The sequence below is a fragment of the Camelus dromedarius genome, chromosome 16, assembly GCF_036321535.1.
Source record: "Camelus dromedarius isolate mCamDro1 chromosome 16, mCamDro1.pat, whole genome shotgun sequence".
In the NCBI taxonomy this organism is placed as follows: domain Eukaryota; kingdom Metazoa; phylum Chordata; class Mammalia; order Artiodactyla; family Camelidae; genus Camelus; species Camelus dromedarius.
The window spans coordinates 32,641,224-32,883,134 of NC_087451.1; the positions used below are offsets into that span (position 1 = coordinate 32,641,224).

The window sequence follows — 241,911 nt, forward strand, 5'->3', positions numbered from 1 at the left end:
AGATACAAGGATGAATAACAAGTGAACCTGTATTGTATTTACCATCTACCAGTCTGTTTTGCAGGTATTATTTAATTTACTCTAATCCAGTAATCCTCTGGAGAAAACTACTCTTCCTCTTGTTTTATAGATGGTGGGAGTGAGCTCGGTCCTGGGACACTGAATTAATCACCGATATCATGCAGATTTGCAGATAGAGCAGAGATTTAGTTCAGTGTGGCCTCAAGCTGATATGCCTCCCACATTCTGCAGCTGCCTCTCCACATAGTATCATCAATCAAGAATTGTGGTTCAGGAAGAGACTGTGGAGATTCATTCAGTGCTTTTAGCTCCATCGCTGGAAAAACTCTCTGGCATACAGGACTTTTTCAGCTCTAAGTTCCAACCTTTGCTGCCATTCGGTCAGGGTCAGGGGGAGGAGAAGCTAAGGGGGTCTGCCTTTTCAGAGGCACAGAAGTGCTGGTGGTCTTGCCACATCTCCTCCAACCCTCCCATCCCTGGCACAAACAGGGGATTGCTGCAAAGCTCAGAGCAGTGGTCCAGCACCTCTCTTGCCTGGAATCTGGGGAAGGGTGACAGCCCCCGTGGGCTGGGATCCACAAGCCAGGCGTCCTTCAACTGGTCATCAGTACTGGGGTGCTCTCTTGTCTCATGCGCAGGCCAACTGCACAGACCACAGGACAAACTGAGCATCCAGGAAGGCTTCTCTACTGAGCTCAAAATTCTTTGTAACTCACTGTCTCCTCCTTGTGGACATTTGTCCCTAGTGGGCTCACAGAAGTGGGCAGCTGTGCTGTTGGATAACTGTTAAACTCAGCAGCCCCAGGGAGACTCACGTGTTTTTTTCCTCCCCCAATATTCAGGGAAGCCCAGACAAGATGACGAAGTCCGCAATGTTACTTGTACTTGTCTCAGCCCCTCTTTCTGTTCCACCTCTTCTTTCTTGCGTAGCTTGGCTCCCTTTTCACATAAGAAACATACTTTTAGGATGAGAAGGTATCTGTCATTTACGTCTTACTATGATTTTAAGTGCATATGTCACCTTTAGGGAAGGGATTTGTTCTTTAGGCTTCATCCTCGGCTGTAAGGATTAGCAAACGGTTTTATCCACAGTCAGCAGCAGGGGTGTGTGTGTCTGTGTGCACGTGCACGCATCTGTGTGGGCGGCATCATTTTCTTTGAGGGTCCTTCTTTTCTGAAGTCACACGCCACTTGGCCATGATCCTGTGCCCGCAGGCCCTCTTGCGCAGCCTGCCACCTGCTTGCAGAGCTCGGACGATTTTGTTTCAGGTGCTTTCCAGAAGAGGCAGAAGGTACCCTGGGCTCCCACGTGCTCTCCTTTGTGATTTCTCCTCAAGGCACACGACTGAACATCAAAACTGGGAGCAGGAGAATTCAATCCCTCTTTCCAAAAGCTGATAACACGAGGATATCAAACCACTTATTCACCTCTTAACCTATTTTTTTTTTTCAATTGGACCTTGAGGTGCACAGAATTGAGATAATCAAAATAATGGAATTTTGGCACACCTGTCATTCATCCCTGAATGCTTTCCTTCCTTCCTTCATTCCTTCCTCCCCCCCCCCCCCACGGCTCCATCCTTCCTCCTTTCTTTTTTTCATTATAATGCAAGAAGAATCTGTAAACCCAAACCAAAAGCTAGGACCTTGACAATGACCTTCGTTTAACCATGTTCCCGCCACTCACTCCACCCATTTTTTGTCTCCTCCGCCTGAGGTTATGATTCCCCTGGTTCCTGTGTCCACCACTTCCTCCTTTCCTTTTCTAGACAGTTTTATTGCATCTCTATGCATTTCTCAAAGTCCATTTTTTTACTTTAGATTTTTTTTGCCTTAAGATTATATTGCTAAGATTCTCCCATATGTTTGCATGTTGCTGTGGTTTCTTGTTTTGACTGCTGTGTATGTTTGGTTGGGTGACTAGACCATATATTTTTCCTTCTGTTCTCCTACTGAAGGACACTGGGGCTGTTTCCGGCTTTTATCTGTTGCGTGCCGCGCTGCTGCGAACTGTCTCATACACGCCTCTTGTACGTGTGCAACTGTTTCTCTTTACTTCTCCATCTGAGAAGCGTTTATTTAAACCCACTGCGTGTGCTGCCCCTGTCTTGGTGGAGAGTGGGGATTCCTCATGTCAAGCCTTGCTGGGGGGGGGGATGGGGCTGTAGAGGTGTGGCATATTGAAACAAACCTGGGATTTGGGTTCAGACAGACTTGATTCAAGGTCCACCTGGGCCACTGACTAGGTATGTGACCTGGACCATTTGTTGACCTCTCCGAGTCTCAGTTTTCTCGTTTTTAAAATGAGCAATAACGCTGCCTCACAGGGTCTTGAGGATAAAGGGGATAAGAAGTGCCTGGTAACAGCAGATGTTCTCTATATACTTATTTTTTCATTCTTGATTTATGTTGATCCCCGGGTGCTATCACTATCACAATATCATATACACTCCACATATACAATAGTATTATATTACTATACCTAGTCACAGAACAACACAAATAAAACGTGCAGTTCCCAATTTAGAGTATTTTATGACATATTGGGGGATTAAGACTAACATACCAGATTTATACAATGGAATACTACTCAGCCATAAAAACTGACAACATAACGCCATTTGCAGCAACATGGATGCTCCTGGAGAATGTCATTCTAAGTGACGTGAGCCAGAAAGAGAAAGAAAAATACCATATGAGATCGCTTATATGTGGAATCTAAAAAACAAAAACAAAACCAAAAAAACAAAGCATAAATACAAAACAGAAATAGACTCATAGACATAGAGTACAGACTTGTGGTTGCCAAGGGGGCGGAGTGTGGGAAGGGATAGACGCGATTTCAAAATTGTAGAATAGATAAACAAGATTATACTGTATAGCACAGGGAAATATACACAGGATCTTATGGTAGCTCACAGAGAAAAAATGTGACAATGAATATATATACGTTCATGTATAACTGAAAAATTGTGCTGAACACTGGAATTTGACACAACATTGTAAAATGATTATAAATCAATAAAAAATGTTAAAAAAAAAAAAAAAAAAAGGACTAACATACCAGAAACAGTGAGCCATCAAAGCACAGCGGGAGATGCAGAGCCGCATGATGGTAAGTGCGCCCCCTTGAGTCAGCCCGTGGGAGTTCACGCCGCACTTACCAGCTCATGACCTTAGGCACCTCACTTGACTTTTGGAGACTGTTTCTCTGTGTGAGTTAGTAATGATACTGAGCTCTGAGGCCTTTGTGAGATTAAATGAGATGATCCATCCTGTGCAGAGGCCTGGCTCACAGTAGGTGCTCAATCAGTGGGAGCTGATGTTATAATCTGGGCTGGGGTGTGAGCTCCTTGCAGACAAGTGTCCACTGGGCGGGGACACTAGAGGAGATTCAAATAGTGGATTTGGAGGGAGGGAGTTCACTAGTAGTTCCTAATACAGACTTCAGATGGGTCCCCATCTGGAGACCCATCTGGGGAACCGGGGAGGTTGGGTGCCCTTATCAAAAGTACAGATTTCCCCAGACCTTCTGAATCAGGGTCTCTTCAGGGTGAGGCTTGGGAATTTGCATTGTTTTAAAGTTCTGTAACGATTCTAACATGAAGACACGTTTAGGAACTACTGGACTAGTGGCTTCTAATGTCCCTTTCAACAACACGTGTGCCCTGGGAAATCATTCAGAAAAGGCTTTACTTCCTCAAGAAAGCTGTATGTGTGTTTTTGCCCCAGCGCTTCTCTTGCAGTCTTGCCCAGGGGCAGGAAAGGAGACGGGTGATGGAGGGATAGGAACTGGAAAGGAAGAGGGACAGCGGTAACACCAAGAGGGGAGCGCAAGGATGGGGCTGGGCAGAGAGGAATTATAGGAGAAGAAAGGAAGAGAGGAAAGGGGAAAGAGGGGTAAAGGGTAGGCTTCAAGTTAATGGCTCAACGTAGAAAATTTTTAATTCAGAGAGAATATTCCTTTACACCTGATATTTTAGAAGTGGGAACAGATGGGAGGTCTTATTTCATCTACCTGCTCTGAAAGCCAGGCATAGACAGGGACAAAAATACTGCACTCAACGGGGAGCTTGTGACAAGGTTCAGGAACTTGTGACAGTCAGATGAGTGTGAGCAACCCGACACCTCCCAGCTGTATTTGAAGTGAGGCCACCAGGCAACGGCTGTGGATGAACTAGAGGGGAGACCTGTTTCCAAGACAAGCTCTGAGGACAGGACTTTGGTCCGATGTTCTTCCCACCTCCAGGAGGTCAGTGCAGGCGGCAGAGCTATTTTTTCCTGTCTTATCAGCTACGACATTAGAGTCTGCCAGATGATCATTGGCTGGGAGACACACCAAGTAAAATCAGCAGGGAGTAATCTCCCAGAGTCTGGCACTATGTTACTAATCAAGTCATTACACTACCTCATTGCCAGCCCCGCAGTTTTCCATGAGTCATGGAGAAGGAGAGGTCCAGATTTCAGGGAGGGGTCAGGGGGCAGCTAACTGGACATTGCAGCTGCCTGGCACTGCTGCTGGTCCAAACTAACGACTGTGCCTGAAAACGTAATTCAAATAGGACTTTGTTTCCTCTGGAGAGCGGGGAGAGAGCATTGAGCGGGAAGGAGGTAGATGGTGGCAGACAGAGAAGGAGAAACCATTTTTTCCTTGGGGAAGGCTTTAAGAAAGGGGCTGTCTGAGAAGGGCTGGCCTCTGTCACTCTACCATCCCCTTCCGGATAATTTACACCTTTATATTGCATCTATCAGTGGGGAAGCAGTAGAAAGAATGGGTGAGAATGTGAGCTTTGAGTCAGTCTGTGTGATTTACGGTAATAAATGTTAGCTATTTTTATTAGAAATAGTTTCTTATATTGCACAGCATAAGCATTTGATGTGATGGCTGATTTCACAACGGGAAGTTGCATGCAAAGGATTTAGGGTCAAGGGTTGCTGGCTTCGTAAGTCCAAGTGGTTAAGGTGAAGGGGACTGTCCCCTCACCTCTGTCACTTCATCCCCACTGCTTTCTGCCCTTTCTATCTAAGTTCCTCGAGAACAACACTTACGGTCTGCATTTCCTCATCTTCAGCCGTCTCCCACTCCTACACCTCCACTCAATGGCACTTGGATAGATCACCAATGACTTTTATGTTGCTACATCTCAAGGCTATTCTTTGCATATTTTATTGGACTCGATAGTGTTGGCTTCTCTTTCCTCCTTCAAACTCCAGTCTCCGTGGCTCCTGTGACCCTGGGCTCTCCTGGCTCCCCACCTATCTGCTTTCTCACTCACTTCCTTTCCTTCCTTTTGTCACTCATTCCCTCTTTCCTCCTCCCTTTCCTTCCTCCTTCCCCTCCTTCTTTCCACTCTTTAAATTGTATTTCCCCTCCTTTATTCTTTTCTTTCTGTATACTCACTGGATGAGCTCAGCTACTGTCATGATTCAACTTCCACTGCTCTAAGGATCAGCTCCTGCTCTTGGCCCCAGACACCGCCCCCACCCCAAGCCACATGGCTATAATGGGGGAGGTCACCTAAATGACCCTGTCCTCCTGGCCACGATGGAATGGTCCAGGATGGGCACCTTACGAAAGCCAGGCCAACCTCAGCGTTTCCCAAGATTTCTTTTTTCTTTTAACTGAGACTCAAGAAGGGAGTAAGGCTTTACCTGGGAGTAAAATCCATAAGATGGTAATGTTGGGAGAGGTCAGTGGCCATATTTCCCTCCTCCTGGAGAAAGCTGTCTCTAGGGAGACAAGCAGAACCCATAGAGGAGAAGGAAGCGAGTCCAGGGGATGTCTGATTTCCCAGTTCCAGTTGCCCCCAAGAGTGAGCATTACCTTTGCCTTTCCCACTGCCTTCCTGAATTACTGTGTACCCTAGTGTTTTCCCAGTATATGCCCCCTTCTGCCTAAGCATGTTCCAGGTAGGTTTCTGAGACCTGCAACCGAAACAGATCCTGACTGAGGCAACAGAGGCCCCAACTAGGGGTTAGGAGGCTATGATTTGTCTGAATCTGATACTCACTGGCTGTGAGACCTTGCGCGAGCCCTAGTCCCCGAGCCTCAGTTTCCTCATTGACACAATGGGAGCAACAAAATCTACCTGCCTGGCACACATAGTCTTAAGGGGGGTCAACCAATAATATATTCAAGCACCATCCAAATCATAAAAGACATAAGAAATGTAAAGTTTGGGGGAAGGGAAATAGCTTAGTGGTAGAGCACATGCTTAGCCATGCACAAGATTGTGGGTTCAATCCCCAGTACCGTTAAAGAAAAAAAAAAAAAAAAAAAAAAAAGAAATGCAAAGTTTAAAAAGCACATGGCTTATTTGAAACCCTTTAGAAGCCATTTGTATCTTTCACATGAATCTTCATTGTGGGGATCAAGCTCCCCAGCAGCACAGTTTGCAGCTGGCTGTGAACCCAGGGCAGGAAGGTGTGCGTTGACAGCAGCACCCCCGGACAGAGCGCTCACAGCCCATGGGGCCGGCTACGGCAGAACCTGCAGTGACGGTTTAGAAGCCGGGGAAGGGGTGGGAGACCCAGAACCCCAAACCTCATTTATGGAAGCACTTCCTGACCCTGCTTTGGGATTTTATTTGGGTCTCCAGGGGGCAGCTGCCAATCCAAGGGGCCGTGAGCAAGACCCATGGGAAGCAGTGGAAAGAAGGAACACCTGAGTTTGGGGTAGGTTAAGGAGCCAAGGATAATCAGTTGCTCTTAGCAAGCACGCCCAATGTTTCGCTCTGGACTTGGAGTCAAGGGACCTGAATTCCAGTCTTTGCCTCTAACATACTGGGCAAGACATATCACTTTGCTTCTGAGTCTCAGTTTCCCCATTTCTCAAACTGGAAATGGGGTGAAAGGTAGATTCACTTTTATCCCTTTCATTTGTAGCACCTCTAGAGTTCATGGGTATCATCGCTTTCACTCCATCAAAGAAGACACATTATTACTGAGCCCTGCATGGTAAAAGCAAGAGTACGTGCACTGGGGTCTCTTGCCACCCTACGAGCCTCCAGCAATAAGGCTCTGCGGTTCTCTAACACTGCATAATAGAGTGTTCTTGGGACACCTCCTGTGCACAGGGAGCTGGCCTCACAAGGGCTTCTACGTGGGACAGAGTCACTTGTCTGCATGTCCCACCCTCCCCACCAGATTGCTAACTAACTCCTTCTGAGCAATACCCATGCCGGCTTCTTCACTGCCTCCCTCAAAGCACCAGACACTGTGCCTTACCCTCTGAACAAATAATGATTAAATAAAGACGCAATGACCAGGCACAGGCGATAAGCACTCTCATATGTGTTAGGAATCCACCGCGGCTTGAGCTGTAGAAAAAGCTTCTCGGGCGATTTTATCACGAAAATGCTGGCTTTTGTTTTCCCTCTTACTTCCAGAGATGCTTTCAGCCTCGTGAAAGGCAGTTATCGGTCAACATTTACTCACTGGGCACTGCCCCACGTCAGACACAATAGGATGCACTTTATCAAACCCTTCATTTAGGTTATGTTTCAGGTGGAAGCCAGACAAGAAAGATTCCCCCCATCTATCAATTCCTGCTTCTGCTTCCTTTCGGAAAAACAACTCTCAATTCAAAAGTAAGGGTATTTGGGGTCATTTTCTTGGAAACTTGGAGATGGAAGGATACTAAGAAATTAGCTGGTCCAAGGAGAATGGTCATGATAAAAAAAGGGGGGACAATTTATATAACAGGATCTCAGTTTCAGAAAAACAGTACATCTGGAATAAAAAGGGAAGTATTGTTACCAAAACATTAGCAGTAAGGCAATGGGATTGTGGTGATTTTTATTTTCTCAGTATTCTGGATCTTGTGAAATTTCTATAGTGAACATATATTACATTTAAATCAGGGAACAAAGAAATTTTCTTAAGGTGGGTGGGAGCTTTATTATTTACTTCTAGGTTGTATATACTCTTTGTATGAAATATTTAATATTCTATTTTTTACAGTTGCAGAACCTCTGTTTAAATTAAATTTCATCTGGAAGCTGCCTTAATTGAAGCAGGGGGTTCCGAGGAGGCTGGCTCCCCCAGCCCTTTCCTCTAATACCTAGAGATGACCCCTGAGGGGGGCCAAGACCTCAGGTGGGAGCAGCAAGGTCTGGTACCTTCTTTCAGTCCCGTTTCCTCCTTCTGCAGGTGGGAACGCTCAGGCCCAGGGACGATGGTAGAACCAGGAATAGAATCTGCCCTTCTAGCTTCTTGCTGGCTTTCCCCCATATACTGCCTCTCTTCATTCACGTTTCCTACTTTTTTATCCCTCCCCCTGCCTTAAACCTGTCAATGCTTGAAGCCTAAGGGATAAAACTAGTGATATTTTTCTCTTAGATTTTTCATATTCATTCATTTTAAAAGATTTGTTCTTAAAGACCAACTACCTCTCTTTTCATTGTGGCAGATGGCAGGAAAGGAGGTAAGAAGGAGGTGATGGAGGGGTGTGGGGAGAGAGTGTGGGGCTGCCTGTGGGTTCAACTTGCTTGCTTGGTTTTCTGGCAGCCACGTGGCTGCTTCTTGGGTCAAGTGTGGTTAAGGGATGTTTCCTGGATGCTGCTGGGTTAGATGGGAGCTGGCTGTTCCAGGAGATGCTAAAACTGAAAACAGGAGATTTCACGGAAACTCCATGTCCCTAAAGGGCCTAGAACCCTGCAGGTTCAGCTGAGGACTCTAGGCCTGGCTGAACAGTAAGAGGGAAATCGTTTCAGATTCTCAGCGGGCAGAGTCTTGCAGAGCCAGGGTTATTCTGGGATCTGACTTTGCTACGGAGTATCTATGTGAACTCTGGAACAGCTCAGACCAGGAACGGTGAACACTTGGCAGGTGTGCCCTCCTTCTGCCTTCCATTCACTGATCACTAACCAGTGACAGCCTGCTAGCCTAGGAGCCCGGGCTCAGCCTTCCACCTTGTCAGTGCACTGTTCCAGCGGACTCCCAGTGGACTGGAGGGGACATAAGATGATTTCCCATCCTGAAAAATGCAGTCATCAAGCAGACGTTAGGTTTCAGCCTCTCACGATCCTCAGCTTCAGGCTAGACTCTGGGAGCCCCTCTCTTCCTCCTCCTTCCCCTGCTCCTCCTTGGCTCCCCACTTTCTCTCCTTCTGCATCCCCGGCCCCGTCTACCTCCTCCATTCCCCTCTTCCTTTTCCTTTTTCTTGGCGCCCCCTAGCCCTCCTCCTCTAACGTCCGCCAGGGGGCGCGCGCTCCCGCTGCCCTTCGCCCGGTAGGACTTGGAGGGCCGATGACTCAGACCTTGAATGTACCAACCACAGCGCACAGCTCTGTGGGCTGGTTCGCCGAATATTGCTTCCCCTGCCTTCAGCAATCCTGGAGTTTCGGTTCTCAAAAATGCAACTGAATCAAGAAAAATGATAGCCATTACTCTCAGTCTCTTGACTTCCAGGATTCTGGCCTAAGCGGGACACAAACTGGCTCAGAAATGCGGCTTTGGCTCCCTGCACCCACAGCCTTGGATTTGTAGGATATTAAGGCGTCTGTCCCAGGGCTCTGTTAGCCGGGTCCCCCAGCAGACAGCACTTTGGAGCTGATGGGCCAGGCTTTGCCGGGCCGCTCTGTGGTCTAGGGCCCCGACAGTGAATGGTGATCTCCAACATCCTGGTGACTTGTGGACTCTGCGTCTGGATGCCAGGTTCCTTGTGACTAGCCCTCTGGAGGCTGACGCTTGGTCAGTGGAGGGAGATGGTGAGAGAACTCGGAGATTCCGGGGTGGGGGCGGGGGTGCACGCGGAGGGGTGGGTGGGTGGGGAACTGTCTGGCATTTGTCTTGCGTTTTCAGTGAGATTGGAGATCTAAACTTGGAGAGGTTTAGAAAAGAGTTTCAGATGCTCTTGGCTTTCCAGGAGGATCCAGGAATGTGAGAAGGTGACATATCTAGGGTAAAAAGCCAGAGCACATTCACATGGGCCTGGGTGGGAAGAGAGAGAGGCCAGGAAAGATTGAGAGACTGGGAGATGGAAGGTTCCAGCAACTGAGGCTTCTGCAGGTCAAAGTGTCAGAGGGAGGGAGACTGGGAGAGACCCAGGAGGATGGCCACGCCCTGCTTCAGGGGACTGGCCCACCCGCATCTGCCTCTTACAGGCCCTGAGTTCCAGGGCAAGTCATAAAGCTCTTTGTGCCTCAGTTTCCACATCTGAAAAATGGGGATAGTACTACTTCATTTGACTGGCATGGGGGATTAAATGAGGTAATACATTTAAAAGTATTTAAAGTACTCTCTGGCACAAAGTAAACACAGCAATTGTTGGCAACTTTATGTCTCCAGCCATGACTGGTAGACCCTGGACCTGAGCCCAGGTGGCAGATGTCGTGCTACCCTGATGGGCTGTCCTTTGATATTGTGCCTGGGTGGTGTTGGGCACAGAGAGGACCCGGGATGACTGCTTCTTGCAGAGCCTTGAGAGAACAGAGAAGGCTTGACCTAGCAAATTGTGAAATTGTGTGAATGTTTGTGTGTGTGTGCTTTTTTCTTTGTTTGGGTTATTTGTTCATTCATTGACGCAACAGAATTGTACAGCACATCTCTTATGGGCACTGGGTGCTGGAGATGCAATGGTGAGCAAAGAAACCCCCTTCCTGCCTCTTTGAGGCTCACGGCCCAGTAAGTTAGGGAGTCAGAGGTGAATCAAACACACACAAGTTAATGTCCAATTGCAATTGTGTTGGATAAAGGATGTGCTCTGGGAACTTACAGCTGGGGCTTTGGTGTATCTGGGGTCTGGCAACTTCTCACCCCCTCCATTGCCCTGGCCTGGTCCAGGCCACCATCCTCTCACACCTGGAACCTTATAATTGCCTCTTCATGGTCTTCTCTCTTTCACCCTTATCTCCACCAGCCATTTTTCCTCACAGCAGTCAGTGTAATCCTTATAAAGTCAGATCATGTCATTCTCCAGTGGCTCCCTACATCATTCAGAGTAAAATCCAAACTCTCCTTGAAAGCCTACAGGTCCTTAAATGATAACTCTTCATTTCCTCTCTGATCTCAGCTGCTTCTACTCCCGCCCCCACTCCCTCTCTTCCAGCCTTTTTGCTCCTGCCTCAGGACCTTTGCACTTGCTGTGCCCTCTGCCTTGGATCCTTTATCCCCAGCTATTAGCATGACTCTCACTTCTTTCAGGTCTCTGCTAAATTATCACTTTATCATAGAGACTTTCCTTGATATCTAATAGTGCTGGGTCCCCTTGACACACTGCTCTCTTTTTCTTCTGGGCACTTATGACCTCCTGACATGTTTTATGTTTGTTTATTGTCTACCTTCCTCCTCCCACCAAGGGAGTGTAAACTTCTTTAGGATGAGAATTTAATCTGTTTTTTCGTTGATCCCAGCACCTAGTATAACACCTGTGGGGGTCCAATAAATATTTGTTAAATGAATAAATGACAATCTATCTGAGATCTGAAGGAAGAGTATGAGTTAACCAGGCAAAGGGAAGAAAGGAGCATCCTAGGCCCAGGAAACAGCACATGAAAAGTTCCAATAGCCAAGGGGGTGTGTACTGTATGAGGAACTGAAACCTCGTGGTTGTCACCTGGGGAAGGAGGGGGAGGTTGGTGTGGAACAAGGCCTGGGAAGTCGGCAGGGGCCAAACTGAGGTCTGTTGGAGGAGTTTGGCCTTTATCCTAAAAGTCTTGGGAGGCTGTTGAATGTTTTATAAAGAGTAATGACAAGACTGGATTTGTTTTTCAAAAGGCGTATTCTGGCTGCAGGGTAGTGAATAACCAAGAGTGGAGGTGGGCAGGCCAGCCAGGAGGCGATTGTGAGATGACAGTAGCCTGAGCTAAGTTGGCCGCGGTGGAGACAGAGCGGTGGATAAACCTGAGGGCCTTATGAGGCAGCACTGGATGGACTCCAGGATGTAGGGATGAAGGGAAAGATGGGTCAGGGGTGACAACTAGGAAATGGTGGAAGAGGGTGAGACTCCTTTTCAGAGGGGCATAATCATGAGTTTAGCTTTGGACATGTTGAGCTGGATGTATCTTTGAGACAGTCCAAGAGGAGAGATCAAGGACAGGACTGATACAGAGGTCTCAGGCTGGAAGGAAGTTTGGACTGTAAGTTGCGAGGTATCCAGGGATCTGCTCATAACTGAGGCCCTGGGAGCCTCAACTGAAGTCTCAGCTGAAGTCTGTAATCCGTTTTGAGTTAATTTTTGTGGGTCATGTAAGATAGAGATCCGATGTCACTTACCTGCATGTGGTTTTCCAGTGTTCCCAGTATCATTTGTTGAAGAGACCATCCTTTCCCCATTGAGTGCTCTTGGCTCTCTTGTCAAATATTAGTTGACTGCATAGCCGGGATTTATTTGGGGGCTTTCTATTTTGTTCCTTTGGTCTTTGTGTCTGTTTTTATGTCAGTACCATGCTGTTTTAATCTCTCTACCTTTGTATATAATACTACCAAAGTGAGGAAGTGTGGAGCCTCTGGCTTTGGTCTTCTTGTGATTGCTTTGGCTATTCAAGGTCTTTTGTACAAATTTTAGGATTTGTTTTTTTGATTTCTGCAAAAAATGCTATGGAATTTTAATAGGGATTGCAGTGAATCTATCAATGGCTTTGTGTAGTATGGATATTTTAACAATAGTAATTCTTCTGATCCATGAACATGGGATATCATTCTATTTGTTTTATCTTCAATTTCTTTCATCAAAGTGTTGTAGTTTTCATTGTACAGATTTTTCACTTCTTTGGTAAAATTTATTCCTACATTTTTTTTTTGATGCTATTGTGACTGAGATTGTTTTCTTTATTTCTTTTTCAGATAGTTCATTATTAACATAGAGAAACAAATTGTTTCTCTATGTTAATTTTATATCCTGCAACTTTACAGAATTTGTTGATTAGTTCCAACAGTTTTTATTTGGGTCTTTGGGATTTTCTATGTGCAAGATCATATCTCCTGCAAATAATGACAGTTTTACTTCTTCCTTTCCTATTGGAATCCCTTTTATTTATTTACCTTGCCTGATTGTTCTAGCTAGATTTTCTAGTACTACATTGAATAAAAATGCTGAGAGTGGACACCCCTTTTCTTGTTCCTGATTATAGAGGAAAAGCTTTCAGAATTTCATCACTGAATATAATGTTAGCTGTGGGTTTGTTGTATGTTGTCTTTATTATGTTGAGATATGTTTCTTCTACACCCTATTTGTTGAGGGTTTTTAAAAGAAGAATTATGAAAGGATGTTGTATTTTGTCAAGTGCTTTTTGTGCATCTATTGAGATAATCATATGATTTTGATCTTTCATTCTGTTAGTGTGGTGTATCACATTTATTGATTTGTGTATGGTGAAGTAGCCTTGCATCCGAGGGATAAATCCCACTTGATCATGGCATATGATCCTTTTAATGTGCTGTTGACTTTGGTTTGCTAATATTTTATTGAGAATCTGTGCATCTTTAAAGTTAAAGTGTCTTGTAGGCAGCATATAATTGGGTCTTTTTTTTTTTTTTTAAATCCATCTGGTCACTCTGTGCCTTTTGATTGGAGAATTCAATCCATTTACATTTAGAGTAATTACTGATATATAAGGACTTACTAATGCCATCTTATTAATTGCTTTCTGGCTCTTTTGAACTTCCATTAAATTTTTTTTAAGTTTTTTTTTTTTTTTTTTTTTTTTTTGGTGGATGGAGAGATAATTAGGCTTATTTATTTATTTACTTACTTTTAGAGGAGGTGCTGGGGATTGAACCCAGGACATTGTGTGTGCTAAGCATGCGCTCTACCATCCTCCATTGTTCTTTCCCCCTCTTTCTGTCTGTCTTGGTGAATTGGTGGTTTTCCATGGAGGTATGCTCTACATCCCCTCTCTTTATCTTTTGGGAATTTACTCTAGTTTTTTTGCTGTATGGTTACCGTCAGGCTTTTGTAAAACATCTTTTAGATAAAACATTCCATTTTAAGCTGATAACGACTTAACTTTGATCTCATACAAAAGCCCTGCCCTTTTACTTCCCCCCTTTTATATTTCTGATGTCACACTTTACCTGTGTTTGTGTTGTGTATTTGTTAACAAATTATAGTAGCGATAGTTATTTTAAATCCTCTTTTCCCTTAATGTTTATATTATAGGTAAGTGGTTAACACATCATATTACAGATTTAGAGTCTTCTGTGTATTTACACTTATTAGTATGTTGTATATTTTCATGTTACTAATTAGCGTCTTCTCATTTCAGCTTAAAGAATTCCTCTTGGTATTGCTTTTAAGGCAGGTCTATGGACAGCCTCAGCATTTCTTCCCTGGGAATGTCTTTACTTCTCCTTTATTTCTGAAGGATAATTGCCAGATAGAATATTCTTGGCTGGCAGTATTTTTCTTCCAACACTTTGAATATATCGTTTCACTCTCTCCTGACCTGTAGAGTTTCTGCTGAGAAATCCGCTGATAGGCGAAAGGAGGTTCCTTTGGGGGGTTACAATCTTTTTCACTCTTGCTGATTTTAGGATTCACTCTTTTCTTTGATTTTCATGGTTTCATTATAAAGTGACTTGGAGCAAATTATTTTGCATTGAGATGATGGGGTGATCTATTAGCTTCATGAAGTTGAATGTCCAAATCGCTCCCCAGGTTTGGGAAGTTCTCAGCTATTATTTTTTTAAATAAACTTTCTGCTCCCTTCTTCCTCTTTTCTCCTTTTACAATTCCAATTGTTCTGATGTTTGTATATCTGATGGTGCCCATAGATCACATAGGTTTTCTTTGCTCTTTTTCATTCTTTTTTCCTTTGCTCTCCTCTGACTGAGCTACATCAAAGTTCCCAGCCTTTAGTTCCCTGATTCTCTCTTTGTTTGGTCTATTCCAATAATGATGTTCTCTATTGCATTTTTCATTTCATTCATTGAGCTCTTTAGCTCCAAAATTTCTGGTTGGATCTTTTTTTCTTTATGATTTCTATCTCCTTATTAAATTTTTAATTTTGTTTTTGTATTGTTTTCCTGATTCAGTTAGTTTCCTGCCTGTTTTCTTGTTCGAGTCCTCAAAGAAGCTACTTGGAATTCTTTATCAGGTAGATCACACAATTCTATGAATTGTTGCTATGTTTTGTTGATGACATGTGTCCTTGATTCTTCACGTTCCTTGGAGTTCGGCATTGTTGTTTTTGCATCTGAAGTAGCATCATCTCCCCCTAACTTTACTAGCAGCCTTCAGGTGGGAGGAATTTTTGTTGGTTCTGCTAATATCTGGGACCTTCTCCAACCTTGTATGGAACCTTGCTTTTGGCTCCCTCTTGTGGCAAAATCCTTAAGCGTGTTTGTCTTCTCTCGACCTCATAACTCAACCGGGCTGGCTGTTGGAAAACTGCTTTGTTTTCCAGAAGGTGGCGCTATAGCTCAGGTTTGTGGTTTTCTTTGCCCACAGAGCCGGGCCAGTTTCCTGAGTGTGCCCCCTCCCTGTCTACCAGAGCTTGCTCACTCTCAGACACTTGGCAGTGCACACATGGAGGTGCTGCGGAGTGGAGGAGGGGTGGGTTTGACACTCAGTGAGTTGGCCAGGTGGGGGCACCCTCAGGTGAGGTTTTCCCAATGACTGTTGGGCAGGCTTCCTGCTGGAGTCCTGAACGCAGTCAGCAGGAACCACATCCCTTTAATGCCCTCTAATATTCTTATCTGCCTCTTTCCTGAACTCCTCCCTTCCCCAAGTCATAGCAGTCTCATCTCAGTGCTTTGGGCTCTGCTGGACAGTTCCCCTAGCAATGTCCTGCACAGCTGTCACCCACTGCTCTCCCTTTCCCCCTCTGGAGAGGCCCCTGCAGGCTGGTGCAGCCTCGCACTGTTTCACCTTGGGGGAGAGGTGGTGCTGATAAGTTCCTCTTACCTTTCCCACTGCATGCAAACATATAAAAATATGTATTCATGTATATTTTTTGCTCCAATGGACTGCTGAGATCTTCCTTGGAAAGCCTGGACTTTAACAAGGCTCTCTTGTATCTGGGTGTCTGCCCCAGTCAGCAGGTATCCCCAAATGAGGCTGAGGAGGGCTGGGGCCAGTCCACTGGGTCCTGTTGGTTCTGCTGCCCCTACCTAGATCTGTCTGCCTATTACTCAAAGCACGGGCGGGTGAGACTCCCCCCGGCTCCCTTGGTGTGTGGTGCTGGATTTCTGTAACTCCCACAGAAGCACATTTGTTTGTGGGTGGGTGCTGATTTTTTAGTTCTTAGAAGAGGGGATGAAAAAGAGGGGTGTCTGATGGCACCATGATGCTCTTCGTCACTTCTTTTCAGCACTGAATAACATCCCCTTGTAGGATGTAGCCCAGTTTGTTCATCCATTCATCTATTGAAGGATATCTTGGTTGCCTCCAAATTTTGGTGATTATGCATGAAGCTGTCACAAGCATTTGTGGTCAAGGCTCTCTTATAACACTCCCAGGAGATCCTGCCACCAGCACCCGAGGCCTGCGGCACATTGATTTTCTCTCCATGGTCACAGTGCTGGTGGGGTTTCCAGGCTATGAGAACAGAAGGTTGCCACACTGATGTATTCCAGGACAAACACTTACTGTTGGCCAAACACTTACTGTTTTTCTTTTCAGTTTCTTCCTTTAAAAAAAAAAGTGGCAGCAGAATAAACAATGAGTGGGTTTCCAAATGGAAACCACAATGATGAGATAGACATGAAAGCAGAAGTAAGAGAATGTAGTTCTTGCTCTCTGCAGGGTAGGCCCAGATAGAGTCTAGAATGGCTGGGCTGTGTAGAGGGGAGACATGAACTCCGTGGGCAGAACCATGACCCTGTTTGTGACCACCTCCCGCTTCTCACTCCCAGGTACCTGGGGCAGAAGTGTTGGTGGAGACGTGAGTGAAAATGGTACCGGGGGAACAATTGAAATGGCAAAGACTTCCTGTTTATTTCTGCAGCCATTCATATGTGCTTAGGAGAGGAACTGATAAAATCATCTGCACGATTACAGAGATTGTCAATTCCAGGCATCCTCACTTGAATATAGTGTTAAACAGTTTTATTTTGAAATAATTTGAGATAATATAGCATTTTGTAGCTTGCAAAGCACTCCATATTAATCATAATACAGAGTGTAAACTCATTTAACTTTCAGTGTAACTCTGTGGTGGTAAAGCAAGGCTGATACTTTCTGATTCCATTCAATAGGTGAGAAAGCTGACACTCAGAGGTTATTTGACCTGCCCAAGGTCATACAGCAGGTGAATGGCAGAACTGAGACTAGTATCCAGGGGTTTTGACTCCCAGTCCAATGCTCTTCCCAACTGCTTGAGGTCAGGGGCAACTGAGGGATGTGAAGGGACCAGTGGAGGTGAGTGGGGTGGTGGGAACAGTATCTGGGGAGGTATGTGCAAAGAAGGATGCTCAGGTAGTGATGGCAGGTTGTGGACAAAGATGGGCAAGAGTCTTCTGTTTCCGGGCTGGGCTTGGTGGGTGGTCTCAGTTCAGCAGGTATCACCATGCTTCAGGGCAGAACTTGGTTTTGACGATTGAGAACTCAATTTTGCTCTTCATTTCAGCAAATGTTTGCTCACCCAAGTCCTAGTCCTGGGCTAGAGAAAATGGGGTAAGATTTACTTTCACAACTAGAGAAGTTTATTGTTGTCAGTGATGGAGTGTTTCAGCACATCTACATCCCCCAAGAGACTGATTTATAAGCCAGATTTCTAGTTTATTGATTTGCACTGGGAAATATTCCTGGCATGATAATTGGTTATCTTCAATTCCCAGATGGAGAGGTCTGTTCTGGAGACCAAATTATCAGTCTGAACATTGCTTGATGAAAACAGAATTAGTCACCAGGAATGGGTGCTGTCAAAGGTTGCCTTTGTCAAGCTGATCCGGATTGCTGGCTTTAATTGTGTGTTAACGATAGGCTGTCACTTTGTGCTGGAGAAACACTAACATGTTGTTGACTCCCAACTTTTTTTTTTTTATTCTTTCCTGGTTGTTAGGCATACCCGCAGCCTTGTGGATTCTGGAACCTGGTGGCCAGCATTTGAATCCCGACTCTGCCACTCATTCCAACTCACTTAACCTCCATTGTTTCTTCTGTAGCAGGGGCCGAGACTGTGCCCAGGGAAGTTCCCTGGAGTGCTCTTGGCCACAGCATACAGATCGTTGAGTATGAGGATCACCCAGTAGTCAGAAATGTGTGTTAATAGAGAAAGAACTGATAAGGTACAGAATCTGGAAAGTGTGGAAAAGTCCTCATCGGTCAGGAGGAATGACCATCAGCTTCCCGGATGCATCTCAGAACTTTGATGTGCAGCTGAAAAAGCAGCTGAATGAGATGCTTGATCAGCTCAAAGTTTGTGTAAGAGAAATATCCAAGAGAGGGTGTTTCAGTGGGTGCAAGGCATGAGAGTGAGGTTAGAGGAAATAAAATAAAATAAAATAAAATAAAATAAAAGCCAAAGAGAGCACATGTGTGGTGCTAAAGCTCACCAGCCGGGGTTTCTGATTGATTTGGTTCTGTGCACCGAGGTCAAGTATAAGAAAACAAAGTGAAATGGGGACCACGGCACAGGGCAGATGTGAAGACTGAATGAGGAAACGTGTGTGAGACCCCAGGACAGCCCTCGTGCTCAGTCACCGTTACAGCTCTTGCTTCTTTATTTTTCTAATGTGATGCTTTAGCTTAGCTACGTCCCAGTGATCTATCGGGAGGCAATCGAACATCACAAATAAATGGTGAACAAATCATGGCATGGGACGATGTGGGCTTCATCTCTTGGGTTTTGACTCCTTTTGTCATTAGTTGTGTGAAGTCGGGGTCCATAGAACAGGGCATCATAGCAATGAGATAAGAGACTCTTCAATTTAGAGACGAGGGCATGGAGGCCTGAGTTTTTTATTTTAGCCATTCTAGTGGCTGTGAAATGGTGTCTCAGTGTGGGTTTGGTTTTTTAGGGGGGGGTACATTTAAATTTTTTAAAATTTATGTTAATATCTTATCTGTTAATACCTCATTTATGTTACTTCCTTATCTGTGAAATAATGTATAAAATTATTTAAGTTAGGGATGACACTAAATATCTACTAGCCAGGAAGAAAGGGTGGGTCTGTATGTATGTATGACCAAATCTTTTTATGAAAATTATGATCTTTTGATGAGAGGTAATCTCCTAAGTACCTGTGTGTCCATTTCCTGTTCTTTTTTAAAAATAAAATTGTGGTAAGGTATACATAACACGAAATTGATCATTTAAACATTTCAAAGTATACAGTTCAGTGGCATTAAGTATATCCCCCCTTTTTAAGTGCACCCATGAACACTGTTCTAAATTGCATTGTGGTTTTAAATTGCATTTCTTTGAAAACCAGTGCTGCTGAGTGCCTTTTCATATGTGCATTAGCTTTTCATATATCTTCTTTAGTGCAGTGTCTGTTCAAATCTTAAGCCTATTTAAAAAACTGAGTTGCAATCAACTATACTTCAATTAAAATAAATAAAAGACAGGGGCTTAAAAAACTGAGTTGCTTCCCTTTTTTATTGGTGATTTATGAGAGTTCTTTATGTATGCCAGATGTCCACTGTCTATAGTCCACGACAAGAGACATGCACTGCATATATTTCTTCCCAGTGTCTGGTCTGCCTCTTCATTTTCTACATGATGTCTCTTGATGAATGGAAAATTTTAACTTTGATGAAATCCAATCCGAAACTTACGGTGGTGCTCTTTGTGTCCCAAGAAAATAGTTGCCTATGTCAAGTTTGCAAAAGTATCTCTTAAGGGTCTGGCTTTGTGTTTAGGTCTGTGATCATTTAAAAATTAATGAATGAATGAATTAGAATTCATCTGTGTGTATGGTGTGAACAGAGGTCAAGGTTCATTTTTTCCCCCACATGGATATTCAGTTGCTCCAGTATTACTTTTCCTTTTCCATTGAATTGTCTTGATTGAAAATCAATTGGCCATATACATATAGGTGAGTCTGTTTCTGGACTCTATACAGTTCCATGAATCTGTTAGTCTAACTTTGTCTGCAGATTTAGGGGGACAATGGACTCTTTAACTTGCCGCCCCCCACCCACCAACCACAGAAAGCCCCGAGCTACTTTTGTGGCTGCATCTCATCATTTGTTTACACCCCTCAATTATCTGGGACACTCAACCCTCCCCACCTCTTACCCGCATGAGCTCACTCTGAAACTTCCGTCGAATCTAAGAATCGAAACTGCAGGCTGGATTTAGAAGGATTCGCGCAACGTGGGGCGGTTCCTAAGAGCTGCCGCTTCTGTGGATCTTTGTGATACTTAAGTGAGAAGCTTGTTTTTTTGTCATTCTTTTGCTAACCAGTGGACTGGGCATGTGAAAATGAGTGGGGTGTGTGGAAGTTCCTTGTATTTGACTGTGAGCATTTGCACGTGTTCTTCTGTGGGGTTTACCAGCTAGGAAACTGGAATCTGCAGGTAGACCCTGTGCACGTGCCTGGAGATACCGAGAACCACCGTTATCCTTGAGTCCGTCTCTGATGTTTTCTGGGATTTTCAAAAAAAGAAGCAAGCGTCCTGAGGCCTTGTTGACAGCACCCTGAGTTCAGAGTAGTTACTCAGAGAAAGGCTGGGGACGGAAACATCTATTCTTTTATCTTTATGGATCTTATTCGACCAATAGAGGTGGAGCATAAACTGGTTAAAATCATGAGGCTTGGGAACAGAGGAATATGAGTTTGAACTCTGACTCTGCTACTTGCTGGCTTTGTGATCTTAGATAAATCACTTAACCTTGCTAAATCTCAGTTTCCTCATCTGCAAAATGGGGATAATGATTCTTCCTTATTCATGGGTGAATGAAATGAGATAATTTATGTAGTGGAATTTTTCAATAAATATGGGTTATTGTTATAATTATTAATAAATATTTGCTAAGTACATTTATCTTAAAGCATTCAGCAACCACAGATGCCTCATCCCTTTGCCCTGGGATAGACTTTGCTGATCAAAGCACGAAGTCAGGCAGAAGTTGACTCAAATGCCTCCTCTTTCACTATAGGTTATTGTGAACTTGGGCAAGTCATACAACTTCCCTGAGCCTCAGTTTCTCCATCTGTATGATGGGGATATAGCATCCCCACGGAGAGTTGCTGTGAGGTCTCTAATACAGCAGGGTCTCAACAAATGGTGGTTCTCTTTCTGTTCATGGGGCATCTTCCCTCTGGTTTTAATTTGTTGTTGCTGTCGTATGGATGTGTGTGTTGTTGCCAGAATTTGGCATTTCCAGGTCATAGTGCTGGCTGAGAAGATACATGGGCATTTGTTTTTCAGGTGACTCCTCAGTGAGAGGCCCTGGCTAGGAGAGTGGCCCGAAGGGAGGGTCCCTGGCAGTGCAGTGCCAATGGGGACAGGGCTGGGAGCATATGTGAAATGCTGGTGCCGGAGAGCCACCTGGGACTCCTGTTCCTACCTCATTAAGACCGAAGTAGCTGAAGAAGAGAGACCGGGTCTCCATTAAAGATGGTCACAGTCTTAAAAAATAAATAAATAAATAAAATCTATGTACACCTAAAAAAAAAAAAAAAGATGGTTACAGTCATTACACTTTCATTGTCGCCATGGAGAATCTGCCAGAGGATGATGCTGACACTTACAAATGCACCATAAAATAAACCTGAAGGACCCGGGGGATGGAGTGGAAATCATAGTGGCCCCAGGTAAGAGGCTTCCCCAGGTGCGTGGAAGTGTGTGTGTGGATTTAGGTATTCGCATATGTGTCTATGCTTGTGTCTTTTTCTAAGAATATGTTGTATCTATATGTATTGTGTGTATATGTGTTCGTGTGTGTCTGTTGTATATGTGTGTTGTATCCACCTGTTTTCTCTCTGTATATATATTGTGTGTCTGTTTTGTGTATATCTCTTGTGTATGTGTGTATTGTGTCTATGTGAGTTTAGTGTCTATGTATGTGTTATGTGTGTATTGCATCTGTGTGTTTTGTATGTATCTGTTGTATACATGTATGTTGCATCTGTATGTGTTCTGAGTCAATGTATTGTTTGTGTGTGTCTGCACCATCTCGGATGGCTCTTGACTTCCTTTGCTGGTTAGTGACCCTGCACCCCTGGCGGCTGCAGTGAGATGCTCTAAGCCAGCTAACTCCTCTTCTGTGTAGGACCGGATGGAGAATAGAAGGTGATGGGAGGCAGTCAGGAGAGAAGATGCTTATTTGATTTGGTTTATCTACTTAGAAATAACGAGAGCGCCAGTTCTGACCTCACCTGACCCAGACGTCTCATCGTGGAGTGAATAGTTGAAATCTGGCCTTCACACTTGGTCAGAAGAGCTGAAATTGGTGTCTCTGACAGCTCTGATTCTTTCCCTGGGAAAGCTTGTGTGCATAAACCTTTGCTTCGGGTTATCTTGGTGGCCAGCTCAGGTTTGTGAGGGGCTCCCAGACTCATTCAGAAACCAGAGTGTGGGAACGTGCCACCCACATCTCAGCATTGCTGAGTTTCTCCTCTGCTGGGTTCCTCTGGGGACAGGTCAAGTTTTAGGGGTGGGGGGCTGAGGCATGTGCCCACATTTCGATTTGTCCAGTGATGGGTTGATGGAGGCAGAGGTGTACGTACTTCCATAGGCATCACCTTGTTGCCTCTTTCACATAGAATTCAAAACTCAAGCTCTTGGTAATTCTTTGACAAATGAGTGGGATATAATAATACACATTAAAATTGGTCTGCTTTTGACCAACTTTATTCTTTTGACCACTGAATGAGTTATGCAAAGAATTACAGCACCAAAAGAAAACATTCTTTTGGAATCTTTAAAAAAGAACCAAACCACATATGAACTTATTTACAAAACAGAAATAGACTCATGGACATAGAAAACAAACTTATGGTTACCAGAGGAGAAAGTGAGGAGGGAGGGATAAATTAGGAGTTTGGGATTTGCAGATACAAACTACTATATATAAAATAGATAAACAACAAGGTCCTACTATGTAGCATAGGGAACTGTATTCAATATCTTGGAATAATCTATAATGAAAAAGAATGTGAAAAAGAATGTATATATATTCTATATATATGTGTGTGTGTGTGTATGTAACTGAATCACTATGCTGTACACCAGAAACTAACACAACATTGTAAATCAACTCTATTTCAATTAAAATAGAAAAGAAAAGAAAAGGAAAGAAAAGAAAAAATTCTTGGCCAAAATGAAGAAGTAAGAAGAGACTGTCACTGGGGAATTTTCTGCAAATGACCCAAAAATAGATTTCAGAAGGAAAAGCAGCTTTGAAGCCAATTTGCAGGAAAGATCAAAAGCTTGAAAGCGATGATTTCTGAGACGCCATTCTATCCTGGAGCCTGTCTGTGCTGACCGGATATTAGGTAACTGATGCAGAAGTGCTTTGAATAGTCGAGTGTGCTATTCTAATGGAAGTCATTTTCCGATGAGTGATCTGCCAAGTGCTTCTCTTGGGACCTGGTGTAGCACCAGCTTCTCTGTGGCCTTCAAATGGCAAAGGGAAGAAATAGAAAAGTGTCTTTGAAATAGATATTTCCCTGGTTTGAAGGCCTAATTTTAGAATCTTTCTCTTCTGGTAGACCTCTTCTGTCTCTAAGTGGGCCAATCATTAAAATAGGTGAACACCAGTGCCAAAGGTGCCAGCTCCAAGCGAGCCCAGATCTGTGGCCCCTGAGGTCTCAGAGAGGCCAGGCTGTGTCTTCTCTCCCTTCTTTGAATCATACTTTGTCACTCGGCCCTGAAGCAGAGTTGCTTGTCCCTCCATACATTACAGGGGACTGGTGAGGACAGCTCTGTCACTGCTGCCAGTAGCTACCCCCTCCTCAGGCTAGTCCTGAGCTCAGGTACAGGGAGAAGGTGCTTTGAGACCCCTGGCTGCCTCTCTACTGCCCCCTATCCCCGCCTCTTCTGCGCTTGGGCTCCCTTCTCCAAAGTAGACCCCTGGAGTCCTCCTAAAGTCTTACTGCTTCTGGTTCACCAGCATGCCTGGGCATTGTCTGAATCCCAGCTCTGGACAGTGGGAGCTGGAACACCTGATGTGTTTGTATGAAGTGGGAGTCTGGTGACTAATGTCAGGATGACCAGTTTCTGCAGAGCAACTAGTGTCTCAAACTGAGTTCTGTGGGCATGCTTGGGGGTCATTATCCATCTCACATAATGAGAACGTAATTATCAGCCAAACACCATGCCCTGCCTCTGGTTGCCAGGGAGATGGAATTCCTTCATTCATTCATCTATTCATGCAGCACATGTTTCCCGAGCACCTGTTATATACCAGTCACTATATTAAGTGCTGGGAATATTAAGATGAATCAGACATGGTGTTTGTCTTGGAGGGGTTTGTGGTTTTAGCAGAGTAGAGGACATGACCTCATTCTCCAGCTTCTGGTTGGGTTCAGCTAATGGGCAGCAGGAGGTGGAAGGGCAGGAAGAAAAGAAAGATGTCTCCTTGCTGGGTTGGGAATGTCTGTGTCCTGCCAAGGACCCCAGCCCCTGCTGGATGTTCCTCTCCCTCAGCCCCGCCCAGGTGGTCCTCTCCCTCAGCCCTGCTGGCTCAGGGGACTGTCTCTCACCTTGAATACCCCATTATTCTCTCACCAGCCCTGCCTGTGTGGATGTGAAGGTTACGGAGGGACCTCTTGGACCTCCAGACCCTTAATGGTGGTATTACTCACCTTCATCTTTCCAGATCTTTTCTGTGGAGTCCTCTCTCCCGTTCCAGGCTATGTTTAGCACTGCTAACCTTGTATCCCCTAATAGCTTGAAATAAAAGGAAGAGAAAGAAGTTAAAAATGAAGAAAGGAAGAAAGGAAGAAAGAAAGAAAGAAAGCAAGCAAGCCATGAGGAAGTTATTCACATGGATGAAGGCAAGTGAGTCAGCTGGCCAGGGTGGTCCTGGAGGAAGATACCAGTCAGTGGATGAGGGGCACTGGTGCTCACCGCCAAAGTAGCAGCTTGCTTTGTGCCTTACCTCCCTCTGGGCATGTTCTTCCAGTGCACTGTCTTCTCCCCGTACCAGCACCCCTTTCTCAGCCTGGTCTGTGTTGGGATTGAGTATTTAAAAAAAAAAGCAATCCGTAAATGGAATGACGTGGGCAGATAGTTTCAGGTATAACCACGAGGATCTTCTCATTTCACATCCCTGACAGATACTTCACTTTCAAAATGTGAAGTCCACTACACACATGAAGGCGTTATCTGCTTGTTCTAGGGTCTGCTAAACTCAGGGCCATCTCTCCTTTCTGGACCAGAACATGCTTGATGGTGATTCCAAGAGACAGAGAATGGTGAGAGGGTCTCCTGTGAAATGTTAAATGCTCAAACACCATCTGGGTCATGACTTTCAAATTTTTTTTTTTTTTACCGTGACTCACAGTGAGAAATTCAGTTTACATTGCAGCACTGCCCACACGGAGAGGAAACAGAAATAAAAATTTCAGTATTTACCAGGACTCCCTGAGATATGCTCTGATCTATCTGAACATATCCTGTTTATAAGAAGAAGTCTGCTCAAGACTCACTACATTAATTTCAAGACCCACCAATAGGTCTCGACCCTCGGTTTGGACAACACTGGGCTCCTCGTTTTTGCCCTTTGCTAGAAGGTGTGAATCATTGGTGATGTTAAGCGTCCAGTGCCCCTGAGCTGATCTTGCTCACTGGGTGGTTGAAGGGAAGGGCAGGAATGACACAGGGCTTTCTGGCTGTGCAGCTTCTGGGGAAATACCTCATGCTGATTCCAGCAGGGAAAAGAGTGTTTTGACTTTCCTACGTTAAAAAAAAAATCACTTCTTTCTGGGGCCGAGACTCAAATGAAATTCAAATACAACTTCCATGTATGGTGAGGTCCACTTATAACTTTGGTCTTATTTTGCAAGTGGCAAGTTTCTCCCTTATCCAATTATGGAGAAAATCATATCTAAAAGGAGCCAGCAACCAGGACTTCTTCAGCAAAGGGCTTTAAGTCAGGGCTGGTGCAGGTTTTTGCTTCTCCTTCATGCAGACTCTTACACGGAACTTGAGATGACTTTGGCTTTTCCTGCCTGACAGCAGTGCCCTCAATCTGAATCTCACTTTTGGAAGAAGGAAACAAGTCTGCTGGCTTGGGATTTTTCCAAGCGTCACCTGTCACTCAGCCTCTGCATTTGACCAGAGTGCCACATGTGCTGTTGGATTGCTCACTCCCTCTTGGATGCTATGGATTTTGTTTTCCTGTGATTGTTTCCTGAAAGCAAGGCAGCGGAGGGGTCTTAGTGCCAGACCACGGAGGCTGAGCGAAACCAGACTGAAAGCTTCACAATTACAGTCAAGAGATTTCCATTATGTCTCCATGTTCAGTACTCTTTCCTTCTACTGTCTAATCTGCTCTTAACCCCGTCTAGTGTTATTTTTCACCCCAGATCGAGTTTTCATTTCTAAAAGTTCAATATGGACCTTGTAAAATACCTTTCATGTCTCCACTTAACATGTTTAATCTTTCCTCTAGCTTTTTGAACATATGAAGTATACTTAAACAATAATTTTAATGTTCTTTTTTAAAATTTTAACCATTCTTTTTTTTCTTTTTTTAAACATTTTTTATTGAGTAATAGTCATTTTACAATGTTGTGTCAGATTTCAGTGTAGAGCACAATTTTTCAGTTATACATGAACATACATATATTCATTGTCACATTTTATTTTTGCTGTGAGCTACCACAAGATCTTGTATATATTTCGCTGTGCTATACAGTATTATCTTGTTTATTAATTTAAATGTTCTTATTTACTTGTCTGCTTCTAATATTGGTGTCAGTCCTGGGTTGGTTTCAGTTGATTGATTTCCCCCCATCATTATTGGTTGTAATTTCTTGCTTCTTTGCTTTCCTGGTAATTTTTGATTGGAAGCTAGACTTTGCGAATTCTACCTGGCTAGGTGCTAGGTATTTTTGTAGCCCTATAAATATTCTTGAATTTTGTTCTGGGATGTAGTTAAGTTACCCGAAAATATTTTGATCCTTTTGAATCTTGCTATTAAGATTTGTTAGTCTAGGGCTAATTGTTTCCCACTACTGAGGCAAGGACTGTTTGAGTACTCCTCCCAATGTCCCATGAGTTATGAGATTTTCTAGTTGGGCTTGTGGGAATAGCCAATACTCCCAGGCCTGTATGAACCCCAGTTACTGTCCTCTCTAATCCTCTCAGGAGGTTGTTTCTTTGGCCTTGGTCAGTTTTCTCACAGGCACGCACTGATCAGCATTCTCTGCTGGCTACTTGCTGGAGACCCTCAGCCTAACTTGGTCTCCCTGGAATCTATGCTCTGTCCTACCAACTCAGGAAGTCTACCAGCCTTTGCTGGGGTTCCCCTTCTCTGTGACCCAGCCTGGAAACTCCCAGTATAAGATGGGGCAATCACAGGGCTCCTCTTGTTTATTTTCCATCCTCAGGGATCACTGTCCTGCTTTGCCTGATGCCCAGTGTCTTCAAACTGTTGTTTCATATATTCTGATTTTATTTTAGTTTTTTAGTTGCTCTTGTTGTTTTTAGTTAAAATAAATCAATCCTTGTTACTGCACCTTGGGCAGAAATGGAAATCCCACAAATCTGATTTTTGAAAATTTCTTGACAGCGGCGTTTCAGGGTAATTGATTGCCTTTGTAATCCTCTGCATTTTGTTATAGACATTTGAGAGCATTATTCTACGAGGAAGTCCATTGGCTCTACCAAATGACTGAGTGATTTGATGGCATAAAGAGTTAAAAGCTGTGCTAAATATATATTTAGTTTTTGTGCCTAGTTCCTGACACAGAGTTTCTAAAACCCGTGCAATTTCCTGAGTGGTGAGGGTATTAGGAGCACCTTTTGTTAGTTTCAATTAGCCCCTTTCACCTGAGTAACCGCATATAAAGCATGAAGATTAGGATCTGACAGCTTATATCAGTCAAGGCCCAACCAGGACAACAGAAACCACCAGAAGTGTTTATAATGGAAGTGATGGAAATTCTGAGAAGCCAAATAGAGAACTGTGGGCACAGAGATTAGCAACAGCAGAAGATCCGGCCACCCTTAGGCTGGAGGGACAGAGGCAGGAGGCAGAGACCCAGAACCCAACCCAGAGTTGCAGAGTCACTTGCTGGAAGGTAGAAGCACAGCCAGCTTCTCCCGGGGGGCTGGTGTCATGGAGGGGACGGGAATATAGAGGAGTCACACCCACTGAGTGGGCCGTGAGGAAGCCCCCTGCCCTCCCCTGCCCCTTCCCTCTGTTGTCCTGCCAGGACTTCCCATTGGCCGAAAGCAATCAGAGCAGATTGACTTTAGAGCTTAGGAAACACAACCTGCAAAGCTCAGGTCCCTGAAACACAAGCTGAGCAGGAAAAGGAAGGAAAGGGTTTGAAAACAAGTAGGTCAAAGTTCTGTGCATAGGGGTTCCCACTCCCACTGCCTTTTTTTTTTTTTTTTTTTTGGTCAATTTGACCTGCACAGTTGCCTGGGTGGGTGCAACAGAGGACTGATAGCTTTAGAGCCCCTAACCATTCCTCTAAATGTAAGTAAAAGTAGAAACACTAAAGACATGAAATAAACACTACAATTCTAAAATGAAACACCAACCTGTAGATTAAGTGTAAAGGAAGCCAACAAATTTTGCTTTTCCCATGAGGACCTTGTAACGCCTTTTATGGAAAAATCAAGTGTCCAGTTTTGCCTCTGGACCCTGAAGCTTTGCAGGAGCCCTTGGCGCTTGCTAAGTCTCATGGTTCATTTTGAGAATTATGTTTTGAAAAATCTAGAAGTGATGTGATAGCAAGGCTGGAATGGGAGGAGGAACAAAAAAGGAGAAGCAAGAACTTGGCTTTGGATCTCTAGACAACCAAGAGGGCCTAGTGCGTTATTCCTTCTGTAGATGTGGTAGAGGAATGAGCCAGCAGGGCCAGAAGATGTACCTTTCTGGGGCCTTCCTGCTCCTCTGCCTCCCAGGTGAGTGGGACTTTGGACTTGGGTGTGTCTACTCTGCCAAATGTAGGAGAAGGAGACTCTGTGGAGAGAGCCGCATAGGAGATCCGGAAGGCTGGGAGAGTCTTCCTGGAAGATCGCGTGTATTGAGCTACCTTATTTTCCCATGTATCCTCCGTTCAGAATGGAGGAGGGGAAAATTATCCTCATGATAATTGCGCACCAAATCTGCCTTTACCTGACTTAAGGCGTGAACTGCTGTCCAAAGAGAGGTTCTACATGTACAATGGTGTGTTGTCCTTGTCAGGGTGGAAAAGGGGGTTGATTTAAGTCTAGTTAGCACAGATACTTCAGCCTTTGCTCACTTGCCTCTTAGTCCCTTTCCACCAGGTCTCTGCTGCCACCTAATTCCTCGGCTGGATAGGAAGCATCTGCCATCCGTCACAAGTCCCTCCACCCCTGATAGCCTACGTTACCCACTGCGGGGTCCTTTCTTAGAATCAAACTATTCCATCTTCAGTCCTATAATTGGGGAGAAACTCTTCCTTCCTTCCTTCCCCTATATTCGAATTCCAAATCCCGCCCATCCTAACGCTGTGTTAACTCAGGCACTAATGAAGCCTGGTCATGTTGGGTATAGTCTTAGGTGAGTCCTTCCAAGGACAGATAGGATTTGAGGATGAAACCCATTAACACATGTAAGACCATAGGACAGTGCCCAGTCCTTCTTGAGCCCTAAGTTGCTGTTAGCTGTTATAATGAGGATGGTGCTGGATCCGCACTCAGTTTTCTCTCGATCCGCACTTAATGAAGGGGTGTCAAGTCGGACTCATATATGAGTGACACCCACCCCAGGGAGGTGATTCACGAGCTATCGCCTCCAGAGATCCAGGAAGGTCAGATGGTTTGGGGAGAGAGGCTAACGTGGGGAAAGGGTTTGAGAGAAGAATGAGTATGTGTGTATTATGTAGGTGGGGGGTGGTTAATTTTCCACAGGAGGATCTTTCTGGTCTCCTAGAGAAGCAGCAGAAAGACCATCTTGTTCACAGAACCGAGGGGTACGCAGCTGCATGCATGTTTGTAAGACTAGGCGTGTAGAGGGTTGACCACAGGAGGGTGTGGTAGGGGACACCCAAGGATGGGGGGTGGCGTATCTGTTCACTCATTCAGGGTCACTGTGAGGAGCGGTGATGGGGGCTGGAGCCCGAGACATATTGGCTAAGGGTGTGTGGATTTATGTTTTTCAGGATGTTTCACTCTGAGCATCTCCAGGATCTTAAAGGGTACAGTAGGAGAGACACTGGTGATGAAGTGCCAGTACGGTGCAGGAGAGGAGGGTCACAGGAAGTTCTGGTGCCGAGGGCCCGACTGGAGAGACTGCATCCGAGTTATTGAAACGGCACATCTGGTGGGGCAGGAAGTAAGACGCGGCCGAGTGACCCTCCGAGACAGCCCCACGGAGCACATTTTCCTTGTGATCATAGAGGACCTGGAGGAAGGAGATGCAGACACTTACTGGTGTGGGGTGGACAGAAGTGTCCCCTGGGCCTCGGTGGCAGTGACTGTTTTTCCAGGTAATGCCTCCCCTCCCCTCTTTGCCTGGCATGGGCTGAGGTCAGGGGTCTGGGTCTGTCTTGCGGAGAGGTGGAGGGAGGGTCCAGCCTGGCCCCAGGATGGGCTGCCCAGGCAGACCAGGAGCACACCTGTGCGTGTGCACACACGTGTGTAAGAGCATGCATCCTTTCCTGTGCATAAATGTGGCAGGTGGGATGTGTCGGGTTAAAGCTTGGGCCCTGGAGTCAGAAAACTGAGTTCAAGTCTCAGCTCTGCCACTTGCTGGCTGTGTGAGTTGGGCAAGTGACTTAATGGGCTTGTGCCTCAGTTTCCCCATTTGTAAAATGGGATTGACAATGATACTGACTTGGGAGTGGGTGTGAGTATTAAATGGGTTGAAACGTGTAAAGCACTGATCCCAGTGGCTGGTAGTTTGTTAGAATTTACTAGATGGTCGTCATTGGTACTGTCATCCAGACCAAATCAAAGCTGTGGCACACAGATCTCTAGATCCCAGAGGGGACAGGTGCTTTGCACGTAGGCTCTGGCGTGTCCTTTCGGTTTTCCTCCTCAGTCACTGAAGACATTTATTGCCTGTCTATCATGGACCAGGTGCGGTGAAGCAGGGGTTGGAGGGGGAAGTAGACAGACTCAGTCTCTGCCCTGGTGAGGCCCACAGCTGAGTGTGCCTGGAGGGGGGATGGCAGGTGTGGACTCTGAGTGGGGCCTGAGAAGAGAAAGAGGACAGCAGAGCTCGGGAACATTGGTGGGGCAGGGAATGCCTGCTGCAGACCTGAGGCCACTCACATCTGCATGGATGGCGACAGGTGCAATGCAAGATAATGGGAAGGGGATGAGGTAGGGATTAAGTGGTATTTGATGGGAGAGGTGATTACTCTAGGTTCAAGGCACACAGGAGGGCCCCTCTGATGAGGTGGCATTTAAGCTGCGTCACCTCCCCCATGCCCAAAGGCTTCCTTTGCGTCCCCAGCCCCGCCCCTCGCTCAGTCTTAGCCCAGCATGAACACATCTGTATGTGATTACTGTTACCTCGCTTGCTCGGGCCCCCACTCAGCAGGGGGCATGTGCAAATCCATGCTGGTGTTTTTCCTGTGATTTTACTTTGCACCATGTGCCTGATCTGTTTGTAGGGGTGAGGGAAAGAAGGAGGGCCTGCAACCTGCTCTCTGGTCCTCACTGGGCTTCTAGAGTCCTTACAGTGCAGGAATGTGCCAGAACCTCACCCAAAGGCCTCTTGGGGGGCTTCCTGGAGGGCTGGCCAAGGCCCCTGCGTGATCCTTCCTTTGGACCGCCCCCTACCAGAGACATCTCTTCATGCCTGGTGTGTCCTGGTGTGAGACGGGGCTGGGGACCTGGAAAGGGAGTAACACTGGGTTCCTCTTGGCTGGCCTTGGCACCTCCCCGGCCCCCAAGGATACTTCTCCTTTCTCTGTGCTGCCCCTCCCGTCCCAGGGTCCCTTGAGGAAGGTGAGATGTACAGTTTCCTAATGACAACAGACTTTAAGCCACTGGGAGGTTGGGACAGAGAGTGATCTGTGACCTTGTCTGCAGGCTCAGTGACAGTAGCAATGAGGACCACTGAGACGTCGGCCAGCACAGGTGCCCTGGCTCTGACCAGCCACGTGTCCAGCCCTGGCCTTCCTCCCTGGTAAGAAAGGCCAAGCCCTTGCTGGGGATTCCTACTGTCCCGGCTTTGACAGTCCCCTGATGGGGATGCTGAGGCTGGGGCACCCCTGGCCCTGGTGTGACACTTTAGTACCCACTGCAGGTCCCAGCTAGAGCCCAGGGCCCCTGGTACTGGCCTCTGCCTCAGTTCTCTGCTCTGTCTCCTTCCCCACCTCTAAGTGTGAGGTCCAATGTTTGGGTTTCCATGATAGCTCCACTTTTTACCAGCAGGGCGATGACACTGGCCAAGTTACTTAACTTCTCTATGCCTCAGTTTCCTCATCTGTAAAAAGAGGGTGATCTTAGTTACTATGGATATTTTATGGCAAAATTTAGCGGCATAATGTAACCACTTACGATGTTCGTGGATTTGGGGGCAGGAATTTGGACCGGGTACAGTAGGGAAATCTGTCTCAGCTCCGGGAGATCTGGAGCCTCAGCTGGAAGACTCAGGTGCTGAGGGCTGGGGTCACTTAGAAAAGCTCTTTCACTTACGTGCTGGTGTTCACTCACCAAGATTCAACAGAGACTGTTGGCTGGACTTGCGCATGTGGCCTCTGCATGTGGTCTTGGCTTCCTTACAATATGGCGGCTGGATTCATGAGCAAGTGTCCCAGAGAGAGAGCCAGGAGGAGACTGTGTCCTTCTTATGACCCGCCACAAGCATAATGACAGCACCGCTCACAGATCCATTGTGAGGAACACCTGAGATGAACTGGGTGAAGCATGAAGCCAGTGTCCCCACAGTGAGCGCCCAGCGTTGTCAGCCACTGGCTGTTCTCTCTTCTGCTCTCCCTCCTGTCTCTCTGCCCCTCACAGGCCTGCCTCTGGGGAACAACTTATGAGAACCAGCATAGGGGCTGCTGATAGCCCATGACTGGTGTCCTGAGCTTGGGATGCAAATGTAGGATATGGAGGGGTCTTCTAGGTGACCGTGTAACAGCCTCTTTCTCCTTGACCCCATTTCCTCAACCAGGCCCTTCCTGCTCTCTGCCAGCTTCCTGTTCCTGGTCCTGCTGAAGGCTGTCCTCTTCCTGAGCTTCAGCTATGCTGCGATTTGGTTGGCCTGGCTTCAGCGTCCCCTCGAGGGACATGTCCATGCACCATGATCAGCCCAGCCCAGAGCACCTGCGGCTTCCATCCCAATGGCTCCCTGTCTGGTGACACAGATCCTGGATTCTCTGCTTCAAACTCAGCCCCGACCCCTCCCTGGGATCCAGACTCAGCCCCAACTCCTCCCTGGGATGTGAAATCGAAAATAAGTTGGCCTCACTAGAGACTTTTGTGCCCAGAAGCTGAGTCACCTTTGCCAAATCCTTTCATGGGGTGGCCTGACAGAGTGGACATGGTGTAAGGACACATGCTCTGGACTTAGACAGATCTGTATTCAGACCCCAGTGGTGCTGACTTACCGTGTGGCCCAGGAGAGGCTGTTTGATGGCTCATCGTCTGTTTCTTTGATTTGTATATAACTGAGATGATACATAGAGGGCTTTGACCACACAGGAGGAGCTCCCACATGGAGCTGCCATTACAATTGCTGGCTTGGGTCCACAGCAGCAGAAAGGAGGTGGGCAGGTGAGGGACCTGGGAAGAGTGAGCCAGGCCTCCTGGGCCTCCTGCTTGACTCCAGGCACAATGGGGGAAGGTGGTTTTATCCCCAGAGGGCCATGCCCACGTCTATCTGAATGCACAGTGCTCAACACACATTCAGTAATGGGTGAAGGGGATAAAGAATGGAGGTCTTGCCTTAAAGAGCAGATGAGAGCTCCACTCTTAGGTGCAGTAATGCTGGGAGGAAGGTTTCTTTGTGACAAGTTACAAACAGAGATGGGCTCAGCTGCTTGCTTGAGGGGCAGTGGCCAGGCACGAAGGTGGCCTGACCCAGATCCAACTGAACCCTCCCCTCTCACTCTCCTTCTGTCCTCCATACTCAGTGGCCTCTGCCCCTGGGAAGGAGTTCCTTTCTCCTCCCTTAAGGTTCAGCCCTTATACCCTGGGCACAGAAGTCACATCTCAACTATTTCTCTTCTTGATCCCCTCAAGCCCTAGATTTGCATGACCTCTAGAAGAAACACACATGCCTTCTGTATCTTCATCCAAGTTGGTAAAAGTTTTGAATGGGTGAGACTCAAGGTAGAGCCTTTGGGCATCCAACTACAGACTACTTACTAGGTAACATGGTCTCTTTCCTCCAGGACAAGGAATGTGGCAGGCACCCCTGATCCTGCCCCTCTAGACAGGTGTGACAACAAGCTATTAATTGGTTAGTGCATCACTTTTGGTTGAAGAAAGATATCCTTTTGATGAGTTAATTGGCGAGACAATAGATCTCTCAACTCTTAGCACCCTGAGTAAGAGGCTTCCTTTCCCTGGGCGTGCTGGAGGGCTTACAAAGACATCCCAGTACGAGTTGAGGTGAAGTGAGTGTGACTCACTAGGCTCAACTTAGTGATTTGCTTTTAATGAATAGAATAAGGCAAAGTAACAGGGTGCTGCTCCTGCCATTAGAGTACAAAACGACTCTGGCTTCTGTTTTTTTGGCTTTCACTTGTTTGCTGTCATGGAAACCAGATGTCATGTTGTGAGCTGCCCTATGGAGAGGCCAGTATGGCAAGGAACTGAGAGACACTTTTGACCAACAGCCAGGACAGCCCTGAGTTCACTGGTCTGTGAGCAACTGAACCTGCCAACAACCACGTGAACAAGCTGAGAAACAGACCCACCCTCGGCCCAGCCTTCAGATGAGATTGCAGCCCCAGCCAATACTGACTGCAGCCTTGTGAGAAACCTCTAGGCAGAGGTGCCCACTGAACTGCACTGGGATTCCTGTGAGATAATATGTGTTCATTGTTTTAAAGTAAGTTTGGAGGTAGTTATTATGCAGCAGAAGATAATCATCATCTCAAGAATGGGATTTTCACCTCCCTCTGCCTCCTCAGGAACTAGCACAGTGATGACACACAAGAGCACAGAAATGGTGAAGTCAAGCTGAAGTCACTGGTGAATGCAGGATTACCCTACCTGGGCAGGAGGCAGAGGTGGGTAGGGGATGTCCACGTGCCCACGTTTGACATAGCTGGTCTCTTTCGTTCAGTTCTCGCTTGTTTCTGGGAATCCCTGGAGCCATGACAATGACTCTCAGCCGGACTCTGAGACCTAAAACCCTGGAAAGTTCACATAGGCACTGATTAGTGATGTTATTCTTTGTGCCTGAGGCAGTGGGTCAGGCTGGACCAGGTCGTTGGTATTTTTCATGACAGCATGAAGATTCATGATGTGCACTTTGTGCCTGGTTTGTATCTACCTGATCAACCCTCTTTAAGACTCTTGAGTCTCAACTCCAACGGGCTTCCCTGGGTGAAGACATCCCACACATGTCTCTGTAATCCGCAGCTGCAGAGAAATGCACATTTGTGCGAACCTTGCAGGGGAGGGTGACTTGGAAGCCTGCACCCCGCCCCTCTAGCCCTTGCCTGTGGATATCTCTCCTATTATCCCTGCACCGTGTCCTTTGCTGTCGTAAACCTTAGCCATGATGAAAAACTGTTGTTAAGTTATGTGAATCTTTCCAGTGAATCATCAAACTAGTGGGGGGATCATGGGACCCCTGGATCAGAGTGGAATGGTGTTTATAATGTAAAAAGAGGAACTTGTTGCTATAATAAAAAGGCAGTGTGCTCTGTCCCCCACTCCAGCTCCATTATTTGGCAGAATAACAGTCCCTTAAAGATGTGCACATTTAATCCCCAGAACCTGTGAATATTTTACCTTCCACAGCAAAAAGGATTTGGCAGATGTGATTATGTTGAGATGAGGAGATTATCCTGGATCAGCTGCTGGGCCTAATGTTACGGTAAAAATCCTGATAAAACAGAGACAGGAAGATTAGAATCAGAGAAAGGGATGTGATGATGGAAGCCCAGGTGGAGTGATGAGGGGCATGAGCCAATGCAAGAAGCCTCTAGATCCTGGAAAAAGCCAGGGAAACTGCTTTTGGACTTCTGACATCCAGAACTGTAAGAATGGTGTACGTCCCTGCTTCTCTCCATGGGACACTGAAGAGAGTGTTCAGGTCAAAGATGCTTTGAACTGTGCAGGATGTAAACCTTGCTCACAGCTGGACCAGAAACCATCCCCCAAGAGGACCTGCAGTGTGACCACAGCAGGTGGGCACAGCAGCCTGCAGGGTAGGGCCTGAGCTGTGCAAAGCCACCCCGCTGAGAACCAAGGACAGCGTGGGATCCAGTGGAAATGGGCCGGGTGGCTGGGCCGGGTGGCCGGGCCGGATCCCTCGCAGGTGAAGTGGGTGTGGGACAAGGTGTCATCAAGCTCCCCCCTGGGGCTGTGATTTGGGGTCATTTTTCTTTTTAGCAGGTTCTCCCCCTTTCCTGATACCTTCAAAGTTTAAAGGGAAGAAACAGCAGAGGAGGGAAACAGATAACAGAAAATATGGACAGGAATTGAGAGTGTGGAGGGCCGAAACTCCTAGGTGAGATGTCAGAAGACAAGGATCTGGATGTTCTGCCTTTTACTAGGTCTGTTTGTAGCTCTGCCCTTTCTGTGCCTCCAGGTGAGTGGGGCTGGGACTTGTCATTTATAGAATCTTCCCTGTGTAGGGACAGGGGATGGAGAAGAGGGGATGTGATCAAGGATGTTTGGGAGAGCAGGTAATACACAGGTCTCATGAGAACACTTACCCACCTACTCAGGTGAGTGGGAGGATGTCGAGACCATGGCTGCTCACTGGGAACTGCAGAGGTGGGGGGTGTTTTGTCAGCCCACAGGGGTGTGTGTGTGTGTGTGTGTGTGTGTGATACCAGCTACTAGCATTATGCCGCAGTCTGTGCCCGGGACTTGGCATCAATTATCTCATTTATTCTTCACCACAGTCCTTATGAGGTGGATACCATCATCCTCACGAAGAAACTAGGACCTCAGCTGTGCCAGGCAGGAAGAGATGTACCTTCTGAAGGGGCGGGAGGCCAGTGAGTTAAGGGATCAACAGCCAAGCTTCTCATGAGGAGCAGATTGTGGACAAGCCAGAAGCTTGGCAGTTATGGGTGCAGAGCCTCAGAGGAGTAGACCCCTGATTCCTGAGGCATCTGGTGAAGCCGGATCACCTGGTCACGGGGTCGGGGAGGGTGATTGGGGCACCAAAGGACAAGAAACTAAACTGAGATTGGTGAGCTTAATGAGATGATACCTAGTTTCAGGATGTCTCCATGCTTCTGTTTTCATATCTGTAAAGTGGGGATAATGGTACCCACCTTATGGCTTTGTTGTGAACTTTAGAAATAATTTGGGCAAAGCTCTCAGCACTGGGCTTGAGGAAGAACAGGGTTGTTTTTACCAAGAACCCCATCTAACCTCTTCCGATGGCTGCAGCTCTACCATTTACTGTTTCCCTGAGATGCCCTAGGTCTTCCCCAGAAGCTCCAGATTCCATCCCCACATGGCCAGCTTATGACTTTGTTGTCAACCCAGAATATCTGATTTTCCACTTACAGAGTCCTGCTTAAGAAGAAAGACCCACACGCTTCAGTGGTTGAATAGAACCCACTGACCCGGCCACCATTCTCTTCCCCAGAATCTTGAAAGGAAGTGAGAAATAGCTGTGATGATACGAGCTTTGAGACCCAGACACTTACTTTTATTAATTAAAACCAATTATGTGTTCTCTTCCGAGAATTAACTTTAGCATTTTTAATAAATATAATAACTGTGTTATAATAAAATCATACAATAATGATTTAGACATAAATTCTGAAGTTTAACTGATTTTGTTTCCCACTGTTTTTTCCTTTATATTGCTTCTTCCTCAAACTAAAATTATTTGGGTTGATTTCTCGGTTGGGTGAAGTGTATTGAATTATTTTTTCTTTTCTTTTTTTTTTTTTTTTAAAGACAGTATAAATGGATAGTGTACATTTGGAGTCCCTGCATTTTAAAAATGTGGTTTTGTTTTCCTCTATCAAGTGAGGCATTCGTGGGCATTTTCCCTCTCAAAATCCATGGACATTGCATACGTAAGTATATTTAATTGCATATATATTTAATCACACACATATTCATTTAAATATAAGCTACACCATACTCAGAGAAGACTGTATAAAACATCTATGTGTAGTTTGCAGAATAATTTTAAAAGAAGGTTTACGTAATGACCAATGAGGTTAAGAAATTGAACAGAAATCCACTTCTTAGTCACACCCTCTCCATCCCCCACTAGAAATAACCATTACTCTGTTATTTGTGATATTCATTCCCTTGATTTAAAAAGTCAACATTATTACAGTACACTTTACATATAGTAAAATGCACCTGCTTTATATGTATAGTCCAGTGAATTTTATTGAATCTATACATTCTTGTGACTAACACCATGATCAAGATACAGGACATTTCTTATTATCCCAGAATGTTCCCTTGTGCCCCGTTATAGACAGCCCACATGCCCACCCCAGGCAACCATTGGTCTGATTTCTATCACCTATGTCTTAGCTTCATCTGTTTTAGAACTTCACGTAAATCATTTTTCTTAATTAAAAATATCTTGCCACCTTTATATACATCCAGTATTAAAGTTTGGTCTTGCCTACTTTGGGACTTTATATAAGTGGGATCATACGTACGTACTGTTTTACGACTTGTTTCTTTTATGTAACACTGCGCTTGAGATCCATCACGTTGCAGCTGTAGTTTGTCCATTTTCATTGTTGACTAAGATTCTACTGCAAGGATATACCACAATGTGTTTATCCATTCTACTGTGGATGGACATTTTGCTGTTGCCCAGTGTGCTCTGCAATTATGAGCAGGGCAACATTCTGTGCTCATGATCAAGAGAGTCTGTAGGACAGCACACTTGTCATTTGCCTGTTTGCTCTTAGATCCAAGAGCTTCCATCTCTCTCTCTCTCTCTCTCCATCTATCTATCATCTCCTGGCATACCTTATTTTCTTATGTTCATTGTGGAGTTCTATATTCCATCATAATCTTCAAAGCCCTTCTCCCACCTTAGGAAGTGGCACCAGTTTTATGGGCCGAGTTGTGTCCTCTAAAAACTCATACGTTGAAATCCTAACTCCCAGTACCTCAGAATGTGACTGTGTTTGGAGATAGGATCTTTAAAGAGGTAACTAAGTTAGAGTGGGGTCATTAGTGTGAGTCCTGACCCAATGTGACCAGTGTCCTTATAAGAAGAGGAAGTTTGGACACAGACACACACAGAAGGAAGACCATGTGAGGACCCAGGGAGAAGACAGCCATCTACAAAACAGGCCTCAGAAGAAGCCAACCCCACTGACACCTTGATCTTGGACTTCCAGCCTCCAGAATTATGAGAAAACAAACTTCTGTTGTTTAAGACACCCAGCCTGTGACACTTTGTTATGGCAGCTCAAGCGAAAACTGACACCCAGTGGGAAGGGTGTGGCTCAAGTGGTAGAGTGCACACTTGGCATGCCTGAGGTGCTGGGTTCAAGCCTTAGTACCTCCTCTAAGAATAAATAAATAAGTAAACCTAATTACCTCCTCCCACCCAAAGGGAAAACAACTGACACCTAGCTTTGCCCGGAGAAGACCTGGGAGTCACTCTGGATTCCTCCTTTTGCCGACCATCCTACATTTAGTCCATCACAAATCCTGATGGATCTGCCTCCACAGAACACTCAGAGCTGTGCACTTTGGTCCATCACTATGTCAAGCCACCACCACCTCTCTCCTGGATGACAGCAGAGCCTCTGACTCATCTTCGTGCTTCTGCTTTTTCCATGTCCAATCTGTTATCCACATAGTGGAGTGATTATTTTCATACATAAACCAGAATCCACATTACCCAAAACCCTTCAGTGGTTTCCCATTGCTGTCACTTAAAATACAAACTCCTTAACATACTTCACAAGGCCCCCTCTTAGCCTTTCTTACCCTCCCTCCCCGCTTATCAGGCTACAGACTTAACTGGTTTCCTTCCTGTTCTTTAAACACATCAATTGTTCTCTCATTTCAGGGCCTTTGCACGTGCTGTTCCCTCTGCCTGAGATGCTTCTTCCTTAGCTGAGGGTTTCCCAACCTTGGTACTGCTGATATTATGGGAGACTCTAACTCCTCGTGGCTGTAGGGGGTCAAGATGGCTTGATGATTCCCTAAGCCCATCAGTGAAGCTCCCCTTCACTCCATTCTGGGCTGTGGGGACTCTTCATGGATCCCAGCTTTTGAGAGTGAGCTCTGCTCCAGCTCCAATCTGGTATAGACCTGCAGCATCAGCGCCTGTCCCTGAGTGGCTGTTTAAATGCCAGCCTCTCTCCTCCTAAAGCCCACATCCATTTCTTTTTCTTTCTTTCTTTCTTTTTTTTTTTTTTTATTGAGTTATATTCAGTTTACAATGTTGTGTCAATTTCCAGAGTAGAGCACATTTTTTCAGTTATACATGGAACATACATATATTCATTGTCGCATTCTTTTTCGCTGTGAGCTACCACAAGATCTTGTATGTATTTCCCTGTACTATACAGCATAATCTTGTTTATCTATTCTACACATGCCTGTCAGTATCTACAAATTTCGAACTCCCAGTCAGTCCCTTCCCACCCCTTTCCCCCCTGCAACCACATCCATTTCTAATAGTTCCCATTAGTTGTATGGTATCAGATCTTGCTCACAGTCCTGGCTTTCAGTTCTCTTAATGTTTCTGGCACCCGGGGATTTCCTTTGCTTGATTTCGACTTCAGTTATGTATTACAACTTTGGCGGCTGCGTTTTATACAGAATTTCTGTTTGGGTCTAGAAGGAAGTCTCTGTATTGACTCATCTACCATATTGCCAGCAATCTGTACTTTCTTATTGAATTGTAATGAAATGTGCCCACATTAGTCATATTTTATATTTTTCAACCATCAGCACCAGATTTTACTTACTCCCATTTCCTTTATTTTTTAAACGACTCCCAGATCATATTGGGGAAAAAAAGGAAGCAGAAGAAAACAACATAAAAGCAGAACTGAGAAGGGACTGGAGATTTGTTTGATCCTCTCTGCAAGATCAAACAAATCCTTCAGCTGTTGTCCATGCTGAAAAAGTGATATGGGGGAACACAGTAATGCACCTACTGTCAGCTCAGCTCACTTTGGGTCCCCCAGGGGAGTGGGTAGTAACTACATGGGCATAGGACCTGTGTGGCTTGATTGTTCTATCCAAGGCTCAACCTATATGTCATATTTCATTAGACATAGTTGAAGAGGGAAGATAGCAAGTTACAGCAAAAGATTGGAATGGCAAATGATCCAGTAGAGAGTTCTAAAAGATAGTGAATGCTATTCTAAATGAAGTAAGCCAGAAAGAGAAAGAAAATACCATATGATATCGCTCACATGTGGAATTTAAAAAAAAAATAGAAGAGGACAAACGACCTTAAATATAAAACAGAAACAGACTCATAGACATAGAATACAAGCTTGTGGTTGCCAGCGGGGAGGGGCGTAGGACCCCCAGACTGGGAGTACGAAATTTGTAGATTCTGACAGGTACATATAGAATAGACAAACAAATTTATACTGCATAGCACAGGGGAGTTTACACAAGATCTTGTGGTAGCTCACAGTGAAAAAGAATGTGACAAGGAATATATGCATGTTCGTGTTTGATTGAAAAATTGAGCTCTACCCTGGAAATTGACACAACATTGCAAACTGACTATAACTCAGTAAAATAAAATTAAAAAACCACAATGCATATCCAATAAAAATAGAACTTAACATCTCAAAAAAAAAAAAAAAAGATAGTGAATGTAGAGGTTATGGAGAGCAACCTCTGGTGAAGAGAAGGAAAAGTAGAAGCAACTGATGGGATTGTCAGTGGAATTATATTTTCAGATACCTGTGTCTTAGAGAAAAATATGCTTCTGATGTGTCAGTTACATTGGAGGGAAGGTGCAGAGGGCTGAGAAACCAGGTGAGAAGCTGTTACAGTGGTCCAAGACCATCCTAAAAATATTTAACATTTACTGAACAATTTACTGTTCCAGGCACTGTGCCAAGTGCTTTGCTTTCATTCACTCATTTATTTCCCATAGGATAGGAATGAGTACTCTCACTCTACAGATGCAGAAACTGAGGGTGTGAGTGATTTAACAACATGCCCAAGGGTACATGGTTAGTAAATGATGGCAATGGGGCTTGTGTCTGAATTAGGTTAATAGTGTACATATAACTAGGAGAAGCTTCTCCACAGGAAGCTAGAAAGTTGAGTCTGGAGCCCAGAAGGGATATTAGGCTAAAGGAAGAGGAATGAGGTCATCTACATGGAAGTCATGGTTGAGAGAGATTTGGGGAGTCCTAGCCCCAGATCTTTAAGTGGCGGTGTTTTATGATCCAAAAGTAGGCAGCCAGAGAGGCGAGGTGGTTGATTAGACTAAGAAAGCAGCCCAAGACAGGAAGAGAGAGAGAGGCAAGGGACAAAGGGTCTCCTTTGTTGGAGTTTTTTGTATTTTGGGATTGACTTTCATGAAAACTCAGGGTGTGACCCAAACCTTATATTGTCACTAAATGAACCAAAAAACCAGCAGATTTCCCTTGCTGATTAGTCTTTTCTCTGAAGTGTCTTTTGCCATCCTTCCCCTTTTTTCTAAGGCTTCAAATTAGGAAGTAGCTAAGAGATTAAAAAGGAAGTGGATGAGAGAGAAATGCAAAGGAAAGTTGAACAAGTAGAAGGTGGCTGACGCAGGCTGTGTTGTAAACACCTGGATTCCAGCCGGGACCTGGATTTCAGCCGGGACCTGGATTTTCTGGGGATACCAGCCAGGGAGATAGGACCATGTGGTTGTCCCCAGCTCTGCTCCTTCTCTGCCTTCCAGGTGAGTGGAGCTGGGGGGGTGCTTTGGGAACCTGATGTTGCAGAGGGCAGACAGTGGGTGGAAGGTCTGTCCTGAGTTCACTTTGCCTCTGGGCAAAGTGTCAGCAGAAATGGGAAAGATACATCCATTTATCTATCTGTATATCCTTCTACATTCACCCACAGATCCTACATACCCTTTCTGAGCACCAACTGTGTGCCAGGACTGTTTTGCATGCTGTTATTAAGAGCAACTTCTGCTCTCAGAGATTCATGGTTGAATGAGGGAGTCAGGTTACTATGCGACAGCATGGAACTTGGAGAGAAGAGATTCATTCACGTCTGAAGAGAATGCACAACAGGGGCCCCTAACTCTACTCTTAGAAGAATGTGGGTCTTCACTGAGGCATCACCGGAGGTTAGGCTTGAAGGATGAATGAGTTGGCTGAGTGAAAAATGGGAGTAGCTTATGCAAACGTGTGGAGAGAGTAGAGACCATGGAAAGCTCAAGAATTAGCAAAAGTTCTATTTTGTCAGAGCTTAGCTTAAAAGGGTAGGAAAGGTTTATTAGAAGGAATTAATAAAGGGTCTGGGATGCCAATCTAAGCTTCCACCTTAAATGCTCCCTGGAATAAGCTAATAAAATTGTCTCTCAAAGGTTGGACTTTCAGAAGAGAAAATCTTTATAAAGGCATTCAGAGTGCATGAGAGCACATTTTTCTGTGGGAAGTAAATTTATAATAAAAAATCAGAGGGTTTAATAACATCTGTAGAATAATTTTTTTGTTGGGTTCCCTCATGAAACAGAACTTGCCCAACATTACAGACTTTTCCAGAAAATTGGATGGAAAAGGCAGAGATTTAAGAGAAGACCAGCTGAGTGACACTGACCAAAACTTAGATTTCTTATCAGGAAAGTGAGAGTGGATTAGATGATCGTCAAGGTCTCCTAAGGCTCAACGAGATCTTACACTCAGAAAGACATGTCAAAGTGATGCATCTCGTTACACACGAGAGGTGTCCAAAATGTCTTAAATGATGATGACAATGACCACGGATGTTTTGCGAATGATTAATAAAGTGGGCACCCAAGCAGTGGTGGCTGGAGGCAGCTTGCACTGGCTCACGAGAGGTGAGTGTGTTTTCCCAACACCACGTTCAGTTACAGCATGTTATTAGCTTGTAATCAGTCATGGCGAGAATGTTTACACCTTGGAAACTGGCAAATCAGGGCTTCTTCCCCACCCTTCCCCAGAGAGCTGGTTTACTAGCGTGTCATTGCTATTTTTTTTTGGCAGGGGGGAAGTAATTAGGTTTATTTATTTGTCTTTCAATGGAGGTACTGGTGATTGAACCCAGGACCTCGTGCATGCTAAGCACGCACTCTACCACTAAGCTATATCCTCCTCCTAGCATGTCGTTGCTTTTTAAAATCTTCTTCCTTAAATCTGATAAAATGACTTAAATGCTTCAGTCTGGGTGCAGTTAAACTGAAGATGGAAACCTCTTTCCACCCCTTTATGTGGAACTGGCTGATGTCTCCAGCCCTACAAGTTTATTTTTCCATCTAGGGTACATTTGCAGCTGACATTCCTCATGGGTTCAGATTAAAACACTGAAGTCATTTGTAAAGATTAAAATTTCAGTTCATCTTTTTCATCCCAGCTCCTGATCCAGCTCCCTCCTATCTTTCCCAGCATTCTCCTCCACCCCTGCACCCATCTGGGGTCATAAACACTGTTTGGGAAAATGTGATTACTTTAAATTTATGGAGGACACCCAAGAGGGTTGTACTGCTAATCTGAGAATGGGGAATGAGGGAGGGATATAAAGAAAGATGTTGAGGGCAATTCCAGAACAAGGAGAGAAAGGATGAAACTGGAGGAAGAGAATTCCCATATTAAGTAAGCAAGGATAGAACTCTTGTTTATTATGTGCTTTACAACCTACAAACACTTTCAAACCTATGACACAATTTAACCCTCTGAGCAACTTTAGGACCCAGGCAGGACAATTAGCATTATCCCCATTTTACAGATAAGATGGTAAAGGGCTTAGCCTATGACATATCAACTAAGTAAAAGGATTGAAAATGAAATTCAGATCTGCCTCCTCCCAGGGCTCTTCCCTCTGGCCGTGGAGGTATCTAGAACCTCCATGCTGGTAGTATTCACAAAACTGCTCAAGGTGCTTTCTGCAGATCGCTCTGCTACCCCATCTACTGCTTCCATTGTGAACTGATCGCTCTCCTACACTAGCTCCCATGGACTGCAAGCCACCAGCAAAGCACTTTTATTAAAAAATACATGTATGCATCTATATAATCCTATATAAAGCCTGCGAATCTTGCATTCAGACAGCATTCTAGCAGAACAGAGGAGAGTACTCTTCTGGAATGAACAGAATCTTCTTTTTTCTTGACTTTAGGTGCCCAAAATCAGATTGGTCACGGCTCAATACCTTGCCATCATTGGTCCATGCAAAGCCCTCTTTTATATAATATAATAATGTGTAGTTTAACAAGCATCTGTGAACTCATTGGCCAACTCAAGAACTAGAAAGCTACCAACAATAGCTTTCTTCTCAGTCCAATCCTGTTTCCTCTTTCAAACACCAGTAACTTGATATCATTTGTCAACACCCTGCATGAATATTTGCTTCTGACATATTTATGTGTTGGATAGAAAATTGGGCTAAGGTATTAAAAGCCACCTTCTAAATCTGAAGGTCTGTGATGAAACCCAGAGATTTGCTTCTCCTCCCTTGAGAACACATGGAGAGCAGAATAAACAAGAAGTTACACTTTTAAAGAATAAATTTGAGTTACCAAAAAACCCAAAAAACAACCCCCCCCCCCCAAAAAAAAACTGGGATGCAGAGGCCTCACTCCAAATCTCATGCCTGGCAGGGGCTGCAGGGCTAAGGACAGGGCAGGACAGCCGGCAATCCCTGGTCCCACCTCCAGCTTTGTTCCTACTCTCCCTCTCCCCAAGGGGCAGGGCCCCTGTGCAGTTACGCAGCATTTCTGGGCTTACAGGGCCCAGGTCTGTACTGGTTCTGCTGACCACAGTTTCCAGACCCTCTGGTTTAGATCTTAAGCTCAGGTGTCCCTCCAGATCCCATCCCCCAGCCTAGAACAGTCCACACCTCCATGGTAACTTTCCCCTTGGGCTTTAAGCAGGTAGCTGCTGCTGAGGACCTTTGGGATGGAGTCCTGGGACGTGGCTTGTGTTTTCCAGGCTGCTTGTCCCTGACGGGCCCCAGCTCTGTGATGGGAACCATGGGAGGCTCTCTGAGAGTGTGGTGTCAGTACGAGAAGGCGTACAAGGGGTATAACAAATACTGGTGCAGAGGAAAGTATGACACCTCATGTGACATCATTGTGGAGACCAAAGGAGAAGAGAAAGAAGAAAGGAATGGCCGCGTGTCCATCAGAGACTACGCTGATGACTTCACCTTCACAGTGACCATGGAGAACCTCAATGCTAATGACGCTGGATCCTACTGGTGTAAAATTCAGAGAGTCTGGATCCTGGACGCGTTGTCATATGACCCCTCAGTCCAGGTTAATGTGTCTGTTTTCCCAGGTAAGAGCTCCCCTTGGTCCAGCAGCAGAGCTTATGGGATATCACTGGACCTGGGGACAAAGATGGGTGCTCTACTGAAGAGTGTCTCTGGGTCTTGTCCTCTGTCTCAGTAGCGTTGGGAAGAGTCTATAATATGGGCAGGGAGAAAGGGGGCTGATCCTTCAGCCTTGGCATGTGTTGCAGGCATAGCTCGAGGTGCCCTAATTCTCATAGAGTCTGGGCCTCACCGCGTTACCTGGGAGGCCCCTCCATGCTGAGCCAAGGCTGTTTCCACTCTGCCTTTCAGCAGCTGTACTCTGCATACATACATCTTCAGCTTGCTCACAGAACATTGCCTCTACCACTCTGTCCTGGAGTTGATCTCACTCCTGTGTCAGGAGGCAGGCTCTCGGAGTGGAAGCCACTCTTTCTCCTATTCCCCATATGCCATATGGCCATGAAGTCGTGGCCCCATTCTCCCAACCTCCCATCACAACTTCCAACCTAACACTTTCCCACCTGCTTCCTTTAAAATTTGTGTCATGTGGCCACACCCACCCTCTTCCTCTCCCTAACATGGCCATCCATTGGCTTCCAGATTATTCCTCAACCTTCAGTGGGAACCTAGCAATTTCTCCACCCCAGTCCCTGGCATCATCTTGGGAGGTTTTCATGAATAACTTGTTAAACATCCTTGTCTCAGATTCTATGACTCTCAACTTCAGTGTCCTGCATTTCCACTCTTTCAGAATCCAACTCCATGGCAACAGTGCACATCTTGTTGTCACCCTGAACTGGTCCATGTCCACCAACCTCAAACATTTTACTTTCTCACAATGTTCCATGCATCAGCCCTCCTGTGCCTTCACCCTACTAACCCCATTCTCAAGCTCACACACACTTCTGGTCCTTTGACCCCCTTCTCCGTTTTCTCCCAATGAGGTCTTGCTTCCCCCTTCCCCGCCCTGACCTCACTTCCCTCCTAAGCCAGCTCCAGCCTTCACGGTAGACTCTATATACTTCTCTTACCAGTACCGTCAACTCTCACGCACCATTTTCCTATCTGCCTTTTGAAACTCTTACCCCTGGATCCATCCTAAAATTACCCTCAGTGTGTGTCCGAGACTGAGGTTTCTTTGGATGCGGGGCTTTCAGTGATAAAACTGCAAAAGTCCCAGGCAAACTAGGGCAAGTTGGTCACCCTACCTAAAATCCATCAGCAGAACCGGGACAGACCTGGTCCCTGTGAGCCCCGTCCCACAGTCTCTGTGAGGCTTCTGGGCCACAGGATGAGCTGCCTTCTTCAGACTCATTCCTGCCCTTCCTTCCTCTGGGGCTCTTCACCAGGCTGGGGAAGCCCCTGAGAGACCCCTGCTCTCACCCCAGGCAGAGTCAGACCTGAGATGGAGAAAGGTGGCACTTACGGCCAGGTCTGGAAAAGTCTCATGTGCTCAGGAGGTGGTCTAGCCACAGGGCAACTCCCAAGTCCTTTCTGTGAGTGGATGATTCCTTGCGACATGAGATCCAAGCAGTTGTTAGTACATGGCTGGGGAGAGAGCAGTGCCTGATGTGTGATTTTATCTACAGCACCAAGTACAACCACAGGGCGGACCACATGTCCAGCTGCACCTGCTCCCTTCCCGACCGTGAATGCTGGGCAGAGCCTCAGCACCAAGGAGGTGTCAACACGCTGCACAAGGTCATGGCTCAAGGCCTGGAGACCACGGAGGAGGGGGTCAGCAGCCTTAGGGGACCCTGGGGTGGGGGTTGGCAGCACACCAGGACCTTTTAATCTCACTTTCTGCTGGGTTTTCCTCCAAATCCGGTCCTAATTTTTATATTCTCCAAAGCTGCATTGGGATTCTGAGTGGAAAATGTCACCTCTTCTGTGAACGTCCTCCCCTGTGGTGCAGCTGCAGGGACACAGACAGAGGCTGGTTTCAGGTGGACGAGCAGCCCCTCCTCCCACTCCCACCCCTCCCCTTCTCCTGCCTCAACCAGTTCTGGACTTGGGATCCTGGTTCCCTGGTCCCTAAGCTGGGCCCACTTCCAGAGGTCTTTGCTGTAACAAAGACCCTGCTACCAGGAGGTGCTTTGTGGGGTCTGTGGGGAGATGGGTTGGCTCTAAGTTGAAGTTTGGGTCTGTTCTCCTCCTCCCAAAGGCGCTCAGAAAAGGCTGTGATGCTGCTGCCATACCCTGAAGGGAAGGGAACTGAGGGACAAGGGCTTTACGCAGGGGTGAGGGTTGGTTAATACGTCAGCTGATAAAGGAAAGCTCTGTGTGTGTGGGTGGGGGGGGAAGGGACAGAGAGGGTAAGCTTGAGAGCAGACTTCTGGAAAGCAGCCACCACATGGGCCTCTCTTCTCTCTTTGCTCCATCACCTCTCCCTAAGGAGAGTCCTGAGGGCGTTTCCTGACCAAAAGAGGAGCGCTGACAGGGTCCCTGGAGAGGGTCTGCCTGGCGTGGGTCTTTTCTGGGTTTGATTCTGAGTTATCCAGGCTTTAGAGTCAGGGCACAGGGAGAGGTGGAGAGAGAGGTGGTGAGAGGAGGCAGCTCATTTCTTGTCACTGTGTCCCCTGCAGGTCCCTCTTCAGCAGCGTCCACTTCCTGCTCCTGATCTTCCTGAAGCTGCCCCTGTTCCTGAGCATGGTTGGCGCTGTCCTCTGGGTGAACAGACCTCACAGGGGCCCTGGAGGGAGAGACAGTCAGCCTGAGCTGGGGAATCCTGTGCAGCGCACCGTCCCCAGGAATGCCCTGTCCAGGAATACAGCCCTTCAGACTGGACAAGGGAGACCTTTGGACTCTGGACTCTAGGACGGCTAGGCAGCAGAGCGTGGTCTGGAGGGACTCAGGTCTTCTGGGGGAAGTGGTCAAGGGAGAGTCCTGGATCTTAGAAGACACTTGCTCTGAGCCCTTAGGCGGAGGAGGGCTGGGTCTCCTCTGCCCCTGTTTGCAGTCCTCTTTTCTCCTCCACAGACCCCCTGGTTCCTTGCCCTCTTGCCCACCTCCCAAAGGCAAGAATTCTCTGGAAGTTGCATGCTCAGAAGCCTGGCCTTTTTCTCCTCTCCTTGGCACAAAGGCTTCTCAGCTCAGTGTCCCCAGGGAAATAAACACCTCCTTCTTGCAGACAGGAGGTTCTCTGAGGACACAGCACTCACAGCTTCAGTCCTGGGCTCATAGGACCCCCACCCCCTCCTCAGGGACCGTCACAGGGGAGTTTGGCCCTGACAGAGTGTGATCACGAAGCTTCCCTCTGTCTTGCACCCTTGGGCTTCTTCCTCCCTTCCAACTCCTCTTGGGTCTCACTGGGCTTCAATCTCCCTCCTCTTTTTGTCCCTATGACCAATGCATCTCTGCCTGGCTCAGCCATGGCTGAGCATCTTCAATTTAAAGTTCTGGGGCCAGCTGGAGCAGTACTAGGAAAAGGAGGCAGTGGGTGCCCCTGTGTCACTTTTGGAAATCCTTGACTTGGAGGGTCTCCTGTGCATGGAGTTGACAGAGAGTCCGGCTTGATCCATGTTAGGAGAAGTCTGACCGTCTGTTGACAATTAACCCTTTTCACAGAAGAGGCAGATGTGTTTCCAGGCGCAGGTGCAGGTGCAGGTGTGGGACACAGAGGTGAGGAAATAACTTTTACCACATTGGGATGGTATGAGCCACAGCCACTACAGGCAAACCTAGCCCAGGAAAGGGCTCAGTTGGTTTTTGAATGCTTGTCTGTTGCTCTATCCCTGAGTTTGCAAGGAGAAGTTGCACAGTCTGTCACAAGCAAGCGTCACCATTTCCGCTCAACTTTCTGCATCCAGACCAATCCTTTCCTCTGGGAGCTCCTCTGAGCATTGAGTTCTCATGCAGGGCTGCCTCTCTCCGAGCCTGAGTGCTGATTGGCTCCCACAAGGGTGGGGACATTCATGGCATCTCAAGGAGATCTGGGGCTGGCCCCAAACTCAGCTGAAGGAAAAATTCAATCTGAAGAGGCTCATAATAATAATAATAATAATAATAATAATAATAATAATAATAATAATAATAATAATAATAATAATAAGATACACAGGGTGATGTAGGCAACATAATAATGAGCAAGAGAGGAGATTATGATGCACTTTATAAAAAAGATAAGCTCACAAGTCAATGTAGCATAAGAAGGCTGGTAAGAGCCACAGCACAGTCACCAGCAAGATGCCTCACGATGTCAGAGGGGAAAACATTATGTCATATTGGATGGATCAGTGGAAGGAGGTGACACTGGAGAATGATGTTAAAGGAGGTGTAGAATGTCAGCCGACTGGGGTGGGAGTGGGGTGGAGAGGAAGAAGAGAGAGAGAGGACGTACTTAGAGCAGCAGCAGCATAAGTGAAAACTGAGAGGCAGAAAATCACCATAATAGTCACCCGTAGAGGACTTGTCAGCAAACAGAGTGTGATTGTCACAGTTTCTCGTGGTGGAAGTGTGTCGGTGGGGGGGGGTGTGTGAAACTGTGGCAATGCCGTGGTAGCTGACTTAGGGGAACTAAGGTGGGGCTGTGCCATCAGGGGTTTGGGGGAAGCAAAGCATCTAGGTTGGCTGGGACCCCACTGCAGGTCTGTGTGAGGATCTGAGGAGGCGGTTGCCAGCAAAGCAGCATGAAGTGTGGAGCAGGGCTGGGAGGTAAAGGCTCCAGAGGCCGGGGAGGAGGGAGCAATGGAGGCTCGTTGGCTCTGCACTTTGGGAAGAACACAGCGCTCAAGGCTCACACCCAGCCTCGCTGAGAAACAGCCCCACCTTAACACCCCTTCCAGGCAGCCCCACCACCGTGCACATCAGACCCTTCCTGCCCTGGGCCATGGTCCCTCCCTGAGTCAGACCCTCTGCCCCTCTTTCAGGACAGCTTCCTCTGTGGTCCTGAGTCACTGTGAAGCAGAGGCCGCTGCGGGGAGGTGATAAGGAAGGAGAAATGCTTTTTGCCTTCACTTCCTTTTGTCCCAGATGCTTCCTCTCCTGCCTCTTTGCATACTTCCCTTGGCTCTGGACTGTTGGCCACTGTACTGCACCGAAATCCCTTATTCTAATGACCTCCTAAGTGACGTTCCCACACATCTCCCCTCTTAGGTGCTTCCCTCCCTCTGTCCCCAGCTCCCTCTCCCTCTCTTCTCTCTTCTTTGCTGAATCCCTCTCCTTGCCCTTGGGTCCCTGCACCCCCACCCCTCTCCCTAGCATCACCTCCACGCACAGGACTGTCACATGTGCATCTCTAGCCAACCTCGTCTCTGGCTCAGTTCTTGACTTTCAAAGTCAATGCTGTTTTGTGGAACTACCTACCCTGTTAGCCGCTCAGATGGGCTCAAAATGATAGCCCTTGTCATCACCAGTCCTCAAACTGAAATGTCACACTTGGTTCGTGGGTTAGGGCTTCCCTTCCCACCTGCCTCCGCCAGACTAGCCTTCCCAAGATGTAGCCAACCGAGTCTTCTTCCTGCCACTTCTCACCCTCAGAGGGCCTTGCAGGGATCGGGGGCTTGGAGGTGAAGTGACAAAGGGCTGTGCCTACAGGAGCAAGAGAGGGTGTGGTGGGCCAGTTCCGGGGAGGGAAGGGTGAGGGAAGAAGAGGCTGAACAGCTTCTGTTTGTGTTTACATCTGAGGGCTGAGCCTTCTTCTGGGATTGGGTGTTCCAGTGAGCCCTGGCGCTATTGCCTGCAGCCAAGAACTTATGAAGGGGCCGGGGACAGGACTGCAGGAAACATCGACCCCCTTCCTCCCTCCCTCCCTTCCATTCTTAACAATTTTATTGAAGTGTAATTGGGATAAAATTGACTGCATACATTGAAAGTGCACAGTTGGAAGATTTTTTCTTGCTGTTTTTATTATTTTTCAAATTTTACGTATTGTAAGATTCATTTTGTTGTGATGTACAGTTCTGTGAATTTTTCACACATGCATTATTTCATGAAACCACCATCACACACATGCAACATAACTCCATCACTTTCCCCCAAACGTCTTTAACTGTGAATTCCATTTCTTAAATGGCAGGCAGTCAAGCTGGTGAAATTAGGAATTTTTAGGTGCTGATCTGGCTTCTGAGAACTGGGGTTCCAACTTAGTTCAGCTTTCCCAGCCTTGGAGGTGCATTCGGATCTGGCCCGTGCGCGCCCCCCAGCGGCCAGTCTGTGGCCCTGTTGGTGATCTTCCCCAAAATTCTCAGTCTTGGGTATTTTCAAGGTCCCACTGGGGCACAGAGTTTAGGAGACGGGTGGATGGCAGCGAGCTGGGAGTTCTAGTAGGGTCCCTTTCTTGAGCTGCTCTCTCTTCTTGATCTCCCCGACCCCCCTTCCAGCTTTCAGAGCCCTCCACCCCACTTCCTGGTCTTTTGGCTGGAAAGCTGCGGTTTTCTCACCTCTGTTATCTGTGTACTTCCTGTGGCCAAGTCCAGGGTCAAGCAGAGGGTGAATAAAGGCAGAGAACATGCCACGACATCCCCCACCCCCCTTCTTCAGACCATGGTTCCTCTGCTCAGAGAGGGCTCTCCTCTTTCAGGGCTCTAGGTGTTGGAAATTCCAGCTGCTGCAGTGGAGTTGCAGCTTCTGCCCTGAGGCTTGCTGGGGCTGGGTGGGAGGGAAAGAAAACAAACAACAAACTCCACCCTTTTATTGTCCCCTCCGGCTCCCTTTTTCCGATCATCCTGGACTCTTACAGTCCCTGATGAGTGTGCAGTTTCAGCATCTGGGCTGCAGGGTTCACACTCAGGCAGGCAGATCTAGAGGAAACAGAACCAGAAAAATCACAGCTGGATTGGCCCTACTTCTGGTTGCGTTCCCCAATCCTTCAGGTGCCACCTATTCAGCAGAATTCTTAGATAGCTGCTCCACGCATGCATCCAGCCTGGGTTCTTATTTCCATCACTTAGATTACTCTTTCCGGATAAGACGAAATCTTACCCGGAACTGGAAGCTGCACCGTCAATGTGCGAGAGCGAAAAGCTGGAAACAGGCTCAACGGCCATCACTGCAGGAACAGTTAATTTTGGTGAAGCACCGCAATTCAGCATCAGGCAGCTGTTTAAAGAATTCAGTAAACATGTATGCAGTGACTTGGAAAGATTTCTGTAGTAAAATATTAAAACTGATTATTGGAATATAAAATACACACAGAAATGAACACATTGAAAGTGCACAGTTCAATAAATGTGCACAAATGAAACACATCCATGCCACGAGCCCCTACCCTAGTTCAAGAAGCAGACACTACCAGCCCCCAGAAGCCCTCTCGTGTTCTCCTCCAGCCACTGCCTACAAAGTCACGGTGTCACAACGTCCTTCCCCACTAGGTTTCTAAACAGCCTAAATTCATTTTGTTGGTTCTGCAACTTTATATGAATGAACCATACAATCCACACTCTTCTGTCTTGTTTCCTTTGGTCACCAATGTGTTTATGAGCTTCGTCTACACTTTCAATGCAGTTTTTATCTGCAGTTTGTTTTTTCTGACTATGATGCTATATTCCACTGTGTGAATAGACCAAATGTGTCCATTCTATTGCTGATGGGCGTTCGACTAGTGTCAAGTTTTTGGCTGTCATGAGTAATGTTGCTCTCACGTGCTGGCCCACGCCTTCGGTGAACATCTGTATACCTTCCTTCTTAGCATTTAAGGGGCCCCTCATTTCTTTTATCGGGAAGGACAGTTGTGCTGTAGATCAGGCCTGGACCTAATTTTAAGAGAAGTGAAACTTCAGGCAGGGTTAATTTCTTAGCTTCACCAAGTGTTTTAGGGCAAGTGTTTCCTGGTAGGGAAAACTGAGGCCCTGAGACTTGGGCTGACACATCTACCAATGCACTTGAGTATCTGAATCCCCCCACCCTAGTTTCCCTTTGGGTCCCCAGAAGTGGCCTATCCACTTGTTAGAAGATAGGGGCTCCCCACGTTGAAGACTGTGCAGAAGTCTGAAAGGATGCTGACTACACAGCTCACGCTCATGCCCTAAGGACCTGGCCATCATTTCCCCTCCCGACCACCTCACCCCTGACTGACGTTAGGTGCCAGCGTGGCCCACCTGGGGATATGCAGGGCTACCAAGGGAAGAAGAAAATGAAATCGTACTGGCAGGAACCAGGAGGGTGTGTCTGGGAGAGAATCTCCAGGTGCTAGGCTGGGTGGTGGAATATAATGCTGACTTAGGAAGAGTCTGTCAACGTGAGGCTTTCATGCACACAACACAGGGACACTCTGCACACCTGCAAAGCCTGGGAGACTGGGACTAGTGCACGGCTGGGATGGTTCTTAGAAGCTTGGAAGCAATGAAGCCCCACGTTAAACGAAGTCCAGAAGCCAGAATGGCGGTGACAGAGTGTGGAAGGGAGGGTCATAGGCTCAAAGAATTTAGCATGCTAAGACAGAACTGCTATATCTGACCTGAAAACCCACCAAATGAGTATTATCCTTGGGAGGCCCTGGAGGACACTCCATTTACAAGGAAAGTAAGAAATATGCTGGTGAGGGGAACATGAGTATTACCAGAGGTTCCACGGTGGCCGGTCTCTCTGTGCTGGATTCACAGGTGGTGCCATTACACAACTGAGGATCAGTGGGGCTGACAGGGTTCCAGAAGAGCAGAAGGCAGGTGGTAGAACTTACCTGTCTAGGTCAAGGTGAACACACTTGGTGGACCAGGTATCAAATTCTGAATGGCACTCAGCTTCAAGGATTGGTGGCAATGACTAAAATAACAAGAGGCAAGATCCAGATCGAAAGGCAGGTGAGGTCTCTCAATGGTCATTTTCTTGGTCTGGAAACATACCAGAAATGGAGCTCCCTGACAATGGGCACAATTCTCATATTGATTTCTTGGCCTGTGGGGTAAAAGTGATCACATTGGGGAAGGTCAAGTGGAAGCCCTGAAATGGACCCCCTGCAGTGACCAACAGAGTGAATGGAAATCAACATCCCATCCTGGAGAAATGTCAGAGGTCAGTGCCACCCTCCAAGTTTAAGAACACTGAGCAGGGGGACCATCATATGCATCTTTAATTCACTAATGACACGGGTTGGTGGAAACCCACCCAAGGGGGAGCCAAGACACAGCTCTGTGTCTGTTGTGGTTGCTGCACTGGAGTCATGGACGCAGCCTGGTGTGTTGGTGCAACTGTAGATCTGGCAAATGCATCCTTTCCAACACCCACCAGGAAGGAGGAACAGAGGCAGTCTGTGTTCACTCAGCATGAACAACAGTATACTTTCATAGTCTTGTCCCAGAATGGTGTCCATTTTGTTCTTTTTCTCTGTCACAATATCATCTGAAGGAGCCTGGATCACCTGGACTTAGCCCACTGTGTAGGTGATAGCAATCGGTCTTGCTGACAAGAAGAGACAAGTAGCTAGATGTGCTCCAGAGACTGGGGGTGAACCCCCCTCAGATTCAGGTACCTGCTGTGTCAGTGGTTTCAGGGATTTGGTGGTCTGGGACACACTGGGCCCACCCCCAAGGAAGAGGGCAGGTGAAATATACTATATTTTGTGAGTTCTACCTCTAGCTTACCTGCCTGGTAGAACTCAAGGGAGGCTTTGAATTCAGAGTCAGCAGGTGTAATGGAGAGTGTGGCAGAGGTGGGCCTGAAAACTGGGGGAGCTATTGGCGCTCTGGTCAAGGAGCAGTTCCACAAGCACAGGCTTCCTTGCATATTCTCCCAAAACCTGTAGGCAGGCATTAACCCCTAGGCGAAAAATCAGAGAGTCCTTTAACTGAACAAAATAGGAAACCAGTTAGAGAGGATGGTGGAGTTAGAGAGGATGGCAGTTAGAGAGGATGCTGGAGACCAGCTTCAATCCTTTTATTCTGGAATTTAGAAGACTTCTCTCTGCCGCCATACTTTAAAGTGCAGCTTATAAGTCAGGAAGGGATGGGAGGCTCAAGACTCTGGGAGGATGAAACAGAACTACTATACATAGTATTTTGCTCTCATATACTCAAAAGATCGGCCCTTTTTTGGGTCATTTTCATGTGTGATCTGATAACAAAGAATTATCAGACATCTAAGAAAGGCCAAACCAAACCAAAGCCAACAAAAACATGACCACAGAGGAAGAGATATAATTCAGGCAACAGAAGAGAGTTTTAAAAACATCAACAATCAGAGAACAAAGAGCAGCTTTTTGAAATAAAAATATAATTTCTAAAATAAGTATTTCATGCAAGGGTTAAAAGTCAAAAGACAACACAACCCTAAACTAAAACCTCTGAAAAGGCGGGACAGAACTCACCAATATGGAAAGTGTGAAATAGAAAAGAAGAGACAGAAAGAATCAATCCAGAGGGGCCAGGGAGAAGGAGCAGGGTACACAGAGGGAGGGGAGCATCTGAAGGAAGAGGGGAGAGGTCACTCAGGAGGACATTAGAATAAGCAGTTTCATGCAGTGAGGTGGCCAAAAGCCCACAGTCGGAGGAGAAACATGCAGAGGTAGGGGAGGAAGCTTCTGGGACAAAAAGAGATGAAGGGAAAAGGCACTTTTCCTTCTTTATGATCTCTCCTTTGTGGCCTCTGATTCACAGTGACTCAGGACCTCAGAGGAAGCCGTCTAGAAAGCAAGGCAGCGGGTCAGGGGCAGGAAGGAACCATGGCCCAGGGAAGGAAGGGTGGTGTGAGACGCACGATGGTGGGGCTGCCTGGACGGACGGTTAGGATGGGGCTGTTTCTCCAGGGAGGCTGAGTGTGAGCCCTGAGCGCTGCGTTCTTCCCAAAGTACAGACCCACCTTGTGTCCATCACTGCCTTGACCCCTGCTCTGGAGGTCCTCTCCCCTCACTCCCACTGCCAGCTCTGCCCTCTCCTCTCAGCATAGATCCTTCAGCTCCTCGTGTGCAAACTCGCCCAGGCACGGATCATCTGTCTTTCCCATAATGCGCAAAGGTCTTGACACATCTCCTGTCACCTAGTGCAAGTCCAACCTCGCCAAGAATGACACCCTTTTCTCCTAATATGTAAAATGCAGAAGTAGGTGTAGACAACGGGAAGCGAATCAGAGATAAATGCGAAGCAGACTCAAGTGGCTTCACTTGAGCCTTGAAGGAGGCTCAGGGTGTTCACCTCCGGCTTCGGCACCAAGTCCTTGAAGGGTACTGAGCGCGTGTGATCACCAGAGATGGGAGGCAGGACCACGTGGCTGCTCCCGGCTCTGCTCCTTCTCCTCTACCCAGGTGAGCGGGGCTGGGCTTCAGGAACTGGAGTGACTCAGGCTGGGCAGGAGACAGAGAGGGTCTGTCCTGGGGGAACAGGGCAGGGAACAGGGCAGGGAAAATTCACTCCTCCAGACACTTATTCATTATACAAAAATCAGGGTTTTGCTACCTCACAGGTTCTACGTTAGGTGCTGGGAAACAACCAAGAAGCGAAACTAAACCAAAACACCCCCCCGTCTAGGACAGTGCTTCTCAACCCTGGCTGTTCTACACAAACAGATCCAAGAATGAAAGAATGAACTAAGGAAGGGATCCACCCCTGATGATCACAGATGCTCAGGCTCCAGCTCAGATCCGCTTGGTCAAGGTGGGGCTCAGGCATCTGGATCGTTTAAAAGCCTCCACCACTGGTCTTGCCTTCCTCTAAAGAGCTCAGAGGACCGGGAGGTAGACAGGCAGTGAAGCCAGTGGGGGACAGGCTCTATGGAGTGTCGCGCAGCCCCACATGTCGGCCTGCCTGAGTTTCTGATCCGGACGAGCCAAAGACCTGCCCATGGTCCAGAGTAGTAAGTGCAACAGTGGAGACATGTGCAGGAGGCTGTGGCCCTGCCCTCAGGGTGGGAGGTGACAGGTGCATGGTTTGTGTTTTCCAGGTTCAGCTGCCATCACGAGTCCAAAAGCAGCGAGAGGCCTAGAGCGGGGCTCGCTGACTGTGCAGTGTCAATACGGCCCTGGGTATAAGAACTACGTGAAGTGGTGGTGTCGAGGAGCTGACTGGGGCCGCTGCAAGTTCTTTGTTAAAACCACTGGATCAGAGCAGGAGGTGAAGAAGGACCGTGTGTCCATCAAGGACAATCAGAAAAATCGCTCGTTCACTGTGACCATGGAGAAGCTCAGGCTGAACGATGCAGACACTTACTGGTGTGGGATTGAGAGAATTGGAACTGACCTGGGGGTCCAAATTGAAGTGACCGTTGACCCAGGTAAGAGTATGTGTATGTGTGGATGTGTCTCCTCAGGGCCTGCCCTGTCCTGGTCCCTGGGGTCCATCTTAGGTGACTTAACTGTCATGCAGAGGGAACTGTCACAGGGGGTGGGTGAGTCCTGAGGTCTCATAGGACCCCCACTGGCCACTTGGGATGGGGAGGGACAGGGCTTCCCTTAGATGCTCTCATGGCTCCCAGGGCCTCCTCCGGGATGGGATCAAGCCCTTCTTGGCACATTATTTTTCCCTTGGCACAGTCAGTGCCTGAGTCTCTTGCCCAAGGAGATAAATATGATGGTCCCAGTTTCAGCCCATGGGCAAAAGGGACCCTCTTCCATGGACCCAGAGACCCCAATTTCTGCCAATGCTTTCCTGGGAGCTTTGGTGCCCAGGGGTTCCTGCCCCTTCTGAAGTTTGGGACTGGGACTTCATAGCTCCTGTTCCCACCCCCTGTTCCACATCCAGTCCCAGAGAAAGAGACCCAGCACAGCGGGGGTGCTGTGGTTAATTCCTGGGGTCTGAAAAGGCCTCCACAGTCAAAGGGCTGCATTCCGGTGGCTGAAATCCCATCCTGAGCCATTTACACATACGGGATTAAGGATGTTCTCTTCCTAAGTCCTTCTAGAATGCAAACACTTCTGGGCACGTTGGCTCAGGGGTCTCAGTGCCTTGGTGCGAATGAGTCTATCTGTTGGGCTCTCCTTCCGCTGACCCTTGGGCAGGCGGCACCAGCTCACGGGGCACCTGTGGCAAGGGGGGCGGGCACACAGCCAACAGAGCCCCCACCACACCCGGAGCCCTTGAGGCACGTTATACTTGCAAAGCACAGCACGATCATTGTCTCCTTGAATCCTGACAATATTCCTGAGAAATACGCATCCCCATCTTAGAAGCCTAATAACTTGCCCCAAGTAAAGGCTCTTCCTGAACCCTATGCTTTTGTTCAGGGCTGGTCGTGACCTTTGAAGTCACAGATCTTGGGTGTGTTACCCCCCAGGGAAGCCCCCATCCTGCTCCTCTCCTTGCTGGATGCATAAGATGGGGGGGGGGGGAGGGGCATTGGCCGAGGCCTGGTCATAAGCAGCTGGAGTATCTAAATTTCAGCTGAACTCCAGCTGCCCGTGTCCTGGGGCAACCCTGGGCCCCTCTAACCTTCCAGGTTCTGCTTGGTGTCCTCCCTGGACCTGTGCCAGCCCCACCTGCCTCTGAGGCTCTGAGGCTCCTAGAGGCCAGGGAAATGTGAAGGTCCAGGCTATAGGCCCCTTGCTGTGGCCCTGCTCCAGAATCCTCAGGCCAGGGCAGCCCGTGCTCCCCCCATCCCCCAGGTTCAGAGCCACGGGCAGGGCTGGGGGCGGGTGAGCAGGCCGAGCAGTGCGTAATCTGGTCTGTACGCCAAGCACCAGGTGCAGTGCCGACCACCACCTCCACTACCACCACGTTCACAGCGCCAGTCACCACGGGAGACACCAGAGGCCACCCCTCCAACGGCGGCAGGTAAGCCAGCTCAGATTGTGCTGTTCCCGGTGGCCCACTCCTCCGACGGCGGGACCCTCTGTGGTCCCGGGTCCCAGCCAGAGCTTGTCTCCGGACCCTCAGGCTCCCTTGAGAGGAGAAAGATGCCAGGGCCTCTTCTGCCTTGCTCTCAGGCTGCACAGGAGACCCCTGATCCTTCGTCCTGGTCCTCAGTGCTATTTGTAGATTTGTTGGTTCATAAATTCATCCATCCATCCATCCATCCCATTTTAACTGAGTTAACCTCTCTGTGGCTGGCACTGCGTTCAGCTCGAGACATAGACCTGGAGCGTCCTCCCGAGGAACTCAGAGATGGAGACTCAGAGTGTGGGAGCCGGACGGGCAGGCGGCCCGTGAGGGCGGCACGGCAGATCCTGGGAGGGCAGGGAGGGCCTGTGTAAGTGCTGTTTTCCCTAAGTTCTCTAACGGCAAGAGCAGCGATGCTCATATTTCCCTGCGTCCTTAGAGCACCTGGCGGCTCACAGAGGGGCTTTCTTGTCTTTACTCTGTTAATTCTTTGCCCCCGTCTAGACCACCACGGAATGGGTAGATATGCACTTCCCCATTTCACAGGGGAAGAAACAGAGCCTCGCTCAGGCTCCTTAGTGCCCTGTCCAGCCATTGCAGCCAAACGGGCTTTCTAGAAGATGAGTGGCCCGTTTCACTTCCTCCCTTCTCTCCCCTTGGTCCTCTCAACTTTGTTTCTTTTTCTTTGTTTTAAAGGAGGTACTGGGGATTGAACCCAGGACCTCACGCTAAGCACGCACGGTACCACTGAGCTCTGCCCTCCCCTCCTCAACTTTGTTTCTATTGCTGGGCCTTCCCGCAGAATCCCAGAGGGAGATCCCCAATCTTCCAACCCCCAGGAACCCTTTCCTTCCCCTTTCCCATTTGCTTTCTGTTTTGAAAGTTTCTTCCTACCAAAATGCTTTTAATAAGTAATAGTTAAGAAATGCCCTCACTGTATGAATCAAAGGCATACGTATGTACCAGTGAGGGTCTTTGATCAGCATGAGATGAATAATCCATTCATTTATCCAACCAATGAGCACTGAGCACCGCTCCTCCTATCCTGGTTTTAGGAAATACGAAGAGATGTGAAGATGAACAAAATATCCAGCCGTCTGCCCTCCGGGTACTTATATTACATAATTAACGTACCAAACAGAGTTAAGTACCTGATTGACGAGTTTATTCTACAAATTTCTGTGACTAGTGAAGAATAAGAGACAATTCGTGTATTAGCTTGGCTGCCATAACAAAGAACCACAGGCCCGGCGGCTTAAAGAACAGACATGTATTTTTGCACAATTCTCGAGGCCAGAGTCTGCGATCAAGGAGTTGGCAGAATTGGTTCCTTTTAAGGTCTCTCTCCTTAGCGTGTCGACGGCTGTCTTCTCCCTGTGGCGTCCCTTTGTATGTGTCTATGTCCTAATCTCCTCTCCTTCTTATAAGGACACCTGTCCTTTCCCTCCCAGTAGAGCAGCAAGGGTAGCAACAGTGAGAAACATGGAAGGAGGGTTTAGGGGAGTGCAGGCCACTGTCAGCCTGGGGCCGCAGGCTGGCCCTCACATAGATTATTGGAATCCAGGACCTGGGCACCCGGAAAGATGGGAGGAAGGGGCCTGGGTGGCAGCTCATTTCCTATTACTCTGTTCCTCCCACAGGTCCCCGCTGGGCAGCGCCCACTTCCTGCTCCTGGTCTTCCTGAAGCTGCCCCTGCTCCTGGGCATGCTCGGTGCTGTCCTCTGGGTCAGCAGGCCTCAGAGGAGCTCTGGGAGGAGGCAGAGTCAGCCCCATGAGAACCAGTAGTCCCATGCTCTTCAACGTCTTGTCCAAAGAGAAAGACCCTCAAGTAGAAAAATAAGAAATTTTTATCAGGAAATGACTGTGGTCAGCAGTGACAGTGGTTCTAGAGGCAGCGTGGCCCTGCTTCAGGAGACAGTCCCCTAGTCCCTGGGAACCTGCAACTATGATGCTTGGGCCTCTGGGCCTCACTCTGGTGTCCCCCTTCTCTGTATAGCCTCCGGCCTTCCTTCTCTTGAGGCCTCCAACACAGGAAAAAAAAAAAATACAAGGAGAAATGCAAAAGAAAATGCCTTTCCCCTGGGCCCAGTTCCTGGAGGACATAGATAATCTCAGGCCTGTGAGCCGCCTGCAATGTAACGGACTAATTTTTGCATTCCATGGGGTTCAGGGCTTCAATAAATAATGGGTTTTGAAATTCTAGACCCCACGGAAACAGAAAAACTGTACTAAACGCTGATCACGTGCCAACCACAAGCGGAGACATGAATCTACAAGTGAACAGAAGACTCTGGCACCCCTGCCCTGATGTATTTTTGCCACTTCTGTGGAAGGAAACCCTGGTACCAGCTCCATCCCTCACCTCCCACGTGCATGGCTGAAGATGAGCATGGCCTCACGTCCCCTCCTGGTCACCAGAGCCCTTCCTGTTAATAGCTCCACATTTTCTTTCCTCTTTTGCATGTACTCAGTTTAACTGCTGCTCTCATTTGGGGTACCGAGGGAGATAACCCCATGCATTTGGGGGACGGTAGGGGTAATTCATCAGTCTGACACCTGAGTTAGAACAGACCAGCAGCTGTGAGCTACGGGTGCCTGGGGAGGGATGAACCTGGGAATACGGCTCCTCATCCTTTTAAAGAGCCCTAGACCAAGATTCCTCAGATGTGAATTAAGCTCTTTCTGACGATTCATTGTGGAGGAAGGGAGAGGGCACCAGGAGCTCATTAATGAAGAGAAAAGGACAGCTGTTCCCTTCCTCTTAAGCCCCTCTTCTGGGCTTTGACTTCTGGGCAGCTTCAAGACCAAAGATGGAGGCCCCTAGAGCAGAGGGACCACTGAGCAGGGGCAGGAGAAGCAGGGGCACCCCAGGCCAGGAAGGACAGCTTAGGACACAGCTGGAGGAGACCTGGTCTGCAGGGAGACCCTGCTCCCTGCTGGGGCCCTGACACCCGAGCCAAGCAGCCCCTCACTTAAACTCCCTCTGCACTATGCTTGGGCCCCAAGTCCCCCTTTTACCTTCTTATTTTTAACAACGTATTTAAACCGCTGCTTCCCTGCCCTGAAAGACGACGGCTTTTGCATCTTACCTAACTTTGCCCTCCCTCCTCTTTCCAGTACTGATTTGGTTAGTGTAGGATTTTTGTATTTATGAGATTTTTATTCTGTTCTGTAAATGTTTGATATGTAAATTAAAAAATAATCATTTAGTTCTTTTTCTAGTTTTCAATCTATTCATTGCTCACCATAGCTTCTGTTTTCTCATGATTTAACTTTTCCGTTTGTTGGCAAATTTTCATCACAATGTAGTTTTTCTCTTTTTAAATGGCTCATGGGTGCTGTATTTCATAGTTCTTGCAGCCATGAGATTGTTGCTTGCTCAAATAGTTGAAAAACAGCAACGCTGAGTATAAAATTCGTGGAACTCCCTGTCTTTTCCTCTGAACGTGTAGATTTTCCTTCACTGTCTCCTGGGATGCAGTGTGGTTGTGATGTCTTTCCATCACATGCACAACTTGCTCTCTCTAATTTGATATCCTTTCTGATATGAGCCCATTAGATTCTATCGTTATGCTTGAAGGTCTGTAATTTCAGAATATTTTTGGTGTCCATCATCAGTATCAGTTCTTTCCCTGGGACACTGTGGACTTTCAGTTGCAGATTGAAGATCTCTTTATTTTAGGTTCATTTTAAACTTATACATTATTTTTACTTTTTTCTTAGGGAACAGCCAGCATACAGTTGTGGAATCTCCTTTCTCTGCTTCCTGGACCCAAGTCTGCTTCTCCAAACAGTTTTATATTGTGTTGCTTGAAATACCACTTTGTGATATTTCTGCCAGTCACCACTTGCCTTTGGAGTAAAAGTTGGCATTTGCCAAAGACCAGTATGGGGAGGAGAGGTAGCTGGGAGGGGCCGGGAGCTGGAGCAGGTTTGTGGCCTGGCCTCCCCCTCACCCTGAGGGCAGGTATCCTGTTGGTTCTCAGCACACACAACATCACCCGCTTCATGGCTCTGTTTTGCAGTCCATTGCTCCTTCCTCTCGACCCTCTAGTTCATCCCCCTTCCTCCAGCAACTTCCTCTCCCTGCGGGTTCAGTTCAGGTCATGCTTGATCAACATGTCAAATCTACCAATCAGACTTGGGAAGATAAAAAATTGACCACATCCAGTGTTTGAGGTGGGGTTTGGCATTTGTTAACACATTTAGGCATGGGTAGAAATTTTTACATCCATCTAAATTGGAAAAGTGCACAGACCTCTAACCCAGCTATTTTATTTACAGGAAATTATCCTATCTTCACAAATGTATATCAAGTCACACATGCAAAAATATGCATTACAGAATTGTATGTAGTTGCAAAAAAACAAAACAAAACTTGAAAACAGCTTAAATGTCCATCAAGAAAGAAAGAACTAAATCATGATATATATAAATTATGAAATACTATGAAACCATTAAAAGCAAAAATTTATAGGTATTGATATGGAATGATTTTCAAAATACTTCAAGGGGAAATAGGGAAGTTTTAGGACAATATCAAAAATGTGCTATTTTTCTGTGATGAGGGGAAAGAATTTCAAATGTTTCTTTATGTCTCTCAATAGAATTTTACAGAATTTTTCAAAATCTGTCCCACATCTTTCTTGAGCTGATTTTTAAGCTTCTTAATATTTTTCATCACCATTGTATATTCTCTTCCCCACTGAATTGTCTAACTGGTCTACTGCTGACAAAAAAGCCAACTTACTCAACTCTGTGGTTGGTTGGTTTGATATATTTTGTTCGACTCTCTTTGCTGAGAAATACAAACCCCTTAAGGATGGCTCAGCTCTGTCTCCAATAACCTCCCTGCAGCACCCCTAGATGGGGCCTTTGTGGCCATGTTGTCTTAAGTGACCTGCGCAGCATCCTCCAACCACAGCCACAGGACAAGGAACTGAAACATTCAGACCTCTGTTGAAATTCTTGAACTTTATTTTAAAAGAATAAGAGCTGAAGGACGGTGACTGTTGTTGTTTAAAGATCATTCTGCCTAGAGTATTGAGGAATGGACTAGATTTGGGCAAAACTGGAAGTAGAGATAATACTAGTGTGCAGATGTACTAACACAGATGAAATAACAAGGGTAGCCTGGACTTGGGTAATTCCAGTGGGTACTGAGAGAAGGGAACACCTTTAAGAGATGTCTGGGAAGCACCCACTAGAGGAATTACTGAATGATTAACCTTGCGGCATGTGGGAGAAGAAGGCTGGCAGGATGATATCTGGGAATGGGGATGACATTTGCTGGACTTGGGAACCCAGGAGAAGGAGCCGGTTGGAAGGGGAGGGCGAAGAAGAATGTGGTTTGCATGGGACAATGTACCAATGAGACTTCCCATAGATGAGGTTGAGTAGGCAGTTGATACATTAATCTGAAACTTCGGGGAAATCTGTGAAGGAAAAACTGATGTAAGAATACTAATGGCAAATAAAATTATGGGTGCAATGAGACCACCCAACAGAAATGGATAGAATAAGGAGGGACAGGTAGGATGGAAATCTCACAAATGGATAAAATTTAAGATAGGAGCAGATGAAGAATGTTTCTTTCCAAGTAGACTAAGAACAACCAGAGAAATAGGAGAAACAGCTGGAGATTCAGTTGCAGAAAATTTGGGCAGAGGGGTGGGGATGCTGCAAAGAGGTCAAGTTATTTAAGGAGTCAGATAGGGTTTAACACAGATATGGTTGGAGGCGCAGTTTTAATACACCCACACAAAGGAAGTAGAGTCAAAAGATTTATTACTTACAGGTCTCAGAGCTGGATTGGGAAGGCAGGAGGAGGATGGTGGCAATGATCAGGAGGAAGGGCAGTCCTCCATCCCAGGTCACAAGACAGCAGGAGATACAGAGCAGGGTAGCAAGCACCTGTTACTGATAAGGTGTTGGGGCAGAAGTCATTGATTTTTTTGCAGCTTTAACTCTAAGTGGTTATTTTAAAAGGTGCCCTGGGAAAACCAAGGTGGGAACTTATGGTGGGAATCTTAAGCTCAGGTCTTTATCGAAATGTCCAGACTCTGGGTGTGAGTAGGGCTATCGTACTGTAAAATGCCTAGGCAACAAGTCAGAAAAAACAAAACTGGTTTTCTCATAAGCCATTTTTCTCATCAGACATGGTCATGGTCAACATGCGTTTGCTCTGGTTGATGTATACACTGTTCGTGTTCTCCCCCTGCTTTGAGCCAGTGGCCTGAACAAGGATGATGCAGTTATTCTGATCCGTGTCTCGGCACCACCACTTCACATAGTTCTCCCACCCTGGGCCGTAGTGACAGTGAGTGGTCACTTGGAAAAAGTAGAAGGAAGGAAATGATGAAGAAAAGAACAAAAATTAATGAAGTAGAACATAAACATAAAACAGAGATCAACAAAGCCAGCAATTGTTTTTTTTAAAAAAAAAAAACCTTCATGAGATATTTGTGATAGAAAGAGAAGGGGTCTAAATAATCAACATCAATCATGAAAAGGGGGACATCACCATATACCCTGCACTTATTAAAAAGATAATTTGAGGCTAAGATAAGAAAAGGACAGGATGATAAAATGATATCTAAACAAGTTTATGCCAATAAATTTGAAATTTTAGGTGGAATAACAAATTCTTGGGAAAAACAATATACTAAAATTAGCACAAAAAGAAATAAAAAAGCTGAATAATCTTACAACTATTTAATGAATCAAATCCATTATTAGAAATTTCCCCCAAAGAAAATGCCAGGCCTATACAGTTTCAATGGAGATATTCACTAAACATTTAAGGAAGAAATAATGTCTAGTTTATACCAGAAAATACTGGAACAAAGGAAAAGGGGATGCAATCCCCAGTCCACTCAATGCAATTAGCATAATCTTGATGCCAATCCTACAAGGCTAGTGAATGCAAGAAATATCGTGGGCAAATATCACTCACGAACATAAATGCAAAATTCTGGAACAAAAAATCACATGAATCCAGTGATATACAAGAAGGATAATCCATTGTCACCAATTTGGGTTCATGCCAGAATGCAAAATTGTTTGAACATTAGAAAATCAGTAAGTGTAACATGCTACAATAACAACATAAGAAGAAAAATCATGATTATCAGACAGAACTATTTGCTAGATTTCAACAGCCCTTTGACCCTGGAGGCCTTTGCAGACCTCAAGAATTAACCACAGAGACCATGACTATGCTGGGTCTCTTCCCCCGCTGAAACTGGATATGGAACAGAGGCTGGGAACAGCAGCTATGAAGTCCCAGCCCCAAACTTCAGAAAGGGCAGGAAAGCATTGGCAGGAATTGGGGTCTCTGGGTCCATGGAAGAGGGTCCCTTTGATCCATGGACTGAAACTGGGACCATCACCTTCATCTCCTTGGGCAAGACTCAGGCACTGACTGTGCCGAGGAAAAAATAATGTGCCACAAAGGGCTTGATCTCATCCTAGAGGAGGCCCTGGGAGCCATGAGAGCATCTAAGGGAAGCCCTGTCCCTCCCCATCCCAAGTGGCCAGTGGGGGTTCTATGAGACCTCAGGACTCACCCACTCCATGTGACAGTTCCCTCTGCATGACAGTCAAGTCACTAAAGAGGGACCCCAGGGACCAGGACAGAGCAGGCCCTGAGGAGACACATCCACACATACACATACTCTTACCTGGGTCAACAGTCACTTCAACTTGGACCCCCAGGTCAGTTCCAGCTCTCTCAATCCCACACCAGTAAGTGTCTGCATCATTCAGCCTGAGCTTCTCCATGGTCACAGTGAACGAGCGATTTTTCTGATTGTCCTTGATGGACACACGGTCCTTCTTCACCTCCTGCTCTGATCCAGTGGTTTTAACAACGAACTTGCAGCTGTCCCAGTCAGCTCCTCGACACCACCACTTCACATAGAGCTCCCACCCAGGGCCGTATTGACACTGCACAGTCAACGAGTCCCGCTCCAGGCCACTCACTGCTTTTGGACCCGTGATGGCAGCTGAACCTGGAAAACACAAATCCATGCACCTGTCACCTTCCACCTAAGGGCAGGGTCACAGCCTCCTGCACTGCAGAGAGTTCCAATAAACCTAAGGGCTTCATGAGTTGAGTAACAGTGAAGGAAGAAATATACCTTACACATAAAGATCTTTTGTCCTTCAAACTTCCACTGGGTCAAGCTACCATGAAAATCCTATAAAAGCACAACCACAGATCTCAAGGAAACAAAATGTTGACACTGATTAATAATAGCTTCTTATAGTTCACCCCTTCTCCCTGTGTATGCCCAGGAAGTCTTTATATTTCAATCAATTTTTGTTTGTTGGTTTTGTGATCGTCTGTGTTATGCTGGCCTGATGGGGAGGAAAGACCAGAGGACCCATTTCCATGGAAGATGATTTTGTACTGATGACCTCAGAGGTCCAGGTGAAGAGGCCCCATCACCCAGCTGTTCCTAAGAGAAGCTGTTCCTAATGGTTCTAATTGCTTCTAGTGGTTCTACAGTAAACCACCCTGGCAGGAACGCCTCTGAAGTCGACCAAAACAGGGATGCCAGTTGGCGCCCCCACACTGTGGAGTCCACATCACACAGGTCTCATCGTCTTCCCAACAAATCGCTTTGGTTCCTTTGACAAAAAGCAAATATGTGAGTTATTGATGGATTTCCCATTCTGTTCCACTGATCCACTTGTCTGTCTTTATGCCAATCCATCCTGTCTTGAACACTGTAACTCTGCAGTAAGGCAGATATCAGGGTAAAGCAGCATTTTCTCACATGTTCTTCTTCTTCTTTCTTTCACTTTCTGTCCGGGCTCAACTCAGACCCATCCTCATACGGGAGGTTTTTTCTGTCATTTTCTTTGTGCAAGTTTGTCACGGTTGATAGCAGAGAACTGCTACTTTCACACAATTGATCTGGCAGACTTCCAGTTTTTGGTGTTCTGAGATCAGAATGTAAATGGTGCAAAGGAATTTCTGTTTCTTTAGGATCTTAAAAAATTGTCTGTAAAACTATCTGGCAAATTCTTTATTGGAGCAGATTCTTTTTTCCTATCAATATTGACCTATTCAAGTTTTTAAAATTGTTCTCGGGTCACTTCTATTTTTTTTTTTTTTTTGGTTTTGTTTTTCCTAGAAAGTTACCTATTTTACAGAGTATGTAGTAGTCAAAGTTCTCTAATAATGAAGTACCCTTTTATCCTTGGAATTATTACTAACTGTATTAGACCTTTCTTTCTCTACTTACCTACAGGTTATTTTTGACATATATCTTCTCACAAATTGCTTTTTTAAAAGCTGGAATTCTCTAATAAAAAAAATCAAAACAACAGGTTAAAAAAAATAAAGTACCCTTTTATAATTAATTTTATCATACTATTATAATGACATATTTTCATTACACTCGCCATTTGATTTAATTGATTACATGTGCGAGGAGATACCTTCCTTCACTGTTTTTGCTCCCTTTCCTCTTCCTCCTTCCTTTTTCCTGTATTAAACCATTTTGAGATTTAGTTACTAAATGCTACTGTTTTTATTTTGAAATTATTAATATCTCATATGTATAATTTTATTCCTTGCAATTATCACTTGCTATCTTTTTCCAATTTGCTAAGTTAAATACTATGATAATTTTCTTCCTTTCTAAAATTAACTAAAGTGTGTTTAAGGCTAAGAATTTACTTTTTTTGCCCACTTTTAAAATTGATATATAATTTAAATATCATAAATTTTACTCTTTGAAAGTTTATCTTTCGGTAGTTTTTAGGATATTCACAAAGTTGTGCAACCATCAGCTCTATCCAATTCCAGGGCGTTTTCATCACCTCAAAAAGAAGCCCTACTGGGGGTAAGGGAGTAACTCAGTGGTAGGGTGCATGCTTAGCATGCATGAGGTCCTGAGTTCAATCCCCAGTATCTCCACTGAAAAAAAAAAGAAGCCGTGTGCCCATTCGCAGTCACTGCCCCACTTTACTCTTCCCTGAAGCTTTCGGCAACCTCTAATCTACCTTCTGTCTCTGTGGATTTGCCTTTCTGGACCTTTCTTATAAGTGGAATCATACAATTTAACAAAAAGGTTTGCACAAAGATTTGTTACATAATTATTTACCATACAAAAAATAAAAGAAACAAGGCTAACTTCCATCAACTAGGAGAATAATTATACAACGAAATAGAATGCAGACACTGATAATCGTCCTTGGAAATGAGAGCCGAGAAGAGAGCCCTCATCAGGAGCCGCATAGGCTAGCGCCTTGATCTTGGACTTCCCAACCTTGAGCGCTGTGAGATGAGAAATTTCTACTGTTTAAGCCACTCCAGTCTACGGTGTTCTGCTACGGCACTTCAAGCTAACTTATACACATGTATGTCTCTTTACCCGGATTAATTTCCAGATTAAGCTAATAATAACATGCAAGTTTCCCGAGTGATTTTCCACATGCAAATCTTCCCATCAGAGTTTTGTTTCCTATATAGATGTTGAGTAAGTCAATGGATGAATAAATGGGGTCATTTTATTTCCCATGACAACCTCCTTCCCTGAAGAGACTCTCCTTGCACCATGCCCCGAGCCCTGTGGTTCCCGTTCCTCAGGGGCTCCCCTGGGAGAATGAGAAGTTGCAGAGCCATATGGTCCTACTTCCCTAGAGTCTGTCTTCTCTGAGCATCAAGGACCAGCTGCCCCTCAGGGACTTGACATCAAGCCCAGAACTAGACACCTTCTCATCTCTGGTCTCTCCTCCACCGTGACACCCAGCCCCCACCCCGCCGCCGATGTGTATCCACTATTGTGCTTACTACTTTGGACCATGGGCTGGTCTTTGGCTTGTCCAGGGCAAAAACTCAGGCAGGTTGATGTGTGGGGCTGCGCGACACTCCAGAGAGCCTGTCCCCCACTGGCTTCACTGCCTGTCTTCCTCCCGGTCCTCTGAGCTCTTTAGAGGAAGGCAAGACCAGTGGTGGAGGCTTTTAAACGATCCAGATGCCTGAGCCCCACCTTGACCAAGCGGATCTGAGCTGGAGCCTGAGCATCTGTGATCATCAGGGGTGGATCCCTTCCTTAGTTCATTCTTTCATTCTTGGATCTGTTTGTGTAGAACAGCCAGGGTTGAGAAGCACTGTCCTAGACGGGGGGTGTTTTGGTTTAGTTTCGCTTCTTGGTTGTTTCCCAGCACCTAACGTAGAACCTGTGAGGTAGCAAAACCCTGATTTTTGTATAATGAATAAGTGTCTGGAGGAGTGAATTTTCCCTGCCCTGTTCCCTGCCCTGTTCCCGCAGGACAGACCCTCTCTGTCTCCTGCCCAGCCTGAGTCACTCCAGTTCCTGAAGCCCAGCCCCGCTCACCTGGGTGGAAGAGAAGGAGCAGAGCCGGGAGCAGCCACGTGGTCCTGCCTCCCATCTCTGGTGATCACACGCGCTCAATACCCTTCAAGGACTTGATGCCAAAGTCGGAGGTGAACACCCTGAGCCTCCTTCAAGGTTCAAGTGAAGCCACTTGAATCTGCTTTGCATTTATCTCTGATTCACTTCCCACTGTCTACACCTACTTCTGCATTTTACATATTAGGAGAAAAGGGTGTCATTCTTGGTGAGGTTGGACTTGCACTAGGTGACAGGAGATGTGTCAAGACCTATGCGCATTATGGGAAAGACAGATGATCCGTGCCTAGTCGGAGCAGCCAAGGATTCTGCTAAATGAACGGTCGCTGGAGGATTGGGGAAGGAAACCATAAGGAGTCAGACCAGTCCAGATGGGAATTTTCTGGTTCTGTTTCCTCTAGATCCCCCTGCCTGGGTGCAAACCCAGCAGCCCACATCCAATGACTTGAAAACTCAAGACGGGACCTTCAGAGCTCAGGATGAGCAAAACAAGAGGGCTGGGAAGGAAAAAAGTGATGGGGGGAGGTGGTAATTCCCAGAGTTTTCTTGGTGTTTGTTTTCTTTCCCTCTCTACTCCTGCTGGCTTTTTTTGTTTTTCTTCTAAATCTGGCAACCTTAGCTGTGACCCAAGATACACCTCCTCAAACCTGCATAGGTGACAATTCTCTGTAACTGCTCAAAGGCCTGCTTGTCATCCTTGTTTGGAGCAATGTGTTCAAGGGGAATGCCCAGGCCAGAAATCCACATGTCATCCTCCCAGCCTTCTCCCACGTGCCCCAAGGTTAATCATTCAGTAATTCCTCTAGTGGGTGCTTCCCAGACATCTCTTAAAGGTGTTCCCTTCTCTCAGTACCCACTGGAATTACCCAAGTCCAAGCTACCCTTGTTATTTCATCTGTGTTAGTACATCTGCACACTAGTGTTATCTCTGCTTCCAGTTTTGCCCAAATCTAGTCCGTTCCTCAATACTCTAGGCAGAATGATCTTTAAACAACAACAGTCACCGTCCTTCAGCTCTTATTCTTTTAAAATAAAGTTCAAGAAATTCAACAGAGCTCTGAATGTTTCAGCTCCTTGTCCTGTGGCTGTGGTTGGAGGATGCTGGGCAGGTCACTTAAGACAACATGGCCACAAAGGCCCCATCTAGGGGTGCTGCAGCGAGGTCCTTGGAGACAGAGCTGGGTTTGTTTTACTCAGCAAAGAGAATCAAACAAACCACTTCAAACAAACAAACCAAAGAGGTGAGTAAGTCGGCCTTTTCCAGGGAGACACACACAAATTGACGGCATTTTTATTTATTAGCAGTTGAAAGTCCACAGTGTCTCAGGGGAGGGAAAATAATGCTGATGATCCACACCAAGTTTATCTTCTAATGTTTTATTGAAGAGTTTTATTTGCATCGATATCTGGAAATGAGGTTGGACTATATTTTCTTTTCCTTGTGTGTTACCTTGGTCAGGTTTGAGTATCAGTATTATGCCAATTTCACCAAAAAATGTTGGCGTCCCCTCCTTTTAGATGCCCAGGAACGGCTTCCGCAGTGTTGGAAGCATCTGTTCTCAAACGCTTTGGAAGGATTCACCTGTGAAATCACTGGGCTTTGTCCATCATTTGGGGGTTGAAGTCAGGACCAGAAAGAGTAAGTTCTCAAATTTTTCCATAGTATTTTAAGAAAACATTTCTATTTCTTCTGCAGTAAGCTTAGTTCATTTATAAGTTCCTAGAGAATTACTCAGTTTACAAGAAGACTTTTGTAAAATGCTCTCCTGCAATTCCCTTAATTTTCTCTTTATCTGGGACTATTCTCCGTTTTAATTCCTCTGTTGTATTTCCCCCTCATTTTCCTCCACGCCCTGGAAAGTCAGTCCTCGGGTTTATTCACGCTTTTACTGCCTTTCTGTTTTCAAATGAACTAAATCCTGCTTTTGTCTTTCTTCTTTGTTTTCTTAGACAGAGAGAGAGAAATCTTTCCCTTCTTATAAGGCCACCCATCCTATCAGACCAGGGCCCCATCCTCATGACCTCATTTAACCCTATTTACCCTCCTGGGGACTCATCTCCAAATCCTGTCACGTAGCTAGGGGCTTAGGGCTTCAACATACGAACTGGGGTTGCGAGGAGACACAGATGTTTGGTCCATGACAGATGATTAACTAACATCTTAAAATTTAAATCAAACTCTGATCTTTGTCCCCAAACCAGCCTTTCCCACTTCAGTTCATTGCAATTCCATTCTTCTACTCAGGCTTTAACCCCTGACCCCTCTCTTCTGCTCATCTGCTGTACTGATCTGGTAGGATGCTCTGTTGCTCTCCCTTCAAAATGCCCATCTCCAGGCTCTGGTCCCTCCCTATGCACCCCCTGCTCTTGGCTGAGTGCAAGTCACCACGACTGTTGGACTTTTGGAGACTCCCTGGTCTCCCAGTCCTCACATTAGTCCCCTTCCTCATCTGAACAGTCTGTTCTCCATCCGACAGGAGGAACAATGCTTTGAAAATGTGCGTGGGACGCCACTCCTCCGCTCAAGACCTTTCACGGTCCTCGCTTCACTCTGAATTTCTCTTCAACCTCATGTCCGACTAACCTCCCTCCACGCGGTCTTTGGCAGCCTCCCTGGACTCCATGTGGCCCTTGATCAGTACCACCAAGAGCCTTGACAGCCGGCTTCACGGGGCTGCACCCTGTGTGGTTGCACCGGCTACTTAGAAGGGTCCCATGGTTGGTCTTAATGCTCTGTGGCCACCATCTTGAAATTCTTAATAATTCTAGAATAAGGCATTTTCACTTTGCACTGGGCCCTGCCAACAGCTGGCCTCATCCAGAGAGGGCCTAGTCATGTCTGACCACATGGGACTACTCACGGCAGCCACAGAAATGGGCTATTTACAGAGGGGAAGACTTGCTTGGAAATCTTGATAGAAATTAACCGAGCCTGGCGTGGCTGTCTGGGCTATGCTGTGATTTAGAGAAGGGGGGGTGAGCCTGCTGACTGTGGGTAAGGGATGGGAAGGGCATTATCTTCACTGGGAACGGAAACAGGAATCGCCAATTCAACTATGTTTGATGAGGATGAACTTCAGCAAATTTTCAGCATCATTACCAACAGATGACATGATGCACTGGGGCCCCAGCTTCCCTCATTTTCTCACCATCTGTGAGAAAAGCACCAAGAGGCTGACAAAGGAAGCAGAAAATTGCCAAGAAAAGCAGAAGAAGGAGCTGGGTGAGCAAACCCTGGATGAGAAAGTTCCAGCCTCAGGACGAGCTGTAGCTGAGGGCATCCCCCAGGGAGTCGGGGCCATGTAGCTGCTGTCAGCTCTGCTGCTTCTCTGGGTTCCAGGTGAGCGGGGCTGTGCTGGGTGTAGGGAAGTATGCGCTGGCAGAAAGGGTGGTGATGGGAGGAGGAGAACTAAAGGCATAAGGAAAAAGGGGATGAGGTGTCTGTGTAAAAACCCCAGCTCACAGTATTTCCTCATTGGGGTGGGATGAGGACGAAATGTAAAACGTTTCCCACAGAGTGAGCCGTTCTAAGCCCTAAGTAAATTTGGCCACTTGAGTCATTATTACCATCATTTTTAAAATCAGGAATAGCATCTTGATACACCAGAGAGATGAGGAGAAGTTACCCCTCCCCCTGCCTTTCTCCTTTGGTAACTGTAAGTTTGTTTTCTATGTCTGTGAGTCTCTTCATTTTGTAAATAAGTTCATTTGTAACATTTTTTTAGATTTCACATGTAAATGATATCATATGATATTTGTCTTTCTCTGTCTGACTTACTTACTATGATCATCTCTAGGTCCATCCATATTGCTGCAATGGCATTATTTCATTTTTCATTTTTCATTTTTTATGGCTGAGTAGTATTCCTCTGTGTGTGTGTGTGTGTGTGTGTGTGTGTGTGTGTGTGTGTGTGTGTGTGTATCTCACATCTTTATAATACAATGTATTATAGTACATTATACTTTATAATGCAATACAATATACTACTACTGAGTCCCCCTGTGAATATCCATTTATGCATCTCCAGGCACTGATGCATCTCCACGTGGAAGCCTATGTCTGGCCGGTGGAGGGTGTGGGGGTGGGAGTGGCCTGCCCCTGTCTGATTCCTGGGGCTCTGCACTGTGGACCCCTGGAATGTGACACTGCTGGGAACTTGTCATCAGTCCTGGTCTGAGAATTTCCATAAATGATGGTGGAAGGAGAAATTGAACATTTCTTTTTGAGGCTCTGGTGGGACAAGGAGCTTGATGTAGGGGTGGGCTAGGGTGGGCTGGGGGAGGTGGCCATGCTAGCTCAGGGTCAGGGTCTGGCGGAGCATCAGAGGAGAGGGGGGCTCTGAGTGTCCCTCCCAGGGTCTCTCACGATGTTTTCGATCCAGAGGAAGTGGTTCCCAGATCTTAAAGGGTGGGGCTTCCGCAACTGAAAGAGCCTGCTGAGTCCAAGTCCAGCTCTGAAGCCCCCCGTGTGCCTCGCTTCACCGGGCCCCGCCCCGCCCCCAGAAACGGAGAGAATAGCGCCCCCAGAGCCTGAGCCGAGAACAGCAACGATTGCACAGAGAGGGCTCAGGGCCGCTGCCCCTGCTCCCTAGAGGCCCAAGCCTGAGTCTGGAGGTCTTCAGGTTGAGGCCTTTTGCCCCCTCCAGCAAGGTTCCTCAACCTCAGCACTGCTGACATGGGGGCTGGACCGCTCTGTGTGGTGGGGGGCTGATCCGCGCGCTGTAGGATGTTTAACAGCATCCCTGGTCTCTACTCACTCCATGCCAGTAGCAACTCCCCACCTCAACTGAGACCATCAAAAATGTTTCCAAACTTTGCCAGATCTCCCCCGACACGCAATATCACTCTTGGTTGGAAGTTAAGCCTTTGTTAGTCACATCGTTTGCAAATGTTTTCTCCCAGTCCATAGGTTATCTTTTCGTTCTGTTTATGGTTTCCTTTGCTGTGAAAAATCTTAAAAGTTTAATTAAGTCCCATTTGTTTATTTTTGCTTTTATATCTATTGTCTTGGTAGACTGACCTAGGCAAACATTGCCAAGATTTATGTCAGAGAATGTTTTGCCTATGTTTTCTTCTAGACTTATGGTGTTCTGTCTTATGGTTAAGTCTTTTGGCCACTTGAGTTTATTTTTGTGTATGGTTCTAGCTTCACTGCTTTACATGCGGCTGTCCAGCTTTCCCAGCACTACTCGCCAAAGAGACTGTCTTTTCCCCATTGTATAGCCTTGCTTCCTTTGTTGAAGGTCCGTTGACCTTGGGTTTGTGGGTTCACCCTTGATTGGGAACCACTGCTTTAGGGACTGTTGATGGGAGAGGCAGACAGCACTCTGATGTAGAAAACAGGCCACTTTAACTTGCTGGGAAGTAAAGTGAAAAAATGCAAGACGTTCAAAATGAAGAAGCAAAAAGTATGGTTTTTATTTTGATTTTAGGGTGAAAAATAGCAAAAGCCTCACAATCTGTGGATGACAGGATTGCCTGGATGGCTGAATGGGTGGATGGAGGGAGAGGGAAAGGGAAAGGGAGGGATGGAAGGATGGATGGTTGGACAAATGGACAGACATAGAGATGGGCGATAAGTAGATAGATTGCATACCCAGTTCTTTTTCAGAAGTTTAGTATTTTGCCAAAACCATTTCTCAACAGCCCCTTGCCCTGGGTTAACCGCCTTTCTGTCAAGAGCAGATCAGACAGCAGCTGTTCCGTGGAGCACTGATGACGCCTTGGGTGTCTGGAGCCAGCGTGACTCTCCAGGCAGGAAGCAGAGAGTTTAGGGAGCTGGGTCCTAGTTATTTGGAACCAGGGCCTCCAGAGTGACTGGAGGAGGGAGGACAATGTCGTAATCTTGGAGGTGGCAGAGGGCCTGGAGATGAAGCCCCAGGCATGCCAAGGCTAGTGGGGAGCTGCTGAGGAGTTGGGGAGGGAAGGAACCTCTGGTGGGTCATCAGCGTGGAGCAGGGAGCCCCCCAAGACATAGGGTGATGGCAAGTGTTGCTACAGGATTCTATCCCAGGAGGGAAATCAAAGTGTGGCTGTCCTTGGATCATGGCCAAGAAAAGCCCCTTCCTAAGTGGCCTCTTTTTATCCCATGGCCTGTGTCCTGTGTGACCCAGACCTGTGAGCAGAGGCTCCATCTATACCAACAGGGGTTACGAGCCTGGGGCCCATGGATGAGCATTTGAGAAGAGGGCGTAACCAGAAGCTGGAGGCTTCATCCTAGCCCCCTGGACTGCGCTTCACCCAGTTTCTCCTGCTTCCCATTCTTATTTTCTATTTCCTAGTCCATCCATCCATCCATCCATCCATTCATCTATTTATTCAGAGTACACTCAGTGGCTTCATTCAGTTCTTGGTGTTTGATGGGGACAGGTGTCCCCTCACAGGACTGACAATTCTGGGGACCCAGAACCTATCTGGGGCCACCACAGTCTTCTCCCCCTCACATTCCAAGCTGGCTGAGCTCACACAGGCTGGGTGTGGCCTCTTAAGCCTCATAATCCACACCAGATGGCTCCTTAGCTCTCCCCCTGGGGTCTGCAGACAGCTCCTACCTCCCTGGCTCCTGACCCTTCCTTCCTCTGGCTTCAGGGTGACCTCCGGGCTTCCAGAGGACCTGACACCCAAGGCTCCTCTGGCTCAATTTCTTCAGGGTGAAGACAAGACTGATCGTGTTTCCCATGCTTTTTGACTCTGAGTGGCCCCCACAACGTGACAGGCACCGTGAGGGGATCCCGGAGCATGCAGTGTTGGTACAAGAAGGAATATAAGGCCTTTTACAAACACTGTTGCCGACAGCCATGCTTGCTACTTTGGCACCGGATTGTGCAGGCCAGAGGCCAAAGAAGAGGTGAGGTGCGGCCAAGTGTCCATCGTGGACCATCCTGGGGACCTCACCTTCACCGTGACCTTGGAGAACCTCACTGCAGCCGATGCAGGAAAATACAGGTGTGAGGTTACAATGATCCTGCAGGAAGGACTCCTTGGCTTCCTGCCCGAACCCTTTTTCCAAGGTTCAGGTGATTGTTTCCCCGGGTAAGACCCTCCTTTTCTCTGGTGCCAGCGATGAAGGAATCTGAGCTCATCTCTGAAGAGCATCCAAGGAAATTTCAATCCAGGAGAGAAGAACTGAGCTGGTGTTTGTGCATCAGAGATTCAAGACCAAGTGTGTCATGTAAATGTGAGTGTGTGGGAAGTGTGTGTGTGTCAGGTGTGGAAGAGTGAGTGTGGAAGAGTGTGAGGGTGTGAGTAGAGTGTGTGTGACTTCCAGGTCCCTACCACCGCCCTAGGTCCTGACACTCTGGACCTCAGGGATTGGGAGGCTGGCAGAGTTGGGGAGGGCCCTGTATCATCAGCTCCATCAGGACTGAGAGGCTCTTGCCACCTCCCTTTCCTCACAGGGCTTTATGTGTGGGGATGGAGGGTCCAACCAAGGGGTTCCCTTCTCACTCCCCCTTGACTTGAGCTCTCAGGATTTAGGCCTCTCCAGAGCCAGGGCCCCAAGTCTCACCCAGGGTCAGGAGAGGAACCCTGAGATGGTCCAGGCTCAGAGGTGACCCAGACTGCTAGCCTCACCCCTCTGATGGCCTGATCCCTGCTCCAGAAATCCAAGCTGCAGCCCCAGCCCTTCCCCCTGGGCCTTTCCTCAGCCCCTGACGTCTGTGCTAGCCCCAGGGAAAACCCATTTCTTGCATTTTCCGGAGGCCCTGGCCACTGGGCTGTGGGCCAGAGGGGCTTTGTGGGAAAGCCCAAGAGGGGGCCCTCAGCCCTCTGTCTGGCCTCAGTCTATGTCTCTGTCTGTCTGTCTGGCATCCTCTCTGACTTCTGCGCCTTCCCTCTCTGGACTCTTGGTCAGGCAGGAGGGAGCCTCAAAACCCCTGGACCCAACAAGGCAGAAGTGGTGGTGGGGGACCTCTAACGCAGCATTTTTCTTTTTGAATTCTGTTTCTTAATCTTTTTATAAGCCTTTCTTTCTTTCCTTCCTTCCTTCCTTCTTTCTTTCTCTCTTTCTCTCTCTCTTTCTTTCTATCTTTTCTTTATTTCTATCTTTTCTATCTTCTTTCTTTCTTTCTCTTTCTTTCTTTCTTTCTTTCTTTCTTTCTTTCTTTCTTTCTTTCTTTCTTTCTTTCTTTCTTTCTTTCTTTCTTTCTTTCTTTCTTTCTTTCTTTCTTTCTTTCTTTCTTTCTCTCTCCCTCTCTCTCTTTTCCTTTCTTCCTTCTTTTCTCTCTTTCAGCTTGTTCTTGTTGCATAGGCGCTGTATCACCCCTTATCAATCTAAGGATATTCTTTTTTATTCTTCTGCTTCCTGCATTGTCTCAGCTTCCTCTGAGTTTCGTTTTTTCCTTTGTGTTGGTTCCTCTTTTTCATGTTTCATGAGGTGTTCCTCAGAAGGTCTTGTCTATGTGCATTTCAGAATGTGGCCATACTTGCTTTATGGATTATTAAATTTATAAAACTGTGAAGAAGGAAAGAAGAATCTGAGACTGGCCCTGAGCTCGGAGCTGAGGGAGGGGCTTATGGGGGGTGCTGGGGGAGGCGCCTCACCTTCAGGTGACTGCCCAGACACTCGGCTGTTTTCCTCCGGGTCCCTAGGTGTCTCTGTACTATGTCCTTCTTCCTGGTTGGCCACTGAGCCAGTGCCTATTCTCCAGTCTCCTGCCTGAGGGAATGCAGGTTAAGCTGCCAATGTCTGAGGATCTGGGTGTGCCAAGGGGGTCCCACTTTCCAGAAGGCAGATTCCACCTACCTTCCCTGTTTGGGGCTGGTGGTGCTCTCTAGCCATCAGCCATGTGAGGCATCCCTGCTTTCAAACTCCCCTGAAGCAAGCTCCACAGTCTTCTGTGGGGGTAGACAAAGTCGGGGTGGGGGTGGTACGTGGACGCACTGGCTGGGGGCTGGGACCTAACTCCTGTGCTGGCCTTCACGCACTCCTGTTTTCAGCGAGATGAGGAACACTGAAATGCTTACTGGCAGAAGGCGATGATTCTCCGGTCCTGGTTTAAAAAGTGTCCACCCGGCTGCAGAGCAGAGGGAGAGTCTCCTGCACATTGGTCAAGCCTGGGTCTGACTATGGGGGGACGATGGTCCCAGAACATCTGTCCAGCCCCTTCCCTGAGTTCCCTCTGCTTCATGAAGTCAGATCCATGCAGGTGACAGGTAGCCGGTTGGAGAGAGGGCACTGGATCTCTGTTCTTCACCTTTCACTGTTCCCCCCCACCCCTCGGCAACAACCTCCAGCAGCAAGGACACCTGGACCTCTCAGCCAACACCAAGGGTAAGGTGCACGTGTCCCAGGGTCTTCTACCATCTGGATGGCTTCTTCCCTAGGGTAGGGCTTCCTGGACACAGATTTCCTTGGTTAGTCACCACTCAACAAATATTTAATTTACTTGCTGTGTGCTGGGAACATATCCAAAGGCTTGGGAATATGGCAGTGAAAAAAAAGGCAAGGTTTGCTCTCAAGGAAGTTTCTCTCAAATGGGTAGATGTAAACAGGGGCAAAATGGATAAGACAGATGATAGATAGATAGATAAATGGATAGATAGATATGGATAAATGGGTGGATGAATAATAGATACATACATAGGAATAGACAGATGACCGTTGGTAGAGATGGAGAGATGTGACAGGATGGATAGATAGATGACAGATAAAGGTGGTAGATGGATAGGTAGGTAGATAGTTGGACAGGTAGATAGAGGAAATGTCAGTTAATGGTAATTACTATGGAGGAAAATTAAGCAGGTGTCTAAGGACAGGGTGAGGGTGCATGGGAAGATGATGGAGCATGAAGAAGGCTATTTTGATGCTGAGTGAAAACAAAAAACAAAGAAACTTGTCTTAGTTTGGGTTTTCTCAAAACCAGGTCCTAAGACAAGGATTTAGGTGCAATTAGTTGCAGAGGGGTGATCCCAGGACATATGGTGAGAGAGAGGGAAATGGGGAAAGACAATGGAGTGGACATGAATGAGAGAGTTGTAGCAGCCGGCCTCAGTCCCACTGGCCACCCTCAGAGAGACAGTGTAGAACATTCCTTGGAACTGTCCCACTGCGGCGGGAGGAAGCTGAGGTTGTGATCCACACACATCCGTTCTCGTGGTGGGAGGAGACTGCGGGGTTGCTAATTTCACACAGAGTGATGACAGAAGGCTTCTCAAACAAAGTGTCATTTGAGCAGAGATCTGAAGGAAGTGGGAGAGCCCATCAAACAAGAATCTGGAGAAAGAGTGTCCAGGCAGAAGGTCACTAGTTGGGGCGTGAATTCTGTGGCATGTCTGGCCTACTTTGCTCAGTCAGCCATGTGCCCCCAACCCTGCCCTGAAAGCTAGAGATAGCCCTCGGGCAAAGGATGCAGGAGCTTGAGGTGGGAAACCACAGGCGGGTCCAAGACTGTCCGCAGCTGCCAGCAGCTCAAGTGGGCAAAGAGGATACAGGGCAGGGGACCAGGATACGTGCCAGGAGGGAAGTAATCTTGGAGAGGACCTGGAAGGGCATCTGCTGAACCCTTAGGCTGCAAGCCAGGAAGAGGGTTGGTGGGGAGATTAAACAAAGGCTCAGTGTGAGGAGAGGACACAGCATTTGTGAGGAGCTGGAATGAGGGCAGGTCCTGGGACCCAGGAGGTGAAAGGTGAGCTTGGAGAGGTCACTCCATGGAACTGAGATTGTCGAACCATTTAAGCAGAAGAGCTGCTCCCATGAAGGTACTTAAGCATGAGTGAAGACATTAATTTGACTGAGGAGTGGTTCTAAGAGGACATTTCGTCCTTGAAGTTGGTCCCAGCGAGAGCTGAGTTCCTGGGAGTGCTGATGGCTGATAGATCAGCACGTGGGTTCAGAAAGCTGTTTCCGGGGCCAGGGTCCCTACATCTCTCCTCCTCTCTGTTCCTCACCACCACATCCTCCTGCACCTGTCTGCTGGGTCCTGACACTCGAGTTCAGTAGTCTGTGGCCCTCAGCACGGGGTGCTCTGGCCTTGGTACCAACCAGGGGTGATGTCGATACTGACTTTGAGGCCACGGGACCTGGGCACAAAGAGAGATGGGGAGGGGGCGGAGCCTGGGCCAGTCACCATGTCCCCCACAGGTCCCTGCTCAGCAGTGTCCACTTCCTGCTCCTCGTCCTCCTGAAGGTGCCCCTGTTCCTGGGCATGCTCAGTGCTGTCCTCTGGGTCAACAGGCCTCAGTGAGCAACTGGTGGGGAAACAAGAGTCAGCCTGACCCAGACAATCTGCCTCTCCCCTCGCCCATCGACAACCTGTCCAGAGACACAGCCACTCAGACTAGAGAGGAAGGAACTTCTGACCTTGAACCTTATATCTCTTTTTACCTTATTGCTAGAGACTTATTTTAAAAACTAAAAATTGTAATGAAATATATCACATACACAAAAGTGTGTATATAATGTATGTGTCTGGTGCTTGGCTGGGGAGGATGGGGGAGAGCCTTCCACTAGAGCCCCCAGAACTCCTAACTCCCTAGGAGAGAACGCCAGGCACAGCACGTCTGGCCAGGGGACCCTGAGGTAAGGGGGCTGCTTTTCTGTGATCTTACTCACCTGAGTACTTTTTCTCCCAGGTGTGGATTCTCAACTTAGGATTTCTTTATTCCTTTATTCATTCTTCGAATACTCACAAAGAGCCTAGTAAGTGCCAGGTGTGTTTCTAGGTGTCAGGGGTAGAGCCATCGCCAAAACATGGGCTTTATATTCTAACAGGGGTTTTCAGAAAATAAAGAAATAATACTGGTTTATAATAAGCGTGATGGAGAAAAACAAACCAGAGTTCAGAGGACGGGGTGACAGAAGCCAGGGATGGCCTCTCGGATGGCAGCCTCAGGCAGGTGAGGGAGCGGAAGTGGAAGGTCTGGGCAAAGGCAGCGGCTGGGTCAAGAAGGAGCCAGGGCGGTGAGGACCCTCATAAGCCCTCTCCCCGACTGTGTTGTTTCCTCTAATCCAACGTCAAAAACACTGTCTCCATAAAATAGAGCCTCTTTCTCTCTGAGAAGTGGGTAGAGATGCAGTTTACCTTGTTGGGAGACTCTCCCGTGTCCGAGTCCCGTGTCAGTCAGCAGGCTTGCTGGTTGAGGTACCATGGAGAACTGACTGTACAGGAGAGGAGCCCCCCCCCCCCCCGCCTATCTGCCTTCTCAGTTCCACACCTGGGTCTCCTAAAATTACCTGCAGGCTCAGAATTGCTCCAGCTCCAGAACCAGGAAGCAAACACCCCAGCCTGAGAATCCCCCGCTGGACTGGGAGCACCCAAAGCTGCTCACTCAGCCAAGCCAGCCGGGCATCTCTGCATTCCCGAGGGTCTCATCTCTTGCGTACTCCAGTACCCTTAAGTCTCTGCACTCAGCGCTCTTAGGCCCCCTCCTTGGGTAGTGCATTCTTAGAGGACCCACCTTATTTTTCTGTCTGTGATTTCTGTTCTTGCAAAGCACCCTACTCCTACCTGAAACAGGAGTCCAAACCTGAGCTCGAATCTACCTCACTCAAGACCAAATCTCCTTTTCCAAGGGACTGGAGCCTTTCCTTGAGGTCCAGCCTCTGTCGGGAGGGATCTGGAGGGATGGTTGACACAGCCTGATACTCAAGTACAGGAGCATGTCTGTTTCCTGAGCCTGTGGGTAAGAACAGAAATTAACCAGAGCAGGCTTGTGGCAGTTCTTCAAGCCACCAACAGATGGCGCGAGTGACTGTTTGCAGAGATTCACTTCTTCAAGGACTACAAATAATTCTGCTCTAACAAGAGGGTTTCTCAGCTGCTGGGTCCCTCCTGGCTGCCTTGAATATCCTGATCCTGGCCACTAGGAGTATTTGAACTAGACCCATTGTATCCTGACAGCCTTTCCTCTCCAGGCTGTGTCCTACAGCTCCATCTACTCATCCGCCTGAACCGTCTGAGTAGGGATCAACTTGTCTCCTTGGGAACTAGTCAGACGTGGACTCAGACATTCAGGGGTCAGGGTTCAGGGCTCAAGGTACAAGCAGAAGTCTGGAGCCCAATGGGCAGTTCAGCCTGGAGTAGATCAAGGCCCTAAAGACCCAAGCCCTGGCGGAGGGGACAGAACCAGGCAGGAAAGACGAGGTCACGACGGAGTCCAGTCCGAGTCTTCAGCTCTACTGAGAAGCAACACTCACGCTGCCTCTCTGGATTTCTTACCCTCTGGGAGCGGTGGAGAGACCCAGGGCCCCCTGCTGAACACTTTCGGCTAGCGGGGAACTTGGAGTGGCGGCAGCTGTCCGTGTTTCTTCATATTGTCCGTGAACAAGGGAACCAGCTCTATGATCAGTGCCAGGAAAGGCCCAGGGCAGCATGTGAGGATGAGAAACCGAGGTGCAGGGACCAAGAGAGACGGGTAGAAATGGGGGAGACGCCAGGGGGCAGGGTCTGTCTTGCAGTGACAGAGGGGGAGACCTGCAGTCTGGCCCTGGCCTAGCACCCCACGAAGGGCCTCAAATTTAGTCTTTCACGTTATCTCTAAACCAAATGATCTACAGGACCACAGGGCTGCATTGACATAAGTGTTCATCCTACATGCATGTGCTTTATGCCTATCAAACCACCAGTAAATTAAAATTTTAATCCAATAATCATTTTATGGCCCAATTAATGATACTTTATGGCCAATTACGTTACACAAAGTTGATTTGTGAACTTTATACATTTAAAATATACGACTAAAAAGGGCCTACTATTTAGTACAGAGAACTCTATTCCATATCTTGTAATAACCTATAATGGAAAAGAGTCTGAAAAAGGAGACAGATATATATGTATACATGTATAACTGAATCCCTTTGCTGTAGACCAAAACATTGTAAATCAACTGTACTTCAATTAGAAATAATAATGATAATTTTAAAAAATTAAAAATTAAAATATACCACAAATTTGTAGCCCTAATTTGGTGTCTCTTTTTTTGAGATGCTGAGATGAGCGTCAAAAAATGTAAGTGGCTCAGGTTTCTCTGGACCTTAGAGAGGCCCTGAAAGCCACAGAGCATGAAAGCAGGTACCCCTGATTCTCCCTCAAAGAAGGACAATCATTTGGCTTTAATTTGATCTTAGTTTAATTATTTCTTCCCTTGGGAAAGAGAGACCCCATTCACTCTGGATGGTCCCCATGCTATTTAATGCTCAGCCTGACTTTTCAGGCTTTTTGCTCTGTTTCCCTAGAGCAGCCCCTTGAAACACGAACATTTCATCAGCTCTGAGGAATGTCTGCGTGAAAGTCACTCTGCAGGTGAGAGGGGGGTCGGCCTGGGGAGATCGGGGGTCTCTCTGTGTTGAGTCCTCACCAGGCTCTTTCTGAGTTAGGTCTTCATGTGCAGTCTTGAGATCTGAAGAAGGAAATTCCTGGGGTTCTCTAGAGAAATAGAGCAAGAGATGTATGTATTTGAAGATATTTAGTATAAGGAATTGACTCACACACTTATGGAGGCTGGGGAATGCCACCATGTACTGTCCACCAGCTGGAGACCCAGGAAAAATGGTAGTGTAATTCATTCCAAGTTCAAATGTCTAAGAACCAGAAGCAGGGAGCAACCAGGCAGGAAAGGCTGAGTTCCTCCTTCCTTTACCAATAAAATCCATCCTTTACCCAATAAAATCTGCCTGTCATGCTGATTTTTTTGGTCAGATTGGACGCGATGCCCACCTCCACTGGGGAGGGCAACCTGCTTTACCGAGTCTACGCATTCAAGTGCCAATCTCATCTGGAAACATCCTCGTGGACACACCCAGAAAAAAGGTGTAATCTGGGCACCCCATGTATGTGTCAACCTGACACCTAAAATTAACCATCACAACAGGCACTCACACCTAAAACCAAATGCGTTTCCTAAGTTACTGCTGCCATTGCCCTGTCCACCTGTTGAATCTTCCAACCTATCGGCAGAAACTGCTTTTAGTTCAAGAAGTGTTTTCTGAAAAGATGCACCAGGGAAGTGAGAGAGTCGGGAGAAACCGTGGTGAGCGGAAAAGACAGGAAACAGCAACTCCTGGGCCGCTTCTCAATATGGGTTACCATGGCCACCAGCTGCCCAACATTCCTCTCATTCTGTTTCCTGGGTCTGAATTTTGTGCTTCTCCCTTTTGCTAGCCCTTGCCTACTCTCTCTTTCATTTTTTTTTTTTTTATGGAGGTACTGGAGGTTGACCTCCTACATGCTGAGCATGCTCTCTACCACTGAGCTATACCCACCCCCTACACTCTCTCTTTCAGAGTGACGGTGCAGTGGAAAGACACTTGGGCAGTCATGCCAGAGAAATCTGGGTTCAGATCTTGACACTGTCACTTATGGTTTACAATACTCTTCCGGTCAGTTTGCTTACCCTCTGATCTGTTGGAAAGGTAGTTCGGAGGAAGGGACATTCATCTATGTCCTCTTTGCTATGTGAAAAAGACCAAAATAACCCGACAATACCTCCCCCCCCCAATCAAGCAAACGCTTAGAGGTATAAATTCATGCTTACATTGTCTGCATGTGTATGTGTTCATTTTTTATATTTGTGCTTTGGTTTTTGATTTTTTAATTCTTTTATTGCAGTATAACGTATAAGCAGTAAAAGGGCATGAGGGGGGTTCGGATGGTGAGGGATGTCCCCATGGTCCCCAACTTCCCACTCAGCATCTTCCATGAGTGAACTCTCATCCATTCTCAGTTCTCTGTCCTGAATCTCATGATGTAGTGCACTTTCAAGAGAAGAAACTGAAAAGTGAGGTATGCGGAGGGTTGGTGACAGCTGCTCCAGGTCTACGTCTGGGGATCAGCCCGCCAGGAGGAAAACCATGTCCTGGGGGCTTGGTACCCTGATTGGGAACCCAGAACCAAAATAGGACCTTTGGAGGCATCTGAGGTCATAGTACCATCTTGTGCGGCCAGAAGAGTTGGGGGTCCCACAGGGGCAGAGCTCCATGGGTGCCTGGAGCTGCAGGTTGGGGGACACAGCCCCTCTGTGGTCCCCACCAAGGCCCGAGAGGATGGATGAGTCTGACATCCAACCCTGGGACTGTCTATCCTGACCACAAGGAAATGACAAATCACAGAGGGTGGGGAGGCCCCACCCAGGAAGGACCCAGGTTGGCCCTGCTGTGCGAGGGTGCCTGTGTGAGAGAGAGAGGACCAACTGGGAGCTGTGGGGAGGAGGCAGCATCCCCGACCGAGGGACCCTGGACTTGTCCAGTCACTGGATTGAGCCCAGGGCACTGATCCCGGGATCCCCAAATCTCCTGCACCCTGATCACCTGAACTGACACGGGGCTGGACAAGGAAGCAGAGAGGCCCAGAAAAGCAGAAGTGAGGACCGGAGTGAGTCCTCTGAGGAGGGTCCACCCTGTCCCTGCCCAGGGTCTGGCGCTGCTGCAGGTGACATCTGTGCTGGAGGAATGACCCCGAGGGACGGGGCCCTGTGGCTGCCTTCAGCTGTGCTGCTTCTCCACGTCCCAGGTGAGGGGCTCAGCCCTTTTGGGGGGAGAGGAAGGGGCGGGGGTGGAGGTGGGTGAGCAGCAGCACAACAGGAGGGAGGGAGGGCAGGCAGAGAATCTTCCAGGAACAGCCAGCACCTGCCTCAGCAGGGACCACGAGGATTCAGTGCACAAGGCAGGTGAGTCTCATCCACTGGGCTGGATAGGGCAGCGCCAGTGAGAGGGGACGCCTGTGGTGGTCACACCTCAATTGTCACAGTCAGAAATGACATCTTGGGGCATCACACACATATACTCACAGAGATTTTCCCATCCTGATTCCATCCTGTCTCCAAGGACACCCTCTCCTTTGTGAGCAGGCTACTCCCCGCTCATCCTCCCCAGGGTCTGAGGAAAGGCTTGTCTCCTGCCTCAGCCTCCTCCAGACCCCGGGTCCTTGAGGGACCCACACCCCAGGGTGACCCTGACCCCAGCTCACCTGATGAGGAGCCGGACTCGGCTGTGTTTTCCAGGCTGTTGGTCCCTGAGTGGCCCCCGCAGAGTGACGGGCATCAAGGGAAGATCTCTGAGCATGCAGTGTCAGTATGAGAAGGAATTCATTAAAAATAACAAATACTGGTGCAAATTCCCATGTTTCCTACCGAGGAGGATGGTGGAGACCAGAGAGCCAGAGAGAGAAGTGAGGAGTGGCCGTGTGTCCATCAGGGGCCATCCTGGAAACCTCACCTTCACAGTGACCATGGAGAGCCTTGGAATGGAGGATGCAGGAATTTACCTGTGTGGGATTCACACAGCACTTTCATTGAACTCCGCCTCCCAGGTTGCCCGGGTTGTGGTGTCTGTGTTCCCAGGTGAGCCCCCGACATCAGCACTGGGGCTGCCTGATCTGTACCTGGGACCCTGACCCTCAGGAAAGATCTGGAGTAGGAGCGTGGGGTGGGGGAGTCAGGGATCAGGACCCAGCTTGTGAGTGGTCTGCCTGCTCACAGCGCATGCCCACCTCTGGTTCTTCTAGATTCTCTGTGTCCACCTCGGAAGCTTTCCTGGGTGGAGGGGGCAGAGTGAGCCCGAGTCTGGGGACAGGCTGCCTTCCTGTCCTCACAAGGGTGGAATCCACTTGTAAGGGGACCCTGTGTCTCTTGCTGGCCCTCTCTCAGCTGTCCCTGTAGGAACGGGCCCATCAGGGCCATGAGAGGACATCCCTGTGTCCCCCTTGTTGCCGCCCCAGGAGGGTTCCCAGGGCGGCAACCTCACAGCAGTGGTCCCTGGGGGTCTCCACAGAGAAGGATGGGGAGGAACCCCAGAGCCTGTGTGGGTGTCTGTGATGCTGTGGAGACCACGCTGCCCCTCCAGGCTGGCCCTGTCTCTCTGTCTTTTTCTGGCACCTCGTACCCACAGGAGCAAACCCAGAAAAACCCCAGAAAACCCCAGAAATTGCTCCCCTTAGGCAAAGGGAGAAGGGTGAGGAAACGGGCTCTAAGGAGATGTTCTGGCCCCAAATCGACCGCCATGTGCTGCAAATAATTCCTTAATAGAAGGCTGGTTTGGTTTCCTAAGCGCCTAAACAAGATCGCCTATGTGTTTGCGCTGTCCCTTGAGTTCTCTCACCCTGAGGTTGTCTCCGGTTCCTCTGAGGTCCCTCCCGTTGGTCCTAGTTTTGCTCTCACGAGAGAGGTCTCCCTTACACGCCCTTTGCCTGTTGCTATTTACGAGTGAGGAACCGAAGGTTCGCTGGACTGCGGCGTGTGTGAGGGAAAGGGCTGTCCTTTGACCTCGGGGCAGGCCACGTGCTGCAGGGTCCACAGAGGTCTGTGTCGCTCTAGATCTTTCTTTCTGGTCATTCCCCACCCCCCGGGGGGGCCCCAGGCCTGGCTGAGAGTTTAGGGGCTGAGAGCAAGACGGGTCTCACCGTTCAGCGCAGACTCTGCTGCACATCTGTTTCATTTGTGTCTCACTCCAGCCATCAGCCGCGCCCGAGGGCCCTGGCGGCTCCGTCGCTCTGCATCACTCCCTGTGCAGTGAACATCACCCTGTCTGTCCCCTGCCAGGGTGGGTGAAGAGGACAAAGGTGTGGCCGTGGCTGGGGGTGACCTGGAGCCAGGTACTCCTTCCATAGACTCTGAAATCTCCTGGTGAGCAAGGACCACGCTGTATCTGAAAGTGCTCACCTGGCCAGGATGCACCTGGAGAGCGACCGGGGAGGGGGACCCAGGGTGCCGGTCATGACCCTGGGTGCAGTCGTGGGGGATGCTGGACACAACACATCTGTCCAGACAACCTGAGTGACCTTGACTATGTGAGCAGAGCCACACCAGTGATGGAGAGTGGGGACCCAGGGAGAGGGCACCTGGCCTGACCTGTGCTTCTCCCTTAGCCCGTGTTACAGCCCCCAGCCCCGAGAGGTCCACAAGTACCCCAGCTTCTCTCACAACCCAGCCAGCACCCACCAGGAGCACCGCGTCTCAGCAGGAGATCCCTGATTCCGGTCAACATTCTCGGTAAAGGGCCCGCATCCCAGGACTTTGGTGCCAGGGCTGAACTTTTGGAGGCATTGGGCAGGTACCAGTTTCTCCCTGTGAGTGAAACAGAACAGTCCCTGCCCTCATGGTCATTGTGCTCTACAGGCAAGCAGACATCAAACAAGTCTCTGCATTATTGATTCCTGTACCCTAGATGGTATAACCAAACGTGGAAGGCTTAGGTAGAAATCCTTCTCCTGGCCCAGGTCCCACCAGGATCCCTGGGTCTCCCTCACACTTTTCTCATGGCCACATCCAGCCCTATGTCCACAGTACTAAGTCTTGGGGGAAATTCTTAGGTTGAAGGTCAGGGCCCTACAGGTCCTTCTGTGGGGCTGCCCTGCCCAGGATGGGTCCTTATGTGGACTGTGGTAGCCACAGGACCTGGGCCCAAGGGCCAAGCAGAGTGGAGAGCGTCAGGACCTCCTGTTGAGGGTGGGGCTCACTGTCTGTCACCCTGTTGCTTCCACAGGTCCCTGCTGGGCAGCATCCACTTCCTTCTCCTGGTCTTCCTGAAGGTGCCTCTGCTCCTGGGCATTCTCAGTCTGTCCTCTGGGTCAGCAGGCCTCAGAGGAGCTCTGCAGACAAGGAGAGTCAGCCCAATTATAAGAACCAGTAGCCCCTGTGTTTTCTGATGTCCTGTTCAGGGAGGCAGTCTGCCTGGTGGATGGGAATGATCTTCTGACCCATCAGTCCTGCATTGCTCTCCACCTTTCTCTCAGAATACTGTGTTTGTGACCTTCTTGGTAGCTTTTTTTCTAGTGCATGATTCTCATAAACCAAGAGGGTAGCTGACCAACAGGTGCTTCTGAACTACAACCAGAGATCAACATTGCGAACACGCCTTCCAGCTAATCCACGGAGCATCACTAATGTGCTGAACTCTCGGGGGCTCTCCCTGACATCTTCAGTCCCCCAAGGGATGCAGTAGACTTGGTTTTGGTTCCATTTTCCTGGTTTCCAGGCAGTTCTGTGGCTTCCCCCTGACCTGTGCTACCACGGTAACCCCTACTCACAAGTTTGGGATTCCCCCATGGGGAATCTTCCAATTGCTGAGTCCATGTATTTTATTATGCACCCTGAAGGTCAGGAAATAACACAGAGGATCACGGTCCATGCGGCCCACCTGAGTCACAAATCCATCGTTCCTTGACCTCCATAAACCTATGCTCTGTCTCATAGACCAACAGACCATGTTGGGCTCCTCTGATTGGTGTCAGTTCACAACAGAATTCTGCATTCCCTGAACAATCTCATTACTCCCTTCCTCATGCTGAGCCAACCAGATTCGTGTATTCAGGTACTTTGCAGATGGCTCTAGAAGAATAATACTATTAAAATGTTGCAACTTAACAGAGTCCTTTCTTCCTCCTCTTCACGGGTCACTGACCCCTCCCCACATCATCCAAGGCCTGTGGGTGTAGAACTGGTTCTAGTTTGCAAACTGTTTTAGTAGCTGAGTGGGTCTTCTTTTCAATAGCCTAGTTCTCTACTAGATGTCCAAGTAAAGGAAGACTTGAGTAGGCTGCCCACTGATTCAGTTCAAGGTGCACCATGGTGAATTTGCCAACACTGATGACCTCTGAAAGGCTGGTTATTATTGCGACTCTTCCATTCCAAGCAGCCTAGACCTGGGTAATTGCACCTACTTTTTCATCCAGCAAGTATGTTGAGAGATGACCAAAGAAGCAGGTGGTGAAATATACCACACCATAGGCCATTTTCTAATTGATGAGCATTCATTTTGCCTCCATTTTTTTTTTTTTTTTGCTGGATGAATCATTTGCAATAAGCATCTTTAAGTATATACATATATATGTTACATATATATTTGTATATCTCCTTTTCGAGGGTTGAGTTCCAACGATGAATAAACAGGAGAAAGAGCTTAGCTTTATGGAGCTCACATGCCGGTTGGTGGGCTGAGGTAATTAACAGATGAAGCCCCGTGTTCTGATTGTCTCCACACAGCTCATGGCAGTCCCCAGAGACCCAGCGCTCGCCTCAACACCCCCACTCCAGATCCACGTATGCGAGCATGTGGAAATGTACAAGTCCAAGTTGAAGAGTATCTTTGAGTAACATAAAATAAGATAGGGTATTACTGGTGGGGGGGAGGGTATAGCTCAGTGGTAGATCATGTGCTTAGCATGCACGAAGTCCTTGGTTCAATCCCCCGGTACCTCCATTAAAACAAATAAATAAGAAATTACCTCCCCACCCTACAAAAATAAGATGGGGTGTTATTGGTACAGTAGTAAGAGGTGACTCTTATCAAGCCCATGAATAGGGTGATATTTAAGCAAGGTTCAGAAGAAAATAATGGAGCACCTGGAGGCACCTGGAGGAAGAATCCTCAGGCAAAGGAAAGGGCAGGTGCAAATGTCCTGCCACGGGAGCATTTTAGACCTGGATCCAGGAAGACCAGAGAGCTGATGCCTCCATGGGTCAGGTGGCACCAGGGGCTCCAAGAATCATTACCTGTCCTGTTCCCCAGCTTGAGGAGGAAAAGGAGCAGCAGTGTTGGATAACTCAGTCTTCTGAAAGCAGGTGAGAGCTGAGGGAATGACTGAGTCATTCATTCATTCAACAGCCCAGTTGTTGAATTGCGACCAGCACGTCCAGGAAGGACACCGGGCAGGAAGCATGATGTCGCCCCTGCACTCATGGGCCACTGTCCACATGGAGACAGACATGGAACCCCAAATCACAGGTCTGATGAAAGCCAAGAGGGAAGTGTCAGATGGGCCAAGAGGAACCATCAAAAGGGAGCCAGCCTAACCTGGGAGGGTCGAGGAAGGTGTCCAGTTAAGCCCATTGGCTGAGTCAGGCAGAGGAGGAGGAGTTCCAGGGCCCAGGCAGGTCTGGAAGTGGGGAGGGCGGCAGCACGGGGGTGGATCTGTAGTCAGGATGTTGAGGCGAGCGCTGGGTGTCTGGGGACCACCATGAGCTGTGTGGAGACAGTCAGAACATGGGGCTTCACCTGTGATGAGTGGGAGCCACAGAAGGGGTGAAGCAGAGCCAGCTGCCTCCACTGCATTCCTCAGTGCTGCGCACTGGGCTGCAGGTGCTATTGCCCCGGACAGGAAGTGGGGAGGGTAGGAGATCTGAACTGGAGGAAGCAAGCAACCTGATTTGTGCATGACAAGCTTGAGACGCTGTAACAACAACCTACCGGAGGGAAGGAAAGCAGGCCCTCATTACCCCATACCACTTCCAAGGGAAATATGACATCAAGAACCAACACATCGTGCTAACAAGACACTGAGTGAGGACAGTCCTGCCTCCCATCTGCTAGGCAGGTCCGATCCCAGCTCTGCACCTTGAAGAGGCTCCTGGTTGTCACTGGGGATCCGAGAGGGGCACCAGCACTTGGTGCCTTTGGGGTCTCTTGTAAAACCTCCCTCTCTGTGCCAGTGAGTCGAGGGAGGCTCAGTCTCAGCCCCCGAGGCCCCCAACTTCCCATCCTTCCCACTCAGGTCTTCTACCTCTGAAGTCTTACCCATTCACAGTTTTCTTCCCTGATTCTCAAAAGGGAGTAGAGTTTGGCAAGAGGACAAGAATGAATTAGGGGTCTTAGAAGGTTGGTCACTGCTGCTATGTGTCTAAGTCTGGGAAGCAAGGTGCACAAGAGGAAAGAAGCCACAGCCTGAAGGATTGGTACCCGGGTTGGGAACCCAGAACCAAGACGAGACCTTTGAAGTTGTCCGGCATCACTGTGCCAACGTGTGTGGCCGGAAGAGGAGCTGAGGGTCTCACAGGGGCAGAGCTCTGTGGGTGCTTGGAGCTGCAGGTTGGGGGACACAGCCCCTCTGTGGTCCCCACCAAGGCCAGAGAGGATGGATGTGACTGTCTGTCCTGACCACAAGGAAATGACGCATCACAGAGGCGGGAAGGCCCCACCCAGGAGGAACCCATCTTGGCCCTGCTGTGCGGGGCTGCATGTGAGAGAGAGAGGAGCTGCTGGGAGCTGTGAGGAGGGGGCAGAATCCCCGACCGAGGGACCCTGGACCTGTCCAGCCACTGGATTGAGAGAAGCCCAGGGCACCAGGTCCCTGGACCAGCCGGGCTGCCTCTCTCCCCATGCCTCCTGCACCCTGATCAGCTCCAGTCACTGTGGAAGATTGTGAAGACATAAGACAGAGCTGGACAAGGAAGCAGAGAGGCCCAGAAAAGCAGAAGTGAGGACTGGAGTGAGTCCTCTGAGGAGGGTCCATTTTGTCCCTGCCCAGGGTCTGGCGCTGCTACAGGTGACATCTGTGCTGGAGGAATGACCCCGAGGGACGGGGCCCTGTGGCTGCCTTCAGCTCTGCTGCTTCTCCACGTCCCAGGTGAGGGGCTCAGCCCTTTTGGGGGGAGAGGAAGGGGCGGGGGTGGAGGTGGGTGAGCAGCAGCGCAACAGGAGGGAGGGAGGGCAGGCAGAGAAGCTTCCAGGTGTGGAAAGGGAGGACACCCCAGGTGTGGTCTGGCTGATGGGGGGTGACTGATGTGAGATGGGGAACTTTGGGGGGTGACCCCCAGGGCGTCTCTGACCCAGGTCCACCTGATGAGGAGCCAGACTCGGCTGTGTTTTCCAGGCTGCTGGTCCCTGAGTGGCCCCCACAGAGTGACGGGCGTCGTCGGGGGATCGCTGAGCGTGCAGTGTCGGTATAAGAAGGAATTCATAGATCATATCAAATTCTGGTGCAAATCCCCATGTTTGTTATCATGGAGGATGGTGGAGACCACAGAGTCAGAGAGAGAAGTAAGGAATGACCGCGTGTCCATCAGGGACCATCCTGCAAGCCTCACCTTCACAGTGACCTTGGAGAGCCTTAGAATGGACGATGCGGGAACATACTCTTGTGGGATCAATATACCATTTTCACTTGACCTCACCTATGAGGTTGAGGTGTCTGTGTTCCCAGGTGAGCTCCCCCACTGCCCCTCCGGCACCAGCACCAGGGCCGGTCACACCTTGACCCTCAGAGAAGAAGTGGAACAGAAAGGCTGGACAAGGACGTGAAGAGGGGGTTGGGCAGTGGCTCGGGACACGGAGTAGGTGTGTGCGCCTGCCCACGTGTATATCTCTGTCCCCGTGTGGGGCCTGCCCTGGGGCTCCCCCCGACATAGGCGAGGCTGGCAACTTCCTGGCTCACAGCGAAGAGTGTCCTGCGCTTGGGCCCCTACGCTGCCTGCTGTCCTGCAAGGGCCACGTCCACTCTGAAGGGGACCCAGTGTCTCTTTCTGGACCTGTGCTTGGTCCTGCCTGCAGGGAACCCGACCATGACGGCATCTGCTGGTCTCACTCTCACACGGCCCCGCCCCACACAGGCCAGCCCGGACCCTGGGGCCCCGAGGACGTGAGATGCGCCCTCACTCTGTGCCCTGAGTGGTGCCTGCTTGAGAGTCCACGCCCTGCGCTGATCTCCCCAGCCCCGTCCCCAGCTCCTAGTGTATGTCCTGCTCTTGTGCTGGCCCCAAGGTCACCAATGATCCTTCCAGAAACAGAAGGGCCTTCTGTGGTTTTGAGGCCTTCTGTTGTAACCCTAAGGAAAGCACAAAAGGAGCCCAGACCCCTGAGTTGGGCTTTCTCTGTTCCTCTGGGGGACTTCACCTTGCCCCGCCGGGCTGACCCTGCCCCTCTCTCTTTCTCTGCATCTCAAAGTGCCCACCTGGCCAGGGTGCACCTGGAGAGGGGCTGAGGAGGGGCCCAAGGTGCAGGTCAGGCCTGGGTGCAACCACAGGGGGATGCCAAACGCAGCACATCTTTCCAGATGACCTGAGTGACCTTGCCTGTGTGAGCAGTGCCACACCAGTGATGTAGAGCGGGGACCCAGGGGGAGGATACTGGGCCTGACTCATACTTCTCCCTTAGCCACCAAGAGGTCCACAAGCACCCCAGATTCTCCCACGACCCTGCTAGCACCCACCTGGAGCACCGTGTCTGGGCAGGAGACCCCCGATCCTGGTCAACACTCTCGGTAAGGGGCCCGCGTCCCAGGGTTTCGGTACCTGGGTGACTTCTCTGCGAGGTGAGCAGGCAGGGTAGAGGGACTTGGGTCATCTGTCTCTAGGTCCCTCATTTAATTCTACACTTAGTTGTGAAGATCCTACTAAGTGCCTGGCGCTCTTCAGTGGGTACAGTTGTGAACCGCCCGGACAGGAAGCTCCTCTGACGGAAGCTGTGATCTAAGGGGGAATTCACACCATGAACAAATCAACATGTAGTTAGTATATAAATATGGCAATTTGTGATAAATGCTACGGAGAGACAGTCACCACTGAGGTTTGGCGAGAGCCTGTGTGGGAAGGTGACTGGGTTTGCTGTTTAATACACGATAATCAGGAAAGCCTCGCTGCTCATCATTTGAGTGGAGATCTGCAGGATTTGGGGAGCCTGGCATTCATGTATGTGCAGGAAAAAAGGGTCTAGGCAGAGGGAAAAGTGAGTACAAATGTTCTACAAAAGGAACCTGCAGGACCCCTGCCCAGGGCAGGGCAGGAAGCAGATGGTCTGGGCATCGGTGGCCCCTGCACTCCGACCCCTGCCTTTCCCAAGCCCCTGTCAAAGTGTCATCCTGTTGAAGAATCCAGGCCCTTGAGGGGGGATGGAGCTGAGGGAGGTCATTCATTTATCCCATCAACTACTACGGACCTTTGGAGGTACCAAGGCAGTACCAGTTTCTCCCTGTGATTAAAACAAACAGTCCCTTCCTTACAGGGAACTGCTATTTGTAGGAGAGCAGACATCAGACAAACAAGTCTATTATTGATTCCTGTGCCCGAGATAGGGTATCTCCCGAATGTGGAGGTTTATGAAGAAATCCTCCTGTCCAGGTCCCGTCTGGATGGGTCTCCCTTGCGTCTATCCAGTGGCCATGCCCTGCCTATGTCCACAGTCTTAATTCTCAAGGGCAATTATTAAGCAGAGAGAAAGGGGCAGAAGCACACAGGGTGGGGCTGCCTGCCCAGGGGTGGTATTTATGTGCATTGTCATGGCCTCAGGACCTGGGCACTGGGGTAGGGGAAAGTCGAGGGCACCAGGGCCACCCTCTGAGGATGCCACTCACTGTCTGTCACCATGTCCCCCACAGGTCTCTGCTGGGCAGCGTCCACTTCCTGCTCCTGGTCTTCCTGAAGGTGCCCCTGCTCCTGGGCATGCTCGGTGCTGTCCTCTGGGTCAACAGGCCTCAGAGGAGCTCTGGGAACCAGCAACATCTCTTGCCCATCCATCCCGACCCAGGACCACAGCCTCCTCTGGTGGATGGTAATGACCTCTGACCAATAAATCCAGCACCCCTGTCGTGTGTCTCTCAGAATACTCCATAAACTTTTGGGAAACAATTTTTTTCCTGCAACGTCTCATGCAAACAAAAGAATATACCTAATAAATGTACTCTTCCAACCAGGCATACTCTTCAACACTTGAGTGCTCACCTTGCTGCTTAAGTCATAAACATCATGAATACTTCTGAAGCCCTAAGCTCCTCCTCTAACTCTGAATGAGGGGGCCATAGTTTAATGGGTGCAGGGTTTCAGTTGTACAAGATGAAAAGAGTTACAGAGATGGATGGCAGTGATGACTACACAACATTATGCAGGTATTTAATAGCACTAAACTGTACACTCAAAACAGTTGAGATGGTAAATTTTATGTTATATGCATCTAACCACAATTTTTTAAAAATTTAAAAATGTCTTTTAATAACATCATATTATTTTCTCCTTAAAGCTTGTTCGCATATTTGCTAACTTTAATTATAAATCTCTTATGTAGTTATTGTTATTAAAAATGGTATCTTTTTCATTAAATTTTGAAGCCACACTTTGCATGAGTGACATTTGGACACAGATCATGTATCTATCACACGGATCATGTATCTATCTAGCAATCCTGCTAAAAATTGGACCCATTTTTTCAGTTTTATGTGTAGACGATCAATTCATCTATAATTAGTTAGAATTTTGTTTCTTCCTTTCCAACTCTCATATCTTTTGTTTCTTTTTTTTTGTTTGTGCCATAACTTAATCAGTGTTGAATGAAGTAATGACTTTCAACACCTTTATTCTCCTCCTGCTTTTTAAGGGAAGTCTTTTTATGACTCACCGTTGGTTTCAGTGTTTGCAGAACATTTACTCATGAAACCCTTCTATTCCTAGCTTATCATGAATCGTAATGGATTTTTCTTTAATGCTTTGCATGCATTATATTTATTTATAACTATATGATTTTTCTCCTTTATTACATTACTGTGATGAATTATATACATGTATTATGGAGGAGGGGTAATTAGGTTTATTTATTTATTTTTAATGGAGGTCCTGGGGATTGAACCCAGGACCTCGTGCATGCTAAGCACACACTCTACCACTGAGCTATACTCTCTCCCCTTCCCAAGACTTTCTTGGTGCCCCCAGGGCCCTGGTGCATGACCAAGACCTCTTACTTCTCCAGCCCTTCTGAATGTGTCCTGCGTCACCAGCCTACAAGAGAGCTCCTCCCTCCACAGTTGGCTCTGGACACCTGGGACAAAATATCTTTACCTGCCTCCCAAAACTGTTCTTCAAGAACAGTTTTAGCTACTGGGTTGTATCTATAGCAATCGGAATTAAATTTTATCAGGTTAAGGTTAGAATTTGTCTTATTACTAGTGAGGAAACCCAGTCCACCAGCCTCCTCTCAGCCCCCTGTCCTGGGCTTAATTTATCCTCCTCTTCATCTAGTGTCTGAAGTCTTGCCCAGGTTATTAATAATAACCCTGGTTATTAGAGTGCTAACCCTTTCTGTCCTTAGAACTTCACGTACATTTTCTCATTTAATTCCCTTAACAATTCTTATTAGTCCAATTTACAGATACAAACACTGAGGCTTAGAAAGGCTAAGTTGTCCACTGTCACACAGCTTATAAGAGGTGCTTGTGGAGCTGCGGTCTGTGTCATCTCACAGCCTGCACTTCGTGCACTTGGCTGTAACAAGGGCCTTTGAACAAATGCATCGCCAGGTGTCCAAGCATGTTCACCTGACCCCTGAGTTGGGGGTGGTTCTTTGATGCTGGGACCCGTTATTGTCTTGGAGAACCATTTCCGGAATTGGCACCCAGACTGTTGTACCCCCTGGACCAAAGGCCTGACAGGCCAGATCCCCCCTCCTCTGACCCTTCTGTGGACACATCTCCGCCCCCCTCCCCATCACAGCCCCTTTGCTTCCTCTTTCTTACCTAGTGCAAAATCTCATGCCCTATGACCCAGCCCTGCTAAAAAACAACCCTCCTTTTGCTGAATAATTAAAAGCAGGAAATACTCACTGTATAAAAGGAAGTGAATAAGTAAGAAGCTCAAAGGCGAGTTTGGACAAGCCGAGGGTACAAACCTGTGCTCAGACAGAATTTTGAGCGTCCAGCCGGGGTCCAAGTGTGACTCGTGGGCACGGGTTGGAGGGGCGAGGAGCCTGGGAGGCAGCACCATGTGGCTGCCCCCCGCTCTGCTCCTTCTCAGCCTCCCAGGTGAGTGCGGCGGTCAGGGCAGGGCTAGGGTGGGGGTCGGGGGTGGGGGTGGGGTCCGGCCCGGTACTGAGAGAGGTGTCACATGGGGGAAATGGGAGGCAGCTTCGTTCATTTATTCAGCAAAAGCGTGCTGGGGGCCTCTTTATGCCAGGCATGCATCAGGCTCTGAGGACATGAAGGGAAAAGAGAACTAGGACTGACCATTCAAAGAGGAGCAGGGAAAAAATTAAAAAAAAGAGCCAAGCGGGAAAAGCATTCCCAAGAGAGGGAACCGCATGGCCAAGGGTCAGCAGCTTGAGAAAGGACAGTGGGTTTGTGCAGAGGGACCTCTCCATTTGCAGAGAGCCTTGGGGTGACTGGTTGGAAGTGAGGCTGGGAACTTGAAAGCCAGGATTATGAAGGACCCGGGACATCATGCCCTGGAACTGAGACTTTTGAAGAGGAAATTGCTCAGGGACCTAAGTGGGCGATGGGAGGGGCTTCTCTTCTGTGGAAAACCACTGCCCACACTTAGAGGACACGAGGGGACAGTGTGGGAGTTCACACCATGTGTGCAGTGTGTGTGGGTCACACAGCCTTCTCTCCAGGCCTGGGGACTGACCACCTGACACATACAGATGGTCCGTTGAGGGACCGTGGGAAAGAGCACAGCCAAGGAATCGGAGAGCCGAGCTCCAGTCCTGACCGGGGCGTGGGACGTGGCCAGTCCCTCCTTGTTCTAAGACCTGGACTTCTGGTGTGAGTGGGGGTCCCTGAGCCCTTCTAGTGCTAATGACACAGGACTCCTCTATTCACATGGATACAAGCAGATGAGGGCTGTGGGCCTTCCCCCTAAGTAACACTGCCGTTGCTGGTTTCGTTGATGATGCAGAAACCTTGTGACGCCACCCGTAGACCAGCTGCGAGGGCAGCGGCTTCTCTGGGATGGCCACGTTCATTAAGCGGGGCTCCGAGTGGCTCAGAATTCCCAAAGGACCGCGGTGCAGAAAGTCTGCACCTCCTCTAGGGCTCCAGCTTTGCATTTGAGTTCCAGGACCCCCATCTGTTCTCTCTTTATCCCAACATCCAGCTCACCTGGAGGCCAAGAAGAAGGGTATCACACCCTGCTACACGCACTCACACAACGCACTCACACAATGGAGGTGAATACAGACACCCACAGGGACTCACACCCCCGTTCACATCTACATTCTCACACACTCATAGTCACACTCATCCGTCCACACACACGTGCACACACACAGGCACAACACACACACTCACTCACAGAGACACAAAGTGATACACACACTTACACGGTCCCACACATACACACAGTCTTTCTCATTCACACAACTTCACACACACACAAACACACACATACACAGTTAAACACACGTGCGCACAGGCTTACACAAGTCTCCCTCACACACACACACCCCACACACACATCTGAAGGCTGAGACCCACCGAGGCTGATCTGTGTCTCGGGGAGGGTGGGTGCTGCAGAGATGGGATGGGGGTCCCTCCACCTTCAAAGCTGAAAAAATGTGGGCAGGGGGTGAAGTTAGTCAAGGATAAAAAAAAAAGTCACCCCACCAAGTTTTCACCTCCAGACACCAATAGCCACTGGGGTCACTTCCGTGAAAGGAGAGAAGGTGGACGGGGAGCAGCCAGAAAGTCCCAGCTTCCGGGAGGACAGTCTCTCGTCTGCTTGGCTACCCAATCCCCCAGCAACCCTGAGAGGGACGCAGTCACTGGCATACAGCAGGCGCTTAGTAAGTGTTTGCAAGTGGAAGAAGAGACCCCTGTTCTCTCAACGAGGGAAAGTGTTACAAGAATGACCAGGGGCCTGTCATTCAGACCTGTACCCCAGAAATCACTCTCCCGAGCTCGGGCTGGCAAGAATTTTCAGGGGCGCCAGAAGCCACCCTGGCCCCTTAAGTGCAAACTAAGACGGGCTCAGACCCGTCCCACAGCCCCACGGGCACCTCTGCTCTGAGCGCCCCCGTGGCTGCCTCATTTTAGGTGTCATTTTGTCATTGCGGTCAGCCCAGGGGTGGAGATCCACGTTGTCTCGATTTTGAGACAGGACTGTTCACGCAGGGATTTTCCACACGAGGCAAACCTTCCCTCGGGACTGACACGAAGGAGAAAGCTTATATCTCAGACTCCCAAAAACAAAAAATTGACATTCAGACCGGCTTGTGCTTTTAAAACCCATTAGCCCCGTTCCCTGGAGCTCTGCTCCCAGCTCGCCGCGGTCTTATCATTTCTCTCCCTCTCTTCCTTCGAACCGAACACACATAAACCCAGCGAAGAGTTCCATCCATCACAATGTGTGTTTATAAAAGCCTCCCACCTATTTTTTCAAAAACAAGCCCCATCGCATTGTGAGTGCTTTGCTGTCAGAATGAATGACTGAAGCTGGGATTAATGAAACTTCTTTTTCAAAGCAGCAGCATCTCTTCCCTGCTGTTCGTGATTGTTGGCAAATAGAATCTGTGTTGAACCTCTGCTTTCCACTATAGCTGTGTCATGTTTTTAAGGGGTAAAAAATGACCCTCTCTGCTGATTCTTGCATTCGATTTTTTTTTCTCTTTTGGGGGGGAGGGGAAGGTAAGTGGGTTTATTTATTTATTTTTTAAGTGGGGGTACTGGGGATCGACCCCAGGACCTCGTGGGTGCCGAGCATGCGCTCTACCACTCAGCTATGCCCACCCCTGTGTTAGATTTTAATTTACATCAATTGCTGTTTTTAGCAATCCGTCTCCTAATCACCTCCTTTTTAATTCAAAAAATTATTGCTTTATCCGTTAATGATATTGTAAAGCTTTAACAAAATAGAAATGTGTGATCTAGAAAGTGAAATCCACCGCCCCCTCCAAAGCCCAATCTCAACACTAACCACTGGTAAAAATTCAGAACACGTATTTTCTGATTTTTTACCCTGTGCACCTGCTTTAGAAAAACCACAGAAATGGTATCACAGATACTCTGTTCAGCAACTTGTTTTAACCTGATCATAATATATCTGGGACATCTTTCTTGTCGTATGGGTGATTTGTCTTTTCCTTTTAGCCGTGATTTATTATGGATGGGCCGTAATTTATTAGCCCCGCCTCCCATTGGTGGCATTTGGATTTGTTTCCAGCCTTTACCATTGCATCCTTATATTTCAGCATCCTTATGCTTTGTCTCCCACTGGCATGGAAATTATAGTTAACCCTAGCCTTGAAATGATTATGTCCCAGATCATAATGACCAGCTTCTGTTCAAAAACAATCATAAACTTTATTGATACTGACCAGGATCTAGACACTGTGCAAAACGCGGGGGTGGGATAGAGAGAAAACAAACAAACAAACACGGGATCTCTGCTCTTTGGAACAGAGACAGAGAGAAACACTGCTAAGAATGACAAAATACCAGCGCAGCATTCAGGTCCCTGCAGAGGGGCGTGGAGCCAAGAGAGGAAGCCGTTCCCGTTGGGAAGGGGACTAATGCTGCAAAGATTGAATGCTGAATGTTGAAGGGTGAGCGATAGACTGGCGGGGGGTGGAAAAGGGCAATGACACAGCTGCCTGGGGGGGCGCATGGGGCGAGGGGAGAGGAAAGTGGGGCGGGGTCGCGGGACGGAGTGGGAGGCAGGGCAGGAAGAGGCACTGGGCAGAGAACTTGGATCTTGATTGTAAAAGACTTAAATGCCAAACTAAGGCATTTTAAATCATTCTGAGGCACAGAGGAGTGGCTGTAGGGGAGGTCCTGATAAACGTCTAAGTGCTCACAGCAGGCGATGCTGAGGACGAGGTGGGGACAGTTTCGGTACAAAACTCTGGCAGCAGCGAAATGCAGAAGGGATTGGAGGAGGGGCGCAGTGGAGCTGGGGACCCCCCCCCCGATGCTGTTCTCACCATCTGAGCACCAGATGAGGTCCTACTGATGGGCTCTCACTGATGGTGCAGCCCTCATATGTCTGGGGTTCAACGCCCATCCAAGTCCCATGACAACCTGCAAGCCATTCTACAAATAAGGAAGAAAGACTCGAGGAGATTAAGCAACTTACCCAAGGTTTCCCAACTAGTCTGTGGCAGATATGTCTTCCTACGTCCAGAGCTCATTCCCTTTCTGGTTGAGATGAGCTGTCTGTGGACAGTGATGGCAGAGGGGGAATTTGGCTTACAAATATGGGTTTGGGATTCATCAGCATCTAGGCGGGGGAGTGGAAAATCACTCCGTGGGGTTACAATAAAGTCAGACCAGATGAAGGCTGGAGGGAGAGCTCGGGGCTCCCCAGAGGTGTCGCTGCCTCTCACTGGCTCAGATGTGACACATCTCTTCCCACCTCTGTGTCCAGTGACGTCGTGTTGGTAGCCTGAAATCAGCCATGGTGGGAAAATTTATACTGTGGAAACTGGAAAATGTGCCAGACTGGAGACTTTCCCCCCAGATGGCTGGTTGTTAAATATTTATCAACATGCTACTGTTTACATTAAGATTTAAAGACAGAGGAAGAGAAGAGAAATCAGTAGAGACCTCGGGGGCAGAGGCATTGGAGAAGAAGGAGGAGGCCAGCGAGAACAGTGTTGAGAAGACAAGGAAAAAGTGTCAGAAAATCAGATGCCGTGAGCAGGTGTAGGGAGAGGGGGAACCAAATGGGCCAGAACACCGTCCCCTAGGGAGCTGGTGGGGACTGGGACACTGGACAAAGGAGAAGGTAGACGTGAGGCATCGACTGGGGGCTGGCCGGGAAGGACATCAGTGTGTCCTGGCTCAGGCTGGCAGGAGCTGTAACTCAGGATCCTTTTTTCCAGGTTATTTCTCCATCCAAGGCCCAGAGTCCGTGCAAGGCGTAGAGCAGGGATCCGTGACCATTCAGTGTCGCTATGACCCAGGATGGGAGACCTACAGGAAGTGGTGGTGCCGAGGAGAAAGGTGGGAGTCATGCAGGATCCTCGTCCAAACCGAAGGATCAGAGCAAGAAGTGAAGAAGGACCATGTGTCGATCAGGGACGACCAGAAAGGCCGCGTGCTCATGGTGACCATGCTGGAGCTCAGACAGAAAGACACCGACACTTACTGGTGCGGGATTGCGAAGACTGGAACTGACCTTGGGGCAAAAATTAAAGTGACCATTGTCCCAGGTAAGAACTGCCTCATGTACACTGCTCAGGACTGGAAGAGTGAGGGCTTCTGCCTTGCTCCTCTCCAAGGGTAGAAGGTAGTGCCTGAGAGCAAGTGTGAAAGAGAACGAGGGACAGACAGACAGATGGGAAGGAAGTGGGAGGAGCCAAGACAGAGGAGCAGCCCAGCGCAGCTGCCCCATCCCATCCCTGAGGCCTCTCCGAGGCACGTGCAGTGATGTCCCAGGGCCTCACTCTAGGAGGTGGTCAACCTCTGGTAGTCACACCCCAGACCTGTCGTTACATGGAGGGGGGAAGGGGCATCTGGGGTAACCCAGGGGTTCCCAGTGCTGAGCCCCAGCAACCTGGACAACTCAGGGTTGTTCCAGCATTGCTGGTGCCTCTCCTCTCTGGGGACCAGGCTGCTCACATAAACCATCTTCATAGTTTCCCATAAAGATGTTTCCTCCATCACTGCCACTGTTCACTATTTCACCGGAATGGATCCTCTCAGTCACCAGCCCTCCGGAGTCCTCCCACTTCATTACCCACCCCAATAACTAGATGCCCCATTTCCAGAACTACCTGTTCTTTTTTTTTTTTAAGGGTTTTTTTTTTTTTTGAGGGGGGCGGTAATTAGGTTTATTTATTAATTTATTTTTAGAGGCAGTACCGGGGATTGAACCCAGGACCTTGTGCATGCTAAGCGTGTGCTCTACCACTTGAGCTATACCTTCCTCCTTCTAAATTTTTAACTTTTTTTAGTTTTTTTAATGGGAAGTACTGGGGGTTGAACCCAGGACCTGGTACATGGTAAGCGTGCTCTACTACTGAGCTGTCCCCACCCCCGGAACTGTCTTACCTGAGCCGTGTGCAGGCTCTGTTTGAGTAGAAAGGACCAGGGATTCCCCCCTCCCCCCAACCCTCAACTAAAAGTCCTACTTACAAGGTCAGTGGAGAGGGTGTAAAAAGATTCCCCCCCCCCCCCCGGAATAAACTGCAGTGCTTCCTTCTGCTTAACTTTTATTTCTTCTTGTCACACCTGAAAATGATGAGGGAAAACGTGTGCTGTGATTCAGATGACTTGACAGAAAGGGGAAAAGCTGGAGGGGCTGAATCCAAAGAGATGAAGTCTCCTGATCCAGGGAGGGGGGCTCCCGAGAGGGCGGGCAGGCGGGGGTGGCGTTGTGAGGGGGTCACGAAGCCCCCAGTCTGTGCCGATAACCTGTGGCCAACTTCCAACTTTGCCTGTGTATAGAGAGAGCTGTTCTGAACACATCAGAGAGCCTGCCCTCCGGGACAACGGCCAACAGCATTCTGGCCATGTCCTCCATCTCCTACATCAGGTGAGTGACTGTGGTCCTTTCTCCTGCCCCTCCCTGGGGCATCTCCTTTGGAGTAGCCAAGCCTGGGGACTCCTGTGCGGTCACCAGATGTCAGAGCCCAGCATAGTCAGAGTCAAGGCCCAAAGTCCGGCCACCGTGTCTGTCAAGCCCACATTGTTCCCCATTGTCCATCTTCCCGTGCTCGCCTGGCCAGAAAACCCCTCTGCAGACCTCTCCTCTGCCAGCATCCTCCGCCCGTTCGATTGTCAACAAAAAGCACTGATGACCTAGTGGTTCCCGGGAGACAAGACATAAATCTCCAGGATGTAAGTCAGCAGGGAGGGTGATTTGGCAACCCGGAGCTGGCGTTAGCGGGAGCCGTGAGTCACACAGGCAGGTAATCAGCCAGTCGTAGGTGACCTGTCGGTGCTTCTGCTGAGCTGAGAGGCGCTTCGGACAAAGGTGAATTAGAAAGAAAGGTGGGCCTCGAACAGAGCGAAACCAAAAGCCTGAGGTTATTCGGAGGAGCCCTGGTGGTTGTCGGGGAAGACCTGGGAGTGGGGCTGGCAGGTCCAGGGTCACAGGCTTTGCTAAGCCGGCCAAGGCACCCCGGTGTCAGGGCTCTGGGGTGATGGGGCCTGGAGGGGCCCAGGGCTCTGACCACTCTGCCCGCTCTCACAGGACCCACTACGTGCTCCTGGCGTTTGTGAAGGTGCCCATCTTGCTCGTCTTGGTTGGTATCATCCTCTGGCTGAAGGGATCTCAGAGGGACCCTGAGGAGCAATGGGGACAGCCCATCTATGCAAACCTGTCCTCTGGCCCACTGAACCTTACACTGATGGATGAGCAGAAACTTCCAGCCCCGGACCCCCTTTCCAGAGGAGACACGGGCCGTGGAAGAAACACCTCTGAGCGGTCAGGATGCAGTGACTGTGGCTGGGGACCCTGGAGGCTGGCCAGACACCTGCCCTGCCCTGTCTAGCTTGAGGACAGCGCTCAGGGCCCTTCCGATGCATCATTGCCAGCTGGAGTGCCAGCCCCTCGTTCCCACTTCTTTGGGTAGCAAGTACCCCCTCCATCCCACCCCACGCCTGGGGGTCGGGGCGCACCGTCGGGAGCCGCTGGGATAGAGCCCAAGTTCAGACGGTTGTGTCCCTACTGCTGGAAGAACTTGGATGCAGAACCGGAGACCGAGGCCCACAGAGAAGCAACAGGGATGCAGAAGAGAGAGGGGGAGCCCTGCCTGGAGCTGTTCCCTCCATGCCTGAGACCAGCTCAACCATGCTCTAGGTCTCAACTTCTGATACGTGGGGTTTTTAAACATTTTTTTCTTAAGCTTGTCAAATTGGGTTTTGATGGCTTGTGCCCATAAGAACCCTGACCAATGCACACACACACAGACACACACACCCTAAGGAGGGTGATTCTGTGGAGAGTCCTGGTTCTGGGTCGTGAGAGGTTGGATGGCCCCTCTGCCCAGGGAGGGTGATGCTCTGGGTACATGGGGCTGAGGAGGGGCCCAGTGCTGGCCTTCCTCCCCCTCTTCCTCTCTCCTCCCCCCCCATCCTTCCCCATCGTCCTCCTCCTCTATCCTGGCTCCCCTAGCTCCCTGCCCCCCTCCCACCTCTCAGGGACTGGGGCTTCCTGGGGGCTGTGACTCGGGAGTCCAGCCCTCACTTCTCCCCTCAGCACGACTGCTGGGATCCCCGGTGGGGCCGCTGGGTCTCAGAAACTACCTCCAGGTCAGGGGGGGTGGTTATAAGAGCTGTCTGGTTAAATGACGTTGTCTCTTTTCAATAATGTTGTTTAAATAAGATGAAAGAAAACTGTCTGAGGGAAATAATGTTGCCTCTCTTAAATGAAGTTGTTTAAATCATCTTAATAAGTACAGAAGTCTGAGGGGAAGAGGCCTCTTTGAAAGGCCTCACTCACAGCAGTGACACCCAGGGATTTGGTCACTTGGTGTCACATGGGTCGTGGTCCTCGGACCAAAGGGAACTTCACTTCACGTGAGGAGAAACAGTCCATCTGAGATGCAGCCCCTGACCCACACCCAGGCGAACACACACGTTTGGAATGTTTCCCTATGGTTTTTTCCCCAGCTCTATTGAGGTATCACGGACAAATAAAAATTATATGTACTTAAGGTGTAAATGTGATTTTTAAGGTGCACACAACATGATGATTTAATAGACATGTACGTTGTGAAACAAGTACCACAGGCAGGTTGACACATCCATCACTTTACAGTTAGCTTTTTTATTTATTTTAATTTTAATTTTAGTTAGTTTTTTTTTTTTTTTTTTTTGATGTGGTGAGAACACGTAAGGTTGACCCTCTTGGCAAATTCCTAGTGCACAACACAGCGCTATTAACTGTAATCACGGTGCTTTAGATCCCCAGAGTTATTTACCTGATGACTGAAAGCTTGAGCCCTTTAGTCAGTCTCTCCCATTCCTGCCCCCGATCCAGCCCCTGTAGCCCCCTTTCTTCTCCCTGGGTCCATGTGGAATGTTTCCCTTTGAACACCTGTGAGGACGTGTCCACGTGTCCTCCTTTGTCCTAAGAGCTGGGCCCTGGTTCTCCGCCTTAAGAGGCCACCAGAAAAGGCCTCATCTGGAGACAAAGGAGAAGGGAATCTTCCAGTCCCCGGCACAGATGGGAGCTGGAGCCCCCCCACCCCCACCCCATTTCCCAAGGATGCTGTAATCCCCTCTCTTTGTCCTTCAGCCAATGGGAAACTTTCTCGCACCTTGCACTTGGTTTAGGGCTCTGGGCAGTGACTGGCCTGAAATTTCCGCAGTGCCAGAAAGGACAGAATTTGAGCCAGACTCAGACTCTTTGAGTCGCCCTGTTGGGGACCAGGGTGCACAGTCCACCAGCTCCAGAGGCACCTGCTCTGTGAATACTTGGATCCAGCCTCCCAAAGACCCGACCAGACTCAGGGGCACAGCAGCTCTGCAGGGGGCAAAGCCAGAGAGGGGCGAGGGGGCCACTGGCGGTTGCCCACCCATTGCCAGTGGCTTCCCGCAGTTCCTTACTGTTGATATTTACGAAGTCCCTCATCTCGTCGGAGATACTGTGGTCGGGTTGTTAACTTCTCATAACGTCATCAAAGAAAATCCACTGGCATAGGTGCCCCCGTCTGTCCCCAGCACCACCCCTGACACACACACACACACACACACACACACACACACACACACACACACACACACGCGCACATGCTTCTGGGAATTCCCCTGGCTTCCGCTGAAAGCTGTCAAGCAAAACTTGCTTAATATGCCCACTGCTCAGGGTTGGGAGAAAGATAGAAATGAGATGAATTAGCGCTAGAGCGAAGACAGCGTTTTCCAGCTGACATGTCTCCCTTAGGAGCCTGGTGCAGAGGCCCGTAAACAGCTGGAGACTCAGATGGTTCTTCATGTGTGATTTTAGCGCATTTCATAACCAAGAGTCAGTAGAGGTAGAGAGATGGTGACAGTGGATGCCCATTGCTCTTTATTAATTTTATTTTTTAGTAGGGGTGAGGTGGGAAGCCCCATAAAAAGACCCGCAGGACCCCCAAGCAGGGCCACTACTCTCCTGCCAGCACCATCCGGTTCCCTGGCCCAGAGGCTCTATCTCACTTTTTGCTTCTGAAACGGCTTACTTACCCCTAAAATTCTATTGGTTCCCTGAGCTCACTTCTGATTGGTTACTTCCTTCACTCCTGATTGGTTACTTTCTCTCACTCCTGATTGGTCTATTTCTACAAAGCTTGTTCCTGGTTGGTCAACTTCTGTTATACTCTATTTGCATATGATGTTGCAAAGTGTAAAACTGGCAGCCTATAAAAGCCTGTGTATACCTGTAGACGGGATCCAGAGCTTGGAGTGTTAACTCCTCTGGGCCTGCTGGTGTGATAAACCTGAGTTCTCCATCTCTCTGAGTGCTGCTTGGTCTCTCGCCTGGATCCAGGTTGCTGTCACAACTGAGCTGTAACACATTTTTCCGCAACAGGAGGAGGTAATTGGGCTTATTTAGTTGTTTGTTCTTAGAGGAGGTGCTGGGGGTTGAGCCCAGAGGCTCATGCACGCTAAGCACGCGCTCTACCGCTTGAGATACACCCTCCACCCCGCAATTGCTCCATTTAAAGGAAAGTGCAGCTTCTTCCCCTTGAGTCTCTATTCCTGGGCCTTCTGAGCAGGTGCACGAGCACAGAGGAAGCTCACCCAGAGCCAAGAGAAAGCGGCAGGTCGAGGGCAGAAGCAGCCAGGCTCTGGGGGCCCTTCTTCTGGATGTGTCCTGAGTGGAGTTTTCTTAGTAAATGAGTCTAAAGGAGTAAGTTTCCAGCACTTTTCCTCAACAATCCTCTGAAGCTTCGCTCTCCATGGCTGTATTGTCTGCATGGCTTTGCTCCGTCTGCCTTGGGCTTCCCAGATCCTCATGGCCTGACCTGCAGACCCCTGCCCCCATGAGTCTGGGCGGCAATGCTCCTCCCAGGTTGGGGGTCCAGATGCAGCTCTGGTGGCTCTCCTGGGCTCCCCCTCAACTCAGGGAGGGGGCCTGGGTCCTGGGCTTTCTCTGAGCACCACTCTCCCATCCCCTTGCCGGAAGAGTGCCGTCTGCTGCCAGGCGCCATCTCCTCCAGCTCTGCACCTGCTCCTCACCTTCCCTCAAACCTTTTCTGAGCTTGGGAACCTCAGACCTGACCAGGACCCTACCCACCTATTGCCAGTCACGAATCACCCCTGACTGGGGACAGCTCAGCATGGCCAGGACAAGAGGTGTCCTGAGTGTGGGGGTCAGCCTTAGCCCCCAACAGGTAGGACCCCTGTCCAGTGGGAACTCCAAGGATGATGGCCTTTTGCGGGGAGAGAGGGTTACTGTTCCCTGGAAAGCATGGGATTGGAGTCAGGTTGGATCTTAATTACCTCACTATTTCATCCACTCATTCATCCATTCAACAAACGTAATTAAAGTACCTGCTAAATCCAGGCACCCTTTTTGGTGCACAAGGACTGTTGTATGAACGAGGAGAGCCCCCTGTTGTCTCCTTCTGTACCTTTGACTTGGAATCCAAGAGCACGTTCTCATTTTCAACTACCTTCCTTTCATCCTGAAGAAGAAGGTTGCAGCTGAGAAGGGAGGTCACAGGGTCACCTGTGAAGGTGATTCAGCCTCCATCAGAGATGACGTAGGAAGTATAGCTTGGGATTAAAACAATAATGAGCTACCACTACACGTCTATCAGAATGACTCAAACCTAAAACATTGACGACACCAAATGCTGGTGAGGGTGCGGAGCAACAGGAGCTCTTATGCACATGGTAGATGAGAAAACAAAGTGGTACCACCGCCCTTAAGATATTTTGGAAGTTTCTCACAAAAGTAAACAGATTCTGCAGAAGCCAGGACCACACCGAGTTAGAGCTCTTTCTGAGAGACCAGAGAGGAGATCTGGAGGCTCTGGGCAGTGAGACAGCATCCTCAAGGCATTAGCTTCCTGCAAAGGACACAAATTCACATAAAATCACCCGAAGGCAGACCAGAATGGATCTGGAGTCATTAAAAACACAGACTTGCAGACACAGTAAACATTCTTAAGGTTACCAGGGAAAGGGGGTGGGAAGGGACAGATTCAGGACTTTGAGATTTGTAAATGTTAACCGCTACATATGAAAATAGATTTTTTAAAAAAACCAGTTTCTTCTGTATAGCGCAGGGAACCATATTCAATATCTTTTAATAACCTTTAAAGGAAAAGAATATGAAAATAAATATATGTGTATATATGCATAACTGGGACATGGTGCTGTACACCAGAGATTGACACATTGTAACTGACTGTACTTCAGTTAAAAAATATAGGGTGACTATTAAACACACACACACACACACACACACACACACTCACTCAAAAAGGAGTTTGATTTGGCAGGTAAAACAAAAAGTACATGAAAAAAAAAATCTTATGTTCTAAGTTGGTCCCCAAGACAAAGCTGAACCCCCGGGAATTAGCTCCCTGGTTTATACCTCAGTTCTGAGGGATAAGCCACTTTCTCTTTAAGAAGGATGTAATGGTTCGGATGCCTCAGCAGACATAGCTGGGTGGAGACAAAGCTGAGGTGGAAGTGTCCAGGATGAGCCACCTGGGTCCACACTCAGAGCTGGGAACTGAGTTTCCTATGATGTGCCTCTGTGTTTAGCAATAAGAACGGAACAAGAAAGATGGCCTCTCTGGCAAATTCAGACCTCCCCACCATCAACCCTGAGCAGCAGCTGCCATGAGCCGCTGCACCTTCCCTCCCAGTGATTCCAGAAACACGAGTGTGGGGCGGGAGCAGGGCCGTGTCCCAGGTCTCGGTTGAGTCCTGGGGATGTGGCAGGCCAAGTGTGGGCCCTTGGCTTTGTGCAGGCAAGAATTCAAGAGCGAACCACAGTTGAGCAAAGATACGTTTATTAAGAGAGATGCATACTACATAGAGTGCAGGCTGTTTTAGAAGGCGAGAGAGAAAGGCCATGAGGTGTAGGGCTTGGGTGCTCAGGTTAAAGTAAAAGTAGACGCACACTCCATAGAGGGAATGAAGGCGGTCTCCGAAGAGGAGGGAGCGAGAGTGGCCGCGAGGCTTGCTCAGTGTGGCCGGTTGTTCTGGGCTTGGTAGCTTCCTATGCTAACAAGTGGGAGGACCATTCCAATTACCCTGGGGAAGGGGCTAGGATTCCCAGGAGCTGGGCCACCGCCCTCTGTCCGACCCTTTATGGTTAGCCTCAAAGCTGCCACGGCACCTGCGGGCGTGTCATTTACCATGCTAATGTATTACAACAGCATAGGAAGCTCAAGTTCTTCTGGGGGTCAAGTCTTCCGCCATCTCGGTGTTAATTGCTGTGTCATTCCTTGGATGGCTGTGCCCACACGCCTGTCCCTCCTGTCTCAGTCTGAGTCTATTGTTTCCCCAGACTACAGTTCATCTTCAGACTGGCCTCCCTGTAAGGGCATATGGCTGACAGCCGCCACAGCTTCCTCCAGGTTTCACCGTTAACTATTTGTTTTGGGTTTTAGGTTGGTATGTGTGGCCTTTGGGGCTGGCTGCTGCGAGTTCCTTCCTATTCTCTGCACCTCTGTCTTCATCCTGTGGCTGGTTCTCCCCCAGGGAATGTGTACAAACAGTGATCACACCCAGACTCAGGACTTCTGAGAAGGAAAATCAGACCACCTCTCTGAGAAACATCTCCGGAGTCCTAACTACCAGGTCCCCCCTGAGATTTCATTGGCTGGTTCAGACCCACCTTACCCCAATCACTGGAGGAGAGTTGGGACCACCACACCCAGACAAGATGGCGCTCCACTTTGGGGGAGTGGAAGTTGGGTAGACGGCGACCGAGGTGTGTGCCTCAGGAGCCTTCCTACAGAACCCTCTGTTCTCTGGCTTGTCTTGAGTCTTCCTGAACCCCTGTACCTCGGTTTATGCGAACATGATGAACTCCCTGCTCTCTCACCCACCCCTCACGGCCGGGACTTCTCTGTGGGCTGCAGCCTTGGGAACCTCACCCTTTCCTCCTCTCCTCACTTGCCCAGGTCAGTCTCCTCCAGGGCAACAGCAATTTCCTCTTTGCAAACAGGAGGCTCCATAAGGGTACAGGCTCCTCACAGCTCGAGTCTTGCATAAGCCATGATGCCTTTCCAGGTTCTAGGGATAAACCCAGGTGATGGTGGCCCTGGTTGAAAAAAAAGTATTAAGACTTTATTCAGCAGCCTAAATCTTTTAGATTTATCGGGGAATAACTGGCCTTCAAGTGCTGGAGGACTTTGAGCTCAGTTCGCCTCCCTGTTGCCAGGGAGGGTATGTCCGAACTTCAGGGCATCCTCAAGTGTCATCAGCCAAAGAACGATGTGGCACTGCCGGCACAAACCTGAGAGCAGGAAGAGGAAGAACGTCTACAAGGCACAGCCCAGGGTCCCCAGTCAGGAGGTCCTCTGTGCGTGGCCGTGGCCGTAGAATCTAGTTTGCCCTCTGACAGTGACATCACCTCCCATTAGTGATCATTTCCATAGAGGCCACCTGACCCTCAAGTTCATACAGGAGTTGGGGGGACTCTGGGTGTGTCTTCTGGTGCTTCGCCTGGTGATTAGCACTTCTCGTGGGCCCTTGACATGCTGGGATTTGCCACCCACACAAACCAGCAGTGGGGGAAAAAACACAGATTATACCACCAGGATAATAGAAAGCCGACACTCTCTCCCCATCTGGGTGCCGCAGATGGCAGCTATAAGGATTTTCCAGTCTTTCCTTTATTGAGTAACTCTCTTAAGCCCTTTAGACTCAAAAATAAACTTTTTAGACTTAAAAAAAAAACCACCTTGGATTTGCACATCATTTGACAAGACTGGGTTCATAAGGGACCCTAAGGAAGTCAGGGCTTGACTATATCAGGAGGAACGGACCCAATCCTGAATTCCAGGAGCAAAGGAATCCCGTAGTGGGAACATCCTTGTGGGGACGGTGGTCCTCGTGCTCTCATTTCCCTCCTGTCCACCCGGTGTCCCGTGTACAGTGAGGGCATAGATGTAAGCGCTTCTAGCAGGCTTCCCATTTTAAATTTCGAAAACACTTGAGCCCTCCCTCCGCATGGCAGGTAGCAGCAGACGTTTGTTATCGGTGGCGATGAGCAGAAGGAGGAAGAGGAACGCTGCGAAGCAGGAACCTTCTTATCTTGTTATTTCCCCACCGCCCGGGTGTGGACAGCACCTGGTGCCCCATAGGCCGTAAATAAACAGACGGTAAAGAAAGGAATGAGGAAATGATAGAGAATGGCGTGGCTGTCAGCACGAGAGTGGGGCCTGACTCTGTGAGGACAAGTTAGCTTAAATTAAAACTCAACTTAATTTAAATTGGAGGACAGGGAAAGAGGAAATTTAGAAAGACCCATGGAATGTCTTCCAGGCCCAAAGGACCAAGGTCATGACGTGACTTCACTTTATTTTGTTTTGTTTTTTGGGGGGCAGGGAGGTAATTAGTTTTATTTATTATTATTTTTTTATTTAACTGGAGGTACTGGGGATCAAACCCATGACCTCATGCATGCTAAGCATGCGCTCTTCCACTAAGCTATACCCTCCCCCTTGACTTCACTAAGCCAAATGAACCCTCTAAACTAGAGGTTCTCAACCAGGGACAAGACAACGAGGAACATCTGGCAATGTCTGAGGCAATTTTGTTTGTCACAATAGGTGAGCATTTGGGGTGGGGAGTACCATTGGCATCTCCTAGGTAGAGGCCAGGGATTCTGCCAAACATCCTACAACGTACAGGACAGCTCTTCACAACAAAGACTTATCTCATCCAAAATACCGGTAAACAAAACTAGACATTGAGGTACCACATGAGCAGGTAATTCAACCCTAGGTGTAGACCCAAGAGAATTGAAAAGAAACGTCTCCGTGAAACTTTGCACATGACAGTTCATAGCAGTATTATTCACAGTGATCAAAAGCTGTGAACAACCCAAATGTCCATTAATTGATGAATCAATAAAAATGTGGTCTATCCGTATAATGGGATATGACGGAGTCATAGAAAAGAGCCAAGTACTGAGGCACACTACAACATGGATGAACCTTGAAAACATTATGCCAAGTGAAAGAAATCAAACACGAAAGGCCATATGTTGTATGATTCCATTTATACGACGTGTCTAGAATAGGTCAATCGATAGGGACAGAAAGTAATCAGTGGCTGCCAGGGCCTGAGGGAAGGAAAGTAGGGGGAATGGGGAGTGATGCTGATGTGTACAGGGTTTCTTTTTGGAATAATGAAAATATTCTGCAATTAGACAGCGGCGGTGGTTGCACGACTTTGTGAACATGCTAAGAACCACTGAATTGTATGCTTTGGGAGGGGGAATTTTATAGTATGTGAATCATATCTTAAATCACTCAAAAAAAAACCCTGAATACTGCAAATGTTGAGAAACTCTATTCTAAACAAAGAACGTGACGCCAGTAGCAGAATATTTGGAGATGGAACTGAAGGAAAGAGGCAGTGAGGGGCATTTGAGGCCAGCCTGGCTGCAGAAGGAGGCGCCTCCGGTGCAGGGACACTAGAGGCAGCCCAAGCTTATGAGCTACTTTCTGCCTGTTCATGATTCAGGCAACCTCTCAGTGGCTGAGACCGGAAAACTGGAGAGAGGCACTGAAGCATGCCTGGACATGGGGGTCAAGGCATTCAGGTGCCTGGAAGGGAGCGTCTCCAAAATAAATCCCTTGAGTTGAGTCATCATGGAGCCTGGACATCTCTGCTCGTCTGGATGGAGTCTGGGCTCTAGTTTTGCAAAGATGAGGACCAGACTGGGTAAATTCACCAAAGTGATGCAACAGGAGGAGACCTCTGAATACTGTCTCTGCCTCATCTCCTAACTCCATCAGCCCCAAATGCACTTGGGGGGATTGGTCCAACCAGATGAAACCAGGGTCTCCTTGGCCCGCTTTCTGAGGCAAAATGACCCCCGAAGGGACCAGTGCATCCGCCCGTCTGCTGGGCTCCAAATCCTCACAGTCCTCCTTCCTCTCATCTCAGCATCACCCCCGTGTGTCCTCATTAAATTGCTCTGCTGACTCTAAAATTCACCAGCGAGGAGAAGAGCCCACAGAGGGAGGTCAGGAAGAATCGGCCTTGTGGTGGGCAGACGTGAGAAGAGGGAAAGGGAACTTACATCATGAGTCAGTGTTGATGCTTCATAACACGCGCATGCACCGCGTTCTAACAGCTCAGACCCCACTTCTACATCATCCATCCCACCCGTCCTTACCACCAGCTCCGGCTGGTTTCCAAATCTAGTCTCAAGCCTCCTTCACAGATGGAGGAATTCAGCACAAAGAGTTGATTCAGGTCTCCTTAGAGCCGGGTCCAGAATCCAGGCTCTGCACAAACCGCGCGGACTCAGGTGCACGCCCTCACTTCCCTGGGCCTCAGGTTTTACACTGTGAAAAGGATGCTGCGTGCTTGTCCCACCCCTGTCAGCCCCACCTTCCCATAACTCTGAGCAAGGACAGAATTCCCGCTTTCTGACACCCGGTCCAGGTCTCTTTAATCACTGACCAGGCTGCACTGTCTCTGCCAGTGAGGATTTGAAACTGGAGGACTTGCCTCAGATATTTATAGGAAGAGTAGTTCCTTCTTTTTTTTTTTTTAAATTTTTTTGGTTTTTTTGAGGTGTAATTAGGTCTATTTCTTTATTTTTAAATTAATATTTTAAATGGAGGTACTGGGGATTGTTCCCAGGACCTTGTGCATGCTAAGCATACGCTCTACCACTGAGCTACACCCTCCCCCGAGAGTGGTTCCTTCTGAAGTCAACCCCTTAAAGCTCTGTCCCCAGGCTTGTGTTCTCCGGGCTGCTCCAGAGCACTGAGCATCTCTGCTTGTGTGGGCGGAGCCATGCACTAGGTGGATGGGATTCATGGGCTGGGCTGTTTCACTCCAACCATTTGGGAGACTTCCGGGCAGCTGGGGTGTCAGGAGCAGCCTGGGACTCCAGCTGAAACGTGGCTCAGGCTGGAAGTGGCCAGAAGCCACGTGTCCCTCAGGGACTCGCAGGGACTGCACATTCACGGTGACCGTGATGGCTGCTGATGCCTACTGATGTGGCTTGGCACTGCGGTGGCCCCTGACCTGGTGTCCAGGTAAAAGTGAGAACTTCCTTGGTTCTGGGGTTAGAAGACTCTCACTCCCTCCTTCTCTAGCATTTTGGGAGAGTCCTAGACCTCAGCCTGGGTCCCTGTCCTCTCCCTCCACTCCCACGGCCGGCTGCATCAGCGTAGCTGACAGAGGCTTCATATTAAAAGCCCTACACCTTTCAGAAGGAAAGTCGCAAAGTCCCAGCCAAGTCCAGAGACTGTCCCTCCCTCACCCCCAGCTGATCTTGAGCCTCATTTAGGACTCTGTGCCCAATCCCTCCTGCCCTAGAGGCTCCCAGGTTTCCCCAGAGGAATTGATCTGGTAAGGTTGCAGATCCAGCTAAATGCCCCCTCGGGTGGAATGCAGGTGCCCTGACAGGTGGGCAGGAGAGATGTTGGGGTCTGGGAGTTCTCAGGGGCCCCGGGCAGCGCCAAGCAGAAGCAGCTGCCTCCCCGTGAGGCCGTCCCTTCCAGGTCCCTCTCCTGCGTGTGTTCTTTCAGCCCAGTGACATCCAAGGAGGGGATGCGTGGAGGAACTGCAAAGCTGAGCAGGAGTTTTCCTGTCCTTTCCCCTGTGTCAGGCCCTTTGCCTTCTTAGCTGCACTGACCTGGAAAATACAGAATACCTCCTGCATTGCCAGACCAGCCTGAGCAAGCATGGCGCGCTTGGGAAGCAGGACATGTAATTCCAGATATGGCCACAAGGCGGAGACACACGGTTGTCCAGTCCCTACATCTTGGGATTACAGATGGTTCAGGAAAAAAAAATATGCATAGATGTAAACAGAATAACAAAGCAAATGTGGCAAAAAAAAATTTTTTTAAGGTGAATCTGGTTAAGGGATATATTGGAGTTCTTTGTACTGTTTTCACAGTTTTTCTGCAAATTTGAAATTGTTTCAAAATAAAGTGTTTGTTTGTTTGTTTCCTAAGCACTAAGATTCCAGGAGTCCTGGACACAAGATTCAGATTTTCTAGCACCCATATGAGTGGCATTTGTCATTTCGGGTGACCTCTCTAGCCTGTGGCTTTCACGTAAAACGAAGAAGCCAATTGGTTTTCACTGCTGAAAAGTATTTCACTGTATGAATAAAATTTAGCTCACCCATTCCCCTAGAAAGAAGGAAAGAAAGAAAGAACACGGATTTTAGTAACATACTTTATTTACCCCACTATATTATCTTTTCAACATGTAATCATGTATTAAGTTTGTAATGAGATATTCTACATTCTCTCTTAAGTGTATCAAATCCTCTTAGACTCACAGCCCACCTCAGCTGAGTCTAGCGTATTTCAAAAGCTAGTACCCACCCGTGACCCATGTCTGCCTCAATCTGGGCAGCAGGACTGCTGGTTCTCTGGGCAGCTCCAAGTCCAGCCCCAGCCCCACCAACATCCTCCCCCTCCCCCGCCCTCCCCACCCCAGGCTACTCTTTTCTGGTCTGAAGCTGGCAAGCTTTCTTTTGATCCTCACTCTTCTCTCAAATCTCTGTTCAGGGTACATTTCTTCCTCTTCTAACAAAGGCTTGGTGGCTTGGGAACTACAAAGGCAGGTGGCTTTTATCCTCTGCTTTCTGCTGTGTCCTGGCTTCCCTGGAGCAGTGAGGGCAGCAAACCCAGTGGACGGAATGGATTGGAAGGAACTACAGAACTATATTGGCTAGCATTTCAAAACTATTTTCCCACTGCAAAGCATTTTTTTCTTTAACTTTCTGTTCTGTGTCTGTGTGTGTGTGTTGTGGAGGGCGGGAGGGAGCAGGGAGCAGGGAGCAGCTCCCTAGTAGGACAAAGATTTCCCCCCAACTCCTCCTGTTCCACCAGGAGGTGATCGTTCAGGGCCAACAGATGCTTCTTTTCAGGTCAAAGCTCTGACACTTCAGCATCACTTGCTCGAACAGAAGAAGGATTAGCAGAGGCCAGTTTAGGGAATCATGGCTTGATTTGGGGACTGGGGAGGAGAAGACCACGGGGCACAGACTGTCAACTCTCTGTGCGCAGGAAGGGTGTTTTATATTAGCTGCCCTTGTTATTATCGTGTTAGGTGATTAAAGGACCTTGCTGTATCATTTTATCTTCACCAAAACATATGAAGACTTAAAGGGTTATTTCCCCATTTTACAGATAAGAAAGCTGAAGGTCAGACATGTATATACATTATATATCACATATATCATATATATCATAGATAAATAGATGCTGGGTTTATAAATAAGTAGGCGGGTAGAGACAGCAATGTATGCTGTATAGATATACACTATACGGTTAAATATCTCAAGGAAGAAACAAGAAATAGTAAATTATCTTTAAATGACTAAGGACAGGACTAGTAAGGACAATGATTTTCGCCATCTATTCTCCTATAAATGTGTTGAGTTTTCAGTCATGCAATATGGTGCCTAATTTTTAATAGATACAGTTTAAAATATGAACCCAAGTAAAATGTGAGCTGAGGCATTTCCTGACAAACTCCCTAGGGCAAATCTTTGTTCAGGGAAGACTGACCAGGTTGCCACTCTTCCTCATGCGATTATGATATATGTCCGCCTGGAGCCCTGGAGGGAAGCTAGAAAAGCACATGTTTTAAAAATCTGGCTCGACAAAGATTGCCTTTCCCAATACCCTTTGGTATGCACAGCTTCCTGGAAGGAAGTTACATAAATGGGTGTAGATTACAAGACTTGTCCATCTATGTCTTAAACCGCCCTGCAGAGGTCACTCTCTGATTGGAAACAGGATGCCTCTAAGGGCTACTTTAGGTCAGGCTGGAGGGTGATTGAGCTGAATTCAGTTCACGTCAGCAGAGATTTTTGAGCGCTCACTCTGCACTGGATGCATGGCTAAGCTCTGGTCCACATTATAAGGTCCCTCAGCACCCTTCACATCCACCTTTCAAATCCTCATTTTCAGGACTTCACGTTGCACAGATTTAGGGAAAACCATTCAACACAGTGCTGTAGGGGAAGGGTGCCACCTAGCGTCGTGCTGCAGATGAATGTATACTGACTTAATTAGAACATTGTGGGGGAGTTCCAAACCAGTGTCTCCTCCCTCTGGGTGGCTGGTGACGGTTTAGCAAACATCCCTGACAAAATAGGAAAAGATTCTGGGCTAGAGCGCTCTCTCAGTGTGGAATGTCATTCCCTGGAAGTAGCAGAAATCGCAACCATTAGTGACTCAAAGACATTCAAGTTTATTTGTCTCATCCAGCAATGGACTTGGATAGGGAGCAACGGCAAGAAGATACGACAATTATATTTATAATTATGCACCTAACGACAGACCATCAAAATACGTGAAGCAAAAACTGACAGAATTGAAGGGGGTCGTAGACACGTCTACAGTAGTAGTTGGAGACTTCAATACCCCTCTCTTAACAACGGATAGAATGACCAGACAGGAGGTAAGCAAGGAAACAGAGGACTTAAACAGCATGATAAATCAACCAGATCTAACAGACGTGTACAGAACAACCAGCCCCGCCACAGCACACACATTCCTCTCAAGTGCACGTGGGACATTTTCCAGGATAGACCATATGTGAAGCCACAAACTAAGTCTTACTAGATTTAAAAAGATAGTTTCTTCTCTGACCACAACAGGATGAAGTTAGAAATAAATTTTAAAAGTATAACTGGATTCTCTTAATTTTTTTTTTAATTTGGTGGGGGGTGGGTAATTAGGTTGGTTGGTTTGTTTGTTTGTTTATAATGGCTATACTGGGGATTGAACCCAGGACCTCGTGCGTGCTAGGCATGCGCTCTACCACTGACCTCTACCTTCCCCCTCTCTTAATTGTTCTTAACAGCATTTTATTCATATTGAGGTGGGAGAAAAGCCACATTGGATGACTGGCTGAATTCATACTGTTTGGGCATTAATCATGATCCAAGAAACAGGCAATCCACAGAATGAGAGAAAATATTTGCAAATCACATATCTGATAAGGATTAATATCCAGAATTCATAGACAACAAAAACTCAACAGCCACACACACACACACAAAACCCTCTCAGTCTGAAAACTGGCAAAAGACTTGAATAGACAGTTCTTCAAAGAAGATACACAAAAGGCCAATAAACACACGAAACGGTGCTCGACCTCACTGATCACTGGGGAAATGCAAATCAAAATCACCACTAAGATGGTTACTTTTTTTAAAAAAAGAAAAAAACAAAGGTTGAAAAGGATGTGGAGAAATTGGAAACCCTTGTGCACTGTTGGTGGGAGTATAAAATGGTAGAGACACTGCAAATAACAGCCCAGCAGTTCCTCAGAAATTAAAAATAGATCATCATATGATTCAGCAACTCTGCTTCCAGGTATCCACCCAAAAGAATGGAAAGCAGGGTCTCAAAGAGATACTTGTACATCATGTTCATAACAGCGTTACTCACAACTAAAACCCAGAAGCGACCCAAGTGTCCGCTGATGGATGAATGGATAAGCAAAATGTAATACATACATAAATGGAATATTATTCAGCCTTCCAAAGAAAGGATTTTTCTTTAAATACAAGATTGCCAACACAGAGCAGGCATTGTATAAATAATATTTTCTTCTCTCAAGATATTTTAAACTTTATTAATTTATTAACCTCATATTAAAAATGAACCTATCTCAGAGTCCAGAGAAACACGGTTCTGGAGCTGTGGGCAAGCCTCTCCTCTCTCTGGGTCTTGGTCTCCTTGTCTGTAAGATGAGTCCTCAGGGCCTTTGCATCTCCTGGCTCTTTGCCAGTGGGGACCACTCTGCAGCAACCCCAGACAGTTCCATGGGGCTGTGATGTACAAAGCTGTTCGTGGGTATCACCCTGCATGAGTCCCATCGTTTCCTGGAGACCTCACGTGGGGCTGAGATCCTGCCCTCCTACCCCAGAGCTGGGAAGAGGCAGAGAAAAGGGGAAAGACGCATCAGGAGCCAGTGGGACAGAAGGTTTCCCACAGGTCCCTCCAGAATCACATTCTCACTCGTCCTCAATAAAACCAGGCTGGCTGATGGCACACGAGGGTTGGCCCTCGGGAGCCCAGCTGCCTTGTTGGTCACCATCAAGAGAAGCGGTGTTGGCAGATGTGGGTGAGGGCTGAGGGGCCAGCCCTAGGCTTCCTGTGACCCACAGAGGCCTCCAGATGGCAAGGCTGGAGGTGCAAGCTTATGTCTTCTTAACCAGGCTGTACACTGGCTCCTGCTTCTGGGGCCCCGGGGAGGATGTCCTGTCAGCCTTGGAATCCTGTCTTGGTGAGTCAAACACCACCGTGGTGTAGTGAAGACTTTCACTGGGGGGCCTCTGCAGAGACAGAGACAGGGGGGTCGGGGAGAGGTGGGGGGAGCACGAACCCCCAGCTTAGGCTGGAGGGTGGGGCACGCCAGAGGGGAACCCGGGGAGTCTCCGCTGGGAAGGAGGTGGCTCCACCGTTCCCCACCGCCCTGTCCTCTTTCTCCCACAAGGACTGAGCTCCAAGATCCTGTCCACCCACCCGCTCCACCCCACCTGATCAAGACACAGCACAAAGTCCCCGGCACCAGAGCTGGGGGAGTCTCCGGGATCCACTTTGAGATCATTAGTCACCAAGTTAGAAAAACACGGATGTGGCTGGTCCCAGGGCCACGTGTCTGTTGTGGAAACCTTCTCCCTCATCTTCTCTGACAACAGACCCCTCAGCCGAAACTCTTCCGCTAACGGGTCATGACCTTGGAGGGGTGGGCAGCCTCTTCCATTAGTTTACTTTACAATGACTGTGCCTAAGGGCTGACCTACAGGGGGTCATTGATAAAAATCGGGAAGCGGGGATCATACCAGAGACGATGGGACCAAAACAGTGAGAAGTCAGAGGTTTTAACGCTGGGTACGTGGTATATAGTAGGGGCCTAATAAATGCTGTACTTTATTGACTATGACTGCCACCGGCCATCCCAATAGCCCCTCATCTCCCACCCCCATCCCCAGCTACAAAGACACAGAGCTCAGCAGTATCTGCACTCGCCCGTTCTCCGTGTGTCCTTGACCTAGGGAAGCGCAAGACCGGGGAGCCCGGGGTCCCCCCTCCCCATTACAGGAGCTGAGCCCCCGCACTCACCACCGTGCTGTACACCATGTCCTCCGCCTCCGCCTGCCTGGGCTGCCTGGGCTCTGCCGGAGGGGGCCACGTCTGCAGCTCCACGTTTGCATAGCAGGGCTCACTCTGCTCAGCAGCCTGGGGTGGGTAGGAGGTGCGGGGCTTGGTGGGTGCCCGCAGAGCCCCTCCCTGGTCCAGCCCAGAGAGGCCTCTATCCCTGCTTCTCTGCAAACATCTCCTTTCTCTCAGTGCTCTGGGTGCCCCAGCCCCAGCCCCAGCCCCAGCCTTCCCACCCTCCCTCCCCCTTCCCTCACTCTGGTCCTCTCTGGGGAGTATTTGAATGGGCAGGTCAGCGGCTGGGCTGGGAGGACCCTCCCTCATTCCACCTTCCCTGGGAAGGGAAGGGACTGTCCAGAACCCATGACAAGACCCAGTGACAGATCTCCCAGGCATTGTTCTTCCCGCTGTGGGAGAGCACCTCGCCCCATCCACGTAAGATCCATGCAGATCTCCACTGCCCGAGGGACACTTCAACCCCCCTGCTCCGCCAGCATCCTCTACGCTTCCCCCCAGCCACCCGACACTCCTCCTGCAGGAGCCTTTCTTACCTGACTGGGGTTCTGGGGTGGTTCTGGATTCTTACCAGCTAAAGAGACAAGAGAAGAGTAAGGAGGTCGAATCCCAGAGCAAGACGGGGATGGGGCACCCTGTGATCCACCTGGAGGAAGGCCTTACCCTAGGACAAGTTCTGGGGACCTGTCACTTCAGGTCTGCAGCATGGTAGGAACTCAAGGGCTTGCTGAGTGGGTGAATTAGTGAATGAGGAAATAAATGAGTGAATAAATGAATGGGCAGGAAGGCTCCAGCCTGGGGAGAGGGGCCAAACAAATCTAGTCCTCAAAAGTCACTCATAAAAATGTTTCCGGCGGGTGGGGAATGGCTCAGTCGTAGAGTGTGCGCTCAGCAGGCACGAGGTCCTGGGTTCGATCCCCAGTAGCTCTATTAAAAAAAAAGTTCCCAGGTGGAAGAAGGCAAGAAAGGAAGGAAACTCATTTAAAAGGAGCTGTCTTCGTGATGAAAAAGCTTTGCGATCTCTTTCACAGCAAAGTAAATATACTTGCCACCACTGAACTGTAAGCTTAAAAATGGTTAAGATGATGAACTACTATATGCAAAATAGATAAACAACAAGGTCCCACTGTATAGCATGGGAAGCTGTATTCCATAGCTCATAAAAACCTATAATGAAAAAGAATATATAAATATATTTATATATATATGTATAACTGAATCACTTTGCTGCACACCAGAAATTAACAACATTGCAAATCAACCATACTACAATTTTTAAAAACGGTTAAGATGGTAAATTTTATAGTATTTTAATGTATTTTTGCTGTAATTTAAAAAATGCAGATCTGCAGGCCTCACCCTAGATGTACTGAATCATAAATGCTGGGGTGGGGTGTTTTAACTAGCCCTGAAGTTTTGTTAAAAGAAAAAAATGAAGGGACGTGTCCTTGCAGAGACCTAGAACTGCGTCAAACTATACGAAGTCACCAGGGTCATCTGCTCCGACTGCCTTGCCTGGGGGTCTGTCCCTCCCAGATGGGAGGTCCCGGTAGCTCTGATGGATCGCTGGTCAGGCCGCACAGCCTTTTGCTTCTGGCACCTGCAGTGTTGGTCTGCAGGTGTCCTGCCTCTGAGCGCAGCTCTGTGCCTCGCTCCCCGGCCCTTTCAACCTGGAGCCCCAGGAGCTGGTGGCAAGCAGGTGGTGCCCACGCAACCGGAATGCCCTTGTCGAGGGGCACAGCCAGGTGACTCCAGAACCCACTCCATTAAACACTGCAGAGAAAGACACTGTCCACTTGGGGAGCCCCAAAGTCAAAGGTGAGACACCCACAGCCAGGAGACAAGAGATCTTGTATGACAGAAGTGTTTGCTGATCCCCGTCAGTCAACACAACAGAACATGCCACCAGGCACTATAAGCTATGAACATGTTTTGTTCCAAATGCTGCCCTCGGGCTCCACGACCCCCTCCCTCTCCTCAGCTGGGACAGGTGTTTTGATGGGAAGAAAGAAGGGGGCTGGTGAGGAGGACATGGAGTCCATCACTGAGGAAGGAAGGGGGCATTGAGGAAGCTGGGTGACAGCCAGCCAGCTGGACAGGAAGCCCACTAAAGAGGGAACCCAGTCTACCCTGGTTAAGACCATGTCCCCCAGAGCCCAGCACCGGGCCTGGCACACAGCAGCAGTTCCGTCAGCTTTGCTGCGTGAGTGAACGAGTGAATGACAAGACTGGGCTGAGGGGAAGAACCAGGAGTGGGGGGACAGGGCAGGCGTCAGGCTGAGGGGCAGGGACAGAGGCACTGGGAAGACAGCCCCAGACGCGCTCAGGACACAGGAGCTGGGACTTGCAAAGTAGGGGGGATGACAGGCTGCTTGAACAGAAAGCCTTTCTCCTGTTAAACAAGGGTTAGTTCAACAAGGTGCAACCCACGCACACGAGTCAACCCGCAGTCAGGGATTTTTAGAACATCTATTAGCAGGGGAAATCATATCATCTGTGAAGTGCAAAAAACAAAAGAAATATCTAAGTGGAATCATGGTAAGCAGCAAACATTTTAAGAAATCAGATAAGCAAGAGACTTCGATGCAGCGCAAACACCAGTGGTGGGCTTTCTCGGGCGGTGGGAGTTTCCATCATTATTATGGCGAATTTATTTCCTTCTTTGTGCCTCTGCTTATTTTTCCAGTTTTTTGCAGCAGTCACACACCCCTCTTTGAGAAGGCGGGGCATGGGGAGCTAGCCAGGCGAAAGGGCGCCAGGGAGACGGCCGGGACCCACAGATCTGAAGCCGCCCAGGCTGGGGAAACCCCACGTGGGGGGCAGCGTGGCCTGAAGTTTAGGCGGAGGTTTCCTGAACGTGATACGGGAGAAGCCGATGGGGAAGAAGAAGTCGGTTTTTTTTCTTTCTGTCAACAAGCACAAATGCACTGAGTCTGATTTCTCTCCTAAAGGCCTGAGCTGCGCTGGAGGGGAGAGGCTGGGCCCCATGGGGTACCGGAGGTGAGAGGGTAAGGCAGGGCCCCCCCACCCTGGCCGGCCCCAGTAGGGACCAACTCCCAGTTAGCAACCTCCAGTCTCACTGCAGCCTTGAAAGGCTCAGCTTCCATAACTATGAACAAACATTCCCCCAAGAGCCCCATGCGCATGGAATCAAGAACTCTTAGAAAAGATCAGGTGGGAGGTGGGGGTGGGGGGGTCGGGGGTAGCTCAGTGGTGGAGTGCATGCTAAGCATGCACAAGGTCCTGGATGCATGAGGACCTGGGTTCAATCCCCAGTATCGCTGTTGAAAAAAATTAAAAATAGGGGGGAGGGTATAGCTCAGTGGTAGAGCGTGTGCTTAGCATACACAAGGTCCTAGGTTCAGTCCCCAGCACCTCCACTGACAAACAAATAAATAAATAAATGAACCTAATTACCCCCGCCTCTAAAATGAATAAACCTAATTACCTTCCCCCGCAAAAAAAATTTAAAAATAAAATAAAATAAATAGCATCTTTGGGGGGAAAAAAAAGGAACCCTTAGAACAGGAAGGAGACTTCCAGCTCACAGCCCACCCCAGGCCGACGGCTGCCCTCCTGTAGGTGGGCCTTGGGCCTCCAGCCAACAGCAAGCTCACAACTCCACTCCTCCCTCGGTTCCTCTTATTCAGTTAATTCACTCAAGTGCTGATTGAGCGTCTACTTACTGAGCACCAGACAAGCGGCTGGGTGCATCCTCCAGGTTCCTCTCTTTAACCTGAGCCCAGAGGAGAGCGGCTGGACTGCAGGCTGCCTGGAGCTCCCTGGAGCTATTACATGCCACATTCATTCAACAAATACTGATTGTGTGCCATCTGGAGTCAGGGTCCCTGACCTTAAGAAGTTGCACGGGCTGGTGGGGGGCCAGGCAAGGAAGACAATCTGCTGTGAAAAGGGCTATGATGGTGGCAGTCCATAGGACACCCAGGAGGGGCCCCCAAGCTACTCTTTGGGGGCCAGGAGAAGGTCCCCGAGGAAAGGAAGTCCAAGAGCATCGCTTAGGGCCGACCAGGAGTGAGCTGGGGAAAGAGGGCGGGGCAGGCAACCCAGCTGCCCAGAGCAAACTCAGAAGGGGAGACTGAGGTCGTGGCTCTTGCCAAGTGATGAAAAGCTGGGAACGGCTGCCTTCCAGAGGGAACGGATGGCCAGAGGGGTAGGCAGAGCCAGACTGCAGAGGGCCTTGACTGTCCTATGGGGGCCTGGACTTCGGAGGGTGTGGGAGGTCACAGAAGGGTTTAGACAGAAGAAGGACATTGCTTCCTGAGCACCCACCCTAGGCCCACCGTAGGAAAGGCTTCTTTCCAAGGAGCCCCCTCCCATAGCTGGGATCTGCCACTCTAGGGACACATTCTCTGGGGTCTGCCTCTAGGGTCACCCAGGATGTGTGGTCTCAGAGGATGCATCCAATGACCACTCTGGGGAACCAGGACACAGAGCCTCGAAGATAAGAGGGTGTGGGCAGGGCCTGCCCCTCCAGGGTGGGGAGTGGGGTGCAGGAGCTAACTCACCTTTGCTCTGTCTCTGAACCATTCTCCAGGCCAGCAGTGAGACGCCCCCCAGCAGGAGCAGCAGAACTGCTAACAAGGGCAGCAGCACTTGGAGCCTGGAGGGGAAAAGGGCGGGGTGGGTGGGGCGGCCAAGCATGCCTTCCCCTCTTTGCTTCCATAGATAGACTAGGTCACGTGGGAAAAAATGTAGACGGTATCAAGTCTCCCTCTTACACACCCCCACCAACCTAAATCCCGCCGCATACACACACAGTAGACCTCAGAACCTTCCCCACTACTATACATAAAAGAGATAGACAGCAAGGACCTACCGCCTAGCACAGGGAACTACATATAAAAAAAGAATCCGACTGGCCTTTGCCCCTGGCTCCTGGAAGGGAGGCTGTAAATCCTGGGAATTTTCCTAGTAACAGGAGTGTCTTTGCTATTCATAAGCCCCTTGGATTTGCCTGAGTTTTTGCTAAGAGATGGCGTGACTCAGGATGGGAGCTGGCCACCAGAAGGACCAACCATGTGATTAAAGATCTGAGCTAGCCTGACCTTCAGGGAAGTAAAGGGGGCTGGAGTTTGAAGTCATTCACGTGGGCGATGATGCAGTCAATCGGGCTTGTGTAATGAACCTCAGATAAAACTATAGACGCCAAGGCTGGGAGGAACCTCCTGGTTGGTGAACACATCAGTGTCCCAGGAGGGTGATGCCCCCCCCCCCCGATTCCACTGGGAAAGGGCACAGGAGCGCTGCACTCAGACCCTCCCAGACCTTGACCTGCATGTCTCTTCATTTGGCTGGTCCTGACCTTTGTCCTCTGTGATAACCTATAATTTTAAGTATAGCACGTCTCTGCATTCTGTGAGTTATTGTAACAATGGTCAAACCCAAGGGGGGGGGTCATGGGAACTCCCAAAGTTGTAGCCAGTTTGTCAGAAACGTGACGGCCTGGGAATCCCCAGAGGGCGCTGGCACCTGCAGCCAGGCTGTCTGACAGGACTGAGTCTTCTGAGTCTCATGGGACCGAGGGTTCTGTGCTAACTGTGGGGAGTCAGTGCGAGAATCGACTTGCAGGACACCAGGTGTTGTCGGAATAGGGAGTCTGTGAACCCCAGAGGTGGTTTATGATAGCATGCGTTTTTCTGGGGAGAGAATTTATAAATGTTGCCAGATTCTCCTGGGGTTTTGTGACCCCAAAAAAGGGTCAAGAATCACGAGTTTAGAAGAGAGAGCCTACGACTTTGGAATCACACAAACTTGGGCTGGGAGCCCAGCCTGCCTGTGGTAGCTACATGACCCTTACCCTCTCGGTTCACTTGCCTATAAAATGAGGGTAATAATGGTACAGGGTGTGAGGAACAAATGGGGACATCACGTGCGGCATTTAGCACGTGCCTAGTAGGACATCGTCAGCTGTCATTAATGCCACTCTCCTTCCGTCCCCCTTCCTCAGCCTGTGCCCAGCCTGAGCCTTCTCTTGGAGCCCCGGGCAGGTCCAGCGTGGCCCCCAACAACCCCAGCCAGGAGATCAGACCTGCTTCCAGCCTGGGTACAAAGAGAACCAGAGGCCCCCAGCCAACAGGGACCAGGCTCCCGGCCCCAGATGGACCATCTGGCCAGAGGAGGAGGCTCACCTCTGGGACACGGGGACTAAGGCACCTTACCTCTGGTCCAGGACGGGCTGGGATTCCTCCTGGCTGCTGGCACTGTAAGTGGCACTCACTGTGGCCGGGGCGGTGAATGACAGAGCTGACATCCTGGTTGTGGTTGTTGAGGTCTTGGTTGTGGTAGGTGGGGTTGACTTTGGTGCTGGTGTTGCTGCTGCTGCAGAAACACAAATCAGACCCAGGGGTCTCTCTCTGACTCTCCCATCACTCACCAACACCTTGTTTGGTTGATTTCACACAAGATGCTTACTTGCAAAGGGGCCCCAGGACCCTCCCGGGGGCCAAGTGAGCACTTCCAAAGGGGACAGAGGCACTGCCCCCAACAGTCCTGACTCCATCCTGTTGATGAAGTTTGGGTCCCCCCGAGAGCCCCAAAGTCACCTCCACCCCCAGTCTCCAGCCATAGCCACAAGCTGCCAGTCAGAGACATCTGTCTCAACTGCAGATCGGACGGTCACCTGTCAGCGCTGGCTCTGTACTGGGCACCTTCACTACCCAGCACCCCCGCACCTTCCCCTATGCAGGTTTGCTCGCAGAACGCCCTCCTCTCTGTCCTTTGCACACTGCTCTCCCAGCTTCCCCTTCCCTTGGCTAGCACCTGCCCATCGCTCCAGATTGAGGAGCGATGCCAGCTCCCTGACTCTCTCTCTTTCTCTCTCACACACAGAGTTTGCTCCAAGCCTCTGATCTGATTTCTGTCTTGGCTCTTCAGGTGACCCTGTTGCTGGTACAGGGGGCGTGGGTGTGCACGGCTCACCTGGGAACACAGACACCTCAACCTCATAGGTGAGGTCAAGTGAAAATGGTATATTGATCCCACAAGAGTATGTTCCCGCATCGTCCATTCTAAGGCTCTCCAAGGTCACTGTGAAGGTGAGGCTTGCAGGATGGTCCCTGATGGACACGCGGTCATTCCTTACTTCTCTCTCTGACTCTGTGGTCTCCACCATCTTCCACGATAACAAACATGGGGATTTGCACCAGTATTTGGTATGATCTATGAATTCCTTCTTATACTGACACTGCACGCTCAGCGATCCCCCGACGACGCCCGTCACTCTGTGGGGGCCACTCAGGGACCAGCAGCCTGGAAAACACAGCCAAGTCCGGCTCCTCATCGGGGGACCTGGGTCAGAGACGCCCTGGGGGTCACCCCCCAAAGTTCCCCATCTCACATCAGTCACCCCCCATCAGCCAGACCACACCTGGGGTGTCCTCCCCTTCCCTCCAGCACCCCCCAGATTGTGATCATAGCAGCTCCTTCCTCCAGACTCAACCTCCTTTCCTTGCCCTTCCCACCCCTCACTGTCCAGGAAACCCCCACCTGGAAACTTGTCAGGATAGTTAGAATTCGCCTCCAAGCAGCCGGCTCTCCCTCCCTGAGGGCCACCACAGCCCTGAGCATCTCAGAGACCTGAAGAAGCCTCACACACCAGTCTGTTCCCACCAAGAGAAGACACACCACGGCAGGGAAACGGCTGCTAAATAGGTCACAAAAACACTGCACACGCTCGGCAAATTTTGTGGATAAAATAAATCATTCACACACACACAAATTTACTGATGACAACCTTCATTGCATCCTGGGGCTTACTTCAGTCTGCCCAGCTCCTGCAGACTTAATTTTCAAGAAAACTCATGTTTTCTTTCCCAGTTTTTTGTCTGCCATTCTCCCAGGCGGTTCTCAGCTACAGAGCTGGGAGACTGAGTGGGGCATGTGGTTAATGCTGGCCACCAAGCAGAGGGCCTGTCCCCTGCCCCTATACGCAGAGTTTGTGTGTGTACAGGTCCTCGCCAGCCCCCCAGGTTGGTGGAGGGAGTGGTGTGGCTTGCTCTCTGTTCCTAGAGTTAGAACTCTATTCAATAAAATATATATATATATATATATATATATATATATACAAAAAAGGGAAAGAATTCTTTTAATTTTACTTGCTTTTTTGGGTTCTTAAATCACTTGAAGATACTCAAATGTAAGCTCCAGGAAGACAGGGGCCTCCTTCTTAAATCTGCAATGTCTACAAGTGTGCAGCACATAGTAGGCCATCAAGAAACATTTTGGCATGAGCACCTCTCCCACCCAGTGCAGCTCTCAGTCCACAGCAGCCCAAAGCTGATCACCGCGAGTTCCCACCACTCCCACTCCCGGGGCCCATCAGGCATCCTTTCCCGGCCTGGGTGTGCAGATGCCCTGCAGAGAAGACCTTATGCAGCCCTGTCACAGGTGTGACATTTCCTGAGATGCTTGGTGGCTCTATGACTTGTCAGCTGTGTGTCCTGGGGCAACCTCTCTGAGCTTCAGATGCCTCATTTGTAAAATGGCGATGATTGATAAGCCTCACATGACATTTGGGGGGCGTGGAAAGAGATAATGGGCATAAAATGCCTGGTAAATAATATTAGGTTGAACCGTATGAAATTGCTGCTATTCAGCTGTTTTTGACCAAGAAAATGGGAATTTCAGAAAATTCAATCTGATAAAAATAGATAACTCTCTGTCTAGCTGAATTGCTGAATTAAGACATGAAAAGGTAAAATAAGCACAGAGATAGACAAAATTCAAAGAATCAGAGCTGGTCCTCTGCAGAAATTCTCTACAGGTGAACGTGTAAATCTGGACGAAGGTGTGATTTTCTAGAAACACAAAAATCACTAAAATTGATATGTACCAAGCGCTTAATAGATAACTGTCTGTCGCAGCTTTCCTTCGTCCAAGATGCTGCTTCTGGTCCCCACATCCCGACTCTAGTCCCCACCTCTCCTTGACTGTGTGTTGTCATCTTTCTTTGCCTGGCTCTTGGCTCCCCTCCCTGGTCTTGGGTGCCCCCCCCACCCCCACCTACACACCCAACCATCCGTCCCCTGGGTCTGACTTCCCTTTGCTGCATCTCTCTGTCTCCCTCTGTTTCTATCTCTCTGTCTCTCTCCCTGCATCTCTCTCCCTGTGTCTCTGTCTCTCCTTATCTCTCTCGGTCTCTCCCTCTGGGTCTGTCTGTCCCCTTCTCTCTCTGTCTCTCCTAACAAGATGTTCCTCTATTGTCCTAATGTTTTACTTAAGGATCACAAAGTCTCATCCACTAAGTCCCAGATAAGCGAGAGAATCACCCAACACAGGGAGTCGGGAGAGGAACAAGCCCACACACACCCAACCCAGGAGAAAAGAAACGAAAGCCAGCACGGAAATCAGTGAATTAGGAAACAGAAAGCGGCACAACTAGAATATTCACTGAAAAGCTGATTTTTCTTTTGGGAGAAACAAACAATGTAATAGACATTCTCGTGCGTTTAACCAAATCAAGAAAAAAAAAAAAAGACACACATATGCAATTAAAAAGGAAACTAGCCAGGGTAATTTGCAAGTCTCTACAAATAAGTCTGGAAACTTGGACAAAACTGATGATTTCCTAGAAAAACATTAATGACCAATATTGACCCAAAATAGATTTTTTAAATAGATTTTTTACAAATGTAGGCCAATAGCAATGAATGTTAGCAAGGAGTCCTTTCTGGCTTTCCCTCCCTTGGATCAGCCCGTCTCCCATTCTTGGGGGTGTAGTTTTTCTTTTTTTAAGATAAATCTTTTAAACTCTTTCGCTACACACACACACACACAAAGTCCTTTCCTGGTGATGACTATGTGAAGCGATGTGGTAATTATTTCACAACGTACATGTGTGTCAAAACATCACATTGTATACCCTACATATACACAGTTTTTATTTGTTCATTCTCTCTCAGTAAAACTGGGAGGAAATAAAAAAAATAAAGAAGAAGTTCTTTTCCTTTTCTTTTTTAAGCAAAACCCAAACAGTTTCACAAAGTTAGTTCCTCAAAACCTTCAAGGACCAGATAATCCCAATTTTATTTAAACATTTGCAGAAAATAAAGAAATAGGAAAAAACTCCCTAATTCTTCTCATGAAGTCAGTGTAATATAGCAAGACTAAAATCTGGCCAAATCTCTTAATAGAATTCACCACTTTCAAAGTTCAAAGGAGAAAAAATAACAGCCATACTTCAGAGGTACCGCAGGCTCGGTTCCAGACCCCTGCAATCCAGGGAGTATCGGCGAGTCACACAAATTCTTTGGTTTCTCATATAAAAGTTATGTCTACACCATACTACAGTCTAGTAAGTGTGCAGTAGCATTATGTCGTTAAAAACAATGTACATCATTTGATGAAAAACTACTTTATCTCTGAAAAATGACAACCATCATCTGAGCCTTCAATGAGTTATACCTTTTTGCTGGTGGAGAGTTTGAAATACTGCAAGAATTATCAAAATGTGGCAGAGAGACGTAGTGAGCAAATGCTGTTGGAAAAATGGCAGCGACAGACTTGCTCGACGTGGGGTTGCCACAAACCTTTGATTAAACCTTCAATTTGTAAAACACGTGGAATCTATGAAGCTCAATAAAGCAAAGCGCAATAAAACGAGCTACGCCTGTAATCATCTCGACAGGTAATGAAAAAGCATCCGACACCGAATGCTGTTTTTAAAAATGTGAACCGGTGCCCTCTTCGTGCTTAATGGAAACACTGGACACCTGCCTAGCTGGGGACAAGACGGGAATGACCACTGCCATTTCTGTCCTGGGCATCATTCTGGCCAAACCAGCCCATGATCGATGAGAGAGGAAAGCAGAGAAACAGCAAACCCTCCATGTGGGCAGATCCCGTGAACACACAAGGACACCTGAGAGGTCGGTAGAAAAATGAGTGGTGAGAGGATGTCCAGTTTCCAAATTATTACACCAAAAATCATAGCTTTTCTGTAGACAACTAGTAGGCAAATAGAATGGAATGAAACATGCGACTTATAGGCAAAACAACCAAAAGAATTAAAGATGCTGCGAATACACGTAGCATGACTACAGATGCTGTAAATGCTCCTGGAGGTGCTGGAGAGAAATCTCCCCAGCATGTCTCCTCCCGGTCCTGTAGGTGCTCTCCCTCCCCGACCTCCCCTCCCCCCATGGGAGTCTGCATGCCCTTTCCTTGGAGATTGGCCCCTTGAGCCTCCCTGGCTGTTCGTTCACCTCCATGTCCCTGAGACCAGGGTCTGCCCTGCCTGGTCCCCACGCTTCTTCCTCCTGGAACCCGTGAGCCAGGAGGGCACCTCTTGTCAAAGCACATGTCCCAGGTGCGCTCAGCGGTCCCCCTGCCACCCACTCTGGTGCACCCTGCCTCTTGCCCTCCTTCTTCTTGTGATAATTCAGCTGAACCCCCCCTGCAAAGCTCCTCCTCTGTGCCCACCTCTTTGCCCCACTGTGGCTCATCCAAGGTCAGGTGGATGCAGAAGGGGAGATCAACCCTCACTCCTGCCCGTCTGAGGATGTGGCCGCTGCGTCTGTCCATCTTCTGTGGTGGACAGAGCACACCCCATTCTGAGTTACTTGATACGCCCCCACCTGCCTCCCCCCGCCCCCTCCCCGGGCAGTCCCTCACCTGGGACCCAGAGAAGCAGCATGGCTGGGGGCAGACACAGGATCCAGTCCCTCTGGGCCATCTCTCCAGCATGAAGGTCCCAGCTGCCCCCAAGGCTTCAGTCCCCCTCAAGAAGGGTCATGCCTCGGGACTCCCACTTCTGCTTTTCCTCCGGCTTTGGGCTTCTTTGTTCAGCTCTGTTTTGGTTCTGTTTCTGGAGCTGGGGTGAAGACAGAGGTCACAGAGTGGGCAGAGCCAGCGGCAGCGCCTGAGACCCCCACCCCCCCCCGGCCGAGTCTCGGGTTCTGCAGGTATAGCCAGTGAGGAGCCCCTCCCCAAGTCCCACCGCGCGCCTCCCCTCCCTCCCCTCCCCCAAAGCCACTTGGCCAAGTTCCCTTCTAGTAACTCCCTCTGTTTCCCTGTGTTGGGGTGGTCAGGGAGGAGGGAAAGGCCCTCACTAGGGGAGGAGCCAGGGCCCTGGGTGTCACCCACAGTGTGACCGCACTGGGGAGCAGCCTTTCCAGGACAACCCCCCCCCCGCTGTGATCAAGGCCCAGACCCCCGCGTCAGCACGACCCTAGAGTCCCTGAGTGGTTTCTGGCCTTGGAAACGCATCCTCCACTCGGTCCAAAGGTCCTCAGACTGTGATCCTCCTTCCTCAGACTGTGCCAGCTCAGGGCTGAGCACAGAGTGAGACTCAGCAAGGGACCCCCCTTCCCTGATCCACGTGGAATTCAGATTCTAAATATACATAGACACATGTACTCCTCCGGAAGAGCGCCCCCGGCTGGCCCAGAAGGGCCATGCAAGTCCAGGAAATTCACCCTGACCTGTGGTGCACACATCACCCAAGAGCCTGCAGACATCAGCTCCGAGGGCCGCCACCCGGAGCCCCCGGCACGCCCTTCTCTTCCTGCCCTAACTGTAAAGTTCCCAGAAAGGCTGATTTTTCAGTTTAGCCACTGAAACCCATTGCCACGGTCTTGAATGTCAAAGGTGAGGAGGGGGGTGCGCCAGACTGAGAAGCAGGAGAGGCTGTGACTCGTCCACGTACCACTGGCCTGACCGTGACCAAAACCCTCAGTTCCTGTAAAGTGTCGATAATAATAGCTAATCTGAGGGGATAAATAGCATCATAATTACAAAAATAGTTACCTGTGAGGTAATGCAGCCTCAGCCAGTTTTTCTCCCAGGGGACAACATCTTTACTCTAATGATAGTTGGTGGGAAAACAAGATTTAATAGGAAGACGTACGCTGTGCAAATAGTCCCTGGGACGACCTTGTCTTCAGGAAGATGGAGAAACACTTGAACTGCGGGCGGAAAAGGCAGGGGAATTGATCTCCCCCACCCATCCTGCTCGCCCCAGCCTCTCCACAAACCCTAAGCAAGAAACAGAATGATGCAAAATTACCACATGACACAGAAAATTAAGGAAGTGGCACTTTTTGCACTAACAACCCTATCAACCATGCTGTAGGGGAAAACGAAACCTGCCGGCTGCAGGCCTGAGCCTGCTCTTCTGGGGCTGGGGGTCCTGCAGCCGCAAAGCCTCTCACCAGTGTGGGATCCTCTTCCCAGTGGGGATGCACGTGCTCGGAGACCAGTGGGGAAAAGTAGGGGCTGTCTGGGCAGACTTGCTGCAGCAGCTCTGAGTCCTGAGAACTACATGTAGGGGCCCCAGAAAAGATCTGGGGATGGTTGAGCTGTGGGGCCTCTCCGCAGGATGTCGGTCTCCGAGGGAGCACATCGCAGAGCCGCCCTCTCCCCACAGAGGTCAGCGGCTCCCCATCAGCTCTGCCTCTTCCTCCTCCTGAGCACAAAGGAAAGCCAAGAGGGCCTCAGGGAGGGAGTGTCTCACCAGCTGTAGGACAAGTGTGCCCAAGAGGCCAGGAGGCTGGACTGAGACACAGCAGCGGGTGCCTGTGGCTGGCAGCGAGAGGAGGGGCTTGACAGCTGGGTGAGCTGGTGATGGGGGGGTGGGGGCATCCGACATCCACTGAGCACCTACCTCACTCCAGGTGCTTTCATGGTGGAATCCACGTGGCAAAGAGATTAGGTCTAAGTGAGAGGCAGTCAGGGGAAGGGCAGACAGATGGCTGGGAGCATCTGCTTTCCCTTCCACAGGAGCCTGGTGAGACGGGCATCCACAGCCTGATCCGGCCTGGCCTGCCTCTCTGCAGGACCCCACCAGGATACCCACACCTCACCTTCCTGCCCATCTCCAGGGAAGCTACCCCAGCATGGCCTGACTCTCCAGGAGCCAAGGTAGCTAGATCAGCCAGGTTCCCGTGCATCCCACAGCCCGGGGCCACAACCAATGTGACGGCTGTAACGGGCTCTCCAGCTTGGTGCTGGACATTCTGTGGTGGAGACGGTGGAAGAGGAAACTGCGGGCGAGCAGATGGGTGACAGCCCCAGCCAGAGGCCTGAGAGCCTTCACTGACCCTCGGAGGGCTCCTCGAGGGGACTTGGCTGCTGTTGCCAAAAGATCAGCCCCCGTCCCTGACGAGCCAAATAGCTCAGAGACAGGGTCTTGGAGCTTGGAGGAAAAGAGGCAGCTTTATTACTTTGCCAGGCAAAGGGGACTCACAGAAGGCTGGTGCCTTCAAACCTGTGAACCCACCTTGGGGATGGGGCGGGGTGATTATGTGGCCATAGCTCAAATGGTAAGGCATGGATAACAATCAACAGAAATATTTTCTCATCAGACTCAGAGCGGCATCATGCTGTCTCCAGGCGACCAAGTCTACAGAGGCTAGTGGTTGCCGCTCTTTCCGTCTTTTTATCTTATAAGCGCCCAAGGCGTGGTCTTCTTGGTGATTCAGGCTGTTTTGTAAGGTTACAGTTCTGTGATATTCTCCCTGGAGAATGACTCAGAAACCAAGCATGATTGTTACTTTTGATTACTGGACTGAAGCAGAAACAGTAAAATTAATGGCTTTAGTTTTAACAATGGGCCTGGAGCTGTGAGTAGCAACTGGTCAGTCAGGTTAGCTGACCGTTTTAAGGGCAAGAATAAGAATAAGCAATCTATTAGCCTAAGTACGGGATTTTGTTAATCCTCCTTCACTGCTTCATGCAGGCTCTGCCCCTCCTCACAGGCGCCTGGACCTGGAGAGACTCTCTCCAGCCTGGAGGGAGGAGCCGGGATTCAGATCAGGTCCAACGGGGGCCTGCAGAGCTCCCGGGGCACCCATGCTGGGAGGTGGGCGGCGTGGGGGCTCAGCAGGGGAGAGTCCCCCTGGGGCTGCTCCTGGCTCCACCCAGAGAGACGGTGGTGGGCTCCTCAGTGTCAGTCATGAGGACTCGGGGAGCGGGAGGGGCGTGGATGGCTGCTGGAGGCCATTCCTTCATCCTCAGCCTCCTCCATGCCCTCCGCTCACTCTTTCATGGCCCCACTCAAGCCATCTCCTCAGACGATGCCCCTCCTTCTCCTGGCTTCTCTGAGCCCCTCTCCTGCACCTCTTAAGCTCCGCGATGCCTATTTCTGTGTTTGATCATCTATACTGGGGTGTCACTGCAGGTCCTGCTTTTCCTGGAAAGACCATAAGACTTCACGAAAGCAAGGACCACGCGGGGCCCCCACCACCCCAGGCCCACTGCCCTTTCCAGAGAAGGGAAACCAGAACTGGAGATCGATCCAGAGAAGACCAGGGCACCGAGGTCTCTCTCGTCCTCTTACCAAACTCCACCCCCAGGGAGAGGAAGGGCTAGGGCTTAAAATGGTGCAGGCACGTGAAATCCATCCAGCCGAGCACACAGAACGTGAGCGTGTCATCTAAGTTATGTCTCAACAGAAACGTAGGTTCAAGCAGAGGCCAGAGGTCTGCACACCCGGAAGGGGAGGCAGCGGCAGCATCCACTGCCTCATCAACCAACACCCGCTCTCGACTCCCCAGCACAAAGCTGGCAGGTGCCTTCTCCGGGCACTGGCCTCCAGTGTCTCTTCTAAATCACAAGTAATAATCTGAGCTCCCTCCAGGGAGCAGGGCTGAGGGTGGGTGAGGGAAGCCGGCCTCCAGAGGACCCCGACCCCTCTGACTGAGGGACAGCACAGGGGGAGGGTCCAGCCTTCATGTCCTGGTCCTGAGCTGCACTCCAGTCACTTGTGCATCCTTGTTCAATCAGTTTCTCCTTCTGTGAAATGGGAATCCTACTCACCCTACTCCCTTCACGGGAAGCTTAAAAACCGGGGATGTGAATTTGCTGGCACATCACTGACGCTCTGATGTCCTCAGCTCCCACCAGGTACATGTGTTCATTTCTGCTCCTTGCAACACAGCAAGATGAGATAACTTAATTGCACGAACCCACATCTGTCCATTGTAAACCCCAAACTTCCGTCCAGCAGACGATGTCTCAAAGGGTGGTGACCACACACGGCAGGGAGACAGGGGCCTCAAGAAGGCAGTGGAAAGCATCCAAACTGCTGATGGGGAAGAGGAAGTTGAGCAACTGAGACCACAGGAACCCAAACTGCCAGGGAGTCCTCGCTCCCCCCGCCCCCCATCACCACCACCACCTTCTGTGTCCTGCTCCTTCCCAAAGGTGGCCCCAGGCCTCCTTCTCTGTAGAAGAACGCAGAGAAAGGCAAAACAGTCCCCTCTGACTCCTGCCCCTGGGCTGACAAAGGGTAGGGATAGGAGGAACCAGCAAGCGGTCCATTCAAAAACCTCTAATACTCGGCTTCGAGGGACACATTTGGCCTTGAGCTTGAACTTGTGCGTTTCTGACTGGCTGAGGATAGAAACTTCTTCCCCTTTCCCTCCCAACTCCCCTATAACCATCCCGACCCCACAGCTCATCTGACACACACCACAGCAACCTTCCCGCAGACACTTCCAGAAGCTGCTAGAATGTGTGATTCGAAGGGCTACCATGGGCAAGCCAAGGGTTCACAGCACTTTGTACAGGGGAGCACTAACTACAGACGCAGTTGTGTCTCCAGCCCTGTTCCAAGGCAGTGGGTTCAGTATTACATGTGCTGCCTGTTAGGAAAGATGGAGCCAGATGTGTTCCCTCCTTACTGTCTGGTTTCCTGTGCTGCCCCGAGACCCAGGGATGTCAAGCCCACTTCCGGTTTCTGGGCTATTACCAAAGGAAGTATGGTTACCAAATGAAGGAATTCCCAAGAAGATGAGTGAAAATTAGAGCATTTAACAAATCAAGGCTTCTGACATGCAACACACACAGGAGAAAGAAGGAAGGAAGGAGGGAAAGAAGGAAGGAAGGAAAGAAGGAAGGAAGGAAGGAGGGAGGAAGGAAGGAAGCAAAGAAGGAAAGAAGGAAGGAAGAAAGGAGGGAGGGAGGGAGGGAGGGAGGAAGGAAGGAAGGAAGGAAGGAAGGAAGGAAGGAAGAAAGAAAGAAAGAAAGAAAGAAAGAAAGAAAGAAAGAAAGAAAGAGAAAGAAAGAGAAAGAAAGATGGAGGGAGGAAGGAAGGATGGAAGAAAGAAAAGAAAAGAAAAGAAAGAAAGAAAGAAAGAAAGAAAGAAAGAAAGAAAGAAAGAAAGAAAGAAAGAAAGAAAAAGAAAGAAAGAAAGGGAGAAAGGAAGGAAGAAAGAAAGAGGAAGACTATTCTTTAAAAGACTGCAAAATTTACAAAAATATTAATTCATGGTGTGGGCTGGTAATGGGACTCAGGTGTAGAATTACAGGAAAGGTGCCTCCCCTCCCTCCCAGCAGAGGAAGTCTCATAAACTCTGGGACTTTAAGGAGAAATTTACTTTAAATAACGTCAATATTAAGTCTGAAGAGATGTTCTAAAATTAGGTTCTGGTAATGGTTGTACAACTCTGTAAATTGACTGGAACTGATTGAATTATACACTTAAAATTAGTAAACTTTATGGAAGGGAAGTTGTACCTAAATTTTTAAAAAGCAAAATTAGGTGGGGAGAGTATAGCTCAGCGCTAGAGTGCATGCTTAGCATGTACGAGGTCCTGGGTTCAATCCCCAGTACCTCCATTTAAAAAAATTTAAAGGATTTTTAAAAAGCAAATTTGAAGCCCATTGTGAATATGAACCCAAGATCCTCTCTCTTCCCCACCTCCACCCCACCCATCATCTTGAGCTCTACATGCCTTTCTCCTTGTGTTTTGTCCCCTCATCTGCCCCTCCCTGCCTCAGACCCTTCCTGGTCAAATGCTCCTGCGTCAGAGAGCTCATTGCCTCCTTCCTACAAAGTGAGAGGAAACAGGGAAGACTGCCAACAGATCAGTGGCAAAGTTGTCATTAAAAACTTCCAGCAGAGGGGATGGGTGTCTCTACTTCTCTCTCTCCGGGGACCTAGGAATTGAGTGCAGTGCTTTGGGTGCTGCTTGTCAGGAGAGCTGAAGGCAAGATCGACGCACTGCCCTGGCCTAGCCTCGATTTCTAGGATCTTCCTTGCTCCAACTCCAGATTCCTGGCTCCACCTTGGCTCCATCCCAGCCCATCCCTGCTTGTCTCTCCCATCTTCGAGTGGCCCCAAGGGGACACATGAAGAACCTAGAGACTCAGGGTGGTGGGGAGGGGAGTGACCAGGGGCTGGACAGTGGAGCTGGGGTGGACTAGATGGCCACCTGGACTTGGAGCAGGCGGGTTGGGGGCAGTGCTGGGAGGTCCAACAGTCCTGGCCTCAATTCCCAAGGTGTCTGCAGCTAGGAAATACTATTCAGCCAAAAAACAGCGCAGTGTGGCGTTGACTAGAGATGCTCCCCTTCCAACCCAAGCAAAGTCGCAACTGGTCAGCCACGAGTAGCCGCTATCTCCATCTGCTGGTGGTTACCAGAACTGCCGGCTTTCTGGGGCAGGTAATTTGTTCCCATCTCTGCAAGTCAGGAAGTGGAGAAGTTTCTGTCCATGTATTCAGGTGCGGCACTGATCCTTCCAGATCCCCCAGCCAGTAGACCGAGAATAAGGAAGAGGACGGAAAGAGGATGTGGGGGCTTCAGAGAGGTAGGACGGCCCTCTGTGGTGGAGGAGGGGATGGAAGGAGGAGGGGTGGAAGGGCAGGAGAAGGAAACAGGACAGTGCCCAGCCCTCAGGCCACGCCACCCACGAGGGATGGGGGACACTGGAGCTCAGGCTCTGGGGTCTCTCAGACTCCTGGTTTGCAGCCAGTGAGACCAGGACGGGCTCAGATGCGCCGTCAGGCGGCCAGCTCTGAGGCCAACCTGGGACTATCTCGCTGTCTCAGTAAAGTGAGCAGGCTGTTACTCCACTTCCTGCCTTCTTTGGACTGTTCTGGAAGAGAGGCAGAGCTGAGGCTGCATGTGGGGTGGCAGGCAGAGGCAGGGAAGCAGGTCTCATCCCCTGCCCCCTTGCCCTCCCCGCCTGGCAATGTTCTCCACCCTAAGGCTCTGGGTTCGAGGCTGCACCACCCCAAGGCTCCCTGCTGACAGGAACCCCTTTCTGAGTGTGTGTTTTGGCTACAGGGACCCAAGGATGACACTTGAAACACCACTGAGGTTCCCAGCTTTAGAGAATTGGAGCCTCAGCTCTTGTCATGGGCAGTTTCAGGGGTCAGAGTGCATGGGAGTATGTATGTGGGGGTGGGGCGGAAGGGGGAGGAGGGAAGAAAGCACAGCCCAGCAGGGGTCTAGCGGGGTGAAGCAGAGAAAGGCATAATTCTGACCCGCTTCCCAACCTCACTCACCGCACGTGTTTATACAGAAGCTTGCAGGGGTCTCAACACTAGCTGCATATTAGAATCCCTTGGGGAGTTTGCTAACAAAACACTCCTGCCTAAAGCACTTCCCCAACCTCCCTCCCCCTTTTCCTACCCAACTGCACCCCTAGATTCTGCCTCAGTCGATCTGGGTGGAGCCCCGGCATGGCATTCACACTGTGAGGAACAGGGAGGAAAGAGGATGCTGCAGGGGGGAGAAGAGAGGTTTCAGACAGACCCTGGACACGCCCAGGAGCAGGTGCAGGAAGCACAGAAGTTAGCCGGGGGCTCGATTCAGGGAGCTACTTTCTAACCCCTGGACCACCAAAGCTCTCCTGAGAAGGAGAGGGCTCAAACAGGAAGACTCGACATGAGAACAAAGCCCATGGCTGGTCCCAATCCTTCTACAGGTTCAGATCTGTAAAGGTGGCTCTGAATGGAGGAGCGGATGGCTGCATGGGTGGATGGATGCTCAGAGTGATTGAGAGCAGAGAATCTGGCTCTCACTGCCTGGCCAGCCCTACCACTCACAAGCTGTATGACGTTGGCTGAGTTAGTAACCTCTCTGAGCCTCCGTTTCTCCATCTGTAAAATGGAGACAATAACTGCAATACCCACTAGTGTCCATACTCCACGTGGGGTTGCGATCTCCAGTGCCTTTATTACATCACCACACCCTGCCACGTTTGAGGGGAGAGTACAAAGGGCCACTGTGTGTGCCTCTTCCTAATTATCTGAAACCAACAGAACAGGCTTCCTGGTCTCCCTCTTCTGCCTGTCAGGTCATGCTTCTTTTGGTTCTTCCCTGCACCTTCTCTCACGCCTTAGATGTCCCTTCCCCACGTGCCCCTCACTATCCAAGATAGCTGTGTCTTCCAAAGGTTCAGCCCATCCCTTCCCCCCAGATATTGTCCAGGGACCCCCTACCCCAACCCCAGCCCCACATGACCTCACACTTGGACAGGCTGCCCTGAACCAAAGAGCCGGGACGTGTTCCTCCAGGCTGACTGCTGCCCCCGACATCCAAGATCCTGACATACTCTCTGACTCCACCAGGGGGCACTCTATGCACAGACACCATTTGCTGGTTTATTTGACAAATATTTAATGGCTATCTGCATTGTGCCAAGCACTGGGCCCAAAGATGGGAATACGAAGATTAAAAATATGACAATTCTTCTTTCCAGGAGCTTGTGGTTTAGTGAGAAACATGGAAACAAAGACAGGAAAACAAAGGTGAAAGTCGTACGCAGATCAACGCAAACATCTGAGCTGCCTGGGTGAGGAGGGGCCGGCACTTCCCTTCTTTCGGACACAGGGCACAGCATGGACAGGGACCCTGGGTCCTGGACCCCAGCCCTGCACCTTCCTTCTCAGTCCCACTTGATCTCTGTCCCCCTTGAGCAATTCTGGGAGATGGCTGGACAGGGCCCTTGAAAACTCCAGAAGGATATTCATCTTGTCCCCAACTGAGTCCTCAGTCACGGGAGGTGTTGGGGGACCAGCCTGAGAACCTTTGACTCTTCCCTCTTCTGCTCTACCCACTCTGTCCCCACCGCAGTCCCCAAAGAGATGAGGAGATGATTGATTGAAAATTTCCCCTGCCCGCCAGTCACCCACCTCCTCCGAACCCCCCCAAGTAGCCTTTGTAGGACCGTGAGGTCGGGGCAGGGGTGGTATACCACCTATGTCTCCCCCCCAGAGTCCCAGGGTACTAGCTGTGAACATAGATTTGGGCCCGCCTGAGACCTCCTGCATCAGGATTCTCTTGGGCTGGGGACCAGGAATCTGCCGTTTTAACAAGATGCCCCAGGGGACGCCTGCAATCAGACAAGTCTGGGAGACGGTACTGTGTGCAGGACTTGTGGGCTGCCTGGGGCTCTACCAGTGCTCCGAGGTGGTGGATAAGATAGGATAGGGTGCAACAGGGCTGTGCCCTGCATGTGGTGGCCAACGCAATATATATTAGTTGAATGAAATGAATTGGTGGGAGTGGATTTAAAGAGCTCTCTTGTACCTGCACAGGGGAATGGAGATCAGCAACGCCCCAGCTTCTCCCCACCCCCCAGACAGTCTCAGGATCCCCCCTTGGGTTCCCAGAGGTCTGGGGCATTAGAGCAAGTGTCTCGTCTAGGAGGGCCCTGGAATCCAAGTGGAGAGTTCACTGCCACCACAGTCACATGCCTTTGCATCCCTGAGCATCAGAAATATTTGTTAAAGCATTGCAGAGCAACAGAAAGATGACTAATGACTGTGGAGATCCAATTCTTCCAAAGCTATGTTAAGATTAGACTAACAGGGACAGGTAAGGTGGCTCAGACCATCTTTTGCTCACTAGTGAGGTTGTGGCCGGCAGCATCCTCACCTGCAGACTGTGCAGCCTGGGATGGGCTTGCCTGGAGGCACTTGGAGGACTGGGTTCAGTTTTGTGTCCTGTGACTGTGGATTGGGAGGGAGGAGAGGGCTGGGAGATGGGAGAGCCCAGTGAGGAGAAGGAAGCCCAGGGAGAGGGTGGGACAGAAGGTGGAAAGGACAGAGGTTATGGCAATGGAGAAGATTTCAGGGTTTGAAACTTGGCAGAGGAGAGAGTTTGTTAGTCTAAGAAACTAACGACTCTTAGAAAGATAAAACCTGGAACTTCCAAGGTCAGCATCGAACCAAATGAGATCCCTCCAGGAGGTCCTGACTCTGTCCGCAGAGTCCCCCCCCTCCCTGCTGCCCCAGTGGAGCCTGGCTTGTACTCCAATGCCACCGTCCAAGGATGGCCAAAAATCCATCCTGTGGTCACCACTAAGACAGCGGAGGCAGGATGGCCATCTGAAAAGACATTGCCTCAGTGCGTTTCACCCCGGGAATGCCAGGGTGGAGGCGCTCCCTCCTGCCCAGCAAGGCTGAATTTCCTTTATAATCACAATGAGCCTGAAACTGGTCAGAAGGACTGGCTGTCGCTTGAGCTCTCCAGTACAAAGATGGCACTGCATTCAGCTGTTGCCTGCCGGCTCTGCTCCTTGGAAGATGGATTCTTCAACCTCCCTCCCAGGTGGTCTTGGACTCAGAGCTGGCAGGTGCTGCTCACACCTGGGGTGGCAGATGCTACAAGACCCAAGGTGGGGAGATGCCCATGGCTTTTATAGCTTTCCTAGGGGGTGACTGTGGGCTCACTTGCAAGTTTAATCAGAGCTCTCTTACCACACTTGGAATGCTAAAGGGGCAGCCCTTTGTTTATTCTCTTATTGACCCATGAAGCACAAGGCAGCATCCTTCTAAACAGAGGGGCTTTACATTTGGTGCTTGCTCAGTGCCAGCCCTCCCCTGACCCAGATCAGTAGCCCTTATCTGGGAAGGGGCACGGGGATCGCAACGTCCTTGGCTTATGGACAAGAGAGATAATTGTCTCCATTTATTTATTAATGCCATCTGCTTTCCTGGAGGAGAAAAGAAAAATCTCAATGTGGTGGTGCCAGGGAGTCTCAGTTCCCAAGCAGGAGTGTCCCATCCCAGAGAGAACCAAAGGAAGTCTGCCCAGGGGTACTTGAAACAGTAACAGCCGCGTTTGCGACTGTGCTTCTGAAGGCTACATACATGGTCTCTTCCTGGGACTTCTTTCCTCAAGCCACCTCAGGGTACTGCCCCCTCCCCTCAACTTTGTCCAAGACCAGATCACATGTTATGGTAGAATTATGCCCCCACAAATTCATACAGTGACGTCCTAGTACCTCCAAATGCGGCATGATTTGGAGAGAGGGTCCTTCCAGGAGTAATCAAATTAAAATGAGATCATGAGGGTGATCCCCAATCCCATGTGACTGCTGCTCCTATGAAAAGAGGAAATTTGGACACAGAGATATACACGGAGGGAAGACGAGGTGAAGAAACAGGGAGAAGATGGCTGTCTGCACACCAAGGAGAGGCCGGGAACAGATCATTCCCTCACAGCTTCTAAAGGAACCAACCCTGTCCACACCTTGATTTGGGGCTTCCAACCTCCAGGGCTGTAAGATGATCCATTTCTGTTAAGTCACCCAGTCTGTGGTACCTTGGCAGATGGCAAAGTAAAAAACAAATCTACCCGATTCCTTACCGGTCCCCGTGGAGAATGGACCTTCCGATGACTCAGGAACTCCCCTGCTGGATTATGACCATGGGAGAGACTCCCTCACCCCCATCCAGGCTGTCCCTGTGGCTCCACTTTCCAATCCGACAACCTTTCCCAGGTAAGGCCTCACCCCCCAGTGCAGGTACATGGACGCACGCACGCACTCTGTGGGTGACTGTCCTTGCAGCCCCAGAGAATGACAGCACCTTATCGATGTGGTAAAGTGGCTGTAGAAATCACACGGACAGTGCGTGGCTCCCCCCAGAGACACCTGACCCGTGGCTGAAGTGACAGGCAGAGATGGGGTTCACGGATTTGAGGTGGCAGGAGAATTGTGCGCCTGACAGAATTCGGTGTAGAAACTGATGTCGATGAGAATTATGGCAGGAAACAGCCTTCAATAAACATTGATGAAGAACCAAGGATGACGGAATGAACCAGTCAAATGTTATTCCCAGGTCTCTACTGTCCGCTCTGCAGGACATGGCATGTTTTGTAAGGATGAGCCACGCACGGAAAAACCGTAAACAGTGGCAGCACACCAGTCTGCACCATGAACATCTCATTCGGAGTTCTCAGAATTGCATTTATTTAGCAGGGGCTGGGGTAGGGGAAGCCGCGGGGGTCCCATGCCTCTATAAGCAACTAACGTTTCAAAGGAGGGAGACGCCTTTATAATAGTGACCAGAGACGCTGCTCCGTATCCTACAGTGCACAGCAAGCCCCCCCCCCCCCAAGAATGATCAAGGCCCAAAGGTCAGTATGCAAGTCTAAGAAACCGGTCCTAGAGGCAGAAAGAAGGCAGTGGTGGGCTCCCGGGGCTCCATTACCCACCCATCCAAACTTCATGAGTCCAGCGAGCTTCGCAGGGGGATTTCTTCTCCTGGAAACAGGGCCCAGCTTCCCTGGTCCCCCGCCCCCGTCACCCAGAGCCAGAGATACAGAGATGAACGCTGTAGTATTGGCCCGAGTCCCGGGCTCGCAGCCGCTAGGGGACAGGTAAAAGGTCCCGAGTGGGGAGGCTGAGTGGAAGGACCGGGTCTGGGCCTGGCGGGGCCCTGAAGGAGAGAAGGCAGGTCCCGCCGGCCCCAGCCTGGCGGGCGGGGTCTCGGCAGCCGGCAGCACCGGAGGAGACAGCGGGTCCGGGCCGGCGGCCGCGCGGCGCGGATCAAGTTGCAAGGACGGCGGGGCGGGGCTGGGGGTGGGGAGCAGGAGGCGGCCCCGGGTTGGCTGGGGGCTGGGGGCGGGTCCTCGCTGGAGAGTGACGTGGGAGCGCCCGAGGCTTGGTCCCCACCCCCACCTCCCAGGTGCGTGGGAGACAGTGGGGCGTCTGCGTGTGTAGCCGGAGGGCAGGGCCAGAGAGGCGGGGGCGGGGGCGGGGGCGGCGAGCCGGGGAGCGGCAGGATCCGGCCCCTCTCGCCCACCCGCTCCAGCGCCTCCGCTCCAGGCACAGCCTGGCGGTGGGCCTGCCTCCACCCAGTTCTGCTCCAGACCTTGAGTCCGGGCTCACCCTCAGACCTGCCCTGTGGTTTCTAGACCTCTCTCAACTGCTGGGGACCGCAACTCCAGGGCTCAGGCAGAGCTGGAGGCTTGGTCCCTACCAGGGGTCTGTCCCTGTCCTTAGCGGGCCCTCTGTAATCCCAGCAACCCGCTGTCCCACCTACGGGGCACCGGGTGCCTGGGAGACAGCAGAGGAACGGCAAGATGTGGCACCTAAATAGGGCGGAAAACGGTGAAATCTGGCCTGGAGACCAACATGCCTGGGCAGGAAACACGGGGCAGCTAGCTCCTGGATGCTTATCCTTGGCGGGTAACTTATATGGAGTGAAGAGCTCAACACTAGTTGTGTTAGTATGTCCATTTTACAGATGAGGAAACTGAGGGTCAAGAGAGCTGCCCAGGGTCACAAAGTTAATAACTGAGAGCCAGGATCTGAACCCGTGGCCGTCTGATTCCTGGGGCATATCCTCTCCTCTGTAGAGCTGCCTTCTGCTACTAAGGCAGTTGGCCTCAGGCCTGCAGCTCCTTCATTGAGGCTACTGGTGCTTCTGTCACCTGCATCCCACAGCAGGACCCACTGCTCCAGCCTCTGCACAACAGCATCCTTTCCTCAAGGAGACAGAGGTCAGAGCTGCGCACTGAGCCCAAAGAGGATGAGGTCAGAGCATTACAGGGCCGGTGCAGATGCTAAATAATTCGTGCAGCTGCTGGGAGCGGGGGCTGCAGCTTCCCGGAGGGCCCGGAGCAAGCGCAGACAGCAGACAGGAAACAGTCTGGCCGCTCTCACCTAAGCCTGACCACCGCACGTCCCCCTGGGGCTAGAAGTGCTAGGCTTGATGAGAATGGATTGGAGGGCGGATGGACCCTTACTACCTGTGTGATCATAGGCAAGTCCCTTAACCTGCTTCTGGCTCTTATAGGAGCTGTGAGGTCCCCTGAACGTGCCCAGGAGCCGTGCAGGTAAACTGGATGCTGGGCATGGCACTTGGCAGGTCCTCCTGACCAGAGGAGATATTGATCCTTCCCTGGCTCCAGCCTGCCTTCCCACGAGCTCAGAATTTCACCTAACAGTGTCCTCCACCCCCAACATGCCAGGCAGTTGCAGGATTATGACAAAGGTGGGTCCCCTCTCTTACCTCACCCCAACATCACCAGGCCATGTGTTTGCGGGCATAAGGAGAGGGCAGGGAGACAGTGATCTCAAGCTTGGCTGGTTTGGGACACCTGGTTTCCCCTTAGAATAAATCCCCAACCAAGAAATAAATCAGTTGGAATTGGGGGAGGTTATAGCTCAGTGGTGAAGTGTGTGCTTAGCATGCACAAGGTCCTGGGTTCAATCCCCATTCCCTCCTTTAAAAATGAATAAACTTAATTCCCTCCCTCCCCAAAAAAGAAAGAAAGAAATAATTTAGTTGGAATCAAACAGTCTTTGCGGGTCTAGAAGGCATGGAGTTGGAATTAAAAATATATATTAATAAATTCTTAATGAACACACAGGGATCCAGTGGTAGTAATTCCCCATCCAGAACAAAGTCATTTAATTCTGAGCAGTTATGAAAACCGAACTACTCTGCTTTGAGCTACATGGTTTGACAGAAATGGGTGTGCAGTTTACCAAGGTGTTTGCCTGACGTCACCTGTGACAGGTCCTGGCTTGTTCTGGTTCTCCATCCAGTAAGGCTTGCTTGTGATGCAGCTGGACCACTGTCTTCTCCGCTTGGCCAAGGACCAGAGGAAGCAGGGCCATGGGTATTCTTGAATCCCAACAGGCTTGCATCTTTCAGGAGCCTATTCCTCCCTGAGCCCCACCTGTAGGCCCCCAAACTGAGAACAAAACCCACATTCACTGCAAGCTGTTCCCTATGGCCACTTGGCGCTGCTAGAACTCCCTCGAGACCATCACCTCGAAAAGCAAGATTAGTGCCTTTATTCACTGTGAGGGATCGTGGGGCCACCAACCTAGATCAAGAGGAGTCTGGGGTGCACAGAGCTCCCCTCTTCCCTTCCATCAGTAAGTGATACTCCACTCCTGGAACTGAGCAGCCCAGTACGAGGATCTGAGTGGGGAAAGGGGTCACACTAGGGGTACAGTCCTACTGTCTGCGGGGCCTGTTCACCCAAATTAGCCCTGGAGAAATACTCCAGTGGCGAGGGCACAGGCTGCTGGGGGCAGGAGCAGGGCACTGGAGGGCTGTGGGCACTCATCCTTCCTCATCTCAGCGCGCAGAGGTGAGCTCCGGGGGCACACCTGAGGCGGGCCCCTTGGACAAGCCAGCTCTGGTACCCAAGGGCAAGATGAAGCCAAGATGACACTAGAGTTCTCATTTTCACAGTGTGCACGTCTCTGTCGTTGGTGCCAGCATCATCAGGTCCCCAGGATGCCCCTGCTTCCCTTGGTGGCTGTCAGGACCTGCTACAGCATGTCGTGGATGAGGACAGCAGCACCAGCACTGTCGAGGCACCCTGGACTTCAGCCCTGGGTGCCACTTATCTGAGGGACTTCCCACAAGTCCCGCAAGTCTCAGTCCTGGGAGAGGCTGAGACCCCAATCCATCTGGCCAGGGACTCTCAGCTGATCCCTGAGAATGCAGCCCCACCCCCACCTTGCGACTTGATGCGACCTAGGTCACCGAAGGTGAGGGGTGGTGGTCCAGAGAGACTTGGATCCAGGACCCCCAGGCCCTGAAGCGAGGTGTTATCTGTCCAGGCCTCAGGTGAGCTCTACCCAGCTCAGTGGCCTTCCATGGTCCAGGTGGTGGCAGGAGGTCCTCGTGAGAAGGGCAGGGGCCATCTTGCACCATGGTTTGGCTTCACCTTGGAGCAGAGCAGGACAAACTGAGGCTGGACACTGAAAAATGGCCAGGAAGGCCCATGGTGTGCAGACAGGGGCATCTGGGAATGGCCATGTGGAGAACCACAGCAGGGGGACACAGGGGCTATGATGGGGGGGGGTGTCCAGAGGCAGGCTGGGTGTCTGCAGACAGCTTCTGTGGTCTCAAGTCACTTGGGGACCAGGAGAAGCTGGGCTGGGCAGGAATGGGGTTGGGGGTGGCCCTAGAGCCCCAGACACATGACTCAGGGTTTCACATGGCCCCCGACTCCACTGCTCCAGGTTGGTGGCCTCTGGGCCCTCCCAGCTCCAATGACAAGGGCGGGAAAAGCACTGAGCACTGCCTAGCCTGGACATAGAGGAGTGAGGACATCAGGCTGATATGCGGTCCAGGGAAGAGGGCGTCTAGCATCTCGTTTTATTTTGTGGGGAATGAGACTAAAGTTAACCAGAAAGAACAAATGTTTGAATCACTAAAGAAAGAACAACTGAAAAAAGTGTCTGCATCCCGGAGGGGGCTGGTGCAATCTGACATTGAAGGAGAAGTTTGGGTGAAGTTTGATTTTTCCTTCCGGCAACCTTTCTCCCCGTTCCAACAGAAGCATTTTTTTCCCTACAGTGTCAGAAAATAGCTTCTGGTGGCTTGGGGAGAAATATTCCCAAGCCTGGGAGGGATGGGCTTGGCAATCCCCTTGCAAAGCCTTAAACCAGTGGCCAAGGGTCAGGGCACCGCTGCTTGTCCAATCCAGGCCGCTGGGACCTGCTAAAAGTCTTGAGGAAGCCTGGCCCGTCTTGGCGTGGCCACTTCTAGAAGCCGTGGCCTCTCTGAGTCAGTCAGCTTACCTGTAAGAGGGGGCGGGAGAGCTACACCAGTAACTTACCCTGAAGGCCCTGTCTAACCCTTAAATGGTCTGGTTCTGGAATCTGGGCTCTGGAAAGGAGAGAGTAAGGTAGGTCCTGCCCACATTTCCACCCGGCAGCCCTGAGGATTCAAATGAGCTGATGTGGAAAGGTTTTACCATAAAGGACTGAGCAAATGGGCATTTAAGTTCCTGCCCAGGAGTGAAACCAACCGGAACCTGGCCAACTCTTTCCACCTTTGTAAACAAATCTGGGTCCTCTCTGAATCACTCCCTCCCCTCCACACACAGTGTGATCTCAGAGCCGGAGCAGTCTTCCCCACCTCATCCCCTGAGGGGTCCTCACCACCTTTCCCACTAAGAGAGGCTGAAGTCAGCCCATCTGCCCCTACACGTACCCTCCACGGAACTGCCTGCTGGGGGGCCTGCCTTCCCTGCTCCGCGCCCCAGCCGCCCAGGAGGGCCCGTGGAAGGGGTCCCAGAGGAAAGCTGCCTGGTTTCAGACAAGCCCAGGTGCTGGACGAGACCGGGGCTGGGAGACGGGCCCAGAGGTCCATTCTGATCGCACAGGACATGGACCCAGGCTCAGCTGAAGAACCCTTCCCTGTGGAGAAGTGCCAGCTACTTAACTGCACAGATGGAAGGTCAGCAGAAGTTTTCATGGGAGCTGGATTCGGAGGGAGGAGGACAAAGACAGAACCACCCATGGGCCGCGGTGAGGGAGCGGATCATCGGAGGCCAGGAGCCCAGATCAGAAACGACACTCCCAGAGGAAGGGTTAATAAAGCAGAAACGTGTTTATTAGGCTCCTCTGCTCCTCACAGAGGAGCAGGACCCAGGACAGAAGCGCCTGCGAAGTCTCTCAAGGTTGCAGGACTCTCTCTGAAGACTGCAGAGAATGTAGGCGCTGACCAGCCACCACCCGCAGAAGGACACTTATTTGGCTGGAGCGTGACCGCCGGAGGTGGCCCTGGCATGAAGCCGGAGCTGGCTCCTGGACTCCACAAACACTGAGGAGTCGGTGGGGACACCCACCTGAACACTGGCAGATGGCAGAGGCTCACGACCTGCCCTGAGCCAGCGAGGAGGGAGGGAGGGGGAGACAGCGGGCTCCTGGGAAGATCCTTGCCCCGGCCCAGAGGCCTCCCCGGATCTGCCCGCCTCCTCCTGGTGCTGAGACTCAGTCCCACACGTAGGGGTTTCTAAAGACCTGAGAGTTCTTGCCTTCCTTCGGCAGTGTGGTCTCCTGGCGGCTCTGGGCCGCATAGATGTCTTCGGCCCGCAGGGTGGAGTTGGCGCTGCCCATCACCTGACTGTTGGCGGTGGCCCGTGGGAGGATGACGTCGTAACCTCCTTCGGACTGGAAGGAAGAACAGGCGGTCTCACAGCCAGGTTCCGCCGGGGCGGATGTGCAAACACTCTGCTTCCTGCAGGGCTGTGCCTGCCAGCTCCCCCTTCCCTCCTAGTGCGCCCCCCTGCCCCCCGCCCCCAGCCCCAGTGCCGGCCTGGGATGGATGACTCTGCATCGGGAAACGGAGGGGCTGACCCCTGACCTCCAGCTCCTTATCTCACCCTGCAGAGGGCCCTGCCTCTGAGCATGAGAATGAGGCCCCTAGTCACCTCTGATGGTCCTGGTGCTTCACGCAGGGGATGGCTCTTTTTAGAAGAGTCCCTTCTCCAGCCCCTTCCTGCTTCCAAACCTTGGGGCCCGATGGAGGGTGAACCACACTGCGCATCTATCCCCTGTCCGGCTCTACTCCCAGGCTCCCTTCCTCCAAGACTCTTGAGCTCACAGTGGCACTACCCACTCCAACAGCATTGTAGCTGCCACTGTGCCTGGCCGAAGGTGTCCCACACATTTCTTATCTAGGAGTCTGGGCTGGCCAGTCTGATTTAGAGACTTAAAACCTGACTGGTTTTGGTTTGAGTGTTTGAAGTACTGGAAAGTTAAAACCCAAATTCTCTGCCTGGAACATGGTCAGAGCCTCAGTGGTCCTGTTCCTTTAAGGGTGAGAGACGCCGGCTGTGGGGTGCCAAGAACCCTGAGGCATCCCAGGAGGGGAGATGAACCCAGGCAGAGAGCTGCCACCAAACCCAGGCAGCTCCAGCGCCCCATGCTAACTTCAATCAACTCAGACCCGGGTGGTCCTCCCTTGCAACCTCCAACTTCCCCTACCCTTGTAGCCCCTGGACCATCGAGATTGGGGGTTCTCAAAGCTAGCTGTGCATCAGAATCACCTGGGCTGTCTGTTAAACCATACCCACAACTAGCGGGCCCCACCCTTTGGCGTGCCAGTAAATGTTTGCCAACCCTGGTCTGCAGTGTCGGCAGATTTCTGTGGGTGGTTACTCCCATCGTGGCTTGGGTAACGCCAAGTTATCAAGGTGACGTCACTGAAGAGAGGCTCACCATCTCCATCACACCACTGGGCTCGCCAGTTCCCAGGTGATGGTAATGCTGGGCATCTAGGGCCCGTGTTCTTGGAGCCACTGTGTTAGATAAAGTGTCTGTGGGTCCAGATCCTTCCCGCAGGAGCAGGACTCAGTGCAGACAGGTGGTCAGCAGGAGCCGTGGGGCCCCCTGGGCGGCTGGGGCCTGGCAGACTCTGCTCACGTCCTTCAGGGACTCCTCTGCCCATCCCGGCTCCTGGCCATGGCTTGCTCTCCCTGGCCCAGCCCCAGGTCCAGACTCAGGGAGAGGGAAGGGGTTGGGGTTGAAAGTTTGGAATGCGCTGGCTTCACCCCACTCCCGGTGCTCACGGCGAGGCGGGGGATGAGAACGCCACCCTGCTGACCTCCCTTGCTTCCTGTTCCCAGCATCCTGCCAAGGCGGGTCACTGACCTCTCCCCACAGCGACTGCCAGCCAGCCGGGGAGGAGGAACATATATGGAGTGAGGAAGAATCTCACCCCCCTCCAACACCCTGCTTCCTGTTCCCGCCCCCTCCCTTGGCTAATGGAGCATCTGGTTTCCAGAACCCAGGGGAGGTGTGAGGTCAAGAGCTGCTGCCTGCTGGTGGGGGGAAGGGAGCTGGAGGCCCCCTTGGGACAGCTGTGGTTGAGACCTGCCATGCAGTCCTCTGTCTACCAAGGATGGCACCTGCCTGATCAAGGCCCCCCTTTCCCTCCCTAACCTGCTTAGGGTAATGCTGGCCGCTCCCACCAGCTCAGAGAGGCAGCTCAGAGCCACAGTATCTGGCCTCAGTGGGTGTGTGACGCACCGATGACATGGGGCAGGCAGGTCCCACCACAGTGGCTGAAGGCAGTGGGAACATCAACCCCAGGGAAAAGGGCATCAGAAGCTGGGGCTCTGGGTTCCCCAAGGCTGATGCATCAGATGCCTCCACTCACCCATATGGCCCCAACATGGTGTGGGGACCTGGGGACCCCACTCACCGGGGCTTTGTGCATCAGGGCCATCTCAGTGGGCTGGTACACACTGGTCAGCAGCTGCCCGTTGTACCCGCTGTACGGTGACACTGGTCTCTTACCTGCAAGGAAACACAGGAGCTGTGCCAGGGCTGGGCTCTCAGCTCCCTTTCCTGCTCTCAAGTGAGGCTCCCCAGAGGGCAGAGAGAGGGAAAGGGGGCTAGGCCAGCCCTGGGGGTGAGGCTCTAGGTGTGGTGGCCTTTCCGGAGCCCAGCATCCCTTTGTTTGGATGCACAGAGAACACGATGCTGCTTGCCCCCCTCCTCGGACTTGCCCACAGTGTGGGGACCCCCCCCTCACCTGACAGTTCAGAAAAAAATGCTCCTGTCAGCAACCTTCACATCCCCATCCGTCCTCCGGGGCCAGAGGCCAAGAGGGGCACATGGGCCTTCGGCCGCCTTCCAGGATGGCCAGCCTCCAGCTCTGGCCTCTGCCGCTGTGGGCCAGCTGCCAGGTGCTGGGGTAAATACGGCAGAGACCCTCCTAGCGCAAGACTCCCTGATTCCCCAAGACCTAGAGCCCCACCAAGGGGACTGAGGATGCACATCCTGTCCTGTGGCCCCTTGGCAAGTTTCCAGAACTATTTTCAACTCCAGGAACACTTCCTCGTGCCTTCAGGGGTGTTGATTTCTAGATCTGTCCTACCCTACCAGGTGCTCCCAGGGGTTCTGAGGAAAGCTGCTGACCAACCCCGGGGGCCCAAGAGCAGGCGGGGCCTCGAGGGCCGGGACAGCGGATGCCCGGCTCCTGCAGGCTCTCAGGGACCCCAGCTACAGAGGGCCTCCTAAGTGCTAGGCTCCCTCCATTGATTTTTCCATTAGAAAAAAATGAAAGGAAACAAACCCTCACAGCCCCAGAAGTGTTTGCCTTGAGGACAAAGGCTGAGGACTCTCTGGCCTGACTAAGAACAAAGGTGGAGGCAGCTGAGGCTCCTCCCAACGCTTGTCCTCATCAGCAAGTCTCTCCTGCCGGCCCCACGACTGCCCCGCCCCCGCCCCATCCGCGGTGCGCTCACTTGGCACCAGGCCATGCCCGTGGACCACTGACTCAGTGGGCAGGTCAAAGATCCAGTGCCTGGCAGGGCAAGGATCACTCCTTTCCCCAAAGCAGGGATCACGGAGACCTCACCTTGTAAAGGAAAGCAACTTCCCCTGCCTCTGCCTCTGATCCCTGGCACAGGACCCAGAGCTGATGGTCGACAATCAGGCAGTTCAAGTCTTAAGCGCTCCCCCAAACATCTCGATCAGCACAGTCTGGGGTCAGGGTCCAGGCTTTCCGGGTCATGGCAGATGAAGGGTGCAGAGCCAGCCGGCTAAGAAAGCATGCGATATGCATGTGCCCGGACACCTCAGGAAAGGCTCACCTGGCACTCAGGACATGCTCGGTGACAGCGGTCCTTACCATGAACAAGTGCCAGAGGAAAAGCACCTTCCTTAGGGAGCTGCGAGCGCATCTGGGCAAGTCTCCTGGAGAATGGCCACCCCCACCTTGCCTCCCAAGCTTCTCTCGAAGGGGGATTGGCACAGGCCAGGAGAACCCCGTCCCATTAACAAAGAGCCGGGCAAGAGCTTGGGGACAAGCTGGCTGGATAGGGGGTGCTGTTCAGATCACCATGTGGCACATGTACTTTTATGAAAAAGAAAAAAAGTTTTAACTGAAAAGACGTTTAAAGGAAACTAAGACTATGGATATGTACATAATAGAAAAACAAGCAGTGGAAGGAAAGTAATAATGATAGGAAATAATAGCTAATAGCTAATACTGCTAGAGTACTTTCCCGGTGCCAGGCAGATGCGTTAATTTAATCCTCAGAAGACTCCCGTGAAACAGGAAGGAACCATTATTATCCCCATTTTACAGACACAGAAACTGAGGCACCTAGCCATAAAACATCAGTCAAAAGTGATCGGTTCTGGGGATGGAACAGGAAGGAATGGGGTGGAATTGGGGAGACATTGGGGGGAAATTCTATCTATAATGTTTAAAATTTTACAATAAAACTATATTCATGAATTACATGAATATAGGGAAAAAAATCTTTTTAAAAAATGCAGTGGTGGGGAAGGGAAATAGCTCAGTGGTCGAGGGCATGCTTAGCAGGCATGAGTTCAATCCCCCAGAGGATTAAAAAAAAAAGTCCAAAAAATTGTATAAAAAAAATTTTTTTTAATGGAATAGGGACTTTAAGGAAGAAACCTGGATCATCTTTAGAACCTTCCACTGTGCTCAGGAGACTAGCCCCGGCCCTGCACTAAACCACGTGGGATCAAAGGGGACCTGGGGAGGGGAGGGGAGCGTGTCCGCTGACCCACCTGAGGCTGGCTCGTCCATGGAAAATGCCTTGTTTTCCACAAACATGCTCTGGCCCTTCTGCTCCTTCAGGATGGTCTCGTAGCCCACGCCCCGGGTAGGGTACAGGTCCCCCTGGTAGCTTTGCTCCGGGCTGGCCTTGGTCACCTGGGAGACCTCAGGGATGACATAGAAGAGGACAAAGGCCCAGGCATTGGCAGCCAGGGCGATGGCCAGCGTGGGGTCATCCCAGGTGGGGCTGTTACGCTGCTTGTTGCCGTAGGTGTACATGACAATCCACACCACCCAGATGGCGATGGAGGTGGCCGTGGTGAGCAGCACGAAGACCCCATGCTTCCGCCAGCGCCGGAAGCGGCCGCACAGGGCGGGCCAGGCCCCGCTGAAGGCGCACAGCAGCAGCAGCATGACGTAGATGAGCGCCATGACGAAGTCCATGTTGGCGATGGCGCAGGGGGAGGCGGCGGCCCAGACGGCGCTGCCATTGCCCGGAGGGCCACCCTCGCCGCCACCGCCCCGCACCAGCGTGATGATCAGCCACTCCGTGTTGATGATCACCTCCACGAGGCTCAGCAGCAGGGCCACGGTGAAGGTCACCCAGCCCCGGGGCCCGCGGTTCTTCCGGACCAGGAAGTTGAGGGCGAAGACGTGGGCCACCAGGCAGGAGAAGCAGATGGCAAACAGGACCCCAAAGAGGAAGCGCCGAGAGGCACAGGTGGAGAAGTCAGGCTTCACCACGCAGGCAAAGACGAGGCAGAAGAGGCCCAGGGTCCCCAGCAGGAAGAACACCTGGGTCCCCAGCAGGCTCCGCTTCTTGGTGTCCTGTACAAAGGGGAGGCTGGCCACAAGGATGATGGTGAGGACAAAAGTGGTGACGATGCCCGCCCCAGCCACGGCCTCCAAGATGATGCCCCAAGCCCCAGAGCGGTCACATAAGTTGTAATAGAGGGGGTTGAGGTCCGGGCTGCAGCCAGGTGGGGCAGAGTTCTGGGCCTGAGTCCCTGGGAACAGGAAGAGAGGCAGTCCGAGGCACGTCAGCAAGGCTTTGTGGACGGCCATCCTGGCTCCCAGGCCAGGCTCCACCTGGGTCCCTAGAGACAGAGGGAGAACAGGCAAAATCGCTCCTCGAAGCCAGAGTCTGACACACAAGCTGCTGCTCCCCGCATCCCGAACCCGGGTGAATTGATCATGAGACTGACCCTCTGGGCTTCAGAGTCCTTCTTAACACAGAACTCCTGGGAGTCATACCAACTGACCAGAGAGGCAAATGAAATGAAACCCATTTGTCATCCCTGTTCCTAGTCATGCAAAAAGAAACGACTGAATTTTCAGGTTCCCTCCCTTCCCCACACTCCACCAATCACAACCTGGGTCCAAATACTCCCTGAGCTCTTGCAGTGAGGATGAGGGGTGAGAAGGTTTGTGAGTAAGTCCAAGCATGCCACCCACTCAGCACTTCCTCTCTGCCCTGGGACTTTCAGAGTTCGACTGGCCAGACACTGTGCCCCTCAACTCTGTCCCTGTGATGCCCAAGTCCACCGAGAATCAGCCTCATATTCATTCATTCAACTGTAACAGGTATAAACTGCAACCAGAAAAAGGGAAGAGACGGTCGAGAAGTTGTATCAACTCTCCCCGCCCCGCCCCATGCCTGCCTACCACTTCCCTTTACTGCCCTTCCTTTTCCCACTTTTAGTGCCAACGCTTCTCTTCAGAATCCAAAATTCTCTGGAAGCTCAGTTGCTGGAGTCACAAGGATAAAGTCAACTAATTTCCCAGCTAGGGAGTTAATGACTTAATTCTATGAGGCATTAACATTTTAAAAGCAAGAACCAGGCAAGGACAAAGCAGAACCCGAAGGAATTAGTCTATAATGGAAGACTTCAAGGCTTCGTAGCTAGAAGATCTTTTATTCACACAAGGAAGGTCACTTTCTACCCCATCTACTCCTTTGATCCATCCCGGACTGCAGCCTTACCCAATGCTGTAGATTGGCACCAAGGAAAACCAAAACCCTGCTCTCAATACCAATTGGATTTTCCCTGTGTGAAGTGGAGGTAAAAAGCGAGGCAGGCTAAGAGAAATTAAAGACCAAATTGATGAGTTTTCCAATCAAAGACTACATTTACCTGGAAAACAGAAAATAACTTAAATGCTCTAAAAGCATGTTATAAATTCCAAAATTCTATGAAAGGCAGGTACTGCACATTTAAATCACCCCTTATGTTTAAGTAATTAGTTGTAACCCTGCCTCTTCCTCTCTCACCTCTTGGGTCCAGGAGCGCTCCAGAAAGTCAGCAACCAAGCTTTCCTGGGCTGATAGTGACCACTAATGGTTGGGAGGGAAATGGCATGATTCTCCCACCTTTCTTCCCTTTTGAAGGCGAAGGGTAGATTTGCACACCGTTAACCCCTTACTGTGTTTGCCATTCCTGCTTAGTTAATGTCTAACAAACAAACAAAAAATCCTACATCTCAGTTGATAAAAAAACTCTCTTCATAATCGACAAGTGGAAGGACACTGCTAAGAAGTCAGGGAAAATAAAACTCATAAATTAAGTGAAACTGACATAATAAAGATCAAGCAATTTCCAAAGTCCTTTAAGACATCCTACATGCCCCTAGGAAATATTTTGCCCCTGTCTTCTCAGCTACCACCTCATCTTTCAATTAAACTTGCTTTTCCCCAAGCAACACCCACCATTAACTCTTAATAAATAGACCTTCTTATGTGAATTTACTATTGCATTCCCTAAATAAATGGCACTGTAACACAGCTAAGTTTCTCTTGACTTCCAGTGCGAAAGCATGGTTCCCCTGCATCACAACTTAAATAAGCTTTTTGTAGGGGAATTTGCGTAATCGTAAATCAATAAAGCACAAACTGTATTTTATTTACAGGTACTGGAAAGAAAAGAGGGGAGTTGGAGAGGGCTAATGGGTAAGGAATATTGAACCATTTCAGGAGGTAATTTATGGAACACTCAACTCCATCTTGAGTGTTTCTGGCTCACAGCAAAGCAGCTAGAACTTGGGGTCCCAATTTAGAACAATTATTCCAAATCAGCAAATATTTACTGTGTAGACTAGGGGGACAAGGCCCAGGAGGTCTCGGAGCAGTGGAAGATACAGAGATGAACAAACACAGTCCCTGACTTAATGGTATTTAAAATCTGAGAGAAGAGATAAGGCGAGGCTACAAGGAACCTACCCAAGAAAGAATCAGGGAAGTGTCACACCAAAGAATTTACCTCTGGGGAGAAAAAGGTGCTATAGGAACAGAGGTAGAAGCCCTTTCCAGCTGACGGAGTCAGAAAAGACCACAGAGAAGACCTTCCAACAGCATTTTCTTCAGTATCTAATCAAGTTCACCAAGTATAAACTTAGTTTGTAAAGGGAGGTTGAAGCTGGCTGGCAACAGATTGGAAATGCTACAAGGCCTTAGGAGTTTGGGGCATGATTCTAAAGGCAATGGGGAGCCACTGAGGGCTGTTTTTTTGCACAATGAGGGCAGAACCAGGGTTGTATTTGAGTCCAGCAAAAAGCACAGGCAGTCGATCTGTGGAGGACACATTCATCCCTGTTTAAAGATTGAGGCCAAAGGTAAGGCATGATGGTCAGATCTGAGGGATCCTTTCCCAAATAAAGTCTAAGGCCTGGTTAGGGGGAAAGGATGCTAAGCCCCAGGCTACAAGTTCAAATCTCATAACCGCCATATCATTACAAATCCCTGTTCCTGGTCTATCTTCCTCTAAGATCCATTCCTGCCAGGATCCAGCACCTCAAAGACACTTGGGCCAGGGCCAGGGAAGCTTCACAGCCCTCACTCCAATTTCCTCCTAACTTTGCTGTGGGTCTGGACCACACCCTTCAAGTCTGTCAGCCCCACCAACATGGGAACTTCAATGTGGGTGAGTAGGGAGACAGGAAGAAACCAATTCAAGTGGGGAAACTGAGCCAGGTGGGCCTGGCTCTTGTCCACTGCCTAGGACAGTAACCCCTGGAGGCCAGCAGGAGACTTAAAGACACGGAAGCTCAGAGTTCAGCCCCAGGTCCTTCAACATCCAAGAGTGCAGATTCAGACAGTGAGTGGATGCCATCTTTGAAGATGGCAGTGAAGGGGGAAAAGACTTGGACCAAAAAAGACCATCTCTGCCTAGAGACTCTCCCTCCTGCAGGTCCCGAAAGCCTGCACTTCCAGGCTGTCTTCTGAGCTTTGACTGTTAGAATGGTGCGTGTGTGTACGTGTTTCCCCTACCAGGCTGTAAGGTCTAGGGTAGATGAACTTGTTCATCTTAGCATCCCCTGCAGCATCTAGTCTTGCAATGAACATAGTAGGCATTTGAAAATCATTCACTGAGCAGACACAGTGCCCATCTGTCCCCACCCCAGTTCTGCCGCCTTCATTTTGGAGTCACGTTTTCTGCTTTAAGGTTCTCAGTGGGACCAAAGAGGGCAGTGGGAGGGAGGTCCCCCCCCCCCAAGACTGCTGCAGCCCAGCCCAGCTGCAGATTATTTTCTAGACAAAGGGGCCCTTTTGCTTCACCTCCCTGAAATCAGTCATACAAACATTTTTAATCACCTCTGAAATCGGCCTTTCCCTAGGCTCAGCCACTCAAGCCCTCGGCTCAAGTCTGAGTCAGCCTGATTCAGTTCCAGAATCCCCTTCCAGAATCCAGAGAGACCTCAGCGAAGTGGTGGGCTCAGACTGAGCCAGGGCCTCTCACCTTTCCAGAGCAATCCCCTTCCTCACTCTTGGACCATCCACACAAAAGCCTGAGAACCATCCTTTAAAGAGCTTCACACTGCTGCCCAGGTCTGTCTCCCGGATTCAAGGGTACAGAGTAAGGGATAGACCCCACAGCCAGTGGTTATCTTCAAGAGAGATATGACCACTTAGAGGCCCGTCCCAGAGGCACCTAAGCTCACCCAGGGGTGCCACCCTTCCTTTGTCCCCCGTCTGCCACCAGCCCATGAAGACAGACGGATGGACCCACTGAGAGCCTTCCTACCTCCTCTGTTTTTCCCATCCAGCTTCTCTTTTCTCTCTGCCACAGGTTAGGTCCTGCCACCTTACTCCTCTGCTCAGGGGGCTCTGGTGTTTAAACCAACCAGTAAGAAGGGGGATCAGAGATGCCTGTGCCTGTAAGACGCTAGCTACCTCAGTGCCCAAGTTGGGGGGTTGGGGAGGGAGGTAGAGGGCTTCCTGGAACCCCAGTCTAGACCTTCACACCAAGGGTGGGGATTTGGCCTCAGATTCCCCCATCATTTTGAAACACGCCAATTCTCAAACCAAGGGTCCCTCCGCTCTAGAATGCCACTCTGGAAAGCGCCTCCCCTCCCGAGGGGCACTCCCTCCCCCAGCCACAAGTACGGGCACAGGAAGGAAGCCTCCAGGAGCACAAAACCCCTTTCCAACATATTCCGGTCCCTGTGCTTTAGGATCAACATCATGGAGTCTTTTTAAATGATTGCTGGATTTAAAAGTTTGGGTCCGGGGATGGAGGGGCACAACTCAACCTCCGCGGCTGCGAAGGGCGTAGGAAACCCCTTTGGAGGTGGCGGGTGGGAGAGGAGCAGGGAATGGGAAGCGACCTAGAAGCCACAATGCCAAAAGTGAAGGGTCTTTGATTAAATTCCGAACTCACACGGCGGGAAGATTCAGAGCCCTCTCCTCCCTACTCTTCCCGGATACGGGGGTCTACACCCACGCTCCCCTGGAAGGAGGAACCGAAGGGCAGAGGAGCCAGTCTTTCTCCCATTTCCTCTGGCCACAGAAACCTGCCCTCCCCATTCACGGTGGCGGGCTGCGGAGAGGACACCGGCCCTCAAGTCACTACTGGCCGCGGACCCGAGCAGAGAGGCAGCGAGGGTGGAGGAGGCAGTCCTTGGAGACCCCGATTGTGGAGTTCTCCCTCGCCGCCAACTCAGAGCCGCAGCGCCGGGCTTCCCACTCCCCCGGTTCCCAGCCCGCTCGGCTCTGGAAAGTTTCTGCGACGGACTGGAGTTGCAACGGCGTCCTCTGCCCGCGGTTCTCCACCCCTGGGCCTCTACCCTTGCCCACCCCTGCCAGCCCGACCCGACTCCACTCCTCCGGGCGGCCGAGGGGAGGGCGGAGCGGGAGGGCAGCAGCCCTTACCTGGGACGCGCCGCCGGCCCAGCTCCGGCGCGGCGTTTGGGGCCAACTTTGGCCCCAGGCGGGGCGCGAGCGAGGGTGGGAGGGACTCGGCACAGGGCGCGGGGCCAGGCCCAGCCCTGGCCTGGGCTGGCGGGGCCCGGACGGGGGATCGGGGCGCGGGGCCTGCCTCTCCCCGGGACCCGGGCTGAGCTGGCCGCGCCTCGTCTCTTGCTCTCTCTCTCTCTCTCTCTGGCCTCTCCCCGAGCTCGGCGCCTTTCTCTGAGCGAGGGTGAGCCGGCGCCTGCATCACCGTGACATCACCTCCATTCAGGCGCTTATCGGGCGCCCGCAGCGCTCCAGGTACGTGAGATCGGCTCACACCGAAACAAAGCCCAGGCGGCCCTTCCCCGCACCCCACCCCCGACTCACCTCCAGGCTCCAACGACTCGCCCTTTCCAGCAGAGGGAGATTGGAGTTTCTGGCCAGTCTGGCGTGTGGGTTGTTGCTGTTTACTGCCACGCCCCCGAACGCGGGCGCGCGCACACTCACGCGCACTCACTTTCTGGACTCTGCTTTCTCACCGGAAAGCGGTTTGGGGTGCAGCCCAGCACACCTCGCCGGCAGGTCTCCCCTCCGCATGTTCCAGCGCGCGCGCACTGAGACCCGCGCGGGGCCACCTTCGTGCGTCTCCGTGGCGGACACCTAGTCTTTGTCACCTTCGTCTTGGGTCTCCCGTGAGACACACGCGGGGCACTGTTTGCTGCTTTGGACTAGAGCGAGGGGAACACTCAGACACAAAGTCTTTGTCACGCCTTCTGCGCCCCCTCCCCTCCAGAGTTTGCACACGTGGACACACCACACATAGTGCCCACCTCTTGCACGAGCGATCCGTCCCGGGCCCCCGGGTCACCAAATGTGCGTGGGAACGCCAACGCGCGCGTCCCTAACACCGTGGGCCGAGTCCAGAACACCTGGGAACCGTGGGCAAAAAGTCGTCCTGGGTCCTATTACCCCACTCCTGGGTTTCCTGAGATCGCCCTGGACACGGTCCACCTTAGTGCGCGCTCCCCTCCCCACGTCCCTGTTCCCTGTTCCGACTTGTCCTAATTAGCCTTCACGGTTCCGTTCCCCGAGGTACAGTGTTTAACCCGGCCCCCGCGGTCTCTGTGCTCCGAGACACATCTGCCAGACCGCGAGTCCTGCCCCTCCCACCGCTCGGGGACTTTTCCACGAGTTCGGGTACCCCCCTCCCCATGCCCCTCCCTCACTCCCTATCCTAGAGTGGATCAGTAGGGTGACACCCTTTTCCCTCCTGCCCCAGGAATCAGCAGAAAGGGAACTGCAGAAATAGGGAAGCTAATCCTAGCTGGGATCGCCCCCGCTCAGTAAACAAGAGATTTTCCGGCCGCCCTCCCCCGGGGCTGCGGGCTCCGCGGGAGGTGGGCTGCGCAGTCCCGGGGCGCCCAGCCGGGCCTAGTTAGCAAGCGCCGGAGACCCGGAGGGGCCGCGGAGCACGGAGAAGGGAGAGGTTGTTGGGCCTGGCCGGGGCCCAGGGGACGCGCAGGGAGGGCAGGGCGCCGGGTCTCCGGGGTGCCGGTTCTCGTGACGCCGAGTTGCCTGGGGGATCGCCAGCAGCGCGCAGTCGGGGCCAGCCGGTGGCGGGGCGGGCGGCTGGGCGTGTTTGTTCTGCCCAGAGCACCGGGGGTGGGGGGGCGGCAGGAATCGGAGGGCGGGGGAGGGGAGGCAGCCGGTCACGGGCTAGGGGGTAGCAAGGTGGGGGAAGGGCGCTGAGAGAGGGGAGAGGTACCTCCGGAGCTGTTTGTTTGCGTGCCTCAATCTATGACAACCAGAAGTCAAACTCCATGAATCACCCGGAGCTGCCGGAGCGATAAACCCTGGGCGGGCTCCTCCCCTCGCACACCGGCTTTTCGGACTCCAGGAGGGATTGTTTGCTTAGCGGCCAGGGCTAGAGGTGTGGGGCCCTGTTTTCTAGAACCCTGTATCTGTTCCGGCGCCTGGCCCTCGCTGGCTGGGCTGGGAAAGATGGTGAAGACTGAATTGTTTCAGTTCTTTTAAATAGTAAGAGGAAGAGTGCATTTCTGCGGCAGAGTTATGCCTTTGGTCTCCCTCCTCTAACTCCACCTCCCACCTATGTGACCCCCATGTGAGGGTGCGCAGATGCTTGTAAGGGCCAGGCAGTGGGGGCCCACCCTGAAAAGGGGAGCAGCAGGTCAGACCTACCTGAAACTGATAAGTCACTCTGGCCTCTGACTAGCTGTCATGAACTGGGCAACCAATGCTGAAACAGGTTTGCTCAGAAGGGTCGCTCATTAGCATATGTGAAAAGCCAATTCTGGGAGCCTGGGAAGGGTGCAGGGGAAGTGGTTCTGGGAGACTTGGAAACGGTGATCTCGAGGAGACACAGATGAATTCTGGGTTTCTTTCAATTTGCTTTCAAGTTTCAGGAACCCCTTCATCCTCCAGAGACCTCTTCCAAGAGACCTGTCTCCCCCCTCACTCCCGGCACAGGCCAGGGTAAGATTAGGGGATCTGGTGCCTGGCCACCCACTGCAGTGGTCTGGAAACAGGTCTGGACACCTCAGCTCTGCCCTCCGCCAGCCCTGTTCAGTGATGGCAGTGGAAATGCAGGGCAGTTTTCTGAGAATGGATTGCTCTCTCCCACCCCATCTCACTCTGGAACAGGATCTGCTTTCAAAACAAAGCAAGGCCCTTGGGGCAGGTGACCTGGGGCTTCTGAGTCTCCAGGATCCCTGGTACCCTTGGCTTTAGTCCCCCAGGGCCTGTCAGGGGTGGGGACATCGGAAGTGGGAATCTTGAGAACCTCATCCCCTACCCTGGCAGACCGCACTGGGTGCTACTGGACACAGCCAGTACCAGAAGACAAGTTCAGTGGGAGATGCTGTTGCTTGCAAGATTCCAACTATGGGCTCATCTGCACCCCCAAATGCCCTTCTCCCAATTTCATAACCCCTAGGTGTATATGCCTTTATGAATGCCCATCTTCTCCAAAAGATAACACTTTGAGAAGTGGTCCCATAGGGGCTCTGTCCACCCACTGTTGAGAGAGATGTTGGATTCATGGATTGTGGGAGATTGTGTCTGTATCCCTCCCTCCTACTATGGTGGGAGACCTCCTGCTGGCCACTGGCCCATGGAAACTACCTTCATTCACTGGAACCTTCCTCTTTGAGCTGCATGAGTCTAAGTCACTGACAAGGCCCAGGGTCAGGTGCAACTTTGCCACCCACCAAAGGTTTGTGTGACCTGCACAGGTCACCTCTGCTCTCTGAGCCTTGATTTCCTCTACTGCAAAATGGGCACGATCACTCCGCCCCCACAGCTTGCTGTTGCATGCAGATGAAGCCCCGTCTAGAATGTTCCTCACACAAATGTGGCACTCACAGTAACAGCCAGAATTGAGATATAGCCCCTGGAGGGTGGCTCACTGGTGATCTTCCCCCTCACAGCTGGGGGAAACCACTGCGAACAGGCCTTCCTGGGAAGCAGGCGAGCTCAGTACCTGCCGAGACGACCACGATTCCTGGGCCAGCAATGCCCTGCACTAGAGTGCAGGGTAGGGGACCTCGGCAGCCAGCGTGGGGGACTGGAGGAGCCGACCCCGGGGTGCTAGAAGTCAGGTCTGCTCCCTCTTCCCTTTTGCTAGGGTGCAGGAGTCTGAGCTTGCAGCTTCTGTTTGCAGAATGTCTTTCAGGAGCCATTTCCTCCCGGGGGAGTGGGAGGCCTGCTCCCCCTTCCTAGAGGGTTGAAGGCCCCGGTCTTGCCGCCTTACCCGCCCGCCTAAGTGGAGCGAGCCCAGTCCCTCTGGGAGCTGAGGGTGGAGCCCTTGGCTCCCTGACAAGTAGGTGCCTGGATTCTTGTGCTGGGCGGCTGGGTGCCCCACGAAGCGGTAAACAGACTTTGCATTTGACCTCTCCTTGCTCCCAGGCTCCGAATTAACTGGTTACTGCCCGGGCTGACCAGGCTGCAGTGTCTGGCTAAGCCACCTATTGTCTTGGGCTCATAGGACTGCCTGCTTGGAGCAGCCTGTTACCACCTAATTTTTGAGAGGAACCAGGGACCAAAGTGGCCCCCTTAAGACGCAGAAAGCTAGGGGCCAGGGAGCGGGCGAGATAAACACTCATTCACCACAACCCTCTGCCCATGGCTGATCCCTTGGGAGAGGTACCCGGAAGTGGGCCTTGGGCAAAGCCTGCTGGAATGTCACCTGATGTTAAGCCCACCCACAGCGGCCACAGAATCTGCCACTCCCCACCCCCCCAGCCCCTGCCTTGAGCTCCCCGCTTCATGGCGCAGTGGCCACTAACCAGCTCCCTGTGGAAGGAGGATTTTTTGAACTGCCCAGGTCTGGAGAGCCTCTGTCCACTGAATCAGGGTCAGGGCCTTCCAAACACGGAGAAGAAATGTATAAAAAGTACAGCGTTTAGTCCCCCTTCCCGTTCTTCAGGAAGAGTCTCAACCCTCCCCTCTCCCACCCCCATCCCATCAACTGCCCCTCCCCCGTTCCCCTCCCCCGCCCCCTTTCTGAAACCATTTCAGGGCTGGCCACCCTCTACCTCACTGCAGTGCAGCCTGGTCACCCATGCTTGCAGTCGTCCTTCCACTCCCCAACACTCCCAGTCACCTGCAAACCCCCATCCACTGTGGGACATTCACTGACTCCACCCTGGCACTGCTGGCTCATAAGACTGTCACAGGCTCCCACCGCCTCTAAGTCAAAGACCAAACTCCCTTGCCCAGCATTCAAGGCCTCTGCAGTCCTCACCCAAACTGCGCTGCAGCCCCGTCCCCTGCCTCTTCCCCACAGGAAATGACCACTCCAGCCTGAGAAGTCAGCTCTGAACAGACCTTCCTGTGGCTTCACTCACGATGTCCCCCACTCTCAATCCAGGACACCCCCTCCCTGGCGCCTCTCTGAACCAATCTCCCTCCTGCCCTCTGCTTCTCCCCAAAGTTTTTGCTGGTGACCCCACCCCACAGTCCTCCTCCCTCTGCTCTCCCAGAGCATGAATTTGCCAATCTTGCCCACTTCGCACTCTCAGCTGCATCTTATACACAGACATCTAGCCCCCCTAATTCCGGATAGGCCCAGTGGGGAGTGGACTCTAGATTTCACACCTTGCCTTCCCTGCAGCCCTGGGATAGTGCTCAATACATACGACAAAAATGGGTGGGAAGGCTGAAATGACTGACCGAGAACTGAAGGATGCTATCAGCCTTCCCTAGGGTGAAGCGTGGGCTCCGTGTCTAGGCTTGGCCATGCTGCGGTCCTGAGCCCCACACTCAGATCCCTGGCTCCCTCTGGCTCCCAGAATCCCAGGCCAAGAAGCTCAGAGAAACACTGGCCACTCTGATAATGCACTCATAACAGCTTATCTCTGTGCAGCACTGTGCAATTTTCAAAGTGTCTTTTACAGATATTTGATCTCGACAACCCTAGGAGTTCAGTAAGGTTGATAACATCTTCATTTTATAAATTTAAAACTGAGGTTCAGAAAGGTTAAGTGACTAACTGAGGATTAGAACCCGTTTGTTTTAACTCCACCGGACTAGCGCCTTGCTGTGCTCTGCCCCAAAAGCGCTTTGGTGTCACTTAAGTAGCTCGTTTCCCTTCCTGTAAATATTTGTGGATGTGTCTTATGGCTTCAACCAGGGTGTAAGCTCTTTGAGGGAAAGATCTGTGCATGATCCATCTTTGTGTTCCCTGGGTGCCTCACCCGCTTTAGGGCCTCGATCAGTATTTGCAACAGAATAGATGAAGGATCCGCACAGGCTGGCACAAGAGGACGTCGGAAGCAGAGCTGACCTGCAATCTAGCCTGCGACCTCCCTTCGCAGCCACCCTCCCTTCTCCCAAGAATCCCTTCACCTTAGAAGCCAGCCAGCCTCACAGCAGCACTGCCCTGGGCCAGTCCCTGGCCTGTGGCAGGGCTATGAGTCTCCCTCTCGGCCCCTTCTTCTTAAGGTCTGTTCTCCTGATGGCCACTGGCCCCCATGGTCACATCCTCTGCGCACACCGCGCGCAGCCTGCCCTGCCTTCAGGACCGCTCAGCCTTTCACCAGCCTCGCCAGCCACCAGCCTAGATCCCCCAAGAGTGTTGAAAAGACCCCGTCTCTGCCCCCATCCCCTTGCCTGGGATTTGAGGGTGCCCTGTCTCTCAAACTCAGCCAGGACCCCAAGGTGATGGGGGGCAGAGCTGGGGAGCCACAAGAGAGCCAGGCATGCCGGCACTCACCAGAGACGGGCAGGGCCAGCCAGCTGGCTTCTGGGTGGAGTCCAGTCCCAGCTGTTCCCGGGGCTACTTGGGTCTCAAGTCCCGAATCCCTTGCCGGAAGCCCAGCTGCGGTGTGGCCAGAGGCTGCTGGGAACCTGGCCGCGCTATTCTGGGAGTGAGACAGAGCCCCGGGACGCCTGGCAGCAGCTGAAATTTCAGCCCCTTTGGTTTGCTTGCTGTTCGCCTTCCCTCTGATGAGAAGGCAGAGTTCGGTTATTATGCAAAGTTCAGAACCACTGATGGTGCATTTGAGGGTCTTAATGGCAATTGTGGTTATGCTAAAGTGGGACCTGGCCATAAACAATCTATACTTCAGCCCTCTGATGCAATGGCCTTCATTCTTGCTGTCACTCACACCACGTGGCCCCGTAATCATTTTCCTTTAGTTTTACAGTTTGTCCTCATACTCACCCTGCTACATTAACCCACTCACTGACATTCTGGTACAGTCCCTCCCAGTTAAACGCAATGATGGATTTCCTCTGAGAGCCTTTCTTCCTCCCTCCTTCCCTCCCTCCCTCCTTTCTTTTCCTTCCTTCCTTCCTTCCTTCCTTCCTTCCTTCCTTCCTTCCTTCCTTCCTTCCTTCCTCCCTTCTTTTTAAAACTGAGGCTGGATGATTTGCTTCTGCAGTGTAAGCAATCAAGGACAAGGAAGAAAACTGGATTTGGGTGACAGAAGATTAGAGTCACAATCGAACCTAATTTACAACAAAGTTAAGCCCCCACGATTAACCTGCTTTTGGAGGGCCTTCAGAGAAGCCCCCTGAGATGCTGGCTGGTTTTATCATCCTCCTGTGGGAACTGGAGGCCAGGCTGGAAAGAGAGCCTACCTAAGGACACAGGTGATGGATGTAAACCATAAGCCTGGCATTCTGACTTCCTGCCATGGAATCAGAGTTTCAGAGCCAGAAGGAGGAACAGAGTTGTCCAAATTTGCTCATCTGTAAAGTAAGGTGATCATCCCTGGCCCCCAGGGCAATTGCTGTAGAGATTACATGCAACCATAGATCTGAGAACCCCTGGCCAGAGTGTCCAGTGATTTGGGACCTTCTGGTCCCAGGCTCGTCTCCCGCCACTGCTGATCTGTGTAGGGAGAAACCAACTTACAAAAATAATGGCGAAGCTAGTCCTTAGGTTTTCCTAAATTTCAGTGCACGGCTTCAGAATCAGGATTGTGGTGTTTGTTTAAAAAGCAGATTTCTCATTCCATTCTGGACTATCGAAACTGATTCTCTGCCAAGAAGCCTAAGAGACTGTTTCTAAAAATCCATGGCCCCCTGACCCTTTCCAAATCTGATTAATGATGCACACTGATCTTGAGAAGCAAGGCTAAATCAAGAACTGTTCAAGTCAGCTATGAGGAAAAGAGGTCAAACAGAGGCAAAAATGCAAATGGCATGGATGCCCCATGGATTCTGTGTGGTCACACCTGGGTGGGCAGGTTCCCTGCTTCTGGGGGAATGAGGGACTTTGGAGGGTGAGTGTAAGGGTGGAGCCAGGGTGCGAGGCACAGAGTAGACTCGCAGGGAAGTGCTCCAGGAAAGGAGAGCCTTGCAGGTTTCTGTTCCTCCGCACATCCACTCTTTGTTCCTCCTGTGTTGAAGGCGTGACTAAGGATCAAGAAGTCATTATTTGAAATGCAGCAAGATCCTGTGGGGTCCTCCCTGGTACAGATCCCTTCCTTGTCCCCCAATTCCATTTGTGGTTTGTAGGAAATAGGCTTCATTCAGTCTCCTTGACCTTCCCTGAGTTCCAAAGGGCGGATTCAAACAGGTGCTAATCAGGGAAGGCGGGGGGGGGTGCAGAGACAAGGGTGGAACAGTCAAACAGTAGTGCGGTCTTGGGGGCAGGGTCCTGGTTCCTCCTCAGTGAAAGTATGTAACAGTATTTTTCACCTCTGCAGAGATTAGGGCCCCTACCCAGGTGGAGGATGGCAAATTCAGGCTGAGCACAAGATTCCTGGAACATTGCCCTGTGACCTCACCACTAGCCAATCAGAAGACAGACACACACCCTGCTGCCCTCACCCCAAATTTTGCCTATAAAAACTTTCCCCCAAAAACCATCGGAGAATTTGCATTTTTCAAGCAAGCCACCCATCCTCCTTGATCGGCCCTGCGATAAACCTTTCTCTGCTCCCAACTCTGATGTTTCAGATTGTTTGGCCTCACTGTGCATCCGGCACATGAACTTCTCTGTTCAGTAATATTTTGTGTTGCCCTCCCATCTCAAATATTTTCCAGCCCGGTCTGAAATCATCCCAGTCAGGGCATGGTTCCTTGGAGTTCAAGTCTCACCATCTCCTAGAACTTATCATCGAGGCTATAGATTTTCTGAACCCGCCCAGAGTCTGCATTTTAACAAGTGCTCCAAGTGACGGTCGTGTCTAATAGAGTTTGAGAGTCACTGAAACACAAATCTCTTTTGAATACAAGCAGATGCTTCCCAGAAAAGTAAAGTGATGTATACAACAGGGGCTGAGGAGCGGCTGCTGACTGACTGGACGGCGTGTGGTTGGAGAGCAGTATGATTAAATGAACACACTCCTGGGAGCGGGACTGGGATGGGGAGAGAAGCAGCGAGGGTAAATTAGGGCGTGGAGTCCTCAGGGGGGCAATGCTGCAGTGGGAGGCATTGGCTGGATTCTATTTGAAGGCTCTGAACTCTTGCCTGCTGGAAGCTGAGGATCCAGGAGGTAGGAAGAGGGGACAGAGCTCAAGAAGAAAATGTGAACCAGCCCCCAAGACCAGCCCTCACAGAGATGCTTCAGGAGTTGACCCCTTATAGTTTCCTCTTCCTGGAGGTCAGAGGCAGTCATCATTGGACTGTTTTCTCTTGGTGTCTGGTCTTGCCCCCTTCTCCCCCAAACTCTTCTTTTTGGCCATGGTAGAGCTCCAGAGAAAAATTAAGTCAGCTGAAGTGATGTGAGGGCCGTGGATGCTCTTCTGGGACATTTTAGGTCATGGTGATGTAGAGGAGGGAAGAATAATTTCCCCTCTACCCTTCTACGTTCTCTGCTGGGAACTCTGCAGCAAAAGACATACTAACAAGAGGAAAACACGTTTATTAATGTGTATACCTCGTGTATACGTGGGAGAAACCCAAGGGAAAATGAATAACTCAAAGAAGTGGCTTAGAATTCAGGCTTAAATACTATCTTCAGTTTAAGACCAAGGAAAGGTCTGAAGGAGGCCAGTAATGGGGGGAGGCAGTGTGTGCCTTTGACCAAGAAAAGCGTGGTAAATAAGGATAAAGTTATGCAAATTTCCATCAGTGCCTTCTCCATTGATAAGATCGTCTCATCTTAGGGATTTGGAGCCTTTCCTCTTCTTGCTAGAGTGGAAGTCCACAGCACTACAGGTGGAGGTTTCCCTTATAAATGTAAATTTCCCTTGCAAAAGGGTAATCATGGCCATGCTGTCCAAGTTTCTCCTCTGGGTGCTGTTTCTCAAAACAATCAGCTCAAAATAATCCTTGTGCCTAAGGGGTGTGTTTTGAGGTGGCAATTTCGGCAAAACCACACCCAATAACCTCCCTTGATGCTTTCCAGAAGGCTACACTGGCCGTGAGTCTTTGGAAAGCTGCAAGCACACCTGGAGATGCTTTGCATTCAGTTTTCATAAGTGATACTGCTCATTCAAAGGTAAATGTCAAATGCCACTGCTTTTTCATATATCTGATTTTTTTTCCCCATTGCCTCATTCACTACCACCATTCACTGTTTTTCCTGCTCTCAGATGTGGGACTGGAGACACAGACTTAAGATAAAAAAAGGGAGTAGGTATTTCTTTGGGGGTGGGGTGGGGACAGTGGTTCCGGGCCTCTGCCCAAGGTCATTTTGCGGTACTTAAACGAAAGCGGCCGTGCACAGAGATTTTCTCCCGACAACCCTTTCGCCCTAAGACCATATTGCATTTCAAAGCAGTTGTCCAGCTCTCCTAACCAGGGCTGAAAACAACGGCTCATTCCAGTTCTTGGACCCACCCTGGCAATGAAATGTGATCCAGAACAGCCCCTTCTGCTGCCTGCGCTCGCATGCTTCTCTAATGCAGCCCCTGCAAGGGCTGAGGGATTCTCTGGGGCGGGGGCCAGAGCCACGGTCTGACCCTACTGGCAGCCCCTCCCCCCCAACTCCCAGCACAATGTGTACAGCCAGCTGTTGACAGTGCTTTGCAGATAAAACAGCCTGTTGCAGGGGGGAGAAGATGATAGAAGTTAAAGACTCACAGAGCATTCCAGTTCCCCAGCCATTCAGTTAAACTATGAGCACTGGGCAGGGAGTCAGGAGACCTGGGTCCAGAACTCAGCTTGACTGCTGAGTAGCTGGCTTGGTAGCCATGGACATGTCTCTTGAGCTGTTTTCTCACCTGTATAATAAAAATAACTAATGTTTACTATGTGCCAGGGACTGTTACAAGTCATGTAGTAACTTCTCAGCTCCTTCCCACAGTCTTTGAAGTGGATACAATTATTCTACATGCTTATAAATGAGGAAACCCAAAGAGGCTGCAGTAGCTTGTTCACGGGCAATAACTAGTGATAGTTGACTCCAGAACTTGTGCTCTTAACTACTATGCACACTGCCTCTGTTGAGATGGGGGGGATGCATTTGACATCTAGTGCCACGTAACAAATTACCATGAAATTTAGTGGCACAAAAACAATAAGCATTTATTATGACAGACAGTTTCTGGGAGTCAGGAATGAGACAGCGGATTATTGAGGGGTCTGGCTTGGAGTCTCTCATAAGGCTGCAGCCAAGATGTCGGCTGGGGCTGCAAGTTCATCTGAAGGCTGGACTGGAGCTGGAGGACCTGCTTCCAAGATGAAGCACTTACATGGAGCTGGCTGTTGGCTGAAGGCCTCAGTTCTTCATCACACGAATGCTCCACAGATTGTCTGAGTGGTCTCAGGACATGGTTGTGGGCTTTTCCCAGTCCACGTGTTCCAAGAGAGGGCAAGGCAGAAACCAAACATAGTGACTGAGCTGTGGAAGGCACATACTATTATTTCTACAAGATCTTATTGGTTATGTCACCCAAAAACTAGATTTGCTCTTGGTGGGCATCAAGCCAAAAGACACAGCAAAGGCAGAGATCAGGAGAAGGAAGGATTGATTACTTGCAGCAAGTAAGAACACCAGGGATCTTTCCCAAAGCAGTGTATCTCTGGACAGCAAAATGGGGGAAGTTTTAAGCTATGGGTACATGCATATTCGTGGAGGGGCTTGGACAGTGGATAGAGTCCAAGCTTTAGCTGATTGAAGTCATGAGAGTCAGAAAATATCATCATCTTCCCTTAGGTTCCAGTTGATCTGGTGGTTGTAAGACAGGATGGAAGGGGGCAGGGCACAACCATTAAAAGAATGACATTGCTTGGGGGAAGTATAGCTCAGTGGTAGAGCACGTACTTAGCATGCGCGAGGTCCTGGGTTCAATCCCCAATACCTCCATTTAAAAATAAATAAATAAAAACCGAATTGCCTACCTCCCACAAAAAAAAAGGTTTATATTTTTTTAAAAAGACATTAAAAGAATGACATAGCCATTGAGGATATGAGAAAAAGCTGGTTAGAACATACTAAGCCCAAGATGGCAGAAGACTCGACTTCCGGTAGACTTGGAGCTTCATTATACACTCACTTTAATACATTAGCGTGTTGAATGACACACCCCCAGGCTCTGTGACAGTTTCAAGGCTGATTACAGAAAGCCCAGAAGTGGGCAGGGGGCCCAGTTTTAGGAAATCCCCACCCCTTCCTGAAAATAGTTGCAATAATCCTCCCACTTGTTAGCTTATGAAATTACCCAGCCCATAAAATCTAACAGCCCCATACCCTGGGGCTGCCTCTCACTTTTTGAGATGACCCGCATTCTGCCCATGGAATGTGTATTTCCTAGGCCACTCTCACTTTCTAAGATGACCCCGTGCCCTGGGGCCTCTCTCCCTTCCTAGATGGCCCTCATTCTGTCTATGGAGTGTCTCTCTCTAAATAAACTCACTTTACTATGGCTAGCTCTTAAATCCTTTCCTACGTGAAGCCAAGGACTCTCACTTGACAGGGTGCTCATTCCAGGGACTCATCCAAGACCTGGGATGTGACCATCCTCTCACGCCCCATTTTCCTGCAACAGTTCAGCGCTTCAGGTTAATCATTACCATCGAAAGAGAACTGGGGGCCATTACAATTGATTTATTATCTTTGCGATTGTTACGTCTCTTGCCTGAGAACAGTCAAGGTTTCTACATTCTTTTGTTCCCTTAAGATCATTAATTACTGAGACCTGTTTAAGGACAAACACAATGTCCTAGATCACAAAATGGCTTAGGCCCAAAATGGCTTCTCTTCTGTCAAGAAAGCCATGCCTGGTTCTCTTTCTCCAGGGACCCCCTACCTTATCTGTTTGCAGTTACACAGGTCAGCGCTCTTCAGTGTGGAAAGCAACTACACAGGGAAGCCCCTCGGGGCCATCTTGGTGGCTGGTGGTCACAAGGAGGAACATACAGCACTTGGGAGGTAAGCATTGTTGACTAAGAAAAAATGTACCACCTAGAAGTTAAGAATTATATTTTACTAGGCAGACTTTCTGACGACTTCAACCTTGGGAGACGGCCTCTCAGATCACTCTAAGGGACTGCTCTGAGGAGGTAAGGGAGGAGCCAGGGTATACAGGAGTTTTTGCAACAAAGACCAGGTAGTCGGAACATCCAAAGATTACTGTTAATTAAAGAAAACTAGACATTTCGAGTTAAGGAATTCAGTGCTTTTTCTATGCATGGGAAGATGCAAGGGTCTGGGCTCCCTGAAGCCATTCCTTTGATAGGCACCTTAGCTCTCTAGGGCTGGCATTCTGTTCTTTCTCATTCTGAGTTTCCTCTGGGTGCACCATTGCGGGTGACTGCAGTGGCTGAGGGCTTGGCAGCGGGCCGCCCACCTGTGGAGGGTTCAAGGAGCATGGAAGGCATCTACGGTGCCAGGCTGAGTGAGACGGTCACAAATGCAGATGTCACAAACCGCAGCTCTCCGGCCCCTTTCAGCCTGCAGACGCGCTCCGTTTTATCCACCCAATGTTTCAAATTTGAATTGATTGCTAAACCTTAAAAAGCAGATTTTACATGCAAATCTAGATCTCCAGCTTCTCTTAGAAAACTGGAAGATGTGGCAGCTGTGGGTCCTCATTCCTCCAACAACAGCCATCAGCTGGAGCAATGCAGTTTGCCCCACTCTTCGCCACTCCCTATTGTGTCTCCCACTCACCATCTCTCATTCATGCTGCCTGCCTGATCTTGTCAGCGCTGAAGTTGGCAGCCCCCTTTTCAAAACCTGTTGCCACTACAGACATCCATGCTTCTGTGAAGCGTCATAGTTTAGTTATACCAACTCCAGCTGGATGGTGACTTAATCCCAAATCCGCACAAGATTTTTTGGGGAAAGAATTTTTGGCTACACTCAGCCAAGAAGTTGAATTATGAAAATTGTAGGGAGGTAACCTGTACTCTGAGGTTAAGACATTGAGATACCCTGACAGGTCGTTCGTCTTTTTGCTTATTTTTGTTTTATGTGAACTTTTCTGTAAGGAACAATGACAGCACATCAATGGCAAGCCACCCCTCTCTGCTTCCTACCCTGATCTTCTGCCTGCTCTGGGCCTCGCCGACTTGTGGCAAACAGGCATCGCCCATCACCCAAGGGGGCCTGACCACAAAGCTTCTGTCCTCTTGTTCCTCTGAGAAACACTTCAGTTTCTCAGTACTGCATCTGATTCAGGACTCATCAAATGACAGCAGCAGGTCCTGAACTGCCACTAGCCCCCTGTGTTAGTTTCCTAGGGTTGCCACAGCAAACGACAACAAGATTGGTGGCTTAAAATGACAGACATTTACCCTCTCACAGTTCAGGAGGCTAGAAGTCCAACATCAAGGTGTCAACAGGGCCACCCTCCCTCTGAAGGCTCTAGGGAGAGGAGCCTTCCTTGCCTTTGATGGCTCTGGGGGCTCCAGGTGTGCCTTGGCTTGTGGCTACATTATTTAGCCTCTGCCTCTTGCTTCCCATGACCATTTTCTCTCTGTCTCTGTGTCTTCTTTCCTGTCTCTTATAAAGACCCTTGTCATTGGATGTAGGGCCACCCCAGTCGAAGATGATGTCATCTCAAGATCTTTATTACATCTGTAAAGACCCTTAGTCCAAATAGGGTCATGTTCTGTGGTCCCAGGTGAATGTATATTTTGGCAGGGGGAGGGGTTGGAGGGAGAGGCGCCATTCAGCCCACTAACCCTCTCCAGCCCACTCTGGGCAGCAAATAACCCCCAAACTTAGTGACTTCAAGCAGCAACCACCTTCTTCTTACCTCTCATGGTTTCTTTGGGTTAGGAATTTGGGAAGGGCTCCACTGGGAGGTTCTGTGGCCTCCCCACATGGGCTGGTTTGGGCTTCCTCACAGCTTGGCAGCCAGGGGAGGTCAGACTGCTCATGCAGAGCAAAGCAAAGGGCTTGCATTTTGTGACCTAGCTTCCAGAATCACCGAGGGCCCCTTCCTCATACTCTGTCATTTGAGACCGTCACACAAGTCCGCCCTCTCCCCAGGTTGACGACTGCCCAGCAAGGTAAGTGACTGCCAAGTTATTACAACTAAGCCACGCCTGAACCCAGGAAGGTGACTTCAGACCCATAATTACAACACAAACATACTACCTGTGGTCAGTTTCTTTTCCCCAGTTCTCTGTTCCCTGGGAAAATGGGCCTGACCAAGTCCCAAACTGCTATCCAGGATGCTTTGGGGACAATAGGAGTGCCACATGAAGGAGGCTTGTGGACAGGCAGCCAGGTGACCTGGCTTCCAGCCCTGGCTCTGCCTCTCCTATTTGTGTAGTCTAGTGTAGTTTCCTGTTTGATAACAAAAGAAATGATGTCTGCCTCGCTCTTTTCATGGTTGTCACGGGTGAAATGAGATTCAGTAAGTCAGAGTGCTTGCTAAGCTACTTAATGCTCTGCAAACAAAAAGTGTTGTATGTCTCTTTGAGTTCCTCAGAGTGCCATGAACATCCTAGCTGCTTTACAAACATTTGTTGATTTTAATTTCGAGGTTTCCTACCAACCCTAGAAAGAGTGGCACCACCCAGCAACTCAGCCCCGTAACCAGGGCTGGTTACCCGGGAGACCATTGAGCCAAATCATCAATGAGGGACCGTGGACTTGGAGGTTGGACGGGGGTGGTCTTCGTTACCCTAAAGGAGCCAGTGAACAAGACTGGAGAAAGGGATGAGGGGGTGACTCAGAGTATCCTTACCACCAAGGACTGTGTAATAAGCTCCCCCCAGATTCAGTGGCTTAAAACAATATTTTTATCTCTCGTGGTTGTGTGGGTTGACGGGGCTCAACTGGCCCATTTAACTTTGGTCTTGGGGGTGGGGCTTCTATGCAGTTGTGATCAGAGAGCAGCTGGGGCTGCGGTCATCAGAAGGCCCCACTGGGCTCCTCTATGTGGTCTCTCTCTCCAGCAGAACGGCCCCAGCTTCTGAAGCTGCAGCTCCCAACTCCAAGAGCAGGTAGAGATGTCCAGTCCTTCCAAGAGTTGGGTGTGGATTTGGCTCAACAGTGGAGAAGCGGACTCCACCTCTCAGGGGGGCAGTGATGTGTACATGCGAGGGCAGGAATTGATGGCTGCCATCTTTGAGACAAGCTACCACCCAGAACAAGGGGCAGTCCCCACTACGCCGGCCTCTGAGCTGCACAGCTTAGAAGCACTGTTGCTATGACCACAGGGGTACCTGGCTTTGGTGGAACCTCGGGACAGGAAGAAGCCCCTCAAAACAAAAGCTACAGGGCAGCCTTAGTCCCCAAGCCCCCCTTACCCCCCATCACCTAGGTGCTGCTGGCTTGTCCTGGGCAGCAGGAATCCTGGTAGAGCCCGGGCCCTGGGGTACCAAGGTCAGAGTCACAGCATCGAGGCTGCTTCGTGGCCACCACCCAGCCTGGCCTCACTCCCACGCCCTGACCACAGCTCTGACCTAGCAGTGAATGGCTTTGTGGGAGTGGTTGCTGATTGTCTGCTGGACGGCTGAGCAGGCGCAAGCCCCGAGGTGGGGGTGGGGAGGGCGGCTTGAAGTGGGAGAGGGAAGCTGACCCAACAATCTGTTTGTTGAATTAGCTACCTCTCTTTAATAAAGAACTTGTCACCGCCCTCTTTCTTTGTAGGTCTCAGTTACAGGGGAGATGGAGCCTTGGCCGGTCAGCCTTGCTCCTCCTCTTTATTTCCCGACCTCATTCCTGACTCTTAGCAGAGTCTTCCCTTAAAATTTACATTACCCTCCTCAGATTTCCAAACCAATCCTGGGCCCCCAGCTGATTTCTCCCTTCCAGCATCCTCTCCCTGTCTGTTCTCTCATCCAGCTCACGTCGTCGTTGGGGCCCTTGGAGTGTGCCAGGCACCTGGGACACCAGGAACTACCTTCGAAAGTTCACACGTGGTGTGTTAATTTCTTGTGGCTGTCGTAACAAATTATCACAAACTGGGGGGCTTCAAAGAACAGAAATGTATTCTCTCACAGTTCTGGAGGCCAGGAGTCAGAAATCAAGGTGTTAGCAGGGCCACACTTTTCCTGAAGGCTCTAGAGAAGGATCCTTACAGGCCTCTCCCAGCTTCTGGAGGCTGCCAGCAACCCTTGGCTTGTAGACCCATCACTCCAGTCTTGGCCTCCATCTTCTTATCGCTGTCTTCCCTAAGTCTCCGTGTTTCCTTTTCTGATTTTTACTGGGACACTCTCATTCGATTTAGGGCCCATCCTAATCCAGTCTGAACCCATCTCAATCCTGACCTTAATTATATCTGCAAAGACCCTATTTCCAAATAAAATCATAACCTGAGGTTCTGGGTAGATGGGAATTTTGGGGAGACACCATTCAACCCAGTACACAGGGCATTAGGGATGTTCACCCAGCCACCCCTAAAGAGTCTTTCCACTCAGGACAGTCAGCTCCCCTGGGAAAGACTGGCAGGTGTACAAGAGGCAGACTCAAGGGAAACGGCCCTCTTCCTCCCTGGAATGTAAAAATGCAGCTGTTCCAATGGGGCTGCTTCTCTGCCCCCTTGTCTGCAGAGGTTCCCAAGCTCCCTTGCCCACTCCCATCCTTTTCTTCTTGTATATCCACTCTCATGCTTCCCTTTCGACTCTGGGTATCTCTGTGTGCCCTGGGGCAAGTTATTGCTTCTCTGAGCCTTGGTTTCCTCACCTGCAACATGGAGATAATAAAAGCCACCTCATAGGGTTGCTATGAGGATTAACTAAGATTTAACCTAGCAGTTCTCAGCATAAGTCTGAGCCATGGAAGGTGCCCAGTAAATAAACTAACAGCCACAGGTATGGCCCTTTCCCAAATGGTTAGGTGTCGGGGTAAATTCTCGGAGCCTGGGGGCAGAAGGTAAATTCCAGAGAAGTGAGAACCACTGTAATTTGAGGTCAGCTGTTAAAGTGACCTGCTGTGCACAGCTTGCAGCTGGCTGGAGGGGCCTGGGCTCCCTCCCATCCCCGCCTCTCTCTCCCTTCTTGGGGGTCATCCTGGGGACCTGCAGGATGTGACAGTGGGTGGGGTGGTTTGGCCATTGCATAATCAGAGCAGCGTGTATTTACTAAATTCTCTGGTTTTCAAAAATTTGTGTTGTAATAAAAATTTTTGATGTGCTATTTCAATTTTCAGTAGCAAATAAATGCGTGTGTAGATGATCTTATTCAAAGTTGAGACATTAAAAAGAAATGTTAGGAACAACACTGGTCTCCTTATGTTGTCCCTTTTCTTGCTCCTGGGTCTCCCGGCTTCTCCATGGACTGCACCCCCCCGGCTGCTTTCCCAGACCTGGGAGGGGCTGTGAGCAAGGGAGGGTTTGTCCTGGGCAGGCTCCAGCCACACGGGGAAATTAGCACCCACACCCACATGCAAGGAGCTTCGAACAGCAAATAAACAGGTACAAATGCACATGGCCCCATTCCCCCTCGCTGTCTCGGAAGGTGTGGCAGCCCCTGGCTGTGCGCTGGGGCACTGAATACAGTTGGCCCAGGCTGGCCTCAGTGCCTGCTGAGCCGTCAGCATGACCAGAACCCTCAGCTGCAAGCTGGTTTCTTGGGACGATGGCCCCGGCGCCAGCCCGCTTACTCTGGTGGGCTGCTGCCCCAGCGATTGATTTTTTAAAACGTACTCTGTGCTGACTCCATTCTCTTCTGTAGCATCCCTCCCTCTGGCACCACAGCTCCTGCCTGTAAGCTGATCTGGCCAGACAGTCGGGGAGAAACTTATGTCCCTTACCTGGGGGCTCAGAGGGAGGAGAGAAAAGCCATACTCACAGCCAAGTGGAGCCACGCTACGTCTCCCTGGAACCCTGGTCCGCATCCCACCTGATCTCATTGGCATCCTCAGAATAAAAGTGCCCACAGCTGGACCATGCGACTCACACACAGGCACAGAGAGTAGCTAGCAACTTAGCAGGGCTGGAAACTTCTTGAAGACCTCAAAACATGTTTTTATGTTAACATATTTGGTCATTGTGAACATTGACAATTTTTTTTTTGTTTTAAATCACAAAAGGAATTCATACTTGTTAAAAATTTTGAAACAAGATCAGAGTTGTTCCCCAAGATGAGCAATGTCCCCCTGGGCCCCTCCCTTCCCCACTTCCCCCATTCCATTCCCTGGAGAAGCCAGTTTGGGCTGCAGCTTTCCAGACATTTTCTGCACTTGATCATTTGAGTCTTGCAACAATTCCACGAGATGGGCAGGTCAGATAGCGTAGTTGCCAGTTCACAGGGGGGCAAAATGGGGCCCCAGGTCTAGCAGCAAGAGCAGGGGACCCGGGAGGAGAGGGACCACGAAGGACCGAAGGACCACGAGGTCTCCAGTCCCAGGAAGGAGGCCCTGGAGAGAGAGGGTGCTCCCAACTCCCAGTGCTGGCGGGACCAGTGGGACCAGCAAACCCACTCCCACGCCAACTCTGTGCTTAGCTTTGGTGTTGAGCCCCAGCCTCGTCTGTCCTAGAAACCAGAGAATTAGACGGCAGTATATCCAGACCTGACAATCACAGAACAAGACAACGTGAGTTTTAACTCCAACTTTAGAAGAAACTACATGGCAAGTTATTTGACCTGATGAAAAACATGTTTGCAGTGGACAAGTAATATCTTGCAGGTGAAGTCAGAAGTGTTGTGACCCTGGGGGGAGGAGGGATAAATTGGGAGTTTGAGATTAATGGATACACAATTCTCTATATGAAACAGATAAACAACAAGGTCCTACTGTAGAGCACAGGGAACTATATTCAATATCATGTAATAAACTATAATGGAAAAGAATCTGAAAAAGAATATATATATATATATATATATATATATATATATATATAACCAAATCAATTTGCTGTACACCAGAAACTAACAGAACATTGTAAATCAACTCTACTTCAGTACAAATAAATAAATAAATAAAAGATACGCTATCTGTTAAAAAAAATGTTGTGACCATTTAGCTGTCAAAGAAAATGAATACAACTTGGTCTTGCAGCCTAGTGGGGAGCATTCATTAGTCTGTGAACCTTTTTATAAACACTTTACTCCATAGTGAGTAGAAGAAAGCAAATTTGCATTCTCCATATTTCTTAGGCAAAATACAGTCTGTTCTTCCAGGAAGCAGGTGATTGGCTGCTTTTGAGTTTTCTATGAAATCAGCATTTCTCCCTCCCTTAGAACCTACTCAAGGTCTGATCTGGGTGTCACAGTCCTACCCAGAACAAAGAGAGTTGGGATTGAGGTTGTACACTGTATTCCATTTCTATGACATTCTCAGGAAGACAACCTACAGTGATGGAGAATGCATCAGTGGTTGCCAGGCAACCAGGGGTGGGGAAAGGGTGTGGGTCCCCAAGGGGAAGCTCGAAGGAGGGTTTTAGGGCGGTAGAACTGTTCTGTGTCCTGATTGCAGGGATGGCTACACAAATCTAAGCACCAAAAAAAAAAAAAAAAGATAAAAATAAAAAAAGGTAACTGTTGGTTTTACCATATGTTAACTGAAAAACAAAGTTAGAAGAAGAAAGGGGAGACTGAATGAGGAAAGAAATGGGTTCTTCTTGTCAACAGTTTCTTTCTTTAAGGGCTGTTATCTGTCCCCTTCCACCACATGAGGACACAGCCAGAAAGCAACTGCTATGAAGCAGGAGGAGGACATGACCATGCTGGTGCCTTGATCTTGGCCTTCCCAGCCTTCAGAACTGCTGGAATCCAGGCGTTGTGCTGAATTCCCTCCTCTGACCACCAAGCCATGGGTTCTGTCCACCCAGAAGAAAGAACACCTTTGCCTTCACATACAGTATATAGCCGCTCTGCCTCCTTTACGATACTGTCTTTTCCTAATTGGTCTTTCTAGAGGGGGTACCCCACCTTTTTCCCCTACAAAGCTACCTTCCATTTGCCCAAGATCTTGCTTGAAGGAGACCCCCGTTTTGAGGGGGAGGGTTAATTAGGTTTGTTTGTTTGATTATTATTTTTTAATGGAGATAGTGGGGATTGAACCCAGGACAACGTGCATGCTAAGCACGTGCTCTACCACTGAGCTATACCCCCCCAGGACCCCACCACCACATTTAATATTTGCTAAAAGTCACTTTAGGCTGTAAAACTGTAGAATGTGCACGAAGTCACAGAGATAGCCCTGCAGTAAGTCAGCTTCAACCCTGCAGATGAGGATTAAGGTTCTTAGAGAGTGGCAGTGGGGCAGATGGAGCGTACCTGGTTCCCTGAAGGGAAGCCCGGCAGAGATGACCTCCCACCTCCAGACCACTGTATGACAGAGAAATAAACTGTTATCTTGTTTTTGTTTTGTTTTGTTTTTTTTTTTTAAAGATGATCTCTGGCTAAAAGTTTAGCGGTCCAACCTATTCAGTGGGGAAAGAGAGAAAAATGTGTCATTCCTTCACCTTTCCCCCTCCATCTCCTGTTTCTGGTTGATTGTAATTTCCAAAGGACAGAAATTGTGAATACTTGTGCAGGGATAGGTGCTTGGGGATGAGAAGAGGAGCGCCTTTCCTTTCTCTGCCAGCTGGGCTGGCCGGGGTCTCCGGAGACCATCAGCTCTTCTCCCTCCAGGCCGCTGAGACTCAGCTGAGGAGAAAGAAGGACAAGACAGAGCGGGAGCAAGAGAAAAGGAAGAGAAAAGACCCTTAGAAAGAACGCCAGCGCTGGAGTGAATGCAAAACACTTCTCTTTTCCATTTGTGCAAGATTCCTAAGCAGTAGGCAGCCCACAGCGAGGCCTCTCGGAGGACTAAGCCGGGCATGTTGGAACTTCTGGGCTCCAGTTTTCTTGGCACTCGGTCCGTTTAATCCTCACCATAACCCTCTGACGTGGGTAGTATTGTTCCTGCTTTGCAGGTCAAGGAACTGAGATTCAGCCCAACAAGCAACATCCCCAAAGTCACCCAGGTAGGACACAGAGGACCCAGGATTTGACACGGTCCTCTGACGTCAGAGCTGGTGCTGAACCACTGTGCGCTGTGGCTTAGAGCAAGTTCAAGGTGGAAATTAGGGCAGCAGTGACCCAAGACCCCGGGACTCTCCAGCCACGGGGTGATGTAGAAAGGCAAGAGAGGGGAAGCCAGAAACCTGGAAGCAAGTCCTGGTTTGACCACTTGCTGTGTGACTTCTGAGAAATCACTTCACCTCTCTGAGCCTCCATTTCTTCTGTAAGGAATATAAGACAGATGACCTCTCCTTTCCCCAACCTCATGCTGTCCCGGAACCAGTAGTTGAGAAGCAAGCCATTTCATTCTATTACAGAGGCGGGGAGCACGTATTTTAAACTGCATTTTCTTTTTCGATAGGTAACATGCTCACACGGTTCAAAAGTTTTAAGTTACAAAAAGGTACGCCTGCGTCCGGAGCCCGCTCTTCCTTCCAAGATGACCACATTCTGTCTATAGAATGTGTATCTCTCTAAATAAACTTCCTCACTTGGCAGGGTGCGTCCCAGGGACTCACCGAGACCTAGGACATGACCACCCTCTCTTCTGCCCCATTTTCCTGCAACAGAATCAGTCCTCTATGGAGGGCACCTCCAGTCTCTTGTCATTCTTATAAAAACTGCCACCTGTTATCTCACAAACGTGCAGGCACAGCTAGACGCTCCTTTCTAGAAGTGAGACTGATGGGTCAGAGAATTTCTGCATTTAGTAGAGATGGCCAAGTGGCCCTCCGTGGTGGCTGTATGGTTTACAGTCCTGCTAGCAAAGCAGGAGAGAGCCTGTCCCCAGCCTTGCCAACTCAGTGCATGGTCAAACCATTGCTGGTTGCCAATCTGCTCGGTGCAAAATGGGAGCTGGGTGTAGTTTTCATTTGATTTCTCTTATTCTAAGGGAGGTTGAGCACCTTTTCTGCATCCCACTCTGTGGTTAGCCTCAGCACCTCTCCCTACACAGCTTTAGTCCGTGGCCTTGCCTGCTACCCCTTCTTCAAGATCACGGACCAGATTTGTTTTCTGTCTGCCAGCTTCTTGCTGAGTCATACTGAAGAAGGAAAGGGCAGGTTATTTCTGCCCCGGGAGTCATCCGAGCCACCAGTCCTGGGAAGACCTCGGTCTCTGGCATTCCCTGGGGGCACCCAGCACCCGTGTACTGGATCATTGCACCTGTCAAACTCGGGCCCCCTGGTCCCCCTAGGAGAGATGGGGCTTGCAGGTCAGAATCAGGTTAGACATGCTTGCAAACTCAACATGGAAAGGACCCAGCTTATAATGTCTTAGAAATTTATTTCGGAGAGGGGACATTTGGAAGGAGATAATGAGTGAAGTCCTAAGTTGTTAAGTGACAGAATGAGATGAAACAAGCTGAGTATAGTGAAGGAGGGATTTAAGTGGTTGGAAAGGACTTTGGGCAGAAGGGGTGGTAAGCCACAGAGAAGGAATTGGGGACATTTGGGGAAAGATTCTCATTTGAAATCTCTAAATGCATCTCGCATGACACGCACCCACCCCTGGCTCCTGAGCTCATCACCACCGCAGGCTGAGTGCTAAGAGCTCCCTGAGATTGGACGTAAGGGCGCCCCCTTGACTGCACACAGAGGATTCAGGGATCTTGCGTGACCACCTACAAGTATGGGGAGGCCCCATGACCCTCGCGGTCCCTCTCCGAGTGGGTTCTGGGCAACTGTGGGGCAGCCCAGCTTGGGTGGTTGTCGTTTAACCTCGAGGCCATCTTGCTCACAGACTGGAAAAGCCAGAAGGAGCCAGTGGCTGGATTCTGGGGCCCTGGGGAGTCTGCCACTGTTATTTCCAGACTCAAATCAGAAGCAAATTTGCACTGGAAACTGCTGAGGCAGAGGCATCCTGCGGCCCTCTGAGGCACAGAGCTGCTGTGGAAGTTTATGACCTCCAGGGCATCTCGACCCCATACGGGAGCTGGGCTACAGCATCTACGAGCTACAAAAGAGCCCGGGCCCGGTGGGCCAGTTCTAGGCCGCACGACTGTCCACAGTCCAGCCTGTCCTCTCAGCTGGGGCTGGGGATCCGGAACCAGACTCCAGATCTGGAGGCTGGGGTGGGACTCTCTTGTATTTTGGGCTCCACTATGGTCCATTCCAAGGCTCCCTGCGCTGCTGCGTCAGACAGAGGATGAACGCTGGCTCTTTATGCCAGCCAAGAACAGAGACTGCCGCCGGCGGAGGAGTGGGCATCCCCAGGCAGCGGGCAGGGTGGGGCCGTCTTTCTGCAGGGAGCTTCTCAGAAACTTCTCAACGCCACCTCACAAAGCAGTTTTCAAGAACTGCAGCTACAGCTGCGCTCCTCCCCCACGCCCTGGCCTCCCTGGGGGAAAAGTACAAAAACTTGAGGTTGTCCCTGAGGCCACCACGAAAAGCTTAATTGCTTTCTGAGAGAGTTGTCATCTCCTTCTGGTGTCCTCCCCCCTCTCCATTACTGCTCCACCTCTTCCCCCATCACTGGAAGCTCTCGCTTAGAGAGTTAGGGCTGAAGATGTGGGCCCCCTGGCTTCATCCCAAAGTAATCAGGAGCCCAGGGGCTGAAGAGCAGCTCACTTCTCCAAATGTATTGCTGCGCCACCTTTGCTGAAAAAAAAGAACCCTATGTTTTGGAGGAATAAATGTGCATTTTTCTGTGAGCCAGGCACTCACTGACAGCGGATGGATGGTGGCCCAGACCAGCTGAGTCAGCCGGACTTTGGAGCAAGCAGACAGTGTGAACCGGGGCAGGGATGGGAGCCAGCCAAGGGGAGTGAAATACAGGGCTATTTGGAGGTTTTCATTCCGGGAGTTGAGTCAGCACCTTGTGCAACATGATTCAGGTTGAGGGCCAAGTAGAAGGATGTGTATCATAAAAGGTAGGCTAAAAAGCAGTTTCAAATAGACCCCCAAATGTGTAATGGTTGAAATGTCTTAGAAATTTATTTCTTACTCATAACGCACCAAGGCAGGCATTCTTGATTGGCCAGTGGCTTTCCTCCATCTGGTGATCCAGGCTTTCTCCATCTCGGGGGGACTCTGCCATTCCCCAGGGTCCCATTGTCATCTGCATCCAGCTGGCAGAAGAGGAAGGGACGTATGGGGAGAGGCCCACCTGCTTCTTACCACCTTGGCTCGGAAGTGGTGCCTATCACTTCTGCTCACATTCTATTGGTGGACACTCATCACATGGTCATACCTAGCTGCAAAGGCAGCTGGGAAATGTAGTCTCAGCTCCTTAGTGACAACTCTATACTGTGAAAGGGGAAGCAGGGATTTTGATGGACCAGGGAACCATCTCTGCCTCAGGATGAAGCACATCATTTAGGTCACGGGACTGAGAGAGAGAGCAATTCATTCTAAGTTTTAAGGAAGAAAAGCCTGGGTCCTGAACTAGGGAGTCCTAGATAACTTGCTGGAAGAGATTTTGCTTTTGTCAAGGACTGAAAGATCCAATAGGTTCAGAGACGAGCAGAAATACAAGAAAAGTTAGCAGAGAAGCAAACATATAAGAAATGTGGCTGATTAGGTCTGAGAAGCTGTGCTCTTCACCCTCAACTGGTCTGTCGTGAAATAGTTTGTGCTCAAACTTCCCAGCCCAATGAGGGGAGCTTGGGCCTTCGACCGAGGCTTCATGGACAAGGATGTGGATGCTTCTCTGTGGAGGAGGGGCCCAGCTGGGGTGCAGGATGAGGCTGCAACCCCAAGGTTAGGGCTGGAATCAGAATCAGGTCTTTTCCTTCTCACCTGGGTTGGCATGCATGATCTGGAACCTTCACGTGGAGGCACCTGTGTTAGCTGAGTAACAAGTCACCACAAGCTTAGAGATTTAACAAACACCATTTATTAGCTCCCAGTTTTGGAGGTCAGAGGTCTGGGGTAGGCTTGACTGGGTCTCTGTTTAGGGTCTGAAGGCCAAGCTCAAGGAGTTGGCCAGGCTGAGCTCTTACTGGAGGTTCTGGGGAAGAATTTGCTCCCATGTTTATTTAAGTTGTAGGCAGAAGGAGACTCAACACTGCACAGAGCACTGTGCCCCCGAGAGCGAGAAATCTGGGCCCTGTGTCCGGAGCTTACTCACTAACAACCCGGACCTGCCTCTCCACACCCTCAACCCCTGCACTTAGGTCTCATGCCCTGAAGAGAGCCCGGAGTTCTCCAGTCTCCCCAGCCTCCTGTCTCCCTGCTCTCTCACACCCCTGTTAGGAAAGGGCAGGCCTGGACACAATGAATTCAGGACTTGGCAGCTCCCCTGGCATTCTCTGGCCCGCCTCCTGGCCACCCAGATGGTGCCCAGCCCGGAGAGGCAACTCCTCGTTTGTCCCTGTGGATGGTCTGTCAGCGGGAGAGAGGAGTGAGGAGGGCCTGCTCACTGGGCCTCCTGCGTCCCCCTCCCAGCCTGGACTCACTTACCTCCTCATCTTTGCCTCTTGCCTGCCAGCGGGCTCCCTGCTTCCTTGCGGATCTGCCCTTAACGTGCTCCCAGAACTTTCTGTAACATGTTTTTAGCTCCTTTCAATGCCGTTCCTTGTAGCAAGGCCAGGTGGGGAGCCCCCCCCCCACCCCTGCCCCCAGCTGGGGCCTTCTCCCCTTCAGCTAGTCAGAAATGTAGGTGTCTGCAGTGAAAACCACGAAAAATATTTTCCTAGCTGCAGGCCTCCCCGCTGGGGCCCTTCAGTGCAGAAGGACCCTTTGTGCAGCCACCTCCTTCTTCCCGCCCGGGAGCTGGCATCTTAGCCCCACCTCAGATTCGACCTTGGTCTCCCCTCCTGTTGGCGAGTTTCAGGGCCAGAGGACTTGAAGAGGCCCCTGTCCCAGCAAACGGCTTAATCCAGAGCTCCCACCGGAAAGCCATCTGCTGGGCCGGCAGCCCTTCCCTTCCCCCGGGGCCCCACGGAGGGCAGCCAGCCGCATGGCGGGGTTCTCCGCTGGCAGCCAGGGGTGCGGGTGGTAGAAGTCCAGGCAGCCCCCCAAGTCCACGGGGCCCAGAGGCTGACTGCAGAGCTGCTGGACAGATTAGCAAAGCAAAGGCACTGAGGTGGGTGTGCAAGCCTGGGCTGTCGGCCCTCCTCAGAACTGCAAAACTAAAAGGAAACTCTTTGACTGGCCAGACTGTCTGTGATCATTTGTGGACTTGGTATGTATTTAAAGGATGATAGCGGCCATTTGTCCGGCACTGGGTAGGTGCTGGAAAGCTGACAGCTTGGCTAGAGCATGCTTTGGGGGAGGGGTTGCAGGGAGAGATGGGGCCCAGAGGCTGGGAGCCAGGACCCGAAGGGCTGGCCGTGTGGAGGATGCAGAACTTCACCCCGGGGCCAATAGGAAGCCACCAGAGGGCTTTGTGCAGTGACTTTATGCAGAGTCAGGGCTGCCTCTAGAAAGATGACCCTGGCTGCAGAGAGAGGAAGGGACGAGCCTGGAGGAGAGAGGCAGGGCGACCCACTGCTGGAAGCCAGGAGAGGTGACAGAGGCCTGGGGACCGAGGCTCCCTCCCCTCCATCAGCACTGACATCCCCGACACTGTGCTGAACACTCTGTGCCCTATGCTGAATCTGATTTGGCGCCAAGCAGCTCTGTCACCGAAGGAGAGGTTTAGCTCCCAAGCCCTGTTTCTTTTTGCATTTTCTCATCCTGTCTCCTCTCAGCCCCTCTGGCTGCTAAACAGGTTCCTACTCCCTTTTCTCCCGGACGCCAGCCTCTTTGCATCCCCAGACAGCTTGTGTTCTGTGTTCCTCCTCTGTCTGCCCAGCCCACACGGCACTTTTTCTTTCCTTAGCTTTTCAGGGCCCAAGCCCCCTGTGGGACACCTTTCTAAAGAAAAGAAGGAGGATGGAAGCCTGAAGGAGGCTGAAATGTCTAAAGGCTGTGTGGAGGGCGCCGCCCGCTCCTTTTCACCTGTGGTGAGCTGCATCCACGCAGGAGTCAGAGGGGCCATGACTGGGGCAGTGAGGGGTCAGTCATCTCCCGGTCCGGCTCAGACTCCCGAGGCACAACCTCATGTGCCGCAAGCGGGGGGACCAGATGGTCCCGAGGCTCTGGGATTCAGAAGGCTTTATCAGTTGTGTAAACCCCTCCTATGGCCCTGGGAAAAAGCAGAACGAAGCCCTTGGAAAGACCAACAGCCACACCTTTGCTCACCCCATATCTTCTCCCTTCATAGGTGTGGCCTTTCCACCCTGAGGTCAGAGAGGAAATGAGGGTGCAGGGGGAGGGGTCCTGACCTGCCGGGAATCAGGTGGCCCGGGGGACACGGCACCCACCTGCCGAAAAGATTCCTTCTGCTTATTTCTTTCCACTGGACCAAGGAGCCACCTACACCCACCTGAGCAGCGTCACCCAGGGGAGTTGGCCCGAATCCTGGCCTCTCTTGGGCTCAAAGGAATCTGGATCACAGTTGGTTGGGTTAGATTACTCGGGCCAATGCCTCACTTCACAGATATAGAAACTAGGGCTGGTGGACTCTCAGAGCCAGTGCAGAACACATATGAGCAGCCAGGTCACCTGATGTCCCAGGTCACCTGACCTCTCCCTCACCCCTCCGCACATCTGACCTGCCCCATCACCTGACCTCTCAGGCCACCTGACCTCTTCAGTGGCCATGGCCCTTCCCCTGCTGTGTAGTTCTCTCTACACTGAAAATCCCTTTTACTGTGTAATGTAATATAATCACACAGTAACTCCTGAGGACAGGGTCAGAGATCATGGGGCCACCTTAGAATTCTGCCTTCAATAGGGCCTGAGGGCCACCTGATTCCCTGTTCCTACCACCTGGCCATACTCTTAAGCCAGCTCCTGAGAGGAAGTGTCCTTCTCAGCTTTTGGCTGCCCCTCTCACTCGGGGAGGCCAAGTCAGACCCTCCAATACATTGATTGTAACAGTGAGGTGGGTAGGGAGGTGGGCAGAAGCTGGTCCCCTTACCCACAAGTCTCAGAGTGTGGTGTCAGGAGTGCAGAGATGCTTTTGGGATGCCTGAGGAGAGATGGCCAAGAGCGTGACAGTTCTAATGGCCGGTGCCTCTCTAGCCAAGATCCCCCAATCTCTTCTCGCACTTTGACTTGTTTCCCTCATTGACATCAGAAACATCAGCGTGCGTTCCTTTAATAAATATTTATTGAGAGTCTGCTCAAAGTTACTGGCATAGGAGCTGGAGTCTAGCGGACAGGAATCTTGCCGGCAGAAGACCAAAAGAGAAAAATAAAGGCACAAAACCAGTGGGCTCCCATGCAAGCTGTGAAACTTGCTGGCTCTGTGACTTAGGCCGGTTGGGTAGCCTTTCTGAATCCTAGTTTGCTCGCCTGAAAAACGGGTGATACTCAAGGGTTGTTGAGAGATGGAATATACAGATGGACGATGGCCAGACCATCTGTAAAAATAGATCCTCTGACCCACAATCTGCAGCAATCAAGCCAGGAAGCTGGCCTGCCAGCTATAAGTCAGATTTGCAGGAAATCAGACGACTCTCTCTACCAACGGGTCCACAAAGCCAAACAACAACCCCTGTAGCCATCACCCCAAGGGGCTGGGACTTAATGATTGACAGCTTCCCTAACTCTCGTCCCTGCTTCCCAGTTAGGACCAACCATATGTACCTCTAGCCGATGATATAGGATGCCCCACTTCTCATGAGCCCCCCAAAAGCTTCCCTGTGCCAAGAGCCTCCAATCAGGGCATGCTTGAGACCTTCCCTTTGTCCCACTAGAAAGCCTTCCCAGTCCCTGTCCCCCTTGTGTCCCTGTCCCACGCAGGTGATCGTGGCTGACTCCTTGTGTGCCAAACTCTGGATAAATAGTCTCTGCTTGTTCTCATTTCTTTTGGAGGAAGGTAATTAGGTTTATTTATTCATTTATTTAGTGGAGGTGCTGGGGGCAGAACCCAGGGCCTCATGCATGCTAAGCACGCGCTCTGCCCCTGAGCTGTACCTTCCCCGCTGCTGCTTCTCATTTGAGTGGGCTTATTTTCCCCCATACTGGGGTCAAAGGAGCCAGGGAATGTGGCTGGATTTGTGAAGAGCCCAGGAATCTAGAAGATTCAAGGTGGAAAAGGTCACCACTAGGACCAGAGGTGTTCAGGGAAGAGAGGCAGCTCTCTTGACCTCAGCGGCTGACCCTGCTCCAGGCCACTGATCTGAGCTCCAGTGTGGGTGGTGCTTGGGCCGGCCTCCCCGAGGCCTGCGGCTCCTTACACGCCCCTCCTGAGCCCTGCAAGGACAGGCCCCAGTGCCCGGGGCGCTAGAAGCACCATTCATGGGAGGGGTGGAGGCCAGGCGACCAGGGTCACTGGGGTAGGGGGTCTCTGTGCTCACCCCAACCATCCTTTCCCTTCAGACACCTCTGGGTACCTCCCCAGAGTCTGGAGGGACACCTATGAATCCCTGGACTCAGGGATGAGCCCCCATGGGCATAAGGTGGTCAGTGGGGCAGGGAGAGAGCTGACGCCCCCAGTTTATGAAGTGGTGGAAACCCAGGGTGTGGTACAGGGATGGTCTTATTGGGGATTAGGTCACAACCCAGGCAAACGTATCCTCCTCTCTCTCTATGTCCAGCCTCTTCCACAGCCTTTCTTCTCCCCAGAAGTGCTCCCGGGGCCACAGAGTGGGTGAGCTTTCCCTCCCTCTGTCCTCGAGTCTCTTCCAAACTCAGCGTACCCTGCAGGAGCATCTAGCCCCTCCAGCCTGGGCCATCCCAGTGGTCTTTTAAGAGGCCTCCAGCCTCCGAACTCATCAATCCCTCCTCTGTCACATCACCCATGGGACCTTTCTAGAACGTGATCCTAAGAACCTTCGAAGCTCAGCCTACCATCCAGAGAGAGACCTCAGTGCTGACCTCAGCCCACCTTTCCAACTTCATCTCCCACCACCGACAGCCCCCTCTCCCACTCACCAGGCTTTTGCCACCCCAAACTACTCACTGTTCTGTGCCTTCCTTCTAGACCCTTCCATGTTAACTCAAGCATCTCCCTAAGCCTTGCACAATGATTAGATGTTCAGAACCCAGAGATAAACAGGCCCAGATCCAGGTCCTGCCGCCCCTACTAACTAGGTGTGTTCTTTAAGCAAATTGCGTTAACTCTTGGATCCTTGGTATATCCATCTATAAAATGGACACAATAATTCCTGCCTCCTGGGGGTTATGGTGAGGCATCTATGAGATGGTGCCTATAAAATATGAAGCCTAGTGCCTGGTACGTGGAAAATGCTCAGAAGATGCTGGCTAGTCTAGGAGATGCTGCTCACCCAGTCAGCTGTGTTTCTCTCTCCTACTCTGAGCTGAGGAGTTTGCCAATGGAAGTGAGCGTAGCTCTTCTCTCATCTAGTCCAACCTCCACATTTTCCAGAGGAAAGAACTGAGCCCCTGGGGTTGGAAATGGCTTTCCCAAGGTCACACAGTGCACTGGTGTCAGAGAAGGGTCCAGAATTCAGATCCCCTGGGGCCAGCCCCGTGGCCTCTCCACTGTGTCCCACCACAACACCTGCGTGCTCTTTGCATCAAACCGCAGGGCAGCCCCTGTGCACTCATCTCTCTACTTTTAAAGCCTTCCCCCAGAAGGAATATCACGTCAAACAGTGTCCTCATAACTTATAGAGAGAGCATTCTGGGGAAGGGATTTAAGTTAGTTGCCTCCATGAGAGTTCATGACACAGAAAGTTCTCAAAGGGTGGTGCCCCCTTGTCAGAGGAATCCAAATAGACCCAAACTGGTAACCACTGGCATGTCTTGATGGCAGGCGGTCCCTGGATCTCTTCTGGAAGGGCCTGCCGCTCACCCTGGGAAATCGAGCGCCCGTCTCCGCTGGCTGAGCACCAGAGGTGACGCTACCCCAGGTGTCAGCGGGTGTCAGCGGGTCAGGGAACCCAGTTCTTGGACAAGTGGGAGGCTTTTCTGGATCTGGCTGAACTGCTCCGTTCGCCCTGGGGACAAGCCCTGGAGCTGAGAGGTCAAGATTTGCAGAATTCTCCTTGGCTTTCTGGGAAGAGCGCAGACACAATTAAAAAACAAACAAGCAAGCGAACAAAACACAGTCCCTGCGAACTCAAAGTCCCAGAGGTCTAGAGACTTGGAGAAATTGGAAGGCTTGCTTTATAGGTTTCCACACTCTTAAAGTCAAAACACTCAGCAGTCAGCCCACCTGACAGTTACTTCTCAACTTCACTCTCCTGAGGGTGGGGCCCTTGGACACTCTCCGACGGAGAACTCAGAAAAACTCTTCTGCTCTATCCCCATCCCACGTGATGTCTGGCGGCGATGTCTGCTGTCCCAAAGTGGAAATGTAGCTCCCGGCGCTCGCCAGCCATATCACTTCCAGCCACCTCCGGCCAGCCAGGTGGGCACCTGAACCAGAAGGGACACCCTGCCATGGACAGTTCCCATGTTCCCTGGCCCTGGTCAGCATGGGGGCTTAGGGCACAGCCATTCCAGCAGGTGGAAGGAGCTCTTCCAGGAAGCCCTCTGCTCCCGGCCCTCTTTTCCATAATCCTCCCCCGTCCCTGGGAGACTGGGTCACTCAGTCCTTCTCTCTGGAAGAAGAGCACCGCCCTCTTCCGCCCCCGCCCCCCACCCCGGGGCCTGAAAGTCCTCTCTGAGACCACAGCCTTCCATTAAAAGCCAACTCACACATCCCTGCCCCTTTCCCTCCGCTGGATCCTCTCCCCTCCCCCGTCCCATCCCCACCCTCCGAGGAGCAGTGTGGCAAATCAGGGGCTACAGTGCCAGGGCATCTGGGCATCCCTCTCCCTCAGCCTTGCCCTGCCTGCTAAATATACCTCTAGGAGGAGAGTCCGGGAAGGAAGCGCCACAGACCTCGTTAACTCTTTCACCTCCAGCAGCCACGGAGGGAGGGAGACTGGAGGGGGTGGGGCTGGCCATCTGGTGGGAGGGGCGCCCAAGGCCAGGCTGGAAGATCCCCTGGCCAGGCTCAGCTGGGGGGTGGACCCGGGGGATGGGGACCTAGGGTCAGGGGTCAGGGTCGCCTGTGGGAAGACCAGCTGTGTCCTCACCACGTCCTCCCGGCTTTTGCCCAGGAGGAAATGGAGGTAAAGGAGGGCAGGTGGGGGCTCTGTGGCTTTAACCTCACGGCAGCCATGAGGCTAAGTCAGTCCTCAGCCTGTTTTCTCCGGGGCGACCTGGAAGACGGCCTCAGCTCTTCTTTTAGGGAAAGGGTGATGGAGTGCCAGGTGGGAGGCCCCGCTTCTCCCCAGGGTGGGTCCCCTTTCTAGGCTCCTTGAGCAGAGATATGAAGGCCTGGGGCGGCCTCACACGAGGAGGGGGTGGGAGTCTCATGCTGGCTCTGGGTCAGCCCCCATCTTCTCTTCTTTCCAAAATGGCAGGCAAGGGCCCCGGGATGGCACCTTCAACCTAGGCCTGCCTTCCAGCCTCCAAAGGTGCTCCCAGGGCCTCCCCCGGCCCTCCTGGCTAGACAACAGGCAGCATCGCTGGAGCCCCACCCTGGGTCCCCTCCGCCCTGGGTCCCAGCTCTGCTCATGAGTCACTGTGGGCTTTGGTAAGCTCCCTCCCTCCTCACCTTCCTGGTCCCCTTCCCTCCATCCTTGTCCTATGGGGCTGAGGCCAAGACTCAAGCTCCCTTAGTGGGCAGGATGGATGGGATGGATGGGAACCGATGGCTGGGGTCATCTCAGTCAGTTGCACTGACTGAGACCCTGCGGCTCTGAACTCAGGCAGGCCTAGCTCCCAGCAGTGGGGAAGGCAGGCCAGTGGGAGGGGCTGGCTGGACCCTGCCCCCAGAGGGTGGAGGGACGAGGGCGGTGGTGAAAGGGCCCTTCACATAGAGCCACACACAGGAAACCTTTCCAACCACCAGCACCATGTGAGAAAACTGCAGTGACCTGCGGCCCCTTGGCTGGCCAACCCTGGCTCAGCGGAAGGACGTGGCTTCGTGGCTTCAGGGTGGAGGAGAGTGACAAGGGGAACAGCTGAGCCCTCCCGCCCAACTGCTCCGGGCTGGCTGTGGGCCCGGGGGCAGGCACCGTTTCTTGGCAATAACTTGGATCTGCCTACAGATCTGGCTTGAAGCCCCGCCCTCGGACTCCCAGGCCTGTCTGTCCATCCGGCCAGTCCTGCAGCGCCCCCTGCTGTCTGGGTCCATCGCGACAGGCCAAAGGTGAACTTGGCCCCAAGACCCTCTGAGGAGCCCCAGCCACCCAACTGGAGAAGGCGACAGGGCTTTGTGGGGGTGGGGAGCCAGGATCCCCATGTCATGACTCCCTCATGTCAAAGACAGTCCTGCTGTCCCTGCCAGGCCGTCTCTAACCTGGCCAGCCAAGCTTTTAATATAGTAAGTAAGTATAGTTTTGCTCTCTCGGGGACCCACTCCTCTGGGCCTAGTTACTGAAAACAGCAGATCCTTCAGAAGCCTGGCGGGAGGCAGTGGGGGGCTCTGGGGGAGTGAGACCTCGCCCTGGGAGCCCCCGGGAGTGCTGACAACCAGGTGAGAAAGCCTAGGAATGAGTGCAGAGAAGAGGGAATCTTCGGCAATGCTGGAAAACTGTGCGAAAGTTAAGCGCAACGCAGAATTTAAAAAATGCTGTTGGAAGCAGAGCAATAAAGAGAACACAGGAAACGTGGCAAACAATGTATGTATTCTCCTGCCCGAGAACAAATAAGAGTGATGGAGGGAACAGGGGGCCAGCCACCCAGTCATGATTAAGAAAATGAAGAAAACGCTTCTGAACGAGAGGATACTCTCCGTGTGAAACTGAGACCTATTAGATCAGACTCCCGGCGACTTCTTGAAGAAAGACATTTGTCTGCAGATACTTCTTCATTAGAATTTAATCAAAACCATAAAGACCTTCCAAGAATCCAGGAAGAAATGTTTAAAGATACAAGACTGACGTTGAATCCTGCTACACCAGCCAGAAAGAGGAGAAAAGTGGAGGGACATTTCCTATAAAGCTAAGAGAAAAATTACTTTCATCAAAAACTGGGTATGCAGCCAAACAAACACACCTTTTTAAAATAGCCATCACATTGTGGGCTGAACTGTGTCTCCCGAAATTTATCGATGGAAGCCCTAACCCCCACCCCTGTGCTTGAATTTGAATTTAAAGAAGCGATTAAGTTAAGATGAGGCCATGAGGGTGCGCCCTAATCCAATCTGACTGGTGTCCTTCTAAGAAGAGATTAGGACACACAGAGGGACACGAGGGATGTGCTCACAGAGAAGAAAGAGTTTGCGAACACACAGAGAAGAGATCTGTGAGCCAAGGGGAATGGTTTCAGAAGACACCAGTCCTGCCCGACACCTTGATCTTGGACTTCCAGCCTCCAGAACCTTAAGAAAATGAATGTCTGTTGTTTCAGCCACCCAGTCTATGGTCTATGGAGATGGCAGCCCCAGAACACTGATACACATGGATATAGAGACCTGAAAACAACTTGTCAACCAACTGCCAAACTAGCAAAAATCATATATAGACTTGGAAAGACGTGAGGTGCTAGAAAACGAACTGTCCTCAGATGTTAACAAAGGGTTCATGACGGCATCAGGTCCTCTGACAAATTGGAGGGGGGCTGTAAGGAAAAAACTTAGAATTCCAGAAAGGATTTCCATCAGCCAAGGTATTTCAGCAGCTGGGTTGGAGGCGGGAAGGGTAACCCACACCCTCGAAGGCTTGTTCTCCTCCAGAAGCCGTTGAGAGTTTAATGATATTTAATGATAAATTAAAGGGGAACAAGAGCAGTTGGGGGGGGGCAGTAATGAGGTTTATTTACTCACTTGTTAATTATTATTATTATTATTATTTTCATTTTTAATGGAGGTACCAGGGATTGAACCCAAGACCTTGCACATGCTAAGTGCTGCACTCTACCACTGAGCCACACCCTCCCCCTAAGAGCAGCTTTCAGAATCCTTTTCATGCCCATTTCAGCGGCGTGCTTCCTACAGGCATGATCTCTTCCTGTTATCAAAGGTGACCAGAGTGTTAAAAAGGGAGTGCTACCTACCTCATGCATCTTATTAGGGAAATATGATATTGGTTCCCTAGTCTGGTAAGTCCAGGACCAAAAAGTTGTAAGCGATGTAAACATCCCTGATGCTGCCCTTCCTCTAGTCTTCTGCACCTGAGACCACCAAGGTGCTGAGTGGACCGAGGGGAAGGGGCCAGGAACCGGCAGACATCGGGTCTGAGTCTCGGTGTTTCTCTCGACTGGCTTAGGGCCACCTGCTGGTCTTCTTGGGGTCCCTGCACTTACACCCCCTCCTCCTTAAGCCAGGAGTAAATGGGCACACCAAACGTTGGTCCGCTTGCCCGTGTGTAGTAAAGCCAGTCTACTGACCCCAGGTCATGGTGAAGGAAAGTGCAGTGTTTATTGCCAGGCACCAAGCAAGGAGTCCAGGCAGCTGGTGCTCAAAAGGCCCAAACTCCTTATTTGATATTTTAAGTTGCACAGAAATATATTTGTTGGAAAAAAGGAAAGCAGTCAACAAGACACAATAATAATAATAATGGAGTCATTAAACAAAGTCAAGGGCCTTTGGCTCCTCCTCAAGGGCTGGAGATAATGTTCTGAGACACAGCCTTTGGGCTGTTTTGCAGAGACTGAAATCCCCACCAGGTGGAAGAAGTTAACTGCATGCTGCCCACAAGCATGGAGATCCCAGACCTGTTGGAACCAGAAGGTTGATATTGCGGACTCCCGATGACCTCACCACCAAACCCATCATAAGCATGTCCACGAGCTGATCATGCACCCCACAGCCCCCATCCTTCACCTTGTCTTTAAAAACCTTCCCCTGAAGGCCGTCTGAAAATTCAGGCCTTTTTGAGCACTAGCTACCTGGACTCCTTGCTGGGCGCCTGCAATAAATGTGGCGCTTTCCTTCACCACGACCCGGGGTCGGTAGATTGGCTTTACTGCCCGTGGGTGAGACAGGACCCAAGTTTGGATCGCTAGCAGTGGGGGAGTCCACCCCGCCCCAGACTCCCTCAGGGCCAGCTGAGACCTTGCTGTAGCAGAAGAGATGGGACTCACAGGTCCTCAATCCTTTCTCTGAACTCTTGGGACAAGATGTGTCTCAAATTCAGAACTTTTCAGGAGAAAGGGAGGGACTGTGTGGCTGAGATGAAGTATCAGATGTCTATTCGAGCAGGAATGGAAGGGCAGATCCAAATCCCACCCGCTGAGAGCCTGCAGTGGCGCCTACGCTGCGGGACCGCACCAAGACAGACATGTTCTTGGATTGGTTCTGGTCAGGTTTTGCCACTGAATGTGTTTGTGGCAAACTCAGGAAAAACGTTTTGGTTTTCAGAGCTTTTTGGCATTTAGAACTATGGATAAAGGATTGGGGACCTGCCTTTCCCTCCTTCTGGGTGTGGCTGAAAGTTCCTTTCTGGACCTTCCTGCTGTGGGGAGAAGCAGAGAGGAAAAGTGCATTGATTTTGTACCCACTATGTGCCTGATACACATTGGCTCTTTTGCTTCTGTGACCCTATTAGAGGGTTGGGTGCTGGTGGGGGCCCACTTGGACCTCCCATTCAGGGGAAAGGTCAGCTTAGTGTGATCGAAAAGCAGAAAACAGGCTGCTAATGTGTTTACCCAATGCCTGGAGCAGGTGGGAGGTTCATCCGCTAATCTTGCCCAGCTGCCTCTCCCGGCTGGCGGCGCTGGGAGGAGAGGGGCTTGGAGGGGCCCAGCAGAGCCCCTCAGGGTCTCAGATCGGCTGAACCATCTCCCTTCCTCCCCTTGGTGGAGAAGAGCCTTCTTCACCGGGGGAGTGGGCTCAGGGGCGTGGCTGAGGCTTCCCTTCCTGCTCGTCTGGCCCTTGAGCTAGGCAGGCACTTCCTTTTCAGTCCTAGTCCTCAGCAACCATGAAAGCTGCAGCCCCATGGCTGTTCTGGGGCCTTGAACCTGTGCTGGCTCCATGGTGGGGAGTTCATCAAAACCATTCCAGGGTGCTTGAGGCCCCAGGGGTTGCGTCACCTCAGAGCTGGGGCTGTGGTGAATCTGAATCTGCTTGAGACCACTCCCTTTCCTGGGCAGCCCTCCCCCATCGCTTGGCCCAGCACGAGTGGTTCCTCCAGCCCAGGAAAGGCCTAGAGTCTTGCAGATTTCTTCCTTTCTCCCTGGCATTGCTACTGGGAGCCAGAGAAGTGATCAACTCAGGGAACGAGAGGGTTCCAGGAAGGGGTGGGCTGGAAACAATTCATATCCATCCATCCATCCATCCATCCATCCGTCTATTCATTCAACCAATATTAATTTAGCTTCCTGAGGAGGCACCCCTAAAGGATGGAGCCTTTCCTCTCACCCCTAGATTGCAAAGTAGGGTAGCAATAAAGTTTTGTGGGCACAACCAGAAAAACCCCAGTACCTCTGGCCGTGGGCCACCCCAAGCTCCCTGGTTGGGCTCCTCCTCTACAGTTCTGTCCCTTTAGGGAGTCCTGGGGGCTTCAGCACAGGCTCTGCCGCTGTGCCCACTGGCCGTGATCCCAGGGTGCAGGCAAGGTGGGCGTTGTGGATGACCTCTCGGACAGTGGCCCGGAAAGTTCTGCTGACAAAGCAGTAGAGGCCAAAGTTGACTGCTGTGTTGAGCATGGCCACCATGTTGGCCACGTCCAAGGCCAGGTGGACCCTCCAGTCCCGGTAGACGGGGGCCACGTACAGGTGGTAGAGCATAACAAAGATCCGAGGTGCCCAAAGGAGGGCGAAGAGCGTGGTGACACCCAGAAGGATGGCGGTGCTCTTGCCCACCCAGGGCCGCAGCCCGCTCTGGCCCCTCCTCCGTAGCCGGTAGACGATGGCCAAGTTGGCAACCAGGAAAACGCCACAAGGGATGAAATAGACAATGAGGCAGTGAGCCCACTTGAGGACCTCATCCATTGTGCTGGGAGGGTCTGCATCCCTCCACACGTCCAGCCACCAGTAGAAGGGGATGCCAGTCAGAAGGGCAGCACCAAGGACAAAGGCGATGGCCCGGTGCGTCCGGCCTGGGGACGAAGTGGCCCGATGGTGCAGGGGGTGGCACAAGGCGCTGTACCGGTCGATCGTGAGCAGGACGGCGATCCAAACGGAGGCATGGTTGGCAGCAAACTCCAGGATGTTAGCTGTGCGCACCACGGCCTGGGGCACCTCCCGGGCCAGCACGGCTCCCTGCAGGAGGAAGCCCACGAACACGATGACCACCTGGGTGACGATATCCGAGGCTGTGAGTGCCAGAAGGTAGTAATAGGAGGCCTTCCTGGTCCTGGCGGCAAGGCGGGCCAGTGCCACTGTGGTCAGGAGGTTGACTGACGGCAACCAAGGTCACGGAGGGGAGAAGTCGGAGGTGTTAGTGGCTCAGATTTGCTTTCTCATCGTCCCTCCCCACCTGCTGGCTCTAGCTTCTCTTTTCCTCTTTCCAGACCCTTCTTAAAACGGACTTGGTCAGGAAGGCTGAGCGGATCAGCCCTGCCCTGTCCAGCCATACACTCCAGGCCACTGTCTTCACCCAGGAGCGAGGACTCTGTCTTACGCACTGGCTTCCCTGGCGACAGGAAGGGATGGGCAAGTCCCCAGTTCCACCTGTTCTTTCCTGCGTCCCCACCCCACCCCAACCCCCAGCTCTCCTCTCTGAAGGCGGTGGATGGTACAGGAAGCTTTCAGCGCAGATGAGGGCAGTCCTACATGAACTCAGTCATCCTAGGAGAATGCCCACACCCGGGGGGTAAAGGGGGCTGCCTGCTCTGGTGAAATCTTGGGTTTAATTATTGAATACCCCAACTCTCGGCCCCTCACGTTTACCCACCACTATGCTTTGCTCCCCAGTGACCCAGAAAGGCAAGGGGATCCTTGGGGTCTATGATCCTGGGTCTCAGGGGTCAGCACAGAGGATCAGCACCCATTGAGTGAGGACCCCAATTTCTGGCCAACCCCAAGACTCCAGACCCCAGCTCCCCACTCACCAGGCAGCCCCAGGCCCAGCAGGATGCTATAGTAGACGACAGGGATGACGCCAGCCACGCACGGGGACCTCTCTGGGGTCTCCGGCCAAGGGCTTCCGAACGCCTGGCTCAGCTCACTGCCATTGGGTGTGGGCAGAAGGGTCCCTCGTGGCTGGCCAGCTAGGAAGGGCAGAAGGGTGGGTTAGAGCATCTGGTCTCTTTCCAGCCTGGTCTGGTAGCAGCCCCACCTTGACCCTGACCCTGAGGTCTTTATTCACCCCTGCTCCATGCAGACCCCTGGTCAGGCCCAGCCAAATGGTAACCCCTGTTGCCAAGTCCACCCTGCCCCAGTCCACCTCCTCAGTGGCCTGGCTCCCCCACTGATGGGAAAAAGTATTCAGTTGGGTTTCTGGCTGTCATAGAGATTATTCCTCCATCGCATTCCTCCTGGTGGAGCTTCAGCCTAGACAGCAGGGCCCTAAAACAGGCTGCTTGTCACTGTCGGTGGGTGGGGAGGGCGCTTCTGAAACAGGGGTTCCTGAGCTCCCTCCAGGTAGCCGGAGCCAGGGCGTCTGGAGTGGGGCTTGAGCAGCTGTGTTTTTCAGAAGCATCCTGGGTGATCTGGACTCAGGTAACTCACAGCAGCAGCACTGCTCTATGAAACAGCCACCCCCTCGTTAAGGAGAACTGTTTCTAGGTTCCTCTCCTTTCTATACTAAAGACCATCCACCTTCTAGTACCCCTGGAGCTGGAACGGCCCTGATTTTCAGATGGGGATGCTGAATCAGGAAGGGTAAGGTGACCTGCCGGCGATCACACACAGCTGGCTTGGGACCAGTCTGGGATGCCGACAGCCACGTGCTCTGGGCCCTGCCCCTCCTCAGCCCACACTTAAGGATTTTAGGTTTCACCTTCCAGCTTTTGATTTTTTTCCCATCTGCTTCAAGCTCCCCATCCCCGGCCTCCAGATTCCTTACTGGCCCTTCCATCTCACGCTCCCTGCCCACCCCCGTGCTAGGCGCTTTACCTGTTACTGGCCCCTCAAGCCTCATGCTCCTGGGTCACCCTCTGGCCTTTTCTGGGGGTTCTCTGCTGCTCCCTCCCAGCATCGCCAGCTCTCCAAGTGGTTGTTTGCCCCACAGTTCTGCCAGCGGTGCTGAGCTGGCGGCAGTCGGTGCAGAGAGGTGGGGTGGTGGGAGGAGGGAGGAGGAGGAGGGAGAAGGTGGGGCTGAGGCTGAGGGGAAAGAGCCTGTAACATAGATGCGGCCTGGAGCAGACGAGGATTGTGTGGGTGCACAGGCAGGGAAGGGGTGAGGCTGGGAGGGAGGCCTTGGGGAGAGGGCAGCGTCGGGGCTCTGGAGAGGCTGCCTCGTGCTCCAAGAGCACTCTGGGAACTGGCCTGGGCTCAGTCTGGCAGTCACACCCTGGTGGGGAGGACTCTGGGGGCAGGCAGAAGCATCCCAGGGAATGACTCTATGGACTGCAGAGAGGAGTGGGGGAAATCAACACCAGGGAGGGAGAGGTGAGGCTGCCCTGGGCAGGGCCCACATCTGGAGAGAGGCCTCATGGGCCAGGTTTGAGGGTGTCCGCCCTGCAGTGGCTGTGGGTGGTGGGACAAGAAGGAGGCTACCGAGGGGCTGCTGGCCTGGAAGGATGGCAGGAAGCCGTGCGCCGAGCCAGCCGCGACCGCCAGGAGAAGTCTGACCAGGCTGCCAGCAGCGCTGGGAAACCAAGACCCAGTGGCCGCCTGCAAGCTGTTGTTTTCCTGGCCCTGGTGAAATGGACCATCCTTCAGAGAATATCAGTCACTGGCAAATAAACACCATCCGGCGCGGCCAGCACTCCGGAGAGGCTGGAATCTGCGCCCAGCCAGCTCCCCCACCCCACGCCGGCAAGAGTGACCATTGCCGCCCACAGTGAGCACCCAGGACACTGTGTGGATTGACTCGGAGGAGAGCTGAAGCCCACGCTCGCTCTCTGGGAATGTCGCAGAGCCGGTTTCCAGGCTCCCTGACTAAGATCCCACCTCTGCGGCTGGAGCTACCTGGACTCCCACCTCCAGCCTCACCTCCGCACCCACGCTGGGGACTCAATTTGCTGCCCCCTGGTGGCCAAGTCCTGACCCTGCAGGCCTCCAAGAGCCTGCCTTTGGCCAGGTCCCCTGCACCGCACAGTGGGACCAGGATAGGCAAGACCCACTCAGGTCCCCAGGCAGAGTGTATGGGACTCCAGCTCCAGAGAGTTCAAGTAGCACAGGTAATTCCTCAGGGTGCCACCTCCCTGCACCGGGAGGCTGTGGGTGGGCAAGGACCCACTTACAGCCATGGGTGAGGGTCTCTGTCAACATTTCCTGAAGATCTATCCTGTCCTACACGTGTCACCCTTGAAGCAGCCCCACAGGCTAACTCTGGTCACCTCTGTTTCACTCAAGAGGAGATCGAGGCTCAGAGAAGTCCAGCAACTAGGCTAAGGCCACGGAGCTAGTACGTGGTGGTTTGAATTTGAATTCAGTTTTGTCCCTCCTCCAGAGCTCCAGAAGAGCAGGCATTCAGGCAGCCAGAGGCCACTGTGAGCTCAGGCTTTATGGAGGAGCAGAAGCAGGTCCGGTGGACAGCACTCCGATGGGGAAGGCAGTCCAATCGAGGGAGCAGCATGACGGAGGTGCTGAGGAGGACAGTGACGGGACAGCCTGGCTTCAAGGGAAACTTTCAATGGCGTGTGTGTCAGTTTCTTCCGGGAATGAGTCCTCCTTGTTTATTACTGCTATGCCCCCTAGTACACGTGGCCTGGGACCTAAACTCACGAGTCCTGCTTCCCCAGGCTGTTTTGGAGGGCACCCAAGCTCAGGAAGGGAGACGTCATAGGCGGAAGGGAGGCCGCAGCCTGGGTGGGGCTGGGACTGTGAGCCCGCTCCTCCCAGGTGGGTGTTACCGGGGTCCTGCACTTGACCACCTACTCTGCAGATTCAGAAACTTGGCAGCCTGCCCCAAGCTTGCTGTTTTAGCACTAGAGATTCCTTGCCCCACGGGGATCATTTCTGGCTACCGAAATAGCTTCCCAGAAAAGACAGTACGGGGTTGTAGAAAGAAATGTCAAGCAGAAAAGCGGCATTTGAATTCCGGCGCTACGCTTTCTGGGTCATGAAACCTCAGACGGGTCACGTGGGGAATGAATACTCCTGTCTTGGGCTCGGGTGGGAAGTAACATATCTCTCTGGGAGTTGTTCAGGCCCAGACTTGCTCTCAAGGAATTAAGAGTTTCCAGATCCACCCGGCAAAATAAAATGGGCTGCCTCAGACCTTCCATCTCCAAGACTGTGCAGGGCGAACGCCCTCTCGTCTCTCTTCAGCTCCAAGACTTTCACATACTTCACGCGCACATACATGCATGCACATGCATGCACACATACACACCACACACACACATACACACCACACACACACTCCAGAAGCCCTTGGATTAAGAAAACGAGAACAGAGAATGCCTATTCCTGGAAAGCCAGTTTCTAAATCATTAGAGAAATTTCAGGGAAAACAGAAGTTAGAAATAGTAAGATGGGGGTCCTCTCAGTGACAGGGAGTCAGAGGTGACCCTCCTGGGTCTTCTTGATAACCTGGAGCCTCCCCGACCCCTGAACCCTTGAAATGCCAATCATCTAACTCTAGTAGGCAGATCTTCGCTTGGGGTGTACATGACAATCACCAGGATGCTTAGAGAATACAGGTGCCCTGGCTCCTAGGTGGAGCGTGGGTGATCCCAGTGCAGATGGGCTACACTTCTAGACACTGATGCAGAGCCTCGAAGAGGCTGGAGTTAAGAAGCGTGTTTACCGAAAGACCGTTTTCAGAGTAGTGGGTTCTTTTCTCATTATGTTTTTATCATCAATAACATTCCTATCGAAAAGCCTTGTGCATGGAAGCCGGGATGCATTCAGAGGCCCAGCCCCCTGTCACACTCAGGTTCTGTCTCGCTGGGCTGGGCCAGGGAGGTGGTGCAGCCCACGGGAAGGTCAGGCGGGCAGCCAATGGGCAAGGGATGGGGGATCTGGACGAGGGGAGCCAGGCGTGAAGGTCAGGGCAGCCGGGAGGGGTTTCCACTGGGCTGGACAGCTGCGTCTCTGCCAACCCAGACGAGGCAGGTGCCAGACCCAATTCCTGCTCTCTCTGCAGCTCCAGAGAGGGGGTGGAGCTGGTGGGTCTCTGTGCCAGCCGGGGGCTGAAATCAATGCATCGAGCTGGTCCCTGGGATCCAGAGAGCAAAGGAGGGCAGGCTCTGACCCACCCCCGCTTAAGGACCTAGCCTCGGGAGAAACTCTGAGGCAGATCTCTCGGGTGACCCCCCACTTCAATTCATCAACTTGGAGGGACGCTCCCATGAAGATCTGGGCCAGGCCCTACTTTCTCCTGGAAAAGGTGAGGCCTCACCAGTACCCGGCCACAGCCACCCAGACTCCCCCTGGGCTCTAGACCCCACCCTCCTCTCTCTGTTCCTTTGTCCCCAGGTGAGCACGTCCTGCACTAACCCAGCCCGGGGCTGCCGCTGGGCTCTCTGCCTCGGGTTTCCCAACTGTCAGGGTGGGTGCTGGGTCTGCTGTGTGTCTCCTGGGAACTCTGAGGTGGGAAAAGTTACAGAAGGAAGTTGGACAGAAGCTGGTAAAAGAAGCCTTCCAATGAGGCGAGCCAAGAGGCTTGGGAGCACTTGGGAAGGTGAATTAAAGGCCAAGAGTGACAGGGCTTCTGCAGTCCCCATGCGCGGGTTTGGGCTGGTCAAGGCAGGGTGTGGCTGCCTGCCGAGGAGCAGCCTCCAGCGAGGTGGCCAGCCCGGCTCTGGGCGGAGGTGCACAGGGAGGCGTGCAGCTGCTCCATGCCCAGCCCTGCCGTCTTAGCTCACCTCGACTCTGGGCGTGCGGGTGATCATCACTGTCCCCATCTCCCTAAAAGCCCATCACTTTCCCCAGAGCATGAAAGGAACATTCTTCAGCAAAGAACATGAAAATGATACCACTTGCCCGGTGAGCCCCTGTTTGAGACCTTTGTCCTCCTTTCTGGAGAGCTAGCCCACCCCAAAATGGGAGAGGGGGAGGGGTGGGAGCCTGAGCCTCCACCTCCCTCTCCTCTTCCAGTCCTCTCCTTTGCAGCCGGCTCACCAAGATGCTCCAGCCCCGATGCTGCCAAGTGTGCTCTGTGCCAGGACGGTGGCTGCGCCTGGGGACCAGGGGAGGGGGCCGGGGACCCTCTAGGCTGGTGGCCGCCGGTGGTCCTAGAGCCCTCTGCCTGCCCTCTGGAGAGCCTTAAACCTCCCAGGAGAGGGATGACCGGCTCTGCTGGGTGGTAGGAGAAGTGGGGGAGGGTGCCGGATCTGTTCCCCTCAGGGGCCCGCAGACAGCACAATAGCCCCTGGGGCTGCTGCTCTCTGGCTTAAGTGGTTGCCTGGGCAACAGCTGGGGCCAGTTTCCACCAATCCATGGCAGAGGCTGGGTGGGGGGAGGGAAGCTGGCCGGGAAAGGGGGGGTGCCGTCCCCTTGAGCTGGATCGTATATAAGGAGGAGGGATGTGAGCAGAGTGGTCTGGGCTTTGCAGTCCCTCCAGTGGGCTTGGAGGCCGGGCACAAAGATGCTTAGGCTGGGCTTCGCCAAGCCTGGGTCCTGGGCCAGCTTCTGGGCCATCCTGACCTTGGTAGGCCTGGCTACTCGTGCAGGTGAGTGGGCAGTGGGCAGGGAGGAGGGGCAGATCCTTCCGGCCCTAGTTGCACGCAGCCGGGAGGGGGAGCTATCCAGCCGGCCAGGATGAGCACAGGATTTGATCCTACAGCTTTGTGGAGGAGGGCAGCCTGCCTCCAAGGGGAGGAGGGCTGAGAAGGCAGGCAGGCAGGGGTCTTTACGACCAAAAGGTCCTTCCACTGTTCATTGTCCCAGGCAGCTGGCCCAGGCAGAGGCGGGCAGGATGCCGCCAGCATTCAGGTCCTTCAAAGTGACAGCCTGGGGAGGCAGGGCTGTGAAATTAACCACGGGCTCCTCTCTCACCCTTTCTTCCTCCCTCTGCCTCCCTCTTGCACACAGATGCTCCGCTGTCCTGTGTGCCTTCTCCCTAGTAGCCCAGATGGGCCCCAGGCCCGTGTGTGTGTGTGTGTGTGTGTGTGTGTGTGTGTTTGTGTGTGTGTGCGCGCGCGTGTGCAGGGGGCAGCGGGGTGGGGCTGAGGGGAGCGGCTGTCCATCTGCTGCTGTCAGCTCCTCACACCGCGCTCGGCTTGGGGAAGCTGCTGGCAGTGTTTTCTGTCACTGAATTTTCTGTAACTGAGTGTGTGTCCCTATCTGACCCTCACGGTGTCCCTGGAAACACAGGAGAAGGGCCCAGTGCGCCTAGCCCGGAAGTGGGGGCACCAGCCTCAGCCCACAGGTACCCGGAGCGTTCCAGTCCAGTCCCTGCCCACCCTCTGTGCTTTCTCTGGTTCCCCGCCGGAGACCGGGACCCAAGAAGGCAGCTGGGCCTGGAAGCAGCTTCCCCTGTGTGCTACAGCCTCCTCTCATGCTCTGCCCCTCCCCTACCACTCAGGGCTCCGACCTCCAACCCTCTCTCCCCTCCCAGCACACCAAGCCCATCCTCTTCAAGGGCCTTTGCGGGGCTGGTTCTCAGCCTCTGACTGGCTCCTTCCCATCACTTCCGTAGGGAGCCCGTTTCTGATTTCTGCACCGAAATGAGCTCCCACTCTGCTACTATCACCAGCCTTATTTATCTCAATCTAAAATTAGACAGCAGAGGGGAGGGTATAGGTCAGTGGTAGGGTGCATGCCGAGCATGCATGAGGTCCTGGGTTCAATCCCTAGTACCTCCATTAAATAAACAGATAGACCTAATTACCTCCCCCTGCTAAAAAAATAAATATAAAACCAGACTGCTTATTTACACGATTACTCGTGTATTTCTTGCCTGTCTAATAAGCTAACTTGCGCTTTTATGAGTGTAAGGAGCTGGCTTGCTTTTGTTCACTGTGACAGTCCGAGCTCCCAGCAGGGTCTGGCTTATAGCAAGTGCTCAATAGACATTCGTTAGTGAAGGCGCTGCTTTGGACAGCTCTTCCTGGGGGTTAGGTGGACAGTTCTTCAGCAGGTGAGAGGAGTGGGGACCAAGAGTTTCCTCAACCCTCGCCTGCAGGTCTGGCACCAGTGGAGACCAGCTTTGGATAGTTTATCCCATGCTGGTTCAGGACCTCTTCCTGTCAGAATCCACCCCCCCTTCCAAGAGCATCCTCTCAGGGTCTGCTCAAGGTCAGGTTCACAAGCTCCCCCACCCAGGATGTGCTTGTGTGCACACACATGCATCCATGCACCTCATGGGCACAAACAGGTGAGCACACAGCCTCCCCAGGCCCACCCGTCCTCTGCCCACATCCAACCACACACATCTCCAGCTGGTCCCTCTGCAGCCCCAGAATGCTGCCCTGGGTCCAGGTGCCTTCTCAGGCTGTGCGGTGTTCCTTCCTCCTGCAGCCCACAAAGCTGATGTCGGCGGGGAGTCAACAGGCACCTCCATCAACCACTCCCAGATGCTACTGCAACGCTTACAAGAGCTGCTGCGGCAGGGCAATGCCAGCGACGTGGTTGTGCGGGTGCAGGCTGCGGGCACCGACGAGGTCCGAGTCTTCCACGCCCACCGCCTGCTGCTGGGACTGCACAGCGAGCTGTTCCGGGAGCTGCTGAGTAACCAGAGCGAGGTGGTTTTGCAGGAGCCCAGGGACTGTGCTGCCGTCTTTGACAAGTTCATCAGGTGGGGAAGGAAAAGAGGGAAGATTTCATCCCTTTCCAAGCCCCTGGCTTCTCCACTCACTGGGTCACGGAGGCCCTGGCTTGTAGCAAACATCACGTCCATTCCTTAGAGGTCACTAGGATGACTGTGCAACCACCTCCTTCCCTTCTTCTACTGCCCTCTTGCAAAGTGCAGTGTGACTCCCCTGCCCTTGCCTGTAAGCTATATGTGGTTTGATGTCAGATATCAAATGCTTGCAGAGCTGTTTCCAGACCTGGCCTTGAGAGCTTTTAAAAACTAGATTCCGGGGCCCCACTCTGGATCCTGGGCTTCACGACTTGGGTTGGGTCAAGCAATCGTTTCTTATTCTAATGTCTCCGTGTGGTTTTGGTGTCTGGCCAGGTCTTGAACCACAGGGTGAGGGAGCAGTAAAGGTTAGCCAGTTCCCTCCCCCATCTCCTACTTCCTGCCAGTGTGCTGCGCAGAGGGCACCATTCACACTATAGTCTGAGAAATTTGCCCTGTCTTAATGGCTTAGACAAGGTGGCTGCAGAATTCCCGTCATTGCTTCCAACTTCCAGGCAACAGGAAGAGGGATAACACGGAAGGGCCAAAGGCTCTTCCCTGACCTCAGTCAGTTCTATATAGCCAGCCTTCCCCCAATCCCACTCTGTGCCTCTGTGCACCTCTCATTGGCTAGAATTTAGTCAGGTGACCACACTCACTCTAAGGGAACCTGGGAAACAGCTTTTATTTCCAGAGGCCCACAGCGAAGCTAAATGGCTTGCCCACGCTCCTGGCAAGTAACTGGCAGAAAATGAATCCGAACCCAGATTGTAAACCTGGCAATGGCAGAAGCCATATCTCGCTTGTTCTAGCACAGAGCTCGGCACCCAGTTGGCGCTCATTAAATGCATGCTGTTTCCGTGTCCCCACGAGAAAGGGAAAGAGGCCGTGAAGTAGGAATGAGCCGTGAGAAGAAAAGACAGGAAGCCTCGGGACCCACTGTTCTGTTGGCGCCCCGGACCCCGAAGCTCTCCGCCCAAGCCTAAGTGCCCTCTGGACTTAGAGAGCGGCTCTGGGTGGGGTCGGGGCGTGAGTGGCGGGGTGCCTCATCTCTGTGCCTCTCTCGCAGGTACCTCTACTGCGGTGAGCTGACCGTGCTGCTGGCGCAAGCCATTCCCCTGCACAAGCTGGCCACCAAGTACGGGGTGGCCTCCCTGCAGCGGGGCGTGGCCGACTACATGCGCGCGCACCTGGCGGGCGGCGCGGGCCCGGCGGTGGGCTGGTACCACTACGCGGTGAGCACCGGGGACGACGCCCTGCGCGAGAGCTGCCTGCAGTTCTTAGCCTGGAACCTGTCGGCGGTGGCGGGGAGCGCCGAGTGGGGCGCCGTGAGCCCCGAGCTGCTGGCACAGCTCCTGCGGCGCTCGGACCTGGTGCTGCAGGACGAGCTGGAGCTATTCCACGCGCTGGAGGCGTGGCTGGGCCGTGCGCGGCCGCCCCCCGCGGTGGCCGAGCGGGCGCTGCGCGCCATCCGCTACCCCATGATCCCGCCTGCGCAGCTGTTCCAGCTGCAGGCGCGCTCGGCCGCCCTGGCGCGCCACGGCCCGGCGGTGGCCGACCTCCTGCTGCAGGCCTACCAGTTCCATGCCGCCTCGCCGCTGCACTACGCCAAGTTCTTCGACGTCAACGGCAGCGCCTTTCTGCCCCGCAACTACCTCGCGCCCTCCTGGGGCGCCCCGTGGGTCATCAACAACCCGGCCCGCGACGACCGCAGCACCAGCTTCCAGACGCAGCTGGGTCCGAGCGGCCACGACTCCGGCCGCCGGGTCACGTGGAACGTGCTCTTCTCGCCGCGCTGGCTGCCCGTCAGCCTGCGGCCGGTCTACGCGGACGCCGCGGGCACCGCGCTGCCCCTCGCGCGCCCGGAGGATGGCCGGCCGCGGCTCGTGGTCACGCCGGCCAGCAGCGGCGGCGACGCGGCGGGCGTGAGCTTCCAGAAGACGGTGCTGGTGGGGGCGCGCCAGCACGGCCGCCTGCTGGTCCGCCACGCCTACAGCTTCCACCAGAGCAGCGAGGAGGCCGGCGACTTCCTGGCGCACGCCGACCTGCAGCGGCGCAACTCCGAGTATCTGGTGGAGAACGCCCTGCACCTTCATCTCATCATCAAGCCAGTCTACCACACCCTCATCCGGACCCCCAAGTAGCCAGGCCGGGCTGGGGATGAGTTGCTCGGCGTCCCTGACGCCTCTGGATCCGGAAATAAAGGCTCAGCATAGATGGTCCAGAGGGACTGGGAGTGGCATGGCCAGTGGCCAGGCACTGGCAGCTTTGGAGCCTGGTGGAATCCAGGTGAGGGGTGGTAGACCAGATGCCTGGTTTCAGGAGCTGATTTCAAGCTGACTTGAAAGTGATGCTCTTGGTAGAATAAACCGATGCTCAGAGAGGTAAGGGGATGATTAAACCACCCAGTTCCTGAGTAAAAACAACCCAAAGAGGGTCCCACAGGCTGGGGGCTCTCCATCTTGTATTAGCTCCCCTCCCCGCCACAGAGAGCCCCTTACCCCCACACGGAACAGGGCAGGTAAGAGCATCCAAATAGGGTACTAGGTACCCCTCGTGGGAGCTTTCTCACCTTGAAGCGGAGGGGCTTAGCTGAACAATTTCTGAGCCTGGACTTCAGGGGGTAACCACCTCATTTGGATTGTGGACTACTCCAAGTCTCTGGTCTCTCCTGGGAGGGGGTCTGGGCAGGTATGAAGGCTGGCAGGAGGAGGCCTTATAGCCCTGCCCTTCCTGGAGAGGGACCTCAGGATCTAGAGAAAAACCACTTTCCTCCACGTGTTTGCAGGTTGGTGCTATAAGACCAGCCAGAGGGGAATGGGGTGTGGTGGGGAGGGGGGGGGAGTTGGGTTGAATCCTCTTCAGTCATGGCCACCCAACATTTCAGACAATGTCCAGTTTCCAACACAGCCATCAAGACCCAAATGGGATTTTATTGTTAAAAAAATGAAGGGGTGGGGGGAAGCCACTGCCAAGTAACAAAATCAGATTCCCTCCCCCGTCCGCATAGTATATGAAGTGCCCGGTGGCTCCTTCTCCAACTATCCAGGATGCTCTTGCCCCAGGTGTGGGCCCAGAAGCCCTGTCCCACTAACAGATTCCTTCCTCCCATTTCCAAGGCCAAGTCTGGCCACAGGCTTCAGAACAAGGTTTTGGCAACAGGGTTCTGTCCAGGGCTGGGAGGCTGGGGAGCCATGTCATCCCCAGTCATGCCTCCTGGGCTCACCTCCCTTTCCTGGTGGCACTGAAAGCAACGAAGTGTTGGGCAGGCACCCTCACAATTCCTGGGTCTCAGGAGCCCCAGCCTTCTGAGATCCTGAGCTCCTGCTCCCAGGCCATGCCCATCTGCCCAGCCTCCATCTCTCACTTCCCACTATACCCCGTCCAGTCTTGGGGGGCAGGAGGGCCAGTTACTGGCAGAGCCCCTCAGTTATGTCGGAAGCGTCCATCTTTGCCATGGGTGCTTGCCCCGTGGGGCAGGCGGGGCTCCCGGATAGCCCTTCGGGAAACAGCAGCTGGGTTGGAGGGGACAGTGAGGGGTGACGAGTCCCCAGGGCCTGCAGCAGGGAAGGGACAGGAGCAGTGCTTTTAGGAATGCCTCTACGTCCCCTCTCTGATCACTCCGTGGCTTTCAGCTTCCTAGGGGCACAACTCCAAGACGCCAGTCCCACAGGTGTTCTTTGAGAACCCTGTTTACAGCAAGGGGCAGCCATAGGGGCAAGGAGCTCAACCTGTTTCCCCCTTGAACTGGCCAAGGGCTCCCCTCCCCCTTCCCCATTCCTTCCCTTGCTGGTACTGACCCGTGTTCTGGCTTGGAGGGAGTTTGACCTTGGCCATAGGCAGCATGACCTTTCCCAGATGCCGGATACCAGGGGCTGGGTGCCCACACACTGGTGTTCTGTGATCCAAGATGCTCTTCATGGGACGGGACCCCAGGACATGTGTCTTGGGGCGGGAGAGCTGTGTTGGTCGGAGAACAGTGAGGTGAGGTGGGGGCTGCGTGGGGACCTGCTATGGGGGTGGGTCCCAGCTGCTATGCCAGCCTAGGGGACAGAGGCATGGAAGGGGGGTTCACAGCTAGGGGTGTCCTGGGGCCTCTGGAGGAATCTAGCCCTCAGGCCCCCACCAGCAAGGAAGGGGCCCAGATCCCCCAATCCTTGCCCCTCTACTCACCCCTTGCCCTGTGACCTCAAAGGACCGGGACCTCCGCTTCCTCCTCTTCGCCTCCAGCGACTCCTCCCGCTTCTTGCCCAGGCTTTGCTTCTGGCCATGCAGCCAGGGCCCAGGGCCATCGCCACGACGCTCGACTGCCCGTGATGGGGCCTCGCCCGTGCTGCTGGACAGGTTGTCCTCACTGGCAGCGTGCTGCAGCGTGGGGCTGGGCGGCCGCTTGCAGGCCAGAGGACCAGGCGGCCGCGAGTCGTCAGCCTCACTCAGCGAGTGCGGGGATAGGCTACTGCGCTCCATGGCAGGTGCCAGCAGGTGGCGCCCCTCAGCGCCCAGGGCCCGAGAGCGCCGCCTGGCAGCCTTCACTGAGATGCTCTTCGTACTGGTCAGGATCTCCTTCCTCTCTGCAGTTGGACAGAGGAGCATCCAATCCGGGATCACCGCCTCCTGCACCCACCTCCTGCACCTCCAGCACCCCTCCTCTGCCAAAGCATTCCCACTTGCTTGCTATTTAAGAAAGTTTAGGCAAACTTCTGAGCCTTACTTTCATCTGTAAAATGGGGATGGTAAACGGAACGCCATTGGGTTGTTGTGAAGAACAGAGATATGGGCATAGTCTATGACCAGGGGGTAGGCATTCAGTCGACCTTTGCTATTACAGTTATTTCTGAGTGGGAAGAAGGGGCATGCTCCTAAGTGCCATGGGTCCCCCATTCTGATTTCTGGTTGTGTCCCCCAGCTCTGTGTGGACAGAGCAGGTGGTTAATCCTCTCTGGACACTGGTGCCTCTCTTTCTTTCTAGAATGGGTAGCAGCCGGGCAGAAGGCAGGAAAGGGCTTTGGGTTGGGTGATCTGAGCAGTTTTGATGCCAGGCTCAGGCTGACAGGGTGGGCCGGGGGCACACCTTTGCGGGACAAGGGGATCTCTGACAGATTCTCACTGCTGTCGGGGGAAGAGTTGATCCGGCTGCTCAAGCTGACCTGGCTGTCCTGGGTGGGGCCCTGTAAGATGAATTGGTTGGGAAGAGAAGCCATTGGACACAGTGGGGAGCCTATGTCCCCAGGGGGCTGTTTTGGAAAGGGTCCCTCCTGACCACCGGGTGTCCACCCCTATACGCCCACCCACAGCAGGGGAGCCTGTGGGGCCAGTGGTGCCCAGTGCTCACCTCCTGGGTCACCAGGCTGCCGATCTGGATGGGGGGTGGGGTGGGCACAGAGGAGCTCTTCACCTGCCAGGCCCGGGGACTGGCCTTGAACACATGGTTGGCATCACTGAGGCTGGCAGAGGGCAATGGGCATCTGTTGACCAGGCAGGTTCCACTGCGGTCCCACCCCCCCAGGGGAGAGCTGTTTGCATAAAGTAGAGAAAACCCGGAAGTCCTGGCTCCAGACCTGGGCCACCTCTCCTCTTTCGTTCCTGCTCCGTCTTCCCCAGGAAGCCCTAAGCTGGACTGGAATCCCTGGGACATGGCACAGGCTGTAGTGGCTCAGGCAGGCAGGACTGGCAGGAAGTAGTTCCTGGTCTCACCTCTCTGTGCGGAGGGGAGGGAGGATGCTGTTCTGCAGGCACTGGGCTTCAGAGCTCAGCGTCTTCACGCTCTCCTGGTCGGACTCGGGGGTTAGCAAGGTTCCTGCTGGGGTAGTTTTGGGCAAGGAGCTGTCCTGGGAATAGGGAGGCGCAAATAGTCACAACACTTGGTCCTGACCCAAGTAACAGTGCAGGGTAATGAAGATACAGAGGGTGTCTGGGGCTGTAACATGGGCTGGGAGCCCCAGAGGGCAGGGGGCCTGAGTTCTGGGTCCCAAGGGGCCAGCTATGGTCTGCTAGGCATCCCCTGTGACACTGTGTGGTGGCCTGGTCTCCTGGGAGGGCATCTGGGGCCATTTGTGATGTCTTAGACAGCCAACCCTAACCCTCAGACCCTCAGTGGGGACAAGTGCCAGAGACGAATGCCCTAGGACAGGGACCTTACTCAGGCTTGGCAAAGCTTTGGGTGGGGTTAAAAAAAAAAAAAAGAAAAGAAAAAAAGGGTCAAATCCCTGGGACCAGCCAGTCTGGCCCCACCTGCATCCCAGCTACCTGCAGGCACTGCCTCAGGCATCAGTCCCTCTCTCAGCACCTCAGGCGCTCACCTACCTGCAGGGCCCGAGAGGCCACGTGGTCCATGATGGTGGCCCGCTCCAGGCTGCCCTCCTCCAGCTCCCGCAGGTACACTTCGTACAGCTCCTCCAGGTGCTGAGGAACGGCCAGGTTGTAGTCTGCGGAGGGAGAGGCAGGGCTCAGGGCGTGCCCTCGTGCCCTCGGACACTCTGTGGGTCTATGGGGCCCGTGGGTGGCTCCGACGCGCAGGGCGCGGGCCCTACCGTCGATGATCTGCCGCTGGCCCTGGATGATTTCGTCGCAGAGGCTGCGGTGCTGCTCCAGGCGGCGCACGGCCTCGCGGCGATGGCGGAGCGCGCCGTCCCGGAGCAGCGCGTGCGACTGCATCTCGGTGTTCTCCACCTCCAGCTCGTGCACGCGGCACAGCAGGCTGAGCACTTCGCGCTGCTCCTCGGAGCCGATGCGCCGGGGCAGGGTCTCCTCCAGGCGCCGGCCCCGCGCGCGCAGCTCCCGGCAGCGCTGCTCCAGCGCCAGCTGGTGGGGATGCGGGGGCACGGGGTCAGCGCCAGGCAGCCTGCCAGGGGCCGCTCCCGCCCGCCGCTGGGCCTGTCCCCACCCCTCCAGTCGCTAGACTCCGGGCTCCCGGCTGAAGCTCCATGCCGAGGTCTACCCTTGGAGCTGTATCTTGGACCTTGCAACCAAGGGCATCTCCTAAGCGGCCCCCTGTGCCTACCTTCTTGCCGCCCTCACCACAACCAACTCCTCGCATCAGCGCCTTGGATCTGCTCAACCCCAGCCCATCTGATGCCCTCAGGGTTCATGGTACCCTGAAGTCCCCTGGTTGGGACGTGCTCCAGAAGGCAGAGATCTCTCATCTGGAAGATCCTAATGATAATATTGGCCCCCATTTTTTGAGTCCTTGATATGTGAAAGGCATTTATTTATCTTCCCAACAACCCCACTAGGGCTTTGACTACCTCCCATGTACACGACACTCCTCTTTCACAGATGAGTAAGTGAGGCACAAAGAGGTGAAGAAATGTAGCAAGGTCACAGAGGATTTGCGTGGCCTGAGCTCCCAGGTCTCACTCTTCCTATGCCCTCACCCCCACCCTAGCCCCTTCCTGCTGAAGCCTCTCAAACCCCCCCTCCCAGACCCTCAAACCCCGGGCACCTTCTGCGTTCGCAGCTTCTTCTGCTCTCCCATCAGGGCAGCGATGCTCTCTCGGGCCGAGGCCACCTCGGGGGGCTCCAGGATGTCTGGCTGGTCATCACCTGTGTCTGAGTCCTTCTCGCTGTCGTCCTTGGTGTAGGACTCCTTCCGCTGCTCCTCCCGCCACTTGAGTGCCCTACGTGATTTCTCATGCTCCCAGCTGCCGCAGCCCCAGCCCCAGGGGGAAACACGGGATTCAGGCTATGGGGTCACAGCGTGCAGCTCCAGCTCCCAGACCCTGTCCCAGGTCCAGGGGCGCTTACCCGGCAATGGTGAGCAGGTGGCGGGAGGTGTCAATCTGCACCTCCATGGCATGGTTCTCCAGCTCCAGCAGGCGTCTCCGCACGTCCATCTGTTCCTGGAAAGCGCTGATGAGCTGCTCCCGCAGCTGTCCCATCTCAGCCTGCTCACCCTGGCCGCTGTGCAGTTGGACTTCGGCTGCCCGTTGGATGGGAGGTGAGAGGTGGTCAGGGGAAGAGGAAGGGTCAGGCCAGGAAAGTCTGGGCCCATCTGGGATCCTTCCCTCTCTTGCTAAACAACTTCCTGTGCAACCACCTCCTCCAGAAAGACCTCCTAGATTACCACCTCCTCACACATCCCCCTTTCACTTGGAATCTTCAGGCTACTACCCAGAGGTGATTCCCAGCTCCTCTGTATGAACTGGGCTTCAGCAGCCTTTAAAGCATCTTTCTGTCAACGAATAAAAGGCATCCCTTAGACGCTTTACTGCCATCTGTTGGAAAATCATTGTAGCAAATACAGAAACTCTACAAGAGAACAGTGTCTTCGGGTGATGTAGGGCACAGTCTCACAGCCCTGCGCTGCAGCCCTGAGAGTGATGCCCCCCACAGCCAAATGCTCACATGTCCCCCACTCGTGTGATATCCACTAATCTTCATGTCAAGTCTCCGAAGCAGAGATCATGATCCCTTTTGACAGTGGAAGGACAGAAGACTCAGACTGGTTGATGACTAGTCCAAGGCTACTCAGCCAGAAAGAGCCTGAGCCTGGCTTTGAACCCAGCGCTGCCTGACCCCAGAGCAATTTGAGACAGCCTGGAAGGGCTTCGGGAGGCGGGCTCCCACTAATGCAGACCCACTCACACACCTTGGATGTGGCGGATGTCGCCCCGCTCCAGCCGGCTTCGGGGCTGGCCCCGCCCACCCTGCTCGTCGATTTTGCACTTAAGCCGCTGAATCTCGCCCCGCAGGTCGGCGATGATGCTGGTGTACTGGGCGATGTGGTAGGAGACGTTGAGCAGGTTCTGCTTCACCTGGGGGACCGTGGTTGAGAGCTGAGCAGCTTCAGTCACCCAGGTGCCAGGGCTTGCCTGTGGGGTCCTCTTTTTCTTCCCCCATCTTTCTGGGTGCCAGCAATGGCCTCCTTGCCTCCAATCCCACAACCACACTGCATGCTTCCACCGGAGCCATACTCCTAAAATGCTGCCTCCCCTACTCAACCTTCAGTGGCTCCCTACTCCTTGGGGGAATTGCTCTCATTCCTTCCTCAGTGCTGAAGGCCCACCACCGACTCTTTAGATTTTCTTTTGGCTCACTGCTCCAGCTCAAACATTCTGTTCTAGCCCAGGAACCATCCTGCTCGTCCCCCTCCCACACCACAGACAACATCTCCTTCCTTCCTTACTTCTCCCTCTCTCCTGAAATTTCCTCCCCATCCTTCAGAGTCCTGCTCACAGTCTCCAAAGAGCCCCATGGGAGCACCAGCTCTCCTGCTGGCAGCGCTTCCTGCTACTAATAATATTCCGAACTATCATTTCACGGTATTAAGGACATGTCTCCTCCCACCACTAGGTTCCAAGGTTTGGAATAAAACACAAAGCACTTGGAATAGTGGCTGGCAAGCTGTAGTGTCAGGAGAATGCTCATTAAGCTCTGCTTCAGAATTCCCATCCCTCCACCCACACAGGTGGAAACAGACTCCCTAAGCCATAGCGGGGATTCTAACACGTTCAACAGAGAGGGTGAGAACGTGGACTTGGAAACCAGGCTGACCCAGTTCTAGTCTCAGCGCCATCACTGCCCAGCTAGGAAGTCACTTAACTCCCTTCAGCCTCATCTTCCCCAGCTGTCAAGTGGGGACAGTGATAACGCCTGCCTTATTTGAGGATCGGATGAGACGATCTGATAAAGGGCCCAGCATAAGGGGTCAGTATCAGTTACCTCTATCATGACGATTACGATCAGGGGCTTTGAAAAGATAAACAGGAAGATGGGAGGGGATGATGGGGCTGGGGGAGCACAGACCCCGAGCAAGAAGGGGACCCTCGGGAGCTGGGGGCTTCCTGGCAGGAAACAGGTGTTGAAGGTACAGGGAAAGGAGCAGGGTTGACATTGGACTGGGGAGTGAGGCCAGTGCAACGGTGGCTGGTTCCAGAGTGTGTGAGGCGGGGTGGCAGGGCCTGAAATCAGCCCATGGGCTCGAGTCTTGGCCTAGGAAGGTGTGCTCTGGGGGACAGACCAGCGGTCCCTCACCCTGGTCTTGATGTTCTTGGCCCGGCCGGCGTAGGTCAGCGTGTTCCGGGACTCCTCGAAGGCACTGCTCGCTGGGCTGATGTGGGCGATCATCACCGTCCGGCTGTTTCCCCCCAGGGAATCCTGGATGGGGAGGAGGATGGGGCTGTGGTCAGCAGGGGGCCGCTTCCCGGACCCTGCTCCTCCCTGGCTGTTCCTGGTGCCCTTGGTGTGTGTCTGTCTCGCACTCTTTGCCACACATGCATACACACACACACACACACACACACACACACACACACATATACACACACAGCGCTACAGGTGCTAGTATGGAGCATCAAATGGAAGAGTCCAGATTCCTCTCCCCCTCTGCCATCCCCCCTGCCCCACCCCATCCCTCTTCTGGTTTCTTCTCCAAAATTCAGATTTGAAAATTTCTAGTATCCGGGTCAGGGTCTCCCGGCTTCCCCTTCTCCTCCTCTCTATATAAGAACGAGGAAAGGCCGCAGCCCTGCTTGGCTGGAAACCAGAGGGGAAAGACCCCCATGGGACCCTGGGCCCCTCCCCATCACCTCTGGCCTCCCAGGTCCCCCCATTTTCCGACTGCTGATGGTGCTGTTGTTTTGGCTGGAGTGAGTTGGGGGGACGGGGACCTCTGTATGAAGGCTGGGGGAGTCAAGGCCCTTGCTGCAGCAGTGACCAGCAAGCTCCCTCACCTCTCTAAATCCTCGCTCCCTTGGATTTTGGTTCCCAAGCTGGCAGTTGTTAACTGCCCCAACCCCCGAGCCTGGAGGTGCGGTCATGTTGGCAGGTGGATGGCCAGTGAGCGTGAGGCCAACTGCAGCCTTCGTACTAGCCCAGACACACCTCTGTTTGCATCCTACATCCTGCACTCACTAGTCTGAGCCCTCGGGAAGGTTACTTAGCCTCTCCGTGCCTCCTTTTCCTCATCTGCACATAGAAATAGTAATCCGCTAACTCACAGAGCTGCTGACAGGATGAAAGGAACTTGGGGGTGGTGGTGGTGAAGCACTGAACACAGAGCCCATCCATGAGTGGGCCACCCTAACAGCTGCCTCTGTGAACTGTGAGGCTGACTGTGCACCTGAACCCCCAAATCCAGACGATTTCCAGTTCCCTCAGACCTACAGTGCTGGGGTAGAGGGGTCAGGTCCCTCTCCCTCCTTGCTGCCCACTCTGTGGTGAGAGTTGCCAGGTAACATATAAGGCACCCAGTTAAGTTTGAATTTCGAATAAACGAGTGATTTTTTTTTAGTCTAAGTATGTCCCAAATATGGCATGGGATATACTCATACCAAAACAGATTTTGTTGTTTATCTGAAATCCAAGCAGCTGGGCATCCTGTATTTCTAACTGTGAACCTGGCACCCGCCCTTGGTGCCCAGTGCTGGGGCCCGGCTGCAGCCGGTACCTTCAGGAGCCGGGTGAGCTTGCTATCACGATAGTTGATGTACTTGTTGCCGCTCTTGTCACTCAGGGCGTTGATGCAGTTGCCCAGGGCCAGCAGCGAGCGGTTGATGTGGGCCCCCTCCTTCATGCGCTGCCCACGGTTCTGCGTCTGGTGGGGAGTGGTGCGCAGCGGGTGTAACTCCCCTCCCTGGGTGATAACCTCCCCCCCGCCCCAGGGGCTCTGCAGAATAGCGATGCCCCATCCCGCTCTCCACCAGGGGTCCCGGAGGGCATTTGAGAAGGTAAGAGAACCGGAAGGGCTCTGAGTAAGAGTGGGGACAGGAGGCTTCGGAGGAGGGCTGAGAGCCTCTGTCTCTTCCAGGGCTGGACCACAGGCACCTGGCTGTAGAGGACGAGCCAGGCTTCAGGGAGAAGGAAGGAAGTGTGTGTGAATTGTATGTGTATATGTGACAGCATGAAAGAAGAGTGTGTGTGTGTGAGAGCAGGACAGGGTCAAGTCCAAGGACACTCTGCCTACAGCTGCCCTCAGGAGGCGTCTCTGCCCAGCCTGGTGAAGATGGGACCTGATCGCTCCAGTGGCTGCAGGGCATACCCTCTCCCCACTGGCTGCTCCCCTGTACCCCTCCTCCAGGAAGCCCTCAGGCTTCTACTGGAAAAGAAAGGTGTGTTTCTCCAACCCCACTCTGTTTATGCCAACCCCACATGTTCAAACACGAAGCCCTGTTACTTCTCCCTGGCGCTGTATTTGTCCCTTGCATTTGTTTCAGTGCGATTACTGACATCACCCAGCCTCATGGATCAGGTGACCATGAAACCTCCAAGTTCACCCACAGGAGGGGACTGAGGCCCAGGCAGCAGAGCCAAGAACCAGGGCTTAGTGGTGGGGGACAAAAGCTGAGACATGGGTGACGGACCTTCCTCTCCCCTTGATGTGGTTGGCAGAACCCCCTCTCGGGCTCTGCCCAGGGTCCCCCCAACCCCTGCTCCACATCTGGGCCCACTCATTCTCTTACCTGCTTCCCCTCTCCTCCAGGGCAACCACAGTCTCCTTCCCTAGAGAAACCCTTGCACTCCCAGCCCCCTTCCCACAAACAGCCCCTGGGGTTGTCCCCAGGACCCCCCACCCCACCCTTCCCTTCCTGCTCCTCTGCGACATTCCTCAGTCACTTTCCCTGGGGCACCTTCTCATACCCACCCTCTCTGGGACAGTTCCCATCCCTATCCCTCGGGGAGCTGGTGGCCGGCACCCCTGCCCTGCCCTCCCAACCTTTCTCCGCAGCCCCTGGGGGAGCCGGCCTCACCTGGGAGGCGCGCTCAGAGCCGGCCAGGTCAATCATGAACAGGCGGCCCTGCCGCACCTCTTGTAGGATGTTCTTAACTCGACTGCGCTGGCGCACGGCCACCTGGAGCACGGCATGGGAACGGGAGGACGTCTGGTTGGCGGCCGTGGGCTCCTGGGTCCTCTGCCGGTTCCCCTTCATCAGCAGCTGCATGATCTGGGTGGGCGGGACAGAGGAAGGGAGACCACTCCTGGGGACCCATGGGGATGCCCCCACATCCTGCATCTGAGAGGTTGCGAAGGGGCCCAGGCTAGGGGTGGGCCAGCACCCCCGTGTGCTATGGGGCCTGGGAGGCTGGTTGCCTGTTCAGCCCCTACTGGGTAAGCATGGCTGGGGGCATGGAGGCAGGTGTGAGAGTCCCTCTCTTGCTGTCATTCAGCATCCTCTGTGTCTGCCCCAGCCTCAGCTGAGCGGGCAGCTACTCCCTGGCTGCCCTGCCCAGCCCCCTCCCATCCCCTCCTGGAGACGGGTGAGTGCTCCTCTCCACTGCCCCAGCTAGCTGCTCAAGACTCGCCTCTTTGGCATTGATGGTGGAGACCTCGGTGATTCCGGCCACCTGGATCACCCCTTTGGAGTCCTCCCTCAGCTCCAGGTACCCCAGGGCAGGGTTCAGCAGGTCCCGGATCATCTCATTGTAGATCTGCCGGGATGGGTTGGGAGGGGCAGGGGACAGACATTAACAGGAGACCAAGGGCAAGATGTTCAGTTAAAGGGTCAGAACTCCAGGCTCTTCTCAGGGAAACCCTGGTTAAGGAAAAAGACCCTTTCCCCTTTCTATGGGGTGGGCATAAGGGGGCTTCAGCATCTAGAGGGAAACATCGGGCTGCCAGAGCCAAGGGTACACAAGTCATCACAACCAAGCGGGACTCCCTTTGCAGGCTGGCCGGGCACCAGGCAGAGGATGGGACCAGATCCATGACCGAGCTGTTTGTTGCTAGGCAACCCTTATGCTATCTTCACTCCCCCACCCCCACCCAGGCCCCCAAAGCGCATCTTGCTGGCTGAGTCAACACCATGCTGGCTGGAGCAGCTGTTGGCAGCAATGCTTCGCTGCCCTTCCTGAGCTGTCACCCAGGAGACTATCAGCTCCCGCAGGGAGCCAGGGAGGCCAGGAGCCAGATGGAGTCTAGCCCACTGGTTCTCCTGCTTCTTCTGGCCTCTGTGTGCTCCCACCCCCGCTGACCCATCACTGCCTGGTGGTAGCACTCCCACAGGTGGGCACTAGGGGTTGTGACAAGGTAGCGAAGGTTGGCAGGTCCAAGCCTGTCCCTACATACTTGTGGTGCTCACCTGTACCTGTATACGCCGAGTGCCTGCACGTAGTCTGGCAGGGCCGACACGGTCGGCTTTAAGGAGTGGGCCCAGGAGGCTGGCGTCTGGGAGGGTGGCTGAGGTCTGTGCTCAGGGTCAAGGCTACTTTGGAGTGTGGCACAAGGGGCAGGGCTCGGCTTTAAAGCCCTGGGGTCCTGAGTTTGAATCCCTGCTCCCTCACTCATTGTGTGACCTTGACCTGGTTGCCTCACCTCTCTGAGCCTCAGGTTTTTATAAAGTGGGGCCAGCAATATGCACATGGGAGAGCAGCGTTGTTGAGCACCCCAGTGACCCGGCCTCAGTTAGGTGGGCCAGCCCCCTCCCACGGGCCTCTTGTCCAAGCAGGGGTCGGGGCAGGTCTCACCTCCAGGTAGGACATGGACACCTCATATTCCATGTCATTGCTGGTCTCCTCAATGGCACGGAAGAGGTCATTGAGGGTCCGAACATAGATGCCAGGCTCGTGGTCTGTGCCCAGCATGGTGTAGGTTTTCCCGCAGCCTGGGGCAGAGCAGGTGGGTGGGTGAGCAGAGTGGGGCCTGGGAGCGCAGGGGCTCCTGGAAAACCTGGGTCTGTCCTCAGGGCTGGGCCCCCCCAGGTGGCCAGGGAGGTGGAGCGGGGGAGAAGAGAGCATCCTTGGCTAGGGATGGGGCTCTGGGTCCAGAGGGCCCTGGGGGTGGGCGGTTTGGATCGGCCGCATCCTTGATTCCTGTTCCAGCTGGGGCCAGACTGGCTCTGTGGTGGGGGCTCAGGGGGCTTGATCCTCAGCGGGGACAACGGGGCATGAAGTCCTCTCCCATGGGCTGGGCTCCCCCTCACCTGTGGGGCCATAGGCAAAGACAGTGGCATTGTAGCCTGAGATGACACCTTCGATGAGGCTCTTGGTGGTGGCCTGATACACCATCTCCTGCAGGGAAGAGGAGACCCATCAGGGGCCTGGGCACTGGTGGGGCAGAGCACACACGCCCACTGGTACCTCCTGGCCCCCAACAGAAGCAGCTTCTGTCCTGAGAGCCCTCGGCCCTAGAGAAGTGGGGCGGGAGGTGGGGGACGGGTATCTCTGCTTTCACCCCTGGGGGGGATGCCAGCCTGAAAGGGAGCTCGGGACACCCGAGATGCCTCCCCTCACGGCTGGCTCCCAGGCCCCGGCCCAGAGAACGCATTACATCTGCTCGTGGGAGCATCCCACAGATGGGCAAGACGGGGTCCCTGGGAGGGTGTCAGCTTCCCCGAGACTCTCCTCCCAGCACCAGATGAGCTTCAAGCACCTTCCTCCAGCTCCCATAGGGCCACCTGTGGGATGAGCTGTATGGGTCCCCGTGTCAGGTGGCATTTGCCTGCTGACCAGGGTGTGTCCATGCAGGGGGCTCTTGTGCTTCTGGGGACATGGTGGGGAGAAGCTACAAGTGGTGGAGGAAGAGCTGAGGGTCAGTGGCAGGGCCCCCTAAGGGCTCCCTCCTGAGTAGGGCAGAGGGCAGAGAGGGGATCCTGTGTGTCCCCAGGCCCAGGCTGTGTCTCACCTGGGTGGCAGTGAAGTCAAAGGCCACATCGAATAGGTAGGACTTCTCCCGGGAGCGATGCGCCCGCAGGATGTCATCGGGGTCCTCCATTGGGTCCATAAGAACCACCATCTGCAAAGGTCCCCGAGGGAAGGCTGGTGGTCACCCAGGAGTCCCGCACCGCCTTCAGCACTGACCTCGCCTCTCCTCACTAGGACTCGGGAAGGATGATGCTCTGTGTCCGGGGCTACCTGAGCACCTGGGCTCATGCCAGACAGCCGGGGCGGGAGCTGGGGGTGGGGGGAGTGAGCCACGGCTGTGCTCCAGGGCTGGATGGGTGTTATTGTTGTTCTCAGAGCAGGAAACGGAGGCACAAAGTAGCACAGGCGATCTGGCTTGTGGGCCGGCGCCCTGCCCTGCATCCTGCACCTGCTGTCACCTCCCAGCCCCATCGGCTCCCAGGGGGCCTTGCGGGGTTGGGAGGGTTTCCTGCCCAGTCCCTCAGCAGTTATATGCATCCAGGTGAGGTCCCAGCACTCAGATTGGCCTTACCTAATATGACCCTGGCCAAGGAGGTAAACTGAGTCCTAAGAGAGGACAAGGCAATGAGGAGGATGGGCTGTCCTTGGGCCTCCCAAGGTCGCAGAGACAGGGATGGAGCCCCCTTCCTGGGTCAGCAGCAGAGCCAGGGCGAGTGACAGCCAAGGCATGAGGGGCAGCCACTCCGAGGGACAGAGGGAGCTGACGGTGAGGCAGCGGGAGGCCGAGTTGGCAGCCCAGCCCAGCTCCGTGGACATGGGAGATCCACGTGGGTCCCTCTGGGTGCACCCCTGTCAAGCACCAGGATTTAGGAGGCCCAGCACCAGGACGGCCACAGCCTTGAGACTCCCACTAGACTCCTTCCAGCATTCTATGTATGCTCTGATACCAACACCCGCTCCTTCACTACCTGGACTCCTGTGGTCTGGACACACCTGCGCTCACTGCATCTAAACTGGCCTAAGACCCTGGGTGTCCCGGCAGGGCCCCCTTCTGGGATTCTCAGTAGAGGAGGGAAGAAGGAAGAGGTAAGACAGCTGTCCAGGAGACCCGACCCCGGGAGCCTCACCCAGAGATCTCAGCCAATCGGATGGGATTCCAGGTAAGCCAATTAGAGGGGATGCTCAAGACAGGCAGGGAAAGAATGAGGCCACTGACTGAGGCCACTGACTGAGGCCCCCTCACAGCTCGCCAAAGGCTGGGTGGTCAGAGAAAGGGGTGTGCGGGGCGTCTGGGCCTCGGCTGTACCCGGGGTGCCCACCTGTCCCCAGCCACCGCCTCAGGGCTTCAGCCCCAGTGCCCTGTAAGCCTCTTCCAGGATCCAGTTCCTGTCTCTGGCCCTAACACCAGCAGCAGAAGCCTGGATCAAGTTTCAGACTCAAATAAAGATAAACCCGCCCACAAGTCACCGGTCCCAGCAGGATGCAACAGGACCTGACCAGGTGTCCAGCTCTCACCCTCAGTGCCAGCGCTCCTGCACCTGCTGGCAGCGCCAGCCACCTGAGGGGCACCCTCTGGGGGCCTTTGAAGGAGGAGAGGGTGAGCGGTGTGCACTGATGCCCATCACCCACTGATCACCTTCAAATGACCTCTGGACACTGCCAAGTTCATGGCACCGTGGGCACTTGGTTCCTTCGATAGCCAGGCTCTTGAATCAGTACATTGTCAGCATGGCCACCATTATCCCCTCTAAAAGAGGGCTTTGTCTGGGTCTCCATCTGTCTGGGCCCCAGCCCATGCCCCACCCTTCAGGGCATCACCCCCATTCCTGACCACTCAGGCATAACAATGGAGCCTTGTGCCCCTCGGCCAGGTGAACTGGAGCTGAGCCTTGAAGGGTAGGGGGGTCGGGGTTGGGGGGAGTGATCTGGACTGCCACGGGGAGCAGCACAGGGAGTTCAGGCCGGTGACCACGATTACTGAGCACCTTCTCTGTACCAGGCATTAAGTGAGGGCCCGGGGAGGGAGAGAAAGTGCGATGGGTTTGACGCTCATCGTTGAGTGGGGATCGGATCATTTGAATAACAAGTGCCGGGCTACAAGAAGCCATCAGAGCAAAGAGAAGGGGCACCTTCCCTGATCCAGCTTTTGCATGACAGGAGGGCTTCCTGGAAGAAGTGGTGCCAGGACTGAATCTCAAAGGATGAGTAGGAGTTGGCCGAGAAACGTGAGGCGAGGAAAGCACACTGCGGAAAGCACTATGTGCCGTCTTCGCAGCGCTACGTGCTCTGCACACACTTCCTCATCTTCTCTGACAGCCTAGAGTGGGGGCTCTTATCACTGCTGGGTTGTAAGGCGGAATCAGCTTCGTGATGTACCCAAAGCTGCGCTGCCAAGTACAGAGCTGGCTGGATTCAGAGTTGGTGGGCTCCAGAATCCAGGCTCCTAACTACCAGGCCTCCTGCCCCTCCCTCTTGGGGATCAGCAGTGGCCTTCCTGGGGTGAGGCCCACCCAGCATGGTTGAACTGTGTCCTCCCCAAATTCAAATGTTAAGGTCCAACCCCCAACACCGCAGAATGTGACTTTATTTAGAAAGAGGTTGTTGCAGATGTAATTAGTTAAGCTAGAATGTGGTTCTTAACTGGTATCCTTATCCAAAGGGGGAAGCTGGACCCAGACACGCGCGGAGGGAGGACGATGTGAAGAGACCCAGGGAGAAGGCAGCCATCTGCACGTCAAGAGCAGAGGCCTGGGATAAATCCTCCTTCGCAGCCCTCAGAAGGAGCCAGCACTTCGGGCGTCTGGCCTTAGGCTGTGAAAGACGTTATTTCTACTGTTGGAGTCCCCCAGCCAGGGGTACTTCGTCACAGCAGCCTTGCAAACTGGCACGGCCCCCCGAGGCAGGCCCAGCTGATGCAGGGAGGTGGGGGAGGGTTGCCACAACCTGAGGTGGACCCCCGGCCTGCCCCTCCGTCAGCCCCAAAGTGGTGGGCTCGGCAGGGGAGCCCTCTTTCTCAGTCCCCGAGTCTTCAGCTTTCCTGCCTGCAGCATGCTGGGCACCTGCCTCTGGGAGGTTTCAAAGGGGACATTGCTCACACGGGATGCACAGGGGCCTCCTTAAGGCTGGCGGGAGGGTGGGAGGCAGGGTCTAGAGTGGGGCAGGTGGGCAGCATCGAGGTTGGGCTCTGTCCCCACAGCCCCAGGCCTCCTAACTCAGCAGAGGCCCCAGCCTGACCTCTCCCTGCCCCCACTGCCCCCACCTCCAGGCCTGTTTTAAGGCAATGCCCATTTGGTATTTCCCCAGTTCTAGCTTTGGGCCCAGAAACCCAAGATCCACTAGGGAAGTAGGGGGCCTCAGGCTCGGGGGAGGATGTCGTCCATAGACTGTGTCCCCAGTAGGGACCAGACTCCCTCCAGCATCTCCTAGGTGAGAAATACTACGAGCAAAGGGTGGAGGAGTCCTTCCGGTTGCACCACTAAGCTGCAGGGCTTTGATCGGCTTTGCAGTTTGAACCGGCTCCGTTCTGGCCGCCAAATGGCTAAACCTAGACCAGGGTTTTGCAATCTTGGCCCTGCTGACACTTCAGGCTGGATCACTGCTACTGGGAGCTGTCCTGTGCACTGCGGGATGCTTAGCAGCGGCCCTGCCTCTACCCACTCAGTGCCAGTGGCACAGCCTCCTCCCAGTTTGTAACTCCCCTGGGGAGCAAAATCGCTTTCAGTTGAAAACCTCTGACCTAGACTGTTCGTCCTTAAGCCTCTGAGACCAGTAGCGAAATCTCCAAGGGAAGGGGTGTGCAAATTGGAGTCAGGTTTCACACTGCTGTGTGGCCTTGAGAAAACTGCACCACCTCTCTGGGCTTCAGGTTTTCTCTATCTGGAAGTCAAGGAGGACCAACACGGCCGTAGCCTTGAGAGACGATATCATGCCAACACCTCCCATCCACTCAGGAAGCCTCAGCAGAGAATGGGGACCTGGGGAGGCCCCAGCCTAGGAGATGTCACTTCCAGCCCAGGGAGCCCAGCCCAGAGCGCCTTTATTCTCAGGATATAAACCAGATGCAGGAAAACAAAAGCCTAATTCCAGGTGGCTATCATCCCTGTAAGGCTGTTTCTAGGTTTTTGTTTTTTCTTTAAAAGGAGAATTCGTAGCTGGCCATATTTCTAGTTGTAAATGGACCATCCTGTGGAAACCCAAGAAAGGAGATTTTGATGCCAGGAAGGGTGTCTCTGGGCCCTGTCAGCCTTCAGGCTAAACAGAAAAGACCAGAACTGAGCCGGCTGAGTTCATAAAGCCACCAAGGGCCAGCTGGCTGCTTAGGACAGAGCCACGCCTCGCCGATCTCCTGGCCAGGTCCCCACCTGCCTTCAGGACCCTGAGCACCCTGAGGCCCGGGATAAGGGGACGTGTGACCGACAGTCAAGGACTGCATCTCCCACGGGTCTGCAGATGCTGTCATCAGAGGCCCCCAGGAGCTTTGAAATTCAGATTCCCAGGCACTGCTCGAATTCATTGAACTGGGATCTCTGGGGAATTGGGCCCCACAAAGCTGCCTTTTTAACCAGCACGCTTGCCTTGTACCCATCCAGGTGCTCAGGGTCAGAACCCTCGCATCCTGGCAGGATGATTTGGAACAGTCAAAGGGCAGCAAACAACCCAAGTGCCAACTGATGAATGGATCAATCAAATGTGGAGCACCCATGGCATGGCACACTGTCCAGCCACAAAAAAGGATGACATTCTGACACCTGCGACAACGTGGATGAACCTGGGAAACCTCAGGCTCGGCGAAACAAGCCAGGCAGGAGGGACCACACGTGGGATCCCATTTTCAGGAACTGTCCGGAGCAGGCGGGTCTATAGAGGCGGGCGATCCTGGGCCGGGAAGGGGCTGGGGAGATGGGCGGGATGGTGACCGAGGGCTGGAGGGAAAGGCTCCTCCGATCTGCTCCCAGTCACCATCCACCAGGCTCAGCTCTGGGAGGCAACAGGGCAAAGAAGCATCCAGATAGTGGGTGTGCGGGAGGCCCCACCCCCGGGCAGGCAAGTGGGCTGAAGGCACCCAGGCTGCACCCCAGCATTCCCTGTCTCTGTCGCTCGGCCTCTGTCACCTTACACTTTATTTGTCCTTCACAATAGCCTCACGCTTGTGTGGCAAAGCTCCGCCTTGCAGGGTCTCCTCTAATCCTCTCAACAGTTCTTGGGCTGGGCGGAGCCAGGTCTCGATGTCCTGTCTTCTGATGAGGAAACAGAGACCAGGACCCGGAGGCCCCTGGCACGGCTCCTGGACTGGACCCTAGGAGCATGGGGTGGGGCGGGGAATGGGCGAGTGGTGGTGACAGTTGGGCTTTGAGCAGATAAAGACCAATTACGGGATTATGCATGTGGTCCGGTGACTTAAATCCTGTGGATAAACAATCTGGGAGGCGAGGGAGGGGCAGCAGGCTGTGGGGAGAGGATGCCTTTTTGTTTTGGAGTCTCTTCTCCCAGCCCTGGCACTTCTGGGCCCTACCAGCCCCCCAGGCTGTCCCTGCACCCTGTGGGCATCCATGGCACCACTGCGGGGTCCCGTGCCAGTGTCTAGTCCCGCCCCAGATGCTACTAGGAGACCAAGCTCCTACCACACTCTCCCAGAAACACATATGTGTGACAGTGACCAATCAGGGACCATCAGATGGACAGTCCTGAAACCAGGAGGGGAGGGCAGAAAGTAGGCCAAGGTTTCACTTACCCTGGGGCCTGAAACCAACCAGTAAGTCAGCCCTTGACATAAACTAACATCCTTAAACCCCTACTGTATGCCAGGCACTGAGTGAGCACTGGGCATCCATTAGCCCATGAAGACTTTGAAGAAGGCATGCGATGATGGTCCTGAGTCAAATGAGGGCCCTAAGACCAGGGCACCTGAACTGTCCCCCTTTACAAATCCAAACCGTAACTCCAGCTTCAGCTTCCCCAGAATCCAGGCACACTGGCCTCTTGTGCCCCGAGGACACTTTGCTGTGTGAGTGTCCACCTCTGCCAAGCCAAGAGATCAATGTCTCCCTGGTACCCAGGAGGACAATGCTAACCCCTAAGCAGGGCTGTCTTAGGACCCTCCTGGTGGCCCAAGCCAGCGGGTGATGGACGCTTTGGTCCACCTCTCCCCACTCAGGACCCACCAGCTGATGGCCTTTGGCAGCACCACTCCCTGCTGATCACCGATGGCCGGGCCCTCAATATTGACCTCTGGGCTGCTCTTCTCAGTGGCTACCACCCTCAGGATCAAGATCGCACCAGCAGGGCGAAGTTACCCATCTATCACAGAGGGAGGCAGAGCCCAGAATCCCAGGCCAGGAGAAGCTGGGTAGGGGAGCCCCTCTGTGGGGCTGGGCCATGAAGGGGGACCACAATCAGGGGAGCAATGGAAAGCATCTGGGTAAAGGCCAAATCTACTTCCCCAGCAGACGTCTCTTTAGAGGAAGCAGGGCGCTGCGCACCTTTCCTGGGAAGAGACTCCTCATCCACGTTGCTCTGGAGATGCCCCTAAACTCAGCCTCCTGGCCCACCAGGCTCCAGATCCTGGGAGGAGGGAGCGGGGCTCCGGGTGGGCAGCTGGCCCATCGCTGAGTCTGACCAAGCCTGCAGCCCCCAGCCTCCTGCAGGACCAGTGATGCAAGCCTGGGGGGCCAGTGCCACAGACAAACTGTGGGGGGACACCAGAGAGGGATGGAGGTCAGGCGGCCAGGCCTGGTTAGAGTAGGAGGCTGGGGATGTTGGCTGTCCGTTTTGCTTCTTGGACTCTTGCGTCCTCACCTCCTGCTTGCCAGGGCCTTACTGGTCAGGGGGACAGAGCACCTGAGGGATGGCTGATTTTTCAGAGGTTCTCAGCCTGCCGTTTGCTGTGACTTCTTTCTCTCAAACTGCAGGCCAGGCAAGTGTAGCCTTGAACCCAGTGCAGACAGAAGATATTCGGGGCCAGCAGCCTAGCATTTTCCTTGCAGGGCTCGGAGTCTGTGTTGAGAGCCCCGAGCCCACACTGCTTAGACCACCCTCTGCAGGTCTAGACCGACAAAGGAGCAGCCCTGTTGGGAGCGCCCAGCCCGGGACCTTCTCGGAGGCACAGCTCCCTCTCTACTGGCAGGGACAGAAAGGAGCCAGTGTTTGCCGTGTGTGGGCACACAATGGGCTGTGCCCTGGACCAGAGTGTTTCCATCAGCATCAGTTCATATCTGTCAGCCCCCATCCCGGCTGGGAGCCAGGAGCAGCCGAGAGAGAGCGTCATTGTCCCACCCCGAGGACCTGCTATCCTTAGGAACAAGCTGGACAAACAGGGAGTGGCCTTGCCTCGAAGGAGGTTTCTCCTCTCAAGTTCTCTGGCTCTTCTTGGCTGACCCCTCTCATCAGCCAGTCCAGCACCCCTGGGCCCTTTCAGTCCCTAATAGATGATAACTCACAGCTATTAAATGCCTGCTGTGTACCAGGTCCTGGGGAAACACTGTGCAGACATTAGCGCCCAAAGACCCTCTAGAGAAGGCATTCTGGTTACTGTCCCCACTTACAGAGGAAGCAACTGAGGCTTCTGGAAGCAACCTGGCCAAGGCCACACAGCTGGCAAACGGCAGAACCTACCCTACACGACTGTCGTGTGTACTCCCCCTGCTCCCGCTGGGCCTTTAGACGGGGTCTTCCCAGCCATCCCCTGCTTCCCTGAGGTCTCTGAGGAAGGCTACCCTTTTCCAAGAGGGAGCAGAAGGAAAAAATCAGGAGGCTGGTACCACCTGCTCTGCCATGCCCACAGCTCATCGGGGATGAAAGAAGAGGTCGGCAGTCACCAGCCCCCATGGAGCCCGGAGGCAGGCAGCATCACAGGCTGTGTTGGCCCCCTGTGGTTTGCTTATTGTGGCCCTTGGGCTTCCCGGGTCCAGCCTGCCAGGCTTAGGGCCAGCAGGGGCCCACTTTGTGCCTTTCTCTGTATGGCAGAGTGCCACCCCAACTCCTCTGACATCCCCTGGAACATCCTTGGCACTCAGGAGAAGCTGACTGCAGCAGCTACTGAGCAGAGGTGAGTGGTCCTTCTCGGGCCCCCAGAGGCCACACCACGGTGATGCTTCTACCTGGGCACCAAGCCTGCTGCCACTGCCCCCACCTCTGTGCCCATTTCCACCCTCCTGTCCTTAACCTACCTACCCAAACAAACATCCTGGCTGTGGTCTACATAGCATGTAGTTTGGCCCCTGCCCATACCTCCAGCCTCACCTCACACCTCTCGTCCCCTGTCTCTCCTGCTTGAGCCACGCTGGCCTTTGCTCAGTTACCCAAGTGCATCACAATCCCTCTCACCACAGGGCCTTTGCACATGCAAGTCCCTCTGGTTGAAATTTCTCCCTTCAGCACACTCCTAATGACCTCTTCTTCTTCCCTCCTGTTTCAGCTCAAGCACCATTTGTCAGTGAAGCCCTCCCTGACCTCTGGGACTAGATCAAGTACCTCTTTACTCGTATTGCACCATGCATTTCTTTGCAGCCCTTGTTGGCTGTAAACTTGTGAGTTAATTATTTCATTAAAGTCTCATCTCTATGAACTGGACTATAAGGTAACAGAGGGAAGACAGGATCTTTTCTATTCTCTGTAGTTTTCTGGCTCCTAGCACTGTCCCTGGTGTCTTATGGGTACTTGATAAACATTTATTGTCTCCTGTGTAAACGGAGGTGGGCCTCACCCTGGCCCCCTCATCATGGTGACAGGAGGACCAAGAGAGCAAACAGACATCCAAAGACTTTGCAAAAGATGAACAGTCTGGAGGTGAGTATTCTCTCTAGACCCTATGGACCCGTGGTCTCTGGGTAGCAGATACATGAAGGTGGGAACATCATGTAAGGTGGGGCACATGGAAGTTGTGTGAATTTTTTCAGGGCTGGATGGAGGGGCTCAGGGCCCACCCAGGCTAGAGAAGCCTTTAGCTCCCTTTGCATCAATCTAGGGAGGCTTCCTGGAAGAAGGACTCTGGTTTCCTTGATGATGTCATCACTACTACAGCCAAGAGTTCAGAGGGTAGAGGAAGGACCCTCCCTGCCCCCACCAGGTGAGGCGGTACCTGGCCTCACCAGGTGTGAGCAGACTTCTGCCCTGCCCTGCAGCTCCCGGCCACAGCCCCACATACCTGCTCATCTACTTTATGGGCGATGAGGGTGGCTCCTTCCTCCAGCTCTGCCACGCTGATGGGCCGGACCCGGAGCGCCACCTGGGAGGGAAGGCCAGACCCCTAGCATTAGACTGAGAGGGCTGTGTGGGTCCACAGAGAGAAGGATAAAAGGATTCCTCCCCTGGACAATCCTTAGTGGTTCCTCTCTGTCCAGCCGTCTCAGTCCTCCTTCATCTTAAGGAAAACTCAGTGGTTCAAGGCTAGCAACTAGGTCGAGGGCACCAGGTCCACAGAATGTAGGTTATGCTTGAGTCTGTGAATTTTCCAGGAGCCTGTGCCTCAGGGAAAGCCCCGGGGGAGAGAGCTGTCTACTCCTCCTGGCTGCATCAGTCACACAGACAAATTAAGCACCTGCAGCTCTCCTGGGCTTTGAACTTGGAGCCCTTGGCACTGGAGCAGCCTGTCTGTAGGTCTGTGAACGAAGTTCTGCACGTGGCCAGCGGCGGTGGGATGGAGGCTGAGGGAACTGTCCCCTCTTCTGGCTGACAACCTGTGACGACATTGCCACCTGAGGACAGAGCCATCAGTGGCGCCCCCTCCCTCTATCCTGCAGCCAGAGAGAGATGGTGGGTCTTCACCTGGGCATGGTCTCCCTGAAAGAATGGGGAGCTGTTTCTCCTGCTGATCAAGGGGAAATACTTGCTGGACGTGTGGCTCTAACTAGTGCACCCTTGGGCCGGGTGAGAACAATTCACTCTGAGAGGCATTTCACTGCCAGTCAGATCCTCCTTGCCGGCCTCCTCAATCACACTCCACGGGTGGGAGGAGAGGCCCCTCCATCCCTGCCCCAGGGGTGTGCACCACGCAGGCCAAGGCAAGCCATTTTCAAAGAGACAATTCTAAACTGCCAGAGAGGACGTTCCAGAGCCCCCGGCTGACTTGGGACCTGGGGCTAAGACTTGACTTTGCAGCGAGCTCACCCTACAGAGTCCTGGGGGCTGCGTTATCCTTTAGTTACATCACCACCCACCTGGAGGCCCTTCACCCATCTCAGAAGTTAGGGGATGGGGAGAGGGCTGTGAGGAAGCAGTGGCCTTGGGGTCACTGAGGCTTCTCCCTCATCATTCTGACCTGGCTCCACTGAGAACCAGAAATCTGTCTTTGTCTGTACCTGCCTCCCAAAGCCCCCACTCACACCTCTTCCTCTGCCCCAGACCCCAGGGCTCTGCGAAGGGTGCATCTTGGTTGCTTCCAACACTTCTCTGAAATATTTAGAGTCCCAACTTGGACAGCACCTGTGTTGCAACCCAATAACCAGCCACTCTCAACCCTCTGCCAGCTCCTCTGACCTGTGGGGGCTCTCATCTGCCTGTTTGTGTTCCTCAATCCCTTTAAACTCCTGACCCCCACCGGGCTGGCAGCCTCTGGTTTACCAGGAAACTCCCATCTTCCTTCTCTTGGCAGATAAGTCAAGCTCTCCCTGCCCCTGGCTTTTCTGGACCAGAGAGCAGTCTTGCTCCAGAGACCCATCTGCACAGGGGACTGAGGGGCGTCCCCCTGTGGGAAGGTGTAAAGGGAAGTGGGGTTGAAGCCGGGCTAACTTTTCAGGCCATAGCAGGACGGCTATGATGCCTGCCTTTCTGACATCCAGGACTTGGGGAAAGTTGCTCTGGACAGTCCTAGCCCCTGATTCTGAGTGTCCTCTTAGTGGGGGGTGGGGCTGGGGAAGGGGACAGGACCTCTCTGCGGTGGCCCACCGAGAGTCTGGGTTCCGGCTGCCATGAGTGGGGTCGAGGAGGAGGTTGACGGGGGTCTCACCATGAGTTGCTGGTCCTTAGAGTCCCTGCTGTCCTTCATGCTTGCGGCAGGTGGAGGGGCTCAGGCCGCGACAGCGGGCATGGCCGAGCCGCACCCCCACCGCCGCCGGGTCCCTCGCAGCCTCGCCTGCGCCGCGGCTGCCTGACAACCCGAAACCAACAACGCGCCCGAGGCCAAGGGCGCTGACCGGGAGGCGGGGCCAGGGGAGTGCCCCAACGGCGCCCCCGCCTCCCGCGCCCCCGCCCCGCCCGCGCTGCGGGAGACAGTCGGCCGCCTCCTCCGGGGAGGCGCCCGAGCCCACGCCGCTTTCCCGGTGAGTGTCGGCCTGTGTGACCCTCCGGTCCTCGGCGCGGCCCCGCGTCCGGCCCGCACCGCGGCGTCCGTCGGTTTGGTAGCTCTCGGCGCCGCTGCCCGCGCCTCCCGGCTCGCGCCCCGCTCCCTCTCCCACTGCCCTCCAGGAGGCGCCCGGCCGGCCGCGCGGCTGGAAGGACGGTGGCCTTCCCTCCCGCTCGGGCCACGTGCGTCTGCCGCCTGTCTGCCTGCCTCTCTGACTCCCAGGTCTCCAAGGCGGCGGCTGGCAGCCTGTGTTTCCATGGGCGTTGCGTGCATCGTGGCTGCGACTATGGTCTCTGGTGTGGTGTCTTCACCCAGTGTCCAATGACAGAGGGGCTCAAGAGCTGTCCTTTTGCCCAGGTTGCCCTCTGGGGTGTGCAGGGGAGCTCCTATATTACTTGGGTTGTGTCACAAAAGAGCCCCCCTCAGTGCTCCCCTCTAGCAAACAAGATCTTATCCGTAAGCCCAGAATCTGATCGGACAAGACAGTTGGGTCTGGGTGCCTCCTGGCTCCCTGCCTGCTGTAAGAGCCACAATGTGGTGCAAGACAGTGGAGCCTGCAGCCGCTGTTCTTGGTGAGGTTAACAGCAGTCACACACTCAGGAGAGCAGCGAGAAGATTCCTGGCCTCAGGAGGCCCCGGGAAAGCAGGATTCTAGTCTCAGCTCCGCATCCTACTTGCCGAACCACCTGGAGCGTTTCCTGTCCCCCTGGGTGATGGTGGAGCCCTTCCTTCAACTTCTGGTGGTCCATTGTTCTGGTCTCCTCTTGCCCCCACTGAAGCTGAGCTAGGCAGCTCCCCCTGCAAAGACTGGGCAAGGAGAATCCAATGGAGTTCCCTTTTAGGGAGCTGGGTAAGGAAGAGCCACTCATCCCCGGGGGCTGCCTCAGACAGCCTGGCAGATATCCAGAGGCAGAGCATGATGCCAGCCTGTGCTCGGGGACTGGCTTCCCTGGCTGCCCCCAAGGAACTTGCGTTAGGTATAGTTATTATTAAACAGTGGCAGGAAGCCGCCCGTGGCCTTGGATTTGATAAATAGATAAAGCAAGTGAAGTCTGATGAAAACCAGACCCTCCTGCCGGGGTTCCCGAGGTTTTGTCCTGTTCTCTGGAGCCAGGGGCTGCACCTAGAGGCTGCCCAGTTTACAAACAGACATGCTGCAGTTAGAACCAGGTAAGTTTGAAGATGTGTCATTTGGATCAAAAATAGCCTCCAGGCTTGCATTTCAGACCCCTGAGTCTAATCTATTTGGATCAGCACAGGAGGCTTCTGGTTAATTACGCTATAGTATAGTTTTCTATACATCCCACTCAGGATGGCCCATGGTGGTAAAAATAAGAGGAGCTTCTAAACAGGGGGTCCCAGCCCATCTGACTGGGATTCTGACTCATCAATGTCCTCTTTGTTCTCAAACGTCCTCCCTGTTCTCAAATGTCCTCCATGACACCGCCATCCTCTAGAGTGCCTCCCCTGTAAGTCATTCTACACTTCCTCTTCCCTTTCATCCTCTACCTTCAAATCCTGGAGGGTCTACCTCTGTTAAGTGCTTCTCCTCTTTGTCGTCTCCAGGCCACCCCTTTGGGCTCTAGCTTTTACCTCTTCTCAGCCGGGTAACATCATGGCCTCTGTTGCCCCCTGCCCGCCGTCTTCCCCACTTTCGAGAGCCACAGCTTTAACATGGAAGTAGACGTGGATGCCTCGCTCTCCACAACCTCCTTTCCAGCCCTCTGCCCAGTCTCATTTTCCACATACTAGTACTGCCCTGGACTCTGGTCACTTATCCAGTCCTGCTGCTTCTGCCCTCCTCTGCGTCCCAGGCAGGTGCCTTGTAAGATTGAAACGGGGCCGTTGGTATGTGTGTATTCTGATGCCTGTGCATGGCCCATGCCTCCCTGAAGGCCACCCCACGTGTACCTGGCTATGGGACATGGAAAGGGGGTGTGGGATAGTGATTCCTTCGTAGCACGTGGGGCTGTCACGGCTGCGTGGCATTACGTGGCATATTAATCAAGTCGGCTGAGTGGAACAGGTCCAAGAGAAAGCACACACTCTCTCCCCCCAGGTGTGCATGGACCCGAGGGACCCTAACTGGGCTGTGGATGCACGGGTCTGGCTGCTGCCTCCATCACTTTCCAACGCTGCTTGGATGTCTCCCAGAACTCAAGCCCCGTCATCGGAATTCCACATTCCACATTCCACACCCACATGCTGGGTCTTTCCAGCAGCGTCCGGTTCCCTGAAGATGCATCATGGTTTTCTTTTGCTCCCCGCTGGGGACGACTGAGCAACAAGCTCCAGAGGAGGCTGGTGATCACTCATCCGTGGTGCTCATCGGTGAGGAGGGCCAGCGATGGCAGCGCGTTCACAGAGCTCTCACCGCCTTTTGCCCCGCCCGCAACATCTGCGGGGGGGGGGGGGTGTCTCCTATCCTCTCCCACGCCCATTCCTCAAATGCCACCCAGCACAGTGGCACCCTCTGTGCCACACTGAAGGGTTTGAGGCCCCAGGGTGGCCCACCCTGGCCAGCACAAGCCAAAGGCCCAGAATGTAGTGCAGCAAAAGAATGTTCTCCCTCGGAGCTCATCTGCCCAGCGTCTCATGCAAGGGTCCATCAATGTGCCCGGGGCTAAAGCAACAGGGAGCCGTGACTTTCCCTGGGACATTTCATTTGGATAGCTTTTTTCCTCTAAGTCAGTGTTTCTTTTTTTTCTTTTTTTTGCTTAAATTTTTTGTTTTTTTTTGGGGGGGGTGGTAATTAAATAAATACATTTATTTATTTTTTTAGTGGAGGTACTGGGGATTGAATCCAGGACCTCATGAATGCTAGGCATGCACTCTACCACTGAGCTATACCCTCCCCGCTAAGTCAGGATTTCTTGACCTTTGTACTGTTGAGACTTTGGGCTGGATCATTCTTTGTGGTGGGGCCTGTCCTGTGCACTGTAGGATGTTCAGCAGCATCCTTGGCTTCTACCCAG

General features: G+C 51.5%; 12 protein-coding genes and 2 long non-coding RNA genes across 51 annotated transcripts; 9 read left to right on the forward strand and 5 right to left on the reverse strand.

The window, feature by feature from the left end:
* Nucleotides 1-9,344: 9,344 nt before the first annotated feature.
* Nucleotides 9,345-38,021, forward strand: LOC105104964 (CMRF35-like molecule 5). Of its 13 annotated transcripts, none has more exons than XM_064495556.1 (9): nucleotides 9,346-9,731; nucleotides 21,284-21,669; nucleotides 23,135-23,352; nucleotides 24,749-24,859; nucleotides 30,166-30,492; nucleotides 32,045-32,141; nucleotides 33,135-35,018; nucleotides 35,101-36,327; nucleotides 36,533-38,021. In XM_064495556.1, exons 4-7 carry the CDS (start codon nucleotides 24,781-24,783, stop codon nucleotides 33,265-33,267), a joined length of 636 nt encoding a protein of 211 aa, XP_064351626.1. In that variant the 5' UTR covers nucleotides 9,346-9,731; nucleotides 21,284-21,669; nucleotides 23,135-23,352; nucleotides 24,749-24,780; the 3' UTR covers nucleotides 33,268-35,018; nucleotides 35,101-36,327; nucleotides 36,533-38,021. The 13 variants fall into 13 exon arrangements, with proteins under 13 accessions (XP_064351630.1, XP_064351626.1, XP_064351629.1 ...); XM_064495559.1 differs by having other exon boundaries at nucleotides 35,101-35,199; nucleotides 36,536-36,640; XM_064495551.1 differs by having other exon boundaries at nucleotides 33,135-36,327.
* A 48-nt stretch (nucleotides 38,022-38,069) lies between these two features.
* On the forward strand, nucleotides 38,070-52,717 carry CD300E (CD300e molecule). Of its 6 annotated transcripts, none has more exons than XM_064495567.1 (5): nucleotides 38,082-38,187; nucleotides 42,787-43,010; nucleotides 46,228-46,575; nucleotides 48,142-48,289; nucleotides 49,138-52,716. In XM_064495567.1, the coding sequence occupies exons 2-5, from the start codon at nucleotides 42,971-42,973 to the stop codon at nucleotides 49,367-49,369; spliced, it is 768 nt and encodes a 255-aa protein (XP_064351637.1). In that variant the 5' UTR covers nucleotides 38,082-38,187; nucleotides 42,787-42,970; the 3' UTR covers nucleotides 49,370-52,716. The 6 variants fall into 6 exon arrangements, with proteins under 6 accessions (XP_064351636.1, XP_064351637.1, XP_031324881.1 ...); XM_031469021.2 differs by having other exon boundaries at nucleotides 38,083-38,187; nucleotides 48,142-48,253; XM_064495566.1 differs by lacking the exon at nucleotides 42,787-43,010 and having other exon boundaries at nucleotides 38,070-38,187.
* A 4,855-nt stretch (nucleotides 52,718-57,572) lies between these two features.
* Nucleotides 57,573-65,214, forward strand: CD300LD (CD300 molecule like family member d). 8 transcript variants are annotated; one of them, XM_064495576.1, is made up of 4 exons: nucleotides 57,573-57,725; nucleotides 58,361-58,690; nucleotides 60,096-60,186; nucleotides 63,955-65,214. In XM_064495576.1, the coding sequence occupies exons 1-4, from the start codon at nucleotides 57,671-57,673 to the stop codon at nucleotides 64,043-64,045; spliced, it is 567 nt and encodes a 188-aa protein (XP_064351646.1). In that variant the 5' UTR covers nucleotides 57,573-57,670; the 3' UTR covers nucleotides 64,046-65,214. The 8 variants fall into 8 exon arrangements, with proteins under 8 accessions (XP_064351646.1, XP_064351645.1, XP_064351639.1 ...); XM_064495575.1 differs by having other exon boundaries at nucleotides 60,090-60,186; nucleotides 63,955-65,177; XM_064495569.1 differs by lacking the exon at nucleotides 63,955-65,214 and adding an exon at nucleotides 62,435-63,881.
* Nucleotides 65,215-66,031: 817 nt separating this feature from the next.
* On the reverse strand, nucleotides 66,032-71,727 carry LOC105104962 (CMRF35-like molecule 5). 2 transcript variants are annotated; one of them, XM_064494891.1, is made up of 3 exons: nucleotides 71,586-71,727; nucleotides 67,914-68,243; nucleotides 66,032-66,150 (listed from the first exon to the last, which is right to left on the reverse strand). In XM_064494891.1, the coding sequence occupies exons 1-3, from the start codon at nucleotides 71,638-71,640 to the stop codon at nucleotides 66,032-66,034; spliced, it is 504 nt and encodes a 167-aa protein (XP_064350961.1). In that variant the 5' UTR covers nucleotides 71,641-71,727. The 2 variants fall into 2 exon arrangements, with proteins under 2 accessions (XP_064350961.1, XP_031325630.1); XM_031469770.2 differs by having other exon boundaries at nucleotides 66,037-66,561.
* Nucleotides 71,728-74,735: 3,008 nt separating this feature from the next.
* Nucleotides 74,736-82,811, forward strand: LOC105104961 (protein CD300H-like). Its single transcript, XM_031469731.2, is given in 5 exon segments — nucleotides 74,736-74,844; nucleotides 74,938-74,964; nucleotides 78,304-78,463; nucleotides 78,465-78,653; nucleotides 82,702-82,811. Coding segments are annotated over 5 exon segments (588 nt in total). The 3' UTR covers nucleotides 82,805-82,811.
* A 4,909-nt stretch (nucleotides 82,812-87,720) lies between these two features.
* On the forward strand, nucleotides 87,721-91,954 carry LOC135323146 (uncharacterized). 3 transcript variants are annotated; one of them, XR_010384394.1, is made up of 5 exons: nucleotides 87,721-88,066; nucleotides 88,690-88,895; nucleotides 90,005-90,145; nucleotides 90,419-90,542; nucleotides 91,036-91,954. It is a non-coding gene; the product is annotated as an uncharacterized LOC135323146 (long non-coding RNA). The 3 variants fall into 3 exon arrangements; XR_010384395.1 differs by having other exon boundaries at nucleotides 90,005-90,603; XR_010384393.1 differs by having other exon boundaries at nucleotides 90,005-90,542.
* Nucleotides 91,955-94,465: 2,511 nt separating this feature from the next.
* On the forward strand, nucleotides 94,466-97,967 carry CD300C (CD300c molecule). Its single transcript, XM_010998701.3, has 4 exons — nucleotides 94,466-94,894; nucleotides 95,141-95,470; nucleotides 96,421-96,526; nucleotides 97,640-97,967. Exons 1-4 carry the CDS (start codon nucleotides 94,834-94,836, stop codon nucleotides 97,824-97,826), a joined length of 684 nt encoding a protein of 227 aa, XP_010997003.1. The 5' UTR covers nucleotides 94,466-94,833; the 3' UTR covers nucleotides 97,827-97,967.
* A 1,899-nt stretch (nucleotides 97,968-99,866) lies between these two features.
* Nucleotides 99,867-108,621, forward strand: LOC105104952 (CMRF35-like molecule 7). Of its 3 annotated transcripts, none has more exons than XM_064495578.1 (5): nucleotides 99,891-100,048; nucleotides 103,421-103,563; nucleotides 104,842-105,171; nucleotides 106,409-106,496; nucleotides 107,157-108,621. In XM_064495578.1, the coding sequence occupies exons 2-5, from the start codon at nucleotides 103,554-103,556 to the stop codon at nucleotides 107,455-107,457; spliced, it is 729 nt and encodes a 242-aa protein (XP_064351648.1). In that variant the 5' UTR covers nucleotides 99,891-100,048; nucleotides 103,421-103,553; the 3' UTR covers nucleotides 107,458-108,621. The 3 variants fall into 3 exon arrangements, with proteins under 3 accessions (XP_064351647.1, XP_064351648.1, XP_064351649.1); XM_064495579.1 differs by lacking the exon at nucleotides 99,891-100,048 and adding an exon at nucleotides 100,866-101,805; XM_064495577.1 differs by lacking the exon at nucleotides 103,421-103,563 and having other exon boundaries at nucleotides 99,867-100,048.
* A 12,683-nt stretch (nucleotides 108,622-121,304) lies between these two features.
* On the reverse strand, nucleotides 121,305-137,240 carry CD300A (CD300a molecule). 5 transcript variants are annotated; one of them, XM_064495581.1, is made up of 8 exons: nucleotides 137,026-137,233; nucleotides 135,892-136,090; nucleotides 131,200-131,529; nucleotides 130,440-130,596; nucleotides 128,787-128,881; nucleotides 124,797-124,834; nucleotides 124,210-124,326; nucleotides 121,305-123,419 (listed from the first exon to the last, which is right to left on the reverse strand). In XM_064495581.1, the coding sequence occupies exons 2-8, from the start codon at nucleotides 135,950-135,952 to the stop codon at nucleotides 123,285-123,287; spliced, it is 933 nt and encodes a 310-aa protein (XP_064351651.1). In that variant the 5' UTR covers nucleotides 135,953-136,090; nucleotides 137,026-137,233; the 3' UTR covers nucleotides 121,305-123,284. The 5 variants fall into 5 exon arrangements, with proteins under 5 accessions (XP_064351651.1, XP_031324876.2, XP_010997000.3 ...); XM_031469016.2 differs by having other exon boundaries at nucleotides 121,305-123,012; nucleotides 130,440-130,599; nucleotides 137,026-137,231; XM_010998698.3 differs by having other exon boundaries at nucleotides 130,440-130,599; nucleotides 137,026-137,226.
* Nucleotides 137,241-153,585: 16,345 nt separating this feature from the next.
* GPRC5C (G protein-coupled receptor class C group 5 member C) lies at nucleotides 153,586-165,883 on the reverse strand. Of its 4 annotated transcripts, XM_031469013.2 has the most exons (5): nucleotides 165,533-165,883; nucleotides 165,090-165,430; nucleotides 158,548-159,633; nucleotides 156,158-156,297; nucleotides 153,586-154,167 (listed from the first exon to the last, which is right to left on the reverse strand). In XM_031469013.2, exons 3-5 carry the CDS (start codon nucleotides 159,599-159,601, stop codon nucleotides 153,988-153,990), a joined length of 1,374 nt encoding a protein of 457 aa, XP_031324873.2. In that variant the 5' UTR covers nucleotides 159,602-159,633; nucleotides 165,090-165,430; nucleotides 165,533-165,883; the 3' UTR covers nucleotides 153,586-153,987. The 4 variants fall into 4 exon arrangements, with proteins under 4 accessions (XP_031324873.2, XP_010996999.3, XP_031324871.2 ...); XM_010998697.3 differs by lacking the exon at nucleotides 165,533-165,883 and having other exon boundaries at nucleotides 156,203-156,297; nucleotides 165,090-165,235; XM_031469011.2 differs by lacking the exons at nucleotides 165,090-165,430; nucleotides 165,533-165,883 and adding an exon at nucleotides 164,682-165,070.
* Nucleotides 164,819-185,758, forward strand: LOC135323245 (uncharacterized). Its single transcript, XR_010384561.1, has 3 exons — nucleotides 164,819-165,020; nucleotides 177,384-177,490; nucleotides 185,106-185,758. It is a non-coding gene; the product is annotated as an uncharacterized LOC135323245 (long non-coding RNA).
* Nucleotides 185,759-202,829: 17,071 nt separating this feature from the next.
* Nucleotides 202,830-205,386, reverse strand: GPR142 (G protein-coupled receptor 142). The gene is made up of 3 exons (XM_031469730.2): nucleotides 205,362-205,386; nucleotides 204,356-204,514; nucleotides 202,830-203,701 (listed from the first exon to the last, which is right to left on the reverse strand). Exons 1-3 carry the CDS (start codon nucleotides 205,384-205,386, stop codon nucleotides 202,830-202,832), a joined length of 1,056 nt encoding a protein of 351 aa, XP_031325590.1.
* A 3,026-nt stretch (nucleotides 205,387-208,412) lies between these two features.
* On the forward strand, nucleotides 208,413-214,525 carry BTBD17 (BTB domain containing 17). Of its 2 annotated transcripts, XM_031469010.2 has the most exons (5): nucleotides 208,413-208,746; nucleotides 209,292-209,345; nucleotides 209,457-210,031; nucleotides 211,821-212,097; nucleotides 213,212-214,525. In XM_031469010.2, the coding sequence occupies exons 3-5, from the start codon at nucleotides 209,947-209,949 to the stop codon at nucleotides 214,284-214,286; spliced, it is 1,437 nt and encodes a 478-aa protein (XP_031324870.2). In that variant the 5' UTR covers nucleotides 208,413-208,746; nucleotides 209,292-209,345; nucleotides 209,457-209,946; the 3' UTR covers nucleotides 214,287-214,525. The 2 variants fall into 2 exon arrangements, with proteins under 2 accessions (XP_031324870.2, XP_064351653.1); XM_064495583.1 differs by lacking the exon at nucleotides 209,457-210,031.
* A 479-nt stretch (nucleotides 214,526-215,004) lies between these two features.
* On the reverse strand, nucleotides 215,005-238,740 carry KIF19 (kinesin family member 19). Its single transcript, XM_031469009.2, has 20 exons — nucleotides 238,601-238,740; nucleotides 236,801-236,881; nucleotides 227,699-227,809; nucleotides 226,998-227,085; nucleotides 226,543-226,679; nucleotides 225,382-225,507; nucleotides 224,829-225,023; nucleotides 223,529-223,675; nucleotides 222,115-222,237; nucleotides 220,730-220,895; nucleotides 219,886-220,060; nucleotides 219,584-219,782; nucleotides 218,673-218,943; nucleotides 218,446-218,567; nucleotides 217,837-217,970; nucleotides 217,475-217,586; nucleotides 217,214-217,310; nucleotides 216,316-216,713; nucleotides 215,943-216,102; nucleotides 215,005-215,699 (listed from the first exon to the last, which is right to left on the reverse strand). The coding sequence occupies exons 1-20, from the start codon at nucleotides 238,637-238,639 to the stop codon at nucleotides 215,569-215,571; spliced, it is 3,012 nt and encodes a 1,003-aa protein (XP_031324869.2). The 5' UTR covers nucleotides 238,640-238,740; the 3' UTR covers nucleotides 215,005-215,568.
* Nucleotides 238,741-241,911: the final 3,171 nt, after the last annotated feature.

Bases quoted from the DNA above. Each gene is read 5' to 3' on its own strand.
- CD300A (XM_010998698.3), bottom strand. From the start codon at position 135,952: ATGGCCCAGAGGGACTGGATCCTGTGTCTGCCCCCAGCCATGCTGCTT. The intron at 124,327-124,796 runs GTAAGAAAGGCT...TACCCACCCCAG, and splicing joins CACCCCAGAACCCCAGTCAG to GCTGCTGAGCAGAGTGAGCC. The intron at 123,420-124,209 runs GTGAGTGCGGGG...CTGTCTCTGCAG, and splicing joins ACATGGTGTACAGCACGGTG to AGGCCCCCCAGTGAAAGTCT.
- KIF19 (XM_031469009.2), bottom strand. From the start codon at position 238,639: ATGAAGGACAGCAGGGACTCTAAGGACCAGCAACTCATG. The intron at 223,676-224,828 runs GTGAGGCCGGCT...ACTCCCCACCAG, and splicing joins GCTCTGAGCGCGCCTCCCAG to ACGCAGAACCGTGGGCAGCG. The intron at 216,714-217,213 runs GTGTGCCCCCGG...GTCCAACTGCAG, and splicing joins GATCCCCTTGTCCCGCAAAG to AGAGGAAGGAGATCCTGACC.
- LOC105104962 (XM_031469770.2), bottom strand. From the start codon at position 71,640: ATGGGAGGCAGGACCACGTGGCTGCTCCCGGCTCTGCTCCTTCTCTTC. The intron at 68,244-71,585 runs GTGAGCGGGGCT...TGTGTTTTCCAG, and splicing joins GCTCCTTCTCTTCCACCCAG to GTTCAGCTGCCATCACGGGT. The intron at 66,562-67,913 runs GTAAGAGTATGT...ACTTTTTCCAAG, and splicing joins TGAAGTGACTGTTGACCCAG to TGACCACTCACTGTCACTAC.
- LOC105104964 (XM_064495551.1), top strand. From the start codon at position 24,781: ATGAAGAAAGGAAGAAAGGAAGAAAGAAAGAAAGAAAGCAAGCAAGCC. The intron at 30,493-32,044 runs GTAATGCCTCCC...CCTTGTCTGCAG, and splicing joins GGCAGTGACTGTTTTTCCAG to GCTCAGTGACAGTAGCAATG. The intron at 32,142-33,134 runs GTAAGAAAGGCC...TTCCTCAACCAG, and splicing joins AGCCCTGGCCTTCCTCCCTG to GCCCTTCCTGCTCTCTGCCA.
- CD300LD (XM_064495568.1), top strand. From the start codon at position 57,671: ATGGGAGGCAGGACCACGTGGCTGCTCCCGGCTCTGCTCCTTCTCCTC. The intron at 58,691-60,089 runs GTAAGAGTATGT...CTGTACGCCAAG, and splicing joins TGAAGTGACCGTTGACCCAG to CACCAGGTGCAGTGCCGACC. The intron at 60,187-62,434 runs GTAAGCCAGCTC...TTGAAATTCTAG, and splicing joins CACCCCTCCAACGGCGGCAG to ACCCCACGGAAACAGAAAAA.
- BTBD17 (XM_031469010.2), top strand. From the start codon at position 209,947: ATGCTTAGGCTGGGCTTCGCCAAGCCTGGGTCCTGGGCCAGCTTCTGG. The intron at 210,032-211,820 runs GTGAGTGGGCAG...TTCCTCCTGCAG, and splicing joins AGGCCTGGCTACTCGTGCAG to CCCACAAAGCTGATGTCGGC. The intron at 212,098-213,211 runs GTGGGGAAGGAA...CCTCTCTCGCAG, and splicing joins GTCTTTGACAAGTTCATCAG to GTACCTCTACTGCGGTGAGC.
- LOC105104952 (XM_064495577.1), top strand. From the start codon at position 100,009: ATGTGGCTGCCCCCCGCTCTGCTCCTTCTCAGCCTCCCAG. The intron at 105,172-106,408 runs GTAAGAACTGCC...GCCTGTGTATAG, and splicing joins TAAAGTGACCATTGTCCCAG to AGAGAGCTGTTCTGAACACA. The intron at 106,497-107,156 runs GTGAGTGACTGT...CCGCTCTCACAG, and splicing joins TCCTCCATCTCCTACATCAG to GACCCACTACGTGCTCCTGG.
- CD300E (XM_031469018.2), top strand. From the start codon at position 44,024: ATGATGATGACAATGACCACGGATGTTTTGCGAATGATTAATAAAGTG. The intron at 44,121-46,227 runs GTGAGTGTGTTT...TGTGTTTTCCAG, and splicing joins CTTGCACTGGCTCACGAGAG to GCTGCTTGTCCCTGACGGGC. The intron at 46,576-48,141 runs GTAAGAGCTCCC...TTTTATCTACAG, and splicing joins TAATGTGTCTGTTTTCCCAG to CACCAAGTACAACCACAGGG.
- CD300C (XM_010998701.3), top strand. From the start codon at position 94,834: ATGACCCCGAGGGACGGGGCCCTGTGGCTGCCTTCAGCTCTGCTGCTT. The intron at 94,895-95,140 runs GTGAGGGGCTCA...TGTGTTTTCCAG, and splicing joins GCTGCTTCTCCACGTCCCAG to GCTGCTGGTCCCTGAGTGGC. The intron at 96,527-97,639 runs GTAAGGGGCCCG...TGTCCCCCACAG, and splicing joins GATCCTGGTCAACACTCTCG to GTCTCTGCTGGGCAGCGTCC.
- GPR142 (XM_031469730.2), bottom strand. From the start codon at position 205,386: ATGAGGCTTGAGGGGCCAGTAACAG. The intron at 204,515-205,361 runs GTAAAGCGCCTA...TGCCCTTCCTAG, and splicing joins GCTTGAGGGGCCAGTAACAG to CTGGCCAGCCACGAGGGACC. The intron at 203,702-204,355 runs GTGAGTGGGGAG...GGTTGCCGTCAG, and splicing joins GCTGGGCCTGGGGCTGCCTG to TCAACCTCCTGACCACAGTG.
- GPRC5C (XM_031469011.2), bottom strand. From the start codon at position 164,967: ATGCAGGCGCCGGCTCACCCTCGCTCAGAGAAAGGCGCCGAGCTCGGG. The intron at 159,634-164,681 runs GTAAGGGCTGCT...CTCTGTCTCTAG, and splicing joins GGGCCGGCGGCGCGTCCCAG to GGACCCAGGTGGAGCCTGGC. The intron at 154,168-156,157 runs GTGAGTGGAGGC...TCTTCCTTCCAG, and splicing joins ACCATGTTGGGGCCATATGG to TCCGAAGGAGGTTACGACGT.